Below are 288,358 nucleotides of genomic sequence, written 5' to 3'. Positions count from 1 at the left end.
TGCTCCTTAACACCAAGCTGGAGTCCTTTGGAGACAAATTGGAAAAGAGGAGGGAGGCAGCAGGGGAGAAGGGAGACCTGTTTAATCTCTTTATTTTCAGGAAAACAATCATTTTATGATTCGCCCTTTAATTTATAAAACAAACACAGCTGTGGATTGATGCCCTCTATCTGATTTCAAAGGTGCTAACCTTTCAGCACTGGGCTCCTGAGGGGCAGCCCAAGGTGGACTGATGGAGCTCACATCGTGGGCTCAAATGCTGCCCGGAGTTGGGGGGCGGGAGCTGGGAAACCCAACCACTGCCAGCGCTGCCCCTCCAGTTGCTGACCCAGGGGTGTGTACTAGAGCTGGCACACCCGTTTGCAAATGGTTTCAGATCCAAACACACAGTCCTTGGTAAAAAAGACTCTTCATGTCATTGTAGCACAGAGCAGACAACAAGCCACTTTCCCCATGGTGTCCTTTATATGCTCATAAACCCAGGACTCTTGGTTTCATGGGCTCCCCAAGATGTAGGGCGATGCCTGGCACTTAGTAGGCCTCGTGAAAGGTTCTTTCAGTCAATCAAAAGCCATTTTGTCAAGTGCAACATGGAATCATGGATTTGATACTGCAACAGTAAGAGGACATTAGAGGGAAAACTGGTGGAATTTAAATCAATTCTGTAGTTTAGTTAATAGTAATGGCCAATGTTAATCTTATTAGTTTTGACCAATGCACCATGGTCAAGATGTTGCCGTTAGCAGAAACTGGGGATATAGGTAAAGGGCACACACGAACTCTCTGTACCATCTTTGCAATGTTCCTGTAATATTCCAAAATAAAAAGTGAGTCATTAACAAATTCTGAGGTTAGAAAAAAGACAGTTATGGAGGCACATGAAGAAACAAAACATGACGTAAAAGGTAACATCATCTCCACGAAGCTTTGATAAAAAACGTTTATTACCGAACAGTTGTGAGAATTCAATAGGAGAATAAACGACCAGTGCTTCTCAAACTTTCCTGCAGAGGAACCCCAAATGGTTTAGAGAGAGGGTCCTGCTTCAAGGATGAAATCGCTTTGAAGATTTTACCTTTAAAATCATAAATAGGTTCATTCCTTTCTTTAGGTGTTTGTTTTATATGAAATAATGACTCTGCCCCTATAATAGTTTGTGGCTTTAGGTGCACTTTGGTTATACATTTGTACATCACAGAATTATGTGGCCCCTTAACAATATTGAACTTTCCCTGAGCCCTGTGTTCCTGGAAAACAGTGACAGCCAAGAAATTTCCCCTTTTGTGTCCTGGAAATGGGTAACTGCAAAGGACACCCTGTCTGCCACCGAATAATCTGAGCTGACCCTTTCACACGACTCCCCTAAGACTCGGGATGACTTCCTTGTCTGTCTGCCTCTACAAAACTTCAGGCCTCTTCCTTTTCTTTGATACATTCCTCCTTAGTGAATGTTCCCCCTATTGCAATAGCCTGAATAAAATCATCTCTTAGTTGTTGGCTGCACTTTGTCTTTGGTGACTGTTTGAAAAATTGGAGATGTATGGACTATCTCCAGGGCTGGTCCAGATGTTTGCAAATGTTAGTTGAGAGTGAGAACTGTACAGCTAGAAGCGCTCCAGATACTGTCCAGAAACACCCCTCGCTTTACACTTGTGGAAACCGAGTTCCGGAGAGCTTAAAGGAGGTCACACGGCGGGTTAATAGCAGATGGGAGCCCCGGCTCGGGCCCTCCCTTACCTGGGGGGCACCCGGTCCCTCTGCCCCATTATGTCTTGTCCCTGGACCGGCAGTATCCTGAGGGGAGGGACCACTCCAGAACCCAGCAGAGTGCGTGGCATGCAGTAGGCCCCTAATAAATGTGTTTTGAATGAATGATCTAAATTCTCACCTTCTAGAAGTTTGAAGAGTGATGTTTCTGAAATTCTTCAAAAGAGGCTTCTAAGTAAACTCGAAGTCGGCACGCTTTGTGTCATCTCTGGGCCACGGGTAAGAAAACGGGCTGACACAGTTCTAGTGAAGAAGTCTTTTCTGGCGTTCTCAGGGGCTTGAGACCCGTTAGACCCTACCTGGGACTCAGGGGGTCTGTCTGTCTGTTTCCTGTGGCTTGCACGGGAGAGGGGCCCCTGAAAGTTGTGTGCTGGCCGCTGGCTGTGACTGGCAGAGGGGTAGGAAATACAAGCTCAGAAGCCAGACTTCTGGGGTACGAGAGACACCTCTGCCCCCTTACTAGTTGTGTAACCTTTGCAAGTTGTTTACCGTCTCTGAGCCTCAGTTTCCTCCTCTGTAAAATGGGATAATGATACTATACCTATCTCATGGATGACGTGCATGTGTGTGTAAGAGCTTGGAACCTTGCCTGGCACTTGGATAGTCTGTACAGGTGTTGGCTATTATTATTATTATTTTTATGGTGGAGACAGAGCAAAATGACTCTACTCACATAATTATTTTATAACTTCTCTGGTTCCTCTTAGAAACATGCAGGAAGCCAGTGTACTTAGCTCCGGAACAACCACCAGAGAAAGCTTCTTCCCTGCCTTGGGATGTTTCCAACGTCAGAGGAAAACTCCTTGGAAGTTCCTCAGAGACCTGTCTGTCCTGGGTTCTTGGTCCCACTCCTTAGGCTCAAGTCAATAATGAATTAGGAGTCTACATGGCTACAGAGAATGGTCCCCTGTGAGGACACCCTGCCCTCCGACCCTCTCTCCTTCCTATTGTGGCTGGGGGAGCATCAGCCTCCTCAAGGCCAGGCTTTCTCTCCTTCTCTACAAAAGTCAGCTTGGGAAGGTTGTGCCCCTCTGGACAAGCATTCCCTTTGGCTTCTGTCAGCATCAGACTCGAATTCCCCAGCAGAAATTAAATAAACACAAGATTCAGCATGGAATCCAAGGAGAGAAGTTTCTATTTTAACTAAGAGCTCTTGCCCCAAATCAAACTTTCTCTGTGGCCATTTATAGTTGGGACGGAAGAGGTAGTTAACAGGCACGAGAGAAAATGTCTTGGGTTTACTTTTATAAGGGGAAAGGGTAGGATAAGTGGCCAGAATGAGACGAGTGTCCTGCGAGGAACTAATATTTACAAGACATAACCCATTTCATTCCAAAAATGATTTTAGGATGTTTAATGTTAAAGACACATGTACGATAAAACCATATGTAGATAGTTATACACAGAGACCCACAGAGATATAGTAAACGGAGATATACATATATATATGTAAATAGAAGAAAAATCAAACATATACGGTAAATGGAGATATAAATACAAGAGAAATCTTTGCTAATGTATTTGTTGTAACTGAGTACTAAATGTGGCTCTGGGATTTCTGGCAGCCAATGCACAGTAGGAAATACAGTGGGATATATAACGTTCATCTGGTAAAAAGAAGAACGCAGTGTGAGATGCTGGGATCGCCAAGATCCACAAAGAAAGGTATAAAGGGAAGCAAATTTCTGTGTTGCCAAATAACCCTACTAAAAGTATTCGGGGCAGAAACACCCCTGTCTGTGCCTCCTTCTCAGATTGAGTTTTGTGTTTATAGTTGATAAACTACCAGGTAATTCCGTCTCAGAGTTGGAAATAGCCAATTCAGGACGTAAACAGTATGCATCCCTTACGGGCCAGACTGAGGGGAAGTGAGGAGAAATACACCGTCTCCCTAGAAAGGCTTCAGCAGGAGGCTCATTCAGGCAGATAACAAAGTCCTCGAGAAGGCCTTGGATTCCACGAAGGATCCTTTTTCATTGACGTGGATGCATTAACCTAGGCTCAGAAACACATTCTTTGCCCGAAGAGAATAGGCGGCCAATGTAAAAGACTGTTTACTCTGCTGAACAAGCCTTAGAAGATTGACAAATGTTTTTTCTTTTGAAAAACTAAGAAGGGAAATATAAAGGAATTCTTCTGATACACAGGCCAGGAGCTTAGCAGACACGGAGGTCAGCCTGACGTACCTCTACACAATTATGCTTTTGACCTCTACTCACCTCCCAGGTAGACCCGTTCTCAGGAACTAGGGCCATTGGCAACTGATATATGGTTTAAGTGGCTGCTAATGGAGGAGACCACCCCTATCAACCCAGACACCACCCAGCCCCAGGGGCTACAGCTGCTGAGAGTCCAGGAAGAAAGGCCAGCTCATACTCTCACCCCAGTTTGGGGAGGAAATGCTACGAAGAACGTTATTGGGTCAAGTGAAAAAAGGATTGTCTCAACGTCAAATTTACTGAAGTTGATAATATATGGCGGTTATGTAAGAGAATATTTTCGTTCTTAGTAAATACACACTGAGGTATTTAGGGGTAAAGGGCCATGGTGTATGTATTTACTCTCAAAAGATTCAGAAAAATATTTTACATAGATATAGTTGTATATCTATGTAAACTTTATTTTACATATATGCATACATATGTATATAAAAGACAGAGAGAGCAAATGATGAGACAGGCAAAATGTTAACAATAAGTGAATCCAAGTAAAAAGGAGATAGATAGTCTATGTCCAATTTATATTTTTGCAGCTTTTCTACACGTTTGAAATTATTTCAAAGAAAAAGTTTTAAAATTTCTCTCTTAGATTAACAATCTCTGGGCCTTGTTGTTACAGAAACTCAGACTGCCTTCTCTCCTTTTGTCCTTCAACAAACATCTTCAAAGAGAGGTCGGTCCTCTCAGCATCATTTCCCTGCCTACAGTTCATGCCTCAACCCAGCAAGAACGCCCATCCTCTGCCTGCGGCTCTCTGCCTTCACTGCTCTCTCTAAGGCCAACACCTGCCTCCGCTCCCTACTCCCACTGCTCTCCACTTGACAGTCTCTCCGTGGTCCTCATCCTTATCCTTCGTGATGTGACCTCTCTATAGCACTGACATTGTTGACCAACCCCTTCCGCTGGGAACTCTTCCCAGAGCTTCTGCCCCACAGCGCTCTAATGGCGTCATCTCAATCACTCCCTGGACCCACGCTCCAGTAAGTGGAGGCAGTCCCGAGATTTGGTCTTGGGTTCTCTTCCCTTTTCCCTCTCTCTCTCTTTTTCAGCACCTGAACCAGAAGCGTGAAGGTCACGGTGGGAATGAGTTCCAGAATTGTATCTTTAACCTGATCATTCTCCCAGACTCCAGAACTCCAAGTCCGACTGCTTTCATCTCAGCCTCAGCATGTCTCTGCCCATACTCTTCCTCTCTGAGTCAATCAATTCTGTACTAAGGTCATTTTGTAGTTCATTCAGACTCATGACCCCAGCATCTTCTCTTCATCCCCTTGCCCCACATCTAATCTCATTGGTCATTCTCCTCTGCACTAAATCTCCAATCTTATCCCTCTTTACCATGGCCGCTTCTGTCCTAGTCAGGCCCTCATCGTTCTGGCTTTCACTGTTAGAATAGACTTTAACTGTTCTACCCACCTGCCATCCCTACGTTTTCATCCTGCCACGAACCTATATTTCTAAAACAGTGATCTGCTCACATCACTCCTATAGTGGCGTCTCTTCATGGCTCCCAGCTACCAGGAGAATAAAACCCGAATACCTGAGCGTTCAAAGTCCTGTATTATTTAAATACACCCTGTCATTCTAATCTTATCTTCCAAACACCATACACTCCATGCTCCTGGGCTGGTCACTGCCCTGAATCATCCTGAACTTTCCTGACCCCAAATCTCTGCCTCTCCCTCTCCTCTAATGCCCTACCCTTCCTGTCATCCAAGGCTGGACCCAAATGCTGCCTGAATTGAGAAGTCCTCCAAGGTCCTCCCAGCTGAATTATTCCCTCCCTCCTCTGGGTTCCCCTGTCTGCTGGACGTCTGGTGCTTCATACTCTCATGCGTCTGCACCACCTAACCCCGCCCCTAACAGACTTTCTGCTCCCAAGGCGGGCTCCACACCTCTTACCTCTGACACCTTATTCATTGTGGAGGTGCTCAGTCAATGTCTATGCTTTGTCAGAAGACTCTATAGATGCAGAAGCTCGGATTTGAGAGGTAAAAACACTGTCTCCAGCCTGTGGCATTTTCCCCCTTGTTGACTAAACATCCCAAGTTTGGGGATCCTATCTGCTTTTCTGGGAGTCTGGGATCTGGAATCTGGGAGAAGACATTGTAGGTCCTGGTTGGCAGAGCCCCAGGCAACACTTTGCCTGTCCTGTGGGGCTAGGACAGGGCAAGCAGGGAGGGGGCATCTGTTGGGGAAGATGAGTAGGGCTGGGAGGCAGTGGGGAGAAAGGAATAGTCCTGTGGGTGTGGGCCGTGCCCCTTGGTAGAACACTGTTGGTTGGGTCTTCTGGGAAGTGGGTGGTAAGAGAGAGTCAGGAGTGTGAAAAGTTTACCGCGGGGTGCTATAGGCTGAATTGTGTGTCCCTCAGATTCCTGTGTTGAAGCCCTAGACCCCAATGTGACTATTTTTGCAGATGGGGACTTTAAGGAAGTAATTAAGGTTAAATAAGATCATAAAGGTGGGGCTCTGATGTGATAGGACTAGTGTCTTTATAAGAAGAGAAAGAGACTCTCCACGTGCACAGAGGAAAGGCCATGGGAGCGCAAAATAAGAAGGGGGCCAGCTACCAGCCAGGAAGAGGGCGCCCATGAGAAACCAACCCTGATGGCACCTTGACCTTGATTGCTACCTTGCAGGTCTGTAAGAAAATAAATGTGTGTTGTTTGAGCCACCCAGTCTGGCGTCGAGTCATGAGAGCCGGGCACCCTAACACAGGGGCGATGCCCGTGAAAGACAGAGGGTGGGGAAGCAGAATCCGGTGGGCCCAGCCTCAGTGCAGCCCTGACAGTCGCAGCCGCCCCAGCGGGGAGCTCTGTCAGCGGAGCCCCCACATGCAGGGCCGCTGGGCCCTCAGCCTCCATGCTCTGTCACCAGCTGGCGGCCCCAGGAAGTCATGGCCTCCAAGCTGAGGGGGCCTGAGGCTCTAAAGGCGGAGGCTGCCGGCTTGCTCACTCCTTGCAGCTGAATGGCAAGTTGTTTCTCAACGGCAGGTCCAGCTGGTGGCCTCCATGGCTGCCACAGAGGCCCTGGGTGGCAGTCAGGCCGGCTGGTCCCAGCTAGGTGTGGAGACGTTGGCTCCCTCTCCCTCTGAGCCCCCAACCCTACCGTTCTCCAGGCTCACGTGTGTTCTGAACATGGTGCTCCAGGTTCTTCACTGAGAAAGTGTGGAGCAGATGGAGGGGCTCCCTAGTCACCAAGCTGGTGGCATGAATGGAGAGGAAAGAGATGTTCTCAAGTTGTGTGTGAGATCTGTAGGAGGCGTAGCCCAGGCTCCAGCCCCTAACCTTGTCCCCTAACCTCTGTCAGAGATGTGGCCCCCAGGCAGCCTCTTTGGAATTGTTTCATTCAACTGTCAAGGCCTTGTCCCTTTGTCATCTGCCTGCTGCTCCTGGGCTGCAGGCGAGAAGCTGGCCACCCCTCCCCAGCTTTCCTGTGCTGGAAGTCACTGAATCCCTGAGGCTACTGTCCCCTTAAGAAAGACACAGGAGTCCTGGGCAGACATGTCCCTACCTACAGGACCCTCCTCTTGCCGCTCACCCTCCCCTCACGGTCCCATTCTTCCGCCCAAACCCAGACGGGTGAGAAACTGCTGAGAAACTGCTGAGAAACAGCATCCACAATTCAGTACGAGTTTAGTTCAGCCCCATTGGCTGCTTAATTGGCTGCGTCTATTGCTGCTCTCCTCATCTGCCAACACAGCCTCTAACAAGCTGCTTGCAGGGCAATTAGTCCTCGGCTTCCTGAAACCCACTGGTGTAGGATCTCTGCCCTCCCTGGGCATCCACTCATCTGGGAACCTGTTGGGTGAGGGCAGGGGAGCGGGTTCTCACCCAGGGGTCCTGCACAAAACTCAGTGGGGCTCAGAGGACCAGCCATCCTAAGGAAGAGGCACCAGGATCCGGAAGGAAGCTCCAGCCTTTCCTCAGGGCCTAGGAAAGGCAGGCCTGACTGTCCCTCTTGGGCCTCCTGGGGCCCCTCCCTGCAGCCTGGGTGAAGGGCACGGAGAGGTAGAACCTCAGTGGTTAGAGGATGTGCAGAGTCAGGCAGGCCCTGGTGGTTTTGAAGCCTGGCTCTGTCTCCTAACGGCCATGTGACCTTGGGAAGTTTGCAGCTACTACCGTTTTCTGGGCCCCAGATTCTTCCCAGGTAAAAATGGGATAACAACAACTATCATTATACTGTCACCTGCAGATAAGGATACATAATGTCACCTGTGTGAAGTGCTAAGCCCCGTGCCCGGGGCCAATCGTCAGGGTGCTGAACATTAGGACAAGAATAAGACTGGAGAAGCCAAGGAAATCACACAGCCAAAGGCAGATGTTTCCACCCTCTGCTGGCAGAGGGACCGTAAGCGATGGACAATGGGGAGATGGCCTATCCCTCAGTGGGAATGGGAGACAGCTGTGAAGTCAACCAAGTTTGAGCAGAGTTGAAACTTGAATTTCTATGGGGCCAGTTATGCTCATGAGGGAAGGCACCTGTGGGTGCTCCAGTGTGGGACACGCCCTCCTCCCAAGCCTATTCTCTTCCCATATGAGGCCATTAGAAGGCAGGCACATATCCTGGCATCGAGATTGTCATCATTATTCAGACTTGGGTGCGGTTTGCACACATCTGTGTACGTTAATGCATTTGATCCTCAGAATAGCCCTGAGAGGTTCGCTGAGGTTCGCGTTTCCAGATGAGAAAACTGAGGCTGAGAGAGATTGTTATTTGCCTCGGTGACCACAGGGCTGGGTATAAAGGCAGACCTGGAGTCCAGTTTTTTCTGTTTCTGGGTCCAGCGCTTTATTATGCAGCCATGATAAGAGTCCCCACTAACGTAGCCGAGGGAGTGGGTTGCTTCTAACCCTTGCTGGGAGAGGTTGTCGATGTGCGCCTTAACTCTCTGCCTAGAAACGTGCAGGTCACTTGGACCAAGCCACATTGCCGGTAAAAGTAATTGCCAGTGCTGTTATAGATTCAACATGTGCCTCCCAACAAAATTCATATGCTGAAACCTAATCTCCAGTGTGAGAGTATCAGGAGGTGGGGCCTTTGGAAGGTGACTAGGTCATGAGGGTGGAGTCCTCATGATGGGATTAGTGCCCTTGTGAAAGAGGCCAGAGAGAGCCCCCTTCTGCTTCCACCACTGAGCACATAGTGAAGAGACCAACAGTTGTCTACGAACCGGGATGTGGGCCCTTGCCAGACACCAGACCCAAGACATCAGCTGCATTGATCTTGGACTTCCCAACCTCCAGAATTATGAGAAATAAATTTCTGTTGTTTCTTGGCCACCTAGCCTGTTTTGTTACAGCAGTCAAATGGACTAAGACAAAATCCTGACCCCCTGCCTTCTACCAAGACTTACGGGCTGAGTGTGGGACTAGTGGCTTGCATTTGAAAACATTTGCCCCAGTTCCGTTACTGAACCGAAAGCCTCCGGACACCCTCAGGTTATGGCATAAAGGAGCTGGATCTCTCTAAGACCTGCTCTCACTGCTGTTGTCTAGTAGCCGAATTGGAAGTCTCTGTTCCACCAGGTGTTGACAAATCCCAAAGGGAAATCACTTGTTTTTAGATGTTGGGAAAAAACGTTCTTTAAAAAGTAGAAAAGATATCCTTTTCCTTTCTGTTTGAATTCTGCTAAGGAGACTGAAAGCCTGGAGGTCATACCAATTCCTGTCCAGCCTAGCAGAGGCAGGAGGAATCTGCTAGCCGTGGGTGGTGCGTAGAAACAGGGATCAGACGCTCCGGGAAGATGATGAAGCCCTTTGGCTTGCTGGGAGGGGCACCCGCAGACCCACGGCCCCTTTACTTTGTTCACCTGATTTAGCAAGGGCAGTTGTGTTCATTTGCTCCCTGTTCACCAGAAAACTGAGGCATAGGATCTGAGTTCTCAGCCTGGGCAGTGGGGTTGATCTGATCCCTTCAATAGGTCTTGAAAACAATTGTCTTGATTAAAAAAAAAAGTTTATTTAAAAAAGTTATCGAGATACCTAGGAAATGAGAGAAGAAGAATGGAGTCATTAGAAATATCTGAGTGTCTAAGGAATGTGCCTTTTCTGGAGAATTTAGCTGTTTTCGGTCTCTAAGGAAGATGGGGTTGCGGTGGAAGGTGTCTGGGGAAGGAGCGCACAAAGTTATTACAGATCATCATGGAAATTCCAGATGGTCTCTTGCCATCATTTCTCTTCAATGGCCTTCTCACAAATTGTACCAGGTTTGGTAAGGAGCTAAACTGGCTGATTTGAAGTTCTATTTCCCTTTTTCACCCTATCTTTTCAGGCAGGCTTGTTAATGAGCAGGGGGATGGCTAAAAGGTGGCATGATGTGGGAAGAAAAAGGAGGAGCCCTGATAATGCACAGACTAGATAATTGGCCTGTGATTAATCAAGGACAATACTTCATACCGCTTCTCTTAGGGGAAGCACAGAGAGGGAACCGGGGGAAGAGCTGGCCTCGAAAAGCCCTGTGGCCTTAATGAAGAAGAAATCTGTTCATCGGACTGTTAAGGAGTATGTGATATCATAAGTACCCAATTAAGGAAGCCCTTGCAGGGCTATTCACTTCAAGGAAGTATTAAGAAGGGTAGAAAATTTCTTCATTAAAGATCAAAACACAATAAAACACTATCAGTGTTGTAAACATTTCACAGACATATTTTGGTTGGCTCCACAGCATCTATCCGTTCTCCACTTCCCCTCTTAGTAGCATCCCCACTTTCCTGAGGGAAATCACTTCCTCCCCTCTCAGCCCTGTGCCCCGCGCTGACTGCACCCCTTGTGCTGTGTAGGGGGGTGTGATCTGCTCTAGACCATCGGTGCATTTCACTTCTCCTGGCCTTCTCGATCGGCTCCCAGTTGGGAACATCTTTAGTCTGCCCGTCAAGGCCAACAAGACTCAGCTTGGGTACTGGCAGCCCTCTTGGGGGTCATGAGAAGGGCACCTCATGTGGGTAGAGTCTGATGAGGAAATGATGCTGAGAAATGGACAGAGAAAAAGGTCTGCCTGCATTGTTCGAGGCACCAGAACAAGCCTCGCTCGAAGTCAGCCCTACTTCTAGACTTTTCAGTCAGATGGAGCCAATAACATCCCTCCATTATTTGAGCCAGTTTGGATTGGATTTTCCGTTATTTGCAACTGAAAGCATCCTATCGGAAACAACTATGTTAGAAGACCAAATGGGACACGTTGTTGCTGGGAGAGGATGTAAAGAGAGGGACACCCAGTCAAAACCCCACTGTGCCATCCCCGGTGCAAGGCAGCCAACGCAGCTGCCAGCCTTAGGCCCCGTTCTTGCCTCTCCTGGATCCTACGTGATGGATCTATCTGGTCAAGGTTAGCAGAGCTGTTCCGGGCCATCGTCTCTACCCCTAATCTGACTGGACAGTAACCAACACCCTGCATGTGCAGGGAGCCTTGGGGCCCACGCCGACCATGCACAGCTCCAGGAAACTCTGACTGCAAGCCTGTGGCATCCTCCTCAGCATGAAGAACCCCAGTTCCTCTTCCCTCTGTTCTGAAAAGTCACCCACAACATCAAGCTTCAGCTCCTCCTTGGTAAAATAAAATAATTCTCACTGTGGGCCGTGCGTGACCTTCTGTGCCAGCTGTCCTTACCTCAGGTGGGGGCACTTTTTAGAGGGCAATACCAACATAGTTTGCCTTGTGAAAGTCTGCTTCTTGCTTGTAAGCCACCTGAGGCACAGGGTCACTTCTTCTCCCACAGGAAGGGACCTAAGACTTGGGAGGGCTGGCTAAGCGCTTGGTGAATAAATGAATGAATAAATGAATGGGCAAATGAATGAATGAGCTCCTTGGAACTGTGCCACAGCAACTGCTCCCCCAGTCTCTCACTTTTGAGGATGCCTAAGGAAGGGTTACACAGGGCAGGGGAGGGGGAAGCCACAAGTGAATGTCCCTGGGGAATTGCTGCTGACCAACTGTGTGACCTTGGGCAATGACCTGATGTCTCTGACCTCAATATCCTCATCAGCAAATGGAGTGCTCCAAGCTCTCCCTCCCAAGGTTGCCGAGAGGGTTAAGTGAGAGAATCTGCGATGAGGGAAGCACACGGTAGGTGCTCCATATATGCCCTTCCATCGCCCTGCCCTGAGCGTCCCAGCCAAGGATGCTGGGCCTGCCTGGTGGGCCCAGCATGCACAGAGTCTGGGCTGTGGGCATGTGTTTGCAGAGGTACTCAGCTGCTCCTTTCTGTCTTTCAGGAGTCTCTCTGCCATGAGGGGAGGCCATGCCACTGGGTATCCCCAACTCTTGGGAACTTTTTGAGTTCCCAAGGCCAGAAGTCTGACATCCGTTTCACTGGGCTGAGTCAAGGTGTAGCCGGGCTGGTTCCTTCTGGCGGCTCTCGAGGAGAATCGTTGCTTTGCCTTTTCCGGTTTCTAGTGTCTGCCTTACTCCTTGGCCTGTGGCCCCTTCCTCCGTTTTCGAAGAGCATCACTCCAGTCTCTGCTCAGTCCTCATATCTCCTTCTCCTCCTCTGTAGTCAGATCTCCCTCTGCCTCCCTCTTACAAGGAGACTTGTGATTACATTTAGGGCCCACCACAGTCTTCCCATCTTGGGATCCTCACTTCAATCACAGCGCCAAGTCCCTTTTGCCATGTGAGGAAACATGCACAGGTTCCAGGGACCAGGACCTGAGTGTCTTTGGGAGCCATTATTCGGTCTGCCACAGAAACCTAGCCGTGAGAAAGCCCAGTCGGTTCACGCCACGGGGCTGCTTCTCTCTGCCTTGGCACTGGCTGTGCCACTGGGGGAGATGAAACGAACTTTTCAAAGGGTTCTGTGGCTGCCTGTGAGTCGTGTTTTCTTTGCTGGTGAACTCATTCTGCTAACCATCGTCATTTGTCAAAGGCGGCAGGCAATAAAAGTCCTGGCCACATTCATCTTGCTCCCCACTCCCTCCAGGATGTGAGTCCATGAAGGCCACCACTGCTGGCCCTGGGGCCCCGCACGGTCCCCCACGAAGCCTCTGAGGATGCCCAATTGTTGGACCTGGCTCTGCTCCAGGCTCCCAGCCCATCCCGAGAGGCGGTCAGAGCTCTCTCCAAGACTTGGAAAACTTCCTTCTACTTGCTGGACGGAACAGCAGTGTTCCCAGCCTGCGGTAGGTGTCCAAACTCCCGGAAAGTCTTTCTCACACAGGCCTGGGCTGGGCTTCACGGAGGAAGGGCATTTGTGTCAGTGAAAGTAAAGTGAAACCACAGGGCCTGCCTGGTGGGGCTGCGTTCTGCCAATTCCTTAGGCCACATGGTCTGCCCTAGCTCCCTCTGCTAGGACATTTCGGTGTGGCTTTGCAGGAGCAGTACAGCTGATTTTCAGGAGCTGCGAGAAATCGCTTCAGAGGACCATCCGCTCCAAAGGATAGGGAAAAGAGAAAGGGAGAGAAAATTCTCCCCAAACCCTGAAGGTGGAGGATGGTTCTTGTCAGGATCAGGATTAAAGTGAGATGGTGCTCTGGCTGTTATTTCTGAGTGACTATTTGGGCTAAAATAGTAATTTTTAATAGCAAGAAGGAGGTACATGTTATAAGCACCTCTATATAAAGCAGAGCTAGGAAAGTCTAACCCCGGATGATGGGAAGCGGCATTTATTATGCATTTCTCATGGATAAATGTGAGTCTGTGTGTATTTATCCAATGTCCTCATCTGAGCAGCAATGAACACGCTTTACTTACTCAGATGAGTTGGGTGGGAGGCCTAAGGGAGACATCTGAATTACTGACCGTTTTTAAAAGGAAATGCAGTTTTATTGTTTTCAAGAGGTTTGAGTAACAAAGCCAACAAGGTGTTACCCAGGAGGCATATTTACAGATTTATTCTCGAGGTGGGAAAGTCTCCTATTCAGAGCTCGGCTATCAGGAGGGCAACAGTGACAAATGGAAGGTATGTTCGTACTGCAGGTGGGAAGGTGTTGGGGGTTTTGATTTGGAGAATACTCTAACTTGTTTTGTGTTAATTGTCCTGGTCATCTGTGACGCGTGTCTAGGCGCCAGCTGCCACACACACACACACCGTACTCAGTAACCCTGCAACCACAGAACAGCCAGGGACACATTGGAACAGACAGAGACCTTCCCAGTCATCTGGTCAACCGCTGCCTCTCAATCCACAGGAGCTTGAGTGCCAGAGAGGTGAGGTGCCTCATCCAGCAGGAGCCCACCACAGGTGGGAGGAAGAGCCAGGGGCGAATTTCCTGCTCCCCAGAACTCTCTTTCCTCTTTCACTGCTGCCTCATAGGCATCCACGGCCACATTAGAGAAGGGGAGGAAGGAAGCAGGTGAGAGAATAAGAGAAGAGGCACAGATTCGGAGAAAGCAGTGGATCACCTGACTACAGTTTCTAGCTGCCTTTGGAGCATGATGCTGTTCGCACTGCTCTTCTCTGCTGGGAGGCGGGCCTGGACTCTGGAGCTGGCACAGGCACGAACGGGGCGGTTGCTGTTTATCCAGGGCTTGCTCTGTGCCAGACACGCTTCTGAGCACTTCACGTGGATTAATCCATTTAAAGCTGAGAATAGCCCCATGAAGGGGGTACTGTGATTAACTCCATCACATCTGTGTGGAACTCGGGCAAGGAGAGACTCAAGAACTCATCCAAGATGGTAATCAGTGACCGAGCCAGGACTCAACTCCAAGCCAGCTAACTCCAGAGTCCTCTCCCGCCTGGGGCCACTGCCCTCAGCACTTGGCTCTACTCAGAGCTTCCCAGTAGGTGGCCCTTCAGCCACTGGGTGTCCAGGCGAGGCCTGGAGTGGCTGGAGCCCCCTGGTTGCTTGCAAACAACCTTATCTGTTTATCCTGGATTATTATTATTGTGTGATGATTATATCATACTATGGTCTCTGTGTGCCACCGTGTGAAAAGTGTTGACAGCCACTGCTCTACTCTATCCTCGAGTCTCGAGGGATGGCTCCATCTGTTTTGATTATTGTTAATGCTGTCTGGCTACCTTAGGATAAAATAAGGCCACAGGTTGAGCCCTACCCGCTGGTGATTTCATCCTCCAGACTCCCCTCGCTCCCCTGGGAGCAACCTCCTGACGCAAGGGAGAGAGGGTGAGAGTGCATCGGGACCTGTGTAAACCATCCTCTCCCAGGAAGGCTGCTGAGCTCCTGCCCTCTGGGTACAGGCTGGCACCGTCATCCACATGTTTGAAGAACAGGGCCTTCCAGCCCAAGGAGGAGAAAGCCTCAATATCAGGTCACAGAGTGTCCTTAATTTCTCTGTTTCCTGGGTGTCATTTCCATTTTTTAAAAACTTCTCTACCTGTCATGCAGGGGCACCTGAATTTTGTGCTGGTGTTACCAGGACATGTTCTTGGAGGGAGACTACTTGTTCCTGAGATGTCGGGGTTAGAGGAGTCAGCAATTATGAGCTTATGAGATAATGACATGTGTGTTTAGAGTGACGGCCAATTATACCATAGGAAAAAAATTTAAGATTCAGAGTGAACTATTTTCCCATATAAACTTACTGCCTCAGGAAAACTGTGGTTAAAATTATAAATTACCAGGAAACTTCAAATTTTCCCTAGAGAACCAAAATAGAAATACAAGAAGAAGCATTGTTGAAATCACCCCAAATTGGAAGCAATGATTATTCAATTAAAAATAAGTATAGTTACACTTTCTGTTTATGCGGTGTCTTCTAGCAGTTTTTAGCCATGAGGCTCGAAGGGAAATCTAGTAATCGCAGACTTCAGCCTCCCCATGTCCACCTACCCAGCCGCTGACCTATTTCCTATACTTCTCCAGAGAAGCAGCTTCCTCTCCTCTCTCACGTGAATCTGCTCCAGCTTCTCGTGGTCTTCACGGTCGGGAAGTTCCTTCTAATGTCTATCCTGAATCTATCTGCTATGATTCAAACCCGTAATTTCTTGCCTTGTCCCAGGGGAAATGACAGACACAGTTAACCCTTCACATTCTTAGAGAGTTTGACTGGGTCGACCCCTGACCTCCCCCTCCCTGTGCAAAGACAGCTAGAGCTTCCTTGTTGCTTCCCTTTGGGGAGGGAGCTGTCTCTGTGCCCTCTCCAAGCCCACATCATAGTGGAGTTCCAGGGTCCGTACCCAAAGGTCACGTGGCAGTGGGCAGGGTGGTCTCGTGGGTTCTACCAGTCTCCTTGATTCACTGTTTCATCTGCAGAGTCAAGGGTTGGCCAGCGCCCAGTCTTGTGGGAGGATGAACTTGTGGTTGCTTTGTGTATAAACACCCAGGAAGTGTGGGGTCTGAGGCAGATGTAGAAGAGGCATCGTTTCCGAAGGGCGAGATTGGTCTGGAGACCGCCGCATGCTGGCCTGGGGGCTTGAGCACACTGGGCCTTCAGTATCCTTGTCTATGGCAGGAAAAAAGGCATCAACCTCACACAAACTCACAGGGTCTTGTTAAGATCAAATGAGATATGGGTGTCATTGAAAAGCTCACGGTTCCCTCAGCTCAGCCCAGGAAGGTTGAACCGGCCCCCTCTGGCCTGAGCCCCGTGGCTGAGTCTAGTTGGCGAGAAGATGGAGCTAAGTCTAGGAGACAGTGCCCAACCACTGGCTACGCCCGACTGGATCAAAGATCGCTGACGGCTTTGCAATTGTGCGGTCTCCCTTTTATTTTGTGTGCTCTTAGCCTCAATATGTGTGACAGGTCTTTCCAGAGAAGGAGAAGGCAGTCGCTCTGGGGGTTAATGTAATTCCCCTCCGAAGACCTGAACATCCGTCGCAGTAGACCCTTTGGGCGAAGGCCTAGTCAACAGAAGACTCCCATCCAAATACAAACATTCCACCGGGGCAGGGTGCTGCCATGCAGCGGTCTCTACTTTGTCACAGGTGAGTAGTTACCCCCCTAGCAGTTCCCCTGGGGGCACGGTGAGCGGTTGTGTGGGGCAATGAGGGCGTTTGCCTCCCTGTGTGGACAGGGTACTGGCCAACGGGGAATTTGGGGTGGGAGAAAGAATAGTGAACTTCAGTCTCAGATCTGCCATTTGTACACTGTGTGACCGTGGCTACCTCGCTTAACCCCTCTGAGCCTTAGCTTTCTCTTCTGAAAAAACCAGGGATACATATGCACCCCACGAGGCAGTTCCGAGGATTAAACAGGAAGGTGTGTGAGTCTGAGCTTTGTAACCCGGGAAGAGAAATGCGAATGCTGGCTGTTGTCATTACTGTGAGCTGCATCTGCTTTCCCAGGACCCAGAGGCAGTGGAGAGAGGAGGGTAAACCCTAAGCTGGTTACTTTGCTGGGGACAGTGTGCGGGTGTGTGTGTGTGTGTGTGTCTGTGCGTGTGTTGGGGGTGAGGGTCTGTGAAGGGCGTCAGACACCAACATCAACATAGCCATTCGCTTTCATTATAAAGCCCCTACTGTGTGCCAGGTATGGTGCTAACCACCTATCGACGTTACTCTGAGCCCTCATAGCAACCCCAACGTTATTAGTATTTCTGTTTTTATGATGAGAAAATGAGCTCAGAGAGGGCAAGTAGCAGTCCCAGGTCATAGAGCTACCAAGGGGTGAAGAAAGACTTGAACTCAGGCTGGGTGACTCTGAGGCCCATGCTTTTTGCACTCGCTCCCCCAAACTCTTCTTGGTTTTTTTTTTTTTTCAGATTCTGCACCCCAGGACCCTCATCAGGGAAGCCCTGGTTTAAACAGGATACAGGCAGATCCCAGCACTGTTGCAACTCTGCTATCAGAGGCAGCAACCTGGCCCTGCCGTTGAACGGTTCCCGGATGTTCACGGGGCAGGGAGGGAGATCCCAGAGAAGTGACCATCCCGTGGTTGACGTTACCCAAAGCACCTGTTCCTCATTTGAGTCACTCGTGGTGGTAACAGCGGCGGTAATATTTCAACAACAGCGGTGATTAGTTACAGAAGGAGTCTGGCGGCAGCTCATCTCCATGTGAAAAGCACTCGGGTCCTGGGGCCACCCTGGCTGAGCTGTGCCCTGTCAACAGGATGCATATTCCCTGCCTGGTGCCCAGCTGGCAGAGACAGAGCTGTTGTGACACAATCCCCTTCAAACTCAAAGAGCTTTTAATGAGCTTGCAAGAGAGAAGAAAGTGGAAGAGAAGCAACAGGAACAGAGCAGCGAGCGAGCAAGCAAGGGTGGGGGGGTGGCATACCCCCAAGGGGGCTGACCCTTTGTGCACATAGGGGCTGGCCAGCCCACCACCTTCCCCACTGAGAAGGTCCCAGCAGGGAGTGAGGGTGGAGATGGAGCCGGAAGGAGACAAACAAGCATCTGGAGGTCTAAACACCTATTTTTAAATTCTAGGTCTCAGCCCAACCTTGATTTAATGTCGCTTACTCCTTAACTCTGCGCCACTGGGCTGGGTGTGTGTGACTTGGGAAGAGGAACGAGAGTGCGATTCGTTTCGATCACACAGTCTTTCACCCACAGGAAATGGAGGGAATGGTGGTGGTTTCCTCTTGAGGCCTCCGAACCAGGAGGCCAACTTTGTAGGTGTGCAGTTTCACACCCTGGCGTCTACCATCAGGGGACCAATGGGACAGACGGGAAGGAAAACATCCTGTGATCGGCTGGGGTCCCTCCTGCCCTGTGGGAGGATTGGGGACCAGCCAGGGCAGAGGCCTGGGCCAGGAGAGGGAGGGGTGTTACCGTGAAGCAGGAGCCAAGAACAAATGTGGGTGAAGTGGATGAGGTTTAATTTAGCAAGGGCAGTGTCATAACTGTCTCTTCAGTAACCGCAAGGTACAGACTCTGCAGACTCTGGGAACGATGACTGTCTGCACACACTCATTTGAAGATCCATATATACCCATGAGTGTTAATAATGCAACAGGACCTTTTTTTTTTTTGCTTTGGTGCTAAGATTTTTGGTCTACAAATCACTGTTCATGTTAAAGATTTTTCTGAAGCTACCCAGTTACACTCAAGATTAAAACCAACAACAATATTCTGACCTTATTTTCCCAGTTTCTAAGCTCCCTTTCTCTTCTCCTAAACCTTGGGTCATGCGCATGCCAGTTTCTGTCCATCTGCCCCGTGGAGAAAGATCTCAATCACTCACAGGCTTTATTGATCCGACAGACACGACCAGGACCACTGCCCGTCCGAGCAGAGGGTGCCTGCGGAAAGTGAGGGCGGTCCCTGTGCTCCCAGTGACAGGTAACAACCGGGTCCAGGTGGGAAATGCTGGGATGACCGGAAGTCTGGGAAGGGCTGAGTGTCCTTCTCTCACGCCAGGACGCTTTCTCAGTGCCATTCTTGGTGACTTCCCATATTTAACTTCATTTATGTTTTTCTATCTTGGGTCACTAATGCTAATCGCTGACATAGTGAGTGTTCACCGTGAACGAGCGCCTTCACTGGACCGGCTGCTTTCATCCCTCTTTGTGTCTTCATGCTAGGATGCTATTTCTCCCCCATTTTTCAGTTGAGGAAATAGAGGCTCAGGGGCACTGACTGGCTTGAGGTCACAGGGCTCACAGTTGGTGAGGCCTGCGCGTGAGCCTCCGTGGCGCCTCGTCTCCAAGTCCTAAGCACTTTTTACTGCACAAACTCCCCTCTACAGCAACCCCGTGAAGCAGGAATGGCTCATCCGGTTAGCCAATAGGGAAACTGAGGCTGAGAGAGTCCGAGGGATTGATTGCCCAAAGTTTGCCACCAGGGCCTGGCAAAGCTACAGCTGGAACTTGGGGGTGTTGAGTCCAAAGTCAGTGCTCATCCTCTGACCCCTGCAGCAGCCCTGGTCACCGGCAAACTAAGAAAGGAGAGAAAGTTCATAGTCCCTCCAGGGCCCCTGTCTTGGCCTGTCATTACTGAAACCCTGAACTCAGGTGCTTGGGCCTTCTTGGCCCTTGGGCTGAGCAAGTGCAGTCACATGACCCTCCAAGCCTTCTGTCATCAAAAACCACTTTCCAGTGCAATTTAACCACAAGTGTCCTCACCTTGGTGTGGCTACATTATTCATTTCTCAGGGTCCCTCTTGGGTCCTTTTCCATTAAGATCCCCCTTCAAAGTCCGCCTCTCCAGGAGGCCTTCCTGCTCTTTGGCTCAGGTTACTTTACTTAAAAGCTTCCTGTCAGTTGACTGTTTCCCCTTCCCTTTTCTGCCCTGGGTCGTGCACGACAGTCCTGCTGCATCACAGATGCAGCCTCCCTAGAATACGAGAGAACTCCCAGTGTCCCCTTGAAGGCCCCCCACGTCTATGGTAAGGCAGGTAACCCAACGGGCTCATGTTCTCTCTCTCTCTCTGTCTCTCATACGTTCTCTAGGTCCATGCGCGACTCTTGTTGCTATCACGTTGGGTTCACCACCTTCTTGGAAGAGGTCTGAGGTGGCGATAGAGTTAACGCAATCCAATCCTTGCCTGTGAGGGAGAGCTTGGCACTGGTTATACAGCTCCTCATTGCCAGGGCGGCCCTGTTCTCCAACATCCTCCGCTCCCTCCCCCCAATAAAATGACCCATTTAAACCAGATTTTTCTTAATAACAAGCTTCCTACTAAATGGCCTCAGCTGTGCTTGTTGATTTATGGGGTTTAGAAAGCACTGCTCAGCCGTGCCCCTCCTGGTTTGTCCAAGGGCCTGGGGACATCGTAGGAGGGCAGAAGCCCCCTTCCAAACAGCAGATCCAGGGGGTGCTTCTTTTGTTCCTTCTTAATATTTTAATTATGAAAATGTTCAAACACATAAAATTAGAGAAATAATATAACGGAACCCCTTAAACCATCACCTTGCGAGTCTGGTTTTATCTGCTTCTCCCCGTTTCCCAAACTGTCCCTACCAGCTACATTATTTTAAATTAAATCTAAAACATTTTATCATTTCACTCATTTCGGCGTATTTTCTAAGAGATAAAGACTATCTGGTCTTTTAACATAACCGCAGTAACATGGTCACATCTAAAAATGATAACAGGAATTCCTTAATACTGTGTAATATCCACTCAGTGTTCAAATTTTCTTGATTGCCCATAAGTTTTTAATATTTGTCTCATTTAAGTTGGGATTTAGTCAGTGTTCTCAGTTGCATTTGATTAATACGACTTCTGTTTCTTTTTAACCTATAACAGCTCCTCTCCTCTCTTTTTTTCAGGGGCATCTTGGCGGAGACAAGTGCCCAGAACATCCAGGAAATCCTGAATCCTGAAGGCCCCTTGTCAGTGGAGACTGGCCTTTAGCAAGGGTCAAGTTATTTATTCCCTTGGGTGTGGCCCTAACCCACGGGTCCTCAGAACATCTTAAGAAGGTTAAATCATCTTATCCCAGCTCTGTGTGCAATAATGGAGCCTACAGTGCGGAGCAGTTACCAACCCACTCACCCCAATAATGTTTCATACTTGTTAGCCCACAGTATTTACCACCACCCACTAGGATGGGTCCTTTACGTCCCTGCTTTTCAGAGGAGGAGATGAGGAGATGGAAGAATCTGTTCTATTCTTTCTGATCAGCGGTGTTGGCTTTGAAATCAGGTTGTCTGATGGACGCACCTACTTCTTAACTGCGGAGAGACCCTGCCTCAGGCGCAAGGCCTCCTGTGCCACCAGGGCCTTGCTGGGTGCCAGGCTCCTCTCTGGCAGGCCCTGCAAGGAAAGGTGAGAAATCTTGATCAGCAGGATGTGTCTGCAGCCCTGGGGGGAGGGGAGCGCCAGGAGGCAGCCGGGAGGCAGAGAACACAGGGCTCCAGGGCTTGTGCAGACCCCCTTTGTCCGGGCTGGGCTCCTGCCCATCCCCAGAGTTCCCCCAGGGAGGCTGCACACGGGCCTCCCCGCCTCCTCTCTTTCACAAGTCCACACAAACCATCATTACCACACTCTCTCAAGCCCACACAAATACCACATCCACATGCCCTCAGACCCACACCGCTCAGCTTGCAGGCCAGCCCCCACACGGCTCTTTCCTACAAGCACGTGCTTGCCTACACACACCTCACTGTGCTGAATAAACACAGAGCTGGAGGCCAAGGGGAGGTGAGAAGGGTGGTGCTTTCCCCATGGCAGCCAGAAGTAAAGGCTACCTGACCTCAGATAGAAAGGTGTCTGCCTGTCTCTCTCTAGCTATCTAGCTATCTCTTCTATCTATCTATCTATCTATCTATCTATCTATCTATCTTCATCTTTAACAGGTCTTCTCTGGTTCTGGAAAAGGCAAAGGCTTTGGAGCTCCTGGTTTCTGTAGGCCCAGGGAGTCTGGAAGGAGCTGGAGGGTGAGTGAGTGAGGCCAGCGTGGGGAGGCTGGAGTTGGGTGAGGAGCTGGCTGGTTAAACAGGGCTAATCAAATTCCCTTCATCTGAAGGAGGGGAGCTCTCATGTGTGGTTCCAAGAGATAGGAAAACACCAACTGTTAGCAAGATAATCCAATTTCCTTTCCCCCTTGCTCAGAAGGGGACAGCCCTGGCCCTCCCGCTCCAACTTCCCGCTGCGCCTCAGTCTGGCTAGAACTCTTTACCCCTCCAGCAGAATTCATATGAAAGCCTCAACCCCCCAGGGTTCATTAGGAGGCATTTATTTTTGCATATTCTTGGAGAGCAGGGGGGAGGATAACTTGATTCGCAATGCAAATTGCTTGGCCCTAATTTCAACTCTCCCTCCCTTCTCACGGGGAGAGTTTGCAGGTCATTAAAAATATATGATTGCCTCCAAAATAGCACCAACAGCTGCTCTGCTGGGCAGGGCCAGGCGCTGGTGCTGCAGGGCCACCAAATGGTGTGGGGTGGCCACCGCAAATGGGGCCAGGCCTTCGCTCCTGTTCCAGCCTCTAGGCTCCAGATCACAGCGATGGTGGCTGATTCTGAGGCCAATCTGGGGACTCAGACCTACTCTGTCTTCTCCTGCTGTGGGGCGTCCGAGCTCTTGGCTTCCTCCTCTACAAAACTGAGGTAAGTAAGGAGCTGGACCGGAGCACTCGGCACATGGGAGGTGAGCAATCACCTCTGCAGGGCAGGTCATTCTGCATCCCAGTCAATGACAGCCTTCCTCATCCCTCAGCCTTCCCCAGTCTGGGCTGCAGGGACCCAACCAGACCAGGAGCATCACCCAGCTCTCCTGGGCATGACGAGGGTCTCACTTGGTGTGTTTCCTTCCCTTTGTTGCTATGGGAATTCAGGAGCCCCAGAACTATCCAGGCCTTTGCTTTCAACCTAACTGATCCCATGGACATTGGTCAATGTGCAAGGGAGGGAGGATCTAAGGATGTGTGCGGTGATCAAAGCCAATGACTCTACATAAAACTAAGAAAAGATTCTAGGCCAGGCAGGAAGGAAACTGTCCGTCTGTGAGTCTGAGGCACTGACCTGGGATCCCCCATGAGGATGGAGATCCCTTTAGGCTTTGTCCGCCTGAGTCCCAGGATGCTCCAGCCGTGAACTGCAGGAATAAAGGATGTCCTTTTTATACAATAATCACATAACCCTGGAGGAGCACGGATTGGTGTGCACGATTGTTAGAGGGAGGCCGTATCTTTTGAAAGTTTAAAGTTACTTTTTAACTCAGATTTTCAAAGGTATATGGGAAAACAGTTTGGCAGCTCCTCAAAATGTCAAACAGTTACCATATGACCTAGCAATTCCACTCCTGTGTCTACACCCTAAAGAAATTAAAACATAGGGCCACATGAAAACTTGTACATAAATGTTCATGGCATCATTGTTCATAACAGCCAAAAAGTGAAAACGATCCAAATGTCCATCAAAGAATGAATGGACAATTAAAATGTTCTCTCTCTCTCTCTCTCTCTCTCTCACACACACACACACACACACACACACACTGATCCCTGCCTGCATTCCTGGTTTAGTTTCTTGAGGTTGACAAAAAAACCAGGAGTCTTCTGCACAGAAGGGGTCTGGGGCCAGGCTCACCCCAGGAGCGTGGGAAGAGAGGTCGCTTCTCCTGCTTCACCTCCTGTGGCTCCTCTCAGGTCCCCCTCCACATCCACCTTACCATCAGCATCTTCAGCTTTGCGCAGTTTGGGGCCCCTCCGTGAGTTCGTGCATCCGGGAAGTGCTCTTCTCCTGCTTCTCTGCCCGTTGACCACCTGCTTGTCTTCCAGAGCCTTCCCTGACCTTCCCTTCCCCTGGAGGCAGTTGGTCTCTGCCTCTCCCTCAGGCTGTGGTCAGCCCATGGCTGTCCCCGGGGCAGGGGACAGGCACAGGCCCTCCTGGACCGAGCTCCTCAGGTGCAGGGATGACGGCTCCCTCGCTTGGATCCTGGCACGATGTGGGACGGATAGAAGGTGCTCAGGTGATGATGGAGGGAAAAGGAAAGAGAAGGGAGAGGGACGGGGCAAAGGGAAGTCATTTTTGTATTGTTTCCACTTTTATACAACGTTTAAAAAGGAAGAAAAGGAATTCATTACAAAAGGTCTCTGAGTTCTATGTAGTTTTTTGTTGGTATGTACTTTAATTCATTAGTAAAGTGGAAAAAGAGAAACTCAGGCATATTTTACATTCTAATGAAACACAAATAGATCTGAGGATTTTAGAAACGGCTCTTTTATAGTCAATATTCATTTCTCCCCTACAGAAAAATCATTTTTCTCCCCTAGAATGACCTTGGTCCTTACTATTTCCCAGAAGATGGGATTTGATTGATCTGGGGGCTGAACATGGAGCTTCTTTTCTCTTTGTTCAGGTGGAAAGCACACACACAGTCACTCCCTTTCGAATCAGAAGGCGCTTGACTTCATTTCTTTGGTCCAAACCCATCCCTCTCAACGTTCCCTGTGTATAAATGCATTGTTTGTGGACGTCAAAGGGGGCTCCACGTGAGTGCTGGAGATATGGGGGTTCAGGAGGCAACAGCCCCTCTTCATTAGTTAGCATTTACCAAGACTTGATAATCTTTAACTAGTCACACTGATGAGGTAATTCCCACAGGCATTGATGAGAATTGTCTGAACATAGCAGGACAGAGACTGACTTGGTAACCTCGTCCTGTCCCTGGACAGGTGTCTTTATGAGGCACTTTTTAGAACCAGGGCAGTCTGGTGCAGAGGAAGAAACAGTGACCTGATTCGTGTTCCAACTCTGTCATTAACCAGCTGTGTGACCTCGGCTGCAGCCTCAGCTGTACTATGGCTGGCTTCAATCAGGGAAAGCAAATTGATAGCACATGTGCCACCACTGATGCCCTCTGTCACCAGGGCAGACATTGCTAATCAATCCCAGGCCTTTTCCAGGGCCTGGACGGAGCTCCATGATCCCTGTGATCAACCTCCAGTTGGAGGACCAGACTGCCTTCTGAGCTGCAGCTTGTTTGCCTTGCTGGGGCTGTGTGGTCTCGGTACTGTCCTGTCCAGGGCGAACGTTCAATAATTTCAAGCATTACAGCTATTTGTTTTGTTGTGGCAACCACCACCAACAGACTCCATAAAATTGTGCTATTCCATTCCAAGGATCACAAAGAATTTCTCTCCTCAAAACACTCCTAAGAAACAGGAAAATAAGTGTTCCGTTCCAACCGTCCCAGAGGTTGAGGCTGCCTGAAAGAAAGGGGCGGCCTAGATACTCTAAAACAAGTTCTGAGCTGGGCTGAAAACAAAGGCAGCCCTGCAAACACTTTCTCCCTCCTCCCTCGGCATTCGGGGCCAGGAGCCAGTCCTTCTGTCCGAAGGGGAATTCCTATAGGAGCTAATGAGAACTTGGCATTACAATGAATAGGTTCCTCTCATACACTGCTGGTGAGAACGTGAAACGGTGCCACTGCTTTGGAAAACAGTCTGGCAGTTCTTCAAATTATTCAACATAGAGATACCACATGACCCAGCAAAGCCGCTCCTAGGTATATACCCAAGAGAAACAAAAACATACGTCCACGTAAAAACTTGTATATGAATGTTCTTAGTAGCATTGTTCATAATAGCTCAAAAGTAGAAAGAACCAAAATGTCCGCCAACTGTTGGATGGATGAGTAAAACGTGCTATATCCACAAAATGGGATATTCTTCAGCCTTAATAAGGAGGGAAGTACTGATGTACACATAGATGAAACTTGAAACCATTATACCAAGTGAAAGAAGCCAGTCACAAAAGACCACAAATTGCATGATTTCATTTATATGAAATGTCCAGAATAGGCAAATCTATAAAGGCAGAAAGTAGATCAGTGCTTGCCTGAGGGGGCTGTGCAGCTGGGGGTGACGGCTAAGGGCCATGAGGTTTCTTTTTTGGGTGACAAAAATGTTCTGAAATGGATTGTGGTGTTGGTTGCACAACGCTGTGAATATAACAAAAGCCATCGAACTGTTCACTTTAAATGAGTGAATTGCATGGTATGTGAATTATTTCTCAAGAAATCTGTTAAAAAACAAAGCAGTTATATTAAATTTTTTAAAAAAAATAAAATGAGGGGCTGGCCCCGTGGCCGAGTGGTTAAGTTCGCGCGCTCCACTGCAGGCAGCCCAGTGTTTCGTTGGTTTGAATCCTGGGCGCGGACATGGCACTGCTCATCAAACCACGCTGAGGCAGCATCCCACATGCCACAACCAGAAGGACCCACAACGAATAATATACCACTATGTACCGGGGGACTTCGGGGAGAAAAAGGAAAAAAATAAAATCTTAAAAAAATAAAATAAAATAAAATAAAATGAATAGGTTCCAGTTTTGAGGAAATCTTAATGTGGCAAGCTAAAGGTGGTTTTGTGTTTGTGTGTGTCTGTGGGTGTGTGCCCTAATAGTGACAATAAAATAACATCCTACAAAGTGTCCGACGATCTTCTGGTGATTAACACAACTAAACACTGATTTGACTGTTTAAAGTTTGACTAATGTGTCCCAATCCATCCCTAATGCCTTTAACTTGCTGATTAAAAAATGGAAAAATATATATTTAGCCCTCAGTGGGGACCCCGCGGCACGATCACGTCTGTCTCCTCCTTACAGGCCTTCAATCCCTCTCGTTTGCCCACGAGAGACAGTCAGAACACACACACAACTCTTTTGAAGTGCTCCGACTTAACGTGCCACATCCGTCATCTCTTGGCAGTTTCCCGAATGCTGTCTCTTCTCTAGCCCTTCAGAGCGGTGCTCCCCTGCAGTCGGGTCTTCCCATGCAGTTCCACACCCTGTGCCTTCACGGACGTGCTTTTCTCGGTCCTGTACGCCTCGCTCCATCCGCTCTTCTCTGACTCATCTGGCAAAATTCAGCTCACGCCTCAGGAAGCTAAGGCCTCTGGGCAGCCTCGTCTGGAAGCCCAGGCAGGTTACTTGTGCCCATAAGTCTGTACAAATGTCATTGCTTGACTCATGCCCTGTGATTCTCCGTTGACTTGTCCATCTCCCCCACGCCGCTGTGAGCACCTCGGGGGCAGGGACGAGGTCGCAGAGATTCATGAATTCCCAGGGCCCAGCAGCATGCTGGATGCGAGGTGGGCCCTTAGAACATACGTGAATGGGTAAATATGCAGTGGCCCTCGGCTTGGGACAGTAAAACTGCGTTATTTTAGTAGGTTATATGTTTTTTTTTTTTCTTTTGTAATGGAGGAGAGGCAACCAGGTTCACGAATAAACAGAACCTTCAAGAATTTGATTCCATTCCAATAATTGCTTTTTCTCCAAAAATCCAGTTGTTGTATGGAATGTAGACACATCACCTACCTCATTAGGGATGGCTCCTCCCTCCTCAGGGTGACCTTTTCCGGTGTTGAGGAAAACTCTTGCTCATCTCAGTTTGTAGAAGGTGGAGAAAACAGTGGAAAGTACAGTGTCTGGATCTAATCCTGACTAATGAGGAGGAAGTGTTTGGAGCAGTGATGGAAACTTCGAGAGAAAACCACCACACGGCTATTTGTTCACCACCGACAGCATGAGTCTATAGCTGGGCCCACGCATGCAGTGGCCCCGACAGCTCACCCCAATAAATGTGTAGTTAGAAATCACGTGTGTACTGCTGCGTTAATTGTACATGTGCAAAATCATGCAAGGGTTTATACATACATGTATATACACACACATATACATACACAATGTATATAATCCTGTGTGAATTTGAAGTTGTATATTTAATAAGTACTTATATTTATTAACATGTATATAATGATATTATAATATAACATTATACAAGTGCAATAATATTCGCATATATTCTAATTTTTTTCCAGCGGCTTAAAGAGTTCTGCTCTGTGTTGCCACTCCCCTCCCACGCTGCCTCCCTTGGGGGCGACGGATCTAACTCCGCACAGCCCCAGGAAGCGGAGCGTACTCTTCCTGCTGAAGGATGAGAAAAACGGGCTCCGTGAGTCATGGGAGAGCCCCAAGCCCCACAGCCAGCAGATGACAGAGCCAGGCCCCCCGCCGCCCTGGCTAAAGTCGCATGCTTGTTCCTCCTGCCCCGGCTGCAGGGGAGGATGCTGGGGGTTGGGGGGGCGGGGGGGAAGGCGCATGGGAAGAGGCTGGAAGAAACTGGAAGGGCAGTGACAAGTTGTGCAGAGCCAGAAATGGTGTGTAAATCATTTAGAAACAAGTGGGAACTGATCCTCATCCCCCTTCGAAAATATTGGAGCATGCGAGAATAAGAGTCTCAGGGAAGCATCTCGGCTCCGTACAATCCCAGGGCCTGAAACCTTAGATGCGGCAAGCAGGTCTGACAGAGAAGCAGCCTTCTGTGGTGTATATACAGAGTAAATGATGGCCCCATAAACACGGATTTCTTTAATCTACTGCGGGAGCACCCCTGACAAGACACCACGAGGGCACAGCTGTGTTTACTCCAGGGTCACCCTGCGTCTTTGTAACAAATGCTCTCGCTTTTGCACTCTGTGACCACCTTCTCCTTTCTAGGAGATGAAGAATGTTACCGCAGAGCCAGACGCTGTTAATGGGCCCATGTGGCTGCAAACGCCCCAGCCGGCCCGCGATTTTATAGCATCCATCACGGGACACCGGGACCCTTATTAAAGAAGAGAGTTTTACAGTGTTTCTCAGAGCACCATATTTTCTAGACCAACCCACAGGGAGAGTGCAAAGTGAATGATACTGGGTTATAGGCTGTTCGACAGGGTCTGGGCCATGACTGTGAGGGAAGAAAATCATCAAGTGGTATTTATTACGTGCTGTCGTGCATTGACACGGTGCTGGGGGCCGTGCGAGGAAAGGGAGACTGTCTCAATGCTTTTCCCCTAGGAGCTTCCATTCGGAAAGAGAGCATCAGGGCATGTCTAAAAGTTATGACCCAATTCACAGAGTACAGTGTGGAGCAGAAATGTAATTAACTGACACAGGTCCAGTACAAACCTTGAGCTGTCAACCCTCTGGGCCTCCAGAAGTTCTTTTTCATTTCACCCCTTGTTTAATATCTTATCAGTTGGTCTCGGGCCCCTTTTCCTATTTAGGAAGCAGAGTTTGCAAATATAATCTTATCTTTCTTTGATGGCCGAGAACCTTTCGGTGTCAGATTGATGTTTGTACTGTTAACTCGCTTCCTGAGGGTGAGGACGGACTCCGTGTGTTCTGATACGGACTGGGGATTGAGTGGGCGGGGTTTGACATCGAAACCTGGCTCAGCCGATTAACAAGCTGGGTGGCCTGGGACAAGTTGCTTCACCAGGCTGAGCTTCTGAGCCTTAGTGTTCTCACCTGTAAAATGGAACTAACAGTAGTTACTTTGTTAGGATTAGAGATGCCGGGAGTAAAGTCCTTAGCACATTATCTGCTACATAAGAAGCACCAAACAAATAATAGTCCTTATCTGTTGTATCAAGACAAGATGGGGCATCGATAGATCTCACACACCCTGGAAATACTGAGCGAATGCCATAGCGCCTGCCCACCTGCCAGGCCCCCTCGTCAGTGCCGGCCCACCCGTGCCCGGCAGCTGGGACTCAGAGGAGTCAGCTGCGCTCCTAGCTGGGCACTGCCCTCAGCCGCCAGGAACCGCCTGCCCCCAGCTGATCCCGACTCCCAGACCGCATGATGTGAATACAAGGGTGCAGCCCCACGGCCTCAGTTTGGGGCAATTTTGAAGGGCTGTGCACTCCAGGCCTGCAGGGTCGGCTAAGGCCTTGGATGTGGTGGCACTGCAGTCCAGTGCCTCCCCTCCCGGGTCCTCGCCCTGCACAGGGCAACTCCAGAGAGCTCTCCCCAGGGGCCCCGCCAGAGTCCAGGCCAGAGTCTGTCTCAGGGGAGCTCAATCTAAGATCTTGCTTAAAAGTAAGTTGTGGATTTAAACTTTTTTTGAGATCAGAATGTTTCTCTTGAAAGTGATAAGCAGGAAAAGTGTCAGTGAGTTGCATTTTCTGGTTGTTTAGGTCCCAGCAAACAGTATTTGTTTCCTATTGCTGCTGTGACAAATTACATAATCATAAATCCAGTGGCTTAAAATGACACAAATTTACTGTCTTAAATTCTGTAGTTCGTAAGTCTAAAATGGGTCTCACAAGCTAAACTCAAGGTTTCAGCAGGACCGAGTTCCATTTTGGAGGGTCCAGGTCAGAATCTGTTTCCTTGCCCTTTCCAGCTTCTAGAAGCTGCCCACACTCCTTGGTTCATGGCCTTCTTCCTCCATCTTCAAAGCCAGCAAGACTGGGTCCAGGTCCGCATTGCACCACTGTGATGCGCTCTGCTGCCTCTGTCCTGAACTTTTAAGGACCTTGAGATGGCATTAGGCCTGCCTGGAGAATCCAGGGTAACCTCCTTATTTTAAGGTCAGCCGATTAGCAACCTTAATTCCATCTGCAACTTTAAATCCCCTCTGCCGTGTAATGTAACATATTCACAGGTTCCTGGATCAAGGTGTGGACATCTCTGGGGAAGCATTATTCTGCCTACCCGACCAGTCAAAGCTTTGCTATTCAACTGATAAGACAAACGAGACCCAGACCAAAGTAAGTGAAGATGGACAGACTTGGACGATTACAACGTGTGCACATTTTGTCATCTGGGATATTTCAGGGTTGTGAACATCTGGGAAGCACAGTATGGTGAGGGGGGATCTTTTGGAGGAACTGGGCAGCAGTGTAGGCAAAACTAAAAGTGACAAGCACTTGAAGAAACCAAAATTATGCTACTGCAAAAAGTAGAAGAGCTGTGCTTCGAGTAAATTCGAAAGGAGGGCTTTCAGTAGGGTCTGATGTAATGGCTAAATCCACTTAGAATGTCTTTGGGCCGGGTCAGCTGCCCTCACTCGTGGAGTGCTGGAGACTGAGAAAGGCTGCGGAGGGCCCCGCCCAGGCGTCTGACGTTAAACTGATCATCAAATGGCCGGCCGCATAACAATCACGTGGGGAAATTTTGTCAAAAGTTATCCAGCACTGTCTGGGATCAGATGCAACATCCGGTTTCTAGTAACTGGGAGGCATTTAAGTGCAAGGTAGCGCAATGAGTGGGAGAATCGCTCGCTTCTGGTCAAAAAAGCTGCACCCAATGTTCTCATTTGTCTCTTCAGAGCCCAAGACTCTGGCGAGCTGCTAACTGCCATTTTTGGTTTAGGGCTGGGCACTGCAGAGCAGAGAGCTGGTTCCAGGGGCGTGTGGGAGGTGTCTCTGCTTAGGCAGGGACTCTTTCCTCAGTGAGCCCTTTCGCTCATGTTTATAATCCACTGAATAAAAGTTTCAAAGTCCAGGTAAGACACCCTTGAAAAGGACTCAGTGAGATGATCAATTCCGCCCCAGCCCCCACCCCCACCCCCCGGAGCAGAGCGCAGTGTCTGGGCTTCCTGGTGAATATATATAAGGACATTTAAGGTATGTTTTAAATAAACATGCCAGAGCTTATGCATCCCACATGAGCCTCCCCTTCAAAGAGGTCTCCTCGGATGACGAATGACTTATTCCAAAGATACTGTTAAAAACACTCTGGATCATTTCTTTTTAGACACAAGTCTAAATTTTTTGGAGTATCTTGATGTGGGTAAATATTTATCCTCTAAAGGTGGATTTGATTTTCAACAACAGCCAAAGTTCATTTAGATCAAAGTCTGGGGAGTAAGGTGAAAATTCAGGTTAAGTAATACCATTTTAGATTATAAGATGAGGCTGGTTTAACTGAACGAGACTGGTTTCCTCCTGGGGGCTGTGGAGGGGTCTGAGCTGAAGAGGAAGAGCAATGGCAGCGCCGAGGGGATGGGTTGGCGCCTTTCAAAGCGATTTCTTTAAAAGGTTATACACAGCTGAAGGTAGCAACTTTTGGGTTTTTTTTTGTCTGTGACTTCAGGGAGACATCGTATCTTAGTGATTAAAAGCACAGGTTCTGGAGTCAGTCCTGGAACCAAAGTTCAGCACCATCGTATTTTAGATCTGTGACCTCAAGCAAGTCACTTAACCTCTCTGAGTTTCATTTTCTTCATCTGAATAGGAGGATTATAACATTAACTACCTCCGAGGATGGTTATGAGGAATAAATAAGGTCATATACGCAAAACACAAGGTCACTTACATAAGGCACCTGGTCTACCGTGTGGCACACAGCAGGTACTCAATACATAATGGCTGTTGGTTTTCATCATGGACACACTGTGTGACACAAACACACACACCTCTTCACCCTAGGTGGGAGCAAATCTGTAGTACTGATCGCGTGTGTGACGCGATAGGACTAGTAACTATCATTTACTGAACACCTTGGTTTCCAGCCTGTCTATGACCCGTAGAGTTGGTCCTGTTATTGGACCCATTTGTACAGATGAGGAAATAGAGGCCTAACGAGGTTCAATAACGTGCCCCAAAGTGTTCAGCTACAAAGCTCTGGAGTCGGGATTCGAACCCAGGCATTCCGACTCCTCCCCAGTCCTTTTAGCCCTTTCTCCCACGGCTGCTTCTGAGGGCTTGCTGGTCTCTCCGCAGGGACACAAGGACAGCACGAGGAGGGGTTCGGAGACGGACATTGCAACCCCATGGGCTGGATTGGAGTTTGAAACCCAGCTCTCCCACTTCTCTGCCATGTGGCACCCCCGGGTCTCCTCAGCTGTGACGAGGACCGATGAAGAGATGCTATGGGAGTCACGTCTGGCTCAGAGTCCTGCTCGGGAAACAGCATTGTAGTGAAATGTGCATGAAAACCTCAATTAACAGAATATTGTGCACAGAGTGGCTTTTGGTTCCACATCCCCTGACCCTTGAGATCCACACGGCTCCAGGGGGAGAGCAGTGGGCTGCTCCGAAAGCCTTTGGTGATAGCCTAAGTATGAAAGACAGCCCGCCTGATAGTGGAAAATTCTCCTGAAAGTGGGCAAAGTGTTTCCATCAGATTATGGCCGGATTCCAGCGGGGGAGGAGGGGGTGACAGACAAAACCACTTAGTGTTCCTCCTCGGCCCACAAGTTGACACTCTGATCAAGCAATTTTCCCAGCATGGGTTCCTGGAGAGCAGCTTGTTATCTGGGGCTGGGGCTGCCGGCTGGCCCCCACCCCAGCCTGGGGCTCCCCCGTCCAGAGTGCCTTCTCACATGGTGACGTTAGGGAAAACCCGGAGCCGCCAGAGGAAAACACGGCGTTGTTTGCAGCTTAGTGTCTGGCTAAGCATCCATCCACCCATCCACCCATCCACCCATTCATCCATTCATTCATCCATCTTTCTTCCGCATGAGAGAAGTCAGCAGCCAGTCTTGTAACTGAGAGGCCTGTTATGAGCTGAATTGTATCCCCCCAAAATCCATACTTAAAGTTCTATCCCCCAGCTCTAACCCGCAGACTGCATTTGGAAACAGGGCCTTTACAGAGGTAATGAAGGTACAGTGAGGTCATGGGGGTGGACCCTAATCCACTAGGACTGGGGTCCTTATAAGAAAAGGACATTAGGACACAGATAACACAGACAGAGGGATGATCACGTGAGGACACAGTGAGAAGGTGTCTTCTGCAAGCCAAGGAGAGGCCTCAGAAGAAACCAACCTTGATCTTGGACTAGTGGCCTCCGGAACAGCGAGGAAATAAATTTCTGTTGTTGAAGCCCCCAGCCTGGGGTATTTTGTATGACAGCCCTAGGAAACTAATACAAGACCTAAATTTCATTTTGGGGCTTGCACACAGGTATTAGGGGAGGGTGTGGGTGCCTCCTGGGGAGGGCCCTGCATCCAGACGCTTCCCGGGGGCCAGGGCACCGAGGTGGAATGTGCTGGACATTTGGCACAAAGATCCTCTGGATTTTCCTCCCCCACATCTGTGACCAGCACTCCGGGCTGTCCCCTCGGCTCCAGCAGGAGCCTTCCCGACTTCCCGCCCAGCACTCCGGCTCCCTTGCAGGGCACCCCACTAGACCCGAAAGCTGAAGGCGGGCCTAGACCTCCTGGGAGTGACGCAGATCTCGGGCACACGCCCACTGAGGTGATTCATTTTTAAAAAGAGGCTTATTTATGTGATTCTATCTGCTAAATGCCTTTATCTGTTCTTTGTTGTGGCTTGAATAACACCTGTTAAATTACCCAAATTGGGCCTTCTTCCTGCCTTTTTTATTTTTATAAAGATTGGCACCTGGGCTAACAACTGTTGCCAATCTTTTTTTTTTTTTTTTCTGTTTTATCTCCCCAAACCCCCGCTGTACACAGTTGTATATCTTAGTTGCAGGTCCTTCTAGTTGTGGGATGTGGGATGCTGCCTCAACGTGGCCTGATGAGCACGTGAACTTAACCACTCGGCCACGGAGCGGGCCCCTCTTTCTGCCTTTTGAGGGGAGAGAGTAGCATAAATCTAAATGCATGTTGGGTAAAAGGTATTCTGTTTTCCAAGACAGGAACTGTATAATCTGGATCTGACAATACTCAAAGCTGCCGCTGGTGATTTTTTTCCCTAAAATTCATTCCCACCGCCCAGTTCCTCCCCGCGTGTAAAGCCAGGTGCTGCCCTAGTGGTGGCTCCCTCAGCACGTCACCGTCACCCTCGGGCCACGTCGCCCAACACGGCTTTGTATTCCTGCTGGTCAGCATCAGCTCGTAACCCAGAAATTCCTTATTAAATATGGAAATTAAAATGGCTTTCCTGCTCCGTTATCTCCGTTTCCTGTCACGTAAATCAGGCGCTTTAAGGATGCTCTCTACGACACCTTCCAGCTGCCAAGACTGCCGGCCTCTGTTTTGTCAGATGGGCCGGGCTGTGACTGCAGCTATGCCCCCAAACAGCAAGCCATCCTTCTAACACAAACGTTATCCATTTCATTCATTAGCTTAATAAATGCTGTGGCAAGAGTGACTGAATTAATTAATGAGCGCCTCCTGGGTTCTCGCCCCCGGGAACACGCAGATAAATAAGACAGCTTCTGCCTGTGGAGCCCACACTCTGAAAGGGGACGCAGACGCATAAACAGATGTGCTGCTCAGTTTCACTTTGTTTGTTTTCAGTTAGTTTTACTTATTAGGATCATAAAAACTTTAACTTATTCAGTGCCTACCCTGTGTCAAGTACGCTGTGGGGTGTTACAGAGCGAATCCTCATACTGGCTCTACAAAGTAGGTATTATTGACGCTATTTTAAAGGTGTGTAAATGAAGGCCAGTGAGTGAAGCACCTGGGTCTGGTTGACTCCTCGTCATCTGTGTGATACAAATTTCATGAGCGTTGCTGTTCCCGGAGAGCAGAGCTGGCTGGCACCGCGACCTGACCTCAGTGAAAGGCTGCGAGTGTGCTTGATTATGTTTTCAATCTGCTCACTTAACCAACGGTTATTGGGCAACTTCTCAACATCCAACCCACACCGGACACTGGGGATAAAATTTAAAAGCTAAGCACTCTTCCAACCTGCTCCTGACGCAGGCAGTTTTAGTGAAGGAGAAAGAAGTGTCACTAATAATTACCGTGAAATGGGACGGATACTACGATGTAATAGCAGCAGAGTGCTCCAGGATCCCAGAGGACAGAGCGTCACCTCTGGGCTGGAGCAGGCAGCGAAGGCGGCCATTGAGCTGAGTCTCGAAGGATGGATAGGAGTTTACCAGGCGGAAGGAAGGAGAAGGACGTCCCAAGCGGAGGGAACACAAAGCGCGCCAGTCTAAGGATGTGGAGAGAATGCTGCGTTGGGGAACGAAGAGAATCGGTGTGCTGAGAGCCGGGGGGCGAGCGAGACTCGAGGACGATGGAGACGGCTGGAGAGGTCGGCTCGGGCCACTGTTCAAGGGTCTCGTTCAGAACTATCCTATGACTGAGGGAGATTTTTCTGGGGGGATAGTGACATCATCTGATTTGTCTTTTAACCGGGGAGCCCTGGCTGTACATCAGAACAGCACGGGGAGCTGTAAAAAATCCTGATGCCTAACGCTGCACACCAGATCAATTACACAAGAATTCCCGGGAGTGGGACCCAGGCGTTGGCAGTTTTAAAAACTCTCCAAGTGATTCCAACGTGCAGCCAAGGTTGAGACCCACTGGTCTCAACCCACTGGTCTTTCTCCAGAGAAGAAAGAATTGGCGGCTGGGGGGCCAGTTGGCGGACTGACTACTGGGAAGGCCTGCAGGACACTGCCAGGGCGGTGTCAGGGTCACCAGGAGGGCTTGTTAAAACACAGACTCTCGGGGCCCCAGCCCCCAGCTTCAGGCTCGGCAGGTCTGGGGTGGGCCCAAGAATGTGCATTTTGAACCTTTTCCCCAGTGAGGCTGTGCTGCCGGCGCAGGGCCTACACGCTGAGATGCACAGGTCTGTGGCCTGGCAGTGGAGACGGAGAGGAGGACACACACCGCAAGGTGTTTTGGCGGCAGGGAGAGGGGCTCAGGCAACTGGGCGGGTGGTGATGCTGTTAACTGAAGTGGGAAGAGGACCTCTTTGCTCATGACGGGCAGAGAAGGTGTCTGGACAGGAGGACGACGTATTTGTCGGAAACGTCCAGGTGGAGGCACCTCGGCGGCAGCTGGGAATACTTTTCCAGCCATCAGGAAGAAGTGAGGCAAACTTGGGGACAAATCAGGACCTCAGATTTAGTCTAAATTCAAGGTAAATATGGACCGATGATTGTATATAGCTTGAGAATATATATTGCTTCCATTGGAGCCATTTTTTTCTGGTGACAATGTGTTTAATCCATAAGAGACTATGATGATGTTTTTTTAGCCACTCTGTGAAAAAAAGACCCACATTATACACGAGACATTAAAGCTGGTTGTTAAGTATACGTAGGTCAGATGTTTGAATTGCCTCCACCAGGGTTTTTCCATTCATCTTCACACATGAATTTGAAAAGCAAATGTCACCTTATTTCTTTATTATATTGATAGTTATCATGTTTTCCGCTTATTCGTGAGGAGAGTCCATGGCGTCTGGCTGAGCCTCAGTTTCCCCAGTGGTAAACAAAGGGATTGGATTAGTGACAGCCAAGGACCTTTCTAACCCCAGCGTTCTGTGAGTTTGCCTTCGATTCTGTGTCAGTTTTGCCAGAAAGATCTCCAGGAGCTGGTAACACCCGGAAAGTTTTTTTGCCCGTTTTAATTTAACTTTTTTAGAGTACATTTCTATCAAAAAATAGTAAGGCCCTATTGTCAGAGCTGTGTCTTAAAGCCATTTCTAAACTTGTTTCTTTTTCCTCACTTGACAAGTGCTGTCTCGGGGCTCCATCACTCCTGGACTAACAGCTACCAATAAACAGAAGATGATTTCCAACCAGCTAACACGCTGTTTACTTTCCAGAGAAATTGGACTTTCCACTCTGACAGGTGATCAAGGGCACCCTGCTGCTGTCAGCAGGAAGAAGGGTTTAAACACAGAGACGGGAGTTTAAACATTTTCTCATTATCACAGAATAAGGGGGAAAAACACAAATAAATAAATAAGTAAAAACCGCACCCAGACTCTCCGGCCCCCCGCTGGGCGCGTAATGAAGCTGCGTCATGTGACCAGAAGGAGCGGCTTTCATCTCCCGCCCCAGTACGTTGCTCAAGTGACACCTGTCACATGACCCAGCTTCCGTCTTTCATCTGCCTTCCCCAGCCACCCTTTGGGAGAATCGTCTTTGCCAGAGATGTGTGGCCCCGATGTGGCCATTGTCGCGGGCTCTGGTGGTGCGACCAGCCTGGCCTTTCACGTCTCCTGCCTCAAATGCCCTAGATCTTTCCTCAAACATCGTTTAAATATAGTAAATTACAAAACTGAAAAAGAGACCAAAAAATCTTAGAGAGGACAGAAAAATCAGCGCCATTATTATATTTCATACAAATTTGCAGGAACTAGAATTTGGGAGAAAAATATCTGTATTTTAAAACATAAATCTTCATTTTTGAATGTTTATTAGAGCAGGAGGTTAATAAACCCCAAGTTCACTGTGTTATAAAAGTGGCTGCAACTTTGACCAGCCAGGCTCGCCACGGTGAACCGCAGTCTCACAGTCAGAAACGAATGTGGTCAGCTGTCCTACCCCAACTTCACCTAAACCCCAATCTACTTCTTTCATTCTTTAACTCGGTTTCTTATTGTCCTCCTGGACTCCTGCCTTACCTTGTTGGCTAAAACCCCATGGCTTTGACACCTTTCATTTCCATGGTTCCTTTTTGTTCCACCTTACTATGACTACTACCACCATCACGGCCACCACCTCCAGGAAGACCACCACTACTAATACTGCTCATTTTTATAGTGCTTACTATCTGCCAGGCACTATTTAAAATACTTTAAATGTATTAACTCATTTAATCCTCACATGCAACTCTATGAAATAGAGACTTTATGATTTCCATTTTACAAAGGGAGAAATGAAAGCACAGAGAAGGAGGTAACTTGCCCAAGGTCACACAGCTAGTTAGTGCAGACCTAAACACAAGCATTCTCACTCTCAGTTCTGCACACCTGCTCAATGGCAGAGCAATCTTCAGAAATTTTCTAAATCCTTACCCACGTACTTTTCTTTTTCCTGTCTCAGAGGATACTTATCTGTTATCCTCTCTCAGGCAAACATAGGCTCTTAATCTCATTTCCTTCAATCTCTGAATCTTCCTTGATTCATTCACTTCCACATTCCACAAGTGGTTATTAAACACCGACTGTGTGTCATGCACAATTCTAGGTGCTTGGGATACATCAGAGAACAGAACATATTACAATCTTTGCTCCTGTGGGGCTCACTGCTTGGTGGGGCTGAAACAAAATAGACGATAAATGTAAAACATCAGTGTGTCACACACGAAGAAACCCAGCACAGGTCCGGGGGATAGAGGGGGGTTGGGCTGCAACTGAATACGTGGTGGAGGAGTTCCTTTATTCAAAAGACATTTATCAAGGACCTACTATGTGCAAGAGACTGTTCAAGGTGCTTGAGATACGTCATTGAATAAAACAAAGCTCCCTGTCCTCAGGGAGCATACATTTTAGTGGGGGCGAGAGAAATGGTAAAGATTGTAAATGAGTGAACCGTAAATTACAGAGCACATGTCTTGTGATAATGCACTTTAGGAAAATCAAGCAGGGTAGGGGGGTTGGTGCGCGGGAGGCTTGGTGTTCGGTGGGGTGGCTGGGGTGGGCTTCACTGATGGGCAGCATTGGGCAAAGGCTGCAAGTAGCCAAGGGAGTCGGCTGTGAGGGTATTTGAGAGAAAGGGTCCGGGCAGAGGGAAGTGCCTGGTGGAAGCCCAAGGAGGGAGCACACCTGGTGTGTTTAGACTATCTGTTGATTCTTCCAACTTCTTTCTTCCTTTTCCCCTCAGTCCACAGAAACACATAGATCTCTCAGTGCTGAACGAAACAGGAACCCTCTCCCTCTGTCTTTTCCATCCTTTTGTGACAGTTTCTGGTAGTCCCTGCTTGTCCTTTCTTACCACACACTTTCTCTTTAATTCATTGTGTTTCTCTGTGACCACCACTCCACGGAAGTGACTCGCTTATAGGTCACTGACGGCCAGCAGCCACCAAAGTCCATAGCCTGGTGTACTTTACACCCTCCTGACATTTTTCTCTGTAGGCTGCTCAGTCTTGGAAGCCTCTTAGCTTCTATCACCCAGAACGATTCTGGTTCTCTGCCCCAACCTCCAACCCGCCAATTTCTAGCCCCTAATGCCTGTCTCGTTTGCTGCTTCCTCCTTCTCTCACCCCGTGTATGTCCCTTGGACAGCCACACCTTTGTGACTTCGAGGACATTGCTATGTAGGTGATGCCCACATACAGCCAGTCCTCACTTCCTGGTCCTAGGTCAGCAGTTCCAATTGTCTGACGCACACTTCAAACTCAAGATGTCTAGAAGTGAGCCCAGAACATTCTCTCCCAAATGAATTACCTGACTATAAATCAAGTAACAAGTCATCCAGGCCCCTGGACTGGAAACCTTATATCCACTCTTCATCCCCCGCTGCTCTCCACACCCCTAGGCCCCACGGTCAATTAGTTGTGGAGGCAGATTCTATTGCTTGTCTGTCTAACAGTCATTCTCTACTTCTTCCTCAGTTAAAAGAAAACTGTGATGATTCAGGAATTTGCCCCTCGGGACAGGTGATCCCAGCCTTGGGTCAGGAGTGCAGGCTGACGTTTCACAGCATCATCTCACTTCCCTGGCTAGTGGTTTAAGAGTGGACGTGTGACAGTCTCATGGTGAGATGTGAAGACAATGGTGCTGTCTTCTAAAAAGAAGCCCACAGGAAGAGATATCTCTTCTTCAACTGGATCTTATTGGACCTCAAGCGATGCCTGGAACAGGGGCAGCATCTTGTGACCACGATAGGAACCTGGGAACTGAGGTGATGAAGGTCACTGAAGATGCAGTGAAGAAAGATGGAAGGAACCTGGGTTGTTGATGCTGTCGCTGACCCATCAGGTTAATCAGTGTTGGAACGCCTACTTCTAGACTTCTGAAGTGAAATAATATCCTCGTGGATTAAGCCATTGAATTGGGGTTTTCAATTTCTTACAGCCCAAAACATCCTGTCCCTTCTGTCTTTCTCTCACATGAGGCTGTCTTCTTTTCACCCCCATGACTGCCTGCCTGGCAGATTAACTGTCACCTCTTCTATGATAGGGCAGACTGGTATGTCATCACTGGATCTTGCATTTATTTCCATCTAACTCTCCATTAGACGATAAGATCCTTGGGGGAACTTTAATTTTTGTATTTCTAGTGTCTAGATGTTTGCTGAATGAATTAATGAATACATGGGAAGGATTACTTCATATCTTGGTTCAGTTTTGGGCTCCAACAAGATTTTCTTGTAATATCCAATGACAATTCTTATAATAGAAACAATTGTTTACAAAGACGTTAACAAACTTAAATGAATTCATTAAGAGAGAGAGCACCTCAGATCTTGTATAGGTGCCCATTAATCTATACACGGATAGAGAGGAGTGAGAAGGAGAGAATGTGGGCAGACTCACAGAGGATGGACTCAGAGAACCCACTCTGGGAATTCATTTATGAAAAGTGTCAAGAGTAACAAAAAGACGTCAATCCTCTGCTTCAATGTAACCTTCAGGAAAAGACCTTCTGAGCGTGGTCGGGTCTAAGAAATGTAACTGCTCAGCGCTATTTATTTTCTTCTGGAAGGCAACCTCCACTATTTATTTTCTTCCGGAAGGCAACCTCCACTGGATGCTCCCAGAGATTTCTTTTTAAAAAGGCAAAACCTTTTGAGAATAACTCCAAGGTGGTATTAGAGGTGCACCTAAAACCTCAAGAAATGTTAGATATCATGACCAACTCTCATAAAAATCCCACCCCCTCTGTCAGCCCTGTTCAACAACACTTTCTGCAATGATGGAAATTTCTACATCTGCATCGTGCATCGTGGCAGCCACGAGCCCCACGTGGCTATTGAGCCCTTAAAATGTGGTTAGCGTGACTGGGGAACTGAATTTTTAACTTAATTAAATTTAAATTTAAATATAAATCGTAACATGAAGCTAGTAACTACCATGTCGGACAGTGCGGGGCTGTGTTTTGTGTGACCCAGTACTAGTCAGGATAGGCTTGGCTATATACTGCAGTAATAAATAACCCCCAAATATTAGTGGCTTGAAATAAAGTTTTATTTCTCCTTCCCACTCTACATTCATCACATGTCATCGAGGGGTTCTGCTCCACATCTTCTCCTTTTGGGACCATCTTGAATGTTGCTGGTCACTATAACAGAGGGAAAAACAAAAAGAAATCTGGACGGGCTTGTACTGGCAATCAAAGGAATGCTTGGCTCAGAAGTGACACATATCACTTCCGCTCATTGGCCAGCTCATCGTGCAGCCTTGTCCTCCCACCAGAGGGCCAGGAAATGCCACCCAATTATGGAGCCCAGGAGGCAAAAATACTAGGTTAGTAGCACTAGTGATGGAATAAATAAGCATCACTAAAATAACTAATACATCAAATTGAACAGAAAGAAATTAGGTCTTTAAAAGTCAGGTGTACGTCTATACAAGAGAACCAACAGAAAAACATGGGAGGAAAAAAATATGCACAAACACCAGGAATGCTCCTTTTACAAAAGCAAGGAAGGAAGGAAGATTGGAATGATGGTTTGATGTTTTATATATAATTTTTATTAAGCTTTTGAATAGGTAAATCCATTAACTAAAGGAGAAAAAGAAGGAAGCCCAAGCATCCTTTATCTTCTATTATAATTAAAGAGGGTAGTTTTGTCAATTTATACTTTAAAAAAAATCCTTGAAAAAACAAGTCTACCCACTCTTGCCACAGTAGAATCTTACTGAAATTCCAAGTATAGTCTAGCCACAGCTGTTCAAAAGTCTTTATTAGACAATCTCGGAATGAGACGGGACCTTAGAGGTCAGCTGTTCCAATCTCCAAAACGGGCCTCCCTCCTACAGCTTTCCATATATTCGGGGTGCAGAGGAAGTCCACTACTGCGTGGGAGCTCATTCCACGGGTGGGCGGGTGAAACTGTTTGAGAACTCTTCCCGAGGCATCAAAAGTAGCACCTCTGAGCTTTCAATGTACTTGTCCTGGCTCCGCAGCCACCCGGCAGAGGGCCAGCCCCTTTGCTCTCTAGAACCCTCAGCCCTCTGGAGGGAGTTCCTCTGCCCACTGAGTTTCTCTTCCCGTGCCTTGGTCTCCAGGCCCTCTATTCTCCCAGAAGCCCTCCTTAGAGCATGCAACACAGAGTTGAGGTTGGGGGCGGGCACAGCACGGACTTTGAGGACAGAGTCGAAGCATCAAATCCTAGCTACTTAAACCGACCCTGTGTTCTTCTCTGCAGAGGGGAACAGCTACACCTACCTCTTAGTCTTGTTAAGTGGAGTAAATAGGATTAGATCTGTAAATCAGCAGATGCACAATAAATACTTCAGTATGATGTTTCTCTTAAAGTGTGGTGCACAGAGGAAACTTAACAATGATTTAGATGTGATCTGATCAGTGGAGAGTAAACCATTTCCCTTCTCTGAGACGCTCTCTTATTCCTTCCTGTGTATCACCTACAAGTATTAGCATTATCTTTTGTGGGCAGCCAGACATACCATACTTAAAAAGTGCTGATTTCCACTAAGTTACAGCCTTACTTAACTTGTTGACATTTTAAGCCTAAAGTCTAAGAGATCAAATCAGATGAAATTTGATAAGAATAAATGTTATGTTGGCTTGTTGCTCTTTAGCTATTTTATTTGTTTTTAATAGACTTTATTTTTTAGAGCAATTTTAGGTTCACAGCAATATTCAGCAGAAGTTACAGAGATTTCCCATATACCTCGTGCCCCCACACATGAGCAACCTCCCCTATTATCAACATCCCCCACCAGAGCACTACATTCAACAGGACTGAGGAGTTTACACTGACACGTCAGTACCATCCAAAGTCCATAGTTTACCTTAGGATTCAATCTTGGTGGTGTGCATTCCATGGGTTTGGACAAACGTATAATGACGTGTATCCATCATTACAGCATCATACAGAGTGTGTTCATTGCCCTAAAAAGCCTCTGTACTCCGTCCAGTCCTCATTCCCTCCCTCCTAACCCCCGGCAACCACTGATCTTTCTGCAGTCTCCGCGGTGTTGCCTCCTCCAGAACGTCATGTCGTTGGAATCATACAGTATGCAGCCTTTTCAGGCTTTGGGCTTCTTTTACTTAGTAACATGCATTTAAATTTCCTCTGTGTCTTTTCACAGCTTGATAGCTCCTTTATTTTTAGCGCTGACTAATATTCCATTGTCTGGATGTAGTACAGTTTATCTATCCACTCACCTACTGAAAGACATCGTGGTCATTTCCCAGTTTTGGCAATTATGAATAAGACTGCTATAAACATCTGTGTGCAGGTTTTTTGTGTGCACATAAGCTTTCGGGTCCTTTGGGTAAATGCCAAAGAGCACCATGGCTAGATCTATGGTAACAGTGTGTTTAGTTTTACAAGAAACCACTAAACTCTTCCAAAGTGGCTGCTCCATTTTCCATTCCCACCAACAATGAGTGAGAGGTTCTGTTGTTCCACACCCCTGCCAGCATTTGGAGTTGTCAGTGTTCTAGAATTTGGCCCTTCTAATAGATGTGTAGTGGCACACGTTAGCTTTTAGCAAGGTCTTTTGAATCATGGTCCAATGCTAAATATCAGCTGCCTCTTCAAGAGTTGAGTATCCTACAGATTTGATAGGTATGTGATTACCGGAAAGATCGTGGATATTGGAGACAGCCAGACCTGCCAGCTGTACCTTAAGTCTGGTGTACTATCACGGAGGAGTTTTTAACTTCTCTGAGCCTCAGTTTCCTCTTTAGTAAAATGGAAATAATAAATTAGTAATAACAGTACTTACTGCAATGGGTTGTGTAAATAAATTTGCACACCTTCTCTGATTATATTCAAGTGATTAATAAAAATATGTGACCAGAATGGGACTCAAGACCGAACCTTGTGCCACACCACTACTGGCCTGTCTCTAGGTTGCATAACCACCGTTCTTTGAGCACGTATATCTGCCCCACCGTCCAGCCCACAGCGCTTCATCTTTCAGGTATACCTGGACAAGCTTTGTCAAATGCCTTACTAACGTCAAATACTCACTAAGGTAGACTTCTTTGGACTGTTTGTGTGCATTTTTCGCTCTTCCATCTCAGACTTTGGGTGGATAGGTACTATTGTTTAATTCTCTCTTAATTAGTTCCTCCTTGTTCTTCTAAAGGATGTATGGAGGTCTCTGGTTTCTAGGCTACTAAATTTCCTGAGTACATGATCCCCAGACAAAGCAATTTGAGTTTCCCTGGCTTCTTTTAGAAGGAGTCATTGTAGAAAATGAGACGCATGCTAGCTGAGACAGATTGCTCATTTGATTTGAGGGTTGTGTGTGTGCACATGCGTGTGTGTCTGATGCTGCAACAGGGCTTGAACTACATCTTTGGAACTCTTTGCCCCTATCTATCTGTCCAGTATCTCCACCATCAAATCAAAGCTTAGATTCCTCATCACTTTTGCTATCATCACAGACAATTAGAATTCAGCAGAAGGAGGAGATAGCCTGAAATTTAATTCTAACCAGCAGCTCAATCCAAACTCCTGAAATCTGGCTGGGCTGGGGTAGTAATGTGTGTATAATCCAGTTGGTGAAGCAGGAAGCACCCCCTAGGAAATCATAACAAAGAGTCTTAAGCAAGTTTTTCTGTCAACAACTTCATCCAAGAAACCATCTTCCCTGGAGACTTTCCTAAACTTTAGAATCCTCTCCTTGCCACAGAGTCCTTTTGTAGGGGAAAACTGTAAGTGAACACAGGAGTGACAGGCCTCTGTAAGCACCAGCTCTGGCTCCAAATTCTTTCAGCTGTCAGTCTCCATCTGTCCTGTGGTCCTTCTGTCTCAGGGATCTCTCGATCGGATCATGAAACGGATGAAGTTATTCAGAAGTCCTCTTCTTAGACTATTTCAGTTTAAGTCTAATTTTTGAGCCAATCAGTGTTAAATTCTAGGCAAATGACAATAGCAATAACCTTCCATTGCTTTTTCTTCAAGTACTATGTACCGTTGCCTTGGACAACATATTTTAAATATTCCAGGGCTAGCCCCGGTGGCCTAGTGGTTAAGTTCTGCGCACTCTGCTTTGGCGGCCTAGGTCCAGTTCCTGGGCATGGACCACGTCTCTCAGTGGCTATGCTGTGGTGCTGGCTCACATACAAAAAGAGGAAGATTGGCAGAGGATGTTATCTCAGGGTGAGTCTTCCTTAGCAAAAAAAAAAAAAAAAAAACCAAAAACATTCTAGGTCACAGGTGATGGTACAAATCCCTGGTCCAATGTGGAGTTAGATTTGAAGCTTCCTAGTAAACTCAAGCAAATTAAAACCGAAACAGCAGTAATGTAGCCCTGGAAGAGAATGAAGAATAAACAAAATTAAAATAATGAATAAGATTGTACAGATTGAGTAAGGAAAACCGGTTAAACATTATTGCGAAGTTATCGATAGAATTATATATATTGATAGGAAAGGTGATCATCAATTATAACAGAAGCAGCATCTTACCCCTGGTAATAAGAACAAGGAAAGCTTTAAAAATAATCAAAATCTATCTCCGGCTAGACAAACTACAGCCGTACCTCACCACACCCCACTGTTCAAACCATGCCAAGCCTTGAAATAATATGTGTAAAGTGCCTGGGACGTGGCATGTACCCAGGAAATTTATTTCCCTTATATTTCTCTACTGTAGACATCAGAATACATTTTTTCCATACCTGAAACTGACATTTTGAGATCTTTTAAGAGTCTTAATTTTCAGGCATTGCTGACAGTTACAAGTCCTAATATCCTAATTTGCATTTTGAATCTCCTGAAAAGTGAATATTTTAACATAAATTCAATTTAGTGGAGAAGATTTACAGGCCCCAAGTGTCTGTGTGATTACCACTTTTAGTCTCTTTAACTCCAGCACTCCTGATTTTGCTGATCCCAAGCCATTTATTAAACAGTTTAATTGCTCTAGCTTTTTTCCCTATTGTGGTTCATCTCCTACGGGTTTTATCTCCTAACATTAGTACCAAAGGCCTGGGGACACCAGGAGATTACCCCAATAGTGGCTGACTCTGCCTCCTCCTTTCTTCCATTGCTGGCACGGGCAGCAGGTTTGACACGCAGCATTTAATTGATTTTCTATTGTGACCAATTTACATCTACAGGTGACAACTCTTTGTGGAAAGTCATCAGTAGATCAGAGAGGCAAGGTTATCTTTCTACTTTCTGGTTGCTTAGTAAAACAAAATAATAACAATAGAAATAATAATAATGCTAATGGAACACTACCATCTGAGACCATCCTCATTCAATGTCTTTGATAATTTTAGGAAGGCAAATCCTTCACTTTATAGAATGTAGCTAAAGTACATCCTATTCTCATAACTAGTGGGTTTAGATGGCATAATTACATAGTAAAATCTCTGCCCTAGACAATACTTTGCTTGGGAAGTACCATATTATTGTATTGCCTGTGTAATTCCAATTGTATTTTGGCAAAATAAAAACGTAGGTATTTCATAAAATGCTCTGAGGAAACACCTATAATTCTAAACTTCCATGATCTTTCCAAATTTCTAAATACAATGTCTTAAAAGATTCAGAAGGGAGACATCCTTGATGTGTACAAGCCCTTAGATATCAGCGGGCAAAGAGAGATCCAAGAGAAAGTGGCAAAGAGATGAATCCTGCCATGTGGATGACGTGGGGGAGCAAGTGGTGGTGTAGGGAGTATGCCAGAGGTCACCCTCTAGGCCCCCAAAGCTCTGTGAGGAAGCACAGCCAAGCTGTGGTGGCCAGATCATAGTCTGATGCTTGTGGCTTGGGACACAGCCATGGTTGCCTACAGGGCTGGCTGGATGGCTGCTCTGGGCATGGGAACCCCTTTGCTTCCTCCATCTAAATTGCTGTCCCCTCCACCCACCATGGAAGGCCCGGGTGGAAAGTGCTCTTGTAACATAGGGCTGTCTGTGCTATGGCGGCTTTTGGAGTCGTCCCACCTGGCTTCCTGTGCCCACCAGCAGAACTCCTCTCAGGGTATGGGTACGGTGTGGGAAAACCCTCCACAGCTCCCCTGCCTCCTCAAGATTACCTTGGAAGGCTGGCCTGCCCTGGGTTGACTGAGGAGACTCCTGAGAGCAGCTGTGTCTGTGACAGTTGTGGATGGCCCCTGCCTCCCCATCGGGCCCTTGTGGTTCCCAGAACTCACCCTGAATGAGAGGACTCTTTGTGACCCCTGTGCAGAAGGTGTAGCCTAAGAAGCCTGGAGCAGTGGTGACCGAATTCTCTAAATCATCTCCTGGGTGGGCCAGACCCTGAACCAGGTCTTCTCTGGCACCTGGGGACAGGCCAGGTGGTAATCTGCACCATAAGGTGACCAAACATCCTGGTTTACCTGGACTGTGTGAGTTTTACCACTGAATGTCCCACATGGAAGGGCACCCTCAATCTTGAGCAAATGGGGGCAGCCGGTCACCCTGACCTCTGGCTTCACCCTATCAGCTGACAGAGAGAACTGTGTAGTTAAGGGAATAGTTAAGGCAGGCCTCTACTCCACACGTGTCAGCCGCAGGCCTCATGATGGCTCGAAAGTTCTGTCTTGGGTTGGGGGGCGGCGGGGTCTGCCCACTCCCCTGGGAGTGGGAGAGACAAGAGATGCACATTGTCATCCTCCTTTCTCAGCCTGAAGACGCTGAGCCCCCTGTCCCCAGAGGGGGAAGGAAGAGTCAGACACAGAACAGAGGTGCTCTGACTCCGTGAGCAATGTCCTCCCACCTGGCACGACTGATTTTCAATTCCATCCATAAGGAGCCTCACTGTGGGGACCTCTTACCTGGAAGGATCGTGGTGATGTCGCCTTTCTTTTCACCAGCATTTGCTCAACCCAGCTGGGTGACGACCTTTCCGGTAGGAGGTCAAAAGGTCACACATTTCTGGCTTTAGCCTCACTCCTGAAACCGTAAACAGAGACTCTTCTGTAGGGAGGAAAAGAGAAAAGCGCCAATGTTTTATTTCCTGGGATCTTTCATGGTGTATTTTTTATGTCTGTTGTAATATTTGTCACCCAAAGAGACATCAAAACACGAGCCAGACTTATCCGCCAATAATTTCCACTGACTCATGGGTAACTCACTTTACTGACTCCGCTCAGAGTTGTCCAGTGCCTCCTATTCAATTCAGTTCGATGCATATTCACCAAATGAACACTTGGGTAAGGCATCGCACGGTGTGGAGGATGGTAACAACAGGAATGGGACTGGGCGAGACACACACACTAGCAGACAAGGGCCACGAGTGGGGTGGAAACAAAGAACGACCACAGCCCTCTCCTGGGTCGCCTGAGGAGAGGGAAAAGCGTGGACAAGTGCTCTTTCAGCCGCGAAGGATGACTGTGCCCTCAACAGTCGAGGACTTCTAGGGAGGCTGTTCCTCGCTGGGGGACCAGCATGAGCTCAGGCCTGGAGAAAGGAAAGCGTTTGAGAGAAATGCAAGTAATCGTGCACGGTTAGAGCAAGACAGACCAGAGATAAAGCTGGAAATGTGGGTTGAAACCAGATGGTGACGGGAGTTAATATCAAGCCAAGGAGTCTGGACATTGCTCCCGGTGATGACTGGCAATGAGGGTCATGCTGGCCTACAGATTTGGAAAGTTTCAAATCCTGTTACAGGAGATATATAGGCAATCTATTTAAACAGACTCTAAGGTAAAATTTTTGAAAATTAAAAAAAAAAGGAAGTGTATATATATATATATACATACACTACATTTGTCCTCCGATTCATGTATTTAGTTAGTTGGGAATGCTGGTAGTTTGCATTTTCATAAATGCCTGCGTTTGTTAAGTGTGTGTTGTTCCTGGGTGCTTACTACGATAAAGTTAGGGGCCAAGTCCTCCGAAAGCTAACATCGCAAAATGGGGAGAATAAAACTTCCTGGCAGATTCCTCTAAGTGTAAAGAAGATAACATATGCAAAACATCTCGGGTTGCTCCTGACACACAATGTATTTCTAATAGCTAGTTAGCCGTTGTTAAAAGCGTCAGCATAGATACCATCCAAGAAAAACAGCAAAGAGCCACATTGTCACCAAAGCACGTCCATGAAACCTGCCCGGGGCGTCCTTCCACTTAGGCATTGTTTTTCTAAGGGTCACAATCTGCACAAGCCTGGGTTGCTCTAAATATCTCACCAATGTAACAGAAAGAGAAGCTTCTGGTTTTGGCATACTGAAAGCGTAAAATGCCTTAATAATATTATTTGCTGGAAGCTGCCCACACCCAAAGGGAAGAAATAAACCTGCAGCGCTGGCTCTGCCTCGCTGGGCCCGCACTTCTGCCTCGGGTGCTGTGGGCCATCTGTGGCCCTGACTCCTGGGTTTGGAATTACAGATTTGCTAGGCTGCAAAGAGGAGACATCAGGTTTTGTTGATATGCGTCATCTATTCTCACAGGCACGTTATACTGTGCAATTTTGTATTCTACTTTCTTTCAGCTCATGTGTAGCAGAAACACTCAGCTAAAACAAACAGTATGTAAACTTTATAGGTTACTCTCAAATCAACTCAAGTCCAAACCATCTTGGGAACTTTCCTCGGGGAGAAGTATCCTCTTGCCTTGGGGACAATGGCAGGAAGATGTCCCTCAGTCTTCCTTGCCCCTCAAAAGCAGTAGCTCCCCAAAGTAAGGAGGGAGGAGGAGGGAAAGAGGAAAGAAAAGGGAGGGGCGGAGGAAGAGAGGGACTGAGGGAGAGAGAGGAAGAGGAAGGGAAGTCGGGGGAGAGCAAAAGAGGACGAAGAAGAAAGAGAGGAGAGAGAAAGAGAAACATTATCTGGCAGAACAGTGCCGGGAAAGCAACCAAGGGGAGTTAATCAAAGGATGGCAATTTGGCAGCGGACTGCCCGATTCTGCTTCCCAACTCCTAGGAAAAGAAAAAGGAAACAAGGGGAGAAAAAGAAAGACGGAAAAAAGCAGCAGAGCGGCTCTCCTGCCGCAGTCTCGCAGACGCGACCCTCCCGTTCGGCTGACTCCTCATTAGCTCAGTGAGTCTGACAGCATAATTACCACAGCTGCTGCGCGCTTCGAATAAATAAATACGAAAGCGGGTGTTTAAAAATGTTTTGAGAAGGGAAATTCAGTCATCTAGACAGTCAGTAGGACAAGTTTATTTAAAACTTTTAGATTCTTATGTATTTAGATCATTTGGGAACGAGATAATGAGATAGTTGTCTTTCAGGCTAATTGAGTTCCTAAGCTCCTGGCTGCTGGCTGTCACCCTTTCAAACTTAGCTGTAACTTTCCTTCCTTTAGAAATCTGATCCTGGTGTCTCCATTTACTCTTCCCGGGCTGATAACCTGGTGAAGGCTGGGTGCACTGGAGTGCAGAAAGTGACTTAATGGGATTGAGGGGCTAAATAACCTTTCACAGGAAACAAGATAATCAAATCTCTTTACTCGCCAGTAACGGCTAAAAGAGAAAGCACAAGTTGCAAAGAAAGCTTGGAAATTAAACCATCATTTCAGAATGTCTTGTAATTTCCCTTGTCATGTGGTTTTTGCGCTCCTCTGCTCTCACGCATCATCAATCCATCAGCTGAAGCTGCTTAGTGCATTTAATTATTCAGAGCGCTCGCCGTGCCGTGACTCCACGGCAATTCCAGCTCATGTGTATGTATATAGGCTTCATATCTTCAAAGCCCAAAGGATCACACAGTGCTTTAAATTGAAGCTGCTAACTTACACGGAGTGAGTGCTCTTAAGATTCTGACTAGGGGCACAGCACATATGCATTTCCGATTAAAGTGGATGATCTTTCCTTTTAAAATTAATTAGTGCCTATTTATCTTTTCCTCTCCCTCCTGCCTCTCATTCTCCCAGGACCGCATTCATGTGAACGGTCTTGCATTCAGTGAGTTAAAAGCTTTATAAAGTAAACATTCTGTCAATCTGGGGTAAAGGAAACTAGTGTTAACCCATTGTGTAGACTGATAAACTGAGGTTTATGAAGGCCAATAACACCTGTTATGCTGGAAAAAAAGAAGAAAATTCAGGTCCTTTGACTGTCAGTCCAGAGCTTAGAAGCCCTGTACCATTTGTCTTGCCTCATTCTTTTAAACAGTAAAGACAATGTAACATGAACATTACAGAAAACTCTGAAAAAGGAAAAAAACTACCCACAATCCCCCTAAACTAGAGAAGCAGTTTTATTTTTGTACACAACCTTTCAGTTTTGCTGATACGCATGGTACCTTTTCACAGGTACACTACAACATGCAATTTTATATCCTACTTCCTTTCAGCTCCTATCATAGCATAAACATTTCCACATTACGATCCACTCCTGTGAATTATCATTTTAAATGGTTACATAGTACTGTAGGCTGAGTCACTATACCAACATTTGTCCAACCGGTTGTCTAGTGTTGAATATGTAGAATTTCTTTTATTTTTATTTTATAATTTAAAAAAATTATAGACAACACTGCAATGAAAGTTTTTATGGATGTAGGTTTTTTTTTCTTTCTTTCTCTTCAATTGTTTCTTTGGATAATTCCAGGAACCAAAGTGTAGGATTGGAGGTTGTGACCATTTTTGTGGCTCTGATAGGCTCACTATAATGCTTTGTAAAGCTTGCCCCAACTTATAATACCACGAGCAGAGAATCGTTTCACCACCACCTCACCAGTACCGGGAGTCATTAGTTTGAGGGGAAAAATAACTACTTTAGCAGTTATTTGTATCTATTTAATCATTAGTAAGGTTGTCTATTTATTCCATGTGTTGATATGCTTTTTCTTTCCTTTGTATAAATTGCTATTTTGTGCCTTTGCCCAATTTTCTATTGGATTCTTGATATTTTTCTTATGCAATTGAATGAGTTATAGTGAAGTGAAAAATAACCACTATTGATGAAGAAATCTCAAAACTCAAGGGTGATTGCGTATTTAAAAAAAAAACGAAAAGGAACAGAAACTAAGACAAGATGACAGTGAGGACTGAGGAAGAGGTCAGGGGCACGAGTCTCTATTAAACATAAAATTGAGCCCCTTTAACTGTGAGATAGTCAACGTGTAAGCTGGAGACACGTGGAATCTTTCTTGGGGAGGCTTTAAAATCAACAGATAGAGCATAAGACGGTGAAAAGGCCTGTGAGTCAGGATCTTGGTTCTAATCCTGGTTTTGCTACCAAATTCCCATGTGATCCTTAACAAGCAGCAATGAGGAGTGGGAGGAGAGTGGCTTGGGAGTCTGACCGGAAGTCAAATCTTGGCCCTCCCACTTACTAGCTGTATGACTTTGAGCAATTAGCCTCCGTCAGTCCCAATTTTCTAATGTGTAACACGAGGATAATAACTCCAGCTTCACCAGTTAGTATACAGATTGAATGGGAATTTATGTAAAGCACATAGATGCCCAATCAATGGCAGCTGTCATTATTCTTCCCTGGTGTCAGGGACTCATCTAACAATGAAGATTTGGAATAGTGAGTCTCTAAGATCCTTTCTCACTCAAAGGTCTCTAACTCTTTCCTGAATGGTTTCTCTTTACTTGGAGACTCTTTCAGCCCATGATGCTAACAAATTTAACTAACGTAAGGGCTTGGTGGCGCTGAGGGACTTGGTTTACCCAGATTTCTCCAAGCAACACAACTCTATCCAGCACCATAAGCTGAGTCTCAACCCAACGTCTTACCTAACGTGTTGAAACGGGTTAAGGACAACTTTGTGCATAGAAGGTGAAGAAGTGTGTTACAGAGGACACTTCCTAGCTTGCTTCTTAATATATTCCTTCTTAAGCACTGGTTAATGGAGGATCTAAAAGGTAGAGAGAGAGGTCTGAATTAGGTTAGAAACCTCTAGAAGCAGAACGGGGTTGAGAGACCTGGCTCAGACTCTGCCTTCCCTTGTCCCCACCATCCCAACCCCTGAAACCCTGCCTCTAGAAAGACAAGTATTCTGGTTAAATTTTGAATAGACTAGACAACAAAAGCAATAAACGGAACAGATTTGCAATGATCAGCACACAAAGAGCTAAACTAAATTTCACTAGTACACGTTAAAGAATGTTCGAATTGTTGCAAGAAGGCATGCAATGATAAAGAGTAAAAACTAGGATGGAATATGAGTCAGGATTGTGCCACCATTACTAAAAAGAAGAAACCTTCAGAATGACGTTAGACCATATTACGAGGAGGATGACATTCCTCTCTCTGGATGTCCTTCCGCCCCAACCATCCGGACCCCATCATCTTTCAAGACCCACTCACAAAGCCTGGATCCCCACAGCTGGAGTTAATCTCACCTGCTTTGAACACCCAGAGCACCTCCCATTTGAGCTGTGGCTGTTTATGTCCTTGTCTCATTTCCCTGAGGACCGTAAGCTCCTTGAGGACAGTGTCCGTGACTCACTCATTTTGGTATCCCTCAATATCATACCTAACAGACCCTCAGTGAGTCTTCAGTGAATGAACTGGAACATAATTCTCCCACCGTGTTAGAAACCTGAGTCTACATGGGGTCCCTAGTCTCAGAGCTAAGCAAAATAATGGGGACAGGTTCAGAATAGAATAATGAAACAAAATGATTAAAGAGTGAGAGAAACAGGGGTCGGCCAGTGGCTGAATGGTTAAGTTCACATGCTCCGCTTCAGCAGCCCTGGGTTCACCGGTTCGGATCCCGGGTGCGGACCTGCGCAGCACTTATCAAGCCATGCGGTGGCAGGCATCCCACATACAAAACAGAGGAAGATGGGCATGGATGTGAGCTAAGGGCCAGTCTTCCTCAGCAAAGAGAGGAAGATTGGCGGCGGATGTTAGCTCAGGGCTAATCTTCCTCAAAAAAAAAAAAAGTGAGAGAAACAGAATTTATATGGGGTGGCAGTCAAAGGAACTGACTCTAGAAAAGTGAGCTTTGGAAAGTGATATCAAGGGATCTTCAGATGTATTAAAGAGATAATATTAAAAGAAGGCCTGAAGTTCTTTTATTGGAGAAAAACAAAAAATTATTCAGATTTCAATGGGGCGACGTGAATAAGGCCCCTGAATAACTCCCAGCGTAGAGACACCAGGCGGTGTGACGAAGGCTGGGCTGCTGCCACGTCGTCTTCCAGTCCTAGGAGTGCGGAAGGGTGTGAGGGCAAGAAGGACTCTGGCAAATTGTTTTCGCAAAATTACTAGTGAAACAATTGCAAGCGTTTAAGTTTTAGGATTTTCTTTTTTCCTAAGATGCTGGAACCTGTTTTAAAGGAGAAGACAGATTTAGTCCAGGAAGAAATGGGAGAGACTCGAGCCTGGGATGCGGAAAGCAAAATGGGACCAACCCACAGAGAGAGACAGCCTTTGATGTGACGACGATCAAGGACGGGGCTTAAGGACCAGACTCTTAAATCATGTGGCATTTACGGCCCCAGATAAAAAATACTTTTGTGGATCAGTGTCTGTAGTTCAAAATGGCTAGGTTCCAAAAGCAGTCCCAACTTTTCAAGCGTAACATTTGGAAGGCTCCCTGCAAGAACGGAGTGGAGCCAGTTTCTAGAAGGGGCAGCTTAATGATTTTCTACTCCCTCCACCCCCAAATCATTACACAGTGCTCCTTGCTCAGAGCCCAAGTTCATGCTGAGGGCAGAGGGAATCAAACGAAGAAGCTGAACCTGCAGCTAAGATTAGAGAGCTGCCACAGGCCTAATTTTAGGTCCTGGTCACCCCAGCTGACGTCCTGCACTGCTGGCTCAGCCTCGAGGACCACAAGTGTGGCCGAAAGCCGGTGACTGAGTGGGAAGAGCGTCCCCTTAGCCATCTGCAAAAGCAATTAGCTTGCTGTTGGGTGTGTTTTGAGAGAGACTACCAATAATTTCTCCTTCAACAAATGTTTCTTCAGGTGTTCAAGAGCTGTCCAGGGAAGATGTCAGTGCTTGGCAGAAGTTCCCACAGGCCTGCCATTCCAACACTCACGCTTCTCCACTCCAGAGTGCTCTCCCAAAGGGGACCAATCCCGGGCTCCCTGGATTCTCATGGCAAGTAAGCCCCCATTTCCTCTGGCCATCAGCTTACTGCCGAGACCTAGAGACAGCATCCTTCAGGACCCCTTGGCCTGGTGAAAACACACGGGCGGATGGGAGCACTTCTGGCATGTGGTGGGCAGTTTCCCTGCCACTCCTCCCCTGGGATTTAGACTGTCTTTCCACTCTTCACGTATTTCCCAGCCACAGGTTTCATGCTTAAATTGTCCTCGTCAGAGGGCAGACAATAAGAGCTGGCATCTCCCAGATCAAAGAGGAAACAGAATATATTTTAAAGTGACAACTTTGTTATGCTGCAGCCAGAATATTGAAATGATATAAATATAAACTCCTAAATGATTCCATACTGAAATGCCAGCAGAGAGCAAAATTTCTCGCATAATTATGGCAGGGAAACTTTCTTTACCAACACTCACAAGAGCATGTCTTATTATTGCACAATTCTTCTGGCGTGGGGCAGCCCATCCCGGGGACAGAGATTCTGTGTCCCTGCAGGTTGGGAACTGTGATGATTGGCTGGTGCTCCTTGTCTGCAAAGGAGGCTCTTAATAAAGGCTCATTGCCGTGGGCAGTGAAAAAGTAGGCTGGCCCTGCCCAGCCAGGAGAGTACATCCCTCAGTAGATGTGTCTGCGGTGTGGGCCACTGGTGTCAAGGTGCACAAGCTGGCCCCTGCTGCCTCTCTCTCTTCTATTTTTCTTTCCAATTTTCCTGGGAGCTTTGCTGTCCCTGTCTACCTGTCCCACGTCCTATCTGTCGGTCTGTCTCTAAACCTATTTCTGTACCCCCTCCCACATGCACACACACACACCCCCGCCCCCCTCCCCATCTCCTGGCACCGGCCCTTTCATCTTCTCCCTCGGGGATTCGAGATGTCGCTGCAGGAAGTGCTTGTCGGCCAGGCAGCAGCAGCAGAGCCCTGTGGCTTTGACAAACCTCATTTAATTGGGAGGAAGCCAGGAGAATTTGAAAGAACTGAAACATCCACGAAACTCCTTTTATCAGGCATAATTTAAACTCTGCATGGAAAAACCCCTATATGTATAAAGAAAAGTCAACTTCCCTCCTGCTGTGAGCACCCTGTCTCCCCCCAGCGCAGGCAGGCGCCTGCAAGCTCCCATCTTTTCATTTTTCTAAAAGTGTCAAAGTAGATTTGGGCTCTGTGGCTGGGTGAACAGAGAAGGAATACAGATCGGTCTCTCTCTCTCACACCCGCATGCGCCCGTGTGTGCACACGCAGATGGACAGACACACACAGACACACAGACATACGTGCGCAGAGCCCTTCTGTTGGTGGCTTTGCTTCGGTGGCCAGGAAGAATCAACCCCAAGTTTCTACCCTCCCATCAGGTCTGACAGTGATTGTTTCTTCCTAATTACTCTCCTCAGCAGAAGCCGGTGCCCAGACAACTTAGAAGGTCCCCAGCGGTTCCCAGTGTGTAGCATAATAGATCCTAGAGGAGGGCCAGTGGGGGAAGTCTCTTTAAGTGGAGAGAGGGGGAGTGTGAGTGTGTGTGAGTGTGTGTCTGTGTGTACGCCCGTGTGTGTCTGCTTGCCTGAAGTGGTAGTTAGCCAGCCCCAGCCTGAGAGAAGAAAGCGAGCAAGGAGAGATCCAGGGGCTCAGACTGGGAAGAGGGTGCCGGGGTGGGAGTGGGGGCCGTAGGGATGCGGTGGGGGGAGGTAGCAGGAAGGGGGAAAAATGTTCGTGGCCTGGAATGTCTCTTACTCCACCCACATGCCTCCTTCCAGATTCCAGTCCAGATTCACCTCCGGTCTAATCCCTCTCCCTGAGTTATTCTAGTTCCTGCAAAGCGCTGCCTTCAGCGCAGTATTCTCCGGCCATCTGCAGCTGATTACGCCCAGGCTCGAGCTGTTGCGACAGGATTTGTGCTAACACGTGTAGGACGTTCCCTGTTTCCTCTTCCCACTCCGCAGGGTCCTTGAGGTCAAGGACAAATCTCTTCTTTTTCCTCAATTTTTATAGCACTTAATATGTTCTTGACACTTAATGGCAATTTAATAAATACTGATGAATCACTTTTCTTACAGGGTTAAGTAAGAGTTAACCCCAGTTGTACGATTATGGCTATTTTTGGAGATCCTAAATGACTCACTGTAATAATAAAATACCTCGAGGAATCCCAAACTAAGAGCCTTGGCCTGTCGCGGGACACCGTCCTAGGTCCAGGGGGCTGCGCGTCCGGACGCTGGGAACCATGGCCAGCGCGCCCGCCTGAGCCTCCCTGGGCCGCAGCTCGCCCGGCCCCATGCTCGCCCCGCCGCGCGCCATGCCTGCACCCCATGCCTGCACCCTCTTGCCCGCCTGAGCCCCTAGCCCTTCCTTCTTGGCTTTCTTCTTTCCGGCTTAGGACTTCTAAAAACTGTTTTCTGTTGAATGGTGGATGTTTTCAGGGAAACTCCGCCTAAGATTAGTCCCCGCAAACAGCCGGGCCGTGACCGCACCTCCCACATCCTCCGCACGGCCCTTCCTGGCCACATTCTGAGAAACTCGAGCAAAGCTCCTGCCACATGATCCCTCAGCAGATTCCAGATTTGGAGGATGACTTCAGGCCCAGTCAGCAAAGCTGATTTCAGGGTGACTTGTGTTCCCGTGGGTGTCCGGCCCGGGAGGACCCCGCCCCCAGCGCCCCACCCCGCACTTCCTTCGCCAGCATCCGATTACCAGTCAAGAAAGGCCCCGCTCTCCGCGCCTGACATATCCATGTCACCTATCATCTTACTCCCGATGGAAAGAGGGGGGTTGTTAGAAACTTTTCTTTGGCTTCTCCTGGCAGATGCTAGCGAAAGCAACGCAGAGGCAGCTTTCATCTCGGCTGATTTCTGAGTGTGCGTGTGTATATGGGAAATGTTTGGATCATTACAAGGAGGTCTGTGTCGCCTCAACCCACCGGCGCTTTTGAGTTTGAGAGACTCTCATGCAAAACTCAGGCAAGATTGGCCCCATCTTGCTTCTCCCAGGCAAACTGACCTCTGAGCTCGCTTGTGGTTGCAAATGCTATGATTCTCCAGCTCTCAGAGAAAACACTTAGACACTGAACTTACATGTGCACATGTACACGTGCACGCACACGCACACGCTCACCGTCAGGAAGCTGGTGCAGCTGGGCGGGCAGGGCGCTGAAATAGTCGTGAACCAGCGCCTGCCGGGCGGAGACGCGGTCTCTGGGACAGCCTTTGAGCATCTGCGAAGCCAGGTCTTCAGCTGCAGGAACCTTGCCCAACCTGGAAAAGTGGAAGAGAAAAATGGTTTCTGCAGAGGCCTCCCTTCTGAAAATAAAGGGGGAAAAAGTAAAGTAAAGGAGATGGCTAGGAGAGTGTTTCAAACAGAACGTTCCTGGGATAAGTAACCTTGATGGCAAGCGGGAAAATAATCCCACGCTGAAACTCTCCCCTGTCCTGTTACCGAGATGAAGGGAAAACGCAAAGCGTTATATCACCCGGCTCCCTCCGCCTCCATCGCATCTTAGGCACTGAGTATACATAAAGGACTTGGAATTACAATTATAGAGGCAGAAATATATAATGAAGGATTCTTCTTTGAGGCGCGCAGCAGCTCCCACCAAGCAGAAAAGCCCTATTGGAAATAGGCCGCAGGCTCTGGACTCCAAAGGCTGCAAGCAGGGAATCCTGCAGGGGGAAGGGTGGAGGCGATTCTGGGGGGGGGGGGGGGGGGGGGTTTGAGCAGAAAATTCTCTTATTTACAGTGTTTCTGAAGCTCGGCTTCCAGAGTTATTACCTAAGACACTCTCTTGATTCCTGCTGATAAGAGCACAGGAAGAGAGGTAATTAAGTACCCAAATTACAGTAAGGACAAATCCTCAAGTTGACCTTATGTTGAATTATAAATCTGGAGATGAGCGAATCCATTAATTGAGCAACTTCTATGTGCTAGTAGGTAGTTGGCTCTGGGAGACACAGGCAAGACTGCATCCATTGGGCAGCTTAGTCTAGTAGAGCTGTCAGATGCTAATGAAATGATCATACAAATGCCTAAGTACCACTGTGAAAAAAAAGGCCCAGATACCTGACTTAGAGTGGGAGAAGGTAATCAGGGAAGGCTTCCCTGAGAAAGCAGCATTTGAGCTGAGAGCTCAGGAATTGGGGCAAGGGAGGGGCAGGCGCTGCAGACAGAGATCTGTGGTGTTCTTACAGACACCGGGGTGGGAGGGAGGAGAGGGAGTTTAAAGAATGGAAGAAAGGCCGGTTAGCTTGCCCGGCACAAAGAGGGTAGAGGGCCATATATGAAGCTAGTGAAGGGCAGGCCTTGTGGGGCTCCACGTTTCCTGCTTACTTATAATGTTTGAAAGTCTCTGCTAATCTAGTGCCAATCATTTAAGTGCACCCATCTCTAGAGCCCACAGCCAGGTTTACGAGTAGAAAACCACGAGACGGAAAACTACAGATCCCAGGAGGCAGTTGACTGCAGGACCGATGTCTGACATTCAGAATTATGGTGCATGGCCATGAAAATCCCCAATTAAGCAAAAATATCAATGAGCTTATATAATGTCGCATATACATACCAAGCAAAGCAACAAGGAATTGATGCCTTTCCCCTTCCCTGGGGCCGTGATGCAGTGGCGCTGGAAGGCCTGGCCCACAGTTGTAATTTGCCTAATTTTTGCATGAGATTTACATAAGAGACTGTCAGCTATCTGATTCCCACGACATAAAACTGTTTCTACAAACAGATAATTTTATCCTCAAACTCAGGAGTAATTGCTTCATAGACTTAAGATAGAGAAGAAATTTGCAAATCCCCAGTCCTTGCAAATTTCCAGGCCAGTTAGGAGAGAAGGGACCCTGGGGTGGTGGCCTACTCATTAGCTTGTGGGTCAAGAGGCGCTGGCGGGCATTTTCTCCATCCAGGGTGCCCTGCCCAGGTACAGGTTTTCAGCACCAATAAAATGGGATTTGGAGTGGGGAAGCTGGTACAAATCACTAGGGCCTGGTATCCGTCTGGAAGGAGATTCAGTGAAAAACTCATGAAAAAAATTCTAGCTGGTCCACCCACACCATAGGGTGGTGGGGTGGGATATGTGCCAAAATTGGGGCCTGCACCCACTCTATGAATTTCCAGGGGGTGGGTGGGTAGGTAGGTGGTGATGAATAGTGGGGGGCAGTGCCTCTATCAGCTTCCACCTCCACAACCCCACCCCAATCAGCGATTTGTTCTCGCCGAACACTCCCACCTATTGGCCCATAACAATTGAATTGCTACAGAATTGCTCATTGGAAGGAGCTGAGGAGCTACAATCTGATTGGATAAGGGACCTTTTTTGAACTTGTGTTAGCAGGACATGCATACTGTTTTTATCTAGACTGTTTTTATCTAGGCTAGGCTGTGGAGCTTATGGGCTTAGCAAGGACACACAGAAGAGCAGGCCATTTTATCAGGCAAATGAAGGAAAGGAGTGTAGGTACTGACAGTGACGTGAAGACTTCTTTTTAAGGACTTTCCTCTTCAGCTAACCAACCCTGCCCCCACCTTCCCACAAGGTTGTAGCAAGGCTTTTGGTGGAGTCGGGATTTGTTCCAGTCCCATGGCCTCCAACCTGTCACCGTCACCACCCACTTCTCCAGCTCCCCAGCAGGCAGTGACGGGGGCAAAGTACACAAATGAAGGCTTTCCTCCCACGAGCCAAGTTCATGTTGGTCCTCCCTGTGTAAGCCAAATCCGTGGCCCCTGAATACAAGCCGTTACCAGCAGCACTCGGAGCAGGACCACCCGACCGGACCGAGCGTCCAGACAGTCCCCACCTTGCCATTGGTGTATCGCACTCTCATTTGGGAGCAGAGAAAAGAGCCCCAGGAATACAGATGTTGCTTCTTTGGGCACAAATGTTAATTTACCTCCACGTTTGTATCATTCTACCTCTTTCTGCATTGATAGTCTTCCTTGCTATCCACAGCCTTCACTGTCACATTTCTCCAATTTGCCACCTTCTCTAACTCCTGCTAGAACAATTCTTCACTGGTTACCACTCCTACTTTGGAAATGAAAGTTGGCATGAAAAGTGAACATCACAAACGTTGATTTGCCTGCCAGCACCCTTCCATATAGACCATATGTTAATAAGTGTCATTTGTCAGGCTGGTGATAGTAACTACCGACATGCCAGAAGGGTCTCGTAGAGTTAGAAACATCCACCCAGCCAATTCATGAGTCTGTCAACAAAGACAAAGACCCCCTCCGATGAACGTCTCCTTCTAGTAACATTTCAAGAAGCGAGAAGTGTTCCATTGCCAAAGCAACACATCCTTATCGTAGAACACTTAGAAAATGCAGAGAAGGAAAATCAAAACTATCCCATCCCTCTGAGATAACCCCCTTCACTCAAAGATAATCATCACTGCTCTGGGATTCCATTTTTCTTCTTTAGTCCTTTATTTTTATGCAGATATATTTTTTGTTTTATGAAAAAATGGGATCGTCCTCTACATGCTGTTATACTTTTTCCATTTGACGATCTTGATCATCTTCCCAGGACTTTGACTAGCCTCCTAGGACATAACTGTCACGGCTGCACAGCATTTCATCATGTGGGCACCATAATCTTCACAGCCAGACCCTTATTGAAGTTGTTTCCTTTTTGGTTAGGGTGTGCGAGGGGCCACTATTAAAATGGTGCTGTGACAAATATCCTCAATGAGAAATCTTTGTGTACTTGTGCAATGATTTCCTTAGTATAAATTCTGAGAATGGAAACTCCCAGGTTGAAGGATAGATGACATGTTAAAGTTTTTGATTAAGAATATTATCTAGTGAAGCTGAACCGGTTTCCATGTCCACAGCAGCCCCAGAGGGCTCCTGTCCCTGTGTGCAAGGATAACAAATTCATTCCAGCAGATTTGAATCGCCACAGGCCCCACTGCTTATGAAAGTTGTAAAACGGATTAAAATTGTAAATCGATCCTAAAAGATGTGCTGGGTGTGAGGACATCCACGTTTAATTTTAGAAGTCCAGAATAAAAACATAAACGATAATAAAAAATGAAAGTCAGGCTCTTAATTCGGCCGTTGTATAAAGCGCCATCAACCAGCCCATCCCTCAAGACGTCTAAAATCTGGTGCTTCTCAGGGACCTGAGGCAACAGCCTTGATTTCTGAGCTCAGCCTGACCCTAAGTGTAAAAACCGCCCACTGCCATTGCTGCCATCGACCTGGTGGTGGAAGGGCTGTATCTGTTTGCAGGACAAGGCTGGTCACTATGAGTTCGACTGGGTTTTTTGTTGTTTTCTCCTAGATCCACAGAAAGAGCAGAAGGGCAGGGATAGAGTGGGCATTTTTTTTTCCAATTTTTCAATTTGTTTTTATTTTGAAGTAATTTTAGGTTTACAGAAGAGTTGCAGGAATAATACAGTTTCCTCACATGTTTCACCAGCTTCCCCTAATGTCACATCTTATATAAGCATAGTAAAATTGTCCAGCCTAAGCAGTTAATATTGGCACAATACCATCAACTAAGCTGCAAACTTTATTCATCGTTTTTTTCAATAGTGACCTTTTTGTTGCTATTGTTCCAGGAGAGTGGGCAGTTTTTTAATGCTGTCAGTTTAGGATGAGGTAAAGCAGACACCTCCTAATAAGAAATATATCCAACACTAGAAAGAGACAAGCTCAGAGAAGCTGTGCTATAATTTTCTAATCAATCTAACAAGTGAGTATGCACTTAGCGGCCCACATTAACCAGGTCGCCATCAAACTCCAGGCTTGGCCCTGAGGGGCATTTACAGCCCTGTGCACAGTTCCTCTGCTCCTCTGCAGAAATCTTGTAAAAAAGCCGGTGACGCCTTGGCTCCCTTTACTCACAACACTTGCAACCTGACTCGACTGACAAAGGCACAGAGACCTGTGACCGGGTGAATCCCGGCTCCACCACTTACTTAGCTTGACAACTTTGGCTAAGTTACTTAACTTCCTTGAGCCTCAGTTTCCTCCTCTTTGAAATGGAAATGAGATTTGTGAGGAATAAATGAAATAATATAGGCAAAGCACAAACATCTCACCAAACATCCTTCGTTCAATGATGAAGCCCTTCCTCCAGCTTAGAACTTTCTCCCGTGATCATCTAGGCCAGTGCTGCCAATAGAAGTTTCCCTGATAGATGTTTCTCCAGAGAAGATATCTGGATGGCCAACAGACACATGAAAAGATGCTCAGCATCATTAACTATCAGGGAAATGCAAGTCAAAACTACAATGAGATATCACCTTACCGCCGTCAGAATGCCTATAATTAACAAGACAGGAAACAAAAAGTGTTGGAGAGGATGTGGGGAGAAGGGAACCCTTGTATACTGCTGGTGGGAGTGCAAACTGGTGCAGCCACTGTGGAAAACAGTATGGATATTCCTCAATAAATTAAGAATAGATCTACCATATGATCCAGCTATTCCACTGTTGGGTATCTATCCAAAGAACTTGAAAACACAAATGTATAAAGATACATGCACCCGCATGTTCATTGCAGCATTATTCACAACAGCCAAGACTTGGAAGCAACCTAGGTGCCCATCAAGGGACGAATGGATAAAGAAGATATGGTATATATACACAATGGAATACTACTCAGCCATAAGAAATGATGAAATCTGGCCATTTGTGACAACATGGATGGACCTTGAGGGTATTACGCTAAGTGAAATAAACCAGAGGGGGAAAGTCAAATACCATATGATCTCACTCATAAGTAGAAGATAAAAACGACAAGCAAGCACAGAGAAACAGAGACTGGATTGGTGATTACCAGAGGGGAAGCGGGGAGGGAGGAGGATGAAAGGCGTGATTAGGCACATGTGTGTGGTGATGGATTGTAATTAGTCTGTGGACAGTGAACATTATGTAATCTACACAGAAAATGAAACATATAATAATGTACACCTAAAATTTATCTAATGTTATAAAGCAATGTCACCTCAATAAAAAATAAAAATAAAACAAAAAACAAAAAAAAGAAGTTTCCCTGTTGATGGAAATATTCTACTTCTGCCCCAGCTGATATGGTAGCCACTACTCACATGTGGCTATTGAGCCCTTGAAATGTGGCCAGTGCAATTGAATTTTAAATTTAATTTTAATTAATTTAAATTTAAATAGCCACCTGTGGCTAGTGGCCACTGTATTAGACAGCACATTTCTAGGCGTTACTCCTTGCCTTGAGGATCTGAGTGCAGAGAAGCCGGAAGTAGGCTGAGCTAAGGCAAAGGCATTGCTGGGAGCAAGGCCATGGGCAGAGGTGGTGGGTGTTGTGTGTGTCAGAAAAGCCAGAGGGACATTCATCGAACCCAAGTGCTGCTCAGTCCAGAAAGAAGGGCTGGTGGAGCCATAGTAGGGGGCTTGTGGCACTTTCTTCCACCGTGTGACAGCGCCAAACAGCAGCAGCATAGAGTGTTAACATGGTTTTCAGGTTTGGAGTACCATTTATTTTGGAAGCCAATAGTGTAATGAAAGAAAGCCACAGGGCAGAGCTAGGATCCATGTATCTCTGGCCAGGAGTAGGGAGCCTGCCTATGCTGGCAAGAGAGAGTCTGCACACCTTGAGTGACATGAGGAACAGCTGTTCCCTGGAACCTTCTCCAAACCGGGTGACGGGTGCGCTTGAAAGTAAGAGTGGAGTGTGCGGGCATCCTGAGGGAGACCGTCCCTCGAGTCAGAGACCCTTTGGCAGTCCCTGGTTCTGTGTTCCCACCTATTTCACTTTGTGCTCTGATAGTCACTCTGCACGGAGACTTCTTAAAGCACAAGAGCAGCAAGTATGGGCAAAAATCAAACAAGATTTGGTTGGGTTAAGTTCGCCTGCATTTCAGGGAAGAACGAGGCTCAGGGTCCAGCGAGGCTCTCTCCCTTCTCCCCACCTGCGATCGTGTTTTTCTTTGACATTTGAGCTCGCTTCCCCTGCCTCTGATATCTTCCTCACTGCCCTTTTTGCCTCCTCACTGAAGCAAAAAGAACAGAGCCCCGGCTAATTACTCTCAGATCAAATAATACTGGTTATTGTAATTGGTCATTGTCCGAAAACACGGAGTTCTTCTTAGCCCTGAGGTTGCCTGGCACAGCTTCGTTAGCTAGCTATTCCGGGAATGTCTCTATTATCTGTTTTACTTTGCAAAAGAAACTCAGGATTTGTTGAAAGCTGGTAATAAAAGTCTGCCCTGGTCTGAGCCGAGACTGCGCAGCGAGGGCCTGGGAAAGGATGACCTCCATGAATCAAGCCGCCCCCCTCCCCCAGCCGCTCAATGATGTTATTTGGTTTCTCTGTGTCGGAGAATAATAAACCCACTAGGTTTTCTCGCAGGCCAACACTCCCTCGCTCTCAAGGCCTCAGGCATGGTTGAGGGGCACAAAACGATTTTAATGACCAAACTCCCTGAAAGTAAAATGGTGCATAGAGAAAAACTAACAGACTCACAGGTGGCTGGCTTTCCCAGAGGCATCTTCCTGGGGCTTAGGGCCCCAGACGGAGGTGTGCAGGGGCTGGGTGTTCAGTGGACTGAGGCCCAGGGAAATACCCCTCAAGCCTGCTCATGGATCAGCTCGCCAAGGGAGTGCTTACCTGCTCCAGACGTTCTGAAGGCTCTGAGGCTCAGGCAGGGGGAACCAGTCTGGAAAGCACACACAGACACGTTGAAAAACAAAACCAACCCTAAAATCCCATTGCCAAAAATATTATTAAAATTCTCAATGTTCTTCTTGGTTTGGGGTAAGAGAGAATTCAGCTATCAGGCAAACTAAACGATGCTGAAGGTCTTTTCTTGCTCTGAATTTGTATGACTCTGTGGAAGGCCACTATTATGGGTTGAAGTGTGTCCCCTCCTGAAATTCATAGGTCGAAGTCAACCCCAAGTACCTCAGAATTCGACCTTGTATGGAAATAGGGTTCTTGCAGATATAACTAGTTAAGATGAGGTCATTAGGACGGGGCCTAATCCTATATGACTGTGTCCTCATAAAGAGGGGAAATTTAGACACAGAGACAGACACGTACAAGGAAGACGAGGTGAAGAGACACAAGGAGAAGACAGCCATCCACAGGCGGAGGAGAGAGGCCTGGAACAGATCCTTCCCTCAGAGCCTCGGAAGGAGCCAGTCCTGCCAACACCTCGATTTCGGATCTGGCCTCCAGAACTGGGAGACAATAAATTTCGGTCGTTTAAGCCATCCGCTTTGTGGTACTTTGTTGCTGATGCCCTAGCAAACTAATACAGTCACAATACTCAGCAAAGTCAAGAAATATTTACCTAACAGTGACTGCGTGCAGAGCATGTCCCAAGTGCTGAGGAAAATACATGAGAAATCGCCCCATCCTCACAGAGGGTACAATTCATTTGAGAGAATAAAGCACGTGCGTATGAAAAGTCATGTGACGAATGACAGGACAAAGGCTCAAAGTCTGGAAAGTGGTAAAGAGTAACAGGGCTGATTTTCTGTGTCACTTGCAGTAAAAATGGAAGTGAATCCTGGCTTGAATGATCCAAAATGGATGATGATAAAATTTGTAATTTTTCTTTGGAGCACTCTTTATAACATTTATATGTGGAAACATGTGCTTCTGTTATCCTTGGTATTGACACTACTTAACCCAAAATAAAAGCACCATGAAAGGGGACAATTTCTCATTCATTCAAGAAGCGCCAATTGAATGCGCACTCTACGTCAGGGCCTTGAGAGTTGCTACAAGGGTTTAAGCTGATGCTCCTTATGAATGCTGTTTCCCTCTGCAGATTGAGAAAAGAGTATTCAACTCTCATTTAAAATGGCGTTTCCGCCCTATACTTTCCTTTGGGCCTGAAAGGTAATTGTTGGGTTTTAAAAGGTCTCTTCTTCCAGCGCCTGTAGGAATGGAATACACCAAGATGTTTATTACAACAAAGAATCTGATCATAGTGGGACAAAAATTTATTCTGATAACACTGACATACTCATGTCTGTCTGTGCATGGAAAAGACCGGGAAGAGCACTCGCCAGCTGTGAGAGTGCTTACAGGGGCTTGCCTTTTTCTCTTCTATGCTCATCTTCTTAAGTTCACTTTTTAAATAAAAGGCATATATTATTTTGTAACTTCGAAAGTAAGTTCAATGAAAAACAGAATTTGTAGCGCTAAGAGATGTAGAGTGAGAGGAGTGATCAAAGAAAAGGGCTTAAGCTGAGTTTCCAGGGTCAGAAGCGATCAACCGGCACTTGTGTCCCAGGTGGGCACCAAGGGAAGCGTTCGGATGCACAGGTCATCTACTCTCTGTTTGCATGGCTGTGCCTAAACTCAAAAACCCAGGAAAGATGAGAGGATCTGGCATCCGCTTAGTATGTTTACTTCCAGTCCGCTTTCTGCTGCCTGTTTTCAGTTCTTCCCTGGCCCAGCAAAATTAAAATTCTTCCTCATTCAGTCATATCCCAATTTCCAATCAACATAACACATCCACTTCAATCCTCTCCCATGCGGTTTTTCCCTTCTTAGAGTCCCACACTCTGTGTTTTTTTTGGCCGTTAGTATTTTAACACTGTTTCTCACTTGAGGGTTGTCCTTGTGGAACGCGGCTTTGGAATGAGCTGAATTAAAGTTTGAACGCTGAACTGCCGCCTCAGATTCGCTGAGACCTTAAGCAAGATATTTAAACCTCGGCCAGCCGGTTTCCTTCACTCAAGTTGGAGGTCGCATTCGCCTCTCAAGGACGAAGTGATTCACTGATTCATTGATTCATTGATTCATTGAGATGATGAGTGTACAGTGCCTGCCTCGGAGCATTGAATAAAATGAATCCTGTTTGCTTCTCCTTCTTCTTTCTCTGCCTTTGAGAAGTGACGGGCAATGTAAGCCATGTGTGGTTAGGACCCTGGACCCGGAGTTTGAATCCTACGCCACTTAGCAGTTGTGTCACCCAGGGGCGTTGCTTATCCTCACTGGCCTCAGTTTCCACATCTGCAGAACAGGGATAATTGTAATTCCTACCGTACAGGATGGTTGTGAGAATTAGGAGAGTAAGTGTAATACAAGTATTTCCTCACCCTCTGCCTCTTCTTTCCGGCTCCTTCCTTGTCCGATGCACCAGGCTTCTTCCTCTCCTCTCTCCTTTCAGATATTTCTGCCTTATTGTTCTCCTTGGAAACCCTCTATCCTTGTTGTTTCATTCTACTGAAATTCTAACTTGTTCCGGCTCGAGTTCTTACAAGCCTGGCCGGATCTCTTTTGAGTCCTTGTTGTGGGCCAGAGGTGGGTTTCTTAGCTGTGTGGTGCAGTGATGTGAGCACAAGCCAGGGCTCAAATCTCCTTTCTACCCCTTCTGAGCTCTGGGACTCTGGGGAACTTACTTAACCTCTATGGTTAAGTAACTCAGAAGGTTCCAAATGTGTAAAATGGGGATATTTTTCCAGTTGCTTGGGAGGATTAGAAAAGATTAAGTACTCGGCATTTAGGGGCTCAATAAATGTTAGCCTCATTCTTTTTTCTTTTTTGTTCTGCTTGGTTCTGCCTCTCATTTGGAGCGGTAGCATGGTCTAACAGAGTGGTTCTCCAGCCCAGCTGCATATGAGCATCACCTGGGAGAGTTTGGAAACGCAAGGAAGCCCAGCCTCCACCCCCAGAAAGTCTGACTGACCAGCCTGGGGAGGACCCAGCGTTGGTCCATGTTGTGTGGTTACTATTATCTTTCATGGTCTCCAAATGTTTCTAGTGCGGCACTTCGTGAGGCAGAGGATGCTGGGCTAGCAAGGAGGGCTGGGTTGACCTCTCGCCAGCGACTCCCACACACTTCGCTGAGGTTCGCTTCCTCAAGTGAGCCTGTTGTGAGAATTCAATTAATCTGTCTACACAAACCGCAGAACATAGTATCTGCCACACACTTAATATATCACACATCACAAGGATGTGAAAGAGGAAGCATGACAAGGGAAAAATGAGTTCTCATAAATTTTACCAGGGAAGAGCGACCTGTGAGAGTTGCCCCAGGAAGCAGTGTAACAATATTGAACTTGAGGTTCCACGTCTTGCATAGACTGTGCCTGACTCTCTTCCCACATCTATTTTGCAGCTCCATGAGCCGAGGTAGAGGGATCGATGTGTCCAGGGCCAGTCAGGTCGCTATTATGAAGCAGAGCCAAAGCCCGGTTCCTATTTGTGGCCTTCCCTCCCACCTGTGTGCCGATAACCTGATGCTGGATGACCTTGCCTCTCCCATTGATTTCTCCCAGCAGATAAGCTGCAAACGATCAATGAGGGAATGATCCACACAGATAGGCATTGTACACAGCGCCATCGCAAGAGTGGTCTGTTTCTCTGCTTCAATAGTCTCTAAAGATAACAGGTCTGTAGGTAGCTTATTTCCCTTCTCCTTCCAAAGACGATGGTAAATTATTAGACCAGATTTTTCTCCATCTTCTCCTTCTGCAGTTCTCTTTAAAAGAGTTCTCATTTGAGCTCAAACAGAATTCAAGGTAGGAAAAGCAAAATAAGTTGTAAAAGGAAACTTAAAAACTAAACATTTTAAATGGAGTGAAATTAAAATGAGGGCAGAACTGGCGCTACCATAGTGAAATGATGCATTTTTCATAAATGTTTAAGAAGCTCATGTCACAACTGGTTCCAGCCCTGTAGCCTCCGTCAATAGAGATGTGGTAGTTGATTGAGGAAACATCACCAGGACCATTCTGAGTCTCAGCTCAAGGTAAGACATTTCCTAGTTCCTATAGTCTTGTCACAATCACCCTAATGTTATCTTACAGTGTTGTCCACTGAACTATGCCTCTGGAATTTCCCGAATACAATGCATTCTTGAGATACCATATATTTAAATAGTTGATAATGTTGTTAGCCCTATTTCACTATCTCAAGCAGTCACTTTAAAACTGCATTGCAAAAATCCTCATCTCCTACCTCGGCCTCACCCCCACCCCAAATCCGCACACTCAGCCCTCACAGCAGCTTGCTTCCCTCTTCCTCGGTGAGCTGCTTGGATGCTTCCTTAGTCTTTGGCTCAAGGAGTCTCAATCAGCTCTGCTCTTTTGGTGTCTCCATTAACAGGCTTTAGATTCCTGTTTGGGTGTCACCAGGACACCAAAAGCCAGTGTTGTCACCGAGGGTGCTCCTTGGCAGTTAAGCCTGGCACTCCAACTCACATTTGTAGCTTATCACTTTTCTAACCCTGCATCAGAACTATCTGTGGATTCCAAGAAAACATCCCATCCCCTGAAGCCTGTTCCTAAGGTAATGGTCTCTGTAGAGGAAGGGGAGGCCAGGCCTTGCTCCTGGTGGGTGGGTGGAGAGGGTGGAGGGAATGGGCAGAGTCAGGAGTCTCTACTCTCCTGAGGGTAGTACCATGTTTAACGTCTCCACCCCTACAAATGATGTTTGAGCTATAGCTTGATCATGCCCTTGGTGTTTATGGATATAATGATGCATCATTTGTCAACATTTACCACTCCCCTGTAGTCCCTACAAATGGTTAAGGGCCACCACTTGTAGGCAGTGTGCTCAGCACTGGGAATACACAGACATGGTACTTGGCCTTCCCCCCAAGGAGCTAATGGCCATATGATAGTATCATCATCATCATCATTCATCGTTTCCTGGTCTTCTCCAGCCCCTCTGGCTGTTTCTTCTCAGCTTCCCCGCTCCATCCTTCAGTACTGGTGCCCCAGGGTTCCATCAGTCTTCTTTCTCTACGTACTCTCCCTTGGGCAGTTGAATTCACACCCAGGGCTTTAAGGACCACTTTAAGCAGGCGACTTCCGACTTCGTATTTCTAGGTTGGATCCTTGTAATCACAGGCTTGTATTTCTAATTGCTTTTTAGATATCTCTGTTTGGTGGTTCCACAGATACCTTACTCTCAAAATGTTCAAACCTTCCCCACAAATCTATTCCTTCCTCCTTTTATTTCCTGTGCCAGTGAATGGTGCTGTCATTCTCTCTCCCACAGGAGATATGTCTGCTTCACAACTCAATACAATCCTTCTCAACCTCTCCTTGCCTCTACCTCCTAGATGTTTTTTAGATTTTTCCCCTTCATTCCTTATCCATCGCCACTGCTCTAGTTGAGACTTCCTATTTGTCTTCTAATTTACTAGTCAAGTCCAAATCCTTAGGATGATTACAAAGCGATCTGGTCCCCGTTTACCCTTCCAGGTTAACCTCCAGCAATGTCCCACCACGAAGCCAACATCCTAGCTTGCCTGAGCAGTTCACCTGCTTGGTATATTACCAAATATGCCTGCTTTCCTATTCCTCTGTGTCAGGTGCCTTCGTGTGGAATGTCCTTCCCCTCTCGCTCACCTGGAGAAAGCCCACTTAGTCATCCTTGAGATTCAGCTTATGTCTCTTTCTCTCAGTCCCTAAATTCCCCAGACAAGCCCAGGGCACCTTTCTCCTAGTGTCCGTAGAGGCCTCCAGGGGACGCTGTTATAATAATACTTTCTCCGTGTTGTCTTTTGTTTTCCCCTTTAGACTGTATTTCTTGAAGGCAGGCATCAATGTCTTCGTTTATTTTTGAATTTCCCAGTCCCAACACCTAGCAGTTGATAAATACTTGTTGAATGAATGAAAAGTTGATGCTTGGGTGAAAAATAAAAATGAAATCGATTTACTAAACCTTGTTCTTAAAATATAAAAGTAACTCGAGAGCTCTTGTATATCCTGCTCTCCGCCTCGCAGAATGACGGCACAGGGCACCTGCCACGACGGTGGGGAATGAGACCCTGGTTTGAGTCAGTTCCATGATATTTGGAAACTTAAGGCTCCTTTTCATGAATCAGGAAGGAACTTAGCAGGGTTTTACTTGAAGAAAAAAATTTTTTTTACCTGCTTTCACTCATTTGCAATTTTTCCTAATCTTAACTACTTTAAGACCATCTAGTCCCCCCAATAAAACCTAACAATTGCCATCAAATAAATTAAAGATGAGAAAACTAAAAGTAAATGTAGAAACTAGAAGAAACTCAATGAAGATCAAAGTGGGCTGTGTATCTAAGCGAATTTCACTGACCGATTTGGGGGATGGGTTAATAAAGACATTAATAGTAACTCCCCAGGAGCCTAGGCAGCGCTCCAGAAGTGCAGCCTAATGAGCCCAATCGTGGTTCAGAGATTCGGTGAATGCCGGTGGCTTCATTAGCTGGAGCAAGGGAGGGCTGCTGGCGTCCCGGGGTGGGGACTCCACTTGCATTAGATTCCAGAAACATGTCTCCAAGCTCATGATTGTAAAAGCAAGACTGGGTATAAGGACACAATCATTTGGAAACTGACTCGCAAAAGTGTTCTTAGCTGGTCCCCCGTCTGGGTCATTGTTTTATTACCAAATCTTTCTATTTGCCCTTTGATAGTTGGAAGGTAAGGTGGAATACTGCTATGAACATCACCTTGGAGCCCAACGAGTCTGGATATTCTGGGCCATGCCCCCTCCTGGCTAGGTGACCCTGGACAAGACACATGCCTCCCGAAGCCTCAGCTGCCTCCCCTATAAAGTAGAGACGATAACATGGCCCTATCTGATGGGGCCGTTATGCATCAAAGTAGAATAATGTGTGTAAAGTGCCTAATGCAGAGTTAGTGTGCAATAAACAGCACACTATCCACTTATCCACGAATAAGGGGAATAATGACGCACATGTGCTTTCTTGGCAAAGCAGGCAGAACAAGGATTATTCATGTCGTAGAGAGGGCAATTGGACTAGAACACAGGTTTTCTGACTCCTAGTCATCGATTTCATTTAACACATATTTATTGACCATCGTGTGCCAGTAGGTGGCCTGTGCAAAATACCAGAAACACTAGAAGTGGCCAGGTTTGCTTTGTGGAAAACCTCAGCACTCTTCCCACTATACCACTTTTTGGGCGACATCAACAATGACAATGCTGATGCTATCTGGGACTGAGGAGCCTGGCTGGGTACTCTTATGCAGCATGCAGACAACAGGGGCTCTCCCAGAGAAGAGTCCTGTGGCCACAGAGTGGGCAGGCACCTGGGGGCAGTTCAGGGGGGGGAGCACAGTAGAGCCCCCACCAGAGGGACAGCCTCAATGGGCGCTCAGACTGGCTCAGACCTGAAAACTGCAGATGGGCTCTGAGGGTGTGCGAATTCAGGCGATGTTTAGGCCCAAGCAAAGAAAAACAAGAGTCAGTTCTGGTGCCAGGAGACGTGCCTGACATCCAGAAGGACACTGAGGATTCTGAGGGAGCTCGACATAAAGAAATAGGCACAGCATCAGTTCTCACACACCTGTGCCTGAGTCTGACCCCTGGCGAGGCACTGAGCAGCTGAGAGAACCTCCACACTGTGTAAGAAACCGAACGGGAGCTAACTTCCGTTGAGGACCTAGTGAAAGTCAGCCACCATGTGTGGCGATGCATGTTAGCTAACCTTATTGCAGTGACCATTTTGCAATATATACATGCATCAAATCGTTATGCTGTACACCTAAAAGTAATACAGTGTTGTATGTCAACTGTGTCTCAAGAAAAGGTAGGTATCATGGCGGAGGCAGTTCAATAATTTCATTTACTTTTCAGAACCACCCTGCAAAATGAGATAAAGGGACACAACATGGTAAATGGAAGGAGAACAAGGTTTGGCTGTGGATTGACCATCTCCAATCTGGGAGATGCTCTGTATGGACTCGGGAGAAAGCTTCTGTCTTCTCCTGTGTAAAATCATGTTACTCTGACCGGCGTGGACCCCAGCAGGCAGCAGTCAAGATTAGCAACTACGTGTGTCCTGTGCCTGGCACATAGGGAACACTTTTAAGTGGTAGGATTGCTCTCATTTTGCAGATTAGGGAACTGGGAAATAAGTAATTTCCTCAAGCGCCTCAGAGAGTACAAGGCAGAGCTTGGACGCCGTTCTGTGAGCCGTCGATGCCCATAAGTAAAAGTACCTTTCCCCTTAGTTCAGCTCGCTGTATGCCTCCCTCGGCTGATAGCTCGTGCTACTGAGCAGATGCTGATGGAGATTCTGCGTTGCATTCAGAGCAAACACACAAAGACTGAAGCCTGGCAGCTCTTTATCATCCCAGTCTGGACAAGAATCCTTTTAGATTTTAATCCTCCTCTGTCCTGTAGTGGTGTCAGATGAAGGGAAGCCCTCACACTGGATTTCAAGTCAAAACGAAACATTCCAAGAGTCAGGCTAGATTGCTATGCTGCAACGCCGTCTGATGTCGGTATTCCGTCCCAGTTATTTCTTGCTTCCACCTGGTGGTCAAAAGTTGGAAAAGCAGGCGAGGCGCCCTGAAAACAACTAGGAGTCAGCAGGATCCATATTGCCTGTCGTTTATCGTACATCTGAATCTGGGTCCCCGCAGGGCTTTTAGTACCGCTTTCCTGCCTTTTGATTTCCACCAAGTTCCTCCAGTGGAAAATCTTTCCATGTGCAGTGTTCTTTCCTGGAGCTGAAAGAACCAGGATAATCCCGGATGCTTCCCTGCCGCTGAGCTCATGTCACAAATCAGGCATGATTTTCAGCAGATATTTCTTTAAAAGTTTGAAGGCCTCTGTGGACTCTATTCCCCTCTCGATGGGAACAAGCATCAAAGAGACAGGAATAAAATGCTTTGCACGCACATCAGGAACTAATTGCCAATTTGGCAAATGCATTGACTAATGTCAGGCACTGTTATTTCTAAATCCTCTCCTGTCCTTGACCCCCAGTATCTAGATGTAAACTTGGAACCATTAGTGGAGAAGGACAAAGTCTTCTGGTGTCTCCAAAGGAATCGAGAGGGATTTAAGCTCAGTGCTCTCGAGTGTGGTGAAATGAACCCAGCGGTACATTAATGCTGGGATTTGAGCTCACACAGCATGAGCGCTTTCAAAAACCGTGTTTAAGGAAGCAAACAGTGCCATGACAGACTCTTTCAGCGGAGCGAAAGGAGCTGGATGAAACAATCAATGACACATTAAAAACCACAACTGGGCTGCAATCATGTGGGCAGAAAAAAAAGTTTTTCTTTATCACAGGATCTTTGCGTCTACTGAGATGGTGACTGGACAAGCTCCAGAGGAGGAAGGGCTCCATTTACTTCAGCTGAGAAATGTCTAAATATTTAGTTGATTCTCTTAAAAGCCTTATCTGATTCTGTAGCAAACTGGTCTCTAAGGTATGATCTTATTAGCCCTATATTGCCACTGCAAAATCGACTTAAAGGGAATTTGGAAAGGAAAAGTCAGGGTATTGAAATGAATGTCACCATTGAAAGCATAAACGCTAACATTTTTTCTCTCAAAATTAACTTTTTTTTTTCTTCTTCTCCCCAAAGCCCCCCAGTACACAGTTGTATATTCTAGTTGTAGGTCCTTCTGGTTGTGCTATGTGGGACGCCGCCTCAGCGGTGCTGGGTCCACACCCAGGATCTGAAACAGCGAAACCCTGGGCGGCCGACACGGAGCGCGTGAACTTAAACACTCGGCGAAGGGGCTGGCCTGAAATTAACTATTTTTAATGTCCTCCAAATACTTAGTTTAGGGCCAACACTGTGCTAGTTGATGCTTTCTCTTAGTTGATTCTAGGTGGTTCTCTACTTCTTATATGTGCTTTATTCCTATTGGTTCCAGTTGGACCGAAAGTGCTTGAGGCTCAAAAGGGAGGGACTCCCGCCTGCATTTTCTTGGGGGCCGGAGTGGAAGCCAAGAGGGCCAAGGGAACTTTGTAAAAATGTCTGCAGGGGGCCACCCTCTAAAGTCACACTGCCGTCTGGTATTAGCGGATTTCAGCCAAGACCAATATCCAGTTTGCTTGAAGCTTCTGGGCTCCTCTGTTCCGCAGACCCAGTGCATCCCAGACATGGCATCAGTCGGGGCTTTAACCTCTTTGGACTTTCCGAGAGTAGACCCCCCTCCAGCCTGCGCTTCTTTATTACTGCTTCCTGTGGACTCTTGGTATGCATCGGCCAAACCTCCCCCTCCCCCACTGCAGGCGGCCAGCGCGGCCCCAGTTCCCGCCAGTTTGATTAATGTGTCTTGGCTGATTGTGTGAAGGATGGCAGGCCTTTAGCAAGTGTGACCGGGGTATTGTCCAGCCAATCACAGACGCCTCAGTTAGCATGTGAAAAGGGGTGTGTTGCCGGGGGAGGGTGAGTGTTCTGGCGGCTAAGTCAAAGGAGGAGTGTTTTGGGGGGTCACAGAGTAACACCCACTTCTTTGAGGGGATGTTACTATGCTCTACTAAACCTGTAAACCTCTTACTCAAAGCTCTTTTTTTCTCCTCCCTCTTTTTTCAAGACCTTTTTTTCCCAAGCAGGCAAGACACTGGCTACTCCGCAGATGGAGTTCACGTTCCAGGGTTTTTAATATTTCACTTTTATATTTCTGTTAGAGAATGATCCCGCTGCGAGTCTGGGAATCCGGGCTCGTCAGAACCCCCTCACTGACACTTGGATATATTGCTCTGAAAGCCATCCCAGGAGGAAAGATTAAACAAAAAAAGCCTCCTTTTCAAAGCCTCCTTCTCAATCTGCCCACATCAAAATAAGACAACTGGCCCTTTGAAGTGGAGGACACAGAGTTCTCAGCCAGCTTGCCTAAAATGGGGGGGTGGGAGAGAAGGAGGGAAGGAAGGAGGGAGGAGAGGGAGGAAAGAAGGGAGACAGACCTGCGACTAGGATTACATACCTCTCTTTTCTTGCCCGTATTTAATCAGCACAAGAGTCTGAATTGATGGCTGGAAAACCTACAACCCCACTCATCAGCACCCCAAGAAGACAACTGGTCAGAGAAACCTGTCCAGCTGGGTCAGCATGAGGTGTTTTCTTAAACTTGTACAAGCAGAAACTGTGTTGTCCTCCTAGACATAGTCCAGACAAGGGCTGGAAAGGGCAGAGGGGGCATAGATGGACCCTGGATGGTTTCCTCAAGTTCTGAGCTTTCTGGCTCCCTCAAAATTGTACCACTGAATTCGAAGTTTGGGGGCTCTTACCACTACTTAGAATGAAAAAGAAAGGAAGGGAAATCTCATCCAGAATGCTGCTATCAGTTCTCCTCTGTGACATTTTTCTGTCTCCCATCCCCTCTTCTGTTCCCTTAATCACTGGAGTTCAAGTGCAGGGAAGCAGCAGCAAAGCTCAGGGATGGGGTGGGTGAGACGTGGCTCAAAGGGACTTCTTGATTCACATAAGGGGATGTTCCCGGAACACAGATGTGGATGACCCTTTTAAAATATAGTCCTTATGATTGAGTTCTCAATGACACTGACCCCACGCCTAAGATACGCTAGAGTTTTAAGATTTACAAATATGGGGTTAGACATCTTGGCTGTGGCCAAGGTTATAACTTCCTTCCTTCCAAAAACTTAGCCTGGCCCACAGCTAGATACTGCCAAGCCCGTGGAAGCAGCGCTCAAAAATGAGCGCCTCCCTAATAGGGTGAGCTGGTGAAGAGCATGGGTGAATGAACACAAACCCAAGCTCTTGGAGACCCAAGAACGTACCACATCCGTCTGTGCAGACCTAGCACTTAACACAGTGCCTGGCAGATGGCAGGTGCTCAAAAGTTTTCGACTTATATGAGTTAAACTGAATTCTTACTAGAAAAATGATGCAAAGTATGAACCCTATTGATGTTGGGGCTGGAGAATTCTCTTCATAAAAAACAATTGCACATTACTTTGAAACGACAGCAAAATGAAAAATGCAATATATTCCACACTGTTTTATTGGAATCCACTTATCTTATTTAGTATAGAATCTGCAGGAAAGCATTCTGGATGAGTTTCTATCATTATTGTGCTCACCAAGGCATTCTGTATTAAGGATCACTGTTTATTGCCTGAATCAACCTGAAACCCACATGTTTGAAGTTTGAGGGAACAGTGTATGCTCACCATGGCAGCTTTGTATTGACATCATCCAAACTGTTTTCTACACCCATCTGTGACGCTCAAATTCTGCTTGCATCCATGTTAGGAAGCTGAGGGGTCCCATTTTCACACAGAGAGGAGAGTGGGTAGGGAGAGGTACAGGCAGGGGAGGAAAAGGTGAGACCCAGGTTCTCCTAGAAACCGTAGCAACTGGAGACAGGACCCGTTGCACACTGGACCACGGCCTCTGAAAGAAGCCTGCTCTTTTTCTCTCTATCTCAGACCAAAGAGAAAAGGCACTATTCCAAGCCTGTGGCCAGGGAGTGGCATTTTTCTCAGGTGCTAAACTCGAGCAAGATAGTTAGAAATGGTAGACTATTTGTAAATGACCCTAAGGCCATTTAGCAATGCATAGGGTCATTCACAAAGCAGCTGAAATGACCTTACAGTTAGTCTTTAGCTTACTGTAGGGTTTCTATAATCCTGGTCAGTTCAAGATGCATGATCCCTATGTGCCGCTCTTTGAGCAAAAGTATTAAATGCTGGAAAAAGAAGAAAAAAAACAACAACCCCAGCCTCCTTGTCTTTTGTTTTCCTCTTTAATCACCTTTTTAATCTCCCTCCAATTTCTTGCTCTCATGAGACTCTTCCACGATAATCTCGTACCAAAGTTAGTAATTAAAAAAATTTGGGGAAAATCCATTTTTAATAATGGAACAATGTAAGAATATCAAGACTAAAAAAATCTGACTTGGGCCACATTCACCCTAATCTTGTCCTTATCTGGGCATATCCACCTCCTCTTTAATCCTGCCAGCAGAGTCCAGCTTTGGTATGGCCGTTCCTTGCTTCTTAACCTCTGATATGGTCCTTCATCCTGTAGCTCATTGCTTGTCTCTTCCTTTCTGTCTCAACATCCTTGAAGTGACTACTGGGTAGTCTGACTCCTCTGGCATGGCCTTGGGGCCATTTCTCAAAGACCTCCTCCCATGAGCAACACTTCCAACACTTCCAAATCCACCCTCAGGAGCCAGTGTTGGAGGACCAAATGTGTGAGAGGAAATGACCGAGTGCTAGGTGTAGCGACAACAGGTGAAGTCTCGCATGGTCTAGGGCCATCTTCCCTGGCGTGTCCTAGGCCCAGTGAGCCTCTACTGCCCCCCTGCTGTATTAGCTTTCTTTAATATACTTTATACACAATAAAGGTACAATAACCTAGTAAGCAAACCTAATGATGGTCATGGGGCTCAAAAATGAGGCCATCTTTTGGGGCCGGCCCTGTGCCCGGGTGGTTGGGTTCCCGTGCTCCGCTGCAGAGGCCCAGAGTTTCGCCAGTTTGGATCCTGGGTGTGGACATGGCACTGCTTGTCAGGCCATGCTGGGGCAGCGTCCCACATGCCACAACTAGAGGGACCCACAACTAAAAATACACAACTATGTACCGGGGCTCTTGGGGAGAGAAAGGAAAAATTAAATCTTTACTTTCTTTTTCTTTTTTTTTGAGGAAGATTAGCCCTGAGCTAACTACTGTCAGTCCTCCTCTTTTTTGCTGAGGAAGCCTGGCCCTGAGCTAACATCCATGCCCATCTTCCTCTACTTTATATGTGGGATGCCCACCACAGCATGGTGTGCCAAGTGGTGCCACGTCCGCACCCGGGATCCGAACTAGTGAACCCTGGGTCTCCGAGAAGTGGAAGGTGCGAACTTAACTGCTGTACCACCGGGCCGGTCCCTAAATCTTTAAAAAAAAAAATGAGGCCATCTTTTGAGATGTTCTTTTCAGCCATTGGGTATTTGGAAATGCATGTGGAATCCACAGCAATAGTCATTTCAAATTCTTATTCAGCTTACTACTTGTGTTTTACAGAGTTGAATCTAACTTCAACTACTATTTCAGTGTCCTCCTTGTAAAAGCATTAGTCAGAGAATATGTGAATCTAAAAATTTGTCTAGACCTATCTTTGCTGTTGAGTTAACAATAAAAGATGGACACGCTGTTCGTGTGGCCAATGCTCTCACATTGCTAATTCTCAGAGCATTCAGAAGCTCAAATCAGTATTACCTGGATTGTAGTTAGGTAGCTGGGAAACTCCAGGCCAGGTATCCTCTGTAGGGACTCCCAACACCTATATAAAGACAAAGAAAGACAAAGAAAGATGAGGCGGAGACAAGGTAGACGGAACAGCTACGGAGACATGAAGGACAGAGCAGGGAGGAAGAAGGAAGAAGTAGACGCATGTCATGTTACACCAGCTGATGTATACAAGAAAGAAACTTTAGTTCCAGTATTTGTAGTTTCATGGGCAAAACCATAGTATATTCTTATGTTCCTGAGATGGTTAACTTTATTAGACAACCTGACTGGGCTAAGGGATGCCCAGGTAGCTGGTGAAACGTTATTTCTGGGTGTGTCTGTGAGAGTGTTTTGGAAGTGACTAGCATTTGAATCAGTAGACTGAGTAAAGAGACCTGCCCTCACCAATGTGGGCGGGCATCGTCCAATCCATGGAGGGCCCAAATAGAACAAAAAGGTGGAGGAAGGCAAATTCTCTCTCTTTTCTTGAGCTGGGACTTCTATCTTCTCTTGCTCTCAGAGCTCCTAGTCCTCAGGCCTTCAAACTCTGGGACTTACACCAGCGGGCCCCTTGGTTCTCAGGCCTTCGGCCTCAGACTGAATTATACCACTGGCTTTCCTGGTTCTCCAGCTTGCAGATGGCATATCTCAACTTCCATAATCACAGGAGCCAATTCCCCTATAAATCTCATCTTCTACAGTCATGAGCCACATAACAGCCTTTTGGTCAACAACAGACTGCATATACAACAGGGGTCCCATAAGATTAGTACCATACAGCCTAGGTGTGTAGTAGGCTATACCATCTAGGTTTGTGTAAGTGCACTCTATGATATTTACACAATGACAAAATTGCCTAATGGCACATTTCTCAGAACATACCCCTGTCGCTAAGCGATACATGATTGTATAACTCTATATATACTTTTTTTTGAGGAAGATTAGCCCTGAGCTAACTACCGCAAGTCCTCCTCTTTTTTTTGCTAAGGAAGATTGGCCCTGAGCCAACATCCATGCTCATCTTCCTCTGCTTTATACGTGGGATGCCTACCACAGCATGGCTTTTGCCAACTGGTGCCATGTCCACACCTGGGATCCGAACCGGTGAATATCCCGCTGAGAAGCGGAATGTGGGAATTTAACCACTGCGCCACCGGGCTGGCCTCTATAATTTTGACTCTGTTTCTCTGGAGAACTCTAATACAGGTCCTGAGCCTGTGTCTTCACTAACTCACTTGTTATTCTGAGATCATACAGCCTTGCTTAAAGTCATATTCTCATCACTAAATATCTATTGCATGATCACTATACATTAGGATGCTATGTTGGGAGTTCGGGACATAAAGAGACAGGAGTGACTGTCCCTTTGCCTTACATCAGATGACCATATATATATATATCTCAACAGAGGACATTTGACAGCTGAAATTATGCCTCAGTGTGGACATTCAGCTGTTCCCCAATGTGCTCAAATTAAAAAGGATTCAGATTACTGACCTTTAGGCAGTGGAATGTTGGCTACAAATGATCCCATACCTAACTCTAGTCCTTCTACCAAATTCATCTTATCTGCTTGTTTTCTCGGTGGCCCAGCAGCTTCGAATGTGGTATTTGGTTTTTAACTGGTGGACTGTAATAGCAACGATATTGCTTGACAAAAGCTCCCTAATGCTTTGGATTACCAAACTGAAGCTCTAGCCTTTAATTAACATGAAAATAAATAATCAGGAGGAATCTGGAATCTTAAGATCTACCAGCTTGCTGACTGGGACTCTGGCCGAGAGGTATACTTGGTGGTACCCATTAAGCTTGCCCTCAAACGAAAGACAGTGAAGTGCTATTTTCCCTTATATAATAAAAAATCATGCCACCAGTAAAATCTTCTTTTTTTGATCCATTCCCTGAACAAACTGAAAGGCTACTAGGGGATTATAGGCTTTTCCTATCAACCACCCTGAGCCTGAGGGAACATGAAGAACCCTGGAACCCATTTTGAAAAACCGATTGGACTAATTCTTCTTTTGTGGGAGAGGGCCAGAGGGTGGGAAGCTAATTCTTCCTTTCTAACCTGCCATCTTATGTATTTGCACAGATGTGCATGTAAACAAGTGGCTGTGATCCACATGCACCCACACGTCTTCTGGTGGCTGGCAAAGCACAATGAAAACAAAGCAAAGATATGGAGGAGAAAGCAATAAAGGAAGTAGCAACAACCACATCCATATTTTCTCTAAGGTGAAAGTTACCAGAATTGTTGGTTACTTTCTACTATGTTTAATTAAAGACAACAAAATAGATACCAAAATTTTTTAAATATTATGCCAAAAGCTTTAAGCTTGAGATTTTTAAAAGTTTAAACAAAAATTCAATATCCTTTATTTGGAAATTTGATGCTCAGTTTCTATTTGTAAGTTATTGAATTCATTTTCACTTGAGAAAGTTACTAAATCTCCACTTCACTGTCTGGGAAACCGAAACCCAAAACTTGTTGCTTTACTCCCTCCGTGAAGGCTCTGAAAAGGCAGCTAGTGAGTGCGATGTTTGAAACCACAGTGGGCTGCAGGGGTGTTTTCTGCCTTTGTTGGAATGGAAACTGAAGGCATTTTGATTAATGGATTTAAAGTCTTCATAGTTTATTTTATTCTGATTTTAGAACTGCACCTGGGATTATTTGTTTAAAACAATTATTGAAAGAATTAAATTTCTAAAAAACTGATCAGAAAGCAGTGACAGCTATTCAGATATGAACACACGCACACACACAGGGGCGTTTCAGAAAGATGGCAAAATAAAGATTCAGGACTTCTCACTAGGTCTTTACTCCTGAGTGAGATCCCAGGATAAATGCAGAGGAAGGTTGCGGTTAGAGGTTGGGAGATTTAGGATGGACACATTGCTTTCAAGGAAGCAATCCCTACACCAAATATCATAGAACCCAAAATCGTTTTCCTATTTGCATCTGTGTAGACCATGTTTAGTAAACACAAACTCAGGAGCTATTTGTAATGTTTAAATGTCTAGCCTGCTTGAGATGTAGCAGCATAAAAGACAACCCTCTGCTGGATGTGGCATCTTTCTCACTTTGTCCTCAGAGCATGGAACTGCAGACGTGCTAACAAAACTGCGGGCTCTACCTGCTTGCACGGGAAAAATGAGATGTCAGGAATCTATCCTCCCGGTGCCCATAAGGCACGGCTAAGCAAAATGGAACTATTTCTTTGATCAGTGCTGAGTGAAAGTTAACAATGAGCTATGCAAGTTGTTAAACTTGAGAAATAACTAACTGAGGCAGGGGAGCAGGGGAAATCTAATGAACAGAGAAGAATATTATTATTTAAAATGATGGGAGCTACAATATTTTCTTTATGCTTTGTTCGGAGAAGTCATAACTTCATGGAGTCAGAAAATCAAATACAGCTGATGACGCTGGAGACCCAGGGAGGTTGGTTATGCGACTTGCTCTACCTCATAACCTGACGCTGGAGCTGGGTTCAGAACTCATGTCTCCTGACTCCAGGCCAGTATTATTTCTAATATGTTTACTTGTTTTAAATTTGTAGCGAGTTGTCATAAATGTCAAAATAAAGACCCTTTGATTTATTGCAGTGTGATAAGGATGATGGCAGACGTGAACATGGCCTCCTGGGCAGGAACTATTGGACTGATTTGTTAAGACATGTTTGTTTTTGCTGCATCACTCACGTTTGGGACTTTATGTCCAGATTCAAGTCCAAATTCTTTCAGTCACTGAGTCAGCCAGTGTCAGTCAGCAAGGCCAGTCCTGGAAACCTGAACCCATAACTACAGAGCCATCAGGTCCTGGGAAACAGCCAGGCCATTTTTTCTGTTCTTGATTTCTAAATGCTGGGTTAAATTCAAAGAACTGTAGAATGAGTGCTTTTAAGAGCATGATCATTTAAATATACTGTTTAATATTAAAAAAATCAGTTTCTGCACAACTTTTCAAATATCCTAATAGCACGCCTTACTTCAATATTACAATTTATGTTAACTCTCCATACGTACATACATCCTTTTACACGTGTGCATAGTTGATGTTTGTTTCACATATGTTCACTTCTACTTCACCCATCACCCCTCCTAGACCAAACAACACCCGAAAGCACAGATCATGCATTTTTCTTATTCTTCCCTTTCTCCCATGCCTTACAACTTCTTACAAGACCTTGTAGAGTATTTTACACGGTGAGTGTCCAATAAGTGTTATTTCCTGATTAAATGATTAGGAAATACCAGGGGTCAGGTATTGGCAGTGCTAATCATGCTTCCTCTATTGCGGACAAGAAGTAATACTAAGTGCAAGAAGAACAGAAGAACAAGGTAAATGTCAGGAAATGCTTGTTAGCTATATTATTGAAACATCTCTACAATAGTCATCTACATGAGAGGAAGGGGCAAACACTTACTGAGCACTCAAGGACCTTGGAGCTTGTCACGCATTTGATCTTACGGGACGCTCACAGCACGGTCAGAAAGTCATCACAGCCCCATTTAGCAAACAGGAAACTGAGGCCCAGAGGGACGACATCCCTTGCCCACATCTGTTTAGTTAGGAAGTAGCTAGAATTCCAACCCAGGTCTTACAACTCCAAAGCCATTGCTTTGGCCGCCTCCAGTGATGCTGCTTGCAGAGAGCATTGCAGCGGAGTTTGAAGAAAAAACCTTTTGGTTTGAAAAATGTTTTCTTAGTTTGTGAATGCTTCCCAATTTTTCCCATGTTCCCCTGTAATAACCCCCATGTTTCCAAAAAAGAATTTAATGGCAGTGATTAATCTCTATACAGTGTCTTAATTTCACAAAGCATGTTTTCTTTTAGCCAGAAGACAATGTCTTCTGGGTCCTGATTCTATAGCACTAGACTGATTTGCATAGAATTTCTTCACAGAGGTGAGCCAATGACCCTGCACACACCGGCAACTAACTCTTTTCCCTTTTCCCAAATGTTCACTAAGGGGTTTTCCTCACCTTTATGTGTGTATTAAAGATAAATTCAACTTTTTTTTTTTTTTTTAATAAATGAAGGACTCCACAGTGGTGATGCAATTGGAAAATGAAAATTTTATATCATTCTGGACAGGCAAAAGTTTGGGGCTACTAAATCAAAATTGTAATGGAGTTCGAGAGAAGACAAGTTTCCTCACCTGCACAAAAACCACACTCTGGCCATATTCCCCAGAATGCTGCAGATGCCTGCTCAAGGCAAGCAAACTTGAAAGGATGACAAGGGATAACCCCCCAGTGAAAGCTCTTTGACACCTGCTACAGTGTGGATGAACTTGAGAATGCTATGCTAAGTGAATATTATGCTAAGTGTCTTCCAGACACAGAGGACAAATACCATATGATTCCACTGATATGAGAATCCCAGAATAGGCAAATTTACAGGAACAGAAAACAAATGAGAGATTACCAGGAGTTAAGAGGAGCGAAGATGGGGAGTTGTTCTTTAATGAATACAGAGCTTCTGTTTGAGACGATGAACAAGTTTTGAAAATGGATGGTGGCGATGGTTGCACAAAAACGTGAACGTATTTAATGCCTATGAACTGTACACTTAAACATGGTTAGAAAAGTAAACTTTATGTATATTTTACCAAAATTAAAAAATCACCAAGAGAAAAGGAAATACACAGATGACTACAGTACATGGCATAGAAACTACAAGGGACATGAAAATGAAGTACATCATAGCACAAATGAGGTAGGGATAAATAATGAATGAAGAAACGGAACCACTCACACAAAAGCACCTTGCGATCTTAGGAATTTGGTTTTGGAGGAGCATGACAAATAGTATACTTCTCTCACATTAACATGGTGAGCCTTTGTTTAATCAGGATTCTATGACAATTTAGTGTCTTATCTTCAGTTGACAAAGATCCAGGGCCAAATATATGGTAGAATTAGAGCTGGGGGTGACCAGGCAGGGATGTGCTTAGGTAATACCGGCAGAAACTGCCCTGGGAGATGGAGACAATGAAGAGAGAACAGGTGGATTAATGGGCTGCTCCCAGATATCAGGGGCTTTCTTGACCACTCACTCCCAGGGTGCTTATACCTGTGGCAAATAGCACGGTTTCCACAACCTTAAAACATGGCATAATATCTCAAAGTGAATGGACTGCTTCATTTGTCTCTAAGGCAAATTTGGTTCAAAGTTTGAAATGCAGATACTTCTTCCTAAGAAGAATTCTTTTCTTACCTCCCAGATCTTCTCCAGCTGTTCAAGGATGTTGGAAACCCCAGGAAACAAAGGCTGACCCTGGAACATTTCAATAAAGATGCAGCCTGCACCCCTAGCAAAGGAAACAAGAGTTAACCCGACACTTTTAAGGAAAGCGCACATGCGAAACTGAACTTCTGGCATTTCTCCTCCCAAGAAATATTTTGAGGTCAGTTAAATAGGGGCCACATGCCAATAACAGTCTTGGGCAAAAAAAAAAAAAAAAAACCAGTCTCTATGTCAAACAAGAACAGGCTGCAACCTTTTGTTAAACTGGAATGCAACCAGCATTTAGCAACACAGTACACACAGCGAACGTTTTAGCTCACTCAAGTTCATTAACTAGCAATTTTATGAGAACAGGGGAAAGTACTGAATCTCCAAATTGAATACCCTCTTTCACTGAGTCTAAGATGCTATCACTGTAAGAGGCACCATTATTGTATGCACTGTTAAGAAACAAAAAAATGCGGGTTAAACTATGACATGATTAGAAAGTTTCTTTTATAATTCTTGGAAGGGCTGTTATAAATTTAATTAGACAGATTATTTTATCATATATCATACTTGTGCATGCAAAAAATGAAACATTGTGACAAAAATTGTGTTAGGTGCTCCTAAAGCTGTTTCACATTCAGCATTTGACTCAGACTCTTTGAAGTCTGTATTTATCCATGGTGTCCTCTGCGTCAGGAGTGTGATGACGTAGCATTTTGTAAAATACTGGAGAGTCATGGTGCTGGGCTCCTAGGCTGCCCTGGCAATTATGTAGAGTAGGCCTACTTTTGACTCCTGCTTAGAGAATGTCTGATTCACTCCTTCACCGAAACCATTTGGTTCCTAGAGTTTGAAAAGAAGAAGAAATAAAAAGTTCTCCTGTCTGCAAGACTTTCTTCCAAGTCACTGACACTCGTTCTACAAGTTTCGATGCTGGCACGTTTGATGTTCACACGTGCAATGGTAGCTTCAGTCACAGCTGCAGCCCACCTGACGGCTATTGTAAGATGCATCCTGATTTAACAGAGATTGTGCATCTTAAAATGGATTAAACAGGGTGAAATACAAACTTTCCTTCCTATGTAGTCAAACTGGAGGGGAATTCCTGAGAGTAAAGGGTAAGGTTTATTTTGCTAATAATGCACATTTCTGTTCTTCTAAGTCTTTTGAGCGATGACGATGGTTTCGGTGACCCATTACACAGGTCATCCTCCTGGTCCAATATTTTGACTCCAAACCCCTTTCACCATAATATAATTTTGCAAACTCCCTTAACCAGCTTGACATTTTTTGTGTGGTATGATAAAGCAGGATATTTAAGTAAAATATTTTATTATAGATCATTATATTATTAAAGATTTATTATCAAATTCATTTTAAGTATAGTCTTTAATATTCATATGTACTTATTACCTATGATACATTTTTACTTTTTCCATCTGACTATAGACACACACTATTTAATTTACTTTAAATTGATTGTGTATGAGAAAGCAGATTTCTTGATAAACAAGTTTAAGAATAATTTTTATGTTGTGTCTGGTTTGGGGACAGAATATTTTTTTTAAAAGATTGAAATTTAACTGTATCTTTTCATGTCAAAAGAGACAAAAACTGTTTTCATGTCCTAACGTTTGGCTTACATTTAAAATAAACTGGCTTATTCTTAGAATCTTTTACACGTATAAGTAAAAGATAGCAGACTGAGTTTTGCAAGCAGTTTTTTTCCCCCTCAAACAATGGGTTGTTTTTATCCTCAATTTTGAAAAAGCCAATTTGGATATAATGGCCACTATATCTACTTTTTACTGATTTTTCATGTATAAGAGACATCTTGATATGTGATACAATAATTTTGATCAGACACATGTAACTTAAGAATCTAGTGAACAGTATCTTGAGGCAAATTTTTAGAATTATTGTCATTTTAAAGCTCTTCGTGAACTTATATTTAAATATCCATGTCCTAGAGACAGAGATTGGATTGGTGGTCACCAGAGGAGAAGGGAGGACGGGGGGGGGGGGGGGGGTGAAAGGGGTGATTAGGCACGTGTGTATGGTGATGAATGGCAATTAGTCTTCGGGTGGTGAACATGATGTAATCTACACAAAAACTGAAATGTAATGATGTACACCTGAAGCTTATTTAATGTGCTAGATCAATGTTATCTCAATTAAAAAAACCCCAGAAATCCAAATATAAAAATAAATAAATATCCATGTTCTTTTTGCTTCCTGTCTTTAAAGCAATAGATGTAAAAGGTACAAATGAAACAATATACGGAAGAGGATAAAAGCAATGGGAAGCTGTGAAATGGTTAAAAACCATCCTGGTTGCTAGCAATGGTCGACAATGAGATAAGCCAACTGAGAAACTAGGTTGGTGAATATCGTCAAATGGCCTGCACCCACTGCTTCTCTCACTTTCTCTGTGTGTACTTGAAAGGTCTCAAAATATTTCATTTTGAGTGAAAAATAACCCCCATATATATATATACGTGTGTGTATATAAAACATATATGTAATTGCTTTATTAACTGATATAAAATAGAAACGAAAGGTACTGGGTTTTGAAGACTTGAACCAACCCTCCATCCAGTACCCTAACACCTTCCAGAAGCCCCGTGGCCTCACAAACTACTGGGAGGCCTGAGGGCATTTTAAACGATGTTCAAAACCATAGTCATTGCTAGGTTTACACCTGTAGCCCACTTTTTCTCTCCCCTGAAAAGGCTTTCATTGCTTAGAAAAAGCTTGTTGCCTTTTCATGTTTTTTCATACTAGTGGCTGTGGGCAACCAAGAAGGAAGTCCTTTCCTTACACACTTTTTTAGTGTCCTTTATCTTCTACTCCACTAGGAGAGTGTACAAAATTATGTAAAATATATTGGAGAAAGCTGGACATTAAGGCCATAACGCAAGTACTACAAAGTAACATAAGATGTTTGTGTTATGGAATAAAATGCTAACATCTGGCTGAAATTCCCAATCGGCATCTGTGTGGTTGGTGCCTACATGCACAGACTGAGAACAAACAAAATTCCTACATCAATTATATTTCAGTATCTGGAATATCCATAAGGACCATAAATATCAATGCATTGGTAAGAAAACAAGTCTATGCACTTTAAGTTTGAAAGATAAAAGATGTTTTCTTGGTGTAAACATTGTTTTTTAAAAACTGTACAATTCATCTTCCTATTTTTTCATTTGTTCTTCAGAACTGTTTTATTTTTATTTGCTTTGTAAACAGGTCATGTGGCTTTCATATTTTTTACTTGCTTCTTAAACGAGTCATGTGGCTATCATTTATTTTACTCACCCCTGTCTAGCCTCAAGCAAATATATTAAATATTCTGAGCATTCAGGTCCAGATAGGGAAGCAGCTCCTCTTTCCTTTTATTCCTCTGTTTTGTTCTTAAATCTTCGGTCTTGTGGCTCTTCCTACCCTACATGTCTTCAGGCTTCTCAGAGGATCCCTGCTCTATGGAGACACCCTTGGGGCTGCCCAAGCACATGAAGGGGAACTTCACACGCGGGGAAAAGACCCGGTGGCACCAAGCGCTGACGATTTCCTCCCAGGACGGAGAGATGCACACCGTCGTTCTATCGCTGCAACCGCGGTTCTTCAGCCACGTTACGGCAAACGGCTTACACGTTTCCTGCATTTTCTGGCTCTCTTCCTACCCTTTTCTGTATTCTGAGCATTAACAAATTCTATAGGAGAGAAAAAGATTCCTTAAACTCCTCAGGCAATCTCTGGGGAAATAAACTATCTCAGGAGTTTTGGGGTTTTGGAGGTGCAAGGGGCACATAAAAATATTGTTGGGAGAAATGAATTAGTACTGCGTTTTTTGCTATTGAAGTTAACTTAGAACAACCTAATATATGGCTGGGACATGACATTTCCATTTGCTTTTCCCAGGGCCACTTTTTATGTTTGGAAGTTTGCAGAAAGAAATCCAACTGTAAAGATTCTCTCAGGCAGGGACAACTTTCCGTAGTCCTAAAACCAGCAGCTGCCTCAAGTCAGCTTTGAATACAGGACTTGTGTTCCAAAATAAATCCCTCTTTATTTTATTTTATTGTTTCAATTATTTTATTGCGGTCATATTGGTTGATAACATTGTGTAGTTTCAGGTGTACATTATTATATATCAGTTTCTGTATAGACTCTATTGCGCTCACCACCAATAGTCTAATCTTTATCGGTCACCATACATATGTGCCCCTTTCCCCCTTTCCCCTGCCACTGCCCCCTTCCCCTCTGGTAACCACTAATCTGTTCTCTTTATCCATGAATTTGTTTATCTTCCACATATGAGTGAAATCACATGGTGTTTGTCTTTTTCTGTCTGGCTTATTTCGCTTAACATAATACTCTCAAGGTCCATCCATGTTGTTGCAAATGGGATGATTTTGTCTTCTTTTATAGCTCGGTAGTACTCCATTGTACATATATACCACATCTTCTTTATCCAGTCATCAGTCGATGGGCACTTGGGTTGCTTCCATATCTTGGCTACTGTGAATAGTGCTGCAGTGAACATAGGGGTGCAGAAATCTCTTTGAATTGTTGATTTCATGTTCTTTGGATAGATACCCAGTAGTGGGACAGCTGGGTCATATGGTATTTCTACTTTTAATTTTTTGAGAAATCTCCATACTGTTTTCCATAGTGGCTGCATTCCCACCAGCAGTTTGCATTCCCACCAGTGGTGTATGAGGGTTCCCTTTTCTCCACATCCTCTCCAACATTTGTTATTTTTTTATCTTGGTGATTATAACCCTTCTGACGGGCACAACGTGATATCTCATTATAGTTTTGATTTGCATTTCCCTAATAATCAGCGATTTTGAACATCTTTTCACATTCCTGTTAGCCATCTGTCTAATGGAAAAATGTCTGTTCATATCCTCTGCCTATTTTTCGATTGGGTTGTTCGTCTTTTTTTTGTTGAGTTGTATGAGTTCTTTATATATTTTGGAGATTAACCCCTTGTCAGATATATTATTTGTAAATATTTTCTCCAGTGGGTGGCTTGTCTTTTTGTTTGGTTCATAGTTTCCTTGGCGTTGCAGAAGCTTTTCAGTCTGATGTAGTCCCAGGAGTTAATTTTTTCTTTTGTTTCCCTTGCCTGGGTAGATCGGTATTTGAAAAGATGCTGCTAAGACTGATGTCAGTATACTGCCTGTATTTTCTTCTAGGAGTTTTATGGTTTCAGGTCTCACATTCAAGTCTTTAATCCATTTTGAGTTAATTTTTGTGTATGCTGTAATCTAATGGTCTATTTTCATTCTTTAGCATGTGGCTGTCCAGTTTTCCCAACATTTATTGAAGAGACTTTCCTTTCTCCATTGTATGTTCTTGGTTCCTTTGTTAAAGATTAGCTTTCCATAGATGTGTGCTTTTATTTCTGGGCTTTCAATTCTGTTCCACTGATCTGTGTGTCTGTTTTTGCACCAGTACCATGTTGTTTTGATTACTATAGCTTGGTAGTATATTTTGAAGTCAGGGATTGTGATGCCTCCAGGTTTGTTCTTTCTTCTCAGGACTGCCTTTGCTATTTGGGGTCTTTTGTTGTTCCATGTAAACTTTAGGATTCTTGGTTCTTCATGATATTCCATGAAGAATAACCTTGGGATTCTGATTGGGATTACATTGAATCTGTAGATTGTGTTAGGTAATATGGAAATTTTAACTATGTTTATTCTTCCAATCCATGAACATGGAATATCTTTCCATTTCTTTATGTCTTCTTTCATTTCCTTCAATAATGTCTTATAGTTTTCAGTGTATAGGTCTTTCACCTCCTTGGTTAAATATATTCCCAGATATTTTATTTTATTTTTTTGTGATTGTAAATGGGACTGTATTCTTGAGTTCTCTTTCTGATAGTTTGTTATTAGTACCTAGAAATGCAACTGATTTTTATAAGTTGATTTTGTACCCTGCAAAATGGTTTGCTGTGGTTGTCGATTATTGTCTAATAGTTTTCTGATGGATTCTTTAGGGATTTCTATAAATAGAATCATGTTGTCTGCAAACAATGAGAGTTTCACTTCTTCCTTTCCAATTTGGATACCTTTCATTTCTTTTTTCTTGCCTAATTTCTCTGGCCAAAACCTCCAGTACAATGTTAAATAGGAGTGGCAAGAGTGGGCACCCTTGTCTTGTTCCTGTTCTCAGAGGGATGTTTTACAGTTTTTTACTGCTAAGTATGATGTTGGCTATGGGTTTGTCATATGTGGGCTTTATTATGTTGAGATACTTTCCTTCTGTACCCATTTTATTGAGAGTTTTTTTTTTTTTTATCATGAATGGATGTTGGATCTTGTCAAATGCTTTCTCTGCATCTATTGAGATGATCACATGATTTTTATTCCTCATTTTTTAATGTAGTGTATCATATTGATTGATTTGCAGATGTTGAACCATCCCTGTGTCCCTGGTATAAATCCCACTTGATCATGGTGCATGATCTTTTTAATGTATTGCTGTATTCAGTTTGCCAATATTTTGTTTGGATTTTTGTGTCTGCGTTCATCAGCAATACTGGCCTGTAATTTTCCTTCTTTGCGTTGTCCTTGTCTGGTTTTGAGATCAGGGTGATATTAACCTCATAGAATAAGTTAGGAAGTGTTCCATGTACTCACTTTTTTGAAATAGTGTGAGCGGGATAGATATTAAATCTTCTTTGAACGTTTGGTAGAATTCTCCAGAGAAGCCACCTGGTCCTGGACTTTTGTTTTTGGGGAGGTTTTGAATACCGTTTCAATTTCTTTGTTGGTGATTGGTCTATTCAGATTCTCTATTTCTTCTTGATTCAGTTTTGGGAGGTTGTATGAGTCTAAGAATTTATCCATTTCTTCTAGGTTGTCCAATTGTTGGCATATAGTTTTTCATAGTATTCTTTTATAATCTTTTGTATTTCTGTGGTATCAAGTGTAATTTCTCCTTTTTTATTTCTAATTTTATTTATTTGAGACTTCTCTCTTTTTTCTTAGTGAGTCTGGCTAAGGGTTTGTCAATTTTGTTTATCTTCTCAAAGAACCAGCTCTTAGTTCCATTGATCCTTCCTACTGCTTTTTTTTTGGTTTCTGTTTCATTTATATCTGGTCTAATTTTTATTATTTTCCTCCTTCTGCTGACTTTGGGCTTTGTTTTTTTTTCTTTTTCTAGTTCTGTTAGGTGTAGTTTAAGATTACTTATTTGAGATTTTTCTTGTTTGCTGAGGTGGGCCTGTATTGCTATGAATTTCCCTCTTAGCATCACTTTTGCTGCATCCCATAAGAGTTGGTATGATGTATTTTCATTTTAATTAGTCTCCAGATATATTTTGATTTCTTCATTGATCCAATGGTTGTTCAGTAACATGTTGTTTAGTCCCCACATATTTGTGACTTTCCCAGCTTTTTTCTTGTAGTCGATTTCTAGTTTCATAGCATTATGGTTGGAAAAGATGCTTGATATTATTTTAATCTTCTTAAATTTATTGAGGCTTGGCTTGTTTCTCAACATATGGTCTATCTTTGAGAATGTTCCATGTGCACTTGAGAAGAATGTGTATTCTGCTGTTTTGGATGGAATGTTCTATATATATCTGTTAAGTCCATCTGGTCTATATTTTCATTTAATTCTACTATTTCTTTGTTGACTCTCTGTCTGAATGATCTATCCATTGATATAAGCGGGGTGTTGAGGCCCCCTACTATTATTGCATTCTGTTAATTTCTCCCTTTAGGCCTGTTAATAGTTGCTTTATGTACTTTGGTGCTCCTGTGTTAGGTGCATATATATTCATAAGTGTTATGCCCTCGTGGTGGAATGTCCCTTTTATTATTATACTCCCCTCCTTGTCTCTCATTGTCTTTTTAATCTAAAGTCTGCTTTGTCTGATATAAGTATGGCAACACTTGCTTTCTTTTGCTTGCCATTTGCTTGGAGTATCATCTGCCATACCTTCACTCTGAGCCTATGTTTTTCTTTAGAGCTGAGATGTGTTTCCTGGAGGTAGAATATTGCTGGGTCTTGTTTTTTAATCCAACCAGCCACTCTGTGTCTTTTGATTGGATAATTCAATCTATTTACATTTAGAGTGATTTTGATATATGAGGGTTTAATACTGCCATTTTATCTCTTGCTTTCTGGTTTTCTATATTTCCATTTTTCTTTTCCCTTGTATTTCTGACTGCTATTTCAGTTTGTTGGTTTTCTGTGATGGTTTTCTCATTGTTTATGATTTGTGGCTTTGCTCTGATTTTTTGCTTAGTGGTTACCATGAGGTTTGTATAAAAGATCTTGTAGATGAGATAGCCCATTCTCTAATAGCCACTTATCTTGATTAGCCTAAGTAGGTTACATCCCTTTCCTCTTTCCCTTCTGAGTTATTGTTGTCACAAATTATTCTTTGTTGTGTTGTGAGTTTGTGACTAAATTGAAGTGTTTAAAGTTATTTTTGATGCTTTCCTCCTCTTTATCTTTTATATTTATAACTTTTATATTTAAGTGTTTGCTAACCTGTTCTGATAGAGAGCTCCAATTTTCTGACTTTGTCTATCTCTTAACTCAAAGCTTTGTGAAACTTTGCCTTTTTGATCCAGATAGGAGGGCTCCCTTCATCATTTCTCATAAGGGAGGTCTAGTGCTGAGGAACTCCCTCAGCTTTTGTTTGTCTGGGAAAGCTTTATTTCTCCATCATATCTGAAGGATGGTTTTGCTGTATAGATTATTCTTGGCTGAAAGTTTTTGTCTGTCAGTATTTAAATATATCATTCCATTCTCTCCTAGCATGTAAGGTTTCTGCTGAGAAATCTGCTGAAAGTCCAATAGGGATTCTTTTTTTGGTTATTTTCTCCTACCTTGCTGCCCTTAATGTTTTTTCTTTGTCTTTATTTTTGCCAGTTTTACTATTATATGCCTTGGAGAAGGTCTTTTTGCATTGATGTAATTAGGAGTTCTGTTGGTTTCATGAACTTGTAAGTCCAGTCCATTTCCTAGGTTTGGAAGTTCTCAGCTATTATTTCTTTAAAAAAGGTCTCTTCTCTTTTCTCCCTTACTTCTCCCTCTGGAATATTTGTAATCTTTATGTTGCTTTTCCTAATTGTCAGGTATTTCTTTAAAAATTTCTTCATTAAAAAGACAAATCTTAGTTCTCTCTTCTCCTCCACCTGAAGGATTTCTAGATTCCTGTCCTATAGTTCACTAATTCTCTCCTCCATAATGTCAGCTCTGTTTTTTATGGTTTCTAAATTATTTTTTATCTCAGTAATTGTGTTCTTCAGATCCACAATTTCTACATATTTTTTTAAGGGCTTTAATCTCTTTGGTGAAGTATTCCTTCTGCTCATTAATTTTATTCCTGAGCTCATTGAACTGTCTTTCTGACACTTCTTGTAACTTGTTGAGTTTCTCTATGACCACTATTTTAAATTCTTTGTCATTTAGATTGTAAATTTCTATGATTTCAGGATTGACTTCTGGAGACTTGTCATTTCTCTTCTGCTCTGAGGTGTTGCTGTAGTTTTTCATGGTGTTTGATGAACTGATCCTTTGCCAGTGCATTTGTAGTAACATCAGGTTGCAGATTCCACCTGCCACCACTGAGGAGAGTGGGAGCTGTGTTTCTGATCCTGTTCCAACTGCTGGAGCTTGTGTGGGTAAGGTTGCTTTGCATTTGCACAGCCTGGCCACAGTTGCTCAGTAAGTTGCTCTCGTGGGGGGTGTGGCATCTGTGCTCAGTGGGCAGGTTGCACAGGCACAGGCTGGCCCTACGCTTGCAGGTGGTTTGGCTGGGCCATTGTGCTTGGTGAGCAGGGCACTTTCATGGGGGCTGAGCTGCCATTACTCAGTGGGGCATGTTCCCATAGGTGGGGCCACCATGGCACAGTGGGTGCTCCTGCAGGCTGGGCTACCCATCCAAAGGCATTCATGTGCATAATGGGCTGCCCCCACCTCCTCTTATAGTCATGCTGGCCACTGTGCTTGGCAGGCAGGGCTCCTTCACAGAGGCTGAGCCACTGCCACTTGGTGTGGAGCACTCCCATGGTTGGGGCTGCTGTGGCACCATGGGCACTCCCATGGGCAAGGCTACCATTCCCAGCTACCACACTTGGCTGCCCCCCACCTCCTCTTACAGTCGTTTCTGGCCACTGTGTGAGGCTGTGACCTGGCTGGCTGCTGCTGGGGGTGGGAAGGGGTGTGCTCACCTAGTTCCAGTGCCCCTGAAGATCCTGTCCACCCACCTGCAGATGTATAACTGCATGGATCTCTCCGGCATCTTGTTGTGCTATGTGGGAATCCTCTGTTGGCTATCAAATGTCCGTTTAGTTGTAACTTAAGATGGGGAGAGACAAAAGGAACAGCTCACTCTGCCGTGATGCTGACATCACTCCCAATAAATCCTTCTTTAAAACCCAGTTTACCATGACATGGATGAACCTTGAAAACATTATGCTAAGTGAAATAAGCCAGACATGAAAGGTCAAATATTGTATGATCCCACTTATATGAGATATTAGAGTAGTCAAATTCATGGAGGCAGAAAGTAGAATGGTGGTTACCAGGGGATGACCGGAAGGAGTAATAGGGAGTGAATTTTTGGTGGGGACAGAGTTTCCATTTAGGATGGTGAAAGGTTCTGGAGATAGTGGTGATGGTTGCACAACAGTGTGAATGTGCTCAATGTCACTGAATTGTACATTTGAAAGTGGTTAAAATTGTAAATTTTATGTTTTCCATATGTTAACACAACACAAAAAAGTAAAAACAAACAAACAAAAGAACCATTGTAATCATCTTAAAACATTGCGTTTTTCTCACTGAAGTTGCTAATGGAACCTTTTAGGGTCTGGAAAGGTAGCAGAGAGAGAAGAAAAGATATTGGGAGACTACAGAATGTGGTGTAAGTGCTGGGAATAACCTATCTGTCCCACTTGTACATTTTCCATGATTTCACCATCTGCTCTGGGCCCCCCACTGGCACTGCTACCATCAGGGCTCAGTGTGAACAAGAGGCTTGTGCCCTACTGTGTTGTAATCAGTTTCTTTAAGACAAAGGCTCTAATGCTCACCCACTGTCCTCTGTCTCCTACAAAGTCATTTAGTTTGCACCCAATGGGGCTGCATGGCCTAGCAGAATAGGAATTTTTTTCTTTTCCTTCCTTTGTCAATTGGAAATCTTCTCCCTATTCACTTCTCTTATCACTCTGAAAAGGAAAAAAAAATGAGAGAAAGGGTATCCCTGCGTACACACCCACTGTCTAACAATTAGGTAGAGAGTGAACAAATACTGGAAACTCAATGGAAGATACCTATTGTTCTATTTCTGTGTTTCTCTTTTAGTTTTACCAGGAAAACCACAATAATAATGGAATGAATGAGAGTAATAACAATAACTTTAATTTATAACTGAATTCTATTTTGTAAGTGTCATCATTATTCATGGTCAAGTTAGTGAAACACTTATCAATGGAATAATATATATATTTGTATATGCATTAAAAGATAAGGGATACACAGTCTAGGAGAGACTTAGAGAACTAGGCTGGGTGACCTGGCCCAAGCCTTAGGAAAAAATTACTCAGAATGCAGCACAGAAAGTTGAGGAGACAGAAATGTGAGAAAGGATAAGATCCATGGGTAATAGACAAATGCAGTCTAATAACCTTTCACTGCAGCTCCAGAAACACAGAAGCGAATAGAGGCAACATTCAAAAAGAAAATGGCTGATGAAAGACATGAATTCATAATTGGAAGAAGTACAATGTATAGTAAGAAAAAAGAAATCCACACGAGATGCCTGAGAGTAAAAACTGCGTAAACACAAAGACAAAGAAAAACATGCAGAGAAAGTTAGAGATCACCTGCGAAAGAAGGACAATTAGGCTAAAAGCAAACTTCACAAGAGCAGCAATGGAAGACAAAGTGGGGACTGATGCCTTCAAAGATCTGGGAGAAAATACTCATCAATCTAGAATGATACCCCAACAAGACTACTTTTCAGCAATGAGAGTTTATGTTAAGAAACCAAAACAGAGTTTGCCACCAACAGACCTCCACTAAAGAAATTCTAAAAGATTTACTTCAAAAGAAAGGAAAATTATTCTAAACATAAGAGCTAAAGGGCATGCAGGAATAATGAACAGTTTTAAATTTATTTGCACTTAATTAAAATAGGTTCAAAGACTATAAAGCAAAAATGGATAGAATTATGACAAATCAACAATATTGTGAACAATTTCAACACACCTTTCATTGGTAGGTTAAACAGACAAAAATGATAAAAAGAATTTGGATAACACAATTAAAAATCTTGAATTTTTGAACATATGTGAAAACCTGTACCCAACAATTCAAGAATATGCATTCTTCTCAAACACACATGAATAATTGCAAACACCAATCATGGACCAGACCAGTGCTTCTTAAACTATCTTTGGTGAAATATCAGATTTTTCTCAACTTTTTGCTAATTTTTAATTCTGAAATAATTTCAAACTTAAAATTGCAAGAACAGTAGAAATAACTCTCTTATATCCTTCAAAGAGATTCACCAAATGCCAACAATTTGCCTCTTTCATTTCATCATTTTCTCTCTATCTCTGTCATCTCTCTCTCTCTCTCTCTCTCTCATCCATCTATTTTTATCTGAAGCAGTGAAGAGTAAATTACAGATACCATGACTCTTCACCCCTAAATACTGCCATGTGTATTTTCTAAGAATAAAAATATTCTCTTACATAACAACAGTGAAATTATCAAAATCAGAAAATTTAATGTTGAGCCAATACCACCATCTAATCTACAGTCCGTAGTGAAATTTCGCCTATTGTCCAGTAGTGTTCTTTGGCTCCTTTTATCCCAGCATCCAATCTAGGACTGTGCATTGTGTTTGGTTGGCACGTCCCTTAAATCTCCTTTAATCTGGAATAGTTGCTTAGTCTTTCTTTGCCTTTCAAAACCTTGATCCCGTAGGGGAACAGAAAATGCCACCCCAAAATATGCCGCTCTGGGAAAAGGACTATTTTAAGCTGAAGGCAACTGAGACAAAGCAGACATTGGATGAGTTCTCTACCTGCCTGATCGGCCTGAAAGCAGGGCATAAATTCCCCTTGTGAAGATGCCCCCCACCTTCCGATACCACAAGGGAGAACCACCTTTTCACTGGAGGCAGAGATGGCACCAAGAAGAATCTACATAAAGAAACTTGCTAAATAACCCTTATCTACCATTAGGGTCCCCCGTACATTTGCCTTCCCACAGTTTATGGCCCCTCGAAGAGTCCAGAATCCCCTTTCCTTTGTCTTGTCACTTCTCTACAAACATATTGTCCTTCATCAGACTAGTGTAAAAGCCTCTAATAGTCTAAAAGACTAGCTGTTGCTTTGGGAATTTTTCTTTCTTTCTATGAAGCCACCTCCCCTGTGTCATGTAATACTTTTAACATCAAATCAAATTTCTATGCTTTTCTCCTGTTAATCTGTCTCTTGTCAGTTTATTTTGCAGGCCCACTCACTGAACCTAAGAGGATAGAGGAAAATTTTTCCTCCCCCACGACCTTTTAAAGAGTACAGGCTAGTGACATTGTCGACTGTCCCTCAAACTGAGTTTATCTGAAGTCTCCTCATGATTTGATTCAGGTTATGTTTTTTTGCAGGAAAACCACATAAGTGACATTGTATCCTTCTCAGTGCATCATGTGAGGAGGCGCACGACGTCAGACAGTCCCATTATTGATCATATTAACTCTAATCACTTGGTTAAGGTGCTGTCTGCCAAGTTTTTCTACTATAAAGTTATTATTTTTCAGTATGGAGATTCCTCAAAAAAACCCTAAAAATAGAACTACCACATGACCCAGCTATCCCACTACTGGGTATCTACCCAAACAATTTGAAATCAACAATCCAAAGTAACATATGCACCCCTATGTTCATTCCAGCACTATTCACAATAGCCAAGACATGGAAACAGTCCAAGTGCCCACAGACCGATGATTGGATAAAGAAGATGTGGTGTATATATATACAATGGAATACTACATGGCCAGAAAAAAAGACAAATTCATCCCATTTGCAATAACAAGGAAGGACCTAGCAGGAATTATGCTAAGTGAAATAAACCAGCCTGAGAAAGACGAACACCAGATGATTTCACTCATATGTGGAATATAAACAAGCACTGGGACAAAGAAAACAGTTCAGTGGTTACCAGGCGAAGGGGGGTGGGGGGATGGGCACAGGGGGTGAAGGGGAGCACTTATGTGGTGACAGTCAAGAAATAATGGACAACTGAAATCTCACATTGATGTAAACTATTATGAACTCAATAAAAATAAATAAATAAAGTTACTGTTTTTTCCTTTGTAAATTAGTAAGTAATTTGTGGAGAGGTACTTTGAGACTATGTAAACATCTTATTCCTCATCAAACTTTTCCCTCTATTTTAGCATTGATGATTCTTGTTTGAACCAATTACTACTATATTATAAAATAGAGATTTTCTAATTCCATCATTTCTTCTCCAGTTATGGTTGACATTCTTCTGTAGGGAAGAGCTTCCCTTCTTATCTGTCCACCCATCCAGCTATTTATCTGCAGTATGGACTTAGGTATTCTTATTTTATTCGGTGGGTTGTAATCCATTACTCTTATTATTTACTTTGATGCTCAAATGCACCAGCTTTGGCCAGTGGGAGTCTCTTCAAGCTGCTTCCCATGTCCTTTTGACAGACACCCATCATTCTTTTGATCGCTTTGTAAAAAATGTTCCAGCCCAACAAGACATTCGTGGTTCATCTTGTACTTACTCTGCCCCAGCCTTAGAACTGGCCATTTCTCTGAAAAGTCCTAGTTCTTTTTAATAAGAAATGGCATTAAGAAATCAAGATCTAGGGGCAGACCAATCCTCATGTAAGACACAACAATAAATTTCTTTTTTAAAAAATGTACCTAGCAGAACCAAATGCAAATCCTCTCTGAGGGAACTCACTTCATTCAAGGCCTCAACAAAGTCTCACAAATGAAATTCCAAGGAAAATTAGTGCATCACTGTAAAAACAACTAAACATGCATGGAAAAAAGATACCAGATGCAAGAACCAAGAGAAACAATAAACAACAGAAAGATTTACAAGGACGTTTGCTCTTGATGTGTCAGACCTTAGAGAGAAAGTAATACAGCTTTATTGAGAGGCATTTAAGGAGCACTAAACAGATGGAGATACACCATGCTTAAAAACTGGAAGACAATATCACAAAGGTTTTAATAATCCTCCAAGTACTCTATAATTTCAATGTAATTCCAACGAAAATCCCACTAGGATTTGTCATGAAACTTGAAACACCAAACCTAAAATTTATATGAAAAATGAAAGGGGAAAAATAGTCAAGACACTCGTGAGGAAGATGAAGTAAGTGGGGAGACTTGTCCTACCAGATATCAGGTATTATTATAAACCTATAGAAACTAATATAGTGGGACATTGGTACAGGGACAGACAAATTGACTCCAGTGGAACAGAATAGAGAACCCAGAAACAGACCTATGCTTTAGGAAACTTGATATATGAGAGATTTGGCATGGCAGATCACTGAGGAAATTGGGGTGAGACAATTGGTTAGCAAAGACAAAGGTCAGTTTCCAATATATAAAGATTTAAAGTGAAAGGAAAAATTTTACTATTTTATTTTTTTGTGAGGAAGATTGGCCCTGAGCTAACATCTGTTGCCAATCTTCCTCTCTTTCTTTCCTTTTCTCCCCAAAGCCCCAGTACATAGTTGTATATCCTAGTTGCAGATCATTCTAGTTCTTCCATGTGGGACACTGCCACAGCGTGGCCTGATGAGCGGGGCATAGGTCCGCGCCCAGGATCTGAACCCGTGAACCCCAGGCTGCCGAAGCGGAGTGTGCAAACTTAACCACCCAGCCACGGGGCCAGCCCCAGAACTTTACAATTTTAAAGAATGTATTGGACATTATCATTCTAACCTCAGGGAGGAAAGGATTTTGTATATAAGAAACAAAAGGGCTAACCACAAAAGAAAAGACTGATAAGGTTAGCAATATTAAAATTAAGACCTTTTGTTCAAAACGACAACACAAAGATATGAAAACATAAGCTGTTAACTGGAGAAGGCTACCTGCAACACACATAACCGATAAAAGATTAGTCTCCAGAATATAAGAATTCCTATAAATCAATAAAGAAAGAAAAGGAAGGAGGGAGAAAGGGGAGAGACAGACCGTCAGAGGCAGAGACAGAGAGACCAAAAGAAAATAAATGAAAGACACAAACAGGCATTTCACAGAGGAGAAAACACAAATGGCAAATAATCCATGAAAAGATGTCCAACCTCATTAATATTTAGGGAAATGCAAATTTAGATCACAACATGATACCATTCTACCCACTTGATCAGCACGAATTAAGAAATCTGTTATTATAATGTTGGTGCAGATGAGCATAAGGGAGTACAACACACTGCTGGTGTATAAATGATCACGACCACTCTGGGAAACAATTCAGCACTAATTTAGGAAGTTGAACGTTCACATACTCTGTGACACAGCAAATCTACTCTGAAGACCCCTAAAGAAATCCTTAAATACAAATACCAAGTGAGTTCATAATAGCAAAAACAAACAAAACAAAAAACAAACTAAATAATGGAAACGTTCATCAAGAGGAAATAAAGGGTAGCCACAGTGGTCCACATGGATGAACCTTAGAAACACTGAGTGAAAAAAAACCAAGTTACAGAAGACTAAAAACAACATAATACCATTTTTAAAAAACTCAAAAGCTGGTAAAATAAAATAATATTTTTTAGAATACATAAAAATCTTATTCTTAAAAGGAGTAAGGGAATGATGACAAGAACAAATGCTCAGGGCAGAAGCACCTCTGGTGGAGGAGCAGGCGGATGGGAAACGAGTGAGTAGGGGCGGCGGTATCGATTACGTTCCAGTTGTTACAGTGGGTAGTGGGTTCACGGAGTTCCTTTTATCATGCTTCCTAATCTGCATCAGGTTTCTCTATTTTCATGCTATTGCCATTTTGGGCTGCATCATTCTTTGTTGTCAGGGGCTGTCCTGTGCACCATAGGATGCTTAGGAGCATCTCCGGCTTCTACCCTCTAGATGCCAGTAGCCCGCCCCACTCAGCTGTGACAATGAAAAATGTCTCCAGACATTGCCAATGTCCCTGGGGAGCAAAACTGACCCTGGCTGAGGATCACTGACATATATATATGTTATATATATTTTTGACTGCTTTGTAATAAAACAAAGTTTAAAAGTGACGAGCAGAAATTTCACTCTGTCTGTGAAGCACAACCAGGAAGTGGTCTCGAGGAGCTGGGGAAGCCGGAGCCTGCCGAAGGCCTTTGAAGTGACAGCGCAGAGAAGGGAAAGCTGACAGCTTCAGGAGGGTTTTGACTAGCAGGTGATATTTCTAGAAATGGTACGGGGTGTTGGGAAATCAACGACTACAGACACACTGGAGGAAAATTTCTGCAGCCTTTCTCAATTCTTTGGGAAATCCAAAAGCTTAGGTTAGCCTTTTAGGATACTGTTCAATTTTTTAAAAACCTATTATTGGGCCTTCTGTTTATATAAGACCCCTGTAAGGACTTGAAAGAAGTCCATATATTTGGTTACCTTTGAGGAGGTGGCTATGACTGCAAAGTCACCACACATCCAACTGTGGCCCCCAAAAGACTGGGATTTCCCAGGAATAAGATCCGGATAACATAACACCACTGGTCTGGGATGACAAGTGCCTGAGATCCCACAATCACCAGCACACCCCATTAGTCCAAGTCCCTCCCCAACAACATGGTTCTGCTCGAGAGCGCCTACCTCATTCTTGTACTTGCTCTACAGTCCCATTTAACCCTTCATGGGGAGTTTGTTACTCTCATTTTTTAAATGGAGAAATACAGACACAAAAAAGATACGTGACTTTTCAAGATAACGTAATCCAGAGTAACTGATTAGAAATAGAACTGGTGTGAAAATCAGGTCCCCTGAATCTTGGTCTTTATGTTTTTTTCACCAGCCTCTGAACCATGTTTGGGCATGTGTGAGCATGCATGCCCAGACGTGTGTGTGTGTGTCTGTGGTCTGGAGGTGTATGTGTGTTTCTCTGAGGATAAGGAGAAAAGACAAATGATTGAAGAGAAGAGTTAGGAGGAGGGACATGGTAGAAAGAGCACTGGATTCAGAAGATGCTGTGGGCAAGACCTCCCTGAGTCTCAGTTTCTTTAACTGTAAAAACTCATAGAATGATTGCAAAAATCAAATGAGATATGCATTTGAACGCACTTTATGTTTCTATATGTAACTGTGATTGCATTATTAGAGTTATTATTAAAAATGTAACACAGATGATAAGCAACCCTCATGGGTAGGATGACTCACATTTTCTTGGCACCGGCTCTTACCATATGTCCAGTTCAGAGGAATATTCAGTGGCTCCCAGCAAGGCATCAGGAGGGCGGTACCAGAGTGTCACAACTTCTGAAGAGTATGTCTGGCTGGGAACGGACTTGGCCCGAGCAAGACCTGACCAAAAGGGGAAAGCGCAGAACTCATTGTCCTGGGACTTCCTGGAGAGTCACAGTGATTTATTCTACCAAGGAGAGTATAGCTGGCAGAGTAAACAACATTTTAAAAATAATACACTGACTTTGAGTGCTTTTAAAAAGCCACTGAACTATCTTGATCCTTGTATGTCACTTCATCAAGTGAATTTCTCAAATTTTGGCCTACTTTGCAGCTAGATGTGGCCTTCCTTTCAGCCAACTGTAGGGAGGTGACTAAACTCTTGCCTCAATTATACAAACGGAAGTGATGTGTGAACCTCCAGATCTTGCTCTTAATGGAGGGGTTAAGCATTCTTCTCTTTTCTCCTTTCTGCAGGCTGTAATGAGAGGGAGGTGGCCACCATTTTGAAATATGCAGTTGGGCAACAGCCTAGGGACGGTGCGGTCACATGACAGAAGGCGCCAAGATACCATGGGGCCACCATGAGCTCTGACTGCTTAGGTCAGATTGTAATGCATGAGAAAATTGTTTCTAGCATGTTTATATCTCTGTAATTTTGCATCTCATAATAGCAACTGAACTCAATTCATGACTTATATGGGCACCCTCCATTTTTGCAGTCCAGGAACCCCCAGTTTAGTAGATAAAGGGTGGGGACTGCTAATCTACCCTTTATGTACTAATAAAGTTGATAAAATAAATAATAAGGTTGATAGGACCTTAGATGAGACACTCTCAAGTGCTCCTCTGCAAAATGAGAGTACTTTTGTCAGGTCAGCTACTTATTTCAAAGAATCTCATGATCTATAGCTGGAAAAAAATCTCAGTAGATGAGTTCACTTTGTGGGGAATTGCTGAAGGAATGTCTGTTAAATGCTTACACGTCTGGATGAAAGCTACTATCTCAGAATAAGGTCCTATAGCTATAGAATCTCCATCTGACATCTCTCAAACAGAGAAGGGTGGTTCCTCAGCTCACACAGAACTAGTTTTTCAATAAATATTTATTGAGCACCTATTATGATGCCAGGCACTAGGGATACAATGATAAACAAAAATGGACCCAGGCTGCCCTCATAATGCCTACGATCTAGTGGAGGAGACAAAATCATCCACATATATATATGTGTGTGTGCATAATTATAAACTGTAATAAGGGCTAAAATGGAAACATACAATGATACTCTGAGGACATGTGCATCACTTTGATGGGAATAAAAACCTCAGGCCCTCATATAGTCATACCTATATAGATACACAGGTGAGCGGAACAAGTGTCCCAGAGCCTCCATTCCAGCAGGAGTCCATCCTACAATCTGAGGTTAACTTCTTTATCCTGCCATCCTGGGGTAACCTCGATCTATTCTGACAGAATTTGTGCATCCACTCAGATTTAGGGAAACCTACCAAGTCCAGTCCACTTGACACACGTCTCTCTATCAAAAATGGCAGTGAGGTCATAGGGGTGCCCGAGTTTTAGGATTGATTAGACTGGGGCTTGATGGAGTCCTAGGCAGCTTCCAATCACACACTGTTTCTTGCCTCGTGCGTCCTATATGGTAGTTTGATACCCTCACAAAGCATCTTGTTCCCCGGGTCTCTACTTTTCAAAGGCCAGACCTAGTCAATGTTTTAAACACGTGCGCACAAAAGCATCATTGTTCACAGCCTAGAAAGAGACTCGAGGGGCAGCTTACCAAAATCAGCCAGTTTGAGCTCTCCCAGGTGACTGATGAGTAAGTTCTGAGGTTTCAGGTCCCTGTGAAGGACGTGTTGGTGGTGGATGTGCGCCAGGCCCCGCAAAAGTTGAAACATGAAAAGCTGGAAGGAATGAACACCTTATCTAAGCAAAGTGGAGCCACTACGTGTTGATTTCTCCTCTAAATCAAAAACAGTCATCTGAAAGAATTTGGTAAAAGTGTCTCTTGAGAGACCAAACAAATGAAGATTTTACATTCGTGGGGGCAGCGGGAAGGACAAGGAAAGTCAAGTAAGTCGACCATGTCCTACACAAAGGGATGCTGGCTTTTCCTGACATCTTGTTTCTTTGATACTGATGGAATTACCCTTCCTTAAAAATCTAAAGTGAAACTTTGAAGTTTCCTTTGGAACACTAGTTATTGATTTAGATGTGAAAGATTTAATTTTTTCTCCCACCGATGAACTTGGCATATAAGATCAAAGTTGACCTGGAAATGTGAGTCTGAGGTTTACAACTGCCTAAGTTTTCCAGGCTCTCTGATATGAAACCCTTTTAAAAACACAACACAAGGAGACCAGACCGGAAAATATACCCTTAGATGGTAGTAGGAAATAAAGGAACCATCATCTTTTTAAACTTCTTTTTAAAGTCTCAGGTTCAAAGTTGAAAACAAAGGAAATATACAGTATAGATTAAGAGGGGAGACAGACCAAAAGAAATTAGACCAAAAAAGAAAAAAATCAAAAGAGAATAAGAAATAAATAGTAGAGAAGAAAGAAGCGGCGGGGTGGGTTGGGGGTGGGGAACAACAGCAAAAATACGTTCTGGGCCCAAATTTTAAAATGTTGCATGTAGTTATAAGGCACAGAAACCAAAGATACTATTAGGTTCCCACCGATATAGAAGCTTAAGGAAAAAAAAGAATGCTTATTATTCCAAGTATCTTTTGCTATTTTCCAGTGCCACCGGCAATTGAGAATTCAAACATCAACATTAGTGTTTACAAAGACCTATGCCAACTGAGAACATGTTCTGGCTGTTTAGAAAAGAAAGGGCCAGGTCCAGCGTTCCTCGGGCCACAGGCAAAACAGCAGACGCAGAGCTGCATGGATAAATCCACTTTTTCCATCACATCTTGGAAACTAGGAACTTGAGAGATGCTAGGACCTGCACTGAGCTAACAATGACTTGAAGACCTTGGAGCCGTGCTGATGAGCAGCATGGGCTGAATGAAGCAGGAGCTGGGGAGCTGACCCACCACAGCAGAGCTGTGGCCATGTAGGTTCCATGCAGGTCCCACATCAGGGTCGCAAGCCACGTAAGAATGTTACAATTTTCTTGAGACTCCCACTTCAAATGTTCACTGGTTCCATGAGTCTTCCCGGTGATTTCTCTTCCTGGTGCTTCAAACACACACTGTTTGTTTTACCATTCATCATATCACTCAAGGCACAAAATTCCTATACCAACACTCAAAGCTTCCAATTGGTTATGAACATAAATGTTCATGGAAAAGGCTATATAAAGAAGCAACTCAAGTCCAAGGTACAAGGAAAGATGCCATAATATGTGCTTAAAAATACGTTTTTCCATGTAATGGTACCAAAGAAAGAGGGAGATGGAGACAGCTGAGGGACAGAGACAGGAGCAAGGAAGGGAAAATAACATTTAGCACCTTTTGTAATCCTGAAAACGACCCTGTGAGGTCTTATCCTCAATTTACAGAAAAGAAAAATAGGGCTTTAAAAACATGTTTAGAGGCGCTGGCCCAGTGGCGCAGCGGTTAAATTCGCACGTTCCACTTCAGCGGCCCAGGGTTTGCCGGTTCGGATCCTTGGTGCGGACATGGCACCACTTGGCAAGCCATGCTGTGGTAGGCATCCCACATATAAAGTGGAGGAAGATGGGCATGGATGTTAGCTCAGGGCCAGTCTTCCTCAGCGAAAAGAGGAGGATTGGCAGCAGTTAGCTCAGGGCTAATCTTCCTTAAAAAAAAACAAAAAACACCTCTAGAAAGAGTCAGGGCCAGGTCTCAAATTCGGCCCTCCCTGACACCACTACACCATCCTGAGAAACTGGAGAAGAGACAGTGAAAGCATGACGGGGAAGGAGGGAGTCGGCTGAGTCAGAGACAGCTTCTTAGTGGCCAGGCTGAAATGCCTTTCACGTCCCTGGAATAGACTGTTCTCACTCATGAGTCACACCCGCCTCCCCACTCCTTGCTCTTCGGTCTCTCTCCTCCCTGGCTCTACAGATGTCCTCAGGCACTTGTACGCAGTAAAGTACTGCGGTCTTAAGGTTTGGTATTTCATAGTCACACTTCTCAAAACTGCAGTCTGTGCTGACTAACCTCACCTCCCACTCGCTCTTGAGTCCCTTACAAGCTGAATTCTTCCATCAACACTGCTGAAGCTGCACCAACAACGGGACCAGTCTGACGGTGCTTTCTCACTCACCATCAAGCCAGAGTGTGGGTGACTCTTTCCAGAGAGGCTCCCATACCCCAGGCGTTAGTCCTGTTTCCAATACAATGAGTCCCTTGGGAACATAATAATTCCACTGGGCTAGTGCCATCTGGGCTGGGAGTCCCTCAAAAACATATCAGTCAGCCAACTCCTGCAGGGGAGCCCGAGTCCTTCCACTCGCTGGGGGTCCCTGGGATTGTTCTGCGAGAAATCTGACACAGGCTAACCTCACTGTGTTCCCAGCCTGTCTTCTGTGGTCACTACTCAAAGGGTAAGCCTCTCTGACTATTCCTTTTTCCCCACATAAGCTCGTCTCCAAACTGCTTAGTGCTTCCTCTCATTTAACCCAGCATCCATCGCTCCTTCCTCTTCCAGACCTTTTCATTGTTCAATCTTCACTCCTCAGTCTGGGTTTAAAAACTCCCTACAACCCAACCACTAGGGAATTTCCTTCTGGCTCCTTTCCTTGAACGACGCCTTGAGTTCACTGCTCCCCTGAAGCATTCTCAAATGGATGCTACTTTTTCTACAACTTACTCATATCTATGACCACCATGAAGTGGGGTCAGCAGCCTCCTGACTCCCCAGTACCATTTCAAAACCATTGCTTCTCCACCTTTAAGTAAAAATCCCTGTCCCTTGGGCTTTCATGTCATCCAGCTCCATTTTCCTCGATGCCTCTTTTCACTGTCATCCACAGAACTCCCCACCACTCTCCACCATTCACTGAAGACTTGGGCACCTGGATCACAGCTGTTGCTTCCTTGACATCAGTGCCCATGTGAAAAAGCCCAGCCAGCCCCCTCAGTTCCAACAATCTGCTTCTCCAACCCAGTTCAGCCTCTCAATCCATGGTCACACACCGGGTCTTGCCATCATATGCAACTGTCCTCTGAAATGTGAAATTCATCCCTCTATAAAATGGCTTCTGCAATGATAATTTCATTCATAATGTTTTCCCATGGTCACCAATGCCTTTCACTATGGAAAGCCAATGGACGCCTCTCATTTCTTCTCCGTGCAGCATTTGGCACCATGTTTTTCTTCCTGAAGCTCTCTCCCCTTGGTACAGCCTCTTAGTTTTTCTATCATTATGGCTGCTCTTTTCATGAGTTCTACTTCCTCTCCTGATTGCTAAGATATTGACGTTCCTTAGGGCTCCATTCTTGACCTTCTTACCTTATCACCTTACGCAGTCTCCCTCAGCCATCTAATCCACTGACTGCCTCAATTAACAACTACAGTTGGATGATTTCAAAATCTTTATCTCCAATTCAGATCTCTTTCCTAAACTTTAGACCCATATAGTCTGAAGTTCACTTGGACATCCCATAATCACCTCAAATTCAGTATATCCAAAATTTAACTCACTATATCCCTCTAAAATCCGTTTTCCTCTCTGTTTCCCTGTGGTAGTGAATGGCACCATCATCCATCTAAATACTCAAAACTAGAATAATTTAGGCCAGCCTGGTGGCACGGTGGTTAAGTCTGCATGTTCCGTTTTGGTGGCCGGGGGTTCACAGGTTTGGATCCTGGGTGCAGACCTAGTACCGCTTGTCAAGCCACAGTGTGGCAGCATCACACATAAAATAGAGGAAGATTGGCACAGATGTTAGCTCAGCAACAATCTTCCTCAAGCAAAAAGAGGAAGATTTGCAACAGATGTTAGCTCAGGGCCAATCTTCCTCACACACGCACACAAAAAGCTAGAAAAATTATTGCTGACTCTTCCATCTCCTGTCAATTCTAGCTAAGTAATTGATCGAATATATGTCCACTTTCCTCCACCATCACCTCACATCTGCACCACTGTTGTCCTGATTAGCCTCATTGTCAAGGCTGTAATCCTAACAGATACCAGCATGTGGGGTATGACTAGAGGAAATAGGAGTATGAGATGGGAGTAGAAAAAAACAGGGAGAGAGTGCAGTCAGGGGACTATGACATTCCAAAAAAAGGTCTTGCCCTCTTTCTAACCTAGTCACCACAGTGTCATCAGAGTGAGCTTTGCAAAAAGAAAATTTGAAATTATCACCTCCTTGTTTAAAGCCATTTAATGGCTCCTCATATGGAACAGCACGACATAGCTGAGCCCTTCATTCTCTGGCTCCTGCTTACCTCTCAAGTCTCATCTCTAACCATCCGTCCCCAACTCTGTTCATTCTAAACCTCTGCCTTACTGAACTACCTTCCATGTTTGGAATATACCACGCCCTCTGGCATCCTAGCATTTTCACTGCTGCTTCTACTATAGCGAACTCATCCCTACTCCCACCTGCTTTGATTGGATAACTTTTTCTTTGAGCTTCCGTATACCCCTAGGAAGCCCCTCTATTTATTAGTGTATCCCTCCCAAACTCACAAAGTCTTTGCTGTCACGTATGAATTTCAATTGTATGGGACCCAACCATATTATGACAATCTCAACTATGCCTTCCTTGAAACTGTGCCTTCCCTTGACTTCCATGAAAATGTATTTTTCTGGATCTTATTCATTCCTAAAAGCTGCTTCCCTTTGTCCCTTGTGTCCTGTTCCTTTTCTTCCCTAAAGGCAAAAGTTCTATCCCCAGTCCTTTTTTCTTGGTGTGTTTGCTCTTTTGGTTATTGATGCTCTTGTCTTTAACTACAAACTCCATGTGCCGATTACCCTCACATCTACACCTCCAGCCTATGTCTGTCTCCCTCCTGAGCACCAATCTCCTCTTCAGTTGCTGCTGCTCATTTCCCTCTGGATGTCCCACCTCCACTAGGAGCTCATCACATCTAAAACAGGATGACTCCTCTTTCTCTCCAACTCAACTTTTTCTCCTATTTCTGTTAACAGAGCTGTAATTCTCCTGGATGATCAAACTCAAAATCAGTCATTTTTGGCCGCATCTTTGCCCTCTTCATGCCCAGTTAGTCACCACGTTCTGGCTGAACCCTTCTTTGTTTTAGTTTTCCACATTCCTTTCCATTCTTACCTTAATTACCATAATTTAAGCCTTTATTCTTACCTAGATCCTTGTTCCTCAAAGTTTGGTCCTTGACCAGCAGCATCTAGATCACCTGGGAGCATGTTAGAAGCAGAAGCTCAGGCCTCACTCTAGACTTCCTGAATCAGCTCTCTGAGTCGTTCGTCTGCTCATTGATGTTTGAGAAGCACTGGGCCAGACCACATCAATAAACTCCTACCTGGAATCCCTGACTCCAGTCTCCTCTCTTAATCCACCCCTCAGACCACAGTTACTAAGTTTCCTTCTGATCATCTCATTCTCTCTCAACTCAAACTCCTTTAATGACTCTACTGTCTAAGGAATAAAGTCCACATCTTAGAAAGTAAGGCTCTCAGCCACCTGCCAATCTATTTCCCCAGACTAATGTACCCCATTTCACTAAGGTATTCTATATTTCAGGCCAACAAGACCAAAGATGCAGTACAGCATTAGTGGAAAAGAGTCTTAACCAAGAATCTCTTTCAGCAACCGCAAGAGCTGGCTCTATAATCTCAGGCAAAGTATATGTCCTCTCAAACCCTGGATTTCAATTCTGCAAAATAAGGAAGTTGGACCAGCCCAGTGTTTTTAAGGCTTTTTTTTTTTTTTTACTGCAACCCACTGTGAAAAATATATATGTCTCCAGTATTCACATCCATACATAGATGAAAGCACAGTTTCAACTGGAACAAAAATTGCACAAAATAATGCTTACTAAGCGTAATGTGCTCTAATATTTTCTATTCTCTTCTCATCCATTCTATTTCATTTTTTAAAATGCTGGTTGCTAGTCATCAAATTAATTTCATAACCCACTAATGGGTCAGAACCTGAACACTGAAACCACGGTGGTCCCTCTCACCCTAACAGTGCATGACTCTGGGGTCCTTTTCCTTGAGCACATCCTCTACTTCCCTGCTCTGTGCCTTCGTTGAAAGCATTCTTTCTTCCCGTAACATCTTTCCCTATCCCAGCCTCTTGAAATGCAATGCATCTTCAAGGTTTGGCTTAAGGAAACATCTTAAGTGAGAAGATATCTTTTACTTTTTTGCACATCTACAATACTAGGTCTTATTTCTTGCTTGGCAATATTCACAAACGTCCTGTGATAATATTGGTGTATACTTCTTATCTCTTCTTTTTGTTTCTTAGGGGCAGGAATCATATCTTCTATGTCTTTTCATCCTTCTAAAAATTCAGCACAGTGTCTAGTATGTGAGTCACTCAAGCCTGAACATCTTTTATCTTTCTCATGGTTATTCTTTCTCCAGCCATTCTTCTATTTCGTCAACATTTCTAGTTCCTTGACTCTTCCAGCTCTCTCCCTACCTATCAGCAACCTGCTTATCTTTACTTCTTTCCTTCAGATTAGACTCAATTTAGAAACCACTGACCATCGCTTTAACCTGTCTCTTGACAATCTCCTCAATTCTCTTGCCCAACTGTCCTTTCCTCTCACACGTCCGGCAAAACTCCAACTCTGAGTCAATTCAACCGTCTACTCTCTTTGCTCCTCTATTCAAATTGCTAAGCACTGCCATTTAAAAGAAATCCAATGCTCATGCAGATAATTTAATGGTTTTCATCCTCACCAGGGTCCTTAACACACTACGAGACATTCCTTCCTGATTTCCCTAGTTAGTTCTCTATCCCATTCTCCAACAGCTATTTTAAAATGTTTTTGCTGTCCTCAAACCTTTTCCCCCTTGCCTCCAAGGCTGGATTAAGTCCTCTTACTATGAGTTCTCATGGTACTCCTAGTTAACACGGCCATAGCTCTTAGCACTTTGTTTTCCACTGCCTATTTAAATCCATATATCTTACCAGACTTTAAGCTCATTGAGAATAAGAAATGCAACTTATCATTATTGAAACCTCAGAACTCAATATAGTACTGAATACTCAATAAATATTTTTTGAATGAATGAGTGAATAAATGAACACATAAATATTAGTCAAACGAATGAGTACATCATACAGAAATCTCATATGGTTATGTTTAGGGCCAATCAATTAATTAATAACGATAAAAGCTTAGGGAATGAAAAGTATGAAATACAAATGGTTTCTAAAATTTATAATAAATGTAGAGTTACAGCTAGTTAAGAGTTTATTACTATTTCTCTCCCAGTGACTGGAAGAATGGAAGTTGGTCTCATATATAATAGGATCTGATAAAACAGGCCAAAGGGTAAGTGATTAAGATCCAACAAATGTAGTTTGTCTGCTAATTCTAGTGCGGAACTATAAGCACAACACAAACTTGATCACAGACCACAGTATTCTGCCACAAAGAAGGCATTTATTTTATGACGGCCTTGCTTCACTTCTTTCCTTTTAATGCAATTCTTTTTAATCGACTTATACTTCTAAAGACATTTGCAAGACGGCAATGACTGACAAGGTTGGGTGGCCCAGAAAACAACTAGACATCGCTCCAAATCTTGAGAGGTAACTCTTTTTTTTTATTACTTTTCTCTGGAATATCAGTGATGTTTATCTTCTTACTTAGCATCATGGAACTTTGCTTCGCGATTTCAGTCTGTTTCAAAATTCTCCTGCTGTGGGCAAGCCAGAAGAGTCCTGCCCCTCACAGTACTCACCCTGACGTTGTGAGGATGAAGGCCTCCCGGGTGCTGCGACATATACTGGGCCAGGTCTGTGTGCTACACAAAGTAGTGGAGAGAGTGACGTTAGCGGTGCTTGGTTAATACCCTAAAGCAGACCGTAGACTTGACCGTCAGAGGCCCAAAGTTCAGAACTTTTGAGAATAAGGAGCATAAGGTACATAACGAGGTTTTCTGAGATTCCGCTGTTAAAAGTCAAACACAGCGTGCCTTCCTAAGCTGCTGCTCCTAGAAGGAAGACTGTTTCTTGGCACAAAGAGATGCTCCTTGAAACGACTGGCACTGAACACAGAGAGGGGGGTTTTCACTCCCCAAGTGTCCTTGGAGGCAAGTTAAGGACACATGCCTGATGATTTCTTTCTGCTTATTTGAATATTTTTTCCTTTCAAAAACGCAAAATGAGTTATTCTTTAGTAAACTCGTATACAATTTTTTAAAACCTTGTGATTTACATCTTTATTGTCAATGAAAACATGTTGGGTTCTGCTCAGATCATGATTAAAAATAGATAAAAAATAAGTGCAGGAGTTTTATTTAGGAGGCAAACTCAAAGTGCTTATTTATTATTGCTGGTGAGGGGGAAAGACAGCAAATATAGCGAGTAAAGAAGTAGGACCAAAGAATGAGTCTGGGCACAACAGGCTCTACGAGCCACAATGATGAAAATTTCCATGACACTTTCCACATTGTAATGAAAGTTTTATCGTGCCATAAAATATTAACAGATTCATTATACAAGCACCGGGCTTTCCCCTCATGCTTCCTAAAGTGCTGGGGCAACTCACCACGTATTCAAAAACGAATGTCAGTGTCTCTTTGGTGTGGATTATGTCATGCAGGAGCACAATATTGGCATGTTTCAAACCCTTCAGGAGAGAAGCTAGAAAAATTAAATAAAGATGTTAATTCAGTCATTGATAATGAAAGCGTTGCCTTAAAAGGCATCAAGCAGCATTTATTTTTTAAACATTTCACATCAAGCATTCTGGTTTTTTACTGCTGGAAAAAAATCTCTTGTTGTGAAGTAATATTTAAAATCACAAAGGACCTTCACTATTTGTTAAACGGCAAGTCATTGCATTTACATAACATTTTTCTTAGAGGCTAAAGCAGTTGAAAAAATGTGGTTCCATTTACCCAATCAATTTCATCAAAGCACTCAGAGCACTTTGCAAATGCTTTCCTCTGGGAATCTTATCGTCTCTGCTTCAGAGCCTCAGGAGAACAGGCTTGCAGAGAGGCCATTGGGGGAGCAGGAAATGCAGTGTTCTGCCTTGCAGGGCAGGACTTTGCGACATGACACCATTCTCTAAAATTCAAAATCCCACAGCCAGTCAACAGGGCCCGTGGACGTGAGTGGTGGAGGGCAGGGATAAGAGCATGCGAGGAAGGATTGTTGAAACATAAGAGCGAGTGGAGGGGATTTCTTAAAGGCAGAATTGCAAACCTCTGTGGACAGGAGAAAAGGCAAACTTGCAGAGAGGAGAGAGCCAACCTTAGGGAGCCCAGGGCAGTGGGGGTGCTGAGGACTCTCTTACCTCCTCAATAACAGATTATTAGGTCACTAAAGGAGGCCTTAAAGGGGAGAAGTCACCACAAAAGGCCGGTAAATGAATGGGAGGGGGTTTGAAAGGCTGTCTTTGGGGGCTCCAGAGATAGGAAGACCCCCAGCTTCAGGAGAGTGGAGACCAGAAAAGGCTCAATAATAAGATGATGATTCTCAGCTTAGGGCATCTCTGCATGAAGAAATAGTATCCTCAAGACTTAAAGGAAAGGAAAAGTTAAGTACAGAAATTCTAACGAATGTTCTGTAGGGTCCATCTACCTATCATGAATCTCCTGCACCAACTCCCTCCCAGAGTTCTGTAAGATTAAAGACAAACTCAAATACTCCCTACAAAGTTTGGAACACAATTACTTCCTTCAGGAATCTTATGTACTGATCCTCTATTGTTTTTTCCTCCTGGCAGCCATTCTCCCTTCTAGTGGGGACACCTCTATTTTTCTCTGGGGAACCAACCCTCTGCGACTCAGCCATGCTCTTCTGGTGGGGCTGACCCAACCCTACCCAAGAGTGGGCATGTGACCCAGGCCTAGGCAATCAGAGCACAGCACGCCCTAGCCACAGTGAGCGGGTCAGAGACAGGCACAAAATCCAAGCCTGGGAGAGCCCTGTTTTGCTGGTTTTCCTGTTTTCCATGAGGAAAGAAGTGCTTTCTTTTCCACTGTGAGGGCTGAGCTTGTAGGATTTAGCCAGGAGTTGCTATGGTCAGATTACCACCACCTGGCGAGAGCATGCCTGGGAATAAATCTAAGGCAGAGAAAAACAGTGTGGGGAGATGGAGAGACATGGATTCCTGGGTGACATTGTCTGCACCCTGCAAGCCCGTAGTTGCAGATCTGTGAACCGGTGAATTTCCTTCTCTACTGAAGTCAGTTGGAGCCGGAAACCTCTTAGCACCAAAGGCTCCTGCCCACACCTTTGCTCTAATGACTCTTTTTGCCCCTCGAATCCCTATGAGCTAAATGTATTATTTCACTTTTACAAGTACATGGCTTTGTAAATGTAGTAACAGCTTCACAGGCCTCTATTGTCTCTAGTTCCAGACTGAAGCCTACACGGGAACTGGGGGAGTGACTTTCCCCCTCTTTCAGATGCTGCCACACCACCTAGTGCAACACTCAGCCCAGAGTAAGCACTTAATTTATCAAAAATATTTATTGAGTGTTTTAACGGAAAACTGACTGTGGAGCCAGAAGCCCTAATGTGAATCCTGGCCCTGTCACTTTCTGTCTGAGTGAGCTCAGGAGAGAATCTCAACCTAAGTCTCAACTCACTCCTTATGAAAAAGAGATAATGCCTTTCCTGACTTGACTTCACAGGATGACATGAGGATGGAATCAGAGCCCATGTGTGGAAACTTTGGTAAATGTAAAGTGTCACATGGGTGCAAATTAGAATTAATACCCCGGCCCTCAGCTTCTTCCCCTTCCCTTTCAACTTTAACCCCACTAAACCCCTCCTTCCAGATTAACATCTTAAAATTTTGTTTATGTCATTTTTGCGAGAGTTTTTACCACCTTCCGTAGTCACAACAACACTTCTGACATTAGTTGAGAATGCTTGTATTTTATGTGTATTTTTATTTATAAATTATGTTCATGAATTTCTCTCTCTATGCACACACATTACAAAGGATATACCAAAATTAGATTTTAAAAGCATATGGTAAAGCCGAAATTACTAAGAATATTGATATTTTATTTTTAATACAATTATAGTCTCACTTAAATATGATATTACTAAAACTCCTGATGCTGATTTTTAAAATCATGATGGCATGTTTTGTTCATCACAATGGCTTCATACTATCATTTGCTAAAAAGCTCAGGAAATAATATCTACTTAGGATGAGGCTCACAGCTAACAACAGTCAGTATACATCTTTATTTCATACAGTTTTTCTTGATCAATTCTGTTTCATAGGAGTAGGGAAAGTGTCCGTTTTGCCATTTCTCTGCTATTCTCTTACCTTTGCATTAGTAGTCTTATCTTCAATCCGCAATTTCTTTGCAGAAATCTTCTGAAACCATCAACCCCTTTGATGAGGATTCACTGCTCTAGTAAATTGCAAATACTCTCAGCTCTTCTTCTCCCGCCCCCGTCTGATCCGTCAGCAAATCTGTTGGCAATACCTTCAAAACATGTCCAGAATCCCTCCCTCCTTGCCATCTCCTCTCCTACTGTCCTGGGCCACTGTCACATCTCACCTGAATTATTTCAGATTAACTAGTCTCCCTGCTTCCTCCTTCCTTCCCGCAGTCTCTTCTCCAGAGAACACCAGTCACTGTGATCCTTCCCAAATGGAAGTCAGGGCCTGTCCCCACCTGGCTCCAGACCCTCCAGTGGTGTCTCATCTCACTCCGAGTAAGATGGAAAGGACTTACAATGGCCTGCCCAGCCTTGCACCTCCCACCCTTGCTCACTTGGCCGTAGCCACATTGGCCCCCCACCTGTATTTTGGACACTTCCAAACACATTTCCATCCCTGTCTTACACCTGCCCTTGCCCCTGTCTGTAATCCTCCTGTCTCAGCTCTCTGCATGCTTCCTCCCTCGCTTCCTTCAGATCTCTGCCCAAATGATATACATAAGGTCTGGGCTTCCCTGACCCCTCTTGATGAAATAGCAGCCCCCACCCCTGACCCACAGCAGTGACCCTGTGCCCTGCTGTATGCTTCTCCATAGGTCTGTTGCCCCTGACATGTTATCTGTTTGCTTGTTGTCTGTCTCTACCTTTAAGAATATAAACTCCATGGAGAGCAGCTGCTTTGGTCTTTTTTTGCTTACTTCTCTTTCCACAGTGCCTAGGACACTGGGATATGATGAGCACTCAGTAAATATTTATTGTTGAATTAGTGTCACTAATGACCTAATATTTCTATACCTATGATTGGTTGGCATTAGGTATTTCTGTTGAAGATGTTTTATTCTCTGTGTCTTTGAATTGTCTTTATAAATGCTATGTGTTATGACCATGTCTACTACTGCTTTTTTAACACCCCATAACTACTGAAATACTTATATAGAAACTGTGACTTTTGATGAGTAATAATAGGGAATTTTCATGAAAGAGCAGATGACGTTTAAAGCATTTATCTCACGGTATTGGTATATTGCTTGGTCCATCCAGCAGAAGTATCTAAAAGGCCTACAGCCTCAGATGCGTGGGCCTTAAACCTAGGAAGAAAAAAATCTTTTTTTTAAGTTCAAGGCCACCTCATAAACTTCACAGGAGGATGTGGTGTGTTCCGCAGGCTGATCAGCTGAGGGATGCAAAAGCCAACTGAGAAGCGGAAAGAGCCTAAAATCAGAGCATTCTGATCCTGTAAAATTGTTGTGTTTATAATTCACATAGTCTAAGTATACTTACTTTTGTTTTTCTTCAAGGAGAAGACACTAGGATAAATTTGGGAGACTTCAAAGCACCAGACAAATGGAATCACAATGGAATTACTTTAAGTGCTTCTAAAATAGTTTTATAATGATGATGATGATGACAATGATGATAACAGCTAACACTCATTGAGCACTTCTCACATGCTAGGAGTTGTAAGAATTTTACATATACTAACTTGGTATGATCATGAGAACACTCAAAAAGCCAAAGAGAAAACCTGAAGAAAACAACATAATCTCCTATAGGAAAAATGACCCACGACAAAACATTATTCAGCTCATTTAAAAAATGCAGAGTGTTTCTTTCTTTATTTTAAATGTCCAAAAAGGTATTTAGTATGACCAACTAAATACCACTGGAATTCCACCCAATGGAATTTAATCTGATTCTCATATATGTAAGAGATTTAATAATGTAGAAAAAATTATTTTTATCTTGCAATGATATAAGAATATTTAATTTCTTGGTTTTGTTCACTTCATTTGGGTCTGTGGTTTAGTGAAGTTTTGGGAAAATTGATGTTTTGCAAGTGCAATGGGTCATGATGTTTTGATATTAGTCTACTATGTTCTGCTTTAGTTTAGAAGAAAATGTAAGGATGACAATGACAAGGAAGAACAAGGCTGACTTTCAGAGTCCTAGGGCACGGCTGTGTAGAGAGAGAGTGCCTGGTGGTCCAAGCCCTCTCCAGATTGTGAGCTCCCAACAGCGTAGATTTTCCCTGTCCGTGTCTTTGCATCTCAAGCACCTGGCACAGGCCTGGCTCGTGGTGCTCAATAAGTGCTTGTGAATTAATGAAGGCCCGATAGTTGTAATGAGTTTATGTAGGAGTCATTAATGGAGCCAATTCCCACAACTCAACCCACGTTGGGCACTGAATTTAAAACAGTTCGTAGTTCCTGATGTTACATTTTCTCTGTCCTGTGTGTCACAAATCAAGTCAATGAGTTGAGTGATGCATTCCAAGAAAAGACATCATCTAGATAAATGTAGATAATTATTAAGACACATGTTCGATAATAGTTAGCATCTGATTTCTTTGGAATTGCAATCCCAATCACATACCATCATCCTACCACTGTTTTGTTTTATAAAAATGTAACTACGCACTTGTAAATATGTCACGTCCCTGCTGTGCTTTGATTGCATTCAGTGGAGGGCTTCTTGTCTGCCAGACCTGCCATAATCTCTGTGTGGTAACAGCGACTCAGCAGTTCTAACTGGCATCCTCCACCTCATTGTATGACCTTGGGGAGGTGACTGACTTTATTTTTGGTTCAGCTTTCTCATACTTGGACTGGGAATAGTTCCTTTGTAATGTTTTCTGCTAGTGAATGATCTTAAAATATTCTCCACTGCAACTGTTTCTAATTTAAACACTGCAATTACTGGAAGTCGACAGAATCAGAATTGACAAATAGATAATATTACGTATTATTTTCTTTAAAATATTTCTTCAGCATTTTGCCTAATATTTATACAAAATGTATCATAAAAACAGATTTTTATTTTTACTGTTGCTAAAGAGAAATGCTTGAGTTAAGAATTTCTAAATTTATCATAATAATGTAGAAAGGAGATTGAGTAGAGAGAATGAATTCTAACACCTAACATCTCTGATTACTAGCTCTGTGACCTCAGACAAGTTACCTAACCTCTCTGAGGCTCAGATTCCTTCATCACTACAATAAAAATTACATACTTTACCAACTAAAGTTGATGTAAAAGTTTTAAAAAAAGATTATGGGGGGTAGATTATATCAGATGCCTAGTCCTCAAAAAAAGATTAGTTATATGGCTGCTTCCTAAACAAATGCTGTTAACAGGCTGAAAGTCCAGGAAGTCCTTTTTAAACCCAAAGTGTCTATTTTTATAGAAGATACTTAAAATAATACACATTATCAATATATTGATATATCATTTAATAAAATTGGGGAATGTGCTCTTATATAAAAACTTAAAATATTAGCCTATTCAAATGGAAGTGTTTTCTCCTACTTGTAAAAATAAACATTTAAAATGTAATTCTAGAGCCAGTTATGAAAGATTTTCTAAGTTGCTATGAAGACTTCTAATCTTTATAATTAGCAAAGCAATGAGGGTAGGGAACATGTCTTTGTGTACAGTGCTAGGTACCCAGCAGCCAGCAGAGCACCTGTCCATAGCAGGAGCTCAATAAATATTTGTAGAACGAATGCATAATGTATGGATTTTTGAATCAGAGAGATTTGGTTTGAATCACGGCTATATATTGGAATAATAATACTATCTATCTGTAAAGGTTGTTAAGAGGCTTGAAAGAGGTATCACATGAAAAGTATCTGGCACACGTATTAAGAGATGTTTCTCTTAGTGCTGTTCATACTTTGGCTAATTCATAATATTTCATGTTAAGATCAAATAGTATTCCAAATGACCAGATTAATAAACTGCCACATGTATTCTACCCATAAACAGAAAGACTGTACATGCAGTAAAATCCTACTCAATAAATCTTCGGCTGATACGCCATCAGAGCAGCCAAACTGTTCAGGAAAAGTAATTCCTGCTTCAAGGCTTTTTAAAGAAGCCTGCGTTACTTGTTCAGTTTTTCTGCACGTGGTTTTCGGTTGCCTTTTTAGCTAGTGACCCTGGATTTTAACTAATGAACTCCAGCTGTTCTTATTTTGTCTTCCAGCCCTTCTCATTTAACCTCCTGTCTCCCTGGTCTCACATCCCTAAAGCTCTTACAGGAAAAATGGGACAGTGCCAAAGTTTTCCAATTTGGCCTCATGTTTTCTAGCGGGGAGGGCTCCTCTAACAAGGGGTCCCAGCTTCACGTTGGTGGAAAAGAAACATTCATTGTTGGAAATTGGATGCCTAACAACCTCCAATGTGTCAAAAATCCTTTTGTGGTTTTTAATATTATACAAGCAAAGCATTCAGTAAGGTAAGTCCATAAAACAAACCCAGAAAGCCCACAGTCGAATACTAAATATAATTGCAAACACCTGTGATGGAGAGGCCATCCTTCAGTAAATATGCAATAAGAAGAACATTTAGCATACAGAACAGTACAGGTCCAGCTTTTGTGAACCATGCTGAGAACCATCTGTTAGCAAATCCGGCAAAAGCTTTCACTGTGCAAGTCAAATGTCAACCTGAAAAACATGGCTGTGGGCAAATCTGAGCGAGCAAGCTGACAAAGGCAGCACCGCAAGAACGGGGTGAACCTGGGCCTAGAGACCCTCCCTTTATGTTGGTGACCCGGGATTTCCATTATGTTTAGAAATACTCTTTAACCTATGCACACATCTCTTTTTAAATCTGATCATCCTTTCATGGGGACCACTAACAAGTACATTAGTAAATGCAGCTTCCATTATTAAACACTTAAAACCATGCTTTTCTCCAGAAGGCACCTGATCCGACCCAGATGACCCGATTGCCATTTGGTCCTCCCACTCAAATTCAAAAAGATGTGTTTCCCAGGGGCTCTGAAAGACTTCTGAAAATGGCATGAAATTCAGTTATAAACTCATTTTCTGAATTGCTTTTTCCATGCCTATTTGCATAACCCATCCTTCCAAGCTCAGTTCCATATCTACTGACTTCATTAGCCACCCTGAGACTAGCTGCTCTCATCTGAGCTCGTCTTTTTTACCTCCATTATAACACTTGTTGTAACTTGAATCATCTGCTCTCTTAAGACTGAAAATGATATAGAGCAAAGATCAGGGCTTTCTCTTCTCATCCTTCACAACACCCAGCAATCTGCTTTGCCTATAGTATGTGCTCTATGAAGAAGGGAATATGAATAAGTTAAAAGGGGAGAAAGTGAGACTGGGGAAGAGCCATTTCTCTGGGTTTTTGCTGAAATGGGTAGCAATCCTACTATCATTTTATTTCAAATGGCTCATATAAAAAGGTTAATAAATTGCATTTTTAAGGATTTATTTTCACTATAGTGGCTTCTCGATTTTTATGTTATAAATTATTTAGTTATCTTGATGGTGAACAAGATATCACTAGGGAAAAGAACAGAATGGAATAAGAGTAGCCAACAATTGTTGAACTCTGAAAATGGACTCTGTGATAAGTACTTTATATGCATATTCTCATTTAATCCTCGTAACAACTCAATGAAATAGGTACACTTAGCCTCTTTCTGCAATAAACCGAGTCTGAAAGAGGTATAGGAATCTACACACAGTCACATCACTAGTAATTGGTAGATCTAAGGTTTAAACCTGAGTCCATCGGACAGGTCTCTTACCCACTTGTGATACTGCCCAGGTCACAGAGAATGGACAGGGACGACAGTAAAAAACGCACGCCTTCCCACAGAGTTCTTCAATGCTATCTAAACAACTTATTTTCAGGCAATTTGCTTCCTGAGAATTTGTGTGATTATATATTTTTCTCTCTTTTATGTGCATTTTTCTGGGGTTACATAGCCTTAGCATTAGTATGGGACCAAACACACAGAAAGTATTGAGTTCGTACTCAAGACTCATTGAGTTCATAGTCTTAGTCAACTACTGTAACAGTTTTGAATCTTAATTTCCTCAGGAATAAATAATAAAATGATAGTATAAATGTACTTGGAAAACTGGTATGAAGAATAAAATTGCAATTATAATATTACTTTTAGAAATATCAAAAGCTAAACGCTGAATGACTAGACCCAATGCATTTTTTAAACCAAATCAAGGACTTAAAAACAGATCTCTTGGGCCCGTTGGCTGTTCTTACCTTCCCGGATAGCTGTAAATGGGACTCCTTCCTCTGCATTCATGCTGATGACTTTTAAAGCCACTAGTTGTCCGTTTATTCTAGGAGAATCAGGGGACAGGGCACACGTTTATCAAGATGGTTCATAGCAGCAGTTTATACTAAGGATAGTTTAACAAAAGTCGCTTTCCTTCAAAATAGATTCCAGTGTATGAATCTACAATTTTCTCAAAATAAAAAGCTTTAAAAGTCATATGTATATTTACCAAAACATTTTTTTTCTCTTTACCAAAGTGATATGTGTTCATTATAGAAAATTTGGAAAACACAGAAAAGCACAGAAAAACACCCCCGCAAATCCATCCTCATAATATTTTGATGTATATTGTTCCTTTTCTTTCCTTTTGTGCACTTACGTGAGCCATCTTTATTTTTCATCCGAATCACTGTGGTGGCCTCTTAACAGGCTGTCTGCTGGTACACTTGTACCCTACTATCTACTCTCAACAGAGTAGCCTCAGGCACTCTTTTTAACTGAAAGTCAAAATCAGTCATTGCTCTGCTCAAAACCCACCACTATCTCCACATTTCACTTTGAATAAAAGCCAAATTCTTACAATTGCCTCCTGCGCCCTACAGGACTTGCCCAGTGCCACCATTCTCTCTCTCCTCATCTCCTCCTCCTCTCCCCTTATTCATTGTTTCGTTTGCTGATCTAAGCTAAGTGCCAGAGAACGGAGAAGATTTTAATGCAAGTATAAATATATCGTTTTTAATACAGTGGGATTCGTATCACATTATTAGTAACCTGTTTTTCCTCTAACTTTTTCTCTTGTACTATGTGATATTTGATAATGACATAATATGTCGTCATATAAATATGTGATGTGTTTAGCCAATTCCAAATGCTTTTAAATTGTTTCTAACTTTTGACTACTATAAAAATACAGTGACAATCATATTTGTAGATCAAAATTTTCATAGAGCTCCTGTTATTTTCTTAGGGTAGAGGTTGAATTGCTAAATCAAAGAGCATGCTGCGCACAAGTTTTTTTATTGTTTTGAACACATGTTCCCAAATTGACCACACGGCCACACCAGCACTGCCTTGCCAACACTGGACCGGGTTGTTTTTTAGAAGAGTTTTAGATTTACAGAGAAATTGAGAAGCTAGTACAGCGAGTTCTCATGTACCTCACATCCAGTTTCTTCTATTGTTAACATCTTGTATTAGTATAGTACATTTGTTATAATTAATGAACCAATATTGATACGTTATTATTAACTAAAGCCCATAGTTTATTAGGAATTCTTTAGTGGTTTGTGGGGTTCTTTTGCGGTAAAATTATATTGTTTATTATGGGTTGCATAGTAAACTGGTAAAATTTGGGGGTAATTTCCTAGTAATACATAGGAAAAGCCATAAAAGTACCGTACCCAGGAATTTTTCCCAATAAACTTATATAATAAAGATTTTAAAAATTCCAAATGCAGGAAAGATATCCTCTATTGTATTAGTTAGAAAATAGAAATATCTGAAATGTGCAGTGGTTCGAGGAACAGCTAAAAAATTTGTGGTACATCAATACAATGGAATATTTTGCATTCATACAAAAGTTTAATTCCAGGGACATGTAGAAAAAACATGGAAAAGAGTTATGATAAAATGAACAGTAGAATACAAAATAGCAAACACTTTGCTGTGGCTTTATATAAACTGCGTGCTTATGGAGGACAAAATGCACAGGGGCAATTGCTGTGCTAAAGTGAGGGATTGTAGATGGTTTTTAAATTTTAAAAATCTATTTGCTGTTGTATATTGCCTTTTTTCATAGCATTTATAAGTTTATTACGGCTTTCCAACTTTATTTCAAAATACTTTCTCACAGTAACTATTCTTTTTGTCTCTTTTAAAGTAGATATCACAGTAGATAGGTATAAATTTATGAAATAAATCAATTTATCTTAGTCCTTTCTTTTTTTTTTGCTGAGGCCACCAAGTCGGCCCCTTGTTCTGCCTTTTAAAAATCATATTTCTGGGGCTGACCCGGTGGTGCAGTGGTTAAGTTCGCATGCTCTGCTTAGGCAGCCCAGGGTTCGCAGGTTTGGATCCTGGGTGCAGATGTGGCACTGCTTGTCAAGCATGCTGTGGTAGGCATCCCACGTATAAAGTAGAGGAAGATGGGCACGGATGTTAGCTCAGGGCCAGTCTTCCTCAGCAAAGAAGAGGAGGATTGGCAGCAGATGTTAGCTCAGGGCTAATCTTCCTCAAAAAAAAAAAATCATATTTCTTTGATCTGTCTTTTCTTACACTTGTGCTACACTAGTTTAATTATTGTGGCTTTTGAACACATTGAGAATACATTAAAACTCTGAATTAGACAATTATTGACTTCTTTGTGCTGTTAGATTTTCTAATCCCATACCCTTATGACTGTCCCTGGGATGACCTGTGGGACCCTATTCTACTCCCCTAGGGCAACTACAACCCCTGCCTGCCCTCATCTCTCTTCTCTCTCCCCTCCAATGCCAGCTTGCCCTTGCCTCAGGGACTTGTTACTTGCCTGAAGCCCTCTCCACTCTCCACGCACACAGCTCACGCCTCACCTTTGTCAGGGTCTCTGCTCAAGTGTTCCCTCTCAGCGAGGCCTCCTCTCATCACCCTACTTAGAACAGTAACCCACCACCCCACTCTGGCATGCCCTGTCCCTCTGCCCTGTTTCACTCTTTCCACACAAACACAGTGTTTTACTAAATTATTTATTGTCTATCTCACCCCCACTAGAACGTGCACTCCATAAGAGCAGGGATTTTTGTCTCTTTTGTTCTCTGATGAATCCTTATTGGCTAAAATATGCCTGGCACATGGTAAGTGCGTAGTAAATATTAGTAGAATGAATAATGCCTGTTCAGCTTTCTTCAAGTCCTTTATGTCCCTTAGTAAATCTTTATATAAATTCTGCCCATTTTTTGTTGTTGCGATTGTGAGAGAAATTTCTCTACTATATTTTCTATTAAATGATTATTGCTAACACATAAGACAACTTTTTTTTCCTGAGGAAAATTCACCATGAGCTAACATCTATGCCAGTCTTCCTCTATTTTGTATGTGGGTCACCACCACAGCATGGCCACTGACCAATGGTGTATGTCTGTGCTCAGGAACTGAATCTGGGACACCAAAGCAGAGCACACTGAACTTAACCACTAGGCCACGGGACCGGCCCCCATAAGACAACTTTTGATAAGTATATTTTGATTTTGTAACTGAGTACCTTATTGTTCTATCTTACTACTTTTAATAGTTCCTTAGATGATTCCCTTGGGTGTCTTGGGTAGACAATTCTATAATCTGCAAAAATTGTATTCAGTCTTATTTTTTCTCATTGCCTTGGCTAGAAGTTTATGATAATCTTTAACAATTAAGGATAATGGGCATTCTTGCCCTATCTCTTACTTAATAGTGACGTCTCTAGTATTTAACAAAAAAGTTTGTGGGCTGTGGACTTGAAATCTTCCGCATCAGAATAAGGAATGATCATTCTATTTCTTTTCTGCTCAGAGTTTTAAAAACTAGTAACTGATGTTGAATTTATCAAGTGCTTTTTTGTCATCTATCTCTAAGATATTTTTTAATTTGTTTTAAAATCATAAATGCAGTGTCTTTGTGGTAAGGAAGAAAGTGAAAAGTTTGATTTTATTTCCCCACCCCAGTTGCAACCACTAAAAGTGTCTACTTTTAACAATCTCTTGTGCATTTTTCCAAATTTCTCCATGCACATACAAATTTATACAGGTACAGTACATCTGACTGCTTTTTTTCTAAATGAGATCATAGGGTACATATTCTGTAGCCTCTATTTTTTCTCTTAAAATAGGGCACATCTTTTCATGTTAGTCCATCTATCTCCTGCTTTAGACGGCTGTGTGCTATGTCATTGTTTGGTGATTATTCACCCAGTCCTCCATTAATGGATATTTGTAACCAGGTTTTCACTTTTTCTGCTACAAATCTTGCTGCAATGAATACACTTTTACATGTATCTCTGTGCACTTGGACAAGTATTTCTAATATATTTTTCACATTATTACTAGGCTGAGTCTCTTGAAGAAAATCTTTTATATTCTCAGTTCCTAAGATAGTCTACGGAAGTGAATTAAATCCTCTTTCCACATAATATATTTAAAATGACACTTCTCCTAAAATCTTGTTTTAACAAGTGAAAATATTAACACAAGTACTAAGATCAATAGTGAATATTTAGTCTTGTCGCATTTATATTAAATTTTTAAAATTAACATTTCACCACTATTATTTTTATTGAGCCATTATTTTTCTCCATTGGAGTAACATAAATTAAAGAAATCAGGCCTTCCAATGTTCCCACCTTGACTACAGCAGTGGAGGTCATGGATCTTTAATGCATGCTTCACAAAGTTTGTCGTTAGCCAGAATGGGCACTTGGCTTCTGGACTAGCAGCATTTTTATTCTCCAGCCATTTGGTATATTTTGCAAATAGAAAACCCAGGATTAATCTTTTTTTTTTTCATATATCATCCTTTGTAGAAACCAACTTTAGTCTCTTCCATGAAGGCAAAGTGGGAGGACAGAGGATCAGACTCAAGGTTGCCATTGCAAACCTGTCATGACTTAGGGAGGGACTTGAAAACCCTTTAGAGACACCTTAGCAACTGCCCTTCTCACCAGGCTGAAGAGCAGGAATTGTTCCTTGGGCCAGTTTACTTTCTTTGTATTGAATAAAAAAGAGGAAAAGCTGATAAGCATCTTACTGGGCTGGCTTTCATCGGGACAGGGCAAGTTTGTTTTCCTTTCAAGGCTATTTAAATCATCGTGTCTCCCCCTGTCGACTATGGTGTCTTGCACAGGTCCCAGATGCTGTGAACTTCTGCCATGTGTCAACTGACTTTATAATAACAAATCAGAGGATGGGATCCTCATCTCTAAAGTCCCTCCCAGCTATGAGTCACTCACCTGCTAATCCCCTTGTAAACCGTAGCGTAAGAACCTTCACCCAGCTTCTCCAAGTTCAAGTAGGATGAGGCTGCCCCAAAAGGGAGGCTCTTCCTCTGCTTAAGGGGAACAGGGAGGGGTGAGAGGTGGGAAAGAAAGAAAGGAAGAAAGAAAGAAAGAAAGAAAGAAAGAACACCTTTTTAGTGTTGATTTTTTTTTCAGAGAACTTAGACAGCGTTGCCAGAACGTACTTGGGAAGGCCCGGTCAGGAATTGCCCTGGAGGTAAGGGCCAGCCTCCCGGGGACAAGCATGCATTAAATTCTTGATCAACATCAGCTGCTCACTCACCCACTGAAAACCCTGCCTCAGATCCTCTTCCTGAAAAGAATCACTGTTACTCCGTGGCCTTTTACTCTTGAACTTCCGTGCACGGACAGCCTGAAGTCCCCTGGGGTGAAATGAAGTCATGGAACCTGACGCTTCCTTTAGATCTGTTAGCTAAAGAAAGCAGAAAGTGCAGGAATAAAATTTATGCAAAGTCAAGATTTGGTGGCTGACATAAACCGGTTTTTCGTTATTTGCCTGATTTTCACTCTTCACATGTTTTCTGAGCTTCCTACATCCCCAAAAGACACCTTTCCTGAAAGTCAGAGTCCTAAAAAAGACCATACTAATATCAACTGCTGAAACATGACATTCTTTTTTCACCTAAAAATATGTCTTTAACTCTTGGGTTAACCTAAATCTCTCTGATGGATGGTTTCCAATTTTTCTCTGTTTAACTCAGGCTTTTTTTTTTTTTTTCATGTCCCCTTAATTTATCTCCTTAGGGGAATAATTTTCTGGTATGGCATTGCTAATAAGCATGAGCTAATTATTAAAATTTTGAATCCTAGCATACCAATACTGCAGCTTCATTTTTGAGGTTCAGCTCTGTAATTTAGTACTTGAGAGATTTCAAGAGAATAACTAACTTTCTCAACTTCGAGGCAAGTGAGTTTCGTGCAGTGCAAAGCATAGGATTATTTTTCCCTTTTGGTTTACAAGAAAATCCCTAAATTTGATAACAACAGCCACAAATTCTCTGTAACTTTAATAGAATTTTCTTTCTATTGGTTTCGACCTACCACAGAAAAATCAGACCCTGCTTCCGAAAGGGAGTCTCTGACCTCCTTGGTTTATCAATAGAGGAAGACGCTCCTCCTGGATACAAATACCTCGATCGCAGCCTCCATCGTCACAGGCACGCTCCTCTGACAGCTGTGTGCATCGCCTCCCTCCCAACAGCGATGGCAGCTGCATCCAGGCTGGAGAGTCTTTGCACACAGCTCTTGACCCATAATCTTCTAGGTTCAAGGAGAAAACCCGTGCTCGAACCTCTCCCCTCTGCCTCTCCCGTCCTTGTCACTCCCTCCTGCCCGAGGTCAGCAATGCTAGAGATTTCATATGACCCACATGAGGGCTCTGCCTGGAGCAGCCTCATGACTTCAGCAGTTTTTCCTTCTCGGTGCAAGAAACTATAGATCAGAAAGGCAGCTGGCTGCGTTCCTCTGTGCTCAAATGAAAACAGGATGGCTAAAACATAAGATAGAATAAAATCTGGCACAGGTAACGTTCTTATTCTAGCCACAAGTTAGTGCTGTTGGTACATAGCTTTTATGAGTTTATACTGCTTAGCCACGTAAATGCTAATGATATTTATTAGGCTTCCCTGGTACTAAGGTGGACAGGTTGAGGAGTATTTTCTCCCTGCTTTTATCTGAAAGCATCCTGCTTTTCTGACTTTAAATAAATTTGCAACCTAGCCAACTTTTAGTAGTCAGAGAAACCACAGAATCATAGAACGGAGGAAGGCTGAGGGTGTCTACTCTGCCTCTTTGCCTTCAAGCAACAGTGCATCTAACAGTTCCAGAGAGGCGGTCATTCATTCATTGATTCAAAAACTATCTAGTGAGCACCTGTGTTGTTCTTACCATACGGATAACAACGTCACCCAACGGTGGAGAGAGAGGTGTGTGAATGAAATACCTCCTTCTCTCCCTCTCTCCCTCCTTCCTTCCTTCCACATAAATGTAATTCTTGTTACTATATTAATAGCACGACAGGTCAAGGAACTAGCTCCTGCTAGTTTGTAGCCTTTGAACAGAACTACTTTCTCTCATAGACTCCTAAGGTTGTTGCCAGTATAAGGTACTAATCTGAGTGATCGAGAATGTAGGATACACACACACACAATCTTATTGTTAAAGGAAAAAGTGAGAGTCATGTCTATTACCACAACATTTTTTATGTATATTTGATATCCGAACCTCACAACGGTTTTAAAAAAAGCTTTCAGATAATTTCATTATGAGCATGTATTGAAGTTTTATTTGAAAATCGCCACAAGAGAAGAGACCTAAAACAGGCCAATTCAAAGACTCACTCAGGGAACCAGCCCAGTGGCGCAGTGGTTAAGTTCACACGTTCCGCTTCGTTGGCCCAGGGTTCGCCAGCCTGGATTCCTGGGTGCGGACGTGGCACTGCTTGACAAACCATGCTGTGGCAGGTGTCCCACATATAAAATAGGGGAAGATGGGCATGGATGCGAGCTCAGGGCCAGTCTTCCTCAGTAAAAAGAGGAGGATTGGCAGCAGTTAGCTCAGGGCTAAACTTCCTCCAAAAAAAAAAATTCACTCAAATTACAGACATTTAGTTGAAAGAAAAAAAGTGACTAGTTACACTAACACACAAAAATCAATATTTGGTTAAAGACTATTAAACATTTGGCTGACAATCAATAGAGAGTGAGAGAAGCTAGTTCCTCAGAATATTTCTTAATTCCATTAGAATTTATCATAATTTGATTACAATACATTTTATCAGAATGCTGATTTCTTCCTAAAAAGAGATTGTGATTTTCATCATACAAAAGTTATATCCCAGACCAGGTTTGAGTTAGTCGTTTTTTTTTTTTTTTTTAATCATCCTCTAATTATCAAAAGTTTTAGAATTTTTAAATATTTAGCATTTTTATTAGCCTAGGGGGTAATTTACCTAAGTCACAAGTTGCTAAAACAGTATAGCCTGATTTTTTTAAGGTTTGTGTGTGTGTGCGTGTGTGAGGAAGATTAGCCCTGAGCTAACATCTGCTGCCAATCTTCTTTTTGCTGAGGAAGACTGGCCCTGAGCTAATATCTGTGCCCATCTTCCTCTACTTTATATGTGGGATGCCTGCCACAGCATGGCTTGATAAGCGGTGGGTAGGTCCATGCCTGGGATCCAAACTGGCAAACCCCGGGCCACTGAAGCGAACGTATGAACTTAACCGCTATGCCATCAGGCCAGCCCCTTTGTAGGGTTTAAAATGCTATGTTTAGATTCTTGAATGGGCTCCTGAGGGAACTTGTGAAATATTCTTGAGGTTTTCAAAACTGGAATAACTTATGGTCTTGTTTAAAGTCAAGGAAAAATATTAGATGACTTCTTAAGATATTTTCTATCACTGTATCCAAAACAATTTTTGTTATCAAAAATTTCTGAATAAGGACAGAAGACTCAGATGATTTCAGTTTGATTTGTGAATCAGACCCAGTTTACGTGCCACCCCAGGTTGGCCGGATCAACCTCGATGGTTGGCTGCTTAGTGGGAGAAGCCCCCCTCTGCTGTTCTGAAGCCTGGCCACTGTTTTTGCCATCTCCCGCTGTCACAGACCAAAGAGCTCCACACATGAAGCTGACTGGCAAGGAGAGACCCTGTGCCTGGCCACTAGCCTGAATGGACCAATACAGGCTCCAGCTTCTCCAGCACCTTCCCGCAAGGGCCAGGCGGCACAATGGTGAAATGCAGGGAGCCCCGTGAAATGCACTTCCACCATCGTGAAACCAGCAGCGTTTGCTCTGGAGCAGAGCCTGGCTCAGAAACATGCTCCGTTTATTTACTCTCCTTCTTCTCTGCGTTTCTTCCCCCTCACCCTCACTTCTGCTTCCCGGGATGCTCCTGACCCCCTCCCCCTCACTTCTGCTTCCCGGGATGCACCTGACCCCCTCCCCCTCACTTCTGCTTCTCGGGATGCTCCTGACCCCCTCCCCCTCACTTCTGCTTCCCGGGATGCACCTGACCCCCTCCCCCTCACTTCTGCTTCCCGGGATGCTCCTGACCCCCTCCCCCTCACTTCTGCTTCCCGGGATGCACCTGACCCCCTCCCCCTCACTTCTGCTTCTCGGGATGCTCCTGACCCCCTCCCCCTCACTTCTGCTTCCCGGGATGCACCTGACCCCCTCCCCCTCACTTCTGCTTCCCGGGATGCTCCTGACCCCCTCCCCCTCACTTCTGCTTCCCGGGATGCACCTGACCCCCTCCCCCTCACTTCTGCTTCTCGGGATGCACCTGACCCCTTCCCCCTCACTTCTGCTTCCCGGGATGCACCTGACCCCCTCCCCCTCACTTCTGCTTCCCGGGATGCACCTGACCCCCTCCCCCTCACTTCTGCTTCCCGGGATGCTCCTGACCCCCTCCCCCTCACTTCTGCTTCCCGGGATGCACCTGACCCCCTCCCCCTCACTTCTGCTTCCCGGGATGCTCCTGACCCCCTCCCCCTCAAAGTCGAAGCTGTGCCTGAGACTCTGCTTCCAGGGCATCTGTGTGAAGACAAATGGTAGTCATTGTTTAAGCAGCAGTAAAATTATAGGTTAGTGATCATTTCAGGCTAGCTTCTCCCACCCTACGTTTTTGGAGTCTTAGTCCCTTTCTCAATGGTGTGTCTTCAAACTACTGTGTGTAGTTCAGAGTTTGCACTTTTTCCAATCTTTGCATACTATCTTTGTAAAATTTAGCCAGATTATTAGGAATTATGGTCTAATTATATTTCCAGAATATGTAGATTATCACAAGCACTCAACACATAATAACATGAGAAAAATGCGAAGTTTGTGTCAGAAACATTAAAAATAATCCATATACATCCACACCACAGAGTAATATGCAGCTGTAAGAAAAAAATGAGATCTCTACATAATGACATACAGTGATCATCGAAATACACTGTTAAATGAAAAAGGCAAAATGCTTTTGTGTTTTCTGTGTTACCTTTTGTGGCAAAGAAATAAGGGAAAATAAAATGTAGTCAGTAGTCTTATTAATAGTGGCAATATTACTCTTATAATTTTAAAGCTGTTATTGGTGTATTTTAGGATAAAAAAAGTAAGTAATTATGCTAAATTACTAGAAACCAAACTTGTTTCAGCATAAGAGAAAATATACATAAATATCAAATGAAAGAGATCAAGTAAAAATTACGTGATCTTAAATTTGATTTGGAATAAACTTAAATAAAATTTAGTATAAACATACTTTTTTCCTTTAAAAAATTGCTATCAACCAAAAAAGATCTAGAAACTTTGACAAATTAATAGCAATAAGCAACCCCAGTGCTAATGATCTATTGTCTCTAAATACCATTTTCCATTCAAAGGGACCAAGCATCCACAAGACATGGTGGCTGAAGGTCTGGAGCATGAAATCCAGGAAGTTATCAAGAAAGATGTCCCAGGCTCATCTTAAGTCAATGGGAGTTATGTCAAAAGGACATATAGGAGCCAACTTGAAGGGACTCCCTTTTGGCTTAAGATGGGACAATTTTAATATCAAAAAGAATAACGACGGGGCTGGCCTGGTGGCATAGTGGTTGAGTTTGCACGCTCTGCTTTGCTGGTACAGGGTTTTCGGGTTCAGATCCCAGGCATGGCCCTAGCACTGTTCATTGGGCCACACTGTGGCAGCATCCCACATAAAGTGGAGGAAGATTGACACAGATGTTGGCTGAGCGACAATCTTCCTTGCACAGAAAGATGTTAGCTCAGGGCCAAACTTCCTCACAAAAAAAAAAAAAGAAGAAGAAGAAGAAAAAGAATAATGACTGCAATGGATTGGAACACACAAAATATGTAAAATCCATAACTTTATAGTGATTCTAAACAAAAACAGTCACTTGGAGATTTCTAGTGCACCAACTCATTACTCTGGATGTTGATAAATAAAAGGGAAAAATCAAGCATTTATTTTGTCTTTTCTATACAAATTGTTTTTCCAGGGTCAATGAGGGGGAAAATCTTCTTCATAGAAGAATTTCAGCTAATAAATGCAGAGGAAACGATAGAAGTAGAAAATTCACTATTACACAATGCCTAATGCAGTAATAGATCTAAGCAACAATCATCAATGAATGTTAAAATTCTTAGGTGAAAGATTGAAAGGAGCTTTGCAATGAAGGGTCAGGTTGACGCCATCTGAGTCCACTGATCAATCTCAGCTCCACTAAATTTGGGGCATCCAGACCTTACGTGCCTCCTGACGCGATACCACTGGAAGAACACAGCACCACCTGTGATGTATTTTTGACTAAAGAAAAAAATTTAATCTGAATCTAATCCAGTGTCTAGTTCTAAAACCAAATTACAAGAAATACGGAGGACAGAGATGTTAAATAACACCACAATGAAATGAACAGCCAAATCAGAAAGGACGAATAACCTGATTTCTGTAACAAATCAATGGGACAAAAAAAGAAACAGAAGAGAATTAAAAAGTCTGAAGAGATACAACAAATAAATGCAATACGGAGATCTTGTTTGGATCCTGATTTGAACAAATCAACTGTAAAAGGACATTTCTTTTTTTCCTACAGCTTAGTACTGAGGTATAATTGACAAATAAAAATTATATATATTTGGAGCCAGGCCAGTGGCATAGTGGTCAAGTTCGTGCGCTCTGCTTTGGTGGCCTGGGGATGGCGGGTTCAGATCCTGGGCATGGACCTATACTCCACTCGATCATCAAGCCATGCTGTGGTGGCGTCCCATATACAAAATAGAGGAAGATTGGCACAGATGTTAGCTCAGGGACAATCTTCCTCACGTAAAAAGAGGGAGATTGGTAACACATGTTAGCTCGGGGCCAATCTTCCTCACCAAAGGAAATATATATATGTTTAAGATATACAAGGTGAGGGGCTGGCCCCGTGGCTGAGTGGTTGAGTTCATGCGCTCTGCTTCGGCAGCCCAGGGTTCCGCTGGTTTGAATCCTGGGCGCAGACATGGCACTGCTTGTCAGGCCATGCTGAGGTGGCATCCCGTATGCCAGAACTAGAAGGACCCACAACTAAAGATATACAACTATGTACCGGGAGGGGCTTTGGGGAGAAAAAAGGAAAAAAAAATTAAAATCTTTAAGATATACAAGGTGATGTTTTGATAGATGTATACATTGTGAAATATTTACCACAATCAAGCTAATTAACATGTTTATCACCTCATATGGTTAACTTTTTTTTTGGTGAGAACAGTTAAGATCTACCCTCTTAGCAAATTTCAAGTCTACAATGCAGTATCGTTAACCATGGACACCCTGCTGTACGTGAGATCCCCAGAACTGATTTATCCTGTTTAGCTGAAACTTGACAGTTTGACCACTCTTTCCCCATTTCCGCTATCCCCCAGCCCCTGGCAACCACTGTAAAATAATACTTCTGAGACAAGTATGGAAACTTAAATACAGTATTAGATGATTTTAAGAATTTATTTTATTTATTTTTTGAGGGAGATCAGCCCTGAGCTAACATCTGCTGCCAATCCTCCTCTTTTTACTGAGGAAGACGGGCCCTGAGCTAACATCCATGCCCATCTTCCTCTACTTTATATGTGGGACACCTGCCACAGCATGGCTTGATAAGAGGTGCATAGGTCTGCACCCAGGATCCGAACTGGTGAATCCCAGGCCGCGAAGCAGAACGTGTGCACTTAACTGCTGTGCCACCAGGCTGGCCCCAAAAATTTATTTTTAATTTTGCATGGTGATTATGTTTTTGAAGCAATCTTATGGTTAGAGATGCATGCTGAAGTATGCACAGGTGGAATGACATAATGTCCTTGCTTTAAAATATTACCGAAAAATAATGTTGGAAATAAAAAACCAACACTGGTAAAAAACATTGGTAATTGTTTAAGCTGGGTGATGGCTATCTGAAAGTTCATTTTGGTGTGTTTAAGAATTTTCTAGAGGCCAGCCCCGAGGCCAAGTGGTTACGTTTGCACGCTCCACTTCAGTGGCCCAGGTTTTGCCTGTTCGAATCCTGGGCACAGACATGGCACCGCTCATCAAGCCATGCTGAGGCGACACCCACATGCCACACTAGAAGGACCCACAACTAAAAATATACAACTATGTACCAGGGGGCTTTGGAGAGAAAAAGGAAAAATAAAATCTTTTTTTTAAAAAAAAAGAATTTTCTAAATAAGAAAGTAGAAAAAGAACAAATTTTTAAAAACACAACTCACATGCAATCCATACATTTTGATTATTTATTTATTTCCTTATATTTCTGACTACTTCCAAAAGGTGGAGGGAAGCTTTAGACAAAAGTACAATAACAATAGTAACAGCTACCACATCAGTGCCTGCTCTGTGCCAGACTCCATGCTGATCTTCCAACTCCGCGACAGTGAGTGCATACCACTATTATCGCCACTTGATCATGAGGGAACTGAGTCTTAGAGAATTTAAGTAACTTTCCCAAGGTTACTAAACTAGCAAGCAGTAGAAAATATTTATAAAGCTCCCCAAAGACTACCAAACTTCCCAAACTTTATTTAATGAGGAGACACTGATAATAGTATTTGCACAAAGAGCACAAAAATCTCAGTTTGGTCGTGCGTCTCATTAATGATTAAGCCTAATTTAAATTAGTTATCATATTTAGGATGAACCGGTAATAGATAAGTGACTCTACTTTGTTATTCAGGAGGCATGTGACATCATCTTCGTTCCAAATAAAAGCTACGGAATATGATCCTTAAGTCACGTCTTCCTTCTTTCCGGAGGACGTGAACTTGAAACTTCACAGGCTGTGAGTGCTGTCTGCTGACAACAAGCAGAAGTGCAAACCCACAGTATCTGGGTCTCCTCCATTCCTTTATATATGTTTATGCTCTTTATTTACATCATCTTATTATTACATATCAGTGTGCTATTTGTTTCCTTGTACCTAGTTTCCACAAGCTGATGGCGTAAATTCCAGTGTTATCTTCTATTTCCACGACCTTCAAGAAACAGTGAGGTTCAAAAGCAATGAGCTATTGAGAAAGTCTGTGGAGCTGGACGACCATATTTCCAAATTTCACAATTTCTTATTGTTGTAAGAAGACAGTTTCTGGAGCTCTGGGAATTTCTGCTCAGAAATGCCAAATGCCCCAGTTACTAGTTTTCCAGCTTAAATTCTGTTCTCCCGGCTCTCATACCAGCTTCTCGCCTCTCATTCAGGCTCTCCCCACATCCTGGCCTTCACTTCTGAAGGAGCCATTTACCTGTTGTGGATCAAAACTGTGAAGTACAGATGGGACGCTCGAGAATGCTGCGTGATTCCATATGTGCAGGTCCACACTCTAAAACTACGGGAAAGAAAGCAATGGCGGGTTAAAAAAGACATTTCACAGGCAGGTAAAGAAATCTAATTGCAAAATGTTCTTGTGGAAGAAAGGCTTAGCTTGTGGAATGGCACAATTATACTGGACACTATACCTAAGGAGGACCCACTGTCTAAAACTGTCGGAATCCCTGGCGTGTCTGCAGGTGCAAGGAAAGTGGAAGACGTCCCATTTCTCGTATAAGCAAAAAAATAAAATCATGCTTCTACAGACCAGATGCTTTCTCTGTCGTTCTTTGCATTTGTATGATTGCTTGCTTGTTTGTTTTAATTCCTTGAGTCTGAATGCATTAAGGGAAAATTCCAGAAATGACTTGAACTGATGAATAGGTGCCCAGTGAAATGGGGAACACCAATTTTATATTTAATTTTCCACTTTCAATATAACAGCATGATTTTTTTAAAGCATGATTTAAGGTTCTTTTCATAAAGAATAGATTTGTAAATATAGCATAATCGGGATTTAGTTCAAGTCTTCTGGCTACAGGTAGAAAAAAAAAGTGACAACAATAATAAGGCCAGCACATAGTTTACTTGTATCCGCTCACAACAATTCTGTAGTCAGTAGTATGAAATAATTCGCCCAAGGCCACACAAGTCAGAAGCGGTGGAACCAGGATTTAGACTAAGGCAGAGCAGCTCCAAAGCCCGTCCCTGAAACCTTCTTGACCATCTTCCTTCTTGATACAATGTAAGAATTGGGAGATAATCAGTCACACAGGAGTTTCCATGCCTGTTCTTGGTCCTCCCCTCTTTCTTCAGGCATTGCCGCCTAATATGGCTATCTTTTTTTTTTATGTTCTAACCAAGGATTTCAGATATATTATCTCATTTAATTCTATGTCATAGATATTTTATTCCCCAAATTTTAGATGAGAAAACTGGGAATCGTCCAAACTTTCTTAAAGTGTCAGAATTAGGCTTAAACCCACTGGTATCGACTCTAGGGTCTATGCTTTTACCCACGTCTCCACACAATGAGGATTCTGTGCCCTGACACACAGTGGGTCCATCAACTCAGCACACTGTTACGTTGCACATGGAAGGGCATTTTGCTTCTTGGACCCAGCGTGGTATCCGAACCCACCAGAAGGAAATTCCTCTCTGACAGAAAACACGTATTCCTGAAGGCAGAGGCTGAGGGGAGCACCCTCCATGCGCTGTCTTCAACTCAGTGCACCTCTTTCTAGCAGCTGCTCACAGTCAAAACGGAATCAGAACAATCAGTCCACGACAGAAGTGCTCAGGGTAACGACTAAAGGGTAGTGGTACTTTGGCACAACTTCTCATTGTTAACGAAATGCATTCAAAGGCTCCCACAACCTTCTTTAACAGTGCCCTAAAGTTTCTTGATCTGTCAGAGTAAAGTGGTCCAGCCTGGAAACCCATCTTTTTCCTTGCCGAACTGTAGCACACTCCACAGTACTGAAAGTAGTAGTTTTAGAACTGTTTGAAAATGTCTCCTGCAAGTTACTATTACTTTAAAATATGTATATATTGTGGGTACATAAACACAACTTACAAGAACCTGACTTGTGAATTTCTGACCCCCACCAACTGCGCGCAGGCCCTCTGAGACTCCCTTTCCCCATCTCCATCCCAGGATGCGGGAACCCCTTCTCCCTCATTCCAGAAAGCAGCCAGCCCTGTACCGACAGCACCACTTGGTGGCCAGGATGGAGAACTGACCAAATCAACTTTTCTTCCCTCTCAACCTCTTTTTGGAGATAACTCCCCTCCGGAATCCCAAATCTCTCCTCCCACCACACACTCATCCCAATTTTCTTTGGACTTTGCCACTGACAGCCAAGGTGACTCCACTTTAGGCAATCTCTTTCTTCAATTTACGCACATCCTTTTTAAACAATCTTTTTTCTTCTCCCCATCCAGTTACTTCGTTAAGTTTTTCTTATTCCTCCAATTGCCTTCATCACATACACAAGCCTAGCAGTTGCTAGGGCTAGGCAAACCAGACGTGGCCCCAAGGCTCCGAAATTCAGAGGATTTAACCACATTTAAAAAAAAATACGTATAATTTTAAAACCTGCGCAAATCGATTAGGCCTCTTCCCCTCAGAAGTACTGCGCCCTGCCCAGCTCGCGGCCCCCAGGAGCCCGCTGGCTCCAGGCTATGGCTGGGCCTTCAGTAGCAGCCAGGGAAGACGGATGGCACTGGAGACCCAAAGTCAGAAAAGAACCTTTTAAAGATAAGAAAGAAGGGGAGCGGGGGAGTGGAAAAGGGAGAGAGACACAGAGACAGAGAGAAAGAAAAGGGTTACCGTGGGGCCCCTCCTGCCGCCTCCTTTCTCACCGCTTCCCACCAATGCCCGGAATGAGATGAGGCCTAAGAGGGCACCAAAAAGCCCTCCGTAATCCAGAAAAATAAAAATAATAGCTAAACCATCTTCATGCAATATTTTAAAAGTCAAAATTAATGCCCAAAAATCCATGAGGAACAAAATACAGTATTCACATTTTAAACAAAGACAAGCTGCTGCTGGTTTGTTTTATGAGCCCGCATCGCTGTGCAAAGGGAATCCTTTCCAATGGGTGGCTCGCCGTTCCCGGGTCCCCCTCCGCGGTGACCCTCTTCCTCCTCACCCCGGCAGGGCGGGTTTATGAGCGTTGACAGTGTGTGCGAACAGATTTAGATGATTAGATGCTTTTCGAAATTGTAGGGCTTTTATCAACTTTTCCTGACGGAGTCAGCGAACAGGAGGATACCTTGATCCGGGCACTGCCGAGGGCGCACGCTTTTCCTGTGGGCCCAGGCTCCCACACCGCTGGACCCGGCGCTGCCGCCCCTCCGCCACCCCTGTCCCTCCGCTGCAGAGCTCGCACCCTCCGACGAACTCTTCACCCTTCACCTTTAAAGCCTGCTTTTCTTTAAGTGCCATGAAATTCATGAAAAATTACTCAATACCAAGGTTTTTCCCTTTTTTTAAATTATAAAGTATTGCTTTCAGCTATATTTTTCATTGCAAATGCACGTTATTGGAACGACCTCACAAATCAAACAACATTTGTAGATTAGCCCAGGAACTAAACCATTATTGACCTGCCTGTGTCTTTGGGAAAACATGTTCTAAATTTCAAACAATTCACTTGCAGATAAATATTTGAGGCACTATTTTTTGTAGGTTGGGGTCTAAATGCTTTCTTTCAATGTTTATAACAATTTACCTGTTACGTGTTGTAATACACACAAGAAAGGAATCCTTTAGCCCAAACTACTGCTTTTTATTTTTAGCAAAAAAAAAGTGACATATAATGCCCAGCTTGAGATCAGAATGCTAAGAGATGACAGTAGAACAAGTTTTGTCAGGCAGGCCTTGCGGCCTGGTGGTTAAGTGCAGGGCTTTGCTTAAGCTGCCTGATTCCACCTGCCCTGTCCCCCCATCCCCAGTGTGGACCTACACCACTAGTCAGCCATGCTGTGGCTGCGACCCATCTACAAAATAGAGGAAGATTGGCACAGATTTTAGCTCAACGCTAATCTTCAGCAAAAAACAAAAACAAGTTTTGTCAACGAAACTGAAAGAAGGAGGGGCTTGCTGGTGGCTGAGTGGTTAAGTTCCCACACTCCACTTAGGTGGCCCAGGGCTCACAGTTGGGATCCTGGGCGTGGACCTACACACTGCTTATTAGGTCGTCCTGTAGCAGCATCCCACATAGAAGAACTAGAATGACTTACAACTAGAATATACAAGCATGCACTGAGGCTTTGGGGAGAAAAAAAAAAAAGCGGAAGATAGGCAACAGATGTTAGCTCAGGGCCAATCTTCCTCACCAAAAAGCATACCTGAAAAACAAAAAGAAAAGAGAGAGACAAGGAAAGAATAAGAGAGAGACATGTAGCATTATTAGGCACATGTTATATACAAATAACTCAGGGGCCAGCCTGTGGCCAAGTGGTTAAGTTCTCGAGCTCCGCTGCAGCGGCCTGGGGTTTCGCTGGTTTGGATCCTGGGCACTGACTGACCTAGCACCACTCATCAGGCCATGCTGAGGCGGTGTCCCACATGCCACAACTAGAAGGACCTTCAACTAAGATATACAACTATGTACCCGGGGGGGGGGGGGGGCGGGGCGGGATTTGGGGAGATAAAGCAGGGGAAAAAAACCCCAAAAACCCCTCAGATACAGATTAATATTTTATTTAAATATGTATTTTAACATTTTGTTAAAATATGCTTGCTCTAATGGTTACTTATATGTCATAATATAGGATTTATGAATATGTATCTCAACAGTTTTCATATAGCCATGTGCTTCTTTCTAAAAATAAGTTGCCATCTGCTCACCTACATCTGGTGATTAGTCATTCAATCCACTAATTATTTTTGGTATGAGATGAGTAGAAGTGTTTCTATTTAAATCATTCCCCCAAATTACAATATGTCATCAGCAGGTCTTTGCTCCTCATCTTGGTCATTATCTTGGTGCATGAAGTTTAGCCACATAGTAAAGTGCTCCCAGATGTCACTGGGAGTTGGTGCCCCTTTTCTAAAATCTCAGCTACTCGGAATCTCAGCATCCATTTTTTAAAACAAAGGTCTAAGTTGTTTTTAACTATTCTTTTTTAACTTGGGAGAGAAACATAATCTAATTCAGTAAGAATAATAAGTGTAACACACACACACAGAACTTCTATTTTAATAGTTAAGTAGAATAAGATGCACAAACTACAGCTCTATTTCGAAAGCCCAGAAGATGTTTTTAAATCCCTCTTTGATCATTTCTGATTAAACATCCTCAAAGATCCCCCCACGTAACTGTGGAACAAGTCTAAATCCCTCAGCTTGGTTCTGACAACTGACCCTCTCCCGCCCTGCCCACCACTATTCCCGTCTTTCCCACCTGACGTGTTCTTCCCTCCCCTGTACCTGGCCCTCCTTCAGGTCCTGGCTGAGGTTCCATCTCTGTTCAGAATCTTCCCTTGGTTTGATTCTCTCCACCCCGACCCCCATCTCTCCCAAGGCTGAGCTCCTGGATCTCTGATTGTCTGAACTGTGCATTCTAATCACTGCTTTTACTGTTTTCCTAACAAGTTGGTAAGTACATTCTTTGAGGTATGAACTATATCATCTTCTCTTTTCAGACTCAATAAATGGCTGTTGAATTAAATAATAGCACTGATGCAGGTGTGTGATTGTACCCCCAACCCCGGCATACATGCACGCATCTGGGAGACGGGAGCCCAGACCCAGTGTTCACGTCCTGTTTGCCTGACCCCTCTCCGGGGCACATCCCCGCACACGGCCCTCCCATGAGTCCGTCTCAGTTTCTCAAACCAGCCTTCACCGACCTGGTTATTTCTTTTCTGTCATCATCTATCATCTCTTTTTTGAACCCTGCTTTTTATCTTAGTGCTAAGCTCTCTATTCAACACCTTGACCCAGTGGGAGTTGAAGTAAGGGGAAAACAGAAGATTTAGAGTTTGGAGATCTAGATTTGGAGCCCCAGGTCTGACTTCCTCTGCCACTTAGAGTACTGTAGTTAGATTAACTTGGACGAGTCAGTGGGCCTTGGTTTCTTCATCTGTATTTTAGGAATAATTATACCTATCATGGGGTTGTTATGAGGATAAAATACACATATGAAGCATTTTTCACATAGTACATTATAAAATATATTGTATTGCCACATTATTAAAATTAGCACAAATATCATTACCTTCCAGAGGCTGCATCACCCCCTCCAATACACACACACACACACACACACATACACACACACACAGATACACATTCACACACTCACTCAGGGATTGCCCCAGGGCAGGTAAACCATTGCCTTCAATCTTTTTGCCCTTTGAGCCCAGGAGGATCCTTGTCTTCTCTGACTTTTAAGGATTGGAAAGTGGGAGAAGCAGTCCTCAATTCCTCCCAGTGGGCAATCAATCAGAGGATAAAAAATAGAACCGATATAAGTCAGGGCAGCTGGCAGGAGAGGCAAGTACTTATGTCTCTATCAATGAACTGCAATTCAATAAATTCTTAAATTGCTAGATCTCAATAAACCATTTTATTGAACAATTACTAAAGTGCAAGGCACTGTACTAGTCTCTAGAGAATTAAAAAATGAGAAAAACACTATGGAGTTTAGAATATGACAAGAGAGACATATAGGTTTGCAAACTAGTGTAACACATGCCATGCTAAAAGAGCTTATAAGTAGATTCAACTCAGATTGAGTCTATGACAATATATAGAAATCCATGTTTGGACATCTTTTCTTTTTTTCCTTGCAGGTCAGATTCTTTCCAGTAGGAAATCTAGGTTTGCTATCACATCAGCTGTTTGATTTTTTTAATGCTTGGGATTGGGGTATCTACTCTATACCTTGACTCCATACTCCCTCCAGCTACTGCCCCAGTTTTTGATTCCACTGTACGGCAACACTTCCCGAAGGAGATGCCTCTACTTCCTCACCTCCTGTTTTTGTTTTTTGTTTTTTTTTCCTTTTTCTCCCCAAAGCCTCCCAGGTACATAGTTGTGTATTCTTCGTTGTGGGTTCTTCTAGTTGTGGCATGTGGGACGCTGCCTCAGCGTGGTCTGATGAGCAGTGCCATGTCCGCGCCCAGGATTCGAACTAACGAAACACTGGGCCGCCTGCAGCGGAGCGCGCGAACTTAACCACTCGGCCACGGGGCCAGCCCCCCTCACCTCCTGTTTTCTCTTTAACTCACCCCAGTGGAGCCTCTGTGTCTACTGTTCCACCAAACCAAAGGTTCCCTCTTACCAAATCCAAAGGCTACCTCTCAGACCTTACCTTACTTTACTGTTGAGCTGCGTTCAATATCATTTATCACACCAGCCTTCTTGAAAGCCTCTTTGATTTCTGGGAAGCGGGCACTTTCCTAGTTTTCCTCCTACACCTGTGGGGACTCCTCTGCTATCATCTTTCCTAGCTCCTCCTCCTCTGCTCACCTTTCGAGTTTGGGTGACCCAGTGCTCAGTTCCACTCTTATCTACACTTTCTTATCTATACTTACTTATCTACACTTTCCTCCCAGGTAATTTCAGCTAGTCTCTTTAGCTTTGAATGGCATTTACGTGCAAATGACTCTCAAATCTCTCTCTCCAGCCCTGATTTCTCTGTCTACAACACTGATTGCCAATTTGACATTTCCACTTGGATGCCAAAAAGGTATCCCAAAGTCAGCATGTCCAAAAGAGACCTCTTAAACCATGCCAAAATGCTTATCCTTGGTCTTCTCCGGTTCAGAAAACGAAATTTCCATTAATCAGTTGCTCAAGAAAAAAACCCAAGCAGCAGGGGCCAGCCCTGTGGCGCAGCAGTTAAGTGCGCATCTTCTGCTTTGGAGGCCCAGGATTCGCTGGTTCGGATCCCTGGTGTGGACGTGGCACCACTTGGCAAGCCATACTGTGGTAGGTGTCCCACATATAAAATAGAGGAAGATGGGCATGGATGTTAGCTCAGGGCCAGTCTTCCTCAGCAAAAAGAGGAGGATTGGCAGCAGTTAGCTCAGGGCTAATCTTCTTCTTCAAAAAAAAAAAAAAAAAAAACAAGCAGCATATGAATCAAATATAATGTCTAGAGCTGTCTGTGACACTCTGAGCCTGCCTCAGCACCCAGAGACCCTCCCATGGTGCACAAGCAACATGGGGAAGCATCTCCCTGTGTCCGGTTTGGACCTCTGTGGGGACCTGAGAAAGTGGAACAAGTGTCAGCTCTTCTACCAGGTTTGAAACTTTGCCATGATTGTGTCTTCTGCATTCATGATCTGGAAAAGCTCGATTGTCCTCACTGGCAGCAAGAGCCCGATCACAGTGGTGCTGAGTGGACCCAGCCTTTCATAGGGTGACTTTCTGTTCCTAACAAATTTCCAGGAAGACCCTAATTAGAGCTGGTGAGATTGTTGTTTTTAAAGTTGAAGGACAAGACATTCCAGTAGTTCACAGAGTAATCAAAGTTCATGAAAAAGATAATGGAGACATCAAATTTCTGACTAAAGGAGATAATAATGAAGTTGATGGTAGAGGCTTTACAAAGACCAGGACTCGCTCAAAAAGGACCTGGTGGGAAGAGCCAGAGGGTTTTTACCATATGTTGTGTGGGGGCCTGGAATTGGCCATCCCAAGGTATGTCTCTTTGGCATGATGATTATTTGGGGGCTCATTGCTTTGCAGACAGGAAAGCAACTGAAAAGTATAATTTACTTACTCTTTGTAAGAGACATCTGTAAAGATATCTCCCTCTCTACCAGGAAGAAGGGGGGATGACCTTATCTCTAGAAACTCTTAATCAATGAGGAAGGCAAGGACTTAAATCTGCATTTGTTTATTGTGCTTGTCTGGTAACCTCCTGTAACTGACTCCTCCCACCCCCAACATCCTCCTTTGTCTTTAGCTGGATATGATGGATGGGGTGGTGGTTTCGGCCATTTTGGCGAGTTGCTCAGTTTGCCTGACCTCTCCCATGTATACATGTTATAAAGCTTTGTTTAATTTTCTCCTGCTATTCTGTCTCATGTGAATTTAACTTGTTCTCTGGCCAGACGAATCCAGAGAGGGTAGAGGAAATGTCTTCCTCCCCTACAGTTTGTATGGTGACTATAATAATGAATGACCATCCAAAATTCAAGTATGCTCTTTTGACTGTAATGGGTGCATATGTGTTACTAAAACGTGAATCCTAAAATGAGAAGCAGTTCCTGGGACCAGATTGAAATGAATTCTGTTGAAAAAGAGGAAAACTAATATATTTGAAACGTCTCACTTTCTGCATAACAGAAAAGAATGTGGAGATGTTTTTGTCTTTTCCAAATAAATGATTCATCAGTAAAGATTTTTAAAAATCATCGAATTCATCATTAAATCATGCCAATTGTATTTCCCGAGACTCTCTCAAACCTCAATAATTCTCAGCTGGGGCGTGCTGCTGTCACCCCAGTCCGAGGCATCACCATCTCTCATCTGGCCTAATGCAATTGCTTCTCCTTGGTCTCCCTGCTTCTTTTCTGACTCTCCCATAATCTCTTCAGTCAGAATGAATTTAAACAAAACCCACTAATCTTACTTAATCTCAACCCTCAGTTCCTTTTAACGTTCTGTGCAATAGAGTAGGAAGTACACATAAAGCACTAGACAATGAATTTTCAAAAATATAAATCAGGTCAGGTCACTCCCACACTTTACACTTTCTGCTGATTCCTCTTGCAATTAGAATAAAAAGCAAACTCTTAGCCTGGCCCACCAACCCCTCCATGACCACTATAACCTCATTTTCTACCATCCTTCTCTCTCATGCACTCCCTCCTAGATATTTTTGCCTTCTTTCTGTTTCTCAAACACAGGTTATTTCCTCGCTCGGAGAACCCAGCAGGATTCTGGGCCGGCTCCTCCCTATCTCTTCATTCTTTGAATAGAGGAGCACCCCAGGGCTCAGGCCCCAGACTGCTTGCTTTTCCCGTGGATGATTTCCAAAGCTGTATTTCCAGCCCTGATCTTTCTCCTTAACACAAGACTCCTATGTGCAACTGCCCACGTAACATCTGTGTTCAAACGCCTAATGGCTATGTAAACTATAACATGTTCAAATAGGATTATTTGGTACTTCCTCCCATTTCTCCAAACGTATTCTTTTCCCCAGACTTTCCCAACCCAGTAAGTGACAGTGCATTGTTACCAATAACTCAGGCCTTAATGCCTCTCTTTCTCTCAAAACTTACGTCTAATCCGTGAACAAATACTGTAGGCCCAACTTTCAAAATGCAGTGGTTGCCTGTTATCTGTGGGGGATGTGTTTCAAGACCCCCAGTCGATGCCTGAAACCACAGATAGTACCAAACCCTTGACATGCTATATTTTTTCCTATACATACACACCTATGATAAAGTTTAATTTACAAATTAGGCACAGTAACAGATTAGCAACAATAACTAGTAATAAAATAGAACAATTATAACAATATACTGTAATAAAAGTTACTGTAGATCTTAGCAACCTCAGCTCACGCTTTTTTATCTGTCCTTAAGTTGAGAACTTTCACCTTTTCACTTACGGGAGGCACTTTATGGCTTCTCTTTGGCATATGTGAATTGCCAGCATCACTGCTCTTGCACTTTGAGGCCAAGTAAAATAAGGGTTACTTGAACACAAGCACTGTGGTAGCATGGCAGCCCATCTGATAACCGAGTCAGCTACTAAGTGACTAACAGGCAGGTCGCGTGTATAGCACAGGGTGGGTATGCTGGACAAAGGGATGATCCACACCCAGGGCAGGACAGAGCAGGTCAGCGTGAGATTTCATCAGAATGGCAGGCAATTTAAAATGAATGGTTTATTTCTGGAATTTTCCATTAAATATTTTCAGACATGGTTGACCAGGGATAATGGAAACCTCAGAAAGCAAAGTCTTGGTTAAGGGTATCTACTGCAAATCAGGAGTCTGACTCCTTTTTCTTTCTCCTCCACTGTCACTCCAGGCAAAGCCGTCTTGACTCTGCCTCAACTATTGCCAAAGGCCTTTTCCTTATCTCCCTGTTTCAACTTTTAAACTCCTTCACTCTGATCACTACAGAGCAGAAGAGTCATCCCTTTAAAATGGCCAGATTACAACACTCTCTTCTCAAGGCCCTCCAGTGTTTGCCCTCATCACTCTGATAAACCCAAAGTCCTTTCCATGGCCCAAAGGCTCTGTCCCCACTACCAGGTCATTGTCTACTTGATCTTATCATATTTCCTATCTCTTATCTTTCACTCAGCCTCACTCAGCCTCTTTCAACCTCTTCTCATTCTGCTCTTGTCACACTGGCCTCCTCGCCTGTGCAGTTACTTGTTCCCTTTGCCCGGAGTGGTGTCAGTATCCACATGTCCTTTCAGATGTCTTAGAAGAGGCTCTCCCTGCCCACCTTAGATAAGTTGCACTCTTCTCACCTATTCTTTTACCTTTATTGTTCACAACAACAACAGCAGCACTTATATAGCGCTCATGTGCCAGGTACCATTCTAAGCACTTAACATTTAATCTTCATATCATCCAAAAAGTAGGTGACTTTACTATCCCTGTTTTATGGATGAAGAAACTGAGATAGATAGAGGTTAAATAACTTATGCAAAGGTCACAAGGCTAGGAAGTGCTGGAGCTGAGATTTGAACCAGGCCATCTGGCTCCAGCATGTGCTTTTAGCTCCTCTACTATTTTGCCTTTTTACAGCCTAATCACCACCATCTTTGTTTATTATCTCTCACTCTTCCCACTTGTTTCAGTTACTGCTGAATAACCAACCATCCCAAACTTAGTGGCTTAAAGCAACAATTTATTATTTCTTGAGAATTCGGGTCAAGAATTCAGGCAGGGCTTGACTAGGCCGCTTTGCTACACTTGGCATTGGCTGATGTCACTCACTCAGCTGCATTCAGCCAGTAACCGGGTTGGCCTGGAATGTCACAGAAGGCTGCACTCACGTTCTGGCACTTTAATGCTCTTCCACGTGGCCTATCTCTTCACATTGTCTCTTATCAATCTGCAGTATAACTGAAGCTTTTTCAGAGCATGGCAGCTGGCTTCTCAGATGGGGATGTGGAAGTTGCCAGTTCTTTTTGATGCCTTGATTCAGAAGTCCCAGAACTTCATTTCTGCCACATTCTTTTAGTTAAAAAAAAAAAAATCAGAAAGCTAGCCCATATTCAGGGAGAGAGGAAATAAACTCCATCTCGATGTCAAGAGTGGTATTTTTTTTTTAATATTTTAATTCTTTTTTTTTTTCTTTTTTTGAGTAAGATTAGCCCTGAGTTATCTACTGCCAATCCTCCTCTTTTTGCTGAGGAAGACGGGCCCTGAGCTAACATCCACGCCCATCTTCCTCTACTTTTTATACGTGGGACGCCTACCACAGCACGGCTTTTGCCAAGTGGTGCCATGTCCACACCAGGGGTGGTCCAAACCCCAGGCCGACGAGAAGCGGAACATGCGCACTTAACCGCTGTGCCACTAGGCTGGCCCCCAAGAGCGGTATTTTTATACATGGAGGGAGCAAGTGATAGCTGCCATCTCTGGAGACTGTCTTCCACTCCACCGGAATGCAACTTCCATGAGAGCAGGGACTCTGCTTTGATCATTTTCATGTCTCTCCAGTGCCTTGAATAGTGCCTGGCACACACTAAGTGTGCAACAAACACTTAGTTAATAAATTTAAGTGACAAGTGAAAGAGTCTGAAAAGGTAAAGTAAAAGTCTGAAGAAATAGGAGGAAAACCTGGAAGGAGTGCGTCCTAGAAGTCTAGGAGGAGAAGAGGGAAAGGAAGATAAGACTGAAAACAATGCACTTTTTTCACATTTAAAAGTTTTAAAAATAAGTTGAAAAGTATACTTAAACTATATTTGTAGAATTACAAGTTCAAACAATACAATATGGCATAAAGTGAAAGGTGAGTTTCCCCTTTGTTGCCAATTCTCCTCCCCAGCGTCAGTCACTTTTTAATGTATCCTTTCAGAGCTAATATATGCATATACAAGACAAGGATATACATCTATCACCTCTCTCTTGCCTGTGAAAAGATGTACACATAACACGCAATTGGTAGAATACAATACACATGACTCAGCATGCAGCTGTTTTTTCTGTTAACAATCTAACTTCAGATCATTCCCTATCAATACATACAGATCATGCTCTTTCTTTTCAACGGTCGCATAGAATGGTTCCATTCCTAGACAGTAACATTAGATTCCATAACTAGGAGGTGACTACTGGTTTCAGTAGATCTGAAAAAGCACAGATTGCAGATTGGAATGAGCAAGAGTGGGAGTTCAGAAAGCAGAGATAGAAAAGTAGGTTGCAAAAGAAGGGAGACAGAAGAAAAAGAAATTAAAGATGGGATAGGCAGGAACAGGCTTCTATACTGAAGAGTTAGAGTGACAAGAGAGGCGAAACTTGAAAATACACAAAAGAGAAGGGATAAGTAATGAAGCAGTCTCTAAAGTGATTGATCCTGAGTTCAGCTGTCATCCTTGAGATGACAGAACCCCTCTTCCAAGGAGAAAGAGGGAGAAGGAAAGGAAGGCTGGGGCTGCAGGTAGGTTTTGTAATAGTGGCTGGTGGGAGTTAAGGAAATTCATCCCTAGTGGTCTCATTTTCCTCAGAAATGCAGAAGGCAAAGTATTTTATCTTTTATTTTTTAAAATTTTTTACCAAAGAGGATGGGTGGGTAGAGTTCAGCAAGAAGTTAGGAGAGTGTCCGGGGTGGGAACAGCAGGGGACAGGAACAGGAGAAATTCTGAGCAGCAACGTGGTAAGGACTGTTTTAGTCTTAGCAAGATTGCCTGGCTGCACGGAACTGTCGACTGAAATTGGACAGCTGTGGTTTGCAGCGGTGCTGGTTCTCAGGGTTGTGATTTCCAGCACTGGTGCAAGAGTGGACAAGGTTGGCTGAATTGTCGCAAACTAACGGTTTTGCAGGTGGGTGGAAGATCAAGGAGACAACTGAGTTGAGTGTTGGTGAACGTGATACACCATTTATGCACAGCAGCTTCCGACGCTGACTGCACATCTGTCGTCGATGGTCTGAATACGAGCTTGCAGGTCCAGCGGTGGCACACTGCCCAGCAGCAGAGTCGGCACCTACTGTGAGCCCAGAGTGGCGGCTCGGGAAAATCTTCCTGAGAGGACTTGGGGGTGCGAGCTGAGTCGGGGTGGGGCTGTGGCTGCGACAAGCAGGCTGTCGTGAAACCGTGCTGGGCAAGAAAACTGGTTTTACTCTGGATATTGGGGAGCCCTGTGGGGATTATCGGAGAGGCCAATTCATTTCCCCCTACCCCACTCGATCCTTGGGGGTGGCAACTAAGTAGCAAAAACCGTGTGGTCACGGGGGCAACCAGCGCCGCGTGGCGATGACGTCACTCGCGGGGGCGGGAGCGACCACCGTCAGGGTACAGTCCATGGAGGCAGTTTGAAGATATTTTAGCCTTTTCACTATAAAGAGTAGCAAACTTATCCTTCTGACTCTTGCAGTTTGGGGTGGCAGCAAAACGACTGACGCCCCAGACGTTCTCATCACTGTTTGTCACCACCGGAGCGCTCCGAGTAGGGGGCAGGGCCCGGCGACTCCGTGTTACGTCATCGCCCAAGTGCGTCCCGGCGCCGGCGGCTTCGCCCTGCTCTAAGGGCGGGGCAGCACTCCTGAGAGCCCAGCCCGCAGTGCTGAAGGCCGCTTGGCTAATTTTGATCCCTATCAGACGCCGTCGGCATCCCCCCCTCCCCCCCCAACTTCGGGAGCCGTCCCCTCCCGCCGTCGCACACGCCGGCCGCCCGCAGCCCCGCCCCCGCCAGGAGGCCCCGCCCCCCGTGAATCAGCTGATCTCGCGGGCCCGCCGGGCTGCCGCGCTCGCGCCGGATGGAGACCGCGGTGCCGCCGGCGAAGCGTGAGGTGAGCGGGCGCGGGCTTGGGCCGGCCCGTGGCTTCGGAGGGCCGGTCGGCCGGGGCCTCCTGTGTGCGGGAGGCCGGGTCGGGGAGACAGGCGGAGGCGCGGGCCGCGAGCGCGCTGCGGGGACCCACGGAGGCGCCTCCGCGCCTTCCGAAGCCGGCGTCCGACCCACGGCGCCCGCCTGTCGAGGGCACCCAGCGCGGCCCTCAATCCCGGCCCCGGCTGCCCCGCTCGCCCCGGTCCGCCCTCCCGGACGGCGCCGCCGCGTGAGACCCCTTCCCGAGCCCTCCCGCCTGCCCGCGAGCTCCCCTCCGCCCCCTCGTTCGCGAGGGTTTGCTGGCCGCCCGCTCGCGGCGCCGGCAGGTGGAGCGGGGGCCCTGGCCGCCGGCCGTGGGAGGTCCCGGGCGGGTTGCCCCGGGATGCGGATCGCCGCGGGCGGGGACCGAGGGACTCGGTGCCTTGAAAGGCGGTTGCGGAAAAAGAGGATGACTTTGCTGGGAGGAATTAGTAGTTTAGCCGAGTCCTTTGGCGTGTCACGGGTCTCTCCGAGGGTGGTCAGTGCTCTGAGAAGCGAGGACAGGAAAAGGACAGGGGCTCGGGTGAGGAGATGGTCCTGATGCTGACGTCGGCGCCCCGGGTGCGGGGATGCTTCGGGGACGAGCAGCTGCAGGTTGGCGTAAATGCTGTGCTGCTGCTTAGGGCTGTGATGGGGAGGGAAGAGGAGCACCGCCCTGGCTCCAGTGGCGTATCCAAGCGCGGTATTCTCTTTCTGGTGTAGGATGGAAAAGGAAATAACTCTTGAGCACAAACGCAGATCCTTAGTCTGTTGCCTTTTTGATGTCTTGGCTGTAAATGTTCTCTAAAAGGCTTTAAGAATAAAATCGTGTAAGGTGTTTTTATTCTGAACAGGTACAAAAATTTAGCAAATCTATTGGCCCATTGTTTTCCCAGTTTATCTTGAACGTGAATGGTTTGGAGTGACCACTTGACTTTTGAGTTAATGAATACTTAAAGAGTTTAAAGCAGTGAAATATTAGCTTTCGCAGTAAATTGCAGTATCTCAATCTTAATAATATAAGGACAGTGGTTAAGATCCTAGGCTTTGCATCTGGACATACCTGGGGTCACAGCATCTTAAGTCTTTGACTTTGGGAAAGTTGCTTAACTTCTCTGCCTCTTTGGGAGTAAAAGTACCTTCCTCATAGTCGTGCATTTACATTTAATGGTTCATATATTATAATCATGTTCATATGTCGTGTTCCTGACACATGGTAAATATTCAAAACGTGTTGGTTATTTTTATTGTTAGTAATTTCTTCTTTAACTATGTCATGACCCAAACTGACTCTTTGTTTTCTGAATGATGGGAAAGAACTGAATATTTAGAAAAGAACTATAGTTCACTTTAAAATCAAGCAATATTTTACAGGTAATTTTATGATACATTGACTTATAGTTAAAGAAAAGACGATTTCAGGTTGGTCTGTAGTATCTTTGATATTCAATAAGGGCGTTTTAATGTGGAAAAGATGCTGATGGAATCTATTCCTAGTTTAAATTTATTACTTAGTCGGCAAACTGTGACTAGTATTGGCAGATTCAAGGTGCATAGTTATAGCAAGAAAAGTCCAAAGCTGTTTCACAGTGTTCACATTTGAAAAGGTAATGATGCAGAAAGTAAAGTACCAAACAGCTCAGTTTAGGGGGAAATCTGAGTGGCATTATGTAAATCTCTTATTTTTTAAAATAAATTTAAGCAATGTGAACTGGAGTCCCGTCTCCAAATTTCAACCTTTCAGGATTTAGGTTGTCATTTGAAACACTTACTTTGGGCATTTTGACTGTTAAAGAAACAAAGGGAATGTTGAGAACTTCTCTGAGACCTGATTTTAGTTTTTGTGTGATTAGGTGGGAAGAGTACAATTAATTTTCTACCTTTTCATGAAAAACATGAAATTTAATTCAGTATTGCTGGGTCCATTCTAAAGGTGCTTCCGAAGAATATGACTACTTGTAGAAATCTTCTATTATTCTGTATTAATATGAAACTTGTTAAGGTATGAATTGAAAAACCAGGAAGGAAGATAAAGACTGGTGATTTTTGAGGTGGTGTAGGAGAAAGCCCGCTTTCATGTAGTGTGAGCTTGAACCCCTTTCCCACACTCGGAGAGCTGCTGTGAGAATTTTAAAGACTGTGAAATCATTTAGCTCTTTTTATAACTTTGTGGAGTTAAACCTACCACATATTCCAACTGTATACAGATTTTTCTAGTAGAGTTTTTTTTAACAAATTTTTTTTCTTTAACTCTTCTCCATTGGTTACCAAATACTTCAGTCATCAGTAATAAGAAAGTAGTAGATTTTGCAGGATATCAGTCTTTAAGAAATTCATGGTAACCACAAATAAAATAGCAACAACCTGTGACGTGGTTGTTTTTAGTATTGCATTTATTTCCCTGTCCCCATCTCCTGTTCCTCTATAAATGTAGCAGTGCGTCCTTACATAATGTCTTCATGTTTTCCTGCATCACATAATTGGTAGAATAGCTGGATAGTTGGTAAAGGAGCTGAAGTAATTGATGCATATGGGTAGAGCAAAAATATTTAAGTCAGCAAGGTAATGAGTAGTTTATTGGGCTCTCTATAGAGTTACTCTTTTATTGTAGAGTTCTTTTTTGAAGAAAATGTACAGTTCTCTCAATTCCTGTGAGATAAAGAGTGGGACCGTTTGGTAGAGTTTCACTTGGCTGCTCGTGAGTTATGCTCAGAGAGAAGATCAGCTTTAGTCTCATTAATTCCACAAATTGATCAACTCATGTTCCCCTTAATTAGCACATATTATTTAAATATTGTTTTTTTCTGAGTTGTCATACAGTTCTTCAGTTCACATGACCTCCGTATTAGGAAGGTGGTGGTTGGACCCAACAATGGCATCTGAGTGGTTAACCATCATTCCAGGGTTTTCTTTCACAAGCTAAATTTTTGTCGAGCCAAATTCTTAACTAAACTTGGGGCAATTACCCAAGCAAACATGTAACAAAAATGATTATAGCATCTCTTAAAATAGCAATAAGGTAGAACAGTCCAGCTGTACTTTAGTAGGGAAATGGATAAACTATGGTTTATTCATTCAATGGAATACTATTCTGTAGTTAAAATGAATGAACTAGATCTGTGCTTATCAACATGGATGCATCTCAAATACATGGTATTGAGTGAGAAAACCAAGTTGCCAAACTATATATATAGTATGATGCATTTATGTAGAGTTTTAAAACAATATAGCGTGCATTGTTTATTGATACATATGTATGTAGTGAATATGTAAAAGTATAAGAACATACTTGGAAATGAGACACATTAAATTTAGGAATATTGGTTAACTGGAGAAGAAAGGTTTGAGTGGAGCTCCTTCAGAACTATGTATAACGTTTCCTTTTATTTTAAAGAAAGCTGAAGCAAATGTAGAAATATGTTAATATCTGCTAAAACTGAGTGATGGGTACATGGGTTTATTCTTTCTTTCTTACAGATTTATGTATGATTAAGATCATTTGTGAAACTAGCACTTTAAAATTTTTATTTAATTTATTACCCAGAAAAAATAAATATATATATGTTTTAATAATCAGGGCTCTCTCCCAGTATGTGTTATTTATTTTACTTTCTAGTCTCAATGTAGTCCACTCTGGAAAAATAATTCTTTCCTCACTGCAATAGTAAAACAATGTACCAGTGCAGCTCGACTATGTAAAGCTTTTCTAAGGAGAGGAGACAGACCAATTATTTAGTTAATTTTACTTTGCTCTTTGACTTGTGCTCCTGGGGAAATGCTTTTCTTAGGATATGAAGAATGGTCTTTCTTAAAAGGCTTCAGGGGAATTTAAATTCTAGAGAATTTTGGGAAATGCAGGCATATACTGATCATAAATTCTCGAAGTATAGGGGAGCAGATAATATAAAGCCCTAAAAGGAATTTGGACGGAGGGACTCAGATACAAAATTACTACAGATATTGTGTGGTCATTAACACTTACTTTTTAAAGTTTGAGTTGGTTACATTTTATTACAATATGGTAAACCTGAGATTATACTGTGAATGCAGGTGTCCTGGTTATTGCTCAAAGAAAATAATTCTCTCTTTACAGGTATTAAGAAGTAAACATGATGACAATGTGTTCAATGGTTGAGTAGTGAATAGCAAATTTAATAGATGATCCTTAATATAACCTCAGTATTTAAACTTGAGTTAAACAATATTTTCATTCCTAATCAAGAATACCTGTTATTAGTGCTTTCAAAATAAGTAAAACTTATATCTCCAGAGCTGTATTTTTTGGCATGTATGCTCCCCGTTCAGTTATGTGGCCCCTTGATGACCTTAAGCACTAGATGTTATCGCTTGATAAAATAAACCAACATATTTTGAACTATATTTCTGTAATATTGCCTTTTTGCAAAAAAGTAGTGGCCATTTTAATAAAAGAATAGTAGCAAAATATTAAAGGAATTTTGCATCAGAAACTGTACTCTGTCATGTAATAACAGGCACAAATTGTTGCAGTACCTGGGAATTTGAAATTTAATTGCTAGTATTATAATATCCATCAAAATGTTTCATGAGAATTTTAGTAATCCAGAAAAATACATTTTTAAAATATGTACAGAAAGGAGCTCAATGGGCATTGCTGGGCATTTATTTTACCATGTTTAACCCCCACCATGGGTACTATTCATTGTAGAGGATTCTCAGAATCAGAAGAGTGCAGTTTTCATACTTTTCAGGGTTAAATTAGCAGGCCATAAAAAACAGACTATGAAGCCTTAGCGTCCCTGATTGCACCAAAAACTGTCTCCATGTACTAAGGGAAAGGGACTGTTCTTTCCTGGGTCGTCTAACATTTATGAAGTGACATGAAGTAAAAGCATCTTCATTGTTAGGAAATACCATTAGCAAATTATGTATGAGAGTTTCTGTTGTAAGAAGACATTTTCCTTTTGTGTCTGATACTGACTTTTATTACAGGCCTTAGGAATCTTCTACATCATTTGGAAGTCCACGGATTGGAACTTAAGACCAAAGGCTGTCTTCCGCTGAGTATTCGCTTAACTTACGCCTTGCTGGTGTAAGTTAGCTTTTTGGGTACAAGATGTCCCAATGAATAAGTCATGGTGTCTGACCTCCAGGAGTTTATAATATATTTTGAATCAATGACTTAATGAGTGCATTATCCCATTAGTAACAACGTTGTAAATAATACGTACTTTCTAGGCTAGCCTACTGATTTTATTCAGTGCATTAATTTACTGAATTCCTGAACTCTGGGTCAGTATTTAAGGGGCTAGTCAGCTCCCATAGTGCTGTCAGCCATTGCCTCTGGTGCCACAATTAAGGCTGAGAGGGTTGGGATTTGAAGTGGCCTCAACCTTTGATGGTGGCTGGTTTGTCAAGGCTTCATGCAAGGTGAGTGTCCCTTCGCCTTTGTCAGTGGTTGCTAAAGGCTTTGGTGGCAGGATATCCAGGAAGTAGCAGATGTTGGTGTATAAATTACTTTTAAGTCAAGTGTTTGAGTCGAAAGTTGCCTTAAATCCGTTTGTAAACATGTTGCCTGAGCCTCTAAAAAGCAAATATTTATTAAACATTTACCATGTGTAAAATACCATAGTGTCTTAAATTATTGTTTACTGCATTCACAGTGTAAACTCTGGTTTACTACATTGTAATAAAATGCAGCCAACTCAAACTTTGAAAAGAAAGTATGAACGCACAAAATCTGTAGTAATTTTATATTGGATTCACTCTATGTCTAAATCATTTCAGGGCACTATGATACAGGTTTACTCCTTTATTTTTTTTATTGTCTCCCCATTTTAATGTCTTTTCATTCTAATCACTAATTATCATTACCCTTGTAACTACAATTATTGCTGTTATTTTAATCTACACCTATTTTAAGCCAGTAAGTCAGACAGCAGAATGAGACTAGAAGGCCCCAGCCTTGCTGGTGTAAGTTAGCTTTTTGATGCCTTGAGGGTACTGTCTACTTTACAGAGAGACATCATTCTAGTCAGAAAGATAGCATGCGGGTATGTAAACTCCTTCGGGACAGGAAGTCGTTTATTTATGTAGGCCTAGTCTGTCTACAGATATTTATCGAGTACCTGTTATATGTCAGGACTATGTTAAGCAGTTGAGATATAATAGAGAATAAGATATTTTGGGCTTTCATGGAAGTTTTAGATTAGCATACCTAGAACATGGTAGATGAAAAACATACGTGTGTTTTAGTTGTTGACTTTTGAGTTAGTATACTTATGACTTGCAAATTTACCTTTCAGTAAATTATTAAGGCAAAAGAACTTTATCCAGAGAATACAGTTTACTAGAGGTGAATATATAGAATCTTACATGGTTTAATTTTCTCTTTGCATTTGGGATAATAGTCCACTAACACATTTCTATTCCACATTTAAAAATTTTTATTTATATTCTGCCTTGTTCCTAAAAGGACTTAAGGCAGTTTACAAAAATGTACGAATGTGTCAAGATAAAGAAACAGAATGAACGGAGCCAGGACTGAGATTAGAATACATAGCACGCATACCACCGTGAAGTCCTAGCCACTTACATGTGCCATCACATGGTATTCTTATCCTCCCACCACAGAGTCTGTAATCCTGCCTATATCTGTACCTGTTGTTTCCTTTTTTAAAAAAATATAGACCCTTTCTGTTAGTGGAAGATCAGTCTCACCACACATGTTCTGGATGCCATCCTCTCACTTTGTCCAGGACTTTGGTTTCTGCCCTCTATCTTTATACCCCGTGCATCTGGGATCAGAGCTGTTGTCATACAAATATGTTCAACTGTGACTCGTCTCCCTGATCCCCCCCGCCCCTCCCAAAACACACCCTTGGTATTCACATTCCTCTCCAGCTACTGCACCATTTCTCTGTTTGTCATTTCAACAACATTTTTCAAAAGAATCATTGACACGAACTTTATTTTCATGTCCTCATCTCCCATTCATAGTCAGCCCACTCCAGTCTGGTTTTCAGTCCTCTACCACACCACTGAAACTGCGGCCATGCACAGCAGTGACATGCACAGCAGTGACATCTGTGTTGGCATAGCCAGTGGGCACTTTCTAGTTCTCATCCTGTGAGAGCCCAGCTGCACTGACCTAATTGGCCAGTCCCTCTTCCTGAAACACTTTCTGCTTTGCTTTTCTTTGCCCACACTAGACATGTGTTTCTCCTCCCTCTCACTGCACTTGTCTTTACTTGTTCCTCAGCCTGTCCAATCTCTAGATGCAGGAGCTCCTCACAGCTTGATCCTGGCCCTTTCCTTTCTCTTAATACACATTCCAATGATGTTTTCTATTGCTTTGATTTTGGATATTATGCATATGCCTTCCCAAGTTTATATCAATAGCTGAGACCTTTCTTCTGAACTCCGTACTCATATATTCGGCTGCTCACTTGATATGTACTCTTGGATTTCTCACAGGCATCTTGAACTTACCATAAAAAAGTCTTATCTTACCAGAATCATATCTTCCACTTCAGAATTCTCTGTCTTTCACTCTTCCCCGTTTCAGTAAATGGTACCGCTAGGACACAATTGTTCAAGGCAGATGTGGAGGCCATTTTTGATATCTCCTTCTCCTTTATACCCCACCTGTGTCTAATATATCACCAAGTCCTAGTTGTTCTGGGACAAAGCACCTCTTATGCATTTACCTACTTTCCCCTGCACTAAATTGGAGGCTTTGTATGAAGTTAAAAGAGCCCAGGCCTCCTTCCTCTACTGAGAAGATGAGCCAGGTGAGTATTTGCAGGCAAGATATTCCTTGCGGAATTACTTTGGGTACAATATGAGTATGTTTACCAAAAAACCGACTTAAAGCTTTTGAAGCAAATGTAAATCATCACCATTTAAAGAAATTATTAAGGCACCTGTAGACTGTCTTGTAAGCAATGTAACTTCCTAGACTACTCTCCCAAAGTCCATGTTAAAAGTACATAAAGAAGCTGAAAGAAATAAAAAGGAAAGAAAGAAAATAGTTAGAAGTTGGGGACCCCTACCAAAAATGGTAGTTGTTGTTTTAGAATATAGGTTCCTAGTCCCTTGAAACCCTTGAGGCAAGATATGTCTTGGAATTCACTTTGGTTTTTTTTTTTTGAGGAAGATTATCCCTGAGTTAACATCGGCTGCCAATCCTCCTCTTTTTGCTGAGGAAGACTGGCCCTGAGCTAACATCCATGCCCGTCTTCCTCCACTTTATATGTGGGATACCTACCACAGCATGGCTTGCCAAGCGATGCCATGTCCGCACCCGGGATCCGAACTGGCGAACTCCGGGCTTCCGAAGCGGAACGTGCGCACTTAACCGCTGCACCACCAGGCTGACCCCTGGAATTCAGAATTTTTTGATCTTTAGAAGAAGGTGCATAAACCGTATATTGTGTAACACTTCTCTTGCAACCTTTGGTACCGCCTCATAATCATATTACTATTTCTGAAGCAAAATATATAAATATTCACACGAAAGGGGTAAAAACTAAATAACCTCACACTAGTTCATGTCAGGTTTTGCTGTCAGATGAGTTCAGGTCAAATTAGATTTTGCCACCAAAAGAGTTACGAAAAAACTTTTAGTTTCAGAGTTTTTTGGACATTGGATTTCTGGTTAAGGTATTGTGGACCTGTCTCTGGTTCATAGCTTTTCTTTCTAGTAATAATTAGGACGTCTAGACCAGATTTTGTTAGGCTATGCCCGGGTCTTGGTGTTAAAACCGTATCTCCTGCCTGTACAAGACAGCGTCATTCTTTTTCTTCTTTTTCCTTTTTTTTTTTTTTTTTTGAGGAAGATTAGCTCTGAGCTAACTGCTGCCAATCCTTCTCTTTTTGCTGAGGAAGACTTGGCCCTGAGCTAACATCTGTGCCCATCTTCCTCTACCTTATATGTGGAACGCCTACCACAGCATGGCTTTGCCAAGCGGTGCCATGTCTGTACCCGGGATCCGAACTGGTGAACCCCGGGCTGGCGAAGCGGAATGTGCACACTTTGCTGTGCCACCAGGCTGGCCCCCAGGATAGCTTATTTCTCTGTTAAATGTAGCAGGAAGGTGTGTATCCAATGGGATCTAAAAGTGGAGTCAATTCATTAAGAAGCAAGGTTTGCCTTTTGTTTTAAAGGGCCATCTGAGAGTTTACTTACTTTACGTTTTAATGTAAAGGAGATAATAACTTGGAAGATAAAGTGGTATACTTTAAAATGAACCTAGGTTTGTTCTGTGGCTCATAGAATTTAATAGCTGGAGAGGATGCTTGAGTATGTTTTGCTCATTTTACAGATGTTGATTTCTGGAAAGGCCATGCAAGGCAAAGGAGGACCCCACGTTTTCTGACTCTATACAGAATCACACAGCTGCTTTTTCACAGCTAGTTAATATACTAAAGGCCTACTAAGAAACGTTATTATAATAGAAGAAAAGAAGCAGAGTACAGGGATCCTGTGCTCCAAAGGAATGTAGAGTAAGGACCTTAAAGCTCGCCTGGAGAGAACTATCCCCAGAGGAAGCCCCATGATTAGGTGATTTTGTAACAGTTAAAAATGTAAAGCAATCAAAGAACAGAAGGAAGTTTAAGTGCTATTTGAATGGTTGAGGTAAGTCTTACAGATTTCCTGTAGAGGGGATCATAAAATTATGAGAAATACAAAAATTTTTGGTTTACTTTTTGCATGGATTCATAATTGAGAAAGAATGTTAGATTAAATGGAGTTGGTAAATGCCACTTATATTTAAGGATGTGAGGTAAAACTATAACATAAACTTCCCAGGTTAAGCTGCAATAGTCCTTTTCAGTTATGTTTCCTTAGCAGTCATTTCTCTTTTTCTCATTGCCCTATTTGAGTTTCAGGCAGATAGGTCTTCTTGGAAGAAGTCAAACATATTAAACACCATTAAAACAAAATGAGATAGGTATAAATACTGATATAGAAAGATGCCTATGAAATACTATATTAGCTAGCTTTCTGTTGCTAATGAAGCAAATTGCTACAAACTTAGTGGCTATTTAAAATAACACATTTGTTATCATATAGTTCTTTAGTTGGAAGTCTGACACAGTCTTGCTAGGCTAAAATCAAGGGTATCAGCAAGGCTGAGTTCTTGTCTGGAGGCTCTAGGAGGGAATCCCTTTGCTTGCCTTTTCCAGCTTCTAAAGGCCACCTACATTCTTTGGCTTATGCCTCCCAATTCCCCCCCCCCCCCCCCCCCCCGCCCGGCCCCGTGATCTTCAGAGCAGCAGTGGAGCATCTGTGACCCTACTTCACATCTCTTTCTCTGACTCTCTTCTTCTGCCTCCTTCCACTTTTAAGCACTCTTGTGATCATGTTGAATCTACCTGGGTAACAAGGATAATCTCCCTATCTTAAGGTCAAGTTGATCAGCAATCTTAATTCCCCTTTGCCACTTAATCTAACATATTCGCAGGGAATGGATATTAGGATGTGGATATCCTCGGGGACCATTATTCTGCCTACCATATATAGTAAGTAACAAAAGAAAGTTGCAAAACAGTTCATAGACCTGTAAAACAGTTTAATTCCATTTGGATTTGAAAAAATGAGTGGTGGTGAGAAATCATATGGCATAAGGTGAAATCCACTTTAAGAAAACTGTGTATTCAAAAATACCCACATTTAAAGAGAAGAAAGTTTGACTATTCGCTTTACCAAAAGATTCTCAACGTTTTTGATTGTCAGGCAGTGGGACAACATTCAGTTTACATACTGCGAATCTTGTGCAAAGCAAAGTGTGCTTGTACACTTCCGTACCCTCCCAGTGGAGTTCTCTGGTTTCCGCTGGGTATTGTTTAACTTGAATCAAGAGAACACTTACTGCTTAATCTCTGAGAGATAAGTGCAAATTGGGTCTGGCTTCAGAATTTCTTTGTACACCATGAGCAGTACATTTTACTGAAAGTTAATTACTGTCACACACAAAGCATAGTATTACTTAATCATATTTATTAAATTATTAACATTTATTAAATCTATTTAGATAAATCTTTTGTTTACATAGTACCCTTCCAACTTTGAATGATGCAAAATCTCTCTAAAATTAGCATTCGGTAGGGAGTAATTTCCTCCAGATATACAGATGGGAAACAGTAAGAATTCACAGACAACCTGGTGTAAACAGATGGATCTTACATCACCCCTGCCAGCGTCAGAGCACAGCGACCCTGCCATATCCTGCTGCAGAAGAATCAGACATTTGGCCCCAGTATTTTTATAGTTCACACAAATAAAATCTCACTGCCTTTATTCTCATAAAGTGCCCTTAAAATGTGAATTTCTTAGTTGAAATGCATTGAGCATTTCTGTATGCCTGTTTATATTTCTATCTCTTTATTAAACATTGAGTTTCTGAACTGATGAGTCATGCTATTTGTACTGTAATTTTCATATAGCTCTTTTCTATTAAATGGTGGATTTTAAAATAGATACTTTAAAATTCAAACTTCTTTCTTCTAGCCTTTTGGATTATGGTTTTGAATTGAAGTTGATTGGGGAAAATACTGCTAGTTCCCATAAATGGAAAACTTTGTATTTTAATGGTGTGATTTTTTTGTGTGCGTTACTGAAAAATGTAAATTTAAAACTACTTGAATCTGATGCATTACTGAAGAGATTTTAGAAGTTCTTTCTTATTTGGTATTTAAGTGTTTGTGTTCCAGAACATTTAAAAATTAACCTTACTGTGTATGTAATGAATACTTAACACACCGAGTTTTCAGATTGAGCTTCATTCTTTATAATAACCAAAATCTGTTGCCTGACGAAGTACAGCTTAATTGCAGGTAGTGTTTTCTTCCTTTGACGTTACGTTTAACTTCAACAGGCATTTTTATAAGCTCAGTGGGCAGGCTCAGTCTAGATATTTGACTTTGGCAGGCGGGATATGAAATAGTTTAAATAGTTTCACTGCGTATTTATTGCCCAGTGAATGTACACTTGTTAGAGGGCTGCCTTTTTTTTTTTAATCTGAGGCATAAAATAGCAAAGTATTTTTTCACTGCTCTTTGTGGTTACCTGTGTTTTGCCATGTAGGTCTTTATATACCTTTTGCAAAGAGGAAATGATTTAGTGATGGAGTGCTCCCACTGACCGATGGACGCAAAGAAGAGAAGGTAACACCATTTCTTCCTTTTCCCCTATCCTTCTAGGAAAACACAACAAACATTTCACGTATGTCTAGCTTCTCTTCAGTTTAATTTTCTTGTTGATGTTTATTAAGTAGGAATAGTGACATTTGTGTTGATTGGTAAAGAGAGAAAGATATTAAAATAAAGCTGATTAGTGGTAAGCTTTCTTGCTGGTTCTTTTCTTATGCTTATAAAAGACAACAAAATCTCTTCATTTCATCTGTTTAAGGCTTTTGAAGCCTTTTTTTCTCATAAATAATTTCAGGTTTTCAGAAGTAGCCTTATTAATTGTAGAAAACTAGTCATGGATGATATTTTAAAAAGAGGGTTATGTTTGTGGATTTTCTTCCAGAAACTGTGGTTATACCTAATTACAATTTAGAAGAATATTGTTTAGCAAAAATAGAAATTCCTAGGTATCACAAAATAAAGAAAACCAGAAAAGTTTCTGTGCCTCATTAAAATATTGGCATCAGTGTTTTAGAAGAAAAGAATATGAAGAAAATGTACTATCAGTGGCGACACATAGGAAAACTTTGTATAACGGAAACCCCAGGTATCTTAATATGCCCTGTCTTAGAAGGCGAGGCAGTTAAGATGTGGTCATTATTATGCAGCTCTGTGTTTTGTGTTCTTCGAACCAGAGTCATCAGATGGAAAGAATTCTTTGGCTAGAACATGAGTAAAGCATGAAGGATTTTACTAGTGCCTGTTATAAATTTGATTCTTAAAAATGTAAATAGCAATTATAGAGCTGAAACTTAGTGTAAAGTGAAACATGGACACCTATTCCTTCTATCTTTCTCATCAAATACTTTTTTACCAAATTAAAAACTAAAAATTTAAAATAAGACTCCAACTTGGGACATGTAACTTTACTATCTAAACAAGGAATATTCTTAGAATCTTGAAATTTTATGCTACTAAATCATAAAACTTAAAAAAGTAGGCCAGGCTTTGTTTGCTTCTTAGAGATGAGTATCTATGGGTTTAGATTATTCTCAAGCCTTTTATATAGTGGTTTTATCTTTGCTTCTGTGTCGTAACCAAAGGATAAAATAGGTGCTATTTAGACTGTCTGACCTAGTCACCCACGAGCTGGTAAAAGATACAAATCTCATGAAAGTATTAAGAGCAAAAGATAGGGACGGGCCTGGTGGCATAGTTGGTTAAGTTTGCATGCTCTGCTTCAGTGGCCCAGGGTTCATGGGTTCAGATCCCAGGCGCAGACCTATGCATCGCTCATCAAGCCATGCTGTGGTGGCATCCCATGTGCAAAATGGCAGAAGGTTGGCACAGATGTTAGCTCAGGGCCATTATTCCTCACCAAAAAAAAAAAAAAAAGAACAAACGATGCAGTTCAGAATTGCAGGAACAATTAGGCTGTTTTTCTTGATGTTTGTAGCTCTATAGAGGCGGAAGGATCCAAAGAAAGAGGCCTGGTCCATGTCTGGCAGGCAGGATCCTGTTCTGTAACACCAGAGAGATTGCCAGGCTGGGGAGGAAAGACTGTTCTTCAAGCAGCCCTTGGAGTGAAACATGGAGTTCTTCTGACTGAAGGTATTGAAAAGAATGGCTTAGCAAATACTGACTGAAACGCTCACAACTGCCTGGGTGGGTAAGAGCAAGTCAGAGAGTTACTGGATACCACTGGTTCCTGATGCACTTTGCTGGACCTTATGTGCCTTTGTTTTTCAAAATATGTTCTTACTCCCTTTATCAGAAATCAAATTAGTTGCTAAATTTAAGATATACCATAATTAGAATAAAAGAGAATTATAGTTCTTAAATTATATAGTAATAAGTACACGAAAAAGTAACTTTTGGAAGGTTACCTATTTAGAAACTCTTGCGTAGCTTTTGTTCATTAAATGAATTAGAATAATAATGCTAATAATAGCTAATGTTTATTAAACAGTTACGTGTGCCGGTCAGTGTACTAAGTACTTTGTGTTATCTCATGGAGTCTTCACAGCCACCTTATTAGGTAGCTACTGGTGTTATCCCCACTTCACAGATGAGAAAGCTGAAGGTTGGGGGTGGGGTGTGTGTGTGTGTATCAATAATTTTCCCAAGCACACACAACTATTGGAGTGTCAGAGTCAGGACTGAACCCAGAGAGTCTGATTTCAAAGCCTGCTTTTTAAGCCACTTGGCTCTACTGTCTCAGTACAGTTTTTTTCAGGTATAAATAATACTTATAAGAGCATATAATAAAATCTATAAATCTGTGACAGATAGAAACATAGGCTGTAATTTATAGAGAGAGTTGCCTTTAATTTGATGGCAGTTTACAACTCAATCATAGCAAATTTGATTTGGGCCAGGACTGCCATTGACTTCACTAATTCATAGATTTCTGCTCTGTAAACATTTATTTAGTATTAAATAATGGTTTGGTATTTTCCTTGTAGAAACTAAGATAAGACAGATTCTAGGAAACGAAGCTAAAAACTGACCTTGGTGGTTTTATGGGGTAAACATGGATTTGTTTCTAACCCTTTTATTATTATGTCACTTTTGTTACAATAACATGTAAGAACATTAGGCCAGAATTTGGAAAGTGTCTTTAAGAATATGACTATATTCAGTACCTACCTACCCTCTGGGCTTTAAAATGTATCATTCTCAAGCATATATCAGTGGAATTCTGTTACTATGTTTTGTTAGCCCTTCAATAAGATATTTAGGAACCCTTCATGAATATGATATCGTTAAAATCTAGAATCATACTTACAAAGTTGGAACAACTGAGGGAAAACTTTTAAGAAATATATAAATAGCTTATCATTGTTCATATTTAAGCAGTGTCCGGGTTTTAAGTGTCAAAGTTACAAAAAAATCTCATCTCACCCAAGTGTGTAGTTTGAAATGGCAGAAAGATCTGTGTTCCCTTTCCAGGTGAGAGCATGGTACTACTGATTGAATGCTGGAGATTTTCAAACTGCTTTGTGTCTAGTCATTTTGACTATTAGCTGATGATTCAACGAGGACGCTTCACTGATTCACTATTTTTGGGGTACTCCAGGTTAAAAAAAGGAAGGGTCTTTAAATATTCGTTTCTTTGCAGTATTGCTTTCTCTGGTGGAATAATATCAATGGAAAGAGTTGGTGAGCTGTTTTAAGTGTACTGTTACATCACTTGGGAAGAAAAGTTTAAAAGATAGTAACCAGTGAGCTTACTTTCCCAGCACTCGTTTTCCAGACTGGAAGTTCCCTAATGAAAGCTCGTATCTTCCCTCTGGTCACTATTCTGTTCTTATTCCTTATGTAGACATTGTGGTGAGTTAATTCGAGTATATAAATGTGTGCCATGTATAATCCAAAGATAAAACCTACAGTTTTTTCATCATCAACTCAATTGCTGCCTGTGGGAAAAAAATAGTACTTATTTCTTCATTAATTTTGAAAAATGAGTAAGTCTCTGGTCATATGGAAAAGAAAGGATAGTGAGCTTGGTATAATATTTTTCAAAACTCATGGCCAAGTCTTTGTTCCATTTGAGTTTTTTGTTGTTTTTTTTTTGAAGATTGGCACCTTAGCTAATATCTGTTGCCAGTCTTCTTTTTATTTATTTATTTTCTTTCTCCCCCAAAGTCCCCCAGTATATAGTTGTATATTCTAGTTGTAGGTCCTTCTGGTTGTGCTGTGTGGGATGCTCTCTCAGCGTGGCCTGACGAGCAGTGCTAGGTCCATGCCCAGGATCTGAACTGGCAAAACGCTGAGCCGCTGAAGTGGAGCGTGTGAACTTAACCACTCGGCCATGGGGCCGGTCCCCCATTTAAGTTTTTTAGCCAGCATAGATCACATATACATGCCGCCGACTTCTCTGGTGCTACAGTAACATGACTTGGCAGTGCACCTGGACACAAGCAGGTTATCATCATTTGTGTACCCAACTCCCTGGTGCTTTTTGTTTTCATCCTACAGCCAGCCAGTCACCCTACAAAGGCTATCAAATATCTAGTATACAATATATATTATATGTAACATTTACAAATTATACATAATATGGTACAGAACATGAAGATGGTCATGTCTTGTTAACTCTGGTGCTTTCTGTGCAACATGCAGACATAAAGCTAATGTTCTTAGTTTTGGCCAGAATGGGTCTCTACTATTTTTATGCCATTGCATAATTTTCTGTGGCTCTGACTTGTTCAGTAGTAGTGAATGTTGTAGATGTTAGCAAATGTGCCTTTTGTATCTTCTGCTTATTTTATCTTAATGTGATCATCATTTTGTCTTTGAGTGCTTGGGATCTGCTTCTGTAATAGCCTATGATGATAGCCGATTGTGGTGGATCGATGCTAGGAGTTTGAAGGATGAGGCTGAAGGAAAGGAATTAATACCCTTCATTTGAAAGTAGTCTCTTGCAGTTTGTAGAAATTCTCACTATATTTCAGCATTGTAAAAGATGTTATTTGTTAAAAGATGAATAAATGAAGTATTGTATGCTTGAACCAAATCTCTACAATTGTGCTTTTGAAAATTTTAAAAAAAGACTCCTATTTTGTTAAACTTAGAGGGAACTAAAACTTTACTGATAAATTTCTAGTTAATTCACTAACTCCCTCTTTTTTTTTCCAACTTTCAGATGGTGAAGTCTACAGCTTTGGGACTCTTCCCTGGAGAAGTGAACCAGCAGAAGTTTGTCCGAGTAGCCCCATTCTAGAAAATGCCCTGGTTGGGCAATTTGTTGTTACTGTGGCAACAGGGAGTTTCCACAATGGAGCAGTGACAGAAAGTGGTGTAGTGTACATGTGGGGGGAGAACTCTGCTGGCCAGTGTGCGATAGCTAACCAGCAGTATGTTCCAGAACCGAATCCTGTCAGCATTTCTGATTCTGAGACCAGTCCTTTGTTAGCAGTCAGGATTTTGCAGTTGGCATGTGGTGAGGAGCACACTCTGGCATTATCAATAAGCAGAGAGATTTGGGCATGGGGTACTGGTTGTCAGTTGGGTCTCATTACCACTACCTTCCCAGTTACAAAGCCACAAAAGGTGGAACATCTTGCTGGGCGAGTGGTGCTACAAGTTGCCTGTGGTGCGTTCCACAGCTTAGCACTCGTCCAATGCCTCCCTTCCCAGGATCTGAAGCCAGTCCCAGAAAGATGCAACCAGTGCAGCCAGCTCTTAATTACTATGACTGATAAAGAAGACCATGTAATTATATCAGACAGTCATTGTTGCCCATTAGGTGTGACACTGTCAGAATCCCAGGCAGAAAACCAGGCCAACACTGCCATCAGCCCCTCCACTGAAACCGTTGACAGCCGGGGAGAGGTATTTGAGAACACTCTTGTAGAAAATGATCTGCCCATTGCTACTGAACTGAATGTTGGAAATGTTCAGACCACGAGTGGTGATGCCATTTCCTCCCAACAAGACGTCATGGGAACATCTGAAATTTCTTCTGCCAGAAATATACCATCGTACCCTGACACTCAGGCAGTGGATGAATACGTGCAGAAGCTGTCAGATCGTTCAATAAGGGAGAACTCAGAGAACAGTGAAAAGCCAATGGCATCTCAGGTACCTGCTAAATTTTATAAAGTATTTTTGGAGTTGAACCATGTGAGTTTTTCTTTAGAAGCTTTAAAATGCCTAATGCATGGTAGCATTTTTTATTTTTTGAATTTGACTATAAGTATGTCTTATCATGTTAGCATAGATAAGGAAAAACTTGGGTTAATTAAAAATTATTCTTTATGTTCAAATTCTGGCCCTTTATGATGTTGAAAAATGTCATGCTAGGCTTGTTTTGTAAGTAACAAAATCCTATTTTTTTTCCTAGTACTTTTCCCCCATGGCTAAGGTGCTGAATTTTGGTGAGCCCTTAAATAGTTTAATCTACTATAGTTTATATTTACAAGATTCTTCTCACCTGTGTTTGTGCTACTCTCCAGATTAAGTAGAGAAAAGTCTTTGCCTTCTTTATCAGAGAAGGTTGTTATGTGGTGGATCCCTCAATTGTAGGCAGACTTAGAAAGAAAACTTACTGGCATCACATATTGTTTAAATATTTTTCAGCTATACCTGTGGTCGTTACTGGGCTTTATTGTGGGGGAGGGGGTTAATATTTTCTTCATGTTATTTAAACTACTCTCATTTTGAAAACTTGTAAATGGAGAAAAGCTATTTACCAGTAGCATACAGTAAAGCTTGAGTCTCCCTGCTTAAAACAAATTGTTTTAAAAGGATAATCTGTTCTTTACTTGTAGTGTAAGCCTTTTAATTTTGCTTTTACCTGTATAAGAAAATAAAACAAAAAGAACTGTCCTGTGGTGTGTTTTCAGGTTTTGAAACCACGTAGCCTCTTGAATCTTTATTCCCGTTGTTCACTTTGGCAGAGTGAGAACGTGGCTTAAGGTGTTTTAAGAAACAGTTTTTATTTTGCAGTTTACTCACTGAAGCTTGTGGATATTTTATTTCTCTTTAAGAATAAGCTGTTTGGAGAAAGGTATTATAAAAATCTAAACAAAACAAAAGAAATAATTTAACAGGAATGCATGTAGAAAATTCTTAGACTTGAAAATGCTTGTGAAAAAGTTTGACTTGTTAAAAATCATTTCTCTAATTTATTAAATTTGAAGTTAACAGTTTATTGTATACAGTTTATTTGATTATCGTCATTGAAATTGCATTTTCCTTTGGACTTATTTTGTAAACGCGTAAATTTTTTGTTACCCATGCTAAAGCATGTGTGTTTAACAAAAGTTGGCAGTGTGTGTTTATACTAAATTTAATTCTGTTTTTGTGAATAGTGCCTCAGTCGTACTTACGAGGAATTTATGTAGTTTAAGACAAGTTTTTTATCTTCTGGCCAAATATAATTGAAAGACTATCTTACTTTTGTGAAATAAATCATAATATTTGGCAGTGAAGACTAACTATATCTCACTACTGAATTTTATTATTAGTTGACTGGGACTCCTAAAATTATGTCTTTCATCAAAATTGCTGGTTAGGTGTTTTTGTTTTGTTTATTTTATGTATTGTTAAATATAATTAAGTAGAGGAGCCAGTTAAAAAATAGTTTGAAGTTTATATAAGAACCCCTTAAACTAGTCACCCCTAAATACCATGGCTGCTTTTATTATGAGCTTCTGTAAACAAAGAGTGAAAATAGACATGTTGGTTCTTCTGAACAAGTTATCATGGGAACTGTATCACCAAGGAAGTAATAGGCTTTGTATTTATCTTTTGTTTTATATAGTATATTTGTTTATTTTGTCGTATATTTAATTAAAGACTCAGTTGCACAGAAATAACTCTTATGAATTTAGTATTTAATTCAACAAAGTGTATTGAGTACCTACTTTAATTCAGGCTCTATGCGTGTTAGGCCACAGGAATTACTTCCTTTAAGAAAATCAAAAGCCAGTGTTAAAAAAATTTTTTTTGGATTGGTTTTCAATTCAGGACAAATTAAGGAATGTATATATACGCTTTGGATAGCATAGGAAGCAAATTTTTCATGTGACCTATGCTGATAAGCCAGAAACTTTTTTGTGTGTTTAGCAAGTACATTTAATGACTTTCCTTTTTAGTAGACAGTGGTGTTTGACAGCTCAGAGTAAGTTTCAACTGATTTTTCACTAAGGTATTAGAAAACTTCAGTTTGACTTTCTAATACAGCTATGAATAACACTAAGAATATTGGTTCTGAATGTTTAATTATTAACCTACCCCATCTACTCTCTGTGGTAGCAAGAGCAAAGGTAACTCTTCAGCTGACGCAGCCCCTGGTCATGGAAAATAACTCATTGATGGGATGTAGAAGGACTTGAATTTAAGAACATAATTTGGGGACTGATAGGTCAGAGGTGTAACTTATTTTTCTGCCTATGTATGCTGTACCTGAATTTCCATTTATAAAACATTTTAGGAAAAGCCTTTTTTTTTTTAAAAAAAACCATAGTTTTTTCTGATATTTCTTAGTAGCAATCTGTGTAAAATTTCCTAAAAGCGATCAATTGTAAAACTTGAATCTGTGCAATTTTCTATCCAGGGCTGTCACAGTGTACTTCATATTAAAGGCTGTGTTTTCCATACCTTTATTTCCTCTCCCCTTTTACTGTGCTTAATTTTATAAAAGCAGCTGGGACTTATTTTTAAATACCATGGAAAAACAGCACTCAAAAGGAGATAGTTTGGGGGCCGGCCCTGTGGCATAGTGGTTGAAGTTCTGCATTCTCCGCTTCAGCAGCCCGGGTTCACAGGTTTGGATCTTGGGCACAGACCTACTCCACTTATCAGCCATGCTCTGGAGGCATCCCACATACAAAAAATAGAGGAGGATTGGTGCAGATGTTAGCTCAGGGCTAATCTTCCTCAAGCAAAAAAAGGAGGAGGATTGGCAGTGGATATTAGCTCAGGGTGAATCTTCCTCCTTCTGAAAAAAAAGGAAGTATTTTTGATAAGAAACTGTATTTTGAGTACTCATTTCCATATAATTTGTTAAATTTATGATCAAGAGTGGATCCCTTTAAGTTGGAGATGAAGAAGCCTTTGTTTTAGAGTCTTATATTTACAGAGAGTAATGGATATTAAACTTTCTTGTTATTGATTGCTTGTTGTATGCAGGATTATATTTTTATATACTTTTTTATGTGTGTATATTTTAGCCTCTTGTAAAAGAAGCAATTCCTAATCTTCACAGTCCACCGACCACAAGCACCTCAGCCCTAAACAGCCTAGTGGTCTCTTGCGCATCTGCTGTTGGTGTGAGAGTGGCTGCTACATATGAAGCTGGGGCCTTGTCTCTTAAGAAAGTTATGAACTTTTATAGTACAGCCCCTTGTGAACCTGGGGCTCAGGCAGGCGGTAGTTCCATAGGCCCGGAAGGTCTGAAAGATAGCCGAGAAGAGCAGGTGAAACAGGAATCAATGCAAGGAAAGAAAAGTTCAAGTCTTGTAGATATCAGAGAAGAAGAATCAGAGGGAGGCAGCCGAAGACTTTCCCTCCCTGGATTGTTGTCACAAGGTAAGGAAATAACCAGGTTTTGTGAATTGACTTTTGGTGAATCCAAGATGCTCCTGACATCACATGCTATATTATAATAAACTAGCTTTTTGTATTCAATCAGAACATGTATTATAACAAGATCCCTGCGTGATTAGTGTGCACTTTAAAGTGTGAAAAGCATTGGATTAGACCTGGAGCTGGTAAACTTGTTATGTAAAGAGGTAAAGAGAAATATTTTATGATTTGCAGGCCATACGGTCTCTGTCATACAACTACTCAACTTTGCTGTTATTGCCTAAAAGCAGCCATAGACAGTACGTAACTAAATGAGCAAGGCTGTATTCCAGTAAAACTTTATTTGCGAAAACAGGCAATGTACTGTATTTGGCCCATGGGCTATAGTTTACCAACCCCTGCTTTACGCTATTTTGCGCAAAGCTCTAAAGTTTGGAATCCTAGGCTGTACTAAAACTTACCTTTCCTGCTCTACCCCTGTTTCCTATACTTGTTCTGTTTACTTATTGCTCTGTTGTGCCACTGAGCACTTCTGTTATCCTGCCTCCTTATTCTCCTTGCCACTAGATTTTCATCTACACAAATAAAACCCTTAGTCCTGATCAATTTGGGTGTGTTCGTGTGTGTGTGTAAAGAAAGCCCATGAATTCTATGAAGTCTGAAAGAGAATCTTGTGTCAAAATTTTCTTTTCTGAAATGTCCTTTAGCATTTTTAGTGTAAACATATTTGAGATTTCCTTAAACCATACATGTGGAATATTGATTTTTGTCATGTCATTAGATCATATGAATATGCAGTCCCACCAACAGGTTTATTTCCTTAGGTTAAATTTTACTTAGTAACCTAAAGTATCTTTAGAAAAATCTTACACGTACTCTTTTTCACCTCTTTCTTTTAAAATTATCTGAAATACATCTTTGAGGAAACTTCACGTAGGTTTTGTTTGCTAGTCTCTGTATGTACAAATGAATGGTACACTCGCCAGAAAAGGTGTTGATCTTAGCCGGTGATGATCACTTTTTTGTGACCCACAATTTAATGAAAAAGTGACTAAGTCTGTATTTAGTGACATTTGATGATTTTCCTCAAGACATATCCATCCTGTCACCAAATTGGTATACAAGATTTACATGGTGTTTTATGCCTTTGTTATAATTTTGAGCACTATAAAAGATGTTATCATTCTTTTTTAAAGGTTAATTTCTCTATAAAATAATTTGATGTAGGCAAGCAAAATACAACAACTTTTTAGTACTTCCCATTTATTTACTTTTTACCACCGTAGAAACTTTTAAATTTTGTATCAAAAATAAATACTTCACTAGAATATTTATAATATATTTGAACTTAGATCTTGGCTTGGAAAGATCTAAGTTAACTCTGCTTTGAAATAGAAAACGTATTTATCGGTTTTAGTGTAGTATTTTGTTAAGCATGTTCTTTAGAATATAAGTTCCTTAGGATGTCACACCGACATCCTGTGTAACATAAAGGTTATACAAAAAAGGATTCTGTGGCCAAATGTTTGGGAGTGGGGCTGTGTTAAACAAATTGAAACAGGCCTTTTCATTGTAGGACTTGTCAGTGCCTTTAGCATGCTAATGTATGTGTGAATTTCTATGGGGCAGGTAGTGGGAGGATAGGATGTAGTAGGCAGCATTTACCAAACTCATTTGACTATTAAAGCTCCATTTTTGCGGAGAACCTATAGAATGTACTTCATAAATACCATGTCAGTGTGTCTCTTTGAAAGTCAGCAGCTTATCAAAATGATATCTTTTTTCCGACCTGTCTACCCCCTCACCCCATCTCTGATTTGTTTTCAGTTTCCCCCAGGCTCTTAAGAAAAGCTGCACGGGTGAAAACGCGGACGGTGGTTTTGACCCCTACATACAGTGGAGAAGCAGATGCACTCCTGCCTTCCCTGAGAACAGAGGTGTGGACCTGGGGCAAAGGGAAGGAAGGGCAGCTGGGCCATGGCGATGTGCTGCCTAGGTAAGTGCCACCGGGATTTGCTGTTAGGAATGGGCTTAAACAACCCTCTCTCCTGTGAAGGTCTCTCATCTCCATTTCCTCATAGAAGTCTGGTCCCTTCTAGCTCCAGATTAAAGGAAAAAAACCCAAAAACTGTCGTCTTAGTCTTGAATTTGTTCCTAAAAACAAAGGACTCAAGTATCCATGCTGTACCTTTCCGTCACCTCTTTGATGTATATTCATCTTGGAATACAGAAAGAGGAGTTTGGGATAAGATTGTATTTCATTGACAAACTTGAATGGTTCGAGTTTTTAACTTATAAAAAAGAGCCAACAATTTTTTTAACCTGAAAGATGTCTCTCGGCTACTGCCAAAATCGCTTTAACCACAGTGTTAAACCATTTCTGCCCATGTAATCAAGGAACACTGTCGTTTGTGAAGAGGAGCTCTTATGGTATTTTTGGCACTGGTGAAGGTCTGTGATGGAGCGGCCGTCTCAGACAGCCAGTCAATATGAAGAGTGAAGGCAAACATGGCTACACGTTATTGCGTCCTCAGCATACCCTGCTACGGACTCTGCTGTATGAGTGATTTAGTAGTTTCATGATTCACAACACATTCTGAATTATGGTGGTTAATTAGTGATTGACAGACAAAGATAAAATTAAAACCATGCACAATTACTTATAATACTTAGGAGTAGATTGAACATACATCCAGTATTTTTATTTAATGTTTTCTTTTGAAATGTTTATTTTTCCTTGAAAGCACTTGCTCTATAATTTGAGAAAGGCTATAATCCTTGCTGAGACTACTTCTTACTTTGAGTTTGTGTGTGTGTGTCCATGTTTTTCTTTAAGGCTTCAGCCATTGTGTGTGAAATGTCTGGATGGCAAAGAAGTAATCCATCTGGAGGCAGGTGGTTACCATTCTCTTGCACTTACTGCGAAATCCCAGGTAGGAGGCAGACTATTAAAAGCTGATCTTAATTTCGTGGAAGGCCAACAAGACAAGATTGCACCATCGTTTACTGAGTATCTGCTACGTGTCAGGCAACAATACCATGTCTCATTTGATCTTTCCAGTGTTTTACATTGCATTGTTATTTCCATTTTACAGATGAGGAAAGGGAGGTTTCGAGAAATTATGTAACTTTGTCTCAAGTCACACATGTGGTAGTAGAGTATGGATTAAACACTGGTCTCCCTGACAAAGAAGCTTTCTATAACATGCTCTCATTGAAAAGTAGAACTCAGAATTTTCCAGGGTATTGGTGAATTTTTATTAGTTCTTTGATGAAGAAAATCTGCAAGTAAGACACTAAGAAAAGAAAAAAAGGCATTTCTCTTTAAAATTATGGGACCTGAAAGTGGCCTCCAGAATCACTTAAGACCATGCCCATATTCATAACCCTCCTAAGAAAAGTAGTTGTTCGAGTTATTCTTAAGTATATTCATACAGTGATTTTTCATCACTCCCTTTGTCTTTTTAGGAAAAGTCCTTAAAGGATTCTAAACCCTTTAAATATTTTAGTTTATTTTAAATTTCGCATACTAGGCTAGCCGAAAAACTAACATAGTCCATATAAATAAATGTAAATATTAGGAAAGAAAAGGATAATTTATTGTTATTAATATTATGAATCTAAAAGGCTTAAAAATAAGAGATTAGGAAGGTGATCAGTTACAAAATAAACGTATAAAAATTGCTAGCTTTCTTACAAACAAAAGAGAAAAGCGAAAATGTCCTTAAGGAAAAAGAAGCTGTTCATAATTACAGCAAAAGTATTAAGGAAATAGGAATATTCTTCTTTTTTTTTTTTTTTTTTTTTTCTTAAGATTTTTTTTATTTTTTCCTTTTTCTCCCCAAAGCCCCCCGGTACATAGTTGTGTATTCTTCGTTGTGGGTTCTTCTAGTTGTGGCATGTGGGACGCTGCCTCAGCGTGGTCTAATGAGCAGTGCCATGTCCGCGCCCAGGATTCGAACTAACGAAACACTGGGCCGCCTGCAGCGGAGCGCGCGAACCTAACCACTCGGCCACGGGGCCAGCCCAAAATAGGAATATTCTTAATAGAAAACTTGTAGCGCCCATATGACACAACCTGGAAAACTCTTCTCATAGATCATAAAATAAAATAGGAGTAAAGGGAGAGAGATTTTATTTTTAGATGAGTCAACGTTGCAGAAATGCCGTTTCTTCCTAGAGCCTTAAATAAGACCAGTGTAAATTCAGTACAGTCCCCAAAATATTCCAATATAACATTTACAACTTGATAAAATAATCCCCAAAATATTCCAGGAGAATAAATATAGGAGGTGAGTCACATAAATTCTGAAAAAGAACAGAAAGGAAGGGTAAGAATTGGTCTTATAAAAAATAAAACTAAAAACAGATCAGTGGAACAGAAATATACCTGTAGACTAAAAACAGACCCCAATATGCATGAGAATTTAGTGTATGATAAAGTGGGCTTTTCTTATCAGTTGGAGAAACAAGACTGAGTAGTCAGTAAATACTGTTGGAACCACTGGCTTTTTATTTGCAGAAGAAAATTAAGGTAACTTTACATATTCTACTTCTGGATGGAATGAAGATGTAGATGTTAAAAAATAAAACCATACATGTGTAAGAACAAATTTAGGTTATTTTTTTCAATAACCTGAGGAGTAGAAACCTGAGGAGTAGAAAAGGACATCACATCAAAAAACCAGAAATTATAAAGTAGAGATATGTCTGTCTGCATAATAATTCAACAGTCTTAAACAGCAAAAAACACCGCAAACAATTAAGATACATAAGCTGGAAAAAAAATTTGTAACGCATATAATAAAGTATTCCTGCCTGATGCATGAAGAATTATTGTCAAAGGATATTTATATTCCATTCATAAAAGAAGAAATAGAAAAGGCCTGAAATGAGTGAAAAGATAGTCAACCACTTAGTAAACAAATTTAAATTAAAACAACAGTAAAATATTTTCTCACCTATCAGATTAGCAAGGACTGCATTTAATACTGGATGTTGGTTAGGATGGGAAAAAGGTACATACAGTGCTGGTGGGAATGTACATTGGACCTTGCTGGAAGACAGTTTGTCGGTATGTATCATAAATCAGAACGTACATATTCATTGACCCAGAGGTTTTGCCTAGGAATTTAGCCTAAGGAAATAGATACACAAATATGTATACTCAAGGATTTTTAATGTAATTTTTTATATTGAAGAATTGAAAATAAATTTTTTTTTTTTTTTTGAGGAGGATGAGCTCTGAGCTAACTGCTACCAATCCTCCTCTTTTTGCTGAGGAAGACTGGCCCTGAGCTAACATCCTTGCCCACCTTCCTCTATTTTATATGTGGGATGCCTACCACAGCATGGCGTGACAAGGGGTGCCCGGGATCCAAACCGGCGAACCGGGCCACAGAAGCGGAACATGCGCACTTACCTGCTGCACCACAGGGCCAGCCCCAAAAAGTAATTATTAATAAGTATGCTTACATCATTAGGTAATTGATTAAACTACACCCACAGTGGAGTTCTATGTAGTTACTATAAATGATGTTGTAGCTCTATATTTATTGACATAGAAAAATGTCAACGCATAGCATTAAGTAAAAATGTAAGATCACAAAACAGCAATGATAGTATAGTCCCATTTTGCACTTTCCATTTTGTATATAAATACATTCTATTTAGTAGACATTAAAATTTCTGGAAATGTGTCTGTTCCCAAAACAAAATAGTAGTTTTCTCTAAGTGTTCGATTCATCGGAGGTTTTCACTTTCTTTTTGTTTCTTTGTACTGTCACAGTTTGTACAGTGACCATGAATTCGTTTTATAATCAGAAAAAACAAAACCATTTTCGTTAAACATCATCATTGGAATCTAGTTTTCTTTTGTCTGTGGTGGAGCATAGGTACTTCTGATTCTCCTACAATGACTCTTCATGTATTGAAAGGTTTTCTATCTACAGAGTAAAGAATCATGCTTCCTTTTTCTTTATAGCACTTACCTTATTTTTTATCACTTTCTTTGTAAGAGGAAGTATAGGATAATTCCTGGGATTAAATCCTGGCTCTACCACTTAACAAGTTTGTGACTTCTCTGGGCCAGTTTTCTCATCTGTAAAAAAAAAAAAAGGATTGTTGTGAGAATTAAGGATTAATTAATATGAAGAAAGTGTTAAGAACAATGCCTGGCAGGTAGTAAACACCTGAAAAACGCTCGTTGTTGTTAACCCTTGGGCTATGTGTCTTCCTATGTACTCTGTCTGCCCATTATCTCTGGTTTTATTTAAAAATGAATTTTTCTTAGATTAGACAGAGAAACACAAATGCCATATGATCTCACTTTTATGTGGAATCTAAAAACAACAACAACAACAACCCGAGCTCATAGATACAGAGAATAGGTTGGTGGTTGCCAGAGGCAGGGGGTGGGTGGGTGGGCAAAATGGGTGAAGGGGGTCAAAAGGTACAAACTTCCAGCTATAAAATGAATGAGTGAAGGAATCTAATGTACAGCATTGCTGCTATAGTTAATAATACTGGGGCTGGCTCCGTGGCTGAGTGGTTAAGTTCGCACGCTCTGCTGCGGCGGCCCAGGGTTCAGATCCTGGGCGCGGACATGGCACCGCTGGTCAGGCTACGTTGAGGCGGCATCCCGCATCCCACAACTAGAAGGACCTGCAGCTAAGATATACAACTATGTACGGTGGGGTTTGGGGAGATAAAGCAGAAAAAAAAAAAAAAAAAAAGAAGAAAGATTGGCAACAGTTGTTAGCCCAGGTGCCAATCTTAAAAAAAAAAATGATAATACTGTATTGCATACTTAAAAGTTACTAAGGGAGTAATTCTTAGCTTTCATCACACAAAAATTTGTTATTATGTATAGTGATGAATGTTAACTAGACTTATTGTGGTAAGCATTTCACAACACATACAAATGTTGAATCTTTGTGTTGTACACTTGAAACTAATACTTATCAATTATACCTCAAAAAATTTTTTAATGGAAAAAATGAATTTTCTTAATGTCTGTTATTTTAAAGAGTGGAAAGCCTAGTATAAGTAATCTGTGTGTAACTGTTGGTATATACATATATTATCCAGATTCAGAGCTGATGTGCAAAATCAGACTCACAACTCTTACCTGCTTTGCTTGATTTTCTAACAGGTTTACTCATGGGGTAGCAATACCTTTGGTCAACTTGGGCATTCCGATTTTCCAACAACAGTTCCTCGTCTTGCAAAGGTATTTTTGTCAGCTTGATAACTTTTATAGCAACTTATTCCAGAATTCTGAGTTATAACACTTGATATTTCTCCATTTTGTGTTTTAAAAAATTAGCAGACTTCTATATTTGTAACCTAAATTTGTTTTGACGTACTTAAAAAAATTTTTTAAAAACCTGAAGCTATTTGTTTTCAAGCTAAATGTTCTTTTTTTATGTTAGTTTATGTTTCTTTTCTTCTTAACTGCCACTGTTCATTGAATAGTCCGTTCTTCTGTCTTTGTTTTAAAGGCAAAAATGAAAAAGTTCTTTCTTTTAAAACAAGTATCTCTAGGACTATGGTGTTGACTTCTGAGCTTTATACTACCAAATAATGCCTACTCTTTGAATTCTCACTGAAGTTTGACTTTTACATATTATTTGGTGGTGGTGTTTTTTGCCAGCCCAGTGGCACGGTGGTTAAGTTCATGTGCTCTGCTTTGGTGGCCCGTGGTTCATAGGTTCAGATCCTGGGTGCAGACCTGGCACTGCTCATCAAGCCATGCTGTGGTGCTGTCCCACATAAAACAGAGGAAGATTGGCAACAGATGTTAGCTCAGGCCAATCTTCCTCACAAAAAGTTTTTTGGTTTTTTTTAATGTACGTAGTTATAGTATTAAACCTTTTTTTAAACTCTTTTTATTTTCTATAGTGAAATTAAAAGTATAGATGATTTCTTCACTGTTGTGTGAATTGGTTTTAGTTCAAGTAATGCTATTGAAAGATTGGTAGCTTTTTAGTCCTGTTTAGATGCAGTTCTAGAGGAGTGTTTCTCAACCTTTTTTTCTGCCCCACCTGCAGAAATACTAAATTCTCATTGATAGTATTGACTCCTTATACAAGATTTGTTTGTTTTTTGAGGGATGGTGGGCGGGGAATGTGCATGGTGATAGCCTAATAGAATAAAATATGGAGCTCTTGTATTTGTAGTTTGATTCTGATATCTACCCTCTCCCAAGACATGCTCCCTCCACTGAGTTGTAGAGACTGAAAAAAGATAGTTACCTCAGTTTCAGGAATATGATTCAAATATACGCTACTGTTAATACACATTCCAATAATTTGTGTATTCAGTATGTACTGTGCATCCATCACTATATATGACTTATGTGCTGCCTTTCCTTCCAGTGAACTTAATTTTACTGGGAAGGAAAGTTTTTTTTAAAAAAGTTAGGGAACAGTTATTACTTCTAGCTCCAATCTTAAATAAAATATTTTCGGTATAAAACATTTCAGGGGCCAGCCTGGTGGTGCAGCAGTTAGGTTTGCACGTTCCGCTTCGGTGGCCCGGAGTTCGCTGGTTCAGATCCCGGGTACTGACATGGCACCGCTTGGCATGCCATGCTGTGGTAGGCGTCCCACATATAAAGTGGAGGAAGATGGGCACAGATGTTAGCTCAGGGCCAGTCTTCCTCAGCAAAAAGAGGAGGATTGGCAGCAGATGTTAGCTCAGGGCTAATCTTCCTCAAAAAAAAAAAAATTCCGTGGTGTGATATTCAATTTCTGATAGTTAGTCACAAATAAAGATATGGTAAATCATTGTTCCTTGTTTTTCTTTTTTATTTGAATAAAGTAGATCATGCATTTATACAGATGAAGGTTTTGTAATATAGCATGGAGACCCTGGAAATCAAATTTTTATTTAACATTTTAGTTGGCCAAGAGATTACAGTTTGTTATAAGGTTTTAGTTTCATCACTTTTTAACTGTACATACAAAAATTACAGCATCAGAATTTTGGTTTTTTTATTTGGGGGAAGGGTGAGAAAAACATTTTGAAGTCATTTTAGTTGTGAATTAAAAGTCAAGGCAGAGTGATCTGAATTAGTTTTGATCAGAGACTAAGAAGAAGGGTGTTTCCTTCTGCAAAAGTTTTAATTCATTCTTTGCAAAATTAACAGGAAGTCAGTTATTTGGATAGCTATAAAGTAGTGGAGACGTGCACACACACACACTCACACAAATGCCTAATCACCTAGGATTTGGAGCCTTCTAGACACACAGAATCTAACAGATTAGGGGGATTTTACTTCTCAGTCTCGGGGGCCACAGCTGAAGTTGGGTTTGGAGGTTGGGCCAGTAATTTCCATAGCAGAACACTTTCTTCAAATGAAATCTTATGTGTAATCCCGTACATAAAACAGATAAACATGGAACTACTTTATTTGAAAGATGGCCCTGGCACGGGCTTTTCCATGGTGGTTCCTGAATCACTATGTGGAATCCTGAGGTTTGAAAACTATTGATTTAAGGCAGTGGTTCTCAAACCTTTGCATACATCAGAATCACCTGGAGAGCTTGCTAAAGCACATTGCTGGGTCCCACTCCCCGTAGCTCTGTGGCCTGAGTTTGCATTTCTAACGTGTTCTTAGGTGGTTCCTGCTGCTGCTTCAAAGACCACACGTTGAGAACCACTGGTCTAGGGGATCCATGTAGATGGGCCCCAAAGGGGTCCTGCCTGTTTCAGCATCCTGGGAGTTGGCACAGTGAAGTCACATCAGAGAGGTAGTGAGTTCCAAGTGGGAAAACTGAATTTTAGCACACAAGGGTTTAGTTGGCCAGAATGGAATTTAGCCATGTTAGATTTTCTTTTTACCTTGATTTTTGTGCACACAGCTAGATGTGAATGGACAAAGATGTGCCCTATCTGTCAGAATAGGGCTGTAGAAGTTTTTGGGTCTCTTAACTGTAGTACAGGCTGAGTCCTGTGGGGACTTCCAAAAATAACAATTAAAAAATCAGATCTATAGTTTTTCCTTTTTAAATTCCAGTTTTTCAGATGTTTATGGAAACAATCCAGTTACAAATTTAAAAGCTAAACAAAGAATTCCTTCCTATTCCTGCATCTTTTCTGGAATTGATTGGGTATGTTGCTGGGTGAGTTTTGCCCTCTGAGATATGACTGACTTTGCACCGTACCTGTTTAAGTAATATTACATTTCACTTCCTGTGGATCTGAATTTTTATCTGATTGTTAACATCTTACACAGGCAATATCTTGCTGTCGTTGCAGGTAAACGGTAAAAATGGAGTCTGGAGTGTAGCTGCAGGCCAGGATTATTCCCTGTTTTTAGTGGATACAGAAGACTTCCAGCCTGGGTTATATTATAGTGGCCGTCAGGACCCTACAGAAGGTGACAACCTTCCAGAGAATCACAGTGGTACTAAGACTCCGGTACTTCTCTCCTGTAGTAAGGTGAACAGGAATTGGATCATAAGGCCCACATTGTATACCACACCAGCAGTTTTGTGTTTTTGTTATTATTTGTGTGGATGCCTAGTATTTTTAAGTATCTCTGACTACTATATTTAAAACTGCAAACCCCTTCCCACCCCCCCTTCACTCCTTTTCCTGCCTTATTTCTCTCCATAGTGCATATCACCTTCTAATACACTATATAATTTACGTATTTTGTCTATTGTCTGTCCTCCTTAACTGCAAGATTCCTCAGAGTAGGGATTTTAGGCTCTCTCATTTACTGCTGTATCTTCATAGTAAATACTTTATAAATATTCATTGAATTAATACCCTCATGTAGGAGTATTGAAAAGTATATTTCACAATGAAATTTCCTGACTGTATTCATGGAACTCTCAGGTGAATTAGAAATAGAGTAGAAGAGTTTTTAACTGTAAGTGGGAAGTAAAAATTATAGGGGCCCAAGATGGGCTTGCAGCAGACCTGACAGGCAACCGACAGTGCTGTGTTTCCCATCACTTCCTTTCTTCTCTTAGCTTTTCATTTTATTTACTATTATTTACTCCCTTCTTTTTCATTTGTTGATCTGAATTTCTTTGCTTTCCTGCTTCCTGTCTCTTTTTCATAAACCTAAACCATTGGCCCGTTCTGGGTTTTTTTTCCCCGCTAAAGTAACTCACATCCTTAAAGTGATGTGCTACAAAGAAATTAACCCTCAAAGTTAGTACATTCTGGCTTTCTTATTCTTATTGAATAATATATCCTGTGGACTTTTTTTATCCTTCATGTTTGTTTTTCTGGCTAAATATGTGAGCTATGAATGTATAGGGACAAGATCTTTCTTGCTGAAGGCAACACTGGCCTGACCAATGATTGGGTCTTGACCTCCGCATAGTCTGTTATTCCAGACGTACTAATTGACTCTTTGTAGTTGGTGGCCCTGGCTCCACATTCCCCATGAAAAATTCCACAGTCCAGATAAAGGATGAAATAGACTGATGAAGGTGCTGAGGCTCTAATATGTGTCTTTAGTTACTGTAGGATGTTAATAGTTTATTGGGTCTACAGCTTGGTTGTCTAGTTTAATAGGAATATATGAATAAAGACATCGAATGTTTTTGTTCAGTAAGGTCATGGGTAAATGACAAGAAGTCCCTTTTAAAGAAAATCCCTTTATATTGTACTTTTAAGACGTAGATAACACCTAGACCCTTGACCTTTTGATCTACAGCATAGAGATCCTCTCTGCTCTCTTTTATCGTATTTCATGCAAAAAAGGGTCCTAAGACATCTATCTGTATCATTTGCGTCTCGATATATTTAGGGTGTCTGTGGTCCTACACACATGTAGTATGAAATAAAAGGTATTGTGGCAATAAATCAAAGTATAGGGGCCGGCCCTGTGGCCGAGTGGTTAAGTTCGTGCGCTCTGCTTCGGCGGCACAAGGTTTCACCAGTTCAGATCCTGGGCATAGACATGTTACCGCTCATCAGGCACGTTGAGGCAGCCAGCGTCCCACATGCCACAACTAGAAAGACCCATAACTAAAATATACAACTATGTACTGGGGAGATTTTAGGAGAGACAGCAGAGAAGAAAAAAAAGTATAGATGTATGTAGTTATATATACATCCAGATATTCATATATAACAATGGTGCACTGGTAATACAGTTATAACAATGATACACTGGTAAACCAGCTATAAGAAAAGCAAACAAAACAAAATAAGCCCTGGTCTTAGTGTTTGCCAATTTTTTAAGTAATTTTTCTATTGCCAGTTTTAAGCTACCAATGGTTTAACAACCAACTTGCAGAATTCCTGACTATTACCACTTGGCTCTCCCCAGCTGATGCGAGCCAGCTTCAGTTATTGCTATTAGTAAATTATGTATTATCTTTCATCTTTTCTTCTCTGTTTCAGCTTGGATATATAAGCAGAGTGACAGCAGGAAAAGACAGCTATCTAGCCTTGGTGGACAAAAACATTATGGGATATATTGCCAGCCTCCATGAGTTGGCTACCACGGAAAGACGGTTCTATTCAAAACTAAGTGATATCAAATCTCAGATTCTCAGGCCTCTTCTCAGTTTAGGTATGTAGACACCTCCCCACCTCCCCACCCGATCCTCCCCCCGCCAATTATCAGGACTCTTATGTTGTCCGTTCTTCCTATATCGCAAGTAAAGAAAAGAAGTTTCCCTGACCTGATTCCTGATTCTGTGTTGGTTTTACCTCATCTGCTGCTCAGCCTCTCTGTCCCAGAAATGAGGAACTTTGGACTGGAAAAAAACAATCTCCTGATGTCCTCTGTAAAGTTCAGAGTGATATAGCGGTCTCATTTTTGGATTGGCTTCTCTGCACTGAATGGTTGGGCTTGTCCCTGGGGCAAGTAGAACAGAAGTCAGTACAAAAAGTTGAAAATGTTAACCAAGGTCTAACTATAGAAGTGAGTTCAATTCCTGACTGTCACTAATTGTGTGAATTTAGATAATTCACTTCCTGTCTCTTGGCTTTAGATTACTTCAAAATGAGAAGAGAGTTAGATTAGCTCAGTGGTTCTCAAATTTGCCTGGGCTTCAGAATTACCTGGATGGCTTTCTTTTTCTTTCAATATATCCATCCTAGGATCTTAACCCTGGAGTCAGAATCTGTAGGGTCCCTGTGAATGTATTTTTAATAAGTTCCTCAACTGACTGGATTCTGCCATCTCTAAAGTTACTTTCTTTAACACTGTGATTATTTGGGTTCCATAGTTGAGAGTACCTCTCAACATGTTAAGTATTCTTAGAAAAGGGGAATTCATAATCTTGAAATAATGAATAATAAATAATAATCATAAGAAAGTATTCAGGTAATGAGTCTTTAGGCTATGTTGTCATCATCATCATTGTTTTGTTATAGAAAATTTGGGCACTGCGAGTACAGTCCAGCTGTTGCAGGAGGTGGCAAGCCGATTTAGCAAGCTGTGTTACCTGATCGGTCAGCATGGAGCCTCCCTGAGCAGCTTCCTTCAGGGGATAAAGGAAGCCAGGAGTTTGGTCATCCTGAAGCATGCAAGTCTCTTCTTGGATAGTTATACAGAGCAAGTATCCAGTCCCGTGTCATGTTCAATCTCGGCAGGGTTATTCTGCCAAGGAGAACAGCTCCTTAATCAGAAGAGACTAGATTAGGGAGAGTGATATAAGGTGATAGAAGTTGCGAAGCAGTATTTTAATCTTATGTCAACTGTAGTTCTGCATTGCTGAAATTTTAGTTTTATCTAAGTGGGAAAAAAGGTTAAAAATAAGTTTTCGTATTTCCTTGTATATTCTAGCAGAGTGATTTATAGTATACTTAATTTACATAAAATGTACTATAATAAATATGGTTCTCTAGAGAACAATTTTGCTTAGTTAAGTAAATTATACTAAAATTTGAGGAAATAAGTAAACTGATTATTTTAAGACTAACTGCTGGGGCCAGCCCAGGGGCTCACCGGTTAAGTGCACACATTCTGCTTCTTGGCAGCCCAGGGTTCTCCGGTTCGGATCCCTGGTGCGGACATGGCACCGCTTGGCAAAAGCCATGCTGTGGTAGGCGTCCCACATATAAAGTAGAGGAAGATGGGCATGGATGTTAGCTCAGGGCCAGTCTTCCTCAGCAAAAAGAGGAGGATTGGCAGTAGTTGGCTCAGGACGAATCTTCCTCAAAAAAAAAAAAAAAAAAGACTAACTGCTGATTGTAAATATGGAGCTGTTCCAATGTCTGCTTTTTACTGTTCTGTAAATAGAAGTTTTAAAGACCAAACTACCTCTAAAATAAAGATATTTCCTTAAGAAAACCTAGGATAGTTATCCAAGGTTCTTTTCATGTTTTTCAAGTAAAATCTCCCAAGTGTAGTTGCAAATTTAAATATTTCTCATTTTTTCTTAATTTGTGTTTTGACATTATGATGGGAGGCATAATTTGTGTTAAATTAATGTCTGTTAGGTTGTGCTATCAATGTGATGTGTACGTTTTCTTCTTTCTTTATTCCTACTTCATCCATCCAACAAATATTAACTAAGTTCCCACTAAATGGCAGGCGCTGTGTGGAGCTCCCAGACCACAGCAGCCACAGTGTGGAGCCAGTGCACCTGCCTCAAGGAGCTCATAGTCTGTTGGGGTTTTGTTTAGGTTGTTTTCTTATATAAGTAATATATATTGATTATTGAAAACTATACAAATAAGATAATCAAAAAGATATTTAAAGTCACTATAATCCTACCACTAGAAATAACTATTGTTAATAGTGTATTTCTTTTCAGACTTATGCATATTTGTGCAGATAGATGCATGTGATTTCAATTCTAAGCAAAACTGAATATATTTGAAGCTGTTGTCTGAGAGAAAATACCCTGGTTGGAATCTTTTAAATCACCTTTCAGGCATGAAAAATAACATAATTTGATACCAGTTTACTTTTTTAAACTAGATTTTGTGTGAAGGTTTCAACTTTTATTAATTTTTTTTGTCTTGTATTCATCTCATAATCTATTTCACTTTTTCTTCCCTGATACTTCAAGACATGCTTGAAAATGCTTTTGTTTTGATACCTTGGGCTATTTTTTTAACATAATTTATTCATATAGATGGGACAAGTAAAAAATCTTGATTTATGAATTTTTAAAATTATTTTTAATTATGGTGAAATTCACATAAAACTAACCATCATAACTATTTTTAAGTGTATAGTACCTTGGGCTATTTTGTTTTTTCTTCTTCTCCCCAAATCCCCCTAGTACATAGTTGTGTATTTTAGTTGTGGGTCCTTCTAGTTGTAGCATGTGGGACACTGCCTCAGCATGGCCTGATGAGCAGTGCTAGGTCGGTGCCCAGGATCCAAACCTGTGAAACCCTTGGCTGACGAAGCAGGGCGCGCAAACTTAACCACTCAGCCACAGGGCTGGCCCCTACCTTGGGCTATTTTTAACAGGAATTTTCCTTCTTTCTCAAAGTCAATTGATGTCATTTGCCAGCTCAGGAGTATGGAATCAAAGTAGTTTATCAAGACTTAATCTCTGGGGCTGGCCTGGTGGCGCAGTGGTTAAGTGCGCACGTTCCTCTTTGGCGGCCCGGGGTTTGCCAGTTCGGATCCCGGGTGCGGACATGGCACTGCTCATCAAGCCATGCTGTGGCAGGCGTCCCACATATAAAGTAGAGGAAGATGGGCACGGATGTTAGTCCAGGGCCAGTCTTCCTCAGCAAGAAGAGGAGGATTGGCAGATGGTAAGACTTATTCTCTTACAGTAGATCAATACTTAACCAGACTTTTCTAACGCTGTCACTCAAGATCTTTTAACATATTTTCTTACTTTCTCTGTTATCTGTTTCTGAAGACTTAATTGGGTAACCTAAAGTGAAAATTAGAGAAAATTCTCATTAAAAATCTAATAATTTTAATCATGTTTTCTCAGGTTTGTTAATTTACCAAAGTAAAATCTATCAAGTAAATTCTAACATCTTCTGCATAGCTGTAGGTGTTTTTTTAAGTTTCCTGTTATATTAAGATCTTTACTAAAATGGCTTCCCTCCCCCCAGATTATTGTGATTATCACATAACGTGCCCTTCTCTTCAGTCCTTTACAGTTCATGAATGTTGACATCACAAAAGTTCTGAAACTCATTGGTGAGAAACCAAGAAGTATCTGTTCCAGATGCTTGTTCAAAAACTCTGAAGAGGAAATTAATATTTTAACACTAATATACGTGTGTTTTCTTTTTTGCTTAAGGTATTGCACATCTATTACAAATTTCCTGGTTATGGGAGGATTCCAGCTTCTTGCTAAGCCTGCCATGTAAGCAAATACATACTTTCCAATTATCATTCTAACAACCAAAGATTATGTTTTATAGTGTTCTGTATTTTTGAGTGCCCGGGAAAAGCTTTGACTTGGTCATTTTACCAAATGAATCAAAGTGTAGACTTTCACTGACACTTATAAAGGACCTGTATTAATAGCCCCTGATTATCATTGGAAGTAGTATGCTGTTGAAAAAGCCACAAGATCTGGTCCTTTAGTGCTATCACTTATTACCCCTGAGACTTTGGACAGCTCTTCACCAAATTGAGCCTAATTTTTTTTTTATCTGAAAAATGATGATGTTCTCTCCCCGGTTGCAAGGAATAAATAATGTATGTGATGTTACAGAGAAAAGTGCAAAGTGTTGCACAAATACAAAGTTTTTGCATTTAGCTTCTGGATAAGTAATAAATATATAAGCCCTTTACATGAGGCTAATCATTCTGAACTGTGTAGTTCTCAACAAGTGTTGATCTAGCAACAAAGGCAGCTTTAAAGCGTTCAGTTATATTTTGAAAGTAAACATTTCAGATGTGTACTCACGACTCATATTTAATAGAAGTTAACGTTTTGCCATGTTTGCTTTTGATCTTACATCCTAATAGGAAGAGTAGTAACATCTTTATCTCATTTCTTGTTTTAAAAGGAATACTTTTAATATTTTACCATTAAAGATTACCTCAGTTTTTGGTAAATATCGTTTATGGGGTTAAAAAGCTCCCTTTTATTCCTAAAGGTTGAAGAGCAATTGATTTTTTTTTTTAATGGTAAATATCCTTGGATTCCCAAGGTAAATTCAGTGGTCTTTTTTTTTTTTAAAGATTGGCACCTGAGCTAACATCTGTTGCCAATCTTCTTCTTTTTTTTTTCTTTTTTCTTCTTCCTCTCCCCAAAGCCCCTGAGTACATAGTTGTATATTCTAGTTGTAAGCGCCTCTGGTTGTGCTATGTGGGATGCCGCCTCAGCATGGCCTGATGAGCAGTGCCATGTCCACACCTAGGATCCGAACCAGTGAAACCCAGGGCAGCCAAAGTAGAGCACATGAAATTAACCTCTCGGCCATGGGGCCGGCCCCCAAATTCAGTGGTCTTTATGTATTAGTTTTTTTTGTTTTGGGGGGTTTTTTTATTGAGTAAGATTTGCCCTGAGCTAACATCTGTTGTCAATCTTGCTCTTTTTGCTTGAGGAAGATTCATCCCGAGCTAACATCTGTGCCAGTCTATCTCTATTTTGTATGTGGGTCGCCACCACAGCATGGTGGCTGACAAATGGTGTAGGTCCACCCCTGGGAACCGAACTCAGGCCACTGAAGCAGAGCATGCCAAACTTAACCACTAGGCCATGGGGCCAGCCCTGTATTAGTTTTTTAAGACATTGCTTGGATTTAATTTGCTAATATTTGAGATTTTCGCATCTATGTTAATATGAGGTTTCCTTCTCTTCTGTGCTTGCCCAATTTTGTTAAGAGGATTGCACTAGCAGTTATAAAATGAGTTTGGGAGCTTTCTCTCTTCTCCTATTCTCTGGAATAGTTTGAAAGAGACAGAGATTATCTGTATTTTGAAGATTTGGTGGACCTCATTTGTAAAAATGTATGGCCTTCATGGGAGCATTTCCTGTAGAGAGTTCTTAAACTACTGATTTAATTTCTTTAATGAATAGGTCTGTTTAGATCTTTATTTCTTCTTATGCCTTTAATTATTTATATTATTCTGGAAAATTGTTCACAGCATCCTTGTTTTCAAATTTATTGGCATATTATTCCTACCATTGTTTTAAGATGTTTCACTTCTATAATAACTGGACTTATACCCCCTACTTTTCATTCCTTTTTTTTCCTTTGGTGAGGAAGGTTCTCCCTGAGCTAACATCCATTGCCAGTCTTCCTTGTTTTGTTTTTTTTTTTTGCTTGAGCAAGATCAGTCCTGAGCTAACATCCGTACCAATCTTCCTCTACTTTCTGTATGTGGGATGCCTCCACAGCATGACTGGTGAGTGAAGTGGGTCCACACCCAGGATGTGAACCCAGGGACCTGGGCTGCCAAAGTGGAGCATGTAGCACTTTAACCACTTGGCCATGGGGCCAGCCCCCAGTTCCTATTATTATTTATTTGAGCCTTTTATCTTTTCGTCTTGGTCAGTCTTGTAAGCACTTTACCCCTTTTTATTACTCTTTTCAAAGATTAAGCTTTTATTAATCCTTTCTTTGTTTTCTATTTCATTAACGTCAGCTTTTTATTTCCTTCTACTTTCTTTGTCTTCACCTGTTAATCTCTTCCAACTTCATGAGTTTAGCATTTAGTTCATTAATTTTAGAAACTCTTTATTTTTCTAATGTATCCATCTAAGGCTATAAGTTTGCCTCTAAATGTTGCGTTAGCTGTATCTTAAAAGTTTTGATACATTTTGTTTTTATAGTCATTCAGTTCTAAATATTTTTACAGTTCCCATCATTATTTCTTCTTTGACTTATGTCTGTGCTCATTCATTTCCAAAATATAGAGGTTTGGCCTTCATTTTTTTAATGGCAGGTTAAACAGTGTTATATTTTAACCTTATGTATTAATTTTAAAATCCCTGATCTTGCTGTTTTGTTTAATGTTAATGTAATGACACCACTTTATGTTTTTTACTTTCAGCTTTTCTGCAGTGTATTGTAATGTTTTTGTATATTTCTTATAAGCAGCAAATGGGTGGACTTCCTGCTTTGTGATTTTTTCCATCTGAGAGCTTCTGGTTTTTAAATGACAGGTTTACACTTGTAATTTCTGATTTTGCATTTATTATATATCTGTATATTATAATGACTAAAAAAGCATATCTAGGGGCCAGCCTGGTGGCATAGTCGTTAAGTCCACGTGCTCTGCTTTGGCAGCCCATGGTTCACAGGTTCGGATCCTGAGCATGGACCTAGTACCACTTGTCAAGCTACGCTGTGGAGGCATCCCACATAAAATAGAGGAAGATTGGCACAGATGTTTGCTCAGCAACAATCTTCCTCAAGCAAAAAGAGGAAGATTGGCAACAGATGTTAGCTCAGGGCCAATCTTCCTCACCAAAAACAAAAGCTTATTTAACCTTTAGTGTTGGTGAAATGCTGAATCTTGGCCAAAGAAAATAGCAGAAAATGACTGCAGTCAAACCAATAGTTAAATGAAGCAGAAAGAAAATTGCAGTTGTTTTTGCAAATAGTAATGCTTGAAGAAAAGCAAGTTTAATTACAGAAAGATGCAAAAATAGGTGAAGACTTGTGGCAATTTAAATGAGAAGGCCTTGGGGGCTTCTTGAAGGACTATGGCAGTTGCTGACGCTGGTGCCATATTATGCTTTATTAATATTCCTTTAGTATTTCAGTTGAGTTCATAATACTCAGAGTTGACCTGACTCCTTGTTAGAGCAGCTATATCAGTGACATATGTGAAATATGTGAATGCCTTTTGCTGGAGCTTGGACAGTTTGGAAAGCAATTAATGAACACTGATGACTCCGAGCTGTGGCAGCAGATACGAAGTCTCGATTTGGCCAGCATTTCCCAAGCAGGTGTTATGAATCCCAGGGTTTTATGTAGTCAAAGTCAGTAATTAATGTCTTTTTTCACCCTCTATTTGCAAAGTCTATTTTTAAAATTATTTTAAAGAATTCATTTTAAAAGAGAACAGTTTGTGGGGGCCTGCCCCATGGCTGAGTGGTTAAGTTTGTGTGCTCAGATTCGGCAGCCCAGGATTTCACGGGTTCGGATCCTGGGTGTGGACATGGCACCGCTCACCAAGCCATGCTGAGGTGACATCCCACGTGCCACAGCTAGAAGGACCCACAACTAAAAATATACAACTATGTGCTTGGGGGCTTTGGGGAGAAAAAGGAAAAATAAAAAAATCCTTAAAAAAAACAAAAAAGAGAACAATTTGAGAAACTTAGGCATAGCCAGTGAGCCCGGATGGCAGTTAGTGGGTCTCGGATGATGATGCTCAGGCTCTCATCACTCAGCTGCTCACCTCAGGCTAGCGTGGTGGTTTGACCATCATATAGGTTTTCTTTTTAATATTGTGATAAAATACACATAACATGATATTTATCATTTTCACTATTCCTAAGTGTACAATTCTGTGGCGTCAAGTACGTTCACATGTTGTATAAACTGTCACCACTTTCTATACACAAATTTTTTCTATCATCCCCAGCAAAAACTGTACCCATTAAGCAGTGATTTCCCCTTTCTCCCTCCCTCCAGCCCCTGGCAACCTCTACTCTACTACCTGTCTCTATGAATTTCCCTATTCTAGGTACCTCATATAAGTGGAATCAGAGAATGTTTGTCTTTCTGTGTCTGGCTTATTTCCCTAAGCATAATGTTTTCAAGGTCCATCCACGTTGTCACATATACCAAAATTTCAATCCGTTGCCTGACTAAATAATATTCCATTGTATGTGTATACCACATTTTGTTTATCCATCCATGTGTCAATGGATACTTAGGTTGTTTCTAGCTTTAATATATTTATCTTTTTGAGTAACAAATGCAAAGCTAGCCACATAAGAAAAGAGCAATATTGCCACTGTTAGATTAAAAACTCCCAAGAGAAGATAAGCTACAGTGAGTCTCTGGTTCAGGTTTCCTGAGTGCTTATCAGGGCCCTTTTTGGAAAAGTCTGTAGGCAAGGGCGTGAGTGAGTCCTGAAAAGTAATAGAGTTCACAAGAGTTGGAAGATTTCTGGTCTAGTACTAAGCATCCAGGAGAAATGTGGTCTGAGGGAATATGTTTGCCATGTACTGCTTCCATCTCGCAGGAGCAAGTCAAAGCAGAGCACTTGTGTAGGGTTAAACGAGTGTCCTCAGCTGATCCCAGCAGCAGAATGTGGAGGAGGGTGCAGGAACACCACACAGGCCAGCTGTAAATAACAGTCTGGGCCATGCTCCCCGGGACACTCTGTCAGAGGCCTTAATTACATTATGAAAAAGTCCAACTTGTGCCATTGAACTTTTGGGTTGCTGGAAGCTGTTACATATTTTTCCATCTTTCCAAGATAATGTTTCATAATTTCAGAGTTAAACATCTGTTTATTCCATAGCTCTCTAAGGGATGATAAAATGATTCATTCTTGCCTTGTAGTCTCATGTGACATTGTTCTATTTGAGACCTTGTAGCTAAGAATTATACACAATGCTTGTAAATCGCTCAGGGCATTACCTGGCACATGGTTATTGCTCAGTAAGTGGCAGAGAAGGATTATTATTCTGTCCCGCCAACACTTACTTTACAAATCTTTTAAGTATTTTGGTCTGATGAGCATAATCTCAGTAGGTTATGGATCATCATTAAAATTTGCAGTAAAATTTTAATAATGAACTTATATAAAAATGAATATAAAAACTAAATGTTGGCTTCAGTTTGAAATGCTTTTGAAGATCTCAGCATTGAAATCTTCACATGTAATATGCTTTACTGTTTCCTGTTAATTGTAGTACTGGTATCTACAGTTTCTTATTCTCTTGTAATAAACTCTTATTAGATGATCAACAGTTGAAGCAAAAAAGAAGAAATTAGAAGTGTTTTAATATTATATGCCAATTCTGTTTGAGCAAAGACCTTTGTTTTTCCTCCAGCATTTTTGTGTAGCTCTACTGATTAGAGCAGTTAGACTTGCCATTAATTGCTGTGACTTTGGCTTGGAAATTAGCATGTAATGGCGTCAGCTGGTCTCCAGTTATTCCCTGAAACTGTAGGATGTATGATGCATTTCCTAGAATTTCAAGCACAAATCTGTGATTAACCATCTCTGTTATTATAGAGTTACTGTTGCCACCATTTGCTACTTTTTATATTCAACAATCCCATTTCATAGGCAGGGAAATTCTTTTAATTGTATGTGGCTTATATCATTGTATTTTTCTTCTGCTACTTTCATTATACCTAGAAATGTGCGTTCTGAAAAAGCTAGTATCTAATGAAATATTTCTATTCAGTACTGTCAATACCAAAATGATTAACTGAATCTCTGTTTTTCTCTACCTCCAGTGATTTCCTAAATAAAAACCAGGAGCTGTTGCAAGATTTATCAGAAGTGAATGATGAAAACACACAGTTGATGGAAATACTGAATACTTTGTTTTTCTTGCCAATCAGACAACTTCATAATTATGCAAAAGTTTTGCTAAAGCTTGCTACTTGTTTTGAAGTGGTAAGCTCCCAAAGAAACCCTCTTGGATGCTTGGGAAGCCAGGGATTATGTTTGTCTGTCTGTTTGGATTGTGCCACCCCAACATCTGGAGCTCCCATAATTTAATATGCATTCTGTCTAATTAAATTTATTTTTCTTCAAGGAAATGAAAGAAGTATGACTAGGTAAATCTAACCTTCTTTGCTGTGGATTCAGTTTCCTCTCAGGGCCTTATCAAGATTAATTGTATTCATTTTATGAAACTGTCTGAAGTCGAGACCCACTTATGCTACCTATTTAATATTGTCAAAGTTTATTGAGTGCATAAAAAAAAGTTTACCAAGTACAAGTTACACAGAGCTGTTACCCTGGCTTTCCCAATGATGACACACACCAGTGAGGCAGTGGAGTTACCACCTGGCCTGGATCACGATAGACTCATGCCAGCTGTTTGGGTCACCTTAGTATATGCTATGAGAAATCACAGTGTTACAGGATGGTTTCACATGTTAACTAGTCCACTTTCTGTATAAAATTAGTTAGGTGGAGTCCTGGAAGATTAGCACCACTCTAGGATATTAGGTGTATCTTAAAGTTGGTCTTGAGACATTCACCTTTGAAACTGTACTGAAATGTGTAGTTTCATTTTGTTTCCATTCCGAAGGGTTCCAGAGAAACCATAATGACTCCAGGGTCAATTATACTTTAGAATGTTTTTAGTCTTGGGATCTGTCTCCTTATCTGGACAGATTTCAGTCTCTAGAGTGACCCAGGAACTGATGTGAGCTTTCTACATTTGATCCTACTGTGGTCTTGTAGATCTTTTCTTTTAGTCTGATTTCAATTTTAGCCCAAATTGATCTAGTTTTAGCCATAAAGGTTTGAGCTACACAAGTAACTCAATGAGATACAGATTTTACCTCAATATGCCCTCAATTAATCACAAATCTTTCTTCCCAGATCAGCTTGGAATTGTTCAGAGAGTCTGATATTGTACTATTTCCAGTCCACTATTACACAGTTCTGTGTAAAAATACCAGACTCTTTAGTCTGGGATTTAAGACCCGTTAAAATCTCATACCCTCTTCTGTTTCTAGCTTTATTTTCCTCCCTGTGTCCTGCATGTTGGTTCAGATTCCCTGGGTGTAGCTCTCATATGCTTTATATTTGCTTCCTGAAACATCCTACCTCCATCCTCTGTGGGAAACCTTCAAGGCCTGGGACAAGTCTTTTTCTCATGAAAATGAAGCCCCCTCTGACTATACCACATTTCCTCCCATTTCCATTTCTCAGTTACTCCCTCCTCTGTGCTTTGCTGTACTTTATCTCTCCATTATTCTCTTGTCACATTATGTCTGTGGTCCTTAACCAGGGTTGGGGATCAGAATCATCTGTGGAAGTTTTTTCCAAACACATGGCTGTGTTCCATCACTGCAAATTGTTGGTTAGTAGGTCGAAGGTACAGTTTAGACATCATAAAAACATAAACTTCTCTAGATAAAAGTAATAATACCCAATATTTATTCAGTGCATTTCATGTGCCAGTTACTGTTCTAAGTAAGCATGTTATGTATATTCATTTAATTCCCACATCAACCCTGTGAAATAGGTGTTCTTCTTATCCTCTTTTTGCAGATAAGAGAATTGAGGCACAGCTGAGAACTGGTCAAGCTAGAATTCATATCCATGCACTCTGGCTCCAGAGTCTGTTCTCTTTAACCACTTTACTATGTTGTCTCTTGATAGATAACCTGTTAGCAAAACCCCTGCATTATTCTGATATATTGTCTGTTTTCTATCTTCTCTGCCTGATTCTAAGCTCCCAGAAGACAAAGATTGTGTCTTGCTTGTTTATCCCTAGCGCTCAGGAGAATATTCTGTATGGAGTAGACACTGTTAATTGTTTCTTAAATGAACAGAAAAAATGAATACAAATGACTCTAAGAATTGTGGAATGTAAAGTAATTACTCATGGCTGTGAGGGATCATCTTTCATCTTACCTTCTACTCTCCCTCCACGTGGCACAGCAGTTAGACCCTCTCCTGCAGCGGGTTTTCAAAGGTTGGTCTCTAGACCCTTGGAGGTTCCAGAGACCCTTTCAGGGGTTTTGTAAGATGAGATTATTTTCAGGACAATATTAAGACATTTGCTTTTCCTCTGTGTTGTCATTTGTACTGATGGTGAAAAGTAAAGATGGGTAAAACTGCTGGCTCCTTAGCATGCATCAAGGCAGTGGCTCCAAACTGTGCTCGTGGTCATTATGTTCTTTGCTGTCATACGCTCGCAGTTAAAAAACAAAATAAGCAAAAATATGCCAGTTTCACTTAAGAATATTCTTGATGAAGTGGTAAAAATTAATTTTATTTAACTTAAACCATTGAGTATAGATCTATTTTTGAGATACAGTTGACATATAACATTATGTTAGTTTCAGGTGTACAACATATGATTCAGTATTTATATATATTGTGAAATGACCATCACAGTAAGACAGTAAGTCTAGTTAACATCCATCACCACACATAGGAGTATATCTTTTTTTTTTCCTGAGGAAGATCAGCCCTGAGCTAACATCTGTTGCCACTCTTCCCCTACTTTGTATGTGGGTCACTGCCACAGCATGGCTGATGAGTGTTGTAGGTCTGTGCCCGGTATCCAAACCCTCAAACCCAGACCACCAAAGTGGAGTGTGCTGGACTTAACCACTACACCATGGGGCTGGTGCCTAGAAGTATATCTTTTTAATATTCTGTGTGGTGAAATGGGACATACACATAAAGTAGCTCTGCTGCATAGCCAAGTATGCAGCAAGTAGGGAGATTTTTCAAGGAAAAGCACAAAATTGAGGTTTGAGTTGAGAACTGCTTTTTTTTTTTAACTTGAAAGAATGATTGACAGATAAACTATAGTTATTTAGATTTGGGTATTTGGCAGATATCTTCTCAAAAATGAGTAAATGAGTCACTTCAAGGAGGACAACTGACAGTGTTTGTTGTCAATGATAAAATCTGAACTTTTAAGCAAAAATTAAAATGTGGGAAACGTATCTGTCACTGTGAGTTGGCAGTTTCCCACTACTTAAAGACTTTCTCTGATAGATTGGTGATAATATTAACATGTGACTTTTGATGTTGTGTAATAAAATGTATCAGCATTTGGAAGGTCTGCATAACTCATTGAACCAATATTTTCCAAATGTTCCAGTCCACATGTCATGCATGGGTAAAAGATCTGTTCAAAGTCTAAGATAGACCAGTGGAGTAACAGAGTACAAAAAGTTCCATCAATGTAGTTTCACATTCAAGCTACTTTTAAGAAACTACCACTTAACAAGTTTGGGGTTGGTTTCAAAGGAGAGTATCCACAATTATTTGAAATGACTATTAAAATGCTTCTCCCTTTTCTGACTATATCTTTATAAAGCAAGATTTTCTTCATATATTTCAACCAAACAGCATATCGTAATAGATTAAATGCCATAGCAGATGAGAAAAATCTAGCTGTCGCCTTTTAAGCCAGGTAATAAAGAGATCAGAAAAAAATGTAGAACAATGCCAGTTTTCTCACTAAACATTTTTTTCTGTTTTGGAAAATACAGTTATTTTTCATTTAAAATATTACTGTATTTAAAGTGAATTAATAAAGGGTTTTTTTATTTCTCAACTTTGTTTTCTAATATGGTAAGTATCAATAGATGTAACCCACATAAGCAAAGCAGAGGCATTTTGAGACCAAAACATGTGAGAATTCCTGCCCTAGTCCGAGTTCGCTGCTCCTTGCTTCACTGGTAACTGCTGGTGTTTGCTTCTTTCTCCCTTGAGTTATTCCTCTATTTTATATGAAACTATATGTAATAGAATTTTCTGGAACAAATCTTTTTGCTCAGCTCCCTTTAGTGTAACATGTCTGTTCTTAGGCTGGATTTCCTCCCTAAACTTAACACTACATGTCTAAACCACTCTGAGGCTACAGATTCTGGACAATTGTTTTATATTCTTTTTTTTCCTCCCTTAATTATTTGCCTCCAGACATCTCCAGAATACCAGAAGCTGCAGGATTCCAGTTCTTGTTATGAGTCTCTTGCTGTCCATCTCGGCAGGAAAAGGAAGGAAGCAGAATACACACTGGGCTTCTGGAAGACCTTTCCTGGAAAAATGACGGTAAACCATGCCAATTGTCATTACCCCAGCACGCAGCAGGCATCTCCGTAACAACTGTCATTATTTTCTCTCTTTCTTACTCGTTTATGGTAGTAATGCTTCAGTGAGCCCCTTTCTCAGCCTGGTCTAAGGACCACAGCAGTGGATGCTCTAAACATTAACATCTTCCCTAAGTTATAGGAATCCTCTCTGAACACGTATTTCACCTTCTTTTATTTGTTCCTGTCTTTTTAGTCTCCTTTGAGCACTGATTTTTTGAAATGTTTGGATCCCGTCTAAATTAACACCAAACTAAGCTATGACCAGTAAATTTCCTTAAATGTGATTTATATCTTTTTCATTTTCTCTTTGCCTATTAAGTAATTTTGATTGATTTTGTACTTGTTTTTAATTTCAGGATTCCTTGAGGAAGCCAGAGCGTCGACTGCTGTGTGAGAGCAGTAATCGAGCCCTGTCTCTGCAGCATGCAGGGAGGTTTTCTGTGAATTGGTTCATTCTCTTTAATGATGCCCTAGTCCATGCCCAGGTAGGCCAGATTCCTAACCTTAGAGGCCCTGGAAGGTGGAGCACTATACTTATTTAATTAATTGTGCCATCAGTTTGCATTAAAACTTATGGTGATTTTGCTGGAACTAATGAATAGAAGAGAGTGTTTAGCTTGCATGCATAGTATGGGCCAGATTTCAGGGAGTATTTTTGGTATCCAGCTTGCAAATGAGTATCAGCCATCTGAAGGGGTCCTTGCAGCAGAGATGAGACCCATTGGGCTTGGCTATGTCATGGGAACTATGTGGCTGAGATGGTGGCACCTGTGTGGACTTAACCATTTGAAAAGGGTTATGCAGCAGAGACCTCCAGGGTCCACGGGGGCTTTCTCAGATGTTTCTCCATTTTCTTTGTTTCAGTTCTCCACACACCATGTTTTCCCTTTGGCCACACTGTGGGCAGAGCCACTTTCTGAAGAAGCTGGTGGTGTGTAAGTGTGCCACCCTGCCGTTCGCCTAATTCTGTCCCTCTGTTACCCAGGTTGTTTCCTTAGACATGACAAAGCTCAGGAGACCTCCCCATTCTGCATAAATGAGACTCACCTCCCTAGCACAAAGGTAGTAAAATGGCCTGTGGTAAAGATCATGGCAGATCATGACAGTGGTAAAAGGGCTGCTCCATTGCTCACATCCCCATTGTTCAACACAGAGCAGAGTGACTGTGTCTTTTCTTTCTCCCACTGTGGCAACCAAACCCAGGGCATGACTGCATCTACATTTGACTTCTACTCCTCTTGAAATAAACAAGTTGCTTTTCATATTTGAGGATTAATATTGTGATGACAGGTTGTCCTACCCACTGATATTTATCCTTGTGAATGTTTTAGGAATGGCTTAAAGATAACTACACCTGAGGAGCAGTTCACTCTCATTTCATCAACACCCCAGGAAAAGGTTAGTTCATCATGGTATTTTCTTTTAATCTTTGGCCTAGCTATTTCTGTCTCTTATCGTAGTAAAGAAGAGAAAAAAATTGTTTTTGCTTGGCTAATGATTCATAATTATGTCTGATAAATCTTCGTTAAAGACTAGATTTTTGTTTTTGTTATTTTAATGTGACTTAATTTTAAACATATAGTAGTGAATTCCAAGAGCCAATCAGCATTATTCAGTTAATAAGAAAAGTATTAGGAGACAGAAAAATTACTGATACCAAGGAAACTTAGCAGGATTTAAAGCAATGCATGATGAGTTGTTGTCTCAAGCTTATTGACATTTACTTTTTGCTCCTAGACTAAATGGCTCCGGGCTGTAAGCCAAGCTGTGGATCAGGCTTTGAGGGGGACATCTGATCTTCCGCCTTATAGTAGTGGCAGCAGTATTCAGAGGCAGGAACCACCCATTTCACGCAGTGCCAAATATACTTTCTACAAGGATGCTCGCCTAAAGGATGCCACCTATGATGGACGCTGGCTTTCAGGGAAGCCTCATGGCAGGTGAAAATGTTTAAGATTTATGCCTGGGGTGAGGATGATAGTCTAATTACTGAGAAAGTATTGATTATGTATGAAACATTAATTGACATGTATTATTCTTTGCTTATGTATTCCAGAGGGGTTTTGAAGTGGCCAGATGGAAAGATGTATTCTGGCATGTTCAGGAATGGCTTGGAAGATGGGTAAGAAAATTGTGTAAAACAGGAAGATAAATTCAACTTCAGTTACAAATTACATTATTTTGTGTTCAGAGCTATTTTTGAAACAATCAGTAGATTTCTGTTTTGTTTCTTAGAAATACGTCCAGTGTATTAGGGCTCATAATGCAGATGTGTGAACATGGAGAGACCTAGGAACTTAGGCTGCAGCTATCGTTTACCGAGAGTGAGTTGTTTACTGGGAGAGCCATGTGATTTCAAGTTACACAGCCTTCCATATGTTAAAATGAGACTGTGTTTTCTATCCATTTCACACTTGTGAAGACTGAGAACTTTGGGTAGTGTTGATGGCGAAACTTTTGAGGTAGTAGTGCCTCCTTGACACAAAGGACAGAGAGAAATTTTCCTTTCAGTAGTTTTAAAGCATCTTTAATTTCTGTCATATGCTAAAGAGGAAATCTTCTAAGTGGTATGTTATCCTAATGGCACTCAAATGACATTATTTTTGTATAAGCTTGTTGTGTTTTCTAACACTATAGTACATTTACATGATAAATTTGGCAGTGAAGTATTTCGTATCATGTTAGAGAAGTAATTTATTTTACTATTCAGTCATGCGCCACATAACGATGTTTCAGTCAGTGATGCACCCACATATAGAGCAGTGGTCCCATAAGATTAGTACCACGTAGCCTAAGTGTGCCATACCATCTAGGTTTGTGTAAATATACCCTATGATGTTCTCAATGACGAAACTGCCTAACGCATTTCTCGAAATGTATCCCTGTTGTTAAGTGATGCATAAACGTATAAAAAAAGATTATTATAGGAGCCAGGCCTGTGGCCTGATGGTTAAGTTCCACGTGCTCCGCTTCAGTGGCCCAGGTTTGCAGGTTTGGATCCCAGGCACAGACCTATACCACTTGTCAGCCATGCTGTGGCAGTGACCCACATATAAATAGTAGAGGGAGACTGGCACAAATGTTAGCTCAGGGCTAATCTTCCTCAGCCAAAAAAAAAAAAAAATTTATTATATATATTGGGTAGGTGATCTTTTCTGTGTGATAATATAAATATTTATGAGGCCTTTGAATCTCTTTTTAATGGAATTTTAGAATGAGAAGAGACTTTAGATAATCTGATTTACCTCCCTGCTTCTACAGATGAAGGAGCCGGGTACTGGACTTACCCAAGGTGATGTGGCTCATTAGTGGCAGAGATAGGTTTAGGACACAGGTTTTCTGTTTTTCACTGGACTTGAGATAAAACACCTAATCTCTCTGTGTAGTGGAGTCCCACTCCTCTAGGACTTGCCAAAGAGCTTAGGTTATAGATACGACTTAAACCAAGACTTCATTTACCCCTTTCCTCCTATAGGTAAGTCTTTTCTCTGATCTCCTTGTTAAAATGTTTACAAATGTATACATACAAAAGGTGAATATGTCATAATTGCACCTTCTGATTTTTTACGTTTCCTTGGCAGGTATGGAGAATACAGAATCCCAAACAAAGCCTTGAACAAAGAAGACCATTATGTGGGCCATTGGAAAGAAGGAAAAATGTGTGGTCAGGGAGTCTTTAGGTAATAACACTGGAAAGGTTGTTAGACTGGTCTTGTTTTTTCAAAGAATTATATAAACCTAAATGTTTGTGTAGCCAAAATTTTCCAAGGAGTAAGTTTTGTTTACTCTTCTTATGACTGAAACTGTGTAAAGTCTTCTTTTAAAGATCAACCTTGGGGCTGGCCGAGTGGTTAAGTTTGCACCCTCTGCTTCAGTGGCCAGGGTTTCACTGGTTCGGATCCTGGGCATGGATGTGGCACCACTCACCAAGCCAGGCAGAGGCAGCGTCCCACATGCCACAACTGGAAGGACCCACAACTAAAAATATACAACAACTATGTACCAGGGGGCTTTGAGGAGAAAAAGGAAAAAATAGAATCTTTAAAAAAAAAAGATCAACCTCTTGTCTATCACAGGATGAATATATTAGGTTATTATTTAGTTCTTAACAAAATTGTACAAACTTTATAAACTTTGACTTTCTCACAGAATCTCCTAAGTGTCTTGCCTGTAAATTTATCTTCTATTTGTTATATGATTCTAATATGGACAAAACCTGTCATTCTTTCAGACATCACTCATTTCATTTTCCCAAGAGGGACTGAACACATTTTTTTCCCCATGTTAACATAGAATGCCACCCATGATGTCCTAACTTTTTAGCCTCAATCATTGAAAAATGAAATTTTTAATTGTTGAAAAATAATCATATAAACAATTATAGCTACCAGTGAGACATGAGTATAGTTTTGAATTTCCTAAACTTTGTAAAAATGAACATCAGAATTCGATGTGCTTGTGATCTTTATCCATTCTTTCTAACCACAGTTATGCCTCTGGTGAAGTGTTTGAAGGTTGTTTTCAAGATAACATGCGTCATGGTCATGGTCTCCTACGAAGCGGAAAGTTGACTTCCTCTTCTCCCAGTATGTTCATTGGCCAATGGGTAATGGACAAGAAAGCAGGATATGGTGTCTTTGATGATATCACTAGGTACGGTATTCTGCTTCTAATCTCAGAGTTCAGTGTGAGAAGATAAGGTTCCTAAACTTCTCCAAAAACAGTGATGATTTTATGAAGGCTGAGCATCTTAATTTGACAGTACTGAGAAAATTTTTAATAAGACAGAGTTGTCAGACATCATTTTATCCATTTTCTTGTGAATTACTTCTATGCAACATCAGGGTCATTCACAGTTAACATTGGCACCATTTTCCTTAAAGTTTCACGCCAACAAAGCCTTTAGTGTCTCAGACAGGCTACCAGATCTTTAACTATTATACAAAGAAAGACCTTTAAAGCAGTCTAGAGATGATAGGAGTAAAAGGTCGGGAAGAACCCAATGAAAATTCCCTCTGGGATCATAGAATGGAATCTAAACACCTTTCTGCGTAGGTCTTCCTGTTGGGTCAGAGACTTTGTTAGCATGCCAGCAACCCAGGAATCCAGCTTAGTTAAATTCAAGTAACTAAACCTTGGGAAGGAATGTAGTTCTTTTGCTTCGGTGTTTGGTTTGGCTTGATTTGCTTTTGGACTTAATATGTACTCTTTTCCCCCTCGTGTTACTAATGATCACAGCTCTCATAATGTGGGATCTTTCAAATTTGCTGTTATTATTAAACAGTGTTAAGATTTAATATTTAGTAATATTTAATATGTTTAGTAATATTTAACTCTGTCTAGTGTTATATAACAAGCAGTTTGTACTTATTTTGTCTTTTTAGTGGGGATTAGTAAGATTTCTTTGAGTTCAAGTAAGTGAAGAATGAGCCTTATTTTATGATAACCCCTCCCTTTTTTTTTTAAGTTAGTAAACTTTTGGGTAAGAAAAAGTTGTGCATAGGTTTGATTCTACTTATTACGTTTTGAATGAAATTATTTAGAGTTGAATTCTTGGCATTCTTTATTTCTGTTTAAAGTTATCAAGGAAGTACATGGAGTATATACAGATCTATATCAGGTAGACTAGAATGTTAAATTCCCGTGAGAATGCTGCTCTGAGGAAGATGTCTTTTGCCATCATGTGTCCCAAGTTGGAGGAGGCAGAGTTAACCTCTTTAGAAAAATGGAACTGAGACCAACCTAGGGAGTGATGCTTGGAATCTCCCATGCAGTCATTGTCTTTTCCCCACCTCATCCTTGTCTTCATCAGTTTTTCTTTTCTTTTCTCCTCTATTTCTCTGCAGAGGGGAAAAGTATATGGGGATGTGGCAAGATGATGTATGTCAAGGGAATGGTGTGGTAGTTACCCAGTTTGGATTATACTATGAAGGCAACTTTCACCTTAATAAAATGATGGTGAGTAGAATATTTGCATATAATGTTGCATATAATGTAATGTAAGGACTTAACATAAGAGTTATGTCCTTAACTCTTTAAATCATTTTTTTGTTAATTTTCTACCTCCTTAGTACCGTTTTCTTGTCTTTTAAGATTCTGTAAGGCTTTGAGGGATGTGGCTATGTGTGTGTACTCTAAGTTCCTCTGCATTTTATGTGTTACAGTTTTTGTTTGTTTCTTCACATAGGGAAATGGGGTTTTACTGTCCGAAGATGATACTATCTATGAGGGAGAATTTTCAGATGACTGGACTCTTAATGGAAAGGTTGGAAACTAACTTTCTTCTTTCTCTCAAATATAATATTTAACTAATTTCTTCTTGACTTTTTAAAAAGGCTAACTTATATGCCAAAAAATTCACCTGTTTTAAGTGCATACTTCAGCGATTCTTAGTAAATGTACAGAGTTGTACAGCCATCACCACAATCCAATTTTACAGCATTTCCGTGACCCAGAAAGATTTCTCTCACCATCTTCTGCCCATTTGCAGTCACTCCTGTTTCCGCCTCCAGCCCCAGACAGTCTCTAATGGACTTTATCACTCAATAGCTTTGCCCTTCAGGTCGTTACGTATAAATGGAATCAGAAGTGTGGTCTCGTCTGTGTGGCTTCTTACACTTAGCGTAATGTTTGTGAGATTTTCCCTTGTTGTGGCACGTGCAGTACCTCATCCTTCTTATTGCCAAATAGTATTCCAAAACCACTTTTGTATCCCTTCACCAGTCAATGGACATTGAATTATTCCCAACTTCAGGCTACTATGAATAATGCTGCTATAAACATTTGAATACAATTTCTGTGTGAACATATGTTTTCATTTCCCTTGGGTAGATGCCTAGGAGTGCAAATGCTAGGTTGTATGGTGAATTGATGTTAAACTTCTTAAGAAACTGTCAAACTTATCCAAAGTGGCTGCACCATTTTACATTCTCATCAATGTATGAGGATTCTAATCTCTCTACATCTTCACCAATATTTTTTATTTTCTGGTTTTTTTCTTTTGCCAGTCTAGTGGATGTGAAGTGATTTCTCTTGGTTTTAATTTATATTTTTCCAATGACTAATGATGTAGAGCATATTTTCATGCCCTTATCAGCGATTCATATATTTTCTTTGGTGAAATGTCTTTTCAAATATTTTGACATTTTAAGAGTTTGCTTGTTTATAGTCTTGTTATTGAGTTGTAAGTGTTCTATACATATTCTGGATACCAATCCTTTATCAGACATAGAATTCACAAATGTTTTGCAGTCTGTGGCTTGTCTTTTTCATTTTTTTAATGGTGCTTTTTGAAACACGAAATTTTTAAATTTTAATCAAGTCAGATTTGTCAAAAAAAATTTTATGAATCATGCTTTTGATGTCATATCTAAGAAATCTTTGCCTAACACAGTTAATAAGATTTTCATCTCTGTTTTCTTCTAAAAGTTTTGTGGTTTTAGCTCTTTAGGTCTCTGATTCATTTTCAGGTAGCTTTTGTGAATGCTGTGAGTTAAAAGTCTAAATTGATCTTTTTTTGGATGTGGATATCCAATTGCCTCAGCAGCCTTTCCCATTGAATTTTCTTGGCCCCTTTGTTAAAATTAATTGACCATAAAAATGTATTTATTTCTGAACTCTAAATTATTCCATTGATCTCCATGTCTCTCTTTATGCCAATACCACACTGTCTTCATTACTGTAAATTTCTAGTAAGTTGTGAAATCAGGAAGTGTAAGTCTTCCCACTTTGTTCTTTTTAAAAATTGTTTTGGCTATTCTGGATCCTTTGACTTTCCATGTAAATTTTAGGACTGGCTTGTCAAAATCTACAGTAAAGCCTGCTGAGATTTTGATAGGTATTGTGTTGAATCTGTAGATCAATTTGGGGAGAATTGCCATCTTAATTATATTGAATCTTTCAATCTATAAACATGGAATGTTTTCCCACTTATTTAGGTCTTCTTTGATTTCTGTCAGCAATGTTTTGTAGTTTTCAATGTGCATTTTCTTGCATATTTTGGTTAAATTTATTCCTAAGTATTCTTTTTGATACTATTGTAAAGAGAATTGTTTTCTTAGTTTTATTTTTGGATTGTTCATAGCTATTATATAAAAATACAATTGATTTTGTGTTTTGTTCTTGTATCTTAAATTCTTGTTGATCTTGTTTATTCTAGTAGGTCTTTTTGCGTGTGTGGATTTCTTAGGATCTCTTGCATGCAGGTTCATGTTGTCTACAAATAAAGATAATTTTACTTCTTCCTTTGCAACCTGGAATGCTTTTATTTCTTTCTCTTGTCTAATTGCACAAGCTAGACTCTCCAATAGAATGTTGACTAGAAATGGTAAGAGTGGACGTCCTTGCCTTGTTCCCTGTTTTAGGGGAAAAGCATTAAATCTTTCACCGTTAAGTATCCTGATAGCTAAAGATTTTTCATAGATTAATCATCAATTGAGATAGTTCCCTTCTAGTCCTAATTTCTTGAGAGTTTTTATCAGGAATAGGTTTTAGATTTTGTCAAAGGGCTTTTTTTCTCTTTCTGTTGATAAGATCTTGTGTTTTTGTCCTTTATTCTATTTAATATGGTGTATTATATTGTTTGCTTTTCTGATGTCAAACTAATGTTGCTCTCCTGGGATAGATCAGACTTGGTCATGGTGTATAATCTTTTTTTATATGTTGCTTGGTTTAATGCTAATATTTTGTTGAAGATTTTTGCATCTATATTTATGAGAGATAATGGTCTTTAGTTTTCTTTTCTCATGATATCTTTGTCTTTAGTATCAGGGTAATACAGGCCTCATAGAATGAGAGGGGAAGAGTTCCCTCCTCCTTCGTTTTCTGAAATAGTTTGTGAAGCCTGGTATTATTTCTTCTTTGATATTTTGGAGAATTCATCTGTGAAATCATCTGCACCTGAGCATTATTTTGTGAGAAGATTTTTAATTTCTAATTAGATGTCCTTACTTCTAATTGGTCTATTTAAATTTTCTATTTCTCCTTGAGTCAGTTTTGGTAATTTGTATCTTCCTAGGAACTTCTGTCGTATCTAAGTTATATAATTTGTTGACATAAGGTTGTTCTCTTAGTATTCCCTTCAGACCTCTTTAATTTCTGTAAGGTTGGTATAATACCCCCTGTTTCATTCTTGATTTTGTAATTTTATCTTTTTTTTCTTGATTAGTTAAATTTTTATCAATTTTGTGTGTTTTTTCAGTGATATTTCAGTGATTTTTCTCCATTTTTTTCTGTTATGTATCCCATTGAGTTCTGCTCTAATCTTTATCATCTCCTTCCTCCTTCTTGATTTAGGTTTTGTTTGCTCCTCTTTTTCTAACTTTGTAGGGTAGATTTTTTAGATTACTAATTTGAGATCTTTCTGATATAGGCATCTATAGCTATAAATTTGTCTCTAAGCACTGTATTAGCAGCATCCCATAAATTTGGATAAGTTGTGTGTCCATTAAATACAAAGTATTTTCCATTTTTTACTGTGCTTTTCTTTTTCTTTTACCCGTGGATTATTTTCATACACTCTTTGCACACTGTGTGTACACACACTTTTTTTTTTTTTTTTTAAGAGTTGGTGTCTGGTAAAGAGTAAATTAAAAGAGAAAATGTTAACTGTTGACTGCTTTTTTCCCCTCTTTTTTTAAATTGAAAATAATTCTCTAATTCCACATTTTCTATAACTTTATGTAGGGAACACTGACTATGCCAAATGGAGATTACATTGAAGGTTATTTCAGTGGAGAATGGGGATCGGGAATAAAAATCACTGGAACCTACTTTAAGCCTAGTCTGTATGACAGTGATAAAGACAGACCCAAAGTTTTGTGAGTAACTAATGTTGATTCTAGATTATTGAATGTTTTGACTTGTCTTGCTTTTATCAAAGCTAGTTAATATTTTTAATGCAGAGCAAGTTTTTAAGGTCTTCTTTTTTAAACAAAGTGTAACCTCCTTGAATTATTAACTGACGCTACCATAGATAGCTAAATCTATAGTCTTGGCTTAGATTATAGCTGTTTAAAATAAAAGTTGTGTGTGCAGGAATAATCCTACTGTTAATGGTGCAGGTATCCAAAAAAAAAAGAACATTCTTAAATGGAACCCCTACACAGCTTGATTTTGAAAAGTAAAGATCAAACCTGTATATACACCAAGTGTAATAGGATACTCTGCATATATGGGAAAAAAGGCAAGGTCTGAGTCTCTAAGTATATTATGTTCTTCCTCCAGCCTTTTGGCATATATCTATTTTTCTTTATTGATTCTGTCTTTAGCTTCATTTTCATATTTGGTAGCATCTCAGATTCTTTGTTCTGGTGGGAGCTTGATATATCTTCTGTACCATGTTTATTCTTAGAGTATTTTCAGAACCCAGTATATAGTGCATTTCACAATTCTCATTATGAGATGTGCAAAGCACAGAAAATCTTTAACAGGAGTCAATTTTACAAAATCAATTCTGTGGGAATGTAGAAAGGAAAGAGTCAATTCTAATGTACTTTGTACTTGATAATTCATACACTTTAATACCTGGTAAACATTAAATAGCTAAAAAACATTCCTTTAAATTTTTCATTTAGTGTTTTTAAAATAGAACCACTATCAATCTAGGCAGTTTTTGTCTCAGAAGCATTCCCAGTTTTGTATTAGAAACTTTCTATTCTTCAGGATTTTTGCATAAAAGAAGTGCTTGATATGACTTTATTAGCAGGAAGCTAGGAAACCTGGCTGTGCCGGCTGATGAGAAGTGGAAAGCAGTGTTTGATGAATGTTGGCGTCAGCTGGGCTGTGAGAACCCAGGCCAAGGGGACGTTTGGAAAGCATGGGACAATATTGCTGTGGCCCTGACCACCAGTCGGCGCCAACATAGAGACAGGTGAGTCACTGCCTGCCCAGCATAAGGCAGAGCATGTTAGTAAGAGGAAACTTAAAACCAAGAAGTAGCCAAGGCTTGCCACATTTAATTTTAAAATATAACTTAATTTAAAAGTCAATGATGTACTTCTGCTTCCAGGTAAGATGGATAAAACACACCTCCCATTATCTTCTACTGAACTCATCTATAAAACCCAGACAGAATACATGGACAGCTATTTGAAAACTCTGAAAAGTAAATATCAGCAAGAGTTTTAGGGAAGAATATCTGAATTCGTAGTGCCCCAAACCAGTGGTGAGCTTACTGGGTTTTTTAACTTCAGTATCCCTTAGTCTGAACTCAGTGTAACCTGAAACTTGGAAGTAAATACTGTGGTGTAGACAGACAGAAATTCAGGGGAAAAAACCCTTTGTTTCTGGCTCAAGATGCAGAAAAGAGACTCCTGAAGCTCAGACAGAATGGAGAGGATACACCGGGTTTTCTTTCTCTCCTTTTTCTCCATTTCCTCATACCCCAGCCTCCAGGTACTTCTGTGCAGGGGTGGTGATGGCAGCAGCTAGAGCAGCCATGAATGGGAAGCTTGCAAGAGCCAAAACTACTGAGAGAGTGGAACCTTCACCCTTTGGTGCATCCTCAGGTCCAAGAGTCATGGCCAAAGCTCATTGCTTTTGTTTTTTCCCTTTCTCCCTATCCTCCTGGCACTTGGCTCTAGATGTGGCACCTTCACAGAAATGGACAATTTCTGGCTAGAGGACCTGAAAGGAGAACCAGAAAGTGCTGGGGGTGGAGGGCAAGGATGGTAATTGAGAGAGAGGAACTCTGGAAAGCAACCCTGTAAAGTTGTTTATGAACTCCTGGGCTCACCCCAGACCTGCACATATGTGGCTTTGATCCTAACTAGCATAGCAGACACTTTGAGAACTGAACTAGTAGGTAGCCTTTCAGGTCCTAGACCGACCACTGAGTGATACACTCACAGAACAGACCCAGATAGGACTGCAAAGGCTTTGAGAGGTGAACTGACATTGGGGCCACAGCCCACAGAAGGCTGAAACACAAGTTGTTACAGAGATTCCCAAGATCACCTGCATGTTCAGTGATTACTAAAGAGACTCATAAGACTCAACATATAGTCACACTCACAGGTAAGAGTTATTCCAGCAACACAGTAAGGATCCATAGTCAGGTCATAAGGGAAGAAGACACAGGCTGAGTCGAGGAATCCATGTGCAGGCCTCGCATGCTCTCTCCCTTCTGTGAGGGGTCATACAGAGCACACTCTCCCCTGAGCAGCAAAATGCAGCCACACGTGTACAGTGTTTCTGCCCAGGGAAATCCGTTAGAAATTTGATACCCAAGGTTTTTGTTGGGGGCTGGTCACATATGCACCCTGTGCTTAGCACCTAACAAAACTCCACAGTCCCAGAAGAAAGCAGGGGTTCACCATAAATCACATTGTTAGTACAGTTTCATATCAGCATAGGGAATTTTTAGGAAGCTTAGTCTCCAGGCACCAGCCGAGGGCCAACCTTATAAGCACATCCTTCTAAAGATAACAGTTTCAAGCCTACAATGTTTATTATGCATGTCAACATTCTCTATAGGATGTAAATAAGACCTACCACCTCATAATACTTAAAATGGCCAAAAAATAAGCCAAAATTACTTGGCAGTCAACCGTGAAAATATCAACTAATTTGGGCAAAGAAAATCAACAACAAACTAACAGATTTTGGAATTATCTGACAAGAACTTGAAAGCAGCTATTATAAAAATGCTCAAATGAGCAAACACCTTTGAAACAAATGTTAAAATTGAAAGTAACAGCAAAGAAATAGATATAAAGAAGAACCAAATCAAAATTTTAGAATTGAAAAATACAATAACCAAAATTTTAAAAAATCACTAGGTGGACTCAATAGCAGACTAGAGATGACAGCAGAAGAGTCAGTGGGCTTGAAAATAGATTAGTAGAAATGATCGAAACTGAACAACAGAGAGAAAAAACATGAAAAAAAAGTGAACAGAGCTTTAAGGACTTGAGAGTCTAATACTTGTGTCCTTGGAATCCCAGAAAGAGAAGAGAAAAATTACAGGGATGAAAAATATTTGAAGAAATAGTGGTCGGAAATTTCCCAAGTTTGGTGCAAGACGTAAACCTACAGATTCAATCAGCTGAGCAAACCACATCCTGGGAAAAACAGAGATGTCTGTGTACAGACGCATCATATTCAAATTGAGAGAAAAAAATCTTGAAAGTAACTGGAGAAAAATGCTGCATTGCTTATAGGGAAACAGCAATTCAGATGGCTTCATATTTGTCATCAGAAACCTTGGAGGCCAAAAGGAAGTGGCACAACAATTTTGAAGTACTGAAAAGAAAATTACAGATGTACTTTTTTATTTCTCTTTTTTGTTCTACTTTTTAAAATTTCTTCCCCTTTTCTCCTTTTCTTTCCGTTTTCCTGTTTGTCTTTTCTCCATCTGCCTTTCTTCATATTTCCTATTTTTTTTTTTTTTTTGCTGGGAAAGATTTGCCCTGAGCTAACATCTGTTGCTAATCTTCCTTTTTTTTTTTTCCTCCTCAAAGCCCCAATACATAGTTGTATATTCTAGTTGTTAAGTCCTTCTAGTTGTTCTTTGTGAGCTGCCGCCACAGCATGGCTACTGACAGACAAGTGGTGTAGTTCGGCACCCAGGAACCAAACCGGGGCCACTGAAGCACTGTGCGCTGAACTTTAACAACTAGGCCATCAGGGCAGGTTCAGTATTTCCTTGTTCTTTAACTTGGCCAGTAACTCCCACAAGCATTGCTCAACATTTGGACCTAAAGAACTTGCTAATCCCTGCAGTGTGGAAAGAAGTTTAGGTTTGTTTTCTTTTCTTGTATTTGGAATAAATGGGAGTTGATTATAGCGTTTCATTATTGAAGTTCATGATTTTTACCTTCTATTCTATCAGTAGAAGAAATAGAAGCCCTCAGAATTGGTTAAAGCTGTGGACTTGCCCTTGCGTGTGATGCAGACGGTCAGCCTTAACTGATAGAGTCTGTCAGTGTAGACATTGAGGCTTTAGCCCTCCAGTTAACCTTGGTTAACTGTTGGGTTTTTCCAAGGAATGAGAATGAATGAATTTTATATGAAACCATATTGTGACCACAAAAGTCTTGCTTATCTAGAATAATATAATAATAATGATTATGTACTGTTTCTAAATGAGAGTGCCATTACCAAAAACTTCTGTTGATTATCAAGTATGTGTCTTGTCTTAGCCTCTTTGTCCAAAGCTTCCGTTTACCCATATGTGCTTACCTCACCACCTGCTGCAGTCTCCAGTCTCCTGACTTCTTGAGCTCATTTTCATTTCTTCCTTTGCCCTTTGATTTGTTTTCCTTTTTCCTTATCTCCCTCTCCCCCTTTTATTCCATTTTTCTCTTGTCACTAACAAGTCTGTCACCAGTTTTCTCTTCAAGCTAACATTATAGTATTTCCCAACACCATGGTTTTATATTGGAGCAAAATCTTCATTAATTTACTGTAGTTGGTATGAAGTCACATTAAATGCTGTTTTGAATGACTAAGTAAACCTAATAGCAGGTCAGTTACCGATTATGAGCTCATTTGTGGCAAACACTGTGCTGGGTATTCCATTTCATCCTTAGTTGGTGACTGTGTTTCATGTGCACATTGTGATTATCTTGCTTTCCTGATGTGAAATACATAATAGGCTGTCTTTTGCCTTTTTATAGTCCAGAGATACTAAGTCGTTCGCAGACTCAGACACTAGAGAGTTTGGAATTCATTCCTCAGCATGTTGGTGCCTTCTCTGTGGAGAAATATGATGACATCAAGAAATATTTGATAAAGGTAAACTAGAGTCAGAATTACCCTGGTCTTGTGAATTAATGATGCAGCTACCACAATATATCATTCAAATGTACCCACAGCTTATTGTTACCCTAATCCTGTTTTTGCTTTATAATTTCTAATTTAAAATCTAGTAACAAATTTTTTTTTTAATTCTCTGACTACTGACAGTGCACTTCCACATGAAGATTGCCCTATGTTGATAAAACTTTTTAAGTTATGTAAAGTGTTCACGGGGTTCTAGAGAACTAGGGTCAGAGTTTAAAATGTGGCTTTTTGTTAGTAACATTAGCAAACTAGAGATTACAAACATAACGCATGCTGCCCTCACCTCATAGTTATGCTGTCTTTGCTTCCTTCTCAAATCCTGTGAGATCACCTGCAGTTTCAGTATGACATGCATTGATATGGGGGTGCAGGAAGGAATTAAGAGAAATCAAGGGAACTGAAGAGCAGCTGTTCCAGAGCATAAGCAGCTGTCATTATTTAGTTTCCTCCAAGGTCACATTTCCTGTATTTTTTGTGAGGTTTAAAGTATGTTAGAACCTTTCTTTTAATAATAATCTTTATCAGTGTTTTCGAAGCTATATTCCTAAGATGTTAAAAGGATTCTTTGATTAAGATTAAGAAACTTCTGGGGCTGGCCTGGTGGCACAGTGGTTAAGTGCACACGTTCTGCTTCGGTGGCCCGGGGTTCACTGGTTCAGATCCCGGGTGCGGACATGGCACCGCTTGGCACGCCATGCTGTGGTAGGCATCCCACATATAAAGCAGAGGAAGATGGGCATGATTATTAGCTCAGGGTGAGTCTTAGCAAAAAGAGGAGGATTGGCAGCAGTTAGCTCAGGGCTAATCTTCCTCAAAAAAAAACAAAAAAAGATTAGGAAACTTCTACTCCATGTAATTTGGGTAGACTCAGTACTTTCAGAAAAGTTGAAGTATTTGAATTTTCCTGGTCCAAAAGTTGACTCCTGCTATTTTGAAAATTATAATTTATGAAATTGTTTATTATTGATTGATTGATTGATTGTCTCTGCTGTTAGTGCACGTTAGCTGACTTCACTGATTTTCTTCCTGCTCAGGCCTGTGACACTCCTCTGCACCCCCTGGGCAGGCTCGTGGAGACGCTGGTTGCCGTGTACAGAATGACATATGTTGGGGTGGGAGCCAACCGCCGGTTATTGCAGGAGGCTGTGAAGGAGATTAAGTCCTACCTGAAGCGACTTTTCCAGCTGGTGAGGTAAAAGATGGTTTCACTTAAGTCTGCAAACTGTGAAATACTAGTTTATGCTTGGGTATCTTCATCCTGAATCTAGAAATTACAGCTTTGTGAACAATCACAAATGTCCCTACATAATTTATCACAGAAATTTTTCATCAAGAAAATGGTTTTATGCCATAGATTCTTAAAGAGATTAAATGATGAAAACATGTATTTCACTTTATGTTTATGCTATAAATATTTAAAAAGATGAACCTTAGCTTTTGTTGCCTGTTTCCTTTATGTCTTTCTTGCTCAGTAAGATAATAAAAGCCTAAAATAAATGTTTTTTTTTAATACTGATTTTGGTATGAAGTATGATAGTCTTCTTTGGATTTAATCTCTAGGCAAAATCATGTCTCTAAAACCTAACCACAGAAGAGATAAAGTCTAATAGGGAGTTTTGAATTTATGGGTATTTATGTCCTGTCCCTTGACAACAGCAGCATATTCATTCATTTATTCAACAAATATTTATTGAGTGCATCTATGGTTAGCACCATTCTACCCCTTGGAGGAATTTATCAGTACTCTCATGAGGCTTACATATTAGTGGGGACAGAGTAAATATACAGTATGTCAGTGAAGATGAATGTGACAGAGGGAAAGAGGATGGGGCTGGAGGTAGGATGCTACTGTTTTAAACAGAAGGTCAAGGAGACCTGGCTAATAGGTAATATCTGAGCAGAGACTTTGAAGAAGGTGAGAAAGCCAGCAAGTAAGCATCTTTGGAAAGAGAGTTTCAGGCAGCAAGCAAATTTGGAACTTCAGATTTGGAAATTCAAGATCTTTTACTGGGTCAAACCAAAAAGTAAATACGATATTTAGATAATTACATAAAAGTTTATGAATTTGTCTCAGAAAACGTCTTTATATTATTACCTTCAAAATTGATAAATGCATTTGGAAATGTTTCAGGTTTTGAGGTGGCAGTGTGATCTGCTAAGATCATTGGGCTGCAAGTGTTTCACCTTTGACATGAGCTAGTTGGGTTTAATGAAGAGAAGTTTCCTGACCTTTTTCAGTCTTCCTAAGTGTAAAATTAGGGGCAGAGGCAGGGACATGGCATAACTTGACAGAAATAGAGATGATTGCAAACTGCCTTTAAAGGGTCAAGGTCTGGCTGTAAAAATAAAGAGGATAGTAAGCTTGTTTACTCTGGAGCCCACTGTTTGCATAGAAGGTCACAGATAGAGTCTAAGGCAAATTCAAAGCCTAGGAAAAAAATCCTCAACAACTTAGCAGCTCCATCATTTGGAAAAATTTGTTCAGCAGCTTGACTTTTTAAAAAAACGTTTAAAAATTTTACATTAATTGAGTTTTCGTTTTTTTCTTAATGTTGGACATACAATTAATTTCCACTGGTATTTGTTTATACTCTGAGAATAGTAGTCTCAGCTTGAAAAGTCAATACAAATTGACCTCAGCTGAGATTTGCCAGTAAGAAAAACATATATAGATCAGAATTCTTCATTCTTTAGAAACTAGACAGAAAAAACCATAGCACATGAAGATTTTTTAGTGATATTAGCTAAGTCTTAATTTTGTCCTGGAAGAAGCATCAGTTAAGATTCTCAGGGAACTAAAACATTTATTTGATATAAAATTTAATTTCATAGGTTCTTATATAGATTAAGTGATGGAAATGTGTTTTCACTCTTTTTAGCCACTCTAAAGGTACTCTTGTAGAGTTACATTTTTTGTTATTCCTTAGGTTCTTATTTCCTGAGCTTCCTGAAGAGGGCAGCACGATTCCTCTCTCTGCTCCTCTGCCAACTGAAAGGAAATCCTTTTGCACTGGGAGGTCAGATTCCAGATCCGAATCACCAGAGCCAGGGTAAGTGGGGTTGAGTGGAGGTAGCAAAGAAAGGGAGTGGGGGCTACATGATCTTATCCCGAGAATCCCAAGGAAAGATTGTTTCCTCTAGATTGGTTGCCTTATTTCTAAAGCTATATGATTGGACTAGGTCATCTCTGAGGTTCCTTTAGGTCTCAAGTTCTGTTAGCCAAACCCCATGAAAGTGCAACCACGCGTGACTGGGCACAAAGGCTGCTGAGCAAAGAAAAATCATGCTGGCCGAAGACAAGGGGGAAATCAGCCTTCAAATGGAGACAGGGTGGGTTTTCAGTTAGATTTTAAGTTAATGAAAAGAATTCACAGTTGGTCCAAGACAAAACTCTAGGGTCATAGGTAAGCTCCTCGTGGTAACTCCACGTATAAAAGTAGAGTAATATTATAACTGCTTCTTTACTCAAAATATCCCGTCTTTACTTTCAGCTTCTAGAAACTGAAGCTCTATCTTTGATTCTGTATTCAGTTTTTATATCAATGTTTCTCCCTCTCACTCTAATATTTTGTAGTTATGTGGTAACAAGTTCTGGCTTACTGCTTCCTGTGTTGCTACCTCGGCTCTACCCTCCTCTGTTTATGCTGTATGCCCTGGACAACGATCGCGAGGAAGACATTTACTGGGAATGTGTTCTGCGGCTCAACAAGCAGCCAGATGTTGCTCTTCTGGGCTTCCTTGGGGTGCAGAGGTGAGTACATTAGTTATGAGGGCAATCTGACGGTTTTAACTTAAAGTGCAAACAGCATTATCAGGAATTTGGTACTTTGATATATAATTAAATATGTGATTTGCAATTTACTTATTTGCATGTTTGTCTCATTTAGCAAAATAGTGATATTTAATAATCTTTATTTCTGAGAATTTTTGGAGATGAGTATGAAATCTGATTATTCTTCTGAATATTTTTTTCGTTTGTGTATTTTATATATAAATTAAATTTGAGTTATCCTGCCTGATATTTTACAGTTCTTTAAAGCAAAATATATACATTCACTTTCTTAGAAAAAGTTAATTGTATTTTAGTCTTCGGCATTCTTCCTTCCCTCCTTCTCTTCCCTCCCTCTCCATCTCCAATTTCTAATTTAAAGTTTAGAAGTGTTCTTTTTGCTGTAGGGCATTGTTTCTTGTTATTCCAGGGAAATACTGAATGATTATGCTTTCTATCTAGTGTTATGATAAAGCTGATCACCCCCACCACATAATAATTACATATATGTGCTATCAAAAAAAGTCGAAGGGGCTGGCCTGATGGAGTAGTGGTTGGGTTCGTGCATTCTGCTTTAGTAGCCTAGGGTTTGTGGGTTCAGACCCTGGGCGCAGACCTACACACTGCTAATCATGCCATGCTATGGCAGCATCCCACATGCAGAGTAGAGGAAGATTGGCACAGATATTGGCTCAGGGACAGTCTTCCTCAAAGAAAAGAAAAGTTGAATAAGTCTTAATTGGAAAGTGAATTTTTTCAATGGAATAATTTAATAGTAAAAATAGATAAAACCAAGTAGAGATTCTGTCCAATATTTGGTACCATCTGTAATGTGTGGGGTTATTGGAATATAGAATGACCAATACCTTAGGGACAGGAACTCTTAAATTACTTCTGGAATGCTTATTAAAACTTAACCTGTCTGTGGAACACTTATTTTAAGTGGGCACAGGGAAGCTAATAAAGCCATCAACTGTTTTTATGGGGATTAATCTATTATAACTAATAACTTATATTAACAATTTATGGATTCCATTGTAGGAAATTTTGGCCAGTGAGCTTGTCAATCCTTGGAGAGAGTAAAAAGGTATAGTGGATTTTAGTTTCCTCAACAAATATGCTTTTCTTTGGTGTGGGCAATTTGAGATAGCAAAATATTTTCTTTTTACTTTGGTAGAATAGTGCCCAAGCATGAGTTACTCACCAGAGACCTGCACCCTGCCATTGGTGTCATTTATTTTTATTGTTACTGCAAAAGACAGCTTTCTTCTTTGACCGTCATAAATTCTTTTTTGCAGATTTTGCCAACCACAAAAGATGCTTGTTTTGCCTCAGCCATAGAATGTCTACAGCAGATCAGGTAATCTCTGATTTGTTGAAAACTCACGTAAATCAGAGTGTGGTTAGTCTTTGAAGATATGAATGAGATCTTACCTTCCCTAAGCTCTGAGCGCCCCTTCACTCCCAGGTGGTGGCAGACTCAGCCTGGGGAAGAGAAGTCTCCTCTGAGATATTTGGTTACCTTTTAGTCGAGGAGGCCCTTGCATTTTCAGAAGTCATGGAGATCCTACCCAGAAATTTATCTGCATAATCCCATCTTTAGCCAAATGGAAACTAACCAAACTTCTCACACAGAGAACAGCATGTATTAGGAAAATAAGATTCCACAGGGGTAAAAGAGATGATCTATGACTTGGTGAATCTTCCATATGAACCATAGGTACTTAGACGCTTCTTTTCTCAGAGAACCGTAGGATTACAAAGTCATCCCTTCCAGCAACTCATTATGCCTGATGTGTCCAAGTTAAGGCACATGAGCCCAAAGAGAGCATATTATAAAAACATTAGTATCAAATGCCCCTATGAGAAAATTATAGGATTTTTTTTTTTTTTTTACGACAGCACAACATTTACCCCTTCAGACAAACTTAAAGTCATCCAGCAGACGTTTGAGGAGATCTCTCAGAGTGTCCTGGCATCACTTCAAGAAGACTTCCTGTGGTCCATGGATGACTTGTTTCCTGTTTTCTTATATGTGGTGCTACGGGCCAGGTGACCAATCTTTTCTGACTTTAGTATTAGTGACATTATTTTGACAAGTCTGCCCCTTGCTTTTTCTGAACAGATGGGAGGAATATGCTCCCCCATTAGAAGAAGCCCACTCTGTTAACCCATTCCACCGTGGTATTTCCTCTTTGTTGAGCTGTTCTTTCTTTTCCCCTCAAATAGATTCAAAAGGAGGATGCACATACGAGCGTAAATAACTCAGTATCTTTTTCTCTTTGGGTCAGGATTAGGAATTTAGGTTCCGAGGTACACCTCATTGAGGACCTAATGGACCCCTATCTTCAGCATGGGGAACAGGGTATAATGTTCACCACCTTGAAGGTAAGTGTAGGTATTATTGATTATTTTATCTTAAAATTTGTCTTTCATTTACTAAATTATAAATCTGTCATTAACCATTTCCTTATGTAAAAGTTGAATGTAAACATTGTGCCTTTAGAGCACACATTGTTAATATTTTTCAATATGATAATGTATTTAAGTAGAATGAGTTAGTTATTCTTAATACTAAAGCAAATTATTCACTACCCAATCTTCCCTGTAAATTGATCATTCAAATTGTTACAAATGCTTATAAATGCAGACTTTCTATATAATTGTAACTCTAGAAAAGAAAGAAAAAGGATTCTTAGTGTCCAAAAAAGTTTCCAACAGTAGAGCTGTTTCATGGAACTAAGGTAAAACACAGAAGTCAGTATGTATTGAACCAGCGTGAATTGCATCGTCTTTCTTTCCATGTGTTTATTGTAACCAGTAGGTTACAAATGAAGTTCCTTGATCTGGGTGCTCTCTGGAGATTGTTGGAAGTCATGTTAGTTCTCCCACCTTGATTTTTCTTGGAATTTGATAGAATCATTCTGAAGTTATCAGAAGAACAACAAATAGAAAGTGACAAAAACACCTCTGAAAAAAGAGAGTGCGAACAGACCCACTCTGCCAGTTAGTAAAATATAGAATTACAGTAATTAAGATAAGATGATTTGTTACTGTCACAGGAATAGACAAAAAATATCTAAATGGAAAGGATAGCCCCCATACAGGCAGTATTATAAAAAAATATTTCACATATGAAAATGAAAACTTCAAACACAAAAATGGAGAAGAGAGGAATTATTTAATAAATGGTCAAAATACTGGGATAGTTTATTAGCAGTTTTGCAGGGAGGATGGACTCACCCACATAGCAACTTGCAGATGTTTTAGGGTTTAAATATAGAAAAAAGAAGAGAGAAGGAAAGGCAGGCAAATTAAAATGAGAAAAAATTGGAATTTCATGTCAGGTTTCTGGCTTGGGTTAATTTTTTAAACTATACAACTTAAATACTATTAACATTTCTAAAAACTAAACTGAAAAGGTGGGGAACTGGGGAAAATATTGGCCACCAATGACTTACATTATTAGTATGTATGTTATATGAAGAGCATCTTTAAACATATCACCAAGGAAGAAATTGAATGAATACATTTATCTGTAGGAAGATACTCAGCCTTACTGAAAATTACAGGACTGCAGATTTAAATAAGGTGCCATTTTTTGCCTACTAAATTGACAAAAATGTTTTAAAATTATACCTAGTGCTGATTGGTTAGAGTGATATCAGTATTACTCCCACATTGCCAATAATGGATTAAATAACAATCACTGTTTTGGAAAACAGTTGTTATTAACGTTGATATCATCAACACCTGAAATGTCTGTGGAGTTTGCCTGAGTGACCCTACTCCTGGAGATTTATCCTAAGGGAATAAGAATGGGAAACATTATATATTATCTGGCTGAGGTATTCTTTGTAGTATGAGTAACTCCTAAACCTGGATACTTTAAAAGTCACCTGGGGATGCTTCTTAAAAATATATTCCTAGAAATTCTGACTCCCTAGATCTGGAATGATAGTTCATCTGTATGTTGATCAGACATATGAGGTAATTCTGATAACAGTTGTTTGGGTACCTTGTCACAATCAGCATATTCTCAATGTCCAATCAATAGTGGCTTAGTAAATTATGGTATTTCTACTTAGTGAAGAATATTATACAACTTGTGAAAAGTTTGTTCTAGAATTAGAGGAAAATGTACAAAATTTTATCTCTACTAATTACAACTGGGCAAATTAGACATTGGATGGAGGACTGGAAGAAAATGGGAAAATGAAAGCACCTGATTTTGGTGGGCCCTCAGTATCAACAAGGGGTTCCTTTCCTCAGTCCCATGTGCCTTGCTATGTTTATGTAATTTCTTTCAAAGTAAATTTGAAATTGTTTTGAACTTTTTTCCAGGCATGTTACTACCAGATCCAGCGTGAGAAGCTTAACTAGGCTGCATAACAGCTTGACAACTGGATTATCTACACAGAGGGTTTTAGCACCATCTGGCGTCTTCCTGTAGTGGCAAAAAAGAGTGATGTTGAAATTAGGACATTATATTATTTTGGTTATTTCTGAGCCTCACTAATGATCACAGCCCTGAGCCTAAAAGAAAAAAGACTGTGTAGTTTAAAGGGAGGATTGAAAAGGAGGTGAAAATCAGATTAGTCCTATACCTGGCCTATTAAGTTCCCAAAATATCACATTTACTGTTTGGAGAAAGAGGATATCCCTTTCTACATTACGAGTATGCCAGCTACATGAAGTTGTAAACAAAGTTCTCAGTATAACTTCTTATGTTTAAGAAGTTGGTGAATATTTTTGAGTTTCTGGTTTGCCTGCAGTTGCCCCAAACCTTTGCAAGGAGCAGATTGTACTTGAAACTACAGTAGCCACACTATGCCTTCCTAAATTCCTTGCAATCATGTGTGCATCAAGCTTCTTTGCTGAGGGAGGGGAAAGAGGAACTTTTAAACTGCAGTTTTAACTCTTTCTAAGCTTTTCCACCAGGATATTCATAATGGGAGAGGTTCTATGTAGTAACTGCCGCACCCTGACCCCAAACATGGAATGCATCCAAATGAGAGTTTCTGCCTGCTGATGAAAAGAACATGGGAGTTGTGCTCTTGGTTTCCCTACAGTGCTACAGAGTGCATACACTGGAATTCAGACACTGACTCTGAGCTGCTGTGGACCCTCACTCGTCCATGTGCAGACACTGTGTCCCAAGGCCTGTGAATGAGAGCCCAAAAAGGTTTTGCATGCAGGCGTTTGGGAGCAGGACTACAGACTGGGGATGTGGACGCAAAGAGCTGCATCCCTCCTTGACCTGGTGTTGTGGTTCTTCCCTATACCTCGCACTGAACTCACAGAGGGGAAGAGAAAGGAAACAAGCTTTGGCTTTTCCCATCTCAAAAGTGTTGTGACACCTCAATGTTTTAGTGTTTTGCTTTTTGCCTTTTTTTTTTTTTAATGTCCTATTGTAAGTGGTTGATTTACACTGTACAAGTAACACTAGTAGCTGTTTTGAATAACATAGGTGCTCTTCCTCATCTCATCCACACATCCTGGTGAGCATACGGAGTCCTCCTGATTGATGTTAACATCAGCAGATGTTAATCAATTTTGTAAAAGGATCATGGTTTCTGCTCTACTTTATAATCAAGACAAGTGTTTATTGAAATACTGTTTTGGAATGTTGGCTGTAATGTAACAGCAATTTTCGTAATAAAAGACATTCATCTTTATGAGATTGTTTTATGATTGCAAAAGAAATGACACAGGGCAGCCTAAAAATTTAAAAGAAATCCAGGCCTAGTATTTTTTTTGCCCACATTGTAATCCATTCCTCTTCATATTGGCTTCAAAGGTCCCTCTGAGGTTAAAGAGATTGCTCTCTTTAAATAAACATAAACTTACAGCACCTTTGCTGGCAAAAACAAATTAACTTTCTGATCCTGATAACCCAAGGACAAGGCTTTTTAAAAAAATCGATTATTTCTTTGACTAAAAGGCATATTTTTATAGGTTATTTTTTTTCCTCAACGGACTCAGGGAAGGGAAGAGTGAGGATTTAAAATTCTGGTTAGAAATATTAGGCCTTAGTTATCATCTACCAGTTGTAATGTCTCAGGAAGCCTTTCCCTCTCACGGCTGCTTTCTCCCAGAATGTGCCTGCCCGCCCATTGTTGGAAAGAGATCAACACTTAAAGATTAGTTTATGTTTGGGGCGGGCTCTGTGGCCGAGTGGTTGAGTTCCTGCGCTCCGCTGCGACGGCCCAGGGTTCGGATCCTCGGCACGGACATGGCACCGCTCATCAGGCCACGTTGAGGCGGCATCCCACATGCCACAACTAGAAGTACCTGCGACTAAGATATACAACTGTGTACGGGGGGGTTTGGGGAGAAAAAGCAGGAAAAAAGAAAAGATTATGTTAAAGTTTGCGTTTCCATTAAGGATTGTTTTGACTTTTGAATAAACACAAATTCCACATTTGGCTTGAAAAGGCTACTGAATGTCTTTGACCTTGTGAGAGAGAGAGATAACTCTGGAGATGGGCAGAGAAAAGCTTGAGACCCACTAAGAAATTCTCAAATGATGGTAGGCTGTCTCAATTCTGAAAAAAAAAGTTACAATTCATGCTTTTATTGGAGTCATGAATGAAACTGTCCAGTTACCTTAGATTCTTCACATTATATTTATACTTTTCAGATAGCGTATTAAAATTATAAATTCTCACTTCTCTTGGGGGAGAAACCTCTGTCTCCAGGCCAGTGTCTATACAGAGAAACACCTGGCACTCATGCAGCAGGTGTGATGAGTGCCCACAGCAGCCCTGGGGCGGCAGGTGGTAACCCCAGGAGCCCTGTTCTGCAGACAAGGAGTGGCTGTGGTCAGCTCACTGTTGGAGCTGGGACTCCAGCCTAGAACCTCCCTACTCTGATTGCAGCGCTCTTGCTTACTACACCTGCCAGAGATGTCATTCGAAGGCTGTGTTATGCATTGGAAGGTCGTAAAGTAAAAATTGACTTGAAAATGAAAACTTTTAATAAAATTAAGTGCTCTTGATAGAATATCCTGTGCTCAAACAGTCACCAATGTGTCACATTCCTACCTTTTTTCATCCACACTGGAGAGCAAAGGAAAGCTTGTAGGTTTAATTTAGGATAAAGGGCGGATAAACCTCTGACAGCGGCCCCTTGGTCTTTACGTTTGGCCTTGCTGTCAGCAGTGCCCTCTTGTTCTTTCTGTGATGTCTGCTTCTAAAGGTTCTTCCCACTGACCCCTCCCTGCAAAATAAAATTTTCAGATAATTAGTAGCTCCAATCTGAGACAGATGGACTATTAAGTTCAGAACTGTGGCTTGATAGGGAGCCTTCCAGAAGGAACTGTTTTATAGGCTTCATTGTTATTGGCTGAAGAGTCTTCCACTGGTTTCTCACCATAGTGTGAGAAAATAAGATTAATATGTCAGCTTACTCTCAGACATCTCCACAGTTGTCCCTTTCATTAAAATAAAAAATGCCATTTTCTGGTGGAGAGTCTGTTCTCCTGAAATAGTCAACAAAAGTATCAATCTTTTTAGATGTAACTATATGCTGGCAATTAGAGAAAATACTAAAGTGAAGGTTGAAAATGATATAAATTAGGCCGTTCAGTGCAAGGGATACCTAAGAAGATTTGTGATGGGGCGGCTTGTGAGTAACTTAGTGGTTGGGCTGGCTTAGGCGTCTGTGGATTGAATCAAAGAGGATGTGCAGCGGTTTTACCCAGAACAGCGAGGTGACTTTGGCAGCTAATAGCCCACTAATATTTTCTCCTAAAGCTTTCCTCTGAACAGGAGCAACGTTGCACGTTTGCAGTCCTGCAGGTAAGAGACCCTGCCGAATAACCCTCAGTTACCAGAAGAGATCGCCTATAAAGGCTGCCTTTCTGTCAATTGTTAGTAGCTAAAGATACAATTCTGGATAATCTAATTGAAATGTATTCATCATAACCCAAATTATATGGAGGAAGATACAATTCTGGATAATCTAATTGAAATGTATTCATCATAACCCAAATTATGATTTCAAAAGAGTAGATTTTGAGAAGCCATTTCTTAAGTAGGGAATAATGAGTGATATGGAAATTCAATAGAATGGAGCATTTCTCCGAGTCCTAATCAACAGCGTTTTGACCCAGATGAAGCCAGCCATTTTAGTATGGGCCATTTCTCATCGTTAAGTTTTCAGGTGCTTTCTTGGGCTTTGTTTAGTAGAAAGCATTATTTTGAAAAATGAGCATAGTAGGGGAAGGGGATTTGTCATTTAATAGTAATTATTACATTGTAAAACTTTCATGGAAATATAACTTTTAAACTAATGTGTAGCGCAAATTCATTAGAAATCGGTAACACTAATGCAGCTTCTAAGTTAATGATAAGAACTGGCTATCCTTCCAATGTTACTTAATTAGTGCAGAATTGCATGTGGTTGGATATTTACTTACTTGCAGTCTCAGTCAAGAATTCTCGTTCTCAAGACAGCAGAAATGCGTAAGTCTCAACTGACAGAGTTGATGCAGGAGTCTTGAAACGGAAGGCAAGGAAGAGACACCAGTCTTTTGCCAGGCACTAGCATCTTTCTGGAATAATTATGGAAAAAAAAGAGGAAAACTTTTGATTTTACTACTTGTTAATACTGAATACCTCTTTGAACTTCAGATTCCTTATCTGTAAAATGAAGAATGTGTTTGATTATCTCCAAGTTCTCTGTCAGCCTCTGGTTTCAGAGTTTGATAGGGAAGGAGGTTGATGTCTGAGAAGGGGGGGGAACGATAGGGAAGGAGGTTGATGTCTGAGAAGGGGAGGGGCACGATAGGGAAGGAGGTTGATGTCTGAGAAGGGGAGGGGCACGATAGGGAAGGAGGTTGATGTCTGAGAAGGGAGGGGCATGATAGGGAAGGAGGTTGATGTCTGAGAAGGGAGGGGCACGATAGGGAGGGAGGTTGATGTCTGAGAAGGGGAGGGGGTACGATAGAGAAGGAGGTTGATGTCTGAGAAGGGAGGGGCACGATAGGGAAGGAGGTTGATGTCTGAGAAGGGGAGGGGGGCACGATAGAGAAGGAGGTTGATGTCTGAGAAGGGGAGGGGCACGATAGGGAAGGAGGTTGATGTCTGAGAAGGGAGGGGGGTACAATAGGGAAGGAGGTTGATGTCTGAGAAGGAGAGGGGGCCCACATTCCTCTGGAGTCCCACTGCCTCCCCTTCAAGATTGATATCCCAGCTGCTCTTAAACTCCTTGGGGAGGTGTTAGCCTTTTACTTGGGTATCTTGGCCTCCCTTTTTTCTGCCCATTCCCAGCAACAACTGGGAATACTGAGTGCTCGCTATGACTCAAGCACTGTTACAGGTGCTGAGGCTACCACTGAACAGGACGAGCAAGGTGTCTGCTCTCCAACCCTCTGCAGACGTGGCCACACGGGAGCTGGACACTGAGTGGGTTAATGCATGAGAGAGTTGCAAAGCATGGCAAGTGCTCTGAGGACCATAGGTCACAACAGTTTTCTTAGCCACCTGGAGGGAGGGAGGGTAAATCATTTTCTGGGGTTTCCTCCTCTGAATTTTTGTCTTAGCATGGGCTGTCATAAAAAAATGCCAGGGAATAGATGGCTTAAACAACAGAAATTTACTTTCTCACAGTTCTGGAGTCTGGAAGTCAGGGTACCAGCATAGTTGTGTTCTGATGAGGTCCCCCTTCCTGGCTTGGGGACAGCCTCCTTCTCGCTGTGTCCCCACATTGCATACAGAGAGAGAGCAAGCTCTCTGGTGTCTCTTGTAAGGGCACTAATGCCACCATGAGGGCCCCACCCTCATGCCTGACCTCATCTAAACCTAATTGTCTCTCAAAGGCCCCATCCCCACATACCATCACATTGGGGGTTAAGGCTTCTAGTATGATTTTGGAGAGAACACAATTCAGTCCATAGCAAATTTGTCACAGAAACCTGAGACGAGCACAGTTTTTAGACTTCACCTAAATAGTGGAGATGAAAATTAATCTTTTTGCCTTTATGGCCCAGAAAATGAGCCTTTTAGCATATATGAATTAGTTATCCATGTAGCCCGGAGTGGGCTGTAGATTCATTAGAAGCTATTTTAATAATAAAATTCGCTATTCTGTCTGTACAGCTCCCTCACAGTAAGTTCATCTCAGGAATCTTAGTCTCTAGTGCCCCTGTCTGCTGCATGGGGAGGCGCACTTTGGCACACTGTCTTGAAATATGGCATTACATATGGAAGAAATGTGGTCCACCTTATGCGGCACAGACTGCCGTTGGCTTGCTTAATCAAAACTGCCTCACCAAGGACCGATGCTTTGGGAGACACCCTTAGGGTAGCAGATTTTGGAGGGTGCCTGGACATGGAGGTGTTGTGTCAGACCCATCTGTTTGCTCTGACTTTGTCTGGCAGACACAGCATCTGCCTTTTCCATCCCTTCCCTCGAAGTGCTCCCCTCTAGGGGGCAAGATGAGTCATAGACGCAACTGTTGTGCTAAATGATTCAACAGAGGCTCAAAACTGGGAACCCAGGGAAAGGCAGGGTTTAGCCTGACTCAGCTGGAGCTGGGTGGGGTGGGTGGTGGCAGGCAAGGCAAAACCATAAGACACCAAGTTTTGATAGAATCCAGTGCCCTTGAATAATTCAGTGTGACTGGAAAATAATGTGTAAGAGAAAGTTGACCAAAATTCCGTAACAGCTTTCTGTGTTGCTCTTCTCACTGCCTTGGAATTTGGAGACAGCATGATGACGATCTGGTTTTATCCAGATAGCCTCCCTGGCTCGATGCCACAGTCTGGACTCTAAACAGCAGTTCTCACCCATATCAGATTCAATAACCCAATCTTTAACAACTATTTGGAGATGCTCCTTTTTTTTTTTTAACCCTGATTTGTCCTTTATTATCTTACTGTAACAAATGCTGTTGGGACCCTACCACAGCTCCTTGGTGCCTACCATTTTGTGCACTCTGGGCCAACTTCTAGCGCCGGCACCTGCACGCACTGTCTGAAAGTATGCATGCGGCGGGCTGAAAGGGCAGAGGTAATGCTTGCAGGCAGAAGCCCCTTCCAATGACTGGCAGCGTCGGTGTATAAACACCCCCACTCCCTTGTCCCTAGTCCCCCATGGGGTTAAGCTCCATGGTGCCCAGAGTGGCTACTTGCTTGAATCACCTTTTACGGGCTTTTTGCCCTTGCCCTGACTTAATACCCCACTCTCAGATGTTTCCTGGGATCACTTTCCAAACGAATCATCTCACTAGAGTGGTTGCTCTATGTCTGATTCTGGGGGAACCCAAACTAAGACACTTACACACAGCTTCAGAAAAAAAATCCGTATATATAGTGCTCTAGTAATAACAAAAAGGGGAAATTAAGTAAATGTAGTTGATAAGACATTATAGATTTCAATATGTAAATATGGGCTATCACTACCCCAAAAGATATGATGAAGTAACACATGTTTGCACCCATAAAGTAATCCAGCAGGGTGCAGCAGCCTTGGATGCAGACACAGGTGCAGCCTGATGGTGGAGTGTGGTAGCAGCACTCTAGTTACCATGAGCAGCGTTACCATTAATGACATGGCTTTCTGAAATCGTGAACAACTTTAGCAAGCAAAACAAAGTAATTCATTCTTTGATTATGGTAGTAGCATTCCAGAAAGTTCAATGTATATTAAAACTGCAAAAATGCTTTGTGTTTAATGTTAAAAAAAAAAAAATGGGTTCTAGACTCAGATAATTATAAGGTTTTTTTCTTTTTCCGGCAACATGAAAGCCTAGCAGAGCACTTGAAAGTTATGCAGGGCGTGAGGTGTTTTCTCGTTCTGTAGGATAACTTCTGTGAAACCTCCTCAAAGAGCACTGGGCATGTTCCCTTTGCCCTCATTTTCTTAATCCCCATCCTGCTGGCTGAAATGTAGAAGTGCTGGCAGGGGCTCCAGCCACCATCTTGGAGCAGGAAGATGAGAAGCACACCACGCCCGGGTGGTAGAACAGTGAGCTGGAAGGAGCCTGTTCTCTGAGGACTTCATGCAGCAAGGCTGCCCGACCAGCCCTGGGTTTTCACTGCCTCTGGACTTTACAGGAGCAAGATACGAACTTCTGCCCTGTTAAGCCACTATTACTTGGGGTTTCTGTTTCTTGAAACTAAACCTTCCTAAGACAATGTAGAAAATAGACTCTGAGAGGACGCCTCAGCAGTCACCCGTAAGTCTTGCAGTTGTGATCGGTGCCATGAAGAAGTATAGGTACGGCGAGTGGGAACGGGACGGAGTGGGGCAGGCCAGGGGAGGCTCTTCTGTGCTCCGGACAGTGGTAAAATCAGTGAGGCAAAGAGATGAAAAATAAACAAAAGTAACATTTCTTGTCACTCGTTAAAACAGGAGGGGAGTAGGAAGAGTGTTTTGTGAAATAGTGGTTTTCTCTTTCACAGCCGGTATGGTTAGTTTAGAGAGAAAGCACCACAGGGCAGGACTGTGTCATTGACGCGGATCCCATTGTGCAGCGAGTGCCTGACTTGTTCAGTAAATGCTGTTGAAGATAAAGTGCCTTCTAGCGTGGTTTAGTGAGCTGTGTGTTGATCTGCTCCCTAGTTCTGAATTCCTTCTGGAAGCTCGGGCAGGGAGGATGATACAGTCAGACAGAGGAGCAGATCTGCCAGACAAGGAGGACAAGACACTTTCTATGGCAACCAATCCGAAGAATGGTATGTGGTGCCGGGGTTCGTTTTCTAGACCAGAAGGGCCTTATACTATCACTCTAAATTTAGGGGTAGAAATTCTGATAGACGTGTTGTGATTCCTTTCAGTAGCTTGTCCTACCACATCTATTGGCGTTAAGTGTAAGCAACTTTCAAAGGAGGAAGGAAAGAAATTGACACAGTGGATTCAGAACCTCTTTTTTCACTACCCCACGGTGTTTTATTTAAATGTAGAACTTCACAAATTGTTCACATTCAGAATATCACTGCAACAGATAGAATTTCTTTGAAAAGCATTTGTAAAAACATCAAGGATTCACTAAAATTGTTCAGTCCCTTTAGTCAGTGGAATCGTGAGATTTGTATTAAAAACCTATTGAGAATTGGAATTTTTCAATAAGAATTTTCAGAAAAGGGAAAGACAAATGACTCTATGCTTGAATTAGAGAGGGAGGATCCAGAAAATGCCTAGGTAATTTTGGAATAAACCAGAAGCTAGTAAGATTGGTGAGGGGAAAGCAATATTGCTCTCACAAAGTCTTCCATCTGTGTACTGTGAGCAATTATTTCATCTCATGTTGGCAACAACCCCATGGGAAAGCTAGCATGTTCTCACTATGCCACCGGAAGCTGGGTCTCAGCCAGTTGGGTGGCTTTCTGAAGCTCACGTGGTAAGTGATAGAATAGGGCTTAAAGGCAGATCTTTCGGCCTTACATCCAGCATCCCTCCTCTGCTCAGGCTCCCCTGCGGCACGTCCCAGCTGAGCCATCTTTCATATTGACACCTACCTTTCCTTCCACCATCTCTGCCCTCTCCCTTTCCCAGGTCTCTCCCAAATCCTGAGGCATGTGCTGCAAGAGCTGAATCTGTTCTACAGCCGGGACGTGAATGGCGTGTGTCTCCTGTACGACCTCCTCAACTCCCCGTGGCTGCAGGCTCTGCTGAAGGTGAGCACTCTGTGGCTTAGAAGTCCTTGCTCACTGTGGAGGCAGAATCTGCTTGTCCAACAATGTCACATTTGTCAGTTGGCAAGAGACTTCAACTTGGAAAAAGTTTTTAGAAGGCAATCCTCAGAAAAGAGCTACACAAGCCTCTTAGCTGAGGAAGGAATTAACTTAGGTGGAAAAGACTATGGCAGCTCCTTTCTTCTCCACAAACTCCTCTTCCTCCAGAGGTCCCTGGGACCACAAATGGCCATCACCATCACCCTTAGTAGCCATCTACAGCCCTTTGTCCTTGAGGACAACTCAGGATAAATAAAAATGCTGTTACAAAATTATTCCTCTTTGTTATTTAAGACCAGGAAATGAGATATTTACAGTTCTGTTTAGGTATCTTAAGTTTTTCTTACACTGGAGATTTCTTCTTTTTTTAAATTCAGCTAAAATTTTATGCACTATACAGTAGCATCTACTATCTGACTAATTTTGTTCTTCCGAACAAATGTTATTGTCAAGAAAGATCGTTTTGAAGTTATTTTCTGGGATGTGGGTGTTTCCTTCACTTAAGTGTAAAGTGTGGTCAGCCTTGTGACACATGCTAATGTTATATTCTTTAAGATAGGAGAAAAGTGGCATCATCTTTAGCATGAGCAAGGAAGTACTCCTCGTAGCACTTGTTTTAAAACACCTGATTTCTTTTCCATTCATCCGTTGTTGAACATGGGTTTTTTTCCATGTCTTAGCTTTTGTGAATAATGTGCATTGAAAATGCGATGCAGGTTTCTCTTTGAGATACTGATTTCATTTCCTTTGGACATATACCCAGAAGTGGGATATATAATGGAATATTATTCAGCCTTAAAAAAGAAGGAAATCTCCCCTTTTGTGACAACATGGATGGACCTTGAGGGCATTATGCTAAGTGAAATAAGTCAGACAGAGAAAGACAAATACTTTCTTTGTATTCTTTTTTTTTGTATTATTGATCTCAAGTATGATCTCACTTGTATGTGGAATCTAAAAATGAGTTGCTTATAGAAGCAGAGAGTAGAATGGTGGTTGCCACAGGCTGGGGGAAATGTAGAGATGTTGGTCAAAGGGTACAGACTTTCAATTATAAGATACGTAAGTTCTGTGGATCTAACGTACAGTGTGGGGACTATATTTAACAATCATGTATTGTGTACTTGAAAGTTGCTAAGAGAGTTGATCTTAATTGTTGTGACAACATACACACACAAAATGGTAATTGCGCGAGGTGATGGAGGTGTTAACTAACCTTATTGTGGTAATCGTTTTGCAATATGTACGTATATCAAATCAATAAGCTGTACACCTTAAGTTTACACAGTGTTATCTGTCAATTATATCTCAATAAAGCTGGGGGGAGAAAAAACTACCTGATTTCTACTAGGCACTTTTTCCTCCTGGGATTAGCTGAAATAGGAGTTTCAAGGTCACTGAAGTCGTGACCTTTGCTCACCACTGGTAGGCTGGTTGTGCTTTGTGCTCCCTGTCTCGATCCGTCAGCCTTCATCACACCCAGGTAAACTTGAGCGCTGGCACCGAGGTAGAGCAGGGAAGCACCGTCATCCCACGTCTGATGGAGGAGAGCTGGGCTGAGCTGGCCTCGTGGACCTCATTTCTCCATCTGTAAGAGAAACTAGATTCCTAAAATAAGACTGCGGCTGCACCGTGGAGCTGGGCAGGCTTTGGTGTGCTCAGTCCAACTCTAGATCCTGGTGTGGAAAAAAATTCCCACAGGTCAGCAGAGACGAAGTTGGAATCTTTATAAATGAAATTTTACTGGGGAATTAAGGGAGGAAAAGCAAACAAAAGATAAGAGCAGGGTACAAACAAGCAATATCTCGTGCCCGGCCTCCCCTTCAGGTCCATGTGGCTCAGGCCCTGAGCAGCTGCCCAGTGCAGAGGTTCTTACCAGTCTCTGGCCCCAGACCCCTATTGGTCTCAATGCTGGAAACCCCACTCTTGCTTAGTTTACCAAGAGTGGAAGTTTCAATTTTTTTTTGGTCACTGTATTGGTTGGGGAAAATCAATTCCTAGTGGCAACCAGTACTCAAGCCTTTGAAGGATTAGGACCACCAAACTTGAGTGCATTTCTCTTTGACACCTTACTAAGACCACCACACATGTGCTACTTGGCTGCTTGTGCCGTTGTCCAGGGCGTTTCTTCCCATGGAGAGCCTTAAATCCAAAATGATACAGTCATGTCATCATGATGCCATTCCCACCCGGCCCTTCTGCAGGTGTATGACTCCCTCCAGGAATTCAAAGAAAGGAAGCCTGCACCCACCATGCCCCGCGCGCAGGCCGTATCCTGTGAGGTAAGATGACTGTCAGTCCGCAGAAGAGGAGAGCTTTAACGTGGCGCCGTTCCACTCATAGTGCTCGTGTAAACGAATTAAGGCTTTAACGGAGACGTTTGATTGAGGATTATGCATCTAATAAGTGTTTCTCATTGAGCTTTAATGGAAAGAAGAAAATTGGCCTGCTGTCTCCCCAAATTAAAAGAAATTAACAGAAATAACATTTTTAGCATATTTTTCCTTTTTTCTCTAAACCTTGGATTCAATGAACCCTGTGTAAACAGGGTGATGTTATACTCATGATTCCCAAATTCATATCTCCAGCTGGGCTCTTTCCCTGGACTCCAGACCCTCATACCCAACTGCCTCCTCCCCATCTTATTTATATGATGTTCAATGGGCCCCTCAAACTTACCCTGTCCCAGACGGGGCTCCTGATCTCCCCACCCCCAAAGCCACTCCTCTCCCAACATTTTCTGTCTTGGTGATGACATCTTTGTTCTTGTAGTGCTCATGCCCAAAGTCTTTGGGGTTGTCTTTGATTTTCTCTTTCTCTCATACCTTACACCCAATCTGTCAGCTCTAGTTTCAAAATATGTCCAGAATCTCCCCACCTCCACTTTGCCACCTGACGTAAGCATCGTCATCTCTTAGATAGACGACTGCAGTGTAGCCTCCTGCCTGGCCTCCTTCTTCTCTAGTCCTATGTAGTCTATTCCCAGCACAGCAGCTGAAGAGATTCCCCCCTCTTTTTTTTTGTTGTTGAGGAAGATTGGCCCCAAGCTAATATCTGTTGCCAATCATCCTCTTTTTGCTTGAGAAAGATTGTCCCTGGGCTAACATCTGTGCCAATCTTCCTCTATTTTGTATGTGGGATGCCACTTCAGCATGGCTTGATGAGCGGTGTGTAGGTTCGTGCCTGGGATCCAAACCCACAAACCCTGGGCTAGTGAAGTGGAGTACGTGAACTTAACCACCATGCCCCTGGGCTGGCCCCAAGAGATACCCTTTAAAGGCTAGTCAAGTCATGTCACTTCTCTGCTCAGACCCGGTCAATGACTTCCCATCTCAGGGTAAACATCAAAGTTCTTACAGAACCGAACATAATGTAGCCCCCACCACCTTTCTGACGTCCACTCTCTGCTGTCCCCTTGTTCACTCTGCTCCAGCCAGATGAACCCCTGGGGTTGTTTGAACTGGACGTGCTCCTGCAGCAGCCCTTGTCCTCATTCTGTTCTATGTCAGGAACACTTTTGCCCTTATATCCATGTGATTTGCTTCCTTGTCTCCTTCTGTCTCCTCTCAAAATGTCACCTTCTCACTGAGGCTTTCTCTGTCACCCCATCTAAGACTACAGTCCATAGCACTCACTGTCTACCTTCGCTGCTTTATTTTTTTTAAACTCTCCTCACCATCAAATACAACTGTTTCTTTTATGTACTTATGTATTTTATTTGTGGTCGGTATCTCCTCACGAGAACATAAAGTCCATGAGAACCGGGACTTTTGTCTGACAGTTCACTGCTGTATTTGCATCACTTACAACAGTGCCTGGCACATGGTAGATGTTCAACAAATATTTGTTGAATGGACAAATAAATGTAATCCTTTTTATTATTTTTTGCCCAAACCATATTAAAATGAATAGAAAAAAAGAAGAAAAAGTGTACCCTCAATTCCAGTAATCAACAACTCAAGTTGTTCTCAGTTGTCCAAAGGAAAACACACACATGGTATTTTATTCAGTTGTAATCCTAGCGAATGGACGTAAAGCTTAGCAAACTGCTGGTTTTCACTTGGCCATAGGTAGAGATGCTCAACTGCTGAAGATTCATGGAGTGATTAAAGGTCTTATGGCCTGTCAGGAAGCAGGTTTACACCTAAACCACATCAAAGAGGTCAGAATTTATTCTGTTTAGCACTTTTTTATTGCAACAAACATTAAAATTACTAGGGGCCGGCCTGGTGGCGCAATGGTTGAGTTCGCACATTCTGCTTCGGCAGCCTGGGGTTTGTCATTTCAGATCCCGGGTGCAGACCTAAGCACTGCTTGTCAAGCCATGCTGTGGCAGGCATCCCACATATAAAGTAGAGGAAAATGGGCACGGATCTTAGCTCAGGGCCAGTCTTCCTCAGCAAAAAGAGGAGGATTGTGGCAGCAGTTAGCTCAGGGCTAATCTTCCTCAAAAAAAAAAAAAACCATTAAAATTACTAATCAAATAAAAAGCCCTAAAATATAAACTACTATTCCCATTTTTCCAGTTGAAGAATGGAACATCCCATGGGATTAAGCTACCTGAGTTCTTGAGGTATGTGAGCCTGTACCTGGAGAACTCAGATCCCGTAACCCACCCGTCAAGATTCATATCAGCAAATAGCTGTCGTAGAGCCACTGGAGGGGAGTTGCCTTGGTGCATGTGATGTTACAAAGTGATGCTAGCTCTTCTTCCATGCCTGTGATGTGCCGAGACTGGGGCACAGGGGTTTGGATCTACCCCAAATCTTGGATTCTACCTGCTGTAGTAAAGTTTAGTGAATAAGGAAGGACCCCAGGCCCTGACTTTAAAGATGAAAAAGAAGCCTTCAATAACAGCTTTCTTAGGTCAATATCATGCTAGTCAGTATATCTGTTATCCAGCCTGGGTGAGGTTAACTAGGTGATGAAGATTTTTAAACATTTCACAACATATGCTTTTCCACCAACCAGGTAATGGAGATATTACGTGAAACTCCTAATTCTCCTGACATCAAAGAGCTGAGACAAATCCTCAGGGCTCCACACTTTAAGGCAAGTGCTTGCTAAAATAGACAAGATATCTGGCCCATAGACAAAGTTGGGAAGAAGAGAGGAATGTGATAGAAAATGTGCTCTCTGAACAGATGTTTTATTATTGTACTTAAAGATGTGGGGCTCAGAAGTGACTAGCTCAATGTCATCCGCATGGAGCCAAGCTTGCCGTATTTATGAGGAGGCATCTACAACTGTCCATGGTGTCAGTTCCCCCTGCAAAGCCACTGTCCCTCTAAAGTTCTGGGGGGCAATCGGGGTAGCATACTTCCTTTCCAACTTGCAGATATTTTAAGTTTTGGGTAAAGTGTGTGAAGGTATTTGGGAAATACTGTATAATGATGATTGACTCCATGAGGGGTGTATGAAGAGCATTTGATTGCAGAACAGAAACCTACCTCATGGTACCTGCAGAGTTTGAGATCAGTTTATCAATAAATTAGAAATTTAAGAGAAAGTCTGCATTTGGAGCAATGGAATTTATGAGTCAAAAATTTTAGTTCACAAGATTGAACCCTAGAGAATTTTCTCTGAGTTCCAACAAAGTTCTGTCCACCAGTCTCAGGCAGGGCTATAGAATGACAACTTCCCCACTCCATGAGGTGAAAATTTGACATGGTGGCCATTAGAAAGAACTCTTGGATCACACCCTACCTCAGGGAACTGCTTTTCCTCATTCTCTTCCACATAGGCCCTTGGGAGTCACTGGCAAACTGAACCAGCGACATGTTTTGATTACTGCCCCGCATTCTACCTTAATTGGGAAAAACATTACAAAAGTTGTTTTGCAGTTCATGGTTATGGGAGCACCACGGATTCCATGGGTTTCTAGGAAATCAGAAAGTGACAGAATACATTTCAGCGGAAATGCAAGGGTATATTACATAAAACTTGGCCTCTCTGTGCCTGGTTTCTTCATCTGTAAAATGTGGACAGTAAATGTACCTGCCTCCCAGAGTTATTGTGAGGATTGAGTTAATTCACATAAATTGCTTAGGACTGTGCCTGGCATGTACAGGTTGGTTGTTGTTTTGGCATGTGTCTTACATAGTTCTTGGTCGCCATCTTCTAGATGGGTGTGTCCTTGGGTGACATTGTTCTCCTTTTCCTTCTCTGCTCCCAGGCCTTGCTCAGTGCCCATGACACTGTGGCTCAGAAAGATTTTGAACCCCTTCTCCCCCCACTGCCAGACAATATCCCTGAGAGTGAGGAAGCAATGAGAATTGTTTGTTTGGTGAAAAACCAACAGCCCCTGGTAAGGAAATCATTTTATCTTTTCATTTAGAATTATACCAGGATTAATTGTGGACCAATTAATTGTGAGCCTAGTAGTTACTTGGGCAATATTCTTGTTTGTGGTCACAGACAGAGTTTGAGGCATTCAGAAAATGAGGGGAATCCACGTTAATAATGGCTGAACTCGTCTTAATGATTTTTGCCTGTGGTTTCAAACACATTACATATTGAAATGTGTCACTAGGAAAGATTTCTGCTTGGTGTTTTTCTCTTTTGAAAGAGTTGTGAGAAATAAGATATATATTTTATTTTATTATTTGGCTCTCTGACATGGACATAGATTTCACTCAATTCCCATGTATTTGCTTAAGTTTTTTTCCTCTATTAATGGTAAGCTAAGTAAGGCATTAATTTGATTTTCTAAGAGTAGTCCCTTTGATTAGGTTGTAGTTGTGGGAGGTTTCTTTATCTTTGGAAGGATCTAAATATTCTTTTATGTCTGTGTGGTTGGATAGAGACCTTGGTAGGCCAAGGTTGAATGGCCTTTCGTTTTTGATGGCATGGTATGGCCCTGGTTGGTATGAATGCCCTCATCTGAAAGACCAGAGCTATGTTGAGAGAAGCCACGAGGAAAACCTCATGTTAGGTAAAAGAGAGATTCTGTTTACTCTCTTCCCAGGGAGCTACCATCAAGCGCCATGAGATGACAGGGGACATCCTCGTGGCCAGAGTCATCCACGGCGGGCTCGTCGAGAGGAGTGGTAAGCTGGAGCAGCAGGATACAAGTGTGACCAGAAAAATAGGAAACCCTTGATGGTCCAGTCTTCTTTCCAGGCAACCGCTGTTTCCTAACTAAGGTTGGGGCTTTAATAAGTTCCATTGCTTGGTTACTAAGAAGGAAGGACTAAATATTCCAGAGAAATCCTGTTCCCTGAGTCCCTCTCGTTCTAGGCACCATATTTACATTCTCATGGCAACCTAACAAGGTGAGTGTTCTGCCATTTTGTAGATGAGGAAACTGAAGCTCAAAGAGATTAGGTAACTAACTAGCTCAAGGTCACAGTTTGAGTCTGGGTTCAAGTCCAGATCAGCCTCACTCTATATTGTCAACTTTAACTCCTCACTTGGTCTTCTGCTTTCAAAAAGGCCCAGCTTGAAATACCTTTGCTTGTCTTTTCTATCAGTAAACCGAATTTCTGTCCTTTCCCTGCTGTGCTTCTGAATCCAGCACTTCTGTACCTGCTGCCCCATGTCCTCACTGCCCATGACCCTGGAACCTGGCCCAGGGGTTACCCCAACATTCTTAGAGTAATTACCCAAAGGATTTCCTTGGTGCTAAGCCCACTGGCCCTTCCTTTGGCCTCAGTTTTATTTTTACTTCTTTAGTACATCTGATGTTGTTGACCACAACTTTCTTGAAATTTTCATCATCCTTGGTTTCTGTTCCATGACCTCATCCTGTGTCTTGTCTCCTCTCTCTGACAGCTCCACCCTTTTACCTCGTATTTCTCAAGTCTTGATCTTAACCCCAAATTTCTCCACATTTTCTCTTTTGAGGAATGCCCCCTTTTTCCTTTATGATTTACTCCTGGCCCTGACATCTTTATTTTTAGTGTTATCTTCTTACCAGTGTTCCAGTTCCCTTTTAAAATATCAGATTAGCAAAAATAAAAATGTCACCATCAGTTACCACCCAGTGTTGGTGAAGAGATGGAAAACGCAATTCGTCTGCACTTTGGTGGTGGTGTGAGTTGAAAAAAGGAAACCAGTTTGCTTTATCATTATTACTGTTATTTCACAATAAATTTTAAAATGTTAGAGCATGCTTGGGTCAGCAAGTTTATTAAATGGCTTTGGGACAGTGCCTCTATTTTTTGCCAATTTCTCTGTACCCTTCTTTGGTTTGTGTTCTTGTTTGCCCAGGCTTGTTATATGCTGGAGACAAACTGGTGGAAGTGAATGGAGTTTCAGTGGAGGGGCTGGACCCTGAGCAAGTGATCCACATTCTGGTAACAGTCTCCTCTTTGCCTTCTTCATGACTCAGCGCAGTGTCACAGCTGAACTGGGCCTGCCCAGTCCACGGTGTGTGCACTGCAATGAGGGGGTTTGCTCCCTCTCAGTAGCTTCCTTTCTGCAGGCCCCCAGACCTTGTCTGTTTCTGTTCACCTCATACTTCTCCCTCCCTTTCCCCCAGAAGATCTGGTGCCTCCTGGGAGCGTTCCCTTCCCAAGCTGCTCTTTCAGCCTCGGGAAGACTGCCAGTTCCGCAGCCCGGGTCCCTCATCACCCTTATCACCTCTGTTGGAAACTGAGCCTGGGGTGGGCAGAGTGAGACTTCAGAGGAGACTCTGAACCTGAGCAAACCACCCTTTGCTCCCCTAACATTTTTATGCAGCTGGAATCCATTTAACAGCTTCCTTGCGGCAGCTTTGGGGTAGGAAAGATGAAATCAGAGGGCAGCATGTGGGGAGGGAGTCATCCTTGTTGGTCCTGCCACTGTCCTTGGTGGTTGGATCTGGGGATTTATGACCTGATTATATGACCCTTTAGTCTCTTAGGTCCCCATTCCCACACTTCAAACCATTGCCTGAATCACAGTCCAGTTGTCAATAGCCAAGCAGCCATCTCCCCCATGCACACTCCAAGTGCGGGGCCTGAGCTCAATTACTATATATTATATAGACTAGTGGTTCTCATACTGGGTTCCTGAGGGAACCCTCTGTTTTCATAGATGTGCCTCAGGGATGGAGATGAGGAGTGGTATTATAAGGCATATACTAAGCACCTACATATTTTTGCATCACTGCTTCAAGATTCTGCATGGTATACAAGATACTGCAAAGGGAGCTTAAAGTCTGTCAATCACAAACACACATGCCTCCATCTCAGCCTTTTGGTGCCAGCCATGGAGCTGCCAGGACAGTGGGATTGTGAAATTCCTGAGAGTGAGTTCGAGGTCTTGTTAATCTCTGCATCTCCAATGCCTGTCACAGTGTATGAGACAGGGAGGTTCTTACCTCCCCCATCAGGCTAAGAGCTTCTGTGTGTCCTACAAATATTTGAGGGCCCCCCTATCCCCGCCATTAGCTTGGAAGCCTGTCAGTCCACCCAGAAGACTTGGGAGTTCCTCATCTTCCCCATCAGACCGGGCTGCCTGGTGCAGGAACAGATGTTTAGGAAATAATTACTGACTGAGGTATGAGGAGGCAAAGTTGGACCAAGAGCTTGTCTCCTTCCCCAGGGCCTGTGGGAAGAAGACTTTGCTGAGTGGGGTGGTCTTAATGGCAGCCAGATGGAGGGTCCCTGGGAGAGACCCGGCATCAGTGTGGGTTTGAGCAGACCAGTCACCCTGGAGCACTGCAGCAGAGCAGAGCTAAATTTCTTTCTAATTTCCTTTCTGGGTAGTGATATGTAGCTGTTGAACACTTGTAGAAGTTCCTCTGGGGGTGTCACCATTAGACCTGGACACAGTGAGCTGTGGCTCCATCTGTCAAACCCTAGCGACCCAGAGAACTCTGTGATTTGTCATTCTTCCCCCTCTGGCGTTTTCTAGGCCATGTCTCGCGGCACAATCATGTTCAAGGTGGTTCCAGTTTCTGATCCTCCTGTTAATTGCCAGAAGATGGTAAGAATTTACTGAGCCTTCATATCACACACAGTAAGTCCTCAGATAACAGTAACAGTGACTAAATACTTTGTATCATACCACTGTCCTTTATAATGTGTTGGACATTTGTTTAATTCTGTATTGCATATTGAAAAATACTGATGACACAAGAGGAAATCAATAGATGAGTACAATAAGAGGAGGTGGGGTACCAAGAAGTTAAGAAGTAACATCAAGAAGAGTGAACATTTAAGCAAAAACTTCTCAGAGCTAAAAGATTCTATTCCCAAAGTCACTTTTTTTCATGGCTCTTAGACTCAGTTCAAGAGAGACATTCTCCTTTTTGGTGAGGATGGAGAGGTAGGAACAGGAGGTGGAAGTGTGGTAGAAAGGGTTTTAAGTCTTGACAGCCATAGGTAAGGGCTCCTCTGATGGTTCCATTGTATATCTCCTGTCAGATGTACGTTCGTGCCATGACTGAGTACTGGCCCCAGGAGGATCCTGCCATCCCCTGCGTGGATGCAGGGTTGCCTTTCCAGAAGGGCGACATCCTCCAGATTGTGGACCAGAATGATGCACTCTGGTGGCAGGCCCGGAAAATCTCAGACCTTGGTACCTGTGCTGGCCTAATCCCGTCTAACCACCTTCTGAAGAGGTAAGAAAAGTCGTCACTCCTGAACTCAGGACCGAGTCATCAGGAAACAAAATGTCTTCTCAGGCTTCTCTTATTGCAGTTAAGAGGAGATAAGGAGAGACAAGCAGATGGATGAACACACACTGGCTTATAAATCCAAATGTCAACTTGTCGATGTGCCCTAAGCATCTTAAATGCCAAGGGGACCAGAATAATCGTGTCAGCTAGAAAAGAGAGTAAAGCACTGGGGAAACTGAATTACACTTTAAAAGGTGGTTCTAACTCCTTCTACTAATCTTTCGAGGCTGAGTTGAAACCTCAGTTACTGAATCCCAACCCACCATCCTCACCTTTGTGCTGTTGAGGTTCAACGAAGTGAGTAAGATAGAAAGAAGACAGAAAGAGGTCCAAGGCTCAGCCAATGTTAAGAGGTCATGAAGAAGAAAAGGAATCAGTAAAGGAGATTGAAAACAAATGACTAATGGACAGGATGAAAATCAAGACAGTATAGTGTCCTGATCAACTGTGTCAGCCGCTGCTGAGAGGACTGGGAACTGACCGCTGGGTTTCCCAATGCAGATCATTGGTGATCTTGATGAAAGCAACTTCGGTGGAGGAGTGAGGCCAAAATCTTAGTAGAATTGGATTTGAAGAAATGGATGACAATGAGCATGGAAAACTCTTTGAGACATTTTGGCATAAAGCAGAGCAGAGCAATGGAAAAATAGCAAGAGGGGAAAGTGCAGCGGTGCAAGAGAACTTCCTTAGATGGGGTAAATAACGCTGGTGAGAATGGTGCAGTGAGAGGGGAAGTTTTTATGATTCAGGAGAAAGAGAAGAGAATTGCTGTTCTTGATGTCCTTGAGCCGGCAGAAGGATATATGATCTATTGTACAAGTAGACAGTTTGGCCTTATGTAGGATCATCGGCAGTTCACCCACAGCAGGAGTGACAGCAGGGAATCCAGGGTATGTGGGTACAGTTGAGGATGGGAGATATGGGGAGAGCATGGAAGTTCTCTTCCAACCACTCTTATTTTCTCAGTGAAATAAGAAGCAGTGTCATAAGCTGAGAGTAAGGGTGGGTATGGAGGGATCGGGAAGGAGAGAGGAGAAAGTTGAAAAGTTTTATGAGGACTGGAGAGCAAACGGATTAGGTCAATATAGTCGGATCAGCATTAAGGGCCCTCTTAAGGTTAATGGTCATACATTTGAAGTGATTCTGGTCAGCTTCCTGGGGGCAGGCCCAGATTAGACAGAGTTGGACCTGGCAGTAAACCAAGGGAAGGCCCAAGGAGCAATTCCAGTGAAGGACTGTGACATTTAAGTTCTTGAAGGAGGGAGGTAAGGGGTAGGGGTCTGTGGATAGCAAGTAAGATCAATGGATTATAGGTCCCAATGGGGTCAACAGATTATTGGGGTTGGGAAGATAGGAAGTGTTGGCAGAAGAAAGGGATGCTGTAAATTGAAATTATGGAGAGATTTCCATTACTGGTACTGAGAAGTTCCAGGGTATTATGTCAGTGGGAAGCAGTGGCTGAAGTAGAATGAGGGAGGGTCTTTGGAAGAGAGCAGATGAGGGAACCAGGCAGTTAGGGGGTTTGGAGGGCATTCATGCGCCTAATGAAATCATCAAGAATTAGTACAAGACAGTGTGGAGGGCAAGAGAGTGAGCAGGAATGATCTGGGGCAGCTCCCAGAAGAGCAGGGGGAATGACATTCAAAGTGAGGGCCTCTAGGGAACACGGAGAGTGGTCTGGGGTCGCCAGGAGAAGCAGGTGCACAGACCAGCTCTAGGCCAGTGGAGGGAAGGCTGCGCTGGCCCAGCTGGCAGAGCCCGTTGCGTGCACCTCATCTCACATCCCGTGTCAGTGAGTCAGGGCGGCAGCCTGCAATCAGCCACGAGGAGGATACTGATGCGAGAGAAATCAGCAGAAGCCACACCTCAGGGCCGCCCTTCCGCCGGAGCTGGTTTTCCAGCACACCCCTGGGAGTGGGAGAGGAGCCAGCCACCTCTTGAAAGGGAGCAGTGTTTGGGGCCGGCCCGGTGGCATAGTGGCTAAGTTTGTGTGCTCTGCTTTGGCTGTCTGGACTTCCCAGGTTCAGATCCTGGGTGCAGACCTACACACTGCTCATCAAATCATGCTGTGGCAGTGTCCCACATACAAAATAGAGGAAGACTGGCACAGATGTTAGCTCAGGGCCACTCCTCCTCAAGCAAAAAGAGGAAGGTTGGCAACAAGTGTTAGCTCAGGGCTAGTCTTCCTCACTAAAGAGAAAGAAAGGGAGCAGTGACCTTAAGAAGACCTGGGTGGGGTGGACGGTGCCTCATAGAGATTAAAAGGCAGAGGAGAAGGGATGACCTGAGCTTTGGGGCCTGACAAGAACAGGGATAAAGGCCTAATGAGATTAGCCCTTATGGTCTCAGGGCAGTAAGTGGTGAGGAGGCTCGGGTATGGGTCTTGCAAGGAGCACACAGAAATGACAGGCTTATCAGATTGGTGCACAAATACAGGACAGTAGAAGGGGTTGAAATTCTTGTGGCTCTAAAGAAAGTGTAGAGCATCAACGGCATGGGAGGGAAAGCAGAACGTGCCGTGGAAATTCCAAGACCAGCTGAAGCAGGCTAGCGTGGGAGAGGCAGGGGGCATGGCTCGTTTACTGAAGCCCTGTGGTCTCTGAACTGGTGGTCAGAAGCCAGATTTTCAGTCTTAGTCGGTGTTGCTCGGAAAACATCCTGTCAGGCAGGAACAAATGATAAGAAAGGTTGTGCATTTGGAGAATGTATTTGACAATGTGTTTGGAGAAGAAATCTTCCTTTTTACTTGGGTGGAAGGCGGCAGAATTCCAAGAAACCTTCTGGCCTGGATCTGTTTCACCTGAGTTAACCTGAGTTGATTTTTTTTTCTCATGGTGTATTTCTTTTTGCATAGGAAGCAGCGGGAGTTCTGGTGGTCTCAGCCATACCAGCCTCACACCCACCTGAAGTCAACCATATGTGAGTGTGCCGAAACCTCAAACCCAGCATGTGCATCATCGGGAAGGCTGCTGCCTCTCCCAGGGCTGGCTTCCTGCCCAGGAGAGGATCTTTAAATGTCGCCACTGCCCCATAGAACCTCCTGGCAGCTGTCTGAAATCCTACACTAGACATTCATTCCTTTGGATTTGAAAGAGTTTTCAGTTTATGAAAATGCAACTGTTCCTGTGTTGGGGACACCTTCAGTGACAGCTCCCCACCCTGAAGCCCCTCCAGATCCCTGCAGCTAGCATATACATTATAACCTACCGGCAGGCACAGCAGGATGCGTGCCACGCACAGATCCCTGCAGCTAGCATATACATTATAACCTACCGGCAGGCACGACCCTTCATCTGGGTTCTGTTTAGAGGGGCTAAATGTCACACTGTTCAAAAGCTCTGATTAACAGCTGTGTGTGCCTTTGATGAATAAACCTGGAACTGAATTGCTGCTTAAGGAATGTAATTTGTTTGCTAGACAGTATTATGCAAACAGCAGTGTGGGAATGGTTAGGAAAGGGCTCGATGGTGGCGAATGCTTGTGACCAGCTTCCTGCCTTCATAAAGGGCGCTGTGGCTTGCAGAGCCCACTGGAACCTGCTGAGTCAGGCCCTTCCAAAATGGCCCTTGGGCAGCACCCCTGCCAAAGGAGTTAATGAAGGAGGTGAGGCGCCAGGAGGAGGGAGAGGGGCTGGAAGGGCCTAAAGCAGATAACAGCATCGACAGATTTGCCGTGGCAAGTCCTCACCCGCTTTATTTCTCACTGCTCTAAGACGAAAATGATTTTCTCTTGAAAAGATCTGATGACAACTATAGAGACATTTTTGAAAGCAAACACTCTTACGAGTCCTTCACACTGACAGTACTTTCACACTACCTTCCAGCTATGGAAACGTATTTTATATAGTGATTACTAGTAACAGCTGCGATACATCGTTTTATCTTTTTTTTAACTTAACATTTTATCAGAAACGTTTGTATATCAGATAAACATGATATAATCTTCATAGAGATATTGTAGTTATTTTCCCTGTGTTTTAGAAAAGTTTGTTTACCAAACCAGATTGAAGTACTTCTTTAACTCATTTTCCTATTTCATTTATCAAAGGCACATGGCAATGTTAATTAAGCTTCTAATCAGTATCTGATAATAGTATGACCACTGGTTGACTTCTCATTTGCTCATGTAGCCTAAGGGCCATTTATATTAGACTTTCGGAAAAGACCATCCTGAAAATAGATTGTAGCCCCGTATTATTATCCTCACAAATCTCTAAGTCCAGGAACCCCAGAGTTAGTTGGAGCCGCCTTCTTAAAGGGTCACCTCTCCCAGGGATGTTTCTGATGGAGCACAGTCATTTTCTAAACTGTTAGGTCATTTCTTTTGTTTTTAATTGTTGGATGTGATGCTGCAAGGAATGTTATTTTGTATTTTTCTGCTCTGCTTAAATGTTACCATACAAAAAATAATCTCAGGAGCAGGTTACTGGCTCAAGAGGTATTGGCAACTTTATTAATGGAGAGTTATTGAAAGAAAAGAGTTATTGAGAAATTCCAGGCCTATGTTAGTTTACAGATGATCATTAAAAAGTTATTTCCCGAAGACGCACTTGTAGTTGGCAGCCCTCTACCTGGCCCTCCCTCCCTTCTCTCTCTCTTTCTCTTTCTTTCTTTCCTTTCTTCCATTCAAGATTTGAGTTCCTCAAATATGCTGAACTAAGCATATTAATTCAGAAATCAATAGAACGCGACCCTTATAGATCTTATTGGGATGGAAGGGAGTAGGATTTGCCAGAAGCAACTAGATCCCATTTCCAACAAGGCTCATAAATGTATCAGTTTCTATAGGATATTCCCTTATCATTTTGTTACTACGTCTCCACTGAATTTCTAGAGAATAATTTTGTCACTTTGCTTTCCTTACTGTAAGTAAATTAATCTGAGAAACTATAGCATAAACTATTGTGCTCTCTTTCTCTTCTTTTTTTTTCCGCCTGCTTCAATCGTTCATCTGTACTCAGCGATTTCTATAGATGAAGGTAAGAAATAGTATTTGGAAAAAAAAAAAACTCATCTCCAAAGTCTCCTAGAAATTTCTTTTGGTTTTCTGAATTCAATTCAGTTCAGCTATTTATTAAGCTCTTCCTATGTATCTAGTAGTGTACTAGTCACTAATAAACTAATTTATTAAAATGTGTCAGTCAAAAGAATGTACTCACAGTGTAATTGTCCTAACACTGAGAGGAATAAAAGAAAAGAGAGCCAATATTTATAGGCAGCCCAGAGTCTAACACGGCACAGGGTAAGAACTCAATAGAAGTTGTGAAACTGATCTCCTGTTTGATTTCAATTGCTTTATGCACAATGTCTAAAAATAACCCTGTAAGGAAATCATTATTGTTCACATTTTATGGATGAAAAGATTGAGGTTCAGAGAAAGAATGAACATTGTCAGAAGTTGCAAGCAGTATAGTCTGGACTGAAGTTTCTGTCTGTCTGAAGGGCCCTGCACCAAGGGCAAATGGGACCTCCAGTTATTACCCCTCCCTTTCTCCATGTCCAGACACCCAGATGACTCCTCATGATGTCACACACACACACACACACACACACACTCACTCACAAAATCTAGAAGGCAAGTTGCTGTCTGTCTGCTTGTGGAAAGGTTGGAGAAGAGAGAAGAGCAGTCCCCTTGGTCCGCCCACATTTCATCCCTGAAGCTGGAAAGGGGAAGGGAGGAAGGGTGCATGGGCAGGTCTTTGCAGGGGGCTGGGTCTATGTGGTCTTGGTGGGTAACAAGCCCCCTGTCTTAGTCCACTCGTGCTGCCATAACAAAATACCACAGGCTGGGGGGCTTCAACAGTAGGTTCTTATTCCTCATGGTTCTGGAGGCTGGAAGTCCAAGATCCAGGTTCTGGCAGGGTTGGTTTCTGGGAGACTTCTCTTCCTGGCTTGGAGATGGCTGCCTTCTCTGGGTGCTCATGTGCCTTTCCTCTGTGAATGTGGGGTAGGAGGAAGGGAGGGGAAGAGAGAGAGAGATCAGTTCGATGTCTCCTCCTCTTATAAGGCCACCAATCCTTTTGGATTAGGGCCCCAACTTTATGACCTCATTTAATCTTAATTACCTCCTTAAAGACCCCATCTCCAAATACAGTCATACTGGGGGCTAGGGCTTCAACATAGGAATTTTGGGAGGATACAGATCAGTGTGTAGCACTCATCCTAGCCCATCGTGTGGAGCTGTTGATTTTGAGGGAGCAAATCAGTGGCTCTCTGAGATCCCAGAGTACCTATTAGAAAAATCAGGGCTACTCGTGCTGTTAATGGAGAATTACCCCTGGCCTCTGTAAAACAGAAATGACAATTGTAGATTTTGTTTGCCTTAAAAAAACCCATAACCCTATAGGTATATCCTAGGAACTAGTGAATTCCCTGTTGTTATAAATTACTGATCTGGAAAATAATCTCTAAGTGAACTTAAGGAATTGAATAACTGCGAAATCCTCAGCCAGGTGACTTGTTGTCTGTGCTCCTATCTCTATAAAACAGTGTTATTTCATACAATTTTTCATGTTGCACCTTTTACTTAAAAAACATTAATTAATGACGTGGTCCTTGAGGTGGTGATAAGTTTGTTATATTACTTTATAATATTATAGCTTGTTATACTATAATAATACTTTACTATAATTTGTACTTTTGGAACATATGTAAGACTTATTTATTGAACTACTATTTATTGATCTCCTGGGAAGTGCTGGGCACTGTGCAAGGCACCAGATGTACAGTGCTGAAAGAAAAGAAATTATTTTTTCAGAACATACATTCAAATCAACTATTTGATATTAAAAGAACAATTCAATTTAATAAATAATTTCTCGTGTACCTACTATGTGCAAGACTGTTCTATGCTCTATAAAATATGTAAAAATTAGTGAGACAGTTTCCACTTTCAGGGAGCTAAGAGGATGAATAAGGCAAACACCCAATGATGATATTACAAGGCAGAGTAGCTGTGCATCAGAGAATTCAAGGAGTAGGAAAAAAATGCTGTGCAGTTCATGGCAGAGGTGTTCATTTGGATTAGTGCTGGAGACAGACCTTGAAGATTACAGTCAAAGGGAACAGCATAAGCAAAGGTGCAGAGGAAGAAGTGAGGTCTACGCTAGAGGGGGTGTAAGACATGTGAAGGAGCAAAGTGGACAAGAGTTCAAAGTTGGGCTTGGGTCATGTTACTAAAGTGTTTTGAGTATTAGGATGAATACTTTTAAAAGTTGTATTCTTTTATTCTCTTATATGTACTTAAGCTAAAGGTAAAAATCATTAACAGTAATGAGCACTTACCATATGCCTGAGCTTTCCGTGCATTATCTCAATTAATCCTATCCTACATGGTAGATATTACTACTGTCCCCATTATAGATAGAAAACCAAGGCTTAGAGGTAACCTAATTTGTCCAGCATTCAAAACCCTATGCTTTTGAATTCTAACCCTTTTATGTTGTGTAGCCGCCCATATCATACATTTTCATTAGTATAATAGAGTCCTTTTTATCTCTACAAGTGAGCAATAGTCGTACGAGTAACATTATTATAGGGTGGTCTGAGTTTTATTGACATAAGGCTGTGCGTAGGGAGTTTTGTTTGTGATGCTAACACATTTTAAGTTTTATTTTTCCCTTTCTATGCTCTTTTATAGAAGATGACATGAAGATTGACGAGAAATGTGTGGAAGCAGGTAGCGTTTCTTCTTGGTCAGTTGACCACGAGTAGAAACATGAAGCCTCTCAGCTGTAGATTTTCTGAAGCAGAGTCAGCCAAAGGGGCCACAGGCCTTGCCTCTGGAGGAAGCGTGTAAAATGAATGCTGTCCACTGTCCTTTTCCTGTGCTTCTGGCATTTGGAAGGGAAGCACAGCTGTGGGAATGTCTCCAGGCTCCAAACCATCTTCTAGAAAGTGCTCTAGAAAGCAATATTTTGGACATGATCGCAGGAACACGTGGTAGCACACAGGTGTTACATTCAGGTGGAACATCTGGAAATAATCATGCTCTTGGTGAAATACTACAAAATATTGAGATATCAAATTTTTTAAAAAGCAAAATATATATTTTGTTATTGTCTGATACCATCTTCTGGTAGATTCTAGTATAGATAAATAGTAGTGGATTCCAAATTTTCAAGAAATATATGAAAACTTTTTACGTTTCTGTTCTTAAATTTTTTTGGAAATTGGGAAAACATCTTTCAGATTTCATGGCAGAACTAAGGCGGGCTCAAGAATCACTAGGGTTTTTTAGGAGACTAGTTAGAGCGTCTTTAGTCTGATAGGTGAATTTGTCTTGGCTTATATGGGTTAATCTAGTTTTTAGAAATTAAAGAACAATATGAAATCCCTTTTTTTCCTTCTTCTTCTCCCCATAAGTCCCCCAGTACATAGTTGTATATTCTAGTTGTGGGTCCTTCTGGCTCTGCTATGTGGAACACAGCCTCAGCATGGCATGATGAGCAGTGCTAGGTCCACACCCAGGATCCAAACCAGTGAAACCCTGGGCCGCCGAAGCGGAACGTGCAAACTCAACCACTCGGCCATGGGACCAGCCCCTGAAATCTTTACATACTGGGGATTTTATATACTTCCCAGAACAACTACAGAATGATGCTTACACTATATTTCACCAAGTACACATTCTGTTTTTTTTTTTTTAACTTGCAGTAATATTCATTTCCTTTCTGTAATTTTAATTAAAGTTTTTATTAAGTACCACATTCACATATTTCAAAATTTGAAAACTACAAAAGTACATTCTGTGAAAGGTCCTCTTTCTCCCTGTTCCCCTGGTCAGTTTTCTTTCCTTAGGCAGTAAATGCTCTCAATGTCTTCTCTGTCCCTCCAGATATAGTCTGTGTGTATAAAAGCAATGATGCATTGGGGCCCGCCCCATGGCCTTGTGGTTAAGTTTGCTGCACTCGCTTCAGTGGCCCAGGTTCAGATGCTGGGTGTGGACCTACACCACTTGTTGGTGGCCATGCTGTGGCAGTGACCCACATACAAAATAGAGGAAGATCAGCACAAATGTTAGCTCAGTGTGAATCTTCCTCAAGCGAAAAAGAAAAAACGAGGAAGATAGGCAGCAGATGTTAGCTCAGGGCAAATCTTCCTCAAAAAAAAGCAATGATGTGTATTTTCTTCTCTTCTCCCCCACCCTCATTCTCACCTTTTTTTAAAACATGAGTGCATGTACTCTTTGATGATATGCTGTATACACTGTTCTGTTCCTGGCTTTTTTGTAGCATTGTATGTCTTGGAGATGATTCCATCTTAGTACATAAGGAGCTTCCTCATGTTTTTTTAAATAAGTTATTGTATGTTTATAGAATCACTTATTGGTAGCATTTGGGTTATGTCTCATCTTTCCTAGGATAAACAGTGACTAGCTTTATAAATATATGGTTTCACACATGTGAATCCACCTTAAATGCAGCATCACCTGACCCAAGGATGTGCACATTGGTAATGTCGCTTTATAGTTCAAATTGCTCTCCATATAAATTCTAGTTTCCTAATCCTTAAACTCAAAATGCCAACAAGGATTGTTTGAAGTGCTGAGTGAGTTGGTTTGTCTCAGACCTCTCGTCCCCTGAACCAGTCTACCCAGCCAGACCACTCACACGCTCTGGCTCCTTGCTGCACTCCCCTTGCTCAGGCACCCCCAGATCTTCAGGTAGGCGGCACCCCTCCTACATCTGCAAGCTCTCTGGCAGCCAAGCTGTGCAGTATCCAACAATCTGGAGGAGTTTCCCATGACACCCGACTTTTCCTGTCCCTCTGAGCCTCTTTTTTATTTTATTTATTCTCTTCTATTATTTCACTTATTTATTTTAAGCTCCTGCTGTACCCCTGCTTGTCATCACAGCCCAATAGCTTAATGCCATGTATCTCATTTAAGGCTTGTATATGCCATACAGACACCACTGACTTGGCCTTGATTTAGGAAAACGTTTTTCAAGGCAGTGTGTGTGCAGAAGCAGAGGGTCAGGGAATTAGACTGGTGAAATACAGACTCAGTGTGGATGGAAATGTAGTAACACTTGGTTTTTTGCCTCCATGGAAAACTACAGATGAAGAAACATTTGAATCTGGTAAGTAAAAAATGAGTATTTCATGCTGATTTTGAAATGTATATTCCAAATTTTGGTATAATTTACATACATATTTAGGGATATGATACAATAATTGTCTAAATACATCAACAGTAGAGTTGTAAGATACGGTAAATTTCACCTTAACCAGTACTTCCCTTTAGGGGCATTTTGGAACTCTGTGAAGGCAGTTTTTGGTTGTCACATTGACTGGGGGCACTGCTGGCCGTCGTTGGTAGGAGTCAGGACCACTAGACGTCCTGCAGTGTATGAGACCGTCCTGCGCAATCTTTCGAATGTCCTGCTCCTCACACTCATTACAAATAGAAGGCATACACAATAGTGACGTAAGTTTTCACGAAATGTAACATGGAAAACTCGGTGGTTTAGAAGATAGTCATTATGGAGAGAGACGTTTGAACAGATAAAAGACATTGCTTTGCAGTTATTGAATAAGTTATTCCGCGCATCTGTCTACTCCATACTGAGAGTAAATAACCTGGAGTGAGGTATCTGTGCTGAATTATTTTCGTTTTCTTTACCAGGTTATTTGTTATTGATAACACATGGTATCATCAAGTGTCTGTCCCTCAAAATCACGTTGACCTCTGTAGTAACAACATAGATCCCACAGAGTGTTTTTTAAAAACAGCAGCCTTTCGGGGTGTGTTGACGTTACTCACCTGCTTCCGAGTTCCAGCCTTGTGCTTCCTCCTGTTCTCCGTCCCCTCAGTCTGTAATTGCTCTGGCATATTGTCCCTACTTCAGTTGAGGCGATTTCCCTTTCTCTCATTATATGCGAACAAACCTTTGTGTTCATTCCGCCTGTCTTCAAGGGGCCAGCTGGAGATGGAAGCGTGTGACTGGACCCAGGGAGGGGTGAGGAATGAGGGCGCTCAGGCCAGAGGCTGCGGCAGCGCCTGCCCACGCATCTTCCACCCCTTCCTCCTCTTCACAGGAGCGCAGCCACATGGCCTCTGAGCAAAGGGAGGAGGCGCAAGTCAGTTGCCTTCCTGCAGTTTCTCCCTTTCAAGCTCCACTTTGTGCCAACCAAGTAGAGAGGAAACTTCGTGGATAAAAAGCCTTCAGGGAGAATAGAGATGCGCACCTGGCAGGAAAAGCTGTCCCCTGAGCTGCAGAGTCGGGTCACAGGAGTTTCTGAGGCCTCAGTTGTGTGTTGTTCTTGGCCAGGCCTCCCCTGACTTACAACTTCCCTAAGGGTGACGTGAATGCCTCATTTTGTCGTTTGTCTTTACTTGATGACTGACTTGATCTTCTCAAAATCTTAACTTTTTCCATGTCTGTTTCTGCACTTACCCAAATATCTAGAGGAACTTTCAGAAGGTAATTGTTTTTATTTCCTGGATAAGCCAAATAGAACTATGTTCAGGATCTTTCAGTGCCTCAAAATAAAGAATCGACAGGATAACTTTTAAGATAAGATATGACTTTTAAGGGTGAAATCAATGATGAACTATTCACCTTCAAAGAAAATATTTTAAAATGAACAATGAAAGTGAGTAAGCTTTATGAATATATCCCTAAGTAAACATTTCCTTTTAAACTTATTGACATATTTCAGTTAGAAAAATATGCTTATTTAGCAGAAGATGAAATTAATATTAGTGGGTTTTCTTTATATTTTAAAATGTGTATTTAAAAAAACCCCAAAAGGTAAGAAAAAAAAGATTGTATATGTCGGTTCATTCTATGAACAAATGCTCTTTATATATTTTTTCAATGATCAGAACAGAGTCATAAAAGTGAAGAATGGGGCTGGCCTGGTGGCGCAGCGGTTAAGTGCACACGTTTCTCTTCGGCGGCCCAGGGTTCACCAGCTCAGATCCAGGGTGCGGACATGGCACCACTTGGCAAAAGCCATGATGTGGCAGGCGTCCGATGTATAAAGTAGAGGAAGATGGGCATGGATGTTAGCTCAGGGCCAGTCTTCCTCAGCAAAAAGAGGAGGATTGGCAGCAGTTAGCTCAGGGCTAATCTTCCTCAAAAAAAAAAAAAAAGTGACAAGCAACATAGGTTAGTAAACAGTAATTTGAAAATGACTTTTTTTTTCTGGAGTTTATAGCAATTTTTCTGGACCCCACTGGAAGCAGAGACAGGAGTTGAAACAAGCCTTAGATGGTTCAGGCCCCTGGGCATGGTTTCCCTCACTTTTGTCTCTCAGATTCCTGGCCAGTCAGAAACAGTTGGCAGCCATAGAACAAATGTTAATTTTGTACAGAACAAACCATTTTTTCTTTTTTAAAGATTGGCACCTGACCTAACAACTGTTGCCAATCTTTTTTTTTTTTGTCTTTCTGCTTTTTCTCCCCAAATCCCCCCAGTATGTAGTTGTATGCCTTAGTTGTGGGTCCTTTTAGTTGTGGCATGTGGGATGCTGCCTCAGGATGACCTGATGAGCAGTGCCATGTGCACGCCCAGGATCTGAACCAGCGAAACCCTGGGCTGCCACAGCGAAGTGCGCAAACTTAACCACTCGGCCATGGGGCCGGCCCCAGAAGAAACCATTTTGTAATGGAGAAAATAAAAACACATTTCTGTCTTTTTTTTTTTTTAACATCTCTTTTCTTTTATTTTTTGGTGAGGAAGATTCACCCTGAGCTAACACCTATTGCCAATATTCCTCCTTTTTTTTTTTTTTTTTTGGCTTGAGGAAGATTAGCCCTGAGCTAACATCTGTGCCAGTCTTCCTCTATTTTGTATGTGGGTCACCACCACAGCATGGCTTGATGAGTGGTCTATGTCCACACCTGGAATCCGAACCTGCAAACCCTGGCCACTGCAGCAGAACGTACGAACTTAACCACTATGCCACAGGGCTGGCCCCTAAAAACACATTTCTAACAAAGGGATTAATTATAGGACCTGCAAAACACCTTAACCACAAGTTAAGGCCAAAGCCAGTTCATCTGTCTCTTTTTTTAAAATCAGTTTTCTTGTGGCATGTTTAAAAAAGCATACTCAATTTTTACGTTTTTGTTATGACTCAGTATCTTTCTCATAACTCTAAACAAGCCTAAAATAGCATTTTGTTCTCAGTCACACTAGACAGTATATTCAGTATATTGCTGAAATTCTGGAGTGTGTCTACACAGTCTGTGCATGTGAGAGGATGGGAAGCGCTCAGGACGTTCTTTAGTAAGCCACTCTAGGGTACATTCAGTTGGGCTGCTGTCCACTGACACAGTGTCACGTGAAGATCTGAAGATGATTTCATGCACCTGTTCTAAGTAAACTCCTCCTCCTCCTCCACATACGCTGCTCCTGCCTTTCTCTGTGTTCCAGACAAGGAGGAATTTGTCGGCTATGGCCAGAAGTTCTTTATCGGTAGGTGATGCTTAAGAAGAAGTGGGTCTTTGCCACTTGCTAAGTTACAGCCTGACACTCTTCTGAAAGCTTCTTTTGCTGATGGACATTTCCAAACTTATTCCTTCCTCTAGTTTCCCTCTATCCTTTTTTGGTGGGGGGGGGTCAATATTCTGATCTATTATTGATCATTCATTGTAATTGGTCTAGCTTACACTGGATATCTTTTATTTGTCAAACACAGATCTTTAATTTACTTCCACTCTGTTCCAAAATGTGTTTATCTTACTCTAGAGACCAATTCTCTGACTACTAATCTTAGTGTTATGGCCACATTTCCATCATCTGTCAACTGGGCGGAGCTTTCTGAAGGACTGGGCACCACTCATTAAAACCACGCTGGGCTTCCTCCTTCCATGAGACAGTGGGAGAAAAGCAGGGCTGCAGGGTCTGTAAAGTAGAGTGCGGTTCCCAGGCCTGGATGCATATTGGAACCATTGAGGGAGCTTTAAAAAAAACAGTGCCACCTATCTGTGTCCCTTCCAGAATAATTTAGCCCCAAAGCCATTAGTTAGGCGAGCAGGTGGGCATCTGCACAAAAGTGGAGAAGCAGCAGCCTGGGGTGGGGCATCAGAGCCTGTGCAGAGTGAAGAGGGCGTCTGTGCAGGGATGATGGCAAGCTGGCGTGGGTTGGCAGAGCCTGCCCAGTGAGTGAGGAGGGCAGTTGCCAACACTGGGGCTCTGATACGGCACAGCCTCTACAAAGATGCCCTCCTCACCTAGCCTGGGCTCTGACGCTGCCAGGCTGCTGATACTCACCGTCCCCACCTGCATAGGTGCTCTTGACGGACACAATAAGTAAATGTATGAGGATAATAAGAGTCAGGTTGCTCACCGCCAAGGAAGGGAGTTACATCTGGAAAGGGGGAAGGCTGGAATGGATCCCGTACTGTTAAATTGGCGTTGTAGCTGTTGATATAAATTCATGGTTTTCAACATAAATAGATACAGACATAGATGTAAGTGTGTGTATTTATATATGTATTATATATATATTATACATATACGTACATATATATACATACATGTGTGTGTGTGTGTGTATATATATATATATATGTTTGTATAACTCTACTATCTGAGAGGACCTGGGAGCCGCTCTGTAAGTACCAGAAAGCCCTGTGATTTGCTAGGCAGATTAAGCAGGATCGTAGGAGTTGGGAAGTCATGGCTAAGATGTCCAGCTCTACCACTGAGCACACAGTTGTGAGCGACCACATCACCTGTCTGGGTTAGTGTGTCCATCTGTGGGTAATAAGCCTGCTCCCATTTCCACGTGGCCCGAGCCACTGTCCTCTCTCCCCAGGACACTGCAGCAGCTTCCTAACCACCCTCCCTGGAGCCTGCAGCTCCTCCCCCTACAGTTTACACCCTCTCTCACCAACCAGAGCGCTTCTTCAGAAACATCAAGCACATCATGTCACGCTGTCTCTTGACTACCCCGTGGCCTCCCATCCCACTTTGACCACAATCCAACACTTGCCTGAGGCCCTGTGTGACCTCCTGGCCTCCTCTCCACCCCTACTCCCTACCTCTCTCCCTACTGTCACTGCCCTTCAGCTTCTTAGGCCTCCCAGCTCCTCCTCAAGCTCCCCAAGCCCGCTCCTTTCTCTGCACCTCTGCAGTTGCCGCTCCCTCAGCCTGCACTGCTGTGCCCCCCAGGTGCCTCCTTAGCTGGCTCCCTTCCTGCTCAGTGTCAACTTCTCAAAGACACCTAATGGAGCCTTCTATCTGAAGAAGCACCGGGGGACCTTCCACCCACTCGCCCTTCTTCTTAGCACTATTTTCGTTGTGGTTCGTTGTCTCTCCTCCCCCATGAGATGTCAATTTCCTGAGGCCGTGGGTTTGGTTTCGCGGACCGCTGTATCCCCAGCACCTGGTACAACGCCCGGCACACAGTGGGTGCTGAGGCCACCCAGGGGCATATGGGGCATTGTGTTATTCTTCCTTCATATCGCTTCCTGTCTTCTGACTTCAGACAGACGTGGCTCTGTGAACTAACACTTTCGGGTCACAGTCACTGCACGCTCCATCAGGTTGGGAGCAAGAAGTGCTCTCTCCTGCCCTGGATCTGACGTTCCGTGCGTTTCCACCCTCCCCAGCTGGTTTCCGCCGCAGCATGCGCCTCTGTCGCAGGAAGTCTCACCTCAGCCAGGTGCGCGCCAGCGTGTGCGGGGCCGGCAGCTGCCACGGCGCGGTGGGCGCCCCTTACGAGGAGGTGGTGAGGTACCAGCGCCGCCCTTCAGACAAGCACCGCCTCATAGTGCTCGTGGGTACGTCCCAGCAGGCTGCGCCTGCAGGCAAAGCTCTCCTAGATTCGGGGGCCTTGCACTGGGAGTAGTGGTAAAGGTGGAACTCTTTATGGAGCCCCATGTAAACACTTTAGAAAACAATAACACCTGTTTTATATGTGTTTATAAATAACACTTCATTGTATCATATTTTTCTTGTCTACAATGAATGTGGTATGTCATGATGTATATGGACTTGTAGGGTAACAAGCTGTATTATGATGAGGCTGTAATGGGATTTTTTGTGCCTGTTTAGAATTTGTTCTATATGCATAGATAAGTGTTCTCCCAGACTGGGTCACTGCTCTGTATTAGGAAAAAAAGCCCTTAAGTTTCATTTCCCTAAGAAATTTGTGACCATCTCCTTTAGAAACGTGTCTAAAATCTTCTAGAATGTATCTTTGATGCTAAAGCACAGGGCAAATACAGAGCTGGGGCGACCTGCTTTTGTGACTAAGATCTCCGCTGGTCCTTGCGGCAGTAGTGACCTGCCTCTTGCTGCCATCCTCTCTGTGTCTCTAGCTGTGACCAAGGCAGGCCCCTGCAGGGTGGAACAACATGCCTTCCAGCCAGGACCAGCTGCATAATTTGCAAGGCCCAGTGCAAAATGAAAATACAAGGGCCCTTTGCTCAAAAATTAAGAATTTCAACGTGGCCAGAGAAGAGTATTAAACCAAGCATAGGATCCTAAGCACGGGCCTTGTGTAACTGCACGGGTTCTGTGCCCATGAGGCCAACTTTGCCTCCAGTTGGACACGGGGATGTTGATTCAACCACCTGTCAGGAAATGTGCCCCCGAATTCTGTCAGTCACAGGACCCGTAACTGTGAAGGCTGATTTCTGGGTTGTGGTCTAGTAGAAACTTCGTTTGAAGAGGAAAGGTAGGTTGTCTCAGATTGCCTGAGATGAGGCCCGAGAATTCTCAGTGTCCAACATTAGGTGAAGTTTGCTGGGGTGACAGGTTCCTGCGGTTTCCTACCTCATTTCTGAATGTTGAGGAAGTGTGGTTTCTCCATGGTTCACCAGGGAAATTCCTAAGAGTTTTCTGGGGCTGTTCCAATTTGTGAGAAGAGAAGCTATGTAATTTCCCTCAAAACACTTGCTCTCAAGTTTCTTCAGTAGAAGGACTAAAATGATTTCACCCTATTATCCACATCTAACGATTTCTGTATGTGACTTTTTGTCTTTAGGACCTTCTGGTGTTGGAGTAAATGAACTGAGAAGACAACTTATTGAACTAAATCCTAACCATTTTCAAAGCGCTGTGCCACGTATGTCTAGTTCTTCTTTCCGAGAGGTTCACCTTTTGGTAAAATGTTCTTTGCCCCTGCAGATGCGCTGGTCTCACGGAACTGCGTCATACCATCTTTGTTGTAGAAATCTAAGACGCAAAGGACAGTCCTTAATATTGCTGACTGTATTTGTTTTAATAAAGGGGATTGATTTACTGGCGTGTAGCTAGCTAGGCTTTTAAAAAGCGGCTTTGTCTTTCTTCCATTTCTTAATCATCATTTAGATGACCTTTCAGGAAAACTAATATTTAGCAATGGTAGCTAACATTCGTTCAGTACTTACTATCTTCCTAGCACTGTGCTTGACTGTTTGATGCCTTATCTTATTTATTTTTTATTTAAAAATTTTAATATATGCATGTATAATTTTAAATAAATCTGTACATTTGATTATACCATCCATGGCAGGAAGAGTGTGTGGGTCTGGGTGCTTCCCTTTCACCTCAAGGCAAGAGAGCAATTTAGGGAAACCACCTAAAGAGCTTAATATGTGTTCCCTGCAGGTTGAAGGTCACAGAAGACAGGTGTCAGTATTATACCTGAAAAATCTGAAGGATGGGAGCTTAGAAGAGGTGGCCAATGGCTGCAGTTTGGGAGGTAGCTGGCCTTTTAGAGTCTGTCACAGCCAAAGAGTTGTGATGATTCCCAAGGACCAGATCTGAGGGGATAATGTAGGAGAAAGTCAGCCGAGGTTGTCTTAGTTCCTGCTCAAGATGAAGCCTCAGTAGGAGGCCAAAAGTGGAACCCCAGATACCTCAGGGTGTGGAAGAAATCACAAATGACGAGCTGGAATAGAGATGGGTTTGAGATACTCAGTAGTTGTGGTAGTGGTGTTTGCAAAATAACCCAATACATCCTCTAGGAGAGAAAGAGCCAGATTTAAACATCTGCCAAGTCTAAAAAGAGCCAGAAGAAGCCAGCATCAGCATCAGCATCAGTCACATAAGGATTTTCCTGCCCTGTTTCCTCTCCTCTCTCTCTGCACGCTAGCCTTGAGGAATTATAAAACTGGGGGAGGACAGCAGAAATGCAGTGAAAGAGGGGAGAAGAAACGGACCATCCTCCCTGTCCTGAGTTCTGGCTTCTCCGACTGCCAGCTTCCCTGGGTGCAGCAGGTCTGAGACAGATGTGGGGAAGAGAGGCATGAAATAAACATGAAGTTCATAATTTTGATTACTAATGGGAATGGAATTTTAATTATTAAATTGAGGCTGAGTTTTGTGGCATGAATGGTTGTAGACTTTTTTTAAAACCTGCGAGTAGTCAGAAGATTCATAGGAACTGCTAGATTTTCATCCAGGGCCACGGGTAGGTCTTACCCACAGAAGGGCAATGGGAGGCATAAAAAGTTGCTTTATGATCACCTTCCATAGGTTGTGCTTTCCAAGTACTGTTAACATGTGTAAGAATGGGCATTAATCTCAAAAACAAAAACTACAGAAGAAATCATTTTTCAATAATAAAAATGCCCACAGAACATAGAAGAATTATAAGGAGTGTGGATAACCATCATCCAAAGTGAGAAAATGTTGCCCATATTTTGCTTTTTAAATTGAGTGAACAGTTTTGGGCTTACAATGAATATCTCAAGTTATGCACCAATTCACAGACTTTAACCTGCTGTGTAAAATACAGTCCACTAGAAGCCAAGGAGAAGCCGTCATCCGAGGTTTATGTTAACACAATTTACTGTCACCTGAGAGCCATAGTGTTTCACTAAGAGTTTTTTCAGTACAAAGCTATAGAAGTGGCATGACTATAGGAACTCTAGGGAGCTGAAGAGAGGCTTACCTAAAGAAAAAACAAAAATTACTCCCAAATGATATTTGGTTTTTGTGCCTCTTGAATGTCCATAACTCCTTTTATCATTTAGGGCCCTTTCCAAGCTCCTACTTGATCATTTCCATGTGTTAATATCATCAGGTATTGATCTATTTCATCCTTAAACTTTGTCAAAAGCAAATACACAAATTTTTGATGAATAAAGAGGATTTGTTGCAAAGAAGGTTAAGGGACTAGCAGCTTTGCAGTATGTATATACAGGACACAGAGTTGGGACTGTATCTTATTCATCTTTGTGTTCTAAGAACCTCACACAATGGCTGGAACATAAGCACAGTACATGTTAGTTGAATAAATGGATGAGCAGACAAGAATCACTGTTAGGTATTCAGTGAACTGCTAGGTTCTAAAACAGGTACTATTTAAGTTGAAGAATCTCTAACCTAAGTGGTCATATCAAAGAGTCAGACTGACTCCAGACTCCACGAGTCCTTCCCTTCTGAAGATCCCTAAAACCGATCGCCATCTCACTTGGATATGAATGCACCTGGGCAGGATGGCAGACTGTCACGGGCTCTCTCCATTCCGAATCTGAGACAAGCTGGTGTAGTAGAAAGCTTTAGTCTAGGAGGAGTCAGAACACCGAGGTTCTTGTTTTCAACTTTGCTTTTCCTTAGTCTTATGTATGTAATTTAGTTACTCTCTAAAAGCTTCGGTTACTTATCAGTAAACTATAGATAATAACAGTCCACCTAGCTAGCAGTGTGAGGGACGAAACGAGATCTTGGGAAATTCACTATCTGAACATGAGCCACTGCTGCTGTTGCTACCTGGGGGCCTGCAGGCATCTTAGGGTTCATGCATAACTCATTACTGCCTGTTTTGAAGTAAGAGCAGGTGTTCCCTTAGGATGTCCCTCTCCTGGCTGAATACCTAATACCTTCTTGTCTATCTACTCTGTGAGCACTTAATAAAGGCTTATAGATTAACCGATTTTGATTTGAGAACTTCTACTTTCTTATCACCAATTCAGGCTCCCTCTTTTTGGTTCTGGCATTTTATTTATCTATGTTTATGTATTCATTTACTTATTTTGATTGGACACCTTTATCCAAATGCATATTGGTAATAAATCAAAACATTTTGAAGATTCTAAAACCTTTTTTAAAATTCCCTCTTTTTGATAGATACTACTCGTTCCAAAAAGAGTTATGAAATCAATGGACGCGAGTACCACTATGTGTCAAAGGAAGCATTTGAAAGCCTCGTGTATAGTCACAGGTAAGCTAGATGGTCGGAATCTGATTCTCGCCTCTGGAGTTTGACATTCAGATTAGATTCCCTATTTAATACATATTCCAAAGCTTCTGACTGAGGTAATTTCTTCTTGTTTCTGAAGAATTAAGCAAGGAAATGTAAATTGATATATTAGTACATGAAATCACTGGGTTCAGAGAGGGAGCACAATTGAGTTGAAAATTTTAGAGAAATTGGAGGAGTTAAGTACTAAATCTCCTAATATTTTTTTATCCTGTCGAATATCCACTAATTCTTTTTGTGCTAGTAAAGTCCACATAGTTTATTCTATTCGGTTGTAGTTTATCTTCACGTTACTACTGATAGTATTTTACTTGTAGAAAGAATTCTTGTTTCTTTGTCCCTCTCTTGCAGGATGCTCGAGTACGGTGAGTACAAAGGCCACCTATATGGCACCAGCGTGGATGCTGTTCAAGAAGTTCTCAATGAAGGAAAGATCTGTGTCATGGACTTAGAGCCCCAGGTGGGTCGGCAGTGGAATATTTCCCATCTCCCCAAAATAGTGAATGCATGTCATCCGTTTTGTGTACATGCTGTAGGCTGTAGGTGAGACATTTTATTCTGTTAGCCTTTTAAGGATAAGACCACTTCCCATATCTAAAAGCCAGGATCTTAAATGAAGGATCAGTTGCCAATATCTTGTCTTGGAGAAGAAATCCAGTTTCTCAGACATAAAAACAGAACTGAGCGAGTGCCATAAAAAAACCTGGAATCTTCTTTGACCTTGATCACAAAGGCAGCAAGGCAACTTCTTGTGGTGGGAATAAGATGTTGCTTTACACAGAAGGTGATGTTCCTACGTTGTCATATGTATGGCTGCCTGTCTGAGACTTACGTGGAATGGAGGAGGAGCGAGCAAGTTAAGATAAAGAACATACAATGTGTAGGGCCCACTTTTTATGATCCTTGTAGTTTGCTTGCATTTTCTATAGTCAATTAAAAAATATATCTTGTGTGCTGAAGAGAATCAGGGGACAAGAGTTGTTCTTACTTGGGTCAAAGCTGGTGGTCAGTATGAAGATGTCAGTCCACCGTGAGATAATGGTAAGAGGAAAGTGAAACGGAGCTGATCCTCCTCGAGAGTCTGTCTTTGTCATTGTCCCATGAGATCATGTACAGAATCCTATCAGATTTCAGTACAGGTGTCATGGCTAATAACCGGAAGAGCAAGGATTCGAATGTAATTTTGATTCTAGAACCCCATCTCTTAATTATTAACATGATTTTTAGAGTTGAGGACTTGAGAGCACATGAAAATATACTCTGGCTAAAAATAATTGCTAATTTCTGATCTTAGAAATTTGAGAACATTCATGTTGATTCTAGGAAATTAAGACTTCTGTTATTAAATGTGCATTTAATTTTTCTGTGTAGGGTATTCAAGTGGCTAGAACTCATGAACTGAAGCCCTATGTCATATTTATAAAGCCGTCTAACATGAGTTGTATGAAGCGATCTCGGAAAAATGCCAAGATCATTACAAACTACTTTGTGGACATGAAGTTCAAGGTAAGATACAGAGGCAATGGATGTACGCGTTGTTTTGTTTTTATTCCCCTAGTGAAAAAACCACTGTTGTTTCCACAGCATCCCGATGTTAAGGAATGTAATTTCTGTTTCTAATGAATAATGCACTTATGATTTATCCTTTTTACATCATTTATAGATATTAAAATAAAGTTTAATAATTGCTATGATGCTACTCTTCTTTTTTCTTTTTTTGGGGTCTAGCTTTAAAAAAAAAAGAGCTCTCAAGCCACAGTTTGCAAAGACATACAGAAATTAGGTGTGCGTAGGCCTAATATTTGTATTCAAAATGGATTATTTATTTTACAAAAATGTTTGAAAGTTTACTTTAAAAATGCTCTAGTGAGGGGCCAGCCCCATGGCAGAGTGGTTAGTTCACGCACTCCACTTTGGCGGCCCAGGGTTTTGCTGGTTCGGATCCTGGGTGCCAACATGGCACTGCTCGTCAGACCATGTTGAGGTGGCATCCCTCATGCCACAACCAGAAGGACCCACAACTAAAATATACAATTATGTACTGGGGGGATTTGGGGAGAGAAAGCAGGAAAAAAAAAAGAAGACTAGCAACAGTTGTTAGCTCAGGCGCCGATCTTTAAAAAAAATGCTCTGGTGAATACACCTCATCTGTAAGATGAATTTTCTTTATATATATATATATTTTTAAACACAAAAAATGTTTATTAACGATGATGGTAATAATAGAGGGGCCAAACCAGGTGGGCTTAATCAGTGAACTCTTTTCTACAATAGGTGAATTTTTTCCAGTTTTTAAATAATTTTCATTAAATCCATATTAAAGATTTTGTCATAACATGTGTACAGCTCAATGAAATTTTACGTGTGTATGCACCCAGATAACCATCACCTAGATCCAGATATTACATCCACTTATTTTTGTGTGTATGGTGAAAAACAAAACACGAAACTAACCATTTTAACCATTTGTAAGTATACAGTTCAGTGGTGTAAAGTATATTCACATCATGAAACAGAACTCCAGAACTTTTTTATCTTGTAAAACTGAAATTAAACATATGGAATACTTCATGAATTTGCACGTGTCCTTGCACAGGGGCCATGCTAATCTCTGTATCATTCCAACTTTAGTATATACGCTGCTGAAGTGAGTACAAGGTAGCTTTATATTATCTTTTATCTCTCATTATTTTTATGTTCATATGTTTTTAATAATTACTATATGAAAGTCTGATACTCCAGTTTGCATTTCAGACAGTAGAGTCCATGGATATATTCTCCGAGTCTTATGGGCATCTAAAATTGTGTTCTCATTTTTATGGCAAGCTAAACAAATTAACAAAATTGTTTCTGGATCATGTGCATGGCCACCTGGTAAAGGAGTACCGCCACGAGGTTGCAGTGCCTGTGTCTATATTTGTGTTTAGGATGCATTGGCAACAAGATGTACTATTTTAATTGTTGTAGACAAATAAGAAAATAGCAGCAATCAATTTACTGCGTTAGTGCCAAGTAAAGGCCAAATGACTTTCACTTAACAAAATTTCACAATAGTAGAAATAGACAATATTATAGGTGAATTAGGTCATCATGAAGCAAAGGGTAATCTAAGTATGCCCAATTCAATAGAACTGGGTCATGCCATCCTCAGGTTGAGAGTGGTCATTTTGTATCTGCAAAGTAATGTCATTCTTGTCAAGTTAGTGTTCATTTGAAATTTATGTTTAAGTTTTATTTATACTTAACTGGTAAATTTTCTTTGGTTTTATGTTGTATATGGTTTGAGAGCTTCAAGTGTTTAGATAATAGAATAAGATAATTTAAGTCCAAATGGGAAGTTGAGAGGACTGGTCTGTCTAGGAACCGTTACTAAATTTCACGAAACCTTGCCCAACGGGATCCTAAGTAAGACTAAAGAGAGAAACGGTGTTTTAGAGTAGAGGTTTGGAATAGAGGAAATTTATTTGACCTAATTGTTTTTATAAATAGCTTCACAGCTGGATAACAATCAAAATAACAAACTGCGTACTATTTCTATTCGTCTCATTAAGTTTGTGCTATCCATATTTTTCTATTTCTCCTGAAGGACGAAGATCTCCAAGAGATGGAGGATTTAGCTCAAAAAATGGAGACTCAGTTTGGCCAGTTTTTTGATCATGTGATTGTGAATGACAACTTGCAAGATGCATGTGCCCAGTTGTTGTCTGCAGTTCAGAAGGCTCAGGAAGAGCCTCAGTGGGTCCCAGCAACGTGGGTCTCCTCTGATACCGAGCCTTAAGGAGGCCCTCCGCACAATGCTGCAGTTTTAACAGCGTTCCCCTGTTACAGAGCTCCGGACCAACAGCTGCCACCCCAAACAGCAGCATTTGCCCTGTTATAACGAGTGCAGCTTAAAAGTACTGCAGTTTATTAATCTTATTTGAAAACATATTTGTATTGTATGCTTACATAGAGTTACCTATTTGGCTTGTAGAAGAAAATGTTTTCCTTTACCTCATATGCAGTAACTCATAGAAATATGAACAATGCTAAGTTTCTGAGTATAAGAACCTTTCATAGATTTCCTTATGGTCTTTGTACAATTCAGATAAAAAGACCTTTCCTAAATAAAATAAGTAATTTCAGAAACTGTATTTTACCTTATGAAACTTGTTTTATGAAAATGGTTTTTACAAAAAGTGCCTGCTTGACTAACGCAGCAAGAAGGGTTAACGTACACATTTCACGTCTAACGTCAAGACCTGCAGAAACTGCACTTGGCCCCATCATTCTACACATAGGGCTACAAGGAAAAAAGTCTTCTGATCAGAGCTGTAAGTCATCAATTTTCCTAAAAGCCAGTATCTACATTTATGCCTAAATTAGGAAGGGAGAAGGGACTGCGGTCCTGGAGCCCAATATCTGAGAAAACCACAAGAGGAGGACGTTTCTCCAGTCTTGTTTTTCTCTTCCCTAGGTCTGAGACTTCCAGTCGCTCCTCCTGCCTCTCTCTATCTCCTACATCATTCTCAACTTTCTCCGTCTCCACACCATCTCTCCACCGCTTTAACTATAAAATAGTGCGTGCTTCAAAATACTTGCAGTTTTCAAAATTTAAAGTGAATGTTATCTTTCTAAAAAACCCAACCAAACAAAACGAAGAAAATTAGGTCATTTTTAATGATGTTTACGTGAGCCCGGATTTGACTTCATGTTGTGCTCGAGGAAAACGTTTCCCAAACTTGATTGACACAGTTGTGGGACGGCGGGGAGGCAACGGGAGGAAACTCGAGAACGGCCCGTGTCAACACACACGCCGCACACGTGCGTGCGAACCGCGCCGCGCGGGTGCCCGCCTCCGACGCTGGAACCGGGGCTGCGCGGGGCGGAGACCTGGCCGCGGGGCTCGCCTGCCGTGGACCCGGGCTCGGGCGGGCGGCGGCGGTTGCGGGGGCGCGCCATGAGGGCCGACTCGGGGCGCGGGCCGGAGGAGGGCCCCCAGGTGAGCGCGGGCGGGGGCGCCGCCCTGACGGCACCTTCCCCGGGTGGGGCCACGGCCGACGCGCCGGGAACCCGGGAGAGCCCCGCCCCGGGACGCGCACCGGCCCCTGGCGCCCCCGGGACCGGGCGGGGGCCGGAGGTTCGGCCCGAGCTCCTGGGGCCGGGGGGCGGGGGAGCGGGCGTGCGGTTCCCGGGGCCTGAGCGCACGCTGCCATGGCGCCGCCTCCGGCTGCCTCCTCGCGGAGGAGGCCTCAGCCGCCCGGAAGGAGCCGCCGGTAGCCCGCGGGGACCTCTCTTCGTGGTCCCCTCGCTCCCGCCAACAAATCCCCGCGCCCGCTGGGAAACAGGGCCCAAACCGGGACCGCCGCTCCCCGCCCGCTGGCGTCTCCCGTCCCGGGCGCGCCAGCCCCGACGCCGACGCTCCCTCGTCCGCAGGGGCCGCCCGGGAAGACCAGCCCTGCGCCCCGCGCTCCCGCCGCGCGCGGTGGAGGCCGCAGGCCCGAGCGTCCGGGGGGCGCAGCCCGGTGACCCAGCCCGGTGATGCACTGCGCCTGCGCGCGGCCGGGGGCGGGGCGGGGCGGGGCGAGCGCCCGGGAGCCGGCGGCCGCGGTGAGCCGGCTGTAGACGGGATGGGGAAGAAGCAGGTGGTAAGCGGGCCTTTTGAGTTGCTAGGATTTGTGTTCACTTGAGCCGTCCTACATTTGAGGGGCGTAGAGGTTGGGTTTCTGGATGGGTCACACGTCATTTTTTGCGGGACTTTGGAAACGTGGCGTTACCGTGTGAACTCAGTGCTCGGATAGACGCCGTCCTCAGCATCTTTGGGACGACAGCGCTTTCCTGTGGCTGTCGTTCTTTCCGGTCGAATTTTGACTACTGGATAGCAGTAAGACAGCCTGCCTTGTCCTAGTCTTGTAGCATTTGTATTGATACATTGTTTGAACGAATGGATTGCTAAATGGGGCAGTCGTAGAATCCCTTTTGAATCAGTGTCTTTGAGATAGTTGGAACGTTAATAAACCGATTTCTAGGCCTTCTGTTAGTGTTCTATTTGGAAAGATTTCCGAATGCTTCTTAACTGTAATTTCTCTGAACTGCAAACACAACTTTTCTTATTCATTTATATAAAGTAGCATTTATAAGATTTTTAAAAAAATTCTTTCTGCCCTAAAATGCATTCTTCACTCTGTATTCAGAGTGATCTTTTAAAAAAGTATGTTACTGTGTGGCTTCAAGCCTCTGTTGGCTTCCCATTGGATTAAAACAAAATCTAGACTCCTTCCCGTGGTCTTCAAGACCCCGGTTTTAGTCTGGCCGCTGCGGAGGCAACTCCTGCAGCCTTACGGCCTTCGTTTATCTGGAATGCTCCACCCCCAGTCTTCCCTAAAGCCTTCGTGTTTGCTCCTCTTTGGCTCCTTTCGTATTCAGGTCTCAGCTCAAATATCTCAGAGAGACTTTTCCTGAGGGAGCACTGCTCATGCTCCCTCACTTACTACTATTTATACACACATATATTAATATAGTAACATACATGGTAATACATACATGTTACTATAGTAATACATATGGCAATACGTATATTAATGTTATCTTCCAATACTTAGCCTCTAGAGTGTAAATTCCACAAAAGCAGGGATCTCTGTGTTTTGCTCATTAATATATTCCTAATGCTTAGAAGAGGGTCTGGCCTGTAGATAGACAGGAACGTAGGAAGGAAGGAATTTTACATGACATTTAGAAATGGGGGAACAAATTTAAAATTGCCCCGAGGCTCATCAGTATCTCCTGGGTTTCACCTGACGAACAGCGTCGTCGAAAGATTTGACATCCGTGGAGCAGAGATGCTCTAAGGCTTTTCTTACAAGCGATTTTCTTCTTTTCCCCACAGCGTCCTCCACGAGCCCTTCCACCTGTGCCAAGGTAATGGTGATTTACAATAATTTTATTACTGAGTTTTAAAAACACAAAATGAATAAAGTGAAAAAATAGTACAATTGCAAAATTATAATAATTCAGAAAAGACTTCTTGACAATTTTACAAAAGGCTTCCTGAGAGTTTAAAGGTGAAAGGTCCTTGAGTCATTAGGATAACAGTTTTAATTAAATGTTTCAGAGCCTAACGTCAGCTTGGAAGGGTGATCGATACAGTCTGAATCTGTGTCTTGTTTATCAGAATTCTGATCCTCTTTTGTTTGCTAGAATAGTTTCCCCAGAGTTTAAGCTGATTTTAATCAGTGACAAAATAAGAGTTCTTAATCTGCGTAATCCACTTTATTAATAGACAGTAGGGAATATGTATATGTAGGTTCAGAAAATCTTGGGGTTATTTTATTAGCAGTCTTACTAAATAGCTTATTACTTATAAATAATAAGCTAGTTTGTAAACTAACTGATTTTGTATGAAAGCTAATTTTATTTTAAATTTGTAATCATTTAAGTCAAATTTCAGTCTGACAATATAGTAGACTTCTAATTAATAGTTTCTTTTTTTGTCTTTGTCCTGATTAAATTTGGTTGGTGTCATGTGAAGTGCTATTCAAGGTGAGTTAGTTCACTGTTAATGTAAAACTTTCTAAATGTAGTATTTGCTCTTCAAAAGTTAGTTTGATTCCTTAATGTTTCTCTTAAATTTGAGTCTGAATGGTATAATTTATAATAGTACAATATCTTCTTATCATAATCTCCTGTGACTGCCATTTTTTAATGATGGTTGATATATAACACTAGTTATGTGGTTGATATTTGACCTCGCAAAAATAAAAACACTCATCCCTTAATGGAGTCACCTAGAACCTACTGTTGGCCTGTTTATAGTTCTGTATTAGGGACTGCGTCTTCCCGGTCTCATTTAGCCAGGAGAGACTGGGTTATGTTGCACTAATCCCAAAATCTCAGTGACTTAATATCAGACCAGGTTATTTCTGGTTAATGCAAAGTCCATTGAGGCCACAATCCAGGGCAGCCGCCTTTCACCACCTCTTCACCACTGACGTAGTGATTCAAGCTCCTTCCATCGTGTGGTTCTGCCATCTTAACAGGAGGCTTTCTCAGTGGCCACAGCAAGGGAAGAGAAAGCTGGAGGGTTACTCCCTGGCTCTTTCAGTGTTTTGGCCCCACAATGACACAAATCACTTCTGCTCGCAGTCTGTTGGCCAGAAGCAGTCATAGGCCATACCTAAGGGCAAGGGGGCTGGGAATAGTTGGTGAGCCCACTTTCTAACATCACTACAAGCAGTGAGCTACTGGCACCACACTGTGGGCTCTCTGTCAGTTTCTTGCCTTCTTCCCTAATATGTAGAAGTTGGCTGGACCCAGGGAAGAGAGAGAAAGGTCTTCCCTCCTAAAAGTACCCTTTTGACTGTTCCCTGCATTGAATTTTAGGCAGCCTTTTCTGTTGTTGTTCTTTCTGTTTTATAGATGATATTCCCCTTAGTCGTCCTAAGAAAAAGAAGCCCAGAGCAAAAACCACGCTAGGTGAGAAGTTGTTCTTGGTTGTGTGGGATCACAAGCTTTTCCAGAACCTCAGGTATGGTAAACATCACAGATCAGGGAGAGGCAAGGCCTCAGCAGTCCCAAGTCCCTGCTGTGCTGAGGTTAGAGTCAAGGTCACTTTGAAGCAGTAGCATTCGTGGTGACAGTGAGGGACAATGCGGGACAGCCTGGAGAGTGTCTAGAAACATTCATGGAATAAAGGGTTGTGCCACCTAAACTCTTACTTCCACAACATTCTTGGACTCTTTGAGGTGTTTTTTCCCTAGATAACATAAGTTGTCTCAAGCTATGATTGGTTCCAGACCCTTGAGCAGGATACTGGATTTAGAGACCTAAGGCTCTTGGATCCCTCCTTTCAGTCAGAGAATCTCTGTGGAAGAGCGTGAGTCTGAAGGCAGGGCCATATCATCTAAGCGGTGAAGCTGCAATAATGAGCAAGTTCTACGAACTCCTTTTTCTCTTCGTTATCTGCTAATAATCCTGCATGTTCTATCAGCATCTCAAACTCAGCACATCCAGAATTCATCATCACCTTTAACAATAGATCAATTTTTACTTCTCACTCACAAATTTCTGTTAATGGAACCCCCCACTCTCCCAGTCACTCAAGCTGGAAACCTCAGAGTCAGCCCTCTAACTGGTCCCTTCACTCTCCTGCTGACCTTCACAAGCTGACTTCTTCTGTGGTATCTTTTATGTCTCTTTTCCTCTTTCCTCTCCACTGTCACAACTGTAGTTAGTTTAGCTCCTTCCCTCTTCTCCCTGAGCTGTTGAGGTGGCCTCCAACATTGCCCTGTACTTCTAACTTTCCTCCACTCCGGTTGGTCCTGCCCACTACTGCTGGGTGAGCTGCTTGAATGAACTCGTAGCTCTTCATGCCTTCCACCTGTCAGAAACTTAGATTGGCTTATCATTGCCTAACAAATGGAGGAATAGACGGTGGGTGGAGAAAAAGAAAGAAATGGAGATGATGCGTAGAGCGGGAAAGACATAGACACAGAACAAAAAGAAAAGAGATGCAAAGAGACTTAGATTCACAAAGATACTCACTGAAATGCTGGGCTCTGAAAATACACCACAGTTAATTGTAGACACGTACATGTGGACTTAGAAAGGTCACAGCGAGGGTGCAAGAAAGACAGAGTTGGGGGAGGAGAGGTGTGGCTATCCCAGCTACAGTCTTCCTCCTTATAAAAAAGAGAAAAAGAATGCAGTGTCCCGGACCAAAAAGGGGATATATTGCTAGGCTTTCATTTAAATTGTCCATTTAGGTTACTTCAGATGTTTCACTCCTACAATTTTGCAGCTCTACGTACAATGGTGGGTGGTGGGGGGAGGAAGAGGTGTTTCTGTAGGATGGCTCGCCGGTGGTGAGATTGCCTGACCGAGGACCTGTGCGTTGGTAGGAGATGGATTCTGCTCAACCGCCTTCAAGGAAGCTTTAGTTATTTTCTCGGCACCAACAGTGTTTAAGTGTCACGTTAGCTAAATCCTTGACAACACTGGACAATATCAGTCTTTTAAATTTTTTTGGTGATCTAGTGGGCAAAAAGCTTATTTTAGTTTCCATTTCTCTGAATGCTAATGAGGTTAAGCATCTTTTCATTTGTTTATTAATAGATTTATATTTCTTCCTTTGTGAAGAAGACAGTCAAGGGAATGTAGTCAAGGAAAATTCAGTCTGCCAAAATGTGTCAAAATCTGGTCACAGATTTGATGAGGGGAGGGGAGAGACTGAAATGAATGACCAAATGAAGAGATTTATAAATTATCTGTCAACTCCAGTTATCCATGATGACCTTATCATGCGTTAATCTGTTAATGAAGGACTAAACTATAAGAGGCTGAGAAATCTTAAGGCACGACACAAAAAGAGTTCTCTATGGTGAAAGTTCTGCTGTGTTTTCATCTTTTTGAAAGTTCTGAGGCAGTTTCTCCTCCCTGCCTGCCTTTGTTCTTCTTTCTAGCCCCCCGGCCTTCTTTCTTCCTCATCTTCCTTGTTCCCTCATTTCTTTCTTTTCTCAGCTTAAAGACCAAAGTTACAGGTGAGGAGGAAGGAAGTCAAGCTTTGGGGCACACTCAGTTCTGTAAGAGAAGGGGTTATTCTATAGGAGACAGTCCAGTTGCCTTTTCCCCATCTTTTTAAGACTCAGTGACCTCTACTCAGGTTGTCCCGTTTTTCCCCACGTGTTTTCTGTAGCTAGTGCTTCTCTGGAAGGCCTTGTTCAGACTGCTGTTCACAGGCCCTCTGAGGGCAGCGCGCCGCCAACTAAAGACCCCAGAGAACACCCAGACGCTCCTATTCAAAGGAGACAGAAGAAGACGAGGCCGCCTCTCGGTATGTAGAGAAACCAAGGTTAGGCTGTGATTTGGGGAGTATGATTAAAACCCTGTCTGTCCCCATTTTTCCTCACCCATATCCCATTTTTTTCTTGCTTGCTTAAAATTTTTATCCCTAGAGTAACTCCAATGGGTTAAGTCAAGAACACTTTAGAGGGTCTCTCTTGATCATATGTGTATAGATTATGAGGGAAGATGTATAAATTCAGGACTAAAACAAAAAGTTTAGATCTTGATGTATATAAGAATTTGGTATATGATGAAATAAACATTTGAGATTAGTGGGAAAAGGATAGATTCTGTTAACAGAGTTGTTAATTAATATTGTTATTATTATTAACAATAACACAATGAATCTACAGCCAACATTTATTGAGTCTTGCTATGTCTCAGTCAGTATTCACAAGGTAAGCAATACTATTTCATTAATTTTGCCTATCAAATTGGCAGTGCCTTTTAAAAATTATAAAACCCAAAAGCATTGGATATAGAAGTGTTGATGAGAAATGGGTACACTCCTGCACTGCTGATAGGAGTGTAAGGTGGTTTAGCCTGTCTGCACTTCTAGGAATGGAAGTCACTACAGTGGCTACAGTAACTAAAGGATGTTAACTGCAATATTATTTATAAGAGTAGAAGCTGGTACTAACCAAATATTAACAATTTGATATGGGCTAAATAAATCATGGTTTATCCATTTGATAGAAACCAGCTAACCATTGAAATGTTGGTTAAAGTGAAACAGTGACATAGAAAACCATCAGTAGTATATTGTTGAGTCAAAAACAAAGACTACATATAAAGTCACATGTGTCAAAGGATCCCATTTTTATAAAATATGTTGTGTTTATTTCCTACAGCTGCCATAAAAGATTACCACAAACTGAGTGACTTAAGACAACAGAAATTTAGTCTTTGACAGTTCTGGAGCATAGAAGTTCAAAATCATGTCCACAGGGCCGTGATGTTCCCTCCGACGGCTCTAGGGAAGAATCCGTCCTTCCTCTGCTAGCTTCTGGTGGTTGTGGGCAATCCTTGGCGTTCTTTGGCTGATGGCAGCATAACTCCATTCTCTGCCTCCTTCTTCACGTTTTTCTGTGTTTCTGTGTTCAAATTTTGTTCTTCTTATATCAGTCATTGGATTTAGGACCCATCCCAATCCAGCATGACCTCATCTTAACTGGATTACATCTGCAAAGACCCCATTTCTAAAGTCTCATTCACGAGTATTGGGGTTAGGACTTGAGCATATCTTTTTGGGGAGACACGGTTCAACCAGAACATACGTATATACACACAGATGTATGGTAAAAAGGGTGGAAGGGTATAGCAAAGTGTTAGCAGTGGTAGGTTTTTTAGAAGGAGGAATTACTGATGTTTTTATTTTTTTCCTTTTCTATTTATATTTTACTAATTTTTCATATATTGAATATGCAAGCCTTTTATAATCACTAGAAAAAAGACACTTGCTTTTTTTTTACCCGCTCTACCATTTATTTCATTACTGGCAGTAAATATAGTTGACTTAAAACTACCCTCTTAGTAATTCAGTTAGGGTACAAATTTGAAAATCAAGATGGATAGCAATACCTAAATTTTATAATTTGTGAAAATGTATTTACAGAAATGACTTGACCTTTTTTAGAAAATTGAGGACCCATCTAAGTTCTGGGCCAAAGAGCAGCTGTCACTGCCATTCTAGAACGCACCCACCGTGCATTCTCACTGGGTTTTGATTTTGTTTGATTTTTGTTTTGTTTTGTTCTGGATGATTATGGTAGGCTCTACGGCTTATATTTCTAGGCTGTCAGTATTTTTTTAAATAGAATTCTAGGGGCTTTGAGGACATTCCCGGGAGCCGTTGCCAGTATTTCCAGATAGGAAGAGTAGCTAGTAGATTAGAAAGCTCCATTGACTCGCTTCAGCTTAATACCTTGTGTGCAGAAAAGAGTTGACATAGCAGGCCTGCGCCTGTCATCCTTGGAAAGGCCCGCCTGCGAGGCTGGTGGCCTCCTTACTGGTGTCTGGGAATTGGGCTGGTAAACAGCTCCCGACGCTGATGGAAAACTTCCCCTGACTTACAGGGTGGCTCACTGTGCGTTTGTGCACGTGCTGATGCCTGCTGAACGCCTGCTTGCCTTCTGCAAGTTCGGACTTTGGGCACGTGCTAGGCAGGGGGTGCCTGTGTGACCAGCCCCCAGTGGAAACCTTGGTGAGCTTCCCTGGTAGAGAAAGCGACACATGTGTTGTCCCAACCGACTGCTGGAGGAATTAGCACATCCTCTGCGACTCCATTGATAGAGGCCTCTTGGAAGCTCGGGCCTGGTCTCTTCTGGACTTTGCTCCATGAGGTTTTTCCTTTTGCTGGTTTTGCTTTGTCCTCTCGCTGTAGTGAACCGTGGCTGTGAGTCTGATGACTTGTGTGTCTGTGAGTCCTTTGAGCGAATCACAGAACCTGGAGGAAATCGTGGAGATCTCTGACACCCTGGGTGTTGGATTACTTCATTTTTTTCCATATTGTTTGGCATTGCAAGTTCAGATTTTCTGTTGAGCATTTAGAGGTATAAAATTTTAAAAATTAAAAGTTTGTAAGAATTTTGGCCCAATTGAAATTCCTAAAGTTCTTTTGTCTTACGGAAGTCTTGTACATTACTTTTCTTTTTACATTATAGTGATTGAAAACTTAATCTACTTTTTATTTTCAGAGTTGGAAACTGCTTCCACCCAGAAAAAGGCATCCAGTCCATCTTTGTTACGAAATGAAAATGGTCTCAATGTGGAGCCAGCTGAGGAGCCAGTGACTCAAAAACCTCGAAGGAAGACAAAGTAAGAATTTATTTGTCCGTCTAGATAGTCCAAAGGATGCCCTGATGCTGGATTCAGAGCTCCCAAACAGTGGCTTCTGATCAAGTCTTACTACATGCTGGTACAGCTCTAGGATAAGAGTGTTAGAAAAATATCAGTTAAACCAATCTAATGATAAATTTGAAGAGTAAACCACTGAGAAAAGTAAAATATTGTACTTAAAAAATCTTACTTGTCTCTAAAAAAGACGGAGACAGAAGATTTTATAGAAGTAGCAAAAAATTAAGGATAATATTAATGGGCTATTGCGACTTCTATTCTCATGTTAGCAATTCAGATTATTATTTCAGCAATAAATAAAAATGTGCATTTTAGCATAGGAAATTAAGTCTCAGATAAAATAGAATGGCATACTTTAAAGAAGTACCCTACAAGTTATGTAACAATATTCATACTTGGAAATAACCCTACAAATAGGGATCAATATCTATATAGACTCCTATGATCTTAAGGCTGGAAAGAACCTTACAAATCTAGTGCAGTCACTTCATTTTCCACATGAAAAAGCTGAGGCCCACAGAAATACAGGTGACTTGCCACACATTACAGTTGATAACGCATCCATTTGAGTAAAAACTACATTTCTCGACTCCAGGTCCAGGGCTCTGCCCATTATACTCACAGGCACCTCCTCATGTGGGTCTGTAAAAACTCAATAACCATCCATTTTCCTTACCTTCTCCCTGATTACAGGAAGACCCAGCCAGCGGAATTACAGTATGCCAACGAGCTAGGAGTAGAAGATGAAGACATAATTACTGACGAGCAGAGTAGCCCGGAACAGCAGGCCGTGTTCACTGCACCCACTGGCGTCAGCCAGCCTGTAGGCAAAGTGTTTGTGGAAAAAAGCCGTAAGTGGTTCCTTGTTTTGGATCATGAGCTCTGTAAGAATTATGCAAGGATAGCCTTTGACCTAGGAATTATACTTCTGGAAATCTGAATTAAGGAAATAAGGAAAAACATAGACAAAAATTTATATACAAAGCTAGTCATGACACATTATTCATGAGACCAAAAAACTGGAAACAACCTGGATGTAAAAGAGGAGGAGAGTGAGTTCGGTCAGTTACGCGCGTCTGTACAAGAAAATCTTCTGCACCATCACAGATGCTCAGGGAGAATTTTTCATTCCGTGGAAAGGTTCTTGTGAAAAATAAAGATACACATACACGTAGTTTGATCTCAAGTATAGAAAAATGCATAGGACAAAAGACTCGAAGGAAATGTGCCAAAATATTAATGCTGCTTGTTTCTGGGTTGTGGGATAATGGGTAATTTTAAAAATCTACCCCTACTCCCACCTATTTCTTTATTCTTTGTTGTACTTTACCAGTTTTCTGCAACTGGTAGTGGTGTTGGTAGTGTGGCAGGTAATGATATAAGTTCTATAATTAAAGATAAATGAGAGAGGCTGGCCCTGTGGCTGAGTGGTTAAGTTCATGTGCTCCACTTCGGCAGCCCACTTTCGCCGGTTCGGATCCTGGGTGCGGACATGGCACCGCTCATCAGGCCATGCTGAGGTGGCATCCCACATGCCACAACTAGAATGACCCACAACTAAAAATACACAACTATGTACTGGGGGGCTTTGGGGAGAAAAGGGGGAAAAAAAAGATTGGTGACAGATGTTAGCTCAGGTGCAAATCTTTAAAAAAAAATTAATGAGAGAAACTACATGATGGTATCATCACATTAAATAAGAAATACAATACTGTAGCTGTATATTCTTTTGGAAAATAGTTCTGACATTATATAGCATGCATTGGTTATAAGACTGCGTTTGCAGTGTTTAAGAAAAACCCACTGAAAGCAGGATCATGACCATATAGTACCCCCCTGGATATGCTGTGAATATGCTGCCTGAGGAACTCATCTGAAACAGAAAGATGAGTCTTAATATTTACAATTTAGATTTTATGTAAATTGTTTTAAAATTCTGATTCCATAAGATCCTTTCTAAGGGATCTTGGAGTTGTTGGTCGTTGGGAAACCTGACCTAATCGAGGGCTTTTACTAGTGTACCATGTGGCTGTTTAATTTACTTCAGTCTGATTTCAAGCAATGTCACTCAATCCTGATTGTTATTCTTTTTTTTCAAGGGAAGAGTTGCCCTAAGCTAACATCTGTTGCCAATCTTCCTCCTTTTTTCTTCCCTTCTCCGCCCCCTGCAAAGCCCCAGTACATAGTGGTGTATAGTTGTAGATTCTTCTGGTTCTTCTGTGTGAGCTGCCACCACAGCATGGCTGCTGACAGATGAGTGGTATCGTTCTGCGCCCGAGAACTGAACCCAGGCCGTTGAAGCAGAGCACACCAAACTTTAACCTCTAGGCCATTGGGGCTGGCTCCTCATTTTTATTCTTGCTTCCCTTCTGGAAACCTCCCTACTAGAGTAACTGACCAGAATAGATACTAATTGCCTGCCTAGAAGTTGTTCTTGTTTTTTTTTTTTTTTTTGAGGAAGACCGGCCCTGAGCTAACATCCATGCCCATCTTCCTCTACCTTATATGTGGGATACCTACCCCAGCATGGCTTGCCAAGCAGTGCCATGTCCGGACCCAGGGTCCGAACTGGCGAACCCCGGGCTGCCAAAGCAGAACGTGTGCACTTAACTGCTGCGCCACCGGCTGGCCCCTAGAAGTTGTTTTTTCTTAGGGAAAAATTAGGTGTCACACCCCTGTCTTTCATTCTCCAAGATGCCTGGCACCAGGTTTGGCAAGGATGATGGAAACGGAAGCTTTCCTGCTTCCTGAGGTCCCTTTGTGGATGGTAGACAGACGAGAAGGAGCCTCCTGTGGACAGTGAGAGGGCAGAGCTCGGCTCAGGCAGTGTTGTGGTGCCGACACTGGAACTGATGCTCCTCACAGGCAGCTTCTTCAGAGAAGTTTATGAAATAACCCATTTCTTTCTGTCGTCACAGACCGCCGTGCTACACACATTGGCATCTTTTCCTAAGAAAATGAAAGTGTTTTAAAATATTGACTTGCCTTTATAACATTGGCATTTAAACTTGAATGCCTTTAAAGTCTCTAAATTAGAATTTTTCAGACTATGTCATGTTAAAGCTTCCTAGACCTTTTTCTGAGTTGACAGTTCATTATTGTATTTCATTCAGTATAATTGATTTCTAAAAACTTACGCAGACATCTGTTTTGGGTTGAGAAGAAAGTGCATGGAGATTGTTTATTTTTCCTAAAGATAAAAAAATAGTATGCTTAAGCAACCAAAAGAAAAGAGCCTTCTGAAATAGGAACTGGATCAGGGAGGATGTTTAGATAGAAAAACAGCAAGATTTCAGTCTCAGTCTAACGGTTCTTAAGCGTGGAATAGTAAAAAGACTGCCAGGGTCCCCTCTGGTTAGTTCTGATAGTTGTGTGATGTGTTCTTAGGGCGATTCCAGGCTGCTGACCGTTCGGAGTTGATAAAGACCACAGAACACATAGACGTGTCCGTGGACGGGAAGCCCTGCTGGACGACCAGAGACGTCGCGCTCTCAGTGCACCGGGCTTTCAGGTTGGACTTTTCTTAAAACAGATGTTCCCTAATTTAAAGAAAAACGTGTTGATTGTTCAATGCTGTTAACAAAATTGACAACTTAAAATGGTAGGTAGGTATATTTTTTAAACATTCAGTTGGAGTTAAATGATCTGCCTATCATTGTTGTAAAAAAGAAAAAGCTCCCTTTTTTACTTTTTGTGAAATGTTGAAGTGTAATGTAAGTGAAGAGATTTAGGAAATATTTTAGCTTTTTCCTCTGGTAATTCGTGTATGATAACTGAGCGCTTCTCCGTTCAGGATGATCGGTCTCTTCTCTCATGGCTTCCTGGCTGGCTGTGCCGTGTGGAATATAGTTGTGATCTATGTCCTAGCAGGAGATCAGCTTTCTGAGCTCTCAAACCTCCTGCAACAATACAAGACCTTAGCCTATCCATTCCAGAGTCTTCTCTACTTGCTTTTGGCTCTGAGTACAGTTTCGGCATTTGACAGGTAAGACTGTTGTGACCGCATGTCCCTCCAACTTTCCTTCAGGAGGAAGTGTTGAGAAAGTGTCACTGACGATGACAGTTTTCAGAATCAAATTATAGGATATTAATATTATTTTGACTCTTTTTTAAGCCAGGCTGTTCTGTTCTTTTTTGGGGGATGAGAGTACTGTAAACAAAAACATCCCCCAAAGTCTCAACCCACTCCCGCATCAACTCTAAGTCCAAAATTTCATCCAAATATAATCAACTCAAAAAAGTCCCAAACACCATCTTCCAGATGATCTGAACCAGGTATAGGTGAGACGCTGAGTGTTGTGGTAGTTTCCTAGGGCTGCTGTGACAAAGTACTACACCCTGGGGGTCTTAAACAACAGAAAATCACTTTCTCGCAGTTCTGGAGGCCGGGAGTCTGAGATCAAGGCGCCAGCAAAGTGGGCTCCATTTTAGTGGGCTCTGGGGGGAGTCTATTCTGTGCCTCTCCTCCAGCTTGCAGGGGTTGCTGGGATTCCTTGGTCTGTAGAAGCATCACTCCGATCTCTGCCACTGTTGTCACTTGGCTGTCTTCCCTGTGTCTCTGCCTCTTCCTTTCTTATTGGGACACCAGTCCTATTGGATTGGGGCCCATTCTCATGGCCTCCTTTTAACTTGATTACATCTGCAAAGACCCTGTTTCCACCTAAGGTCACCTTCACAGGTACCAGGCATAGGATTTTAACATATCTTTTTGGGAACACAATTCAGCCCATTGAGAAAAATAACAATTTACAGCCCAATGCTGTGAGTAATAGAAGTAGAATCTAATGGAATTTTGCAGATCAAGCTTAATTTGTCTCTTCAGACTCTCTTACCTCCAAAGGAATAGTCTTCTAGTCAAATGTTTTATGTAGCCTTTGTAAATAAGATCTCCTTTTATGTATTAAGTATAAACTGTAGCTACTTAAAGCTTGGTAATAGGCAATATATGTGGTAGCACTGGAACAGAGAAGGAAAAAGCTAGAGTCAAGAGAGCACAGTTTTGTAAAAAGTTATAACTCCGCCGTACATGAGACTTCTGTGTTTTATAGGATCGACTTGGCTAAAACATCAGTGGCAATCCGAAATTTCCTTGCCCTGGAGCCAACAGCTTTAGCATCTTTCTGTGAGTAAATAGTTTAATTTGATGACTGTGTTACACTTCTGTTACATTGTAATTTTGAACCAGGAAAAGTATAATTTTATTTTTAAAAAGATTTTACATTGTTGCTACTTACAAACATTACTTACAGCTGTTCAGTGGAATTTGTAATTTGAAAAAACATGGTGGGCATAATTTTAATAGAATTATTTTTCAATAGAGGTTGATCTAAATAAATTTTAAAAGTTTAATTTGTTCTGTATTACTTAATTTTTAGCTTCTGTATTTTCTACTTGACATTAAACAGATTCACCTGGTATGGCATTTCAGTAACAAATACTATTTTATATCTCTTTGATAATTTGGAATGCATTTTGTTCTAAGATATGAGAATATTAATAAAACTAGTTTTAGGACCTTGAGTAAGTCATTTAATTTCTTAAAAGATCTTCTAGGTCTTGTCAATTCTAATGATGAAGTAGTGAGCATTCACTAATGGAGAGTGAAATATATATTATTATATATTTATAATACTTAGAATTTATAATATAATATATAAATATATATTATTTTTCACTATTATATAGATAGTGATTATATAGTGATTATATAGATAATAGTGAAAAATAATATAAGGCTATCTAACCTACTGAAATTAATCGAATGAATTTCCTTTGTATCATCATTCCCCAAAGTACAGATTATTTTTGACCTTATAATAATCTACAAATTCAAAATAAATTGAGTTGTTAACAATACATTGTTAGTAATTTCATCTGTCTTTTTCTCAGTGTACTTTACTGCTCTCGTACTATCTCTGAGTCAGCAAATGACCAGTGACAGAATCCACCTGTACACACCTTCTTCTGTTAATGGGAGCCTCTGGTAAGAATTCACAGTAGCATCAGCGATTGGTGATGGCAATAACAGCAACAGTGGGAGTACTGGTATATTCCTATCCTTTCGCTCTCTTATGTGTTTTCATCTATAAATAATAATGAAGGCCTGTTTCCTGTTTCCACAATTATACCAAGAAAATACCTATTCCATTGGTTAATGGATAACTATTGTTATACACATCTGCATTTTAAAAGAGATGTCTTCTTTTTACAAATCTGTTTTAAATCTCTTAAGTTATGGTTTTAAAATAAGTCATTAGGCGATGAACTGGAGGAGCCCTGCAGCCCCCCGTCAGTGAGCCTGATACCCCAGAACAGTGATGGCAGTGGGGAGCTGGGACAGAGTCAGAACCAAGCGAGCCAGGAAGAGGAGGCTGGGGAGAGCCAGCCTGGGCAGATAGGGCCCGCCGTGGAGCTGAGAGGATGGCCGAGATTTCAGAGGGGCAGTCTTTCTGAGAGAGTGGCTAGGAGCCTGAGGTAAAGAGAGGAAAGGAAGATACTTCACTCAAGAGGAGCACTGTCGTAGTTGGAAGGGAAACTTAGAGAAAAGTTTTGGCAACACTAAATTTCCATTTCCATCAGTGTGCAAGCAGATCTGTTTAGAGTTCAATAACCTTTGTGCTCATGGTATATTTATGGTGTATTTCATAGGGAAATTATATTTTATTTCATGCTTTATTTGTTATTCCTCTGGTGAGGACTGATGTTTTTTTAAAGTTCATAAAATAGATATAGCTGTATTTGGATATATAAATCAAAATGAAGACGTTTCTGATGAGCATTTCTGTCTCCTCAGGGCAGAAGGACTCGAGGAGCAGGTTCTGCAGCCATGGATTGTGGTGAACCTGGTGGTGGCCCTTCTGGTTGGATTATCTTGGCTTTTTTTGTCTTATAGGCCAGGCATGGATCTCAGTGAAGGTATTAAAGAAAAATAGTCCAAGAGTATCATGAAATCTTCTATAGTGATTTTATAAATCTCCTTCTAATGGATATAGCTTATAATATTCTGATAACAAAGACATTTAAATAAGATAACAAAGAAGAATGAAAATCCAGTGGTAAAACAGAATGCCAAGAGAAGCAGGAGGCACGTGTGGGAGAGCTGGAGTCTCCAAGTGCTTAATGAGGGGGCGCTTCTGCGGCCCCTGTGCGTACTTAGGAGCTATTTCTTCTCCTAGGACCCTTCAAGTATTTTATAGGAAGCCCCTGCTCTTTGCTTCTCAACGTCTCTTCACCCATGCAGCCTGTCAGACACATTCAAGTGAATTATTCTCCTCCTCTACCTTCATTGTGTAAGGAAGCGTTTAGTAATCCTCCTTTTAGTGTGCCCAGGGTGCAGCGAGGGTTCCTGGTCTCGAGTCCACAGGCCCCTTTTGGAGCGCCTGAAGAGGAGGAATCTTCTTAGCAAGCTGCTGTCGTCAGCGCTGCTCTGGGAACCGCTCAGTGCTTGTATTCTAAGTCTTTTTTCCTTGGTGGGTGTGCCACAGTTTCACCCTGGGATCTCTTTGATATTTTCTGGGCTTTGGTTATTATTGTATTCTTGGTTTGTTAAACATCCTGAGCATTAACCACAATTTGATCAAGTAATTACAGCGCATGATCTTAGAAGTCTTAGAATTGAGAATCTGCCGAACATTTCCATTTGTATAAACCAAGACAAAAAAATGTAATCTTTTGTATTTTCATTCATGAGTGTACCTTTTTGCATTGTAATTCTCATGTTGCTCCACTGACCATCCTGTTACTTTATTCCTTTTGATGTATTTCGACTATATTTTTAAATCTTCTCAGGCTTTATATATTTTGCTGTTTTTCTTTCACTATAGTTTTCAGTCATTCAAAGAATTTTTCATCTAATACTTACATCAGAGGACTTTATTTTACTGGATTCCTAAGGTTTTCTTTTTCTGTATTTCTTGGCATTTTGATAAATTATGTGTCTCTGCTAAGTAATGGTTTACATGTAGAAATGTCAGCTGATAACGTTCTGCACTGTGGTTGGGAGTGAAGTTGCATCCCACTGCCTTGCGCAGTATTCAGTCTGTATCACCACGTGGCTATCACTCACTACATATTTCCAGAATCCTGCTCTCCTTTAGGGCATGTGAGTCATATAACATTTTATTTCCATGTGGATAAAAAAAGTAAATATAAAATGAGGATGATAACACCTAGCTTATTGGGTTGTTTTGGTGGTTAAATGGGTAACACATTTAAGATATCTTGGCACATAGCTGATGTTAGTTCCAAGTCTTTCCTCTACGTCTGTCCCCTGCCTGTTAGGTTATCATGATCACTGCAGAATTAGACCTTTCAGCTGTTTAATGGTCCTGGCTTCTCTAAGTGAGTAAATTTCCTGGTGAGAGTTATATTGTCTCTGTTATAGATATGTTGTATTTTTCAGGGGTTTACAATACATTTAAAACTTGAACATTTTAAAATGTAAAACTGGTACATTTGTCATTAACTCACCTTTTAAATCACATTTTACTATCAATAATTCTTATTTGTTCTTGAGGGCTATTTTTATATAGTATGTGAATATTTTAAGAGAACTTTTATAACTAAGCTATAAAACTATTTTTGAGGTACTAGGAAACCATTTTGAGTATGATCTGTTCATTTCTCTCCTAGAGTTGATGTTCTCCTCTGATGTGGAAGAATATCCTGAGAAAGATAAAGGAGTTAAGGTCTCTTCATAATGCCAGCTCACCTTCAGAGTAGTAATGGCCCAGTATTTAGAAGGTTTCCTGTTCGTGTTTTTAAGTGTATTTTTGTAAGATATGTATAGGTGTATTTTGAATTGATTTTCTGATTATATAATACTAAAAAATTTCTCAAGATTATGGAAAATGTTAAAATTGTATCTGCAGTTTATACCGAAACATTAATCTCTATAACATTATCATCCTAATAACAAAGGAGATAATGAGCTAGAAACCAGCAGGTGAAAGTGTTTATTTCCTGTTCTCTAGAATTAGTTGTATTCATAATCATTATCTTAAAAAGCACTAGTGCAGAAAAAGCTATAACTTTAGTGTTACAAAATATATATCAGGTTTAAACATAAATTTAAGGAATGGGGAAGGGGGAGGGGAAAGACCTTCATTATTTATTTTTGATGTTTCCTTGCTGAATAAATTGAAATATGAAATTTGTCTTTTTTGAAAACTGGTTTAGTGGTTGTGTATCATGTAATAAGTATAATGTAATTTAGCTTGAAAGATGCTTTACTTCATGGCTAATAAAAAGGAAATGTACCTTTTTGTTTGAAAAGTTTTATAACCATAAAAGTTTCCCTTTAACACCAGGTGGTTCCCATATCTGGTTGTCCATCAGAATCCTTTAGGAAGCTTTAAAAAACCTGCACCAAATGGGAAGCGGGACAGCACAGAGCTCAGGGGGCTAGAGGAGAGCCGGTGAGCCTGCCGAGCTAACAGTTGAACCCTTTCCTCTGCCTCTGTTTTGCATGATAAGAAATATGAGTAGGAATTCTCCATGCCTATTCTCAAGCTCTTTGTCAGACCTTTGGCTCCTGAGGAAATTCCCTCTTGAGGTGGGTCCTGCGCTGGAAAAGGTCTTTTCAGAGCTGTATCCAGTGGCGCCTCAACTGGTAGGAGATCCTAGTGCTCAAGACAGCAAGACTCTGTGGGGAAGGGTGTCTCAGAGGCCCTGGAGTACATCAGGAAAGCTACGGGGCCTGCCGAGGTCTGCGAGCAGCTCAGTGTTGTGGCACAGAAGAGCCTTGACAAATTGATGGTGGAGCTGGGTGGCTCTGAGAACAGGTCTAAATTTGGTATGAGCACCATGCTAGGAATATCTTGCTGTCTGTAAGGCTGGAGCTGTGGAGCAGGGTGTTCCCCCTGCTGTCACAAAATTGTGACTCCACTGGCAATTCTGAAGTCGTCCTAGCCACTCCAGCTTTCACTGTGATCAGCGATGGTTCTCGCTCTGGCAACGGGCTGGCGTGCAGGATTCATGATGCTCCCTGTCAGCCAGCTTCAAGGAAGCCATGCTCATTAGAGCTGAGGCTTACACGCCTGGCCAGCGTCACCCGGGAGACATGAGAAAACCAGTCCTACAGTGTGCGATTGTGTTAGCCTGAACAATATCCCCAAAAATGGCTGCGTCCCATCCCTGGAACATTGCATTGGCAGAAGGACTTTTGCAGATGTGACTGAGGTTTGAACCTTGCAATGGGGAGATT

The 288,358-nt window shown here is 42.3% G+C and overlaps 4 protein-coding genes, 1 long non-coding RNA gene and 2 pseudogenes across 16 annotated transcripts; 5 read left to right on the top strand and 2 right to left on the bottom strand.

Moving 5' to 3' along the window:
* The first annotated feature begins 35,598 nt into the window (after positions 1-35,598).
* On the top strand, positions 35,599-41,776 carry LOC139076851 (uncharacterized). Its single transcript, XR_011528867.1, has 3 exons — positions 35,599-36,795; positions 37,395-37,511; positions 40,224-41,776. It is a non-coding gene; the product is annotated as an uncharacterized lncRNA (long non-coding RNA).
* Positions 41,777-43,379: 1,603 nt separating this feature from the next.
* CDK15 (cyclin dependent kinase 15) lies at positions 43,380-131,304 on the bottom strand. 2 transcript variants are annotated; one of them, XM_008534073.2, is made up of 14 exons: positions 131,018-131,304; positions 130,149-130,298; positions 129,821-129,915; positions 124,848-124,927; positions 115,939-116,033; positions 115,130-115,192; positions 107,079-107,202; positions 105,279-105,399; positions 86,816-86,909; positions 80,581-80,644; positions 66,299-66,347; positions 58,826-58,965; positions 48,545-48,686; positions 43,380-46,067 (listed from the first exon to the last, which is right to left on the bottom strand). In XM_008534073.2, the coding sequence occupies exons 1-13, from the start codon at positions 131,138-131,140 to the stop codon at positions 48,577-48,579; spliced, it is 1,308 nt and encodes a 435-aa protein (XP_008532295.1). In that variant the 5' UTR covers positions 131,141-131,304; the 3' UTR covers positions 43,380-46,067; positions 48,545-48,576. The 2 variants fall into 2 exon arrangements, with proteins under 2 accessions (XP_008532295.1, XP_070437850.1); XM_070581749.1 differs by lacking the exons at positions 43,380-46,067; positions 48,545-48,686; positions 58,826-58,965 and adding an exon at positions 63,758-63,872 and having other exon boundaries at positions 131,018-131,218.
* A 15,581-nt stretch (positions 131,305-146,885) lies between these two features.
* LOC103560134 (signal peptidase complex catalytic subunit SEC11C-like) lies at positions 146,886-148,069 on the top strand (annotated as a pseudogene).
* Positions 148,070-153,387: 5,318 nt separating this feature from the next.
* On the top strand, positions 153,388-225,720 carry ALS2 (alsin Rho guanine nucleotide exchange factor ALS2). Of its 10 annotated transcripts, none has more exons than XM_070580716.1 (35): positions 153,539-153,652; positions 158,677-158,776; positions 165,776-165,855; positions 167,276-167,430; positions 170,468-171,405; positions 174,501-174,858; positions 176,683-176,851; positions 177,692-177,788; positions 182,009-182,086; positions 185,119-185,301; positions 187,228-187,399; positions 188,209-188,389; positions 191,058-191,123; positions 197,146-197,308; positions 201,317-201,448; positions 201,846-201,974; positions 202,354-202,424; positions 202,821-202,887; positions 203,227-203,429; positions 203,546-203,611; positions 205,071-205,169; positions 205,978-206,142; positions 207,336-207,447; positions 207,677-207,754; positions 211,174-211,307; positions 212,195-212,359; positions 216,108-216,225; positions 217,308-217,465; positions 219,201-219,323; positions 219,848-220,024; positions 221,084-221,129; positions 221,341-221,402; positions 221,945-222,094; positions 222,334-222,430; positions 224,387-225,720. In XM_070580716.1, exons 3-35 carry the CDS (start codon positions 165,836-165,838, stop codon positions 224,423-224,425), a joined length of 4,971 nt encoding a protein of 1,656 aa, XP_070436817.1. In that variant the 5' UTR covers positions 153,539-153,652; positions 158,677-158,776; positions 165,776-165,835; the 3' UTR covers positions 224,426-225,720. The 10 variants fall into 10 exon arrangements, 9 of the variants coding, with proteins under 9 accessions (XP_070436810.1, XP_070436816.1, XP_070436817.1 ...); XM_070580710.1 differs by having other exon boundaries at positions 153,556-153,652; positions 212,192-212,359; XM_070580717.1 differs by having other exon boundaries at positions 153,566-153,652; positions 158,677-159,114.
* A 6,696-nt stretch (positions 225,721-232,416) lies between these two features.
* MPP4 (MAGUK p55 scaffold protein 4) lies at positions 232,417-268,613 on the top strand. The gene is made up of 21 exons (XM_070580747.1): positions 232,417-232,725; positions 233,546-233,667; positions 235,929-236,006; positions 238,696-238,776; positions 239,900-240,031; positions 240,692-240,773; positions 241,936-242,021; positions 243,565-243,636; positions 244,077-244,273; positions 247,185-247,249; positions 249,291-249,308; positions 251,969-252,007; positions 254,391-254,411; positions 255,741-255,755; positions 257,715-257,756; positions 259,898-260,068; positions 261,277-261,357; positions 264,348-264,441; positions 264,832-264,940; positions 265,852-265,986; positions 268,067-268,613. Exons 1-21 carry the CDS (start codon positions 232,548-232,550, stop codon positions 268,256-268,258), a joined length of 2,010 nt encoding a protein of 669 aa, XP_070436848.1. The 5' UTR covers positions 232,417-232,547; the 3' UTR covers positions 268,259-268,613.
* LOC139076885 (U6 spliceosomal RNA) lies at positions 267,033-267,131 on the bottom strand (annotated as a pseudogene).
* A 602-nt stretch (positions 268,614-269,215) lies between the features above and the next one.
* TMEM237 (transmembrane protein 237) lies at positions 269,216-287,411 on the top strand. Of its 2 annotated transcripts, none has more exons than XM_070580746.1 (13): positions 269,216-269,461; positions 271,346-271,377; positions 271,988-271,998; positions 272,875-272,931; positions 275,150-275,287; positions 277,995-278,115; positions 278,848-279,005; positions 281,542-281,665; positions 281,948-282,139; positions 283,203-283,276; positions 284,044-284,137; positions 284,948-285,069; positions 286,786-287,411. In XM_070580746.1, the coding sequence occupies exons 1-13, from the start codon at positions 269,420-269,422 to the stop codon at positions 286,851-286,853; spliced, it is 1,233 nt and encodes a 410-aa protein (XP_070436847.1). In that variant the 5' UTR covers positions 269,216-269,419; the 3' UTR covers positions 286,854-287,411. The 2 variants fall into 2 exon arrangements, with proteins under 2 accessions (XP_070436847.1, XP_008532286.1); XM_008534064.2 differs by lacking the exon at positions 269,216-269,461 and adding an exon at positions 270,035-270,107.
* The last annotated feature ends 947 nt before the right edge of the window (positions 287,412-288,358 follow it).

Source organism: Equus przewalskii, chromosome 17 (assembly GCF_037783145.1).
Source record: "Equus przewalskii isolate Varuska chromosome 17, EquPr2, whole genome shotgun sequence".
In the NCBI taxonomy this organism is placed as follows: domain Eukaryota; kingdom Metazoa; phylum Chordata; class Mammalia; order Perissodactyla; family Equidae; genus Equus; species Equus przewalskii.
The sequence above is the reverse complement of the archived record's forward strand: the minus strand, read 5'-3'. Positions and strand labels throughout refer to the sequence as shown.

Excerpts from the sequence above, each read along its gene's own strand:
- CDK15 (XM_008534073.2), bottom strand. The coding sequence starts at position 131,140 with ATGGGTCAAGAGCTGTGTGCAAAGACTCTCCAGCCTGGATGCAGCTGC. Across the intron at positions 115,193-115,938 it reads CATTCGTTTTTGAATACGTG|CACACAGACCTGGCCCAGTA; the intron begins GTGAGTTGCCCC and ends TACTTTGTGTAG. Across the intron at positions 86,910-105,278 it reads TCCTCTGAACTGGACATATG|GGGTGCAGGCTGCATCTTTA; the intron begins GTAAGAGCCGGT and ends TTCCTTTGCTAG.
- ALS2 (XM_070580709.1), top strand. The coding sequence starts at position 165,836 with ATGGACGCAAAGAAGAGAAG. Across the intron at positions 174,859-176,682 it reads CCCTGGATTGTTGTCACAAG|TTTCCCCCAGGCTCTTAAGA; the intron begins GTAAGGAAATAA and ends ATTTGTTTTCAG. Across the intron at positions 202,888-203,226 it reads CATCAACACCCCAGGAAAAG|ACTAAATGGCTCCGGGCTGT; the intron begins GTTAGTTCATCA and ends TTTTGCTCCTAG.
- MPP4 (XM_070580747.1), top strand. The coding sequence starts at position 232,548 with ATGCTGTTGAAGATAAAGTGCCTTCTAGCGTGGTTTAGTGAGCTGTGT. Across the intron at positions 238,777-239,899 it reads TCAGGGCTCCACACTTTAAG|GCCTTGCTCAGTGCCCATGA; the intron begins GCAAGTGCTTGC and ends CTCTGCTCCCAG. Across the intron at positions 242,022-243,564 it reads AGCAAGTGATCCACATTCTG|GCCATGTCTCGCGGCACAAT; the intron begins GTAACAGTCTCC and ends GGCGTTTTCTAG.
- TMEM237 (XM_070580746.1), top strand. The coding sequence starts at position 269,420 with ATGAGGGCCGACTCGGGGCGCGGGCCGGAGGAGGGCCCCCAG. Across the intron at positions 269,462-271,345 it reads GGCCGGAGGAGGGCCCCCAG|CGTCCTCCACGAGCCCTTCC; the intron begins GTGAGCGCGGGC and ends TTTTCCCCACAG. Across the intron at positions 272,932-275,149 it reads CAGAGCAAAAACCACGCTAG|CTAGTGCTTCTCTGGAAGGC; the intron begins GTGAGAAGTTGT and ends TGTTTTCTGTAG.